This window comes from Ranitomeya imitator, chromosome 8 (assembly GCF_032444005.1).
Source record: "Ranitomeya imitator isolate aRanImi1 chromosome 8, aRanImi1.pri, whole genome shotgun sequence".
NCBI classification, from domain to species: Eukaryota; Metazoa; Chordata; class Amphibia; order Anura; family Dendrobatidae; genus Ranitomeya; species Ranitomeya imitator.
Window position 1 is genome coordinate 56,983,675 of NC_091289.1, and position 288,358 is coordinate 57,272,032.

At 44.4% G+C, this 288,358-nt stretch overlaps 1 protein-coding gene across 2 annotated transcripts; it reads right to left on the bottom strand.

Annotated features, from left to right (window-relative positions):
- Positions 1-5,726: 5,726 nt before the first annotated feature.
- KCNJ4 (potassium inwardly rectifying channel subfamily J member 4) lies at positions 5,727-242,617 on the bottom strand. Of its 2 annotated transcripts, none has more exons than XM_069736972.1 (3): positions 242,176-242,617; positions 105,552-106,156; positions 5,727-10,001 (listed from the first exon to the last, which is right to left on the bottom strand). In XM_069736972.1, the coding sequence occupies exons 2-3, from the start codon at positions 105,575-105,577 to the stop codon at positions 8,699-8,701; spliced, it is 1,329 nt and encodes a 442-aa protein (XP_069593073.1). In that variant the 5' UTR covers positions 105,578-106,156; positions 242,176-242,617; the 3' UTR covers positions 5,727-8,698. The 2 variants fall into 2 exon arrangements, with proteins under 2 accessions (XP_069593073.1, XP_069593074.1); XM_069736973.1 differs by having other exon boundaries at positions 8,407-10,001; positions 242,471-242,617.
- Between the last annotated feature and the right edge of the window lie 45,741 nt (positions 242,618-288,358).

The following is a 288,358-nucleotide window of genomic DNA, read 5'->3' on the forward strand; positions in this document are numbered from 1 at the left end:
TGGCTGCGCTGACTTTGGTCTTGATTAAACACAATGGACCTACACAAGCAAATAACTTCCTCCCGACGAAGCTGTAGCAGACAGCGAAACGCACGTCGAGGTGTTTTGTGCACGAACGTCTCTCACACCATGTCAACAAGTATAGTTTGAGATTTGCTCATAAGCATTGAGTATGTTCATTTATATTTGTGGCTGGCTAACTATTCATAGATTGAAAAACTAGTGTTATATGGCGGCAGTTACACATGTAGCCCACTATACCTAAATTACCATTACATTGGTGGATAGTAGGTTGTATAAATATTTTTTGGAGCAATGGGTGGACATTTATTGATATTATATCTTTATATAGCTATGTCACCCATGTTTTATAGGGAGTTATTATATACCACTATCCTTTTTCTGATGTGGTGACAGTGATGTTCTGTACATTCATTGGTTCATGTACTATGTCCTACATGTAAGTTATCCATATCTTATGTATTTATATTATGATATGTACTCTATTTAATAAAATGTGTTGTTGAAATTTTTTTTATTATACATTGGATCAGTGCTCCTTCTTTATTCTTCAATAACAAGCAGATAACATGACTCCTCAAGCCATCACTAATTGTGGAAAATTCACACTAGACCTCAAGCAGCTTGGATTGTGGCCTCTCCACTCTTCCTCCAGACTTTGGGACCTTGATTTCCAAATGAAATGCAAAATGTATCGTATTTTTCGGACTATAAGATGCACCGGACCATAACACGCACCCCAAATGTTCAGAAGGAAAATAGGGAAAAAAAATTAATGTGTCAAATGGGGGTCCGTCTTACAGTTCAAATTCAGTTTACGGGGGTGATCGTCAGCGCTGGTGGAGCGTGGTCACAGGGGGGTTCAGTGGTCTGGCAATATGTCTCCCATCCCAGACTGGTGCAGCAGGTTCAGGGGTGCTCATCGTGCGGGGGGCTCCGCCGGCATTTTGTGAAAGCCCGGAGTTCCCCGAACATCCATTGCTGTAATGCAGGGCCTCCGATAAATCCCATCCCAGGCTGGTTCGGCAGTGCTCTGTGGTGCAGGGGGCTCCGCCGGCATTTTGTGAAAGCATCTGGGAAAATGCCCACCGGGGGCGGCGCATGCTCAGATTGAGATCTTGGCAAATGAGATCTCGGTGTCCCAGAGGCCACTATTGTCCCAGAGGCCACCGCATTTCAGCAATGGATGTGTGGGGGCCTCTGGGCTGTCACAAAACACTGGCACAGCCCCCCGCACCACAGAGCACAGCCGAACCTGCTGCACCAGCCTGGGAAGGGAGTGTGATAATCGCCCTGCAGCCCTGGACTGGGACTGCCGCAGAATCACCCGACTCCTGCCGCCGGACTATTTGTAAGTATATTCCGACTTTTTGGAGTAAAAAAGTGCATCTTATAGTCCAAAAAATACGGTACTTTCATCTAAAAACAACACCTTAGACCAATGAGCAACAGTCCAGTTCTTTTTCTCCTTGGCCCAGGTAAGACGCTTCTGGCGTTGTATATTGATCATGAGTGGCTTTACACAAGGAATTCGACACTTGTAGCCAGAGGCGTAGCTAGGGGTTCAGCTCAGGGGGGGCGAGATATCTGAGTGGGCCCCTAACCCCTGACTACAACTACGGTGTGGCACTGTAATTGCGTGTATAAGAACCTCAGCCGATGATCCCCCTGTAACTAAAAAAAACTCCACAAAGACCATCACTACCAGTCCTACGGAACATAGATCACTGCACAGTTACAGATAATGACTTACCACTGACGTTCTTTCTGATGGAGTAAAAGTAAAGTTCTACGTTTTAAGTTACAAATGGACTATGTCTCTGTGTGCAAACGTGTGGAGAACGCCTTCAGCAACTTATAAGAGATCCTGAAGGTGCAGAGAGACAAGTACACTGACTAAAGTACAGTCTTTATATGTGAAGGAAGACCAGGGAGCACAAGAGCCAATATTCTCAGCCATGACTGCGGCTCTGACACTCTCTCACACTTGGCGTAGTCGGCAGGATCCCGCAGCCATGCAAAGTGGGGATGCCGTGAAACATGAAAATGCTGTTATCCCAAAAGTGACTAATGTAATAGACGTGACTGAAATTTTGAAAGTAACCGACCCTTTATTTGTAAACAGGATGGCGGCTTTAAAGATGGTCGAGAATGGCGCCAAAGAGGAGAACAATGACTGTGATCAAAGCCTTGGTGGGCGTGCCGACCCAGAGGTGGTGTCTCCAGGTCCACCCATCATGGGCACGAATGAGAAGGAGACGTCAGACACAGCACCGGCAGCGATGGACCATTTCTGTACCCATCATTGCAGGTGCATAGGCCATATAGAGTGGAAATGGCGGTAAGAAGAGAAGAAGGCCCGACCCGGAGAATTAAGAGAAGTCGACAATGAATTCCACCCAGACCAAACCACAGTACCTGCGGAGGAGTGCTGCTGGCAACCGGCGGTGCCAGAACCCCTTCGTCTGGAGCCAGTGCTTCCACAACCAGAAAAAGCAACAGCCGTGGAGATTCCCACACTGGAATTGAAGGCTGAGCCAGTACTTCAGCATCGGGAGTCGGCGTGCACGGCTGTGTCCACAGAGGGATCAGGTGGTCACGGGATGAGCGCGGTCAGGCTGTTGGAATTAGAGATGGTGAGTGGACCTTGCCCCTTGACCACAGAAGGCTGGCCCATGCCCCGACCCCTCACCACGGAATGCCGGTCTGTTGCACGGCCTACCGTTCCAGAGAGTGAGCCTCTGTGCAGTGGTCCTGCACCTCAAGGCCTGCCACCTGCTCATCAAACACTGGGGGCCCAACCCCCATCCAGTGGTGACCTGACTCTTGGCTCATCATGATTTCATCAGGCGACGGGGGGCCCATTTCCATCTCAGGCCACCTGGATTGCAGGTGTTATCGAACGCAAGAAACAACGTGAGAAGGAAGTATAGACAGAGCTGCGCCAACCTGGGGAGAGGTGCTATGGCTGGGCAATGTACTTGTGCGCAATTAGTTTTTGCAGACATTGACCATGGATATGGTTTAATACAGGGGTTAGGCACAAATGATAAAGTCTACGTCAATGCCGCTTTCATAAAGTATTGCAGACCCCCGGATGAGGGGATTGGGTTTCCTTTATCAAAGAAGACAGCTCGTATGGATGCTTCGCGGTGGCTGTGACCTTGTGCCAAGGGGAAGATCCAGAGCAGTATGCAGTCCCAGAACAGACCCAGTCAGCTCCCTGTGTCTGGGCCACTGCTCAATCCAGCTCTGCCTCTGTGCTAACCTGGCAGACCATAGCTCTTGTGGCTGCAGAGTCAGTCGGCCCGAACCAGGGCCCTGAGTCCAAGGGCGCACAACATGACACGAGACGTGTGTTGTTAAACTGTGAAAACTTGTTGAAGGAAAGAAAGTTGTGCTCGTTGCACCATATAGCATTGGATAAAATAAGGAGATATATGGGACTGTTTCACATCCCAGTGGGCAGAGGAGCCCTGGAACACTCCCAGAGTCGGGGGTAATACGACTGGTACGGCCAGGAGTAACTGTTGTGTTGATTTTTAGTTTTATTGCGCCTGTTGCGCCTTTTCTGCTGGAAAGCAGGAATTTGCCACCCTGGAACTGTATCACAGACTGTGTGCAACTGCGGCAACAGACTGTACTCAGGACAGGCAGTGCACCTGTCAATCAAGTACAGTGCTCAGTTTTAAAGAGAGGGGAAAGCCTTCCCGAAGGACTGTTGACCTTACGGGAAGGTCATGTGCATGTAAAATATTTTGGATTATATCCTGCGGGAATCATCTGGAGGACTGAGTGCCAGGCATCCCTTTAGGGAGAAGAGACTCTCAAGCATCGTTAAAAATGGACTTTGCTCACGTTAAGCAGTGTATATTAATCTCTTTTGTCTCGCTGCATGGAGTATATGCTGTCTTTAATAAAGTTTTATGTGTGAATGGTCAGGGACAACCATTGTTAAAGGAAGGGGGAATGTAAGGGGTTGCAAGGACTAGTACACCCCCTACCCATTTAAGCACTTCCCGGTTTTTAATTTAGTGAGAGTATAACCGCACTATGCAAATGTGATTTCAATCTGCTATGTATATAGTGTTTTCTAACTGTTTGCTGCTATATGAATGTTTTATAATATTGAGTACAGTTTTTCCATAGTTGTCCAAGGACAGTGTAGTACCTTAATCGGGCCACTAGATAGGTCATGACATCTTAGTATAATTAATAGTTGATCATAGGAGGAGTTAACTGGGGTAAGGCAGGAACAGTTTACTGGTTAGAGGCAGAGGGGCTCAAGAGCCCGGACAGCTTGGGTGGGCTTTAGAGCCCAAGCTACCCAGTAGCTCCGCAACGTTCAAAGCTAGGAACCCAGCCTTCCAGGGCCCAGTGGGCCAGAAGTACAGCCTTAGCAACAGTGTGACAGCAGTGGTGGGATGGAAGCTACAGTGGAGGTAACAACAGTATGGGGGCGCAGGTGGGTCTATAATGTGGCAGCTCACTGCATGGGCAGATGCCCTCAGATCCGGGCAAAGGGGACGAGGGAACTCCTGAGCGTAGTGTGTCTGAACAGGGAGGACGCTGCGATACTGCAAGAGATGGTAGGACCCAGGCACGTACTGAAGGACGTAGGAAGAAGTGCAGGGAAAGTGGAGAATGAGGATTGTATGGAAACCTGTTGTATATAATGAGGATGTGCTGCGAAGAGGAAAATGTAATGTTCTACATTTTAAGTTACAACTGTACTGTGTCTCTGTTTGTGCGCAAACGTATGGAGAAGGCTTTCAGCAACTTAGAGGAGAAACTGAAGGTACAGAGAGCAGACAGGTAAGTACACTGACTAAAGTACGGTCTTTGTATGTGAAGGGAGACCAGGGCGCGTAAGATCCGATATTCTCAGCCACAACTACGGCTCCGGCGCTCACTCACACATACAAGGATGGGAGGGGGGAGCCACGCATACCAGGACAGCGACGGGGGAGCCATGCATACCAGGACAGCGACGGGGGAGCCACGCATACCAGGACAGCGACGGGGGAGCCACGCATACCAGGACAGCGACGGGGGGAGCCACGCATACCAGGACAGGACAGGGGGAGCCACGCATACCAGGACAACGACGGGGGGAGCCATGCATACTAGGACAGGACGGGGGAGCCACGCATACCAGGACAGCGACGGGGGGAGCCATGCATACTAGGACAGGACGGGGGTGCCACGCATACCAGGACAGGGATGAAGGGACAATGCATACCCAGCTTATACTCGGGTCAATAAGTTTACTCAGTTTTCTGTGGCAAAACTAGGTGCCTTGGCTTATACTCGAGTATATACAGTACTTGTTACTTTATTTGTGCAGGGTTATTAACATCACCTGGAGCTTTGTTGCCATAATTTAAAAATAATTGGAATGTTAATGTCACTTTTGAAATTAATTAACAAAAATTAACTTACCTTATATTTCATGTGAACCGTTTTGGCTGATTATCTATTTACGTGGACAACTGAAGCACATGATTATAAGACTATTGACTATATTACTATTACAGCCACAACAGTGTAAAAATATTATCTTCCAACACTTAATATAATTTCCTTTCAAGACGATCATTATTTAAATGGCCATTCACACAGGCTGATAATTGGCAAACAGACGTTTCACATTGGCCCGTGTACACATGATGCAGGTCAGTCAACAAATGATCAACAAACAATTTGATTGGATCATTTATGCAGGCATAAATTCGTTGTTCTCGGCAGCACAGTCTCATGTGTAAACATATGCTCTGTATGGGGCAGGACATTAGTATTAACAATCAGTCATTATGTCCCCAATACAGTTTTGTCACCCTGTGTGAACAATGCAGTAAACAAGTTCTAATTGACCTGTACTTAGAAATTAAACATAGTCAGGAATGCAGACCTAATGCCATATGATTTAAAGAGGTTTTCCACTATTAATTTCACCCCTCCCAGATGTCCTTTCTAAATATCAGTTTTCACGTATAGTCCTATTACCTGTAAGCTCATCTCTGTGTGGCGACTATTTTCCTCTTTTGTGATTCTGGCTTAGCTACTTCTGGTCTGGAAACCAGAATCGGACGAACTGAGCAGCGCACGTCACCTCGGTGAGTGACATTAGTCTGAGTACGCATGCTCAGATCAGACGTCACTTTGAAGTGCCTTTCGTTCCTAATAACAAGCAGCACTTGCCAGCTGAAGGCATGGCACTCCAAAGCATCAGCAGGATCTAGGCAGAGGAGGAGGGTGAAGCCTGATCTGGGCATGCGTGCTCCGAATGCTGTCACTCACCGAGACGTAGCCCCGCGACCGCCAGTGACGCATGCTGCTCAGTTTGTACAATTCCGGGGCCCAGACCAGAAGTAGAAGAGCCAGAATCACAACAAAAGGATATACGACTTACAGTGAGATGAACTTACAAGAGCAAAGCTGGCAATAGGAGTATATTAGAAAACTGTTAGTTAATAGTTAGAAAGAGTTAGGACATATGAAAATGGGGGAAAATTAGAAGAAGCCTGTTAAACATTTATTCCATGATGGTTAAAATATGGTATAAAAAATACTTTTTCTATGTTTGGTATTAAAAAGTCTGTGGAACCACGTAGATGTCCATGCAAGTCCTCAACTACTAGTGGTGGACTGACTTTTGGCACATGTCTGTACGTAGAAATTAGTGCTCATTTATGGGAAGAGATCATCCAGTTTGGGTTTTTAGGATTCAGGGTCTGCTCAGATCATAATACTGCAATATTATCTTAAAGAGAATCTATCATCAGGATTTTCCTACCTCATCTCAAAGCGGCATGATATAAGGGCAAATATCCTGATTCCAATGATGTGTCAAATCCTGGGCTGCGTGCTGCAGTTTTGATAAAATCACAGTATCATCTGCTGCAGATCGAGCAGTTCTCTGAATGCTGAGTTCTGTATAACCCTGCCCACACCACTGATTGGCAGCTTTCTATTTACATTAGGTATGGACAGAAAGCTGCCAATCAGTGGTGGTGGCATGGTTGGACTACCTGTTTGCCAGATTACTAGTGATCTGGTGTTAATCTCCTGCTGATAAACAATGATTATATTAAAACTATAGAAAGATGCCCAGTAAGTGACACATAACTGAAATCAGGGTCTCTATCTCTACATTATGCTGCTCTTTGATTAAGTAGCAAGAGCCTGCTGACAGGTTCCCTTTACCTGCATGGCAACTTCACAAATTCAGAGACATTAGAAGATAAGAGTGAGACATTAGTGTAAAGAAATACGGCATTTTGTACTGCACTACAAATTCATTATGCCAGCTAAATACTGTCATCGCTGAAATTAGATAAAGAAGAAATCTACCTTAAGCTGATACTTATCTAAGAGGAAATCACGCTACTATGAAAGTGTTGCCACTTACTGTTTCCACGTAAGACAGCTTTTTTTTTTTTAATCCTAATTGAAGCCTTTAAAACAGAGATCCAAAGAGTTTTACCTTTTCTTTTACCATTTCTTTTTTTAAAGAGGTAGGTAATTGCTACCTACTGCCTGTTGTGTCCAGCGCAGAGCCACAGACAGCTCCTGCCAGCCATTCAGCTGCCCGTGCTGATGTCACGTTCACAGAGTGGCACCTTCTTTTCTGCTCCACTCTGTCGATGGGGCAGGACTTCGTCATCATTCTGATTTACAGACGGATTCCCTATGACTAACTGGGGGAGCCAACTGTCAATCAAAATGATGTTGGAAGCCACGCCCCGTCGACAGAGCAGGATGGAAAAGAAGCTCTGTTGACGTGACGTCAGAAGAAGCTGAATCGTCGGCAGGAGACTGCTTGGTGCCGGCGATGAGCTGTGCTGGGTACAACATGTGTTAGTTCTTAGCCACATTTTTTGTTTTTCACAAAGTCCCAGATATCCTCTTTGAAGATATTTAAAGTATACAATGGGCAAAATTTTATAATTAGTCAAATGGACTTAAATTATTAATTTCATACATCAGGGGCAACAATGGAACTTTGAAAACTGTATTAAAGGCCTGTACTTAGGATAGGTTTTCAATATTTGGTGGAGTTTCAACCTCTGGGTACACTTTTGATAATAAATATGAAGGGGCTTTGCCTGGTACTGCTGCAAGCTTGTTCCTAAGAGCAGCCTAGTGATAGGTTCCCTTTAAGCACAGGAAAATTCCTTTTAAACCTAGTTCGCAAATTTTACACATGGTGCCTGATGGACCTCGTTGACTTATGATGACTTCTGTTGTGATTTTCCTTAATACAGGCCGCTATATTTCTTTCCGACACCGCCAAGCCTCTGACGATAGTGTGAACAGAGCCTAGTGGTATTTTGTAACGTTACTGTATGCACATTTGGTAAATATCTCAGAAGATCTGGATTTGGAAGAGCACAGATTAAAGGTTTATTTCTCACTTGTGTCTGTACAAAATATTTCTATACACTGAAAGTTCCCTCTCTGTCTCCCCACAAGAAAGAAATGGAAATAAGCTCAACATACAGAGCATACTTTTATAATTGTAAAACTCTCTGCTGGAAAAGTCAATGTCTTTCCAATAAAATATTTTGCATTTTAAAAGTTCTTTATAGGGTATAGAGTCTTCAGACACGCAAAGTATAACCACACCATAATCCTGATAGACATTGTCGTCGGGAATTACTGTCATTCCTAGCCGTCATATGGCCGATTCTCTTCTGTATGAAATATTGTCTAGTGCCATGGAAGCCTGAAGGCGATCTAGTTCTAGATGACTTCCCATAACATGGATGACCCCTTCATCGGGAGCACCACCAATAGCTTCTTCATCCTCATCTTCCTCCTGGCTTAGGAGAGCCAGCTCGTTTTCATAGCAGAAGGCGCTTGGGGAAGGCAAAGCGGTTATGCGACTCTCATGAAGTTCACGTGCGCTGCACAAAGGGGTTCCTGGCACCTGGTATGTTTTATGAAAGTGCGAATAGTCGACTTTATAATGATTCTTCTCCTCAAATACAACAGGCTCAAATCTGTGTCCCCAACGAATCTCACTGGCTAGATATGAGCTGCGAGCCTGTGTTGTCATAGCTGTGGCCTCAACCATGCCTTCCAAGATTACGACAATTTCAAAGTCCTCCCCCTCCAGCTGCTCCTTTCCCATTGAATATAACGGGCTCTCCTCATCAATCTCATGGACAATAATTATGGGGGAAACTAGAAATATACGATCCAGTCCACTGTCATAACCTACATTCAGGTCTCGCTGATCAACAGGGAGGTACTCACCCTCTTGAGTAACATATGGCCGGATCAGCTGAGCTCTTACATGAGCTTCTACAATGTGACTTTTGCGCAAATTACCAACCCTCCACATTAGGCACAGTTTACCATCTCTTAGGGCAATTACAGCGTGATGACTGAAGAGCAGAGTTTGAGCCCGTTTTTTTGGTCTAGCCATCTTGGCCATTATTGTTCCAATCATAAAAGAGTCAATGAGGCAGCCAAGGATTGATTGTGCCACAACGGCTAGAATGGCTAAAGGGCATTCATCAGTAACACAACGGAATCCATACCCTATAGTGGTCTGTGTCTCTACAGAGAAAAGGAAAGCTTCCACAAAGCTATTAACATGCATTAGGCATGGTTTTGGTGGGCCTGATCTTCCAGCAGGAATTGAACCAACACCTAAATCCCCATGGAGGAAAGCAATGCACCAGAACAGGAAGGCGAAGAAAAGCCAAGAAGCTAAGAAAGCGGCAGAAAAGATGAGCAGCATGTAGCGCCAACGGGTATCCACACATGTGGTGAAAATGTCAGCCATGTAGCGTTGGGATTTGTTGCTGAGATTGGCAAAGTAGACATTACATTGACCATTCTTTTTAACAAAACGATTACGCCGTTTCCGTCTTGAATGAGGGTGGTGGAGTGATGAGGCCCAGTGACCATTGAGACCCATAGATGGCATGCGGAGACCTTCTTCATCTGTTGACACAATGCTGTACCTACTGTAGAAGACAAAAAAAAAGTTAATTTAACTATTTTAAATTATTTATAAGTTCATTAGCCTTAAATGTAATTTTACTTTCAAAATTTCTACATTTGTATTGATTTCATTTGTTAGATTTTTACTTCCCCAAACTAACGAGGACATCTTTAATATTAGCACATTACTCACAATATTAAGATAACGTGGCCTAGAATTATTCTAATTTTAGACATTTATGAAATATGTACAAGATATGAAAGAAATATTGGATGGCAGTCCTGTACTTTATCTCTTTAAGAAAATCTGTAAAAAAAATTATTAAATCAAAGGAACATGGAACATCAGAATCCAGAAGTGGATTGAGAAATCACTTAAAGCAGGGAGTAATAATGATCACACTGCTGCCTTTGATTGACTACGGATCAATACAAGTGCTTGGCCATTAACCAGACCAGGCCTGTGAGATGGACCTGTGACACTTTTTTCCTAACTCCTTTCAGTTTCTATAGGAGTGAAGGAAACTACAAAGAGCATAACCTTACCTCCTGTGGGGAGGGGGGCTGCCTGGACGTAGTGATATCCATCTCATCCATGAAAAGCTGTGGTGGAATTACATTTCAGGTCGACATTTTGTGATTTCAGCCTTCAGCAACAAAGATTGAGACAGAGAGACTCATTGCCAGGGAGAGTAAAAATAATCCCAAAATATTCTTTAACTAAGTAAATAGTAAGAAACTAAAAAATGATAGTGTTGGCCCCCTTAAAAATAGTCTGGGTGAAATGGTGGATGAGGATGAGGAAAAAGCCAATATGCTAAATAACTTTTTTTCATCAGTATTTACACAAGAAAATCCCATGGCAGACAAAATGACTAGTGTCATTAAATGTCACCTGCTTAACCCAGCAGAAAGTGCGGCGGCATCTAAAAAATCACTAAAATTGACAAATCTCCGAGCCAGGATGGGATACACCCCCCGAGTACTGCAGGATCTACAGTACAGTCATTGATAGACCATTATTTTTAATCTTTAACCCCTTAATCCCATATGACGTACTATCCCATCAAGGTGACCTGGGACTTAACACTAGAACTACTGATGGAGTCATTTTGACTCCTTTCGTTTTTTATTTCTCTTCTGTGACTACATTTTTCAGAATTCCGGCTTGAAACTCGGTGACTTTTCCTCAAATATGATGTGAAAAAAGATTTTGTGAGAATAAATAATTTTGGTAAAAAATTTGCGCGTTTTTTTCAAAATTTACCAAGAACTACTGAAGGGAGTCATTTTGACTCCCTACTATATTTTGAGGTCCTTTTGTCACTAAATGTTGCTATAAAGTTTTGTGCATAATTTTTTCACTCTGTCTTATTTACCCTGATGTTCATATAGATGTAGTTCAATTTACATGTCAACTTTTCACATTTTCCTTGTGTTTTACCTGCTTGTATTACTGTGTAATGCTGAACAAAATAGCTTGTTTACTCTAGGCTCTTATCTTATGCTAATGAAGGGTGGTGTTTTTCTAAGGTCCTAGCAGGAGACAGTATTCTGGATAGTAACTTTACTTTCAGTTCAGCTGAAGAGACAAAGAGAACAGACGCAGACATACGAGCTCTGAAGACTCATACAGGTATGAATTGTTATGAAATAGTTTAGCTGTCTGTCAACTGATTCAGCCCACCTACTTTTGAAGGTGGCAGAACAGTTATTATTTCTTTTAGTTTTCATTTCATTTCTATTTTTCAGCAGGGAACTATATAGAATTATGGAATTTGTGAGGAATATGGAGAGAAGACATTTGATAAAGCCTCAGGATATTCTGGCTACTTTGCAATCCATACCGGAGGATGAATCGGAATCCGAATTGCAGGAAAATGTATTTGATTCTGACAGTGATGAAGATTTAATTCCTCAGAACATATCAAGTGAATCTGAAGACTCAGAAGGAACAAATCCAGAAGGTAAGTAGTTATGTGTATTTATTTGTTCTTCCACACACTGAGTTAGGGCCTGTGCACACTAGCAGAATTCTGGCTGAATAGCCATCTGGATATTCTTGTCGCAATACAGGCCGTACCTGCCCGCTCATGCCTGAAGCTCCGCTCCGAACCCCGGGCTGGAGCCGCTGTCAGGGACAGAGCAGCGCTTGCTTACGCTCGAGCACGGCTCAGTCCCAGACAGCGGCTCCAGCCCGGGGTTCGGAGCGGAGCTTCAGGTATGAAACTCCGCTCTGTACCTGAGCGGGCAGGTACGGGCCGGATTGTGGTGATAATATCCGGTCGGATATTCCGCCGCTAATCCAGCCAGTGTGCACGGACCCTTACAAAACAAAATTCTAAATATTCATCAACTTTTTTCCAGATATTCCAAGCACATCAACTGGGGATCAGGCTCATGCAGTTATGTTGCCTTGTGACCATCCTCCTGGTCGTGGACAGAAAAAAATCAGCAAAACGTCCCAGAAATGAAAGAACAACAGATAACGATGGCGGCGAAGGTAATGCAACAACAAACACCAGAGAAGGTGAATCTGAAGGAATACTAGTTTCAGGGGATGGTATTCAATGGAAACCTGTTGAAATTGGACAACACTTGCCTGGTAGGCGTGACAGCCAAAATATTCTTCGAGAAGCACCTGGCCCTACAGGATACGCCAGAACAAATATCATTATCGATAGTCCTTTGAGCGCATGGCGTTTATTTTTTGATTCATATATATTGACACATATAAAGAACTGTACGCTTGCAGAAGCATGCAGGAACAATAATTTACAGTTTACTCTATCTGATGAGGAGCTAGATGCATTCATTGCGATATTCTATGCTCGTGGAATATCTGGCACGAACCGTCACTCGATTAGCAGTATTTGGTGTAATGACTGGGGAATACCGTTTTGCAAAGCGACAATGTCTAGGGACTGCTTTTTTGAAATTATGAGGTTTCTCAGATTTGATGAGAAATCTACTCGATCGGAGAGACTGCAAACGGACAAGTTTGCTCTATTTTCTACTGTGTGGGACAGGTTTATTGAAAATTGTATTGCGTGTTACAAACCTGGCCCATACATAACGGTGGATGAGCAACTTTTCCCAAGCAAAACTAGGTGTCCATTCACGCAGTACATGCCTTCCAAACCAGATAAATATGGCCACAAATATTGGCTAGCTGTTGATAAGGAGAGCAAATATCTGGCAAATGGCTTCCCTTATCTAGGTAAAGATGACACACGCCGTGCTGAGGACCGTTTAGCTGACCATGTGGTAATGAAGTTATTGGACCCGTTTTTGAAAAAAGGTCGCAATGTTACAACCGATAATTATTTTACTTCATTAAAATTAGCTAAACAGCTAAAAAGCAAAGGAACAACCATCGTGGGAACACTGAATAAGATAAGGCGAGAAGTGCCTAAAGAAATAAAATCCATGAAAGAGGAATTGTACAACACTAAAGTGTTTAGAAATACTAAAGTGTTTAGAAATGAAGACAATTTTACACTTACAGTATATCAAGGAAAGCCCAACAAAAATGTTGTCATTTTGAATTCCGTCCATCCAGATGTTGTTGTTGCGTCTGATTCCGCTAAAAAAACTCCAGAAACGGTAAAGTTTTACAATGAAACAAAATATGGAGTAGATGTAGTGGATCAGATGGCACGAAAATATACCACACGAACATCCACAAGGAGATGGCCTGTTCATGCATTTGAAAATGCCTTAGACTTTGCGGGTATAAATGCATGTATAATATTCAAGGAGATTACCCACCAAAAAATGTCACGCAAGGCATTTTTGCAAACGCTTGTGAGAGAGTTGAGTGGTCCTTATGTCACAGATAGGGAAAAGGGTTCCACGTCCCAAGTTTCTACATGTTCAGAAGTGATGGTTCAAACAAAATTTTGCCAGATCAAAGAAAAGTGCAAGAAAAATAGATCTGTCGGCAATTGTAAGACTTGTTGTAAGTCTTTGTGTGGGCAATGTACTGCCATAAATCAAAGGCAATGCCTAAAATGCGAAACACCAAATGTTTAGAAGGTGAATTCTGCGCCATATTTTCATTTTTATGCTCCTCCACCTACATTTTCTCTGCTTTTTGCTCTTCAGTTGTTGTTTATATGTGTGCACTTGAATAAAAAAAAATGTTTGAAAAACGTCTATTATAATTATTGTTATTTTCTGTAGAAAAATAAGAAAAGCAGAAAAAAAACAATCAAAAGCATTACTGTTGGATCTCACAATAATAATACATTACAAAAAATATAATTATTAATAAATAACCACAAATGAAACTCTAAAAATAAACGAAAACAAGCAAGGAGTCAAAATGACTCCTTTCAGTAGTTCTAGGCGGGGTCACGAGTCCAGTAGTCCTAGTGTTAATTCCCAGTGACGGGATAGTACGTCATATGCGATCGGCCGCGCTCACGGGGGGAGTGCGGCCGATCGCGGCCGGGTGTCAGCTGCCTATCGCAGCTGACATCCGGCACTATGTGCCAGGAGCGGTCACAGACCGCTCCCGGCACATTAACCCCCGACACACCACGATCAAACATGATCGCAGTGTTCCGGGGGCATAGGGAAGCATCGCGCAGGGAGGGGGCTCCCTGCGTGCTTCCCTGAGACGATTGGTACAAGGCGATGTGCTCACCTTGTACCAAGCGTCTCCTCCCTGCAGGCCCCGGATCCAAAATGGCCGCGGGGCTACTTCCGGGTCCTGCAGGGACTACTTCCGGGTCCCGAGCAGGCACTTGTAACCAAGCAGCAGGGCACGCCAGATTGCTGATCTGACACAGTGCTCTGCAAAGTGTCAGATCAGCGATCTGTCACTATACAGCGATGTCCCCCCGGGACAAAGTAAAAAAGTTAGAAATTTTTTTTTAGATGAGTAAAAAAAATAAAATAAAAATTCCTAAATAAAGAAAAAAAAATATTGTTACCATAAATACATTTCTTTATCTAAATTAAAAAAAAAACAATAAAAGTACACATATTTAGTATCGCCGCGTCTGTAACGACCCGACCCATAAAACTGTCCCACTAGTTAACCCCTTCAGTGAACACCATAAAAAAACAAACAAAAAAGAACAGGCAAAAAAACGCTTTATTATCATACCGCCGAACAAAAAGTGGAATAACACACGATCAAAAAGACAGATATAAATAACCATGGTACTGCTGAAAACATCATCTTGTCCTGCAAAAAATGAGCTGCCATACAGCATCATCAGCAAAAATATAAAAAAGTTACAGTCCTCAGAATAAAGCTATGCAAAAATAATTATTTTTTCTATAAAATAGTTTTTATCATATAAAAAGCACAAAAACATAAAAAAATGATAAATGAGAATTCTCTGTAAACGTACTGACCCGAAGAATAAAACTGCTTTATCCATTTTACCAAACGTGGAACGGTATAAACGCCCCCCTCCCCCCCCAAAAGAAATTCATGAATAGCTGGTTTTTGGTCATTCTGCTTCACAAAAATCGGAATAAAAAGCGATCAAAAAATGTCACGTGTCCGAAAATGTTGCCAATAAAAACATCAACTCGTCCCGCAAAAAAGAAGACCTCACATGACTCTGTGGACAAAAATATGGAAAAATTATAGGTCTCAAAATGTGGTAACGCAAAAAATATTTTTTTACAATAAAAAGCGTCTTTTAGTGTGTGACGGCTGCCAATCATAAAAATCCGCTAGAAAACCCGATATAAAAGTAAATCAAACCCCCCTTCATCACCCCCTTAGTTAGGGAAACATAAAAAAATTTAAAAAATGTATTTATTTCCATTTTCCCATTAGGGTTAGGGCTAGGGTTAGGGTTGGAGCTAGGGTTAGGGTTGGGGCTAGGGTTAGGGTTGGGGCTAAAGTTAGGGTTAGGGTTGGGGCTAAAGTTAGGGTTGGGGCTAAAGTTAGGGTTAGGGTTTGGATTACATTTACGGTTGGGATTAGGGTTAGGGGTGTGTCAGGGTTAGGGGTGTGGTTAGGGTTATTGTTGGGATTAGGGTTATGGGTGTGTTGGGGTTAGGGTTTCAGTTACAATTGGGGGTTTCCACTGTTTAGGCACATCAGGGCTCTCCAAACGCGACATGGCATCCGATCTCAATTCCAGCCAATTCTGCGTTGAAAAAGTAAAACAGTGGTCCTTCCCTTCCGAGCTCTCCCGTGCGCCCAAACAGGGGTTTACCCCAACATATGGGGTATCAGCATACTCAGGACAAATTGGACAACAACTATTGGGGTCCAATTTCTCTTGTTACCCTTGGGAAAATAAAAACTTGGGGGGCTAAAAAAACATTTTTGTGGGACAAAATTAATTTTTATTTTCACGACTCTGCGTTATAAACTGTAGTGAAACACTTGGGGGTTCAAAGCTGTCAAAACACATCTAGATAAGTTCCTTAGGGGGTCTAGTTTCCGAAATAGTGTCACTTGTGGGGGTTTCTACTGTTTAGGTGCATCAGGGGCTCTGCATTCCAAATGGCGCTCCTTCCTTCCGAGCTAAGCCATGCGCCCAAAGGGTGGTTCTTCCCCACATATGGGGTATCAGTGTACTCAGGACAAATTGGACAACAACTTTTGGGGTCCAATTTCTCTTGTTACCCTTGGAAAAATACAAAACTGGGGGCTAATAAATAATTTTTGTGGAAAAAAATGATTTTTTATTTTCATGGCTCTGCGTTAAAAACTGTAGTGAAACACTTGGGGGTTCAAAGTTCTCACAACACAGCTAGATAAGTTCCTTAGGGGGTCTAGCTTCCGAAATGGTGTCACTTGTGGGGGGTTTCTACTGTTTAGGTGCATCAGGGGCTCTGCAAAAGCAACGTGACGCCTGCAGACCAATCCATCTAAGTCTGCATTCCAAATGGCGCTCCTTCCCTTCCGAGCTCTGCCATGCGCACAAACGGTGGTTCCTCCCCACATATGGGGTATCAGCGTACTCAGGACAAATTGGATAACAACTTTTGGGGTCGAATTTCTCCTGATACCCTTGGGAAAATATATATATTTTCACGGCTCTGCATAATAAACTGTAGTGAAACACTTGGGGGTTCAAAGCTGTCAAAACACAGCTAGATAAGTTCCTTAGGGGGTCTACTTTCCAAAATGGTGAAACTCTGGAATATTCCTATTAGGTATATACTCACCCTCGGACGCGCCCTGCTTCTTTCCGGCAGCCTTCCTTCCTAAGAATCAGCGCTTGAAGGACCTTCGGTGACGTCGCGGCTTGTGATTGGTTGCGCGAGCGGTCACATGGGCGGTCGCGCGACCAATCACAAGCCGCGACGTCATCTAAGGCCCTTCACGCGCTGATTCTAAGGAAGCAAGGCTGCCGGTTAGTACCAGGGCGCGTCAGAGGGTAAGTATAGCAATATTTTTTATTTTAATTCTTTATTTTACACTTAAATATGGATTCCGATACCGATTTCCGATATTGCAGACATATCGGAACTCGGTATCGGAATTCCAATACCAGATTCAGAAGATCGCCGACCTCATGGCCGACCCCACACAAGGGTCGGGTCGGGTTTCATGAAACCCGACTTTGCCAAAAGTCGGCGACTTCTGAAAATGGCCAACCCGTTTCGCTCAACCGTACTCATGACCCAATACCAACATGGGTTTACTAGGGACGGTTCATGTCAGACTAATCTGATCAGCTTCTATGAAGAGGTAAGTTCCGGACTGGACCAAGGGAACCCAGTGGACGTAGTGTATGAGGACTTTTCAAAAGCTTTTGATACGGTGCCACACAAAAGGTTGATACATAAAATGAGAATAATGGGGATAGGGGAAAATATGTGTAAGTGGGTTAAGAGCTGGCTCAGGGATAGGAAACAAAGGGTGGTGGAGCAAACTCGGACTGGGTCGCGGTTAGCAGTGGGGTACCACAGAGGTCAGTATTGGGCCCTCTTCTTTTTAACATATTTATTATTGACCTTGTAGGGGGCATTCAGAGCAGAATTTCAATATTTGCAAATGACACTAAACTCTGCAGGGTAATCAGTACAGAGGAGGACAATTTTATATTACAGGATGATTTATGTAAACTAGAAGCTTGGGCTGATAAATGGCAAATGAGCTTTAATGGGGATAAATGTAAGGTCATGCACTTGGGTAGAAGTAATAAGATGTATAACTATGCCCTTAATTCTAAAACTCTGGGCAAAACCATCAATGAAAAAGACCTGATTGTATGGGTGGATGACAAACTCATGTTCAGTGGCCAGTGTCAGGCAGCTGCTTCAAAGGCAAATAAAATAATGGGATGCATTAAAAGAGGCATAGATGCACATGAGGAGAACATAATTTTACCTCTATACAAGTCACTAGTTCGACCACACTTCGAATACTGTGCACAGTTCTGGTCTCCGGTGTATAAGAAAGTCATAGCTGAACTAGAGCGGGTGCAGAGAAGAGTGACCAAGGTTATTAGAGGACTGGGGGGTCTGCAATACCAAGATAGGTTATTACACTTGGGGCTATTTAGTTTGGAAAAACGAAGACTAAGGGGTGATCTTATTTTAATGTATAAATATATGAGGGGACAGTACAAAGACCTTTCTGATGATCTTTTTAATCATAGACCTGAGACAGGGACAAGGAGGCGTCCTGTTGTGAATTCTGTGGTCAAGCTCCCTCCTGTGGTCATGAGCGGTACTTCGGCTGGTTCTGTCTATGAGCTTCCTCTGGTGGATGTGAGTGGGGCTGCGGCTTCTGAGTTTCCTTCCTCAGGTGACGAGGTTAAGTCGTTAGGTGCTGCTCTATTTAACTCCACCTAGTTCTTTGTTCCTGGCCTCCAGTCAATGTTCCAGTATTGGTTTTGCTCTCTCCTGGATCGTTCTTGTGGCCTGTCTGCCCTGCATAAGCTAAGTTCTGCTTGTGTTGCTTTTGTTTGCTATTTTTTCTGTCCAGCTTGCTATATTGGTTTGTCTTGCTTGCTGGAAGCTCTGGGACGCAGAGGAAGCACCTCCGTACCGTTAGTCGGTGCGGAGGGTCTTTTTGCGCCCTCTGCGTGGTTGTTTGTAGGTTTTTGTGCTGACCGCAAAGCTATCTTTCCTATCCTCGGTCTATTTAGTAAGTCGGGCCTTACTTTGCTAAAATCTATTTCATCTCTGTGTTTGTGTTTTCATCTTTGCTCACAGTCATTATATGTGGGGGGCTGCCTTTTTCTTTGGGGAATTTCTCTGAGGCAAGGTAGGCTTATTTTTCTATCTTCAGGGCTAGCTAGTTTCTCAGGCTGTGCCGAGTTGCATAGGGAGCGTTAGGAGCAATCCACGGCTACCTCTAGTGTGGTGTGATAGGATTAGGGATTGCGGTCAGCAGAGTTCCCACGTCTCAGAGCTCGTCCTATGTGATTAGCAACTATCAGGTCATTTTCTGTGCTCGTAACCACCAGGTCCATTGGGGTTCTGAATCACCTGTTCATAACAGTACTGGAGGCCCAAAGTACTAATGCTTCTCCATAGAGGGAAAAGAGAAGTTCTGAGACCATTTTTGTTTTCTTTGCACTGTGTTTTGTCTTTCTTTTCCCCTTTGCATCAGGGTGGTTCAGAACACAGGTGTAGACATGGACATTCAAGGTCTGTCCTCTTTGATGGATAATCTCGCTATAAGTGTACAGAACATTCAAGATTTAGTGGTTCAGAATCCTATGTTAGAACCTAAAATTCCTATTCCTGTGTTATTTTCTAGAGATAGAGCTAAGTTTCTGAATTTCAAAAATAATTGTAAACTATTTCTGGCTTTGAAACCCCGCTCCTCTGGTGACCCAGTTCAACAAGTAAAGATCATTATTTCTTTATTACGTGGCGACCCTCAAGACTGGGCATTTTCCCTTGCGCCAGGAGATCCTGCATTATGTGATATTGATGCGTTTTTTCTGGCGCTTGGGTTGCTTTATGATGAATCTAATTCAGTGGATCAGGCAGAGAAAATCTTGCTGGCTCTGTGTCAGGGTCAGGATGAGGTAGAGATATATTGTCAGAAGTTTAGGAAGTGGTCTGTGCTCACTCAATGGAATGAATGTGCTCTGGCAGCAATTTTCAGAAAGGGTCTCTCTGAAGCCCTTAAGGATGTCATGGTGGGATTTCCTATGCCTGCTGGTCTGAATGAGTCTATGTCTTTGGCCATTCAGATCGATCGACGTTTGCGTGAGCGTAAAACTGTGCACCATTTGGCGGTATTACCTGAGTATAAACCTGAGCCTATGCAATGTAATAGGACTTTGACCAGAGCTGAACAGCAAGAACACAGACGACGGAATGGGCTGTGTTTTTACTGTGGTGATTCCACTCATGCTATCTCTGATTGTCCTAAGCGCATTAAGCGTTTCGCTAGGTCTGCCACCATTGGTACGGTACAGTCGAAATTTCTTTTGTCCGTAACTTTGATCTGCTCTTTGCAATCCTTTTCTGTCATGGCATTTGTGGATTCGGGCGCTGCCCTGAATTTGATGGACTTGGAGTTTGCTAGGCGCTGTGGGTTTTTCTTGGAGCCCTTGCAGCATCCTATTCCATTGAGAGGAATTGATGCTACGCCTTTGGCCAAGAATAAGCCTCAGTATTGGACCCAACTGACCATGTGCATGGCTCCTGCGCATCAGGAGGATATTCGCTTTTTGGTGTTGCAGAATCTGCATGATGTGGTCGTGTTGGGGTTGCCATGGCTACAAGTCCATAACCCAGTATTAGATTGGAAATCAATGTCTGTGTCCAGCTGGGGTTGTCAGGGGGTACATGGTAATGTTCCATTTCTGTCTATTTCATCATCCACCCCTTCTGAGGTCCCAGAGTTCTTGTCAGATTACCGGGATGTATTTGATGAGCCCAAGTCCAGTGCCCTACCTCCGCATAGGGATTTTGATTGTGCTATCGATTTGATTCCTGGTAGTAAGTTTCCTAAAGGTCGACTGTTTAATTTGTCTGTACCTGAGCACGCCGCTATGCGGAGTTACGTAAAAGAATCCTTGGAGAAGGGTCATATTCGCCCCTCGTCGTCGCCATTGGGGGCAGGGTTCTTTTTTGTGGCCAAGAAGGATGGTTCGTTGAGACCTTGTATTGATTACCGCCTTCTAAATAAAATCACAGTCAAATTTCAGTACCCCTTGCCGCTGCTGTCTGATTTGTTTGCTCGGATTAAGGGGGCTAGTTGGTTCACCAAGATAGATCTTCGTGGTGCGTATAATCTTGTGCGTATTAAACAGGGCGATGAATGGAAAACAGCATTTAATATGCCCGAGGGCCATTTTGAGTACCTGGTTATGCCATTCGGGCTTTCTAATGCTCCATCAGTGTTTCAGTCCTTTATGCATGACATCTTCCGAGAGTACCTGGATAAATTCCTGATTGTATACTTGGATGATATTTTGGTCTTCTCGGATGATTGGGAGTCTCACGTGAAGCAGGTCAGAATGGTGTTCCAGGTCCTGCGTGCGAATTCTTTGTTTGTGAAGGGGTCAAAGTGTCTCTTTGGTGTTCAGAAGGTTTCATTTTTGGGTTTCATTTTTTCCCCTTCTACTATCGAGATGGACCCTGTTGAAGTTCAGGCCATTTGTGATTGGACTCAGCCGACATCTCTGAAGAGTCTGCAAAAGTTCCTGGGCTTTGCTAATTTTTATCGTCGCTTCATCAATAATTTTTCTAGTATTGCTAAACCGTTGACTGATTTAACCAAGAAGGGTGCTGATGTGGTCAATTGGTCTTCTGCTGCTGTGGAAGCTTTTCAAGAGTTGAAGCGTCGTTTTTCTTCTGCCCCTGTGTTGTGCCAACCAGATGTTTCGCTCCCGTTCCAGGTCGAGGTTGATGCTTCTGAGATTGGAGCAGGGGCTGTTTTGTCGCAAAGAAGTTCTGATGGCTCGGTGATGAAACCATGCGCTTTCTTTTCCAGGAAGTTTTCGCCTGCTGAGCGTAATTATGATGTTGGCAATCGAGAGTTGCTGGCCATGAAGTGGGCATTCGAAGAGTGGCGTCATTGGCTTGAAGGAGCTAAGCATCGCATGGTGGTCTTGACTGATCACAAGAACTTGACTTGTCTTGAGTCTGCCAAATGATTGAATCCTAGACAGGCTCGTTGGTCGCTGTTTTTCTCCCGTTTTGACTTTGTGGTTTTGTACCTTCCGGGCTCTAAAAATGTGAAGGCGGATGCCCTGTCTAGGAGTTTTGTGCCCGACTCTCCGGGTTTGCCTGAGCCGGCGGGTATTCTCAAGGAGGGGGTAATTTTGTCTGCCATCTCCCCTGATTTGCGGCGGGTGCTGCAAAAATTTCAGGCTAATAGACCTGACCGTTGCCCAGCGGAGAAACTGTTTGTTCCTGATAAATGGACGAGTAGAGTTATCTCTGAGGTTCATTGTTTGGTGTTGGCTGGTCATCCTGGAATCTTTGGTACCAGAGATTTGGTGGCTAGATCCTTTTGGTGGCCGTCTCTGTCACGGGATGTGCGTTCGTTTGTGCAGTCCTGTGGGATTTGTGCTCGGGCTAAGCCCTGCTGTTCTCGTGCCAGTGGGTTGCTTTTGCCCTTGCCAGTCCCGAAGAGGCCCTGGACACATATCTCTATGGATTTTATTTCGGATCTCCCCGTCTCTCAAAAAATGTCGGTCATTTGGGTGGTTTGTGATCGCTTTTCTAAGATGGTCCATTTGGTATCCTTGTCTAAATTGCCTTCCTCCTCTGATTTGGTGGCATTGTTCTTCCAGCATGTGGTTCGTTTACATGGCATTCCGGAGAACATCGTTTCCGACAGAGGTTCCCAGTTTGTTTCGAGGTTTTGGCGAGCCTTTTGTGCTAGGATGGGCATTGATTTGTCTTTTTCCTCGGCTTTCCATCCTCAGACAAATGGCCAGACTGAACGAACCAATCAGACCTTGGAAACATATCTGAAATGTTTTGTTTCTGCTGATCAGGATGATTGGGTGTCCTTTTTGCCTTTGGCTGAGTTCGCCCTTAATAATCGGGCCAGCTCGGCTACTTTGGTTTCGCCGTTTTTCTGCAATTCTGGTTTCCATCCTCGTTTCTCTTCAGGGCAGGTTGAGTCTTCTGACTGTCCTGGTGTGGATACTGTGGTGGATAGGTTGCAGCAGATTTGGACTCATGTAGTGGACAATTTGACATTGTCTCAGGAGAGGGCTCAACGTTTCGCTAACCGCAGGCGCTGTGTGGGTCCCCGACTTCGTGTTGGGGATTTGGTTTGGTTGTCATCTCGTTATATTCCTATGAAAGTTTCCTCTCCTAAGTTTAAGCCTCGTTTCATTGGTCCGTATAGGATTTCTGAGGTTCTTAATCCTGTGTCTTTTCGTTTGACCCTTCCAGCTTCTTTTTCCATCCATAACGTATTCCATAGGTCATTGTTGCGGAGATACGTGGCACCTGTGGTTCCATCCGTTGATCCTCCTGCCCCGGTTTTGGTTGAGGGGGAGTTGGAGTATATAGTGGAGAAGATTTTGGATTCTCGTATTTCGAGACGGAAACTCCAGTACCTGGTTAAGTGGAAGGGTTATGGTCAGGAAGATAATTCCTGGGTCTTTGCCTCTGATGTTCATGCTGCCGATCTGGTTCGTGCCTTTCATTTGGCTCATCCTGGTCGGCCTGGGGGCTCTGGTGAGGGTTCGGTGACCCCTCCTCAAGGGGGGGGTACTGTTGTGAATTCTGTGGTCAAGCTCCCTCCTGTGGTCATGAGCGGTACTTCGGCTGGTTCTGTCTATGAGCTTCCTCTGGTGGATGTGAGTGGGGCTGCGGCTTCTGAGTTTCCTTCCTCAGGTGACGAGGTTAAGTCGTTAGGTGCTGCTCCATTTAACTTCACATAGTTCTTTGTTCCTGGCCTCCAGTCAATGTTCCAGTATTGGTTTTGCTCTCTCCTGGATCGTTCTTGTGGCCTGTCTGCCCTGCATAAGCTAAGTTCTGCTTGTGTTGCTTTTGTTTGCTATTTTTTCTGTCCAGCTTGCTATATTGGTTTGTCTTGCTTGCTGGAAGCTCTGGGACGCAGAGGAAGCACCTCCGTACCGTTAGTCGGTGCGGAGGGTCTTTTTGCGCCCTCTGCGTGGTTGTTTGTAGGTTTTTGTGCTGACCGCAAAGCTATCTTTCATATCCTCGGTCTATTTAGTAAGTCGGGCCTCACTTTGCTAAACTCTATTTCATCTCTGTGTTTGTGTTTTCATCTTTGCTCACAGTCATTATATGTGGGGGGCTGCCTTTTCCTTTGGGGAATTTCTCTGAGGCAAGGTAGGCTTATTTTTCTATCTTCAGGGCTAGCTAGTTTCTCAGGTTGTGCCGAGTTGCATAGGGAGCGTTAGGAGCAATCCACGGCTACCTCTAGTGTGGTGTGATAGGATTAGGGATTGCGGTCAGCAGAGTTCCCACGTCTCAGAGCTCGTCCTATGTGATTAGCAACTATCAGGTCATTTTCTGTGCTCGTAACCACCAGGTCCATTGGGGTTCTGAATCACCTGTTCATAACAGCGTCCTCTACGTCTGGAGGAAAGAAGGTTTAAGCATAATAACAGACGCAGGTTCTTTACTGTAAGAACAGTGAGACTATGGAACTCTCTGCCGTATGATGTTGTAATGAGTGATTCATTGCTTAAATTTAAGAGGGGATTGGATACCTTTCTTGAAAAGTATAATGTTCCAGGGTATATATATACTAAATTCCTTGATAGGGCGTTGATCCAGGGAACTAGTCTGATTGCCGTATGTGGAGTCGGGAAAGAATTTTTTTCCCCAAAGTGGAGCTTACTATTTGCCACATGGGCATTTTTTTTTGCAATGTCTCCCCCGGCGACTGCATTCTGCCGCCCCCCGGATTGAGAGTCGGCTGTTCTCTGTGCCGACTGTAATGTCAAGCTGACAGCCGACACAGAGAAGCTGCAGCGCACCGGCTCCCAACATGAGCGGACATACCTCATGTGCAGTCTGTGCGGCTGCACCGGGGACCGGCAAAGATGGAGGGGGGCCCCTGCAGGGTGGTTGCGATGTGCAAGGAGAAATCCCTGCAGCTTCGCAGCCTACAAGAGAAAATAGCAGCGGAGCTGCAGCGATCTGTCTTCCTGCCCGCGCTTCCTCTCACTCAGGCAGCGCCGCTGGATGACGTCATCATTAAGCGGCCGGCTGTGTCAGTGTCAGGTGATGAGATGCTGCGGCAGAGTGTGTGGAGAAGTGAGAGGTTTTGTGTGTGTATATAGAAGTACTGTATGTGTGTTGTATGTGTGTGTCTGTATAGAGTGGTGAGAGGTGCTGTGTGTGTATATATAGAGGTGAGAGGTGCTGTATGTGTGTTGTGTGTGTATATATAGAGAGGTGAGAGGTGCTGTGTGTGTGTTGTGTGTGTATAGGTGAGAGGTGCTGTGTGTGTATAGAGGTGAGAGGTGTTGTGTGTGTGTGTTGTGCGTGTGTGTATATAGGTGAGTGGTGTTTTGTGTGTGTGTGTGTGCGTGCATGCGTAGCACTGCAGGTGAATGTGCAGAGAGGTAAATGGTTTTGTGTGTGTGTATGGGAAGGAGAGGCGAGGGCAATGATGGGGCTGACGGGGAGAGGGCAATAATTGGGATGGAGGGGGAGGAGGAAATGATCGATGTGGTGGAATGGGCAATGATGGAGGTGGCAATGATGGAGGTGGAATGGGCAATTATAGGGGTGGGAGGAGAAAATGATGGAGGTGGTGGAATGGGCAATGATGGTGGTGGGGGAGGCAATGTCGGAGGTGGAAATTGGAATGGGCAATGATGGGGGTGGGGGGAAAATGCAATGATGGTGGGGGAGGAAGAAATCATGGAGGTGGTGGAAAGGGCAATAATGAGGGGGGGAAGAAATGATGGAGGTGGTAGAATGGACAAGCATGGTGGTGGTGGAAAGTACACTGATGATATTGGAGGGGGAGAAAATGATGGAGGTGGTGGAAAGGGCAAGTATGGTAATGGCGGCTGAAAGGACACTGATGATGGTGGTAGAAAGGGCAATGATGGGGATGGTGGGGGAAGAGAAAATGATGGATGTAGTGGAAAAGGCAAAGGAGGAAATGATGGAGGTGGTAGAATGGGCAATGATGGGAGTGCTGGGGAAGGAGAAAATGATGGAGGTTGTGGAATGGGAAATTATGGGGTGGTGGGGGACAAAGCAGTGATAGTGCTGGTGGAGAAGGCAAAGAGGGAGGTGGTGAAGAGAGCAATGATGGGGTGGGGTAGAGGAAAATAATGGGCATATATGAGGAACCAGTACAGGAGAATGGGGGGCATGTATGAGGAAACAGTACTGGTGAATTGGGGGCATGTATGAGGAAACAGTACTGGGGAATGGGGACATATCTGAGGAAACAGTATGGGGGATGGGTGCAGACAGTATGAGGAGCGAACAGGGGAATGTATGTGGACTAGTGTTGAATGAAACTTTCCGATATCCAGAAGTATCAGTATCGGATTGGATCGGGGCTCTATGCGGGCTACCGGGACTCTGTGTGGGCTGCCGGGGGTCTGTACGGGTCTGCCAGGGCTCTGTGTGGGCTACCGGGGCTCTGTGCGGGCCTGCCGGGTATCTGTGTGGGCTGCCGGGGGTCTGTGCGTGCCTGCACGGGGCTCTGTGCATGCCTGCCGGGGCTCTGTGTGGGCTGCTTGGGCTCTGTGCGGGCTGCCGGGGCTCTGTGCGGGCTGCCGGGGCTCTGTGCGGGCTGCCGGGGGTCTGTACAGGCCTGCCAGGGGTCTGTACGGGCCTGCCGGGGCTCTGTGTGGGCTGCCGGGGTTCTGTGCGGGCTATACATACAGCCATACATATAGACAATAAAGCATATGGAGTCAAAAAAGGCTCATGTATGAATAAAAAGGTATAACATTTATTAAATACATCATCATAAAACAATCTCAATATATCAATACAAAAGTTAGTTTATACAAAAGGAGGGTTTCTCACTATTTGTGCAAGGACCACGGTAAAGGTATTCCTACACCCACACAAACATAATGTATAACGGCCAGAGGTTCAAGTTCTCAGCACCATGTCTATTACTGTTATGAATAGCCACTACAACCAAGGCTATCGTTCCCAGATGATAAAGATATTAAAAAGAATGAACCTCACCCATGTTTGCCGCAGTGTGGACGAGGAAACGCCAGCCCCTACGTGCGTTTCGCGTAGGCTTCTTCAGGGGGCCGTGTCAAGTGTGTCACTACAGGATCTTAAATAGTGCTACCGCACCTGATGTGAATGAACCGGACCATAACAACGGCGCATGTACATGCGACGCAGGCGCCGGGAATTGCATCATCCCCGGCCTTCCGGGTGTTGCGCGACGCCAGGGAGCCATCTCCATGGCAACCCCGGCCGGCGCGTCCCACCCAATGGGCGCCAAGAACGATGCTCCGAGGCACCCACGTCACGGTCATGCGCACTGGTCCGTAGTAACAACGGACGAGAGCGGGACTAAGAATGTGTGTAAAGTGCAAAGTGCTAGCAACTGGGACGCTGAACCGCCCCAAGTGCGTGCTAAATTAGGATGCCTACCGACATAATCTTAAGAAGTACGTGAAGCTGTGCTCAATGGGACATTAAACATCCTTTCATGCGTATTAAATTTAAGGCACATAGCAACAAGGTACTGAAGATATATAGAGTCGTGCTAGATGGAACGCTACGTCCCTAAATGCATGCTAAATTGAAACACATAAAATACTTAACAAAGTGCATACTACAGTGCTAAATAGGACGCAGAGGCATTCTAAACAAAATACTAAGTTGAGATACATAAAAGTAATACCAGAAAAATAATATTGATTCCTGTAACTTTTCTATACATATAAAGCTGCATGTAAAGAACAGACCGTAAACACATAAAAAAATTTTCAGTGCAATTCTTTCTTGAGATGTAGAAGTGAGGAAGTGAATCAAATTCCCGCATCGCTCATCATCCACACGATGAAATGGCATTTATAAATAGGTATATTCCCTTTGTTATATAACTAAAAATAAACACAAAAATATAAAATTAAAATTAAGACATCACATAGAACATAAAAGACACACAAATGTAAAATACCAAATCCAGAGGTGATCTATATGATTAAAAGAATGGGGCAAAACTGATTTGCTCGTTCAAACCGTGAGGTACTAGTGTGTTAAGGATCGTAATCCATCTACATTCACGCTGGAAAAGAAGACGTTTTAAATTCCCACCCCTGATCCCGGCATGAACCCTATCAATCCCACACACTTTCAAATCATTAGGGTTGCAGTTGTGTTTTTCCCTGAAGTGTCTTGGGATGGTTTTGAGGTTCCCTATTTCCTTTTCCTCTCTTGCGGCTATAATTTCCCTCACGTGTTCGCGCGTCCTCACACGTAACTCACGTGAGGTAAGGCCTATATACAGTGGGGCAAAAAAGTATTTAGTCAGTCAGCAATAGTGCAAGTTCCACCACTTAAAAAGATGAGAGGCGTCTGTAATTTACATCATAGGTAGACCTCAACTATGGGGAACAAACTGAGAAAAAAAAATCCAGAAAATCACATTGTCTGTTTTTTTATCATTTTTTTTGCATTTTATGGTGGAAAATAAGTATTTGGTCAGAAACAAACAATCAAGATTTCTGGCTCTCACAGACCTGTAACTTCTTCTTTAAGAGTCTCCTCTTTCCTCCACTCATTACCTGTAGTAATGGCACCTGTTTAAACTTGTTATCAGTATAAAAAGACACCTGTGCACACCCTCAAACAGTCTGACTCCAAACTCTACTATGGTGAAGACCAAAGAGCTGTCAAAGGACACCAGAAACAAAATTGTAGGCCTGCACCAGGCTGGGAAGACTGAATCTGCAATAGCCAACCAGCTTGGAGTGAAGAAATCAACAGTGGGAGCAATAATTAGAAAATGGAAGACATACAAGACCACTGATAATCTCCCTCGATCTGGGGCTCCACGCAAAATCCCACCCCGTGGGGTCAGAATGATCACAAGAACGGTGAGCAAAAATCCCAGAACCACGCGGGGGGACCTAGTGAATGAACTGCAGAGAGCTGGGACCAATGTAACAAGGCTTACCATAAGTAACACACTACGCCACCATGGACTCAGATCCTGCAGTGCCAGACGTGTCCCACTGCTTAAGCCAGTACATGTCCGGGCCCGTCTGAAGTTTGCTAGAGAGCATTTGGATGATCCAGAGGAGTTTTGGGAGAATGTCCTATGGTCTGATGAAACCAAACTGGAACTGTTTGGTAGAAACACAACTTGTCGTGTTTGGAGGAAAAAGAATACTGAGTTGCATCCATCAAACACCATACCTACTGTAAAGCATGGTGGTGGAAACATCATGCTTTGGGGCTGTTTCTCTGCAAAGGGGCCAGGACGACTGATCCGGGTACATGAAAGAATGAATGGGGCCATGTATCGTGAGATTTTGAGTGCAAACCTCCTTCCATCAGCAAGGGCATTGAATATGAAACGTGGCTGGGTCTTTCAACATGACAATGATCCAAAGCACACTGCCAGGGCAACGAAGGAGTGGCTTCGTAAGAAGCATTTCAAGGTCCTGGAGTGGCCTAGCCAGTCTCCAGATCTCAACCCTATAGAAAACCTTTGGAGGGAGTTGAAAGTCCGTGTTGCCAAGCGAAAAGCCAAAAACATCACTGCTCTAGAGGAGATTTGCATGGAGGAATGGGCCAACATACCAACAACAGTGTGTGGCAACCTTGTGAAGACTTACAGAAAACGTTTGACCTCTGTCATTGCCAACAAAGGATATATTACAAAGTATTGAGATGAAATTTTGTTTCTGACCAAATACTTATTTTCCACCATAATATGCAAATAAAATGTTAAAAAAACAGACAATGTGATTTTCTGGATTTTTTTTTCTCAGTTTGTCTCCCATAGTTGAGGTCTACCTATGATGTAAATTACAGACGCCTCTCATCTTTTTAAGTGGTGGAACTTGCACTATTGCTGACTGACTAAATACTTTTTTGCCCCACTGTATATGAGGTTACAGGTACATTTCGCATAGTATATAACAAATGTGCTCTTGCACGTTATAAATTCTCTGATTTTATATTCCTGTACCCCATCTGAAGAATGGAAAGAAAAGGCTCTCTGATGGTTTTTACATGCCAAGCAATCAGTGCATGGGAAAAATCCCACTCTTGGTTTCCCAATACCAGGGATTGTGGTTGGTTTTGCCACATAGTGACTCTTCACGAGAATGTCACGTAGGTTCCGGCTCCGTTTAGCCGTCATCAGTGGGTATTCTGAAAGATGTTGTTTCAATACTGGATCGGTTTTTAGAACCGACCAGTATTTAGATAGGATGGAACGTAATTCGTCCCAATTCGAATTGAAAGTTGTAATGAATCTTGTTGGCACATGTTGTGTCTTGTCCATTTCCTTTTTGTTGGTACATCCCTGTCCATATTGGTTCTGGGATAGCAGCGAGGTCCTAGATGTTTTTTTGGCTCTTTTATATCCCTTTTTGATACACCTCCTGCTGTACCCACGTTCTCTAAATCTCTCCCCAAGGTCCACAGCTTGACGCTCAAAATCCTTATCAGAGGTACAAATTCTCCGCATCCCGAGAAATTGTCCCACAGGTACAGCCTTGATGGTTGACTGCGTATGCGCTGACGAAGCATGTAGAAGTGCGTTCACTGAGGTGTCCTTTCTGTGCACATCAGTGCCCAGTGAACCATCAGGCTGCACCTGTATCTTGATGTCCAGAAATGAAACCTCATGAGTATGGTAAGTATGAGTAAGTCTGATGTTGTAGTTGTTGCGGTTCAACCTGGAAACAAAAGAATCTAAATCCCTGACCGAACCCTGCCAAATAAAGAAAATATCATCAATAAAGCGGTACCAACTAAGGATTTGGGGGGCGGCATGTGCGTCATCAGGAAAAATTTCCCTCTCCCAAAATCCCAAAAATAAATTAGCATATGAAGGCGCACATGCCGCCCCCATTGCGGTACCACGCTTCTGCAGAAAAAAACGGTCTTTAAACGTAAAAAAATTGTGTTCCAGGATGAACCGCAACAAGTCCAACACCAGTTCACGGACGTCTGGATCAAGATTGCTAACCTCGAGAAAGAAACTCGCTGCCCGCATGCCATCCTCGTGATCAATACACGTATATAGTGTTTCAACGTCTGCCGTCACGAGGAGCATGTCGGGCTCGAGATGCAATCCATCCAGACGTCTAAGGACGTCCGTAGTGTCCCTGACCTAGGAGGGCAACGTTTCCACCTGTGATTTTAGATAGTATTCAATATATTTACAGATTGGTTCGTTTAGCCCTCCCATGCCAGAGACAATAGGACGTCCAGGAGGATTCAGAGCGTCCTTGTGGACCTTGGGGAGGAGATAGAATGTAGGTATTCTGGGGCAGTCTACAGTCAGGCCATCACGTAGTTTTTTCGTGATAACCCCCCTTTCAAAGGCCATTTCCAATATGTGGCACAACTCTGTTTGGAATTGTTTTGTCGGATTTTCCGTAAGTATGGTATAAGTGTTTTTGTCCCTCAGTTGTTTAAGCACCTCTTTTTCATATTTCTCAACCGGCCAGATCACCACATTCCCCCCCTTGTCAGCTGGTTTGATTACCACATCAGTTCTATCCTGTAATTGTCTAAGGGCCTGTTTTTGACTGAAAGTGAGATTGTCTCTCCTCTTATATTTACTCATCTTTCTTAATTCATCCGTTACCAATCTGGTAAAGATGTCAACCTGTGGTACCAGTGACAAGGGAGGAAATGTGGTAGATCTGGGGGCCAAAACGTCTTCTTTTCCAGCGTGAATGTAGATGGATTACGATCCTTAACACACTAGTACCTCACGGTTTGAACGAGCAAATCAGTTTTGCCCCATTCCTTTAATCATATAGATCACCTCTGGATTTGGTATTTTACATTTGTGTGTCTTTTATGTTCTATGTGATGTCTTAATTTTAATTTTATATTTTTGTGTTTATTTTTAGTTATATAACAAAGGGAATATACCTATTTATAAATGCCATTTCATCGTGTGGATGATGAGCGATGCGGGAATTTGATTCACTTCCTCACTTCTACATCTCAAGAAAGAATTGCACTGAAAATTTTTTTATGTGTTTACGGTCTGTTCTTTACATGCAGCTTTATATGTATAGAAAAGTTACGGGAATCAATATTATTTTTCTGGTATTAGTTTTATGTATCTCAACTTAGTATTTTGTTTAGAACGCCTCTGCGTCCTATTTAGCACTGTAGTATGCACTTTGTTAAGTATTTTATGTGTTTCAATTTAGCATGCATTTAGGGACGTAGCGTTCCATCTAGCACGACTCTATATATCTTCAGTACCTTGTTGCTATGTGCCTTAAATTTAATACGCACGAAAGGACGTTTAATGTCCCATTGAGCACAGCTTCACGTACTTCTTAAGATTATGTCGGTAGGCATCCTAATTTAGCACGCACTTGGGGCGGTTCAGCGTCCCAGTTGCTAGCACTTTGCACTTTACACACATTCTTAGTCCCGCTCTCGTCCGTTGTTACTACGGACCAGTGCGCATGACCGTGACGTGGGTGCCTCGGAGCATCGTTCTTGGCGCCCATTGGGTGGGACGCGCCGGCCGGGGTTGCCATGGAGATGGCTCCCTGGCGTCGCGCAACATCCGGAAGGCCGGGGATGATGCAATTTCCGGCGCCTGCGTCGCGTGTACATGCGCCGTTGTAATGGTCCGGTTCATTCACATCAGGTGCGATAGCACTATTTAAGATCCTGTAGTGACACACTTGACACGGCCCCCTGAAGAAGCCTACGCGAAACGCGCGTAGGGGCTGGCGTTTCCTCGTCCACACTGCGGCAAACATGGGTGAGGTTCATTCTTTTTAATATCTTTATCATCTGGGAACGATAGCCTTGGTTGTAGTGGCTATTCATAACAGTAATAGACATGGTGCTGAGAACTTGAACCTCTGGCTGTTATACATTATGTTTGTGTGGGTGTAGGAATACCTTTACCGTGGTCCTTGCACAAATAGTGAGAAACCCTCCTTTTGTATAAACTAACTTTTGTATTGATATATTGAGATTGTTTTATGATGATGTATTTAATAAATGTTATACCTTTTTATTCATACATGAGCCTTTTTTGACTCCATATGCTTTATTGTCTATAGACTATTGGGAGTTGCTCCACATTAGACTATATGTTGCTCTAATCTATATATTTACATACAGCCATACAGTATATTAAACATAGAGTACATACTCACCATTACTTGTCATTTTGATCCCCGAAGCCAGTGTCACCTGTAAAAAATATTAAAATAACAAACAACCAATATACTCCCTGTCCGCAGAAATCCACGAGTGTCCCATGACGATCTCCCGTGGAGAACGGCAGCATCAGCTGCTGCGACCGCTCTCCAGGGGCTCCAGGAACACAATGACGGGAGGAAGGTATCCTTCCGCATTGTATTTCTCTGCCGCTGTAAAAAAATAGTCCCTAGTCTCACTTTTGGCATTGCTGTGTGAGAAATTTTCCCACGCTGCAATTGCCATAAAGTGAGACTTTGAACTATAGTAACCTCAGTGATTCACTGCAGGAGCCATTGTCTCCTGTCGGTGTGTCACTGAGGGTCCTATAGAGCAGTGACATCACCCGATGTCACTGTTCTATAGGGGAGATCGTCATGGGACACTCGTTATTAATTGGACTACGGCGGACAGGTAGTATACGGTTTATTATTTTACGTTTTTTGCAGGCGCTGAAGTATGGTAAGTATGGTTAAATTTAGAATATTAAAATACTTTTTTCCTATCTCTGCCAAAATGGCCACCAGAAGTTGGGTTGTCGTGACAGGCCTTCAGGATATTTGGCAGTTGGCTTTTAGGCCATGTTCACACAGTGCGTTTTTTACCGCGGAAACGCAGCGTTTTTGCCGCTGCGGTTCCGCGGCTGTTTTCCATGCAGGGTACAGTACACTGTACCCTATGGAAAACAGGACCCACTGTGCACATGGTCCTGAATTGAAAAAAAAAAACTGCACTGATTAGCTGCGGTAAAAAAGAAGTACCATGTCACTTCTTTTTGTAAAACAGCAGCGGTTCTGCACCCATAGACCTCCATTGTGAGGTCAAACCCGCAGTAAAACCCGCAGATCAAAAATAGATCTGCGGGTTTTATTGCGGTTCGTGGTGCAGAGCCGCTGCAGCAGGAAGTGCGGGGAAGCGGGCGGAAGTGCGTGGGTGGAGTGTGGCTGCCCCGATCCCACCCCCCCATGCTCCGATGCCCCTCCCCCGTGCTCCGATGTCACCCCCCCGTGCTCCGATGCCCCCCCCCCGTGCTCCGATGCCCCCCCGTGCCCTAATCTCCCCCCCTTATACTTACCCGGCCTCCCGGTGTCCGTCCGGCCGTCTTCTCCCTGGGCGCCGCCATCTTGCAAAATGGCGGGCGCATGCGCAGTGCGCCCGCCGAATCTGCCGGCCGGCAGATTCGTTACAAAGTGCATTTTGATCACTGAGATATAACCTATCTCAGTGATCAAAATAAAAAAAATAGTAAATGACCCCCCCCCCCTTTGTCACCCCCATAGGTAGGGACAATAAAAAAAATAAAGAATTATTTTTTTTTTTTCACTAAGGTTAGAATAGGGTTAGGGGTAGGGTTAGGGTTAGGGTTAGGGGTAGGGTTAGGGGTAGGGTTAGGGGTAGGGTTAGGGTTAGGGGTAGGGTTAGGGTTAGGGGTAGGGTTAGGGTATTTTCAGCCATTTTAACCCTAAAAAAATTCCTAGAAAACACACAGACTCTGGCTAGAAAACTGCATCAAAAAACGCATCAAAAAAGGATCAAAAAAGGACCAAAAAAAGGACCTGCGTTTTCTGCCAAGAGCTGCAGTTTTTTAAAAAACAGTCCTGAAAAAAAAAGGATGGAAATCAGGAACGTGTGAACATACCCTTAGTGAGAACCTCCTTTTTTCCATAGTAAATTATACCTTTCTCTACTCGATAAGGCTTAGATGTTTGTCTAAACTGGGACTTGGCATTTGAACGTTTCTCTGGAGGTAGATCGTAGATCCACTGGGGGTACTTTCATTCTGTTGCAGTGTAGAATCTCAAAAGCTGATCATATAGTTGGTCTTCCATTGTTGACAAAATTGGAAAACTTTTTTTTTGTTGGAGGTGTTCCAAGTTCACTTTATATACCTTATCAGGATAGAATAGGAACTCACACTGGAGAACTTAAGGTGCATATCATAGAGAGCAGGGAGAAACATACATAACAAGTTACAACACATAACATTAACTATGCACTGATGGAACTGCACCATGTACTGTCAGTTCAATGTAATGCCTCCAACACATGCTATAAGTCTAGTCCACCCGATCCCTTTGCACTAGATTTGCTGCTGATTTTCAACAGGGAAAAAATCAGCAGTCAATCTGCATCAAAATCCGCATCCCAACGATGTGGATTGTTTTGTGCAGAAGCACAGCAGATTTCTCCGTGTCATGTGGAAGAGGGAAATCTGCTGCAGACTGCATGAAAATCTGACAAAAGCCGCATAAAATGGCATATGGTTTGTGTATGTATACTGTAGCACTACAGCAGCAAAAACACACTAATATTCTGCCCTAGAGGAGTATAGACCATGGGTATATTATACCTAGGCCAGATTATACTCCTCCGGGCCAGAATATACCCCTGCTGCTGTAGATCAGATTTTTCACGCTTATGAGAACCATTGAGTGATGTACTCAAGAACGGGGCCACAGACATCGCACATCGCACAGGGGCCCTAGACATCTTATGCTAGTTTCACATTTGTGCATGGCTGTGTACGCTCTTACTGAAGCCCCTCCCATTGCCACGCTCGCTAGTTAAGCTTCGCCCAGGTACGCATGCGGCTGCATGCGGCCTGCGTACCCACTCTTTATCATTGTGTACGCAGGCCCTGCGGATGTTTGCGTTTGCGTCCGCATGCGTTGTTTTGATGATTCAGTGAACGCAAGAAAATCCAACTTGCCACCTTCGCCGCGGGTTGCAGCACTGTCAAAAGAACGTGGGCGGAGCTTAACCGGCGGGGCGCAGCAGTGGTCAAGGCTTCACTGAGAGTGTAGGCATGCGCACGGCTGTATGCAAGTGTGAAACTAGCCTTACAGGATTGAGTGATATACTCAAGAGCAGGGCCCCAGACATCGCAAAGCGGGTCCCAGACAGCGTACAGTGGGTCCCAGATAGCACACAGGGGGTCCCAGACAGCGCACAGGGGACATGCGCTCTGTCTATTTCCCACCCTTGCGCGCTATCTCTTACCCCCTTGCTCACTATCTCTGCCCCTCTGTGTGCTATCTGTGACCCCCCTGTGGGCTACCTGGGGTCCTATGGGCTGCCTGGGGCTCCTGTGGGCTGCCTGGAGCCCTGTGTACTGCCTGGGGTCCCTGTGGGCTGCCTGGGGTCCTGTGTGCTGCCTGGGGCCCTGTGCGCTTCCTGTGGCCCCTGTGCTCTGCCTGGGGCCTCGTGCACTGCCTGGGGCCTCTCTGTGTTGCCTGGGGCCCTGTGCGCTGCCTGGGGCCCTGTGTTCTGCCTGGGGCCCCTGTGGGCTGCCTGGGGCCCTGTGCGCTGCCTGGGGCCCCGTGCACTGCTGGGGCCCTATGCACTCTCCCTGGGGCCCCTGTGCGCTGCCTGGGGCCCCGTGCACTGCCTGGGGCCTCTCTTTGCTGCCTGGGGCCCTGAACGCTGCCTGGGGCCCCTGTGAGCTGCCTGGGGCCCTGTACTCTGCCTGGGGCCCTATGTGCTGCCTTGGGCGCCTGTGTGCTGCCTGGGGCCCAGTGTGCTGCCTGGGGCCCCTGTGTGCTGTCTGGGGCCCTGTGTTCTGCCTGGGGCCCTGTGTTCTGCCTGGGGCCCCTGTGGGCTGCCTGGGACCCTGTGCGCTGCCTGGGGCCCCGTGCACTGCCTGGGGCCCTATGTGCTCCCTGGGGCCCCTGTGTGCTGCCTGGGGCCCTGTATTCTGCCTGGGGCCCTGTGCGCTGCCTGGGGCCCCGTGCACTGCCTGGGGCCTCTCTGTGCTGCCTGGGGCCCTATGCGCTCCCTGAGGCCCCTGTGTGCTGCCTGGGGCCCTGTAATCTGTCTGGGGCCCTGTGTGCTGCCTGGGGCGCTTGTGTGCTGCCTGGGGTCTCTCTGTGCTGCCTGGGGCCCTGTGTTCTGCCTGGGACCCTGTGTTCTGCCTGGGGCCCCTGGTGGCTGCCTGGGGCCCCTGTGTGCTGCCTGGGGCCCCTGTGTGCTGCCTGGGGCCCCGTTATTCAGAATGTCACTCAATGGTTCTGAAAAGCCTGAAAAATCTGATCTACAGTAGCTGGGGTATATTCTGACCTGGAGGGGTATAAACTGGACTAGTCCAATTTATACCCCGGGGTATAGTTTGGGCTAGGCCAGAATATACCCGGGATATAATCTGGCCTAGGCCACTTTAACCCCGGGTATATTCTGGGCGGGGGGTTAATCTGGCCTGTTACATCGGGACATGGTATTTTCTATGAAGAACCTTCAGAGACGTCTCAATAAGGGATGTCTGATGGCTACCTCTTGATAATGTATCACAGCAATGCATCCAATCCTCCACAGACATAGTAAATCCCAAGTCTTCCTCCTATTATACCATATATTTTAGCTTTTCTTCATCATGTGGGGGTCATTTAGACATTTTTGTTGAAAACCTGAAGCATGGAGAGGGGTCTTGTTTGGGAGAATTTTTTAGCGAAATGGAGGATCTGGTTTACACGCATGGCTTCTCTGGCTGGTGGTTCATATCTCTGAATAAATTCCTGTCTGCTAAGTAGTATGACGAATGGAGAGCAAAGATGTTTTAATGTGATTCCCTTAAATTTCCACCATGAGAAAAGGCGGGGCTCAAGACCAGGTAGAAAGGTAGGGTTGTGAAATAAGTAGGTCAACAGGGAAGGATTGGATTGTAACTTGTATTTAAATCTCACCTTCCTCCAGAGGATTAGAGAGTGGGCCGTAAAAGGTGCTGAAATAGTTAAGCTCTGTGGGAGACTCCCCGTGGTCCACATTAAGGCTGTGTGCACACGATGCGGATTAAGTGCGGATCCGCAGCGGATTTTTCCGCACTGTGATTTACAGTACAATGTAAATCAAATGGGGAAAAAAAGGCCGTGCTAATGGTGCGGAAAAATCTGCATGAAATCCGCTGCGGATCAAAAGAAGTAGCATGCTACTTCTTTTGTGCGGAACTGCAGCATTTCTGACCCCTTCCATACTAGAAATCTGCAGGGGTAAAAATAGCACAAAATCCGCATCAATTCTGCATCAAAAACGCACAAAATCCGCATAAAATCAGCAGCAAAACGGCACCTGCGTTTTCTGCCAGGAGATGCGGATTTTGTGCAGAAAATTCTGCACCCCAATCCGCAACGTGTTCACATAGCCTAAACCCGGTAATGAAAATGGTTTTGTGAGGAATGACTCCAAGAAAACCCATCTAGGTTTGTTATTATATGAACATGTATTAGTCAACAGAGGTATTTGGGCGGATTTGAAATATAGTATAAAATTCGGCAAAAAAACCCTCCCAATCTCCTATGGTGAAACATTATTTTTTGTGATATTCTAAGTTTCTTTCCCTGCCATAGGAATTCTGAGATCATAGTATGAATATTATGAAACACTTTAGATGGTATCACAATTGGGAGGGAACGGAATAGATATAGAAAACGAGGTAGCGATACCATCTTTATAGTGTGTAATCTACCAAGCCGGGACAGTGTCGAGGAAGACCATCTTGTTAAGTCAGCCTGAAGGTTCTGAATTAATGGGGTGTAATTCCATTTGAATAAGGCTGACTTTGTATTGGTCTCCCAGGGCCTATTATATTAGGATTATTCCTAATAGCTTCCGCCAGAGGTTCCATGGCTAAGGAAAAAAGGGCTGGAGATAGCGGACAACCTTGTCTAGTGCCTCGTTGTATATTTATTGGGACTGGGTGGGTCAATGGGAGTTTTAAATAAGCTGTAAGGCTATCGTATGCGGTCACGTGGGGCCGCCGATTACAGTAATGAATATGCGGCTCCACCCCTATGGGAGGTGGAGCCGCATATTCATTACTGTAAATGAGCGGCCCCACGTGACCGCATACAGGAGAAGATGCGGCCAGACCAGGAAGCAGCGACAGCCAACGAGGGAGACGGGTGAGTATTTTCAGAACAGGTGGGAGGGCGGGGGACAGATAGATCTTGATTTTAAACACTATTATTCATATCTTCCCTGCAGCAAACGCTGCTGCAGGGAAGATATGAATCGCGGATTCAGCACCAGTGGGGGGGACAGCGCTTAATGTAGCGCTGTCCCCTGCACGGCACATGGACTGCACACGGACAACGTCCGTGTGCGGTACGTGTTTTACATGGACCCATTGACTTTAATGGGTCCGTGTAATACGTGCGCTCCCACGAACACTGACATGTCTCCGTGTTTGGCACACGGAGACACGGTGCGCAAAAATCACTGACATCTGAACAGATGCAGTGATTTTTATGTGTCTACGTGTGTCAGTGTCTCCGTTACTTTAGGAAACTGTCACCTCACGTACCGGAGACACTGACGTGTGAAACCGGCCTAAAAGTGTTTTTTGGAGATGGTTGACTGAGTGGATGATATTTAGATTCCTCCTGATGTTATCTGGTGCCTGTCTTGTTGGTATAAAGCTAACCTGGATAAGGGAAGGTAGTAATTTATTGAGCCAATCGGTAATAATTGATGTGAATATTTTTAGATCTATATTTAGTAGCGAGATGGGTCTAAATGTTTTTGTTAATAAATGGTCCCTTTTAGGCTTGGGGATCACAGTCACATGCGCCATATAAAACTCAGGGGGCACATGGGATCCATTTAAAAGTGAATGACAAAATCGTCTTATATGAGGTGAAAGTGTCTCGCTAAATTTTTTACAATAGATTGCTGTAAGTCCATCAGGCCCAGGTGCCTTTCCTTTTTTTAGGTTTTTAATTGCTAAATGTATTTCTTCTTCAGAAATCTCTAGATGAAGTTGGTGGGCTGTGGATTCTGTAATTTTGGGAGGGGAAGGATTGCAGAAGCTGTGGTGGTGCTGGTTGCAGAGTGGAGTATAATTTCTGATAGTAGGCGTGAAATGCATTATAAATGGTATCCGGGTGTGCCAAAATCTGTCCCGTATTATCTTTTATGGAAGAGATAGTATTAAGGGATTCTCTCACTCTGAGTTTACGAGCTAACAATCTGTTGGGTTCATTAGCTTGTCTATAAAAAGTGGCTTTAGTCCAAGTCAGGGCTCTCTCTGTCCTGGTAGTGAGGGTGGCATACAATTGTAGCTTAAGGTACCTTCACACACAGCGACGCTGCAGCGATACCGACAACGATGTCGATCGCTGCAGCGTCGCTGTTTGGTCGCTGGAGAGCTGTCACACAGACCGCTCTCCAGCGAACAACAATGCCGGTAACCAGGGTAAACATCGGGTTACTAAGCGCAGGGCCGTGCTTAGTAACTCGATGTTTACCCTGGTTACCATCGTAAAAGTTAAAAAAACAGACACTACATACTTACCTACCGCTGTCTGTCCCCGGCGCTCTGCTTCTCTGCTCTGGCTGTGAGCGCCGGGCAGCCGGAAAGCACAGCGGTGACGTCACCGCTCTGCTTTCCGGCCACTGTGCTCACAGCCAGAGCAGAGAAGCAGAGCGCCGGGGACAGACAGCGGTAGGTAAGTATGTAGTGTTTGTTTTTTTAACTTTTACGATGGTAACCAGGGTAAACATCGAGTTACTAAGCGCGGCCCTGCGCTTAGTAACCCGATGTTTACCCTGGTTACCAGCGAAGACATCGCTGAATCGGCGTCACACACACCGATTCAGCGATGTCAGCGGGAGAGCCAGCGACCAAAGAAAGTTCTGGCCTTCTAGCCCCGACCAGCGATATCACAGCAGGGGCCTGATCGCTGCTGCGTGTCACACTGGACGATATCGCTAGCCAGGACGCTGCAACGTCACGGATCGCTAGCGATATCGTTTAGTGTGAAGGTACCTTTAGTATCCTGTATCTGCTTGATTAGATAAAGGGATGTGGAAAGTTGATTTGCTTGTTCAAGTTTTGAAAGTTTATTTTCCAGTCTAGTCTGTAATTCAGTTTTTTTTTTTTTTGTTAGCCGCTATTTTGATTAAGGAACCGGTTATATACTATTTTATGTGCTAACTAAACCGAACCTGGGGAGGATTCATCTGTAACATTGGCTTCAAAATTTTTTTTATATCTTCTTTAATTTGGGTGTTGATGATAGGATCTGTTATTAGGGATTCGTTTAACCTCCATCTATATACTCTAAATGTAATAGTCTTAAATTTAAAGACAGAAAGGACCGCATCATGGTCAGACCATGAGGAAGGTACATGACGGGTATATAAAACTGTTGGGAGTGAATTAGCTATAGTTAAATGGAGATCAATTCTAGAGTGTGTTTTGTGGGCTGGTGAAAAATATGTTCAACCCCTGGCAAAAATTATGGAATCACCGGCCTTGGAGGATGTTCATTCAGTTGTTTAGTTTTGTAGAAAAAAAGCAGATCACAGACATGGCACAAAACGAAAGTAATTTCAAATGGCAACTTTCAATCTTTAAGAAACACCTAAAAGAAATCAAGAACAAAAAATGCGGTAGTCAAATGGTTACTTTTTTTAACCAAGCATAGGGGAAAAATTATGGAATTACTCAATTCTGAGGAATTGCGGTGAAGAGGCAGGTGGGGAGATTGTTGTGGCGGCTGTTTTGGGAATGTTACCGCTCGTGAGAAGTTCAGTAATTGTGCAGCTTACCAACTGTGCTTGGCCTCCCTTCTTCGGCATTGCCGGCCACCAAGCTCCTGGATGTGTGAGAGTCCCACCAGAATCAAAACTGCCATGATTTATACACTGGTTGGGGTTATTTATGGCTGTTCGGGCAGCGGAGCTCAGCACAGCATGTCTGCCGCGGTCCGCGCATCCTTGTCATTATGATTTAAAATAAGAAAACAGTAGTTTAGCAATAAATGGCTTCAAAAAGCTTTGGTGTTATCAATCATATTCTCTCAAAAAAAGAAAGAAAGCAAAAATTCTGCTGGGGTATGTAAATTTTTGAGCACAACTGCATAGCATAAGTTCCCTAAGGAGACTTTTGAATACAGTAAAAAGTAAAAAAAATAAAAATTTTGAAACAAAAGAAAAAAAACACAACAGTTTAAATCACCTCCCTGATGCCCGATTAAAATAAAAGTTATGAAAACTAAGAATACACATATCTAATATCGCTGCATGCATGAAAGTCCAATCTATCAAAATTTAAAATAAATTACTCTGATCGGTAAACGGCGTAACAAGAAAAAAAAAATCAAAACAGCAGAATTACAGTTTTTTGGGAGTCGCAACATTGCAATAACATGCAATAAGAGGTGATCAAAACATCATATGCACCCCAAAATGTTATCAATAAAAACATCTGCTCTGACAGCCACATATCCTGAAAAATGAAAATGGTATAGGTCTCTGAAAATGATGGCACAAGAGGGTTTTTTTTTTAACGAACTTTACCATTTGAAGCTTTCTGATAATTAGATTTTGGTGCACAGGGGATGGACAGTGCACTAAATCTTCTCCACTCTGTTTGTGATGACCCGGCCCCACCGCCTGCCCCCCCGGTCTGTGATTTCCAGGCCCCTCTGCCTGCCTTCGATCTGTGATTCCCCGGCCCCTCAGCATGATTACAGTCTGTGATTCCCTGGTCCCTACACCTGCCTACGGTCTGTGATTCTGTGTGGTGGCCAGGGTAGTAGTTGTGGCGACGGGCCGTTGTGTTCCTGCACCCTGGCACCCCACAACGGAAACATAATGTCCTATCTGTGAAGTGCATACACGTTATCATAACATTAAATGAATACAATCTACTATATAATTGTCTAAGGGTCACTTCCGTCTGTCTGTCCTTCTGTCTGTCATGGAATCCAAGTCGATGATTGGTCTCGCCAGCTGCCTGTCATGGCTGCAGCGACCAATCAGCGACGGGCACAGTCCGATTAGTCCCTCCCTACTCCCCGCAGTCAGTGCCTGCTCCATACTCCCCTCCGGTCACCGCTCACATAGGGCTAATGCCAGCGGTGACGGACCGCGTTATGCCCCGGGTTACGCACTCCGTTACCGCTGCTATTAACCCTGTGTGTCCCCAACGTTTTACTATTGATGCTGCCTATGCAGCGTCAATAGTAAAAAAATCTAATGTTAAAAATAATAATAATAAAGAAAAAACCTGCTATACTCACCCTCAGTAGTCCGAGGATGCGCTCGCGCCTTCCGCCAACTTCCGGTCCCAGAGATGCATTGCAAAATTACCCAGAAGACTTAGCGGTCTCGCGAGACCACTAAGTCTTCTGGGTAATTTCGCAATGCATCCTGGGAACGGAAGATGGCGGCAGCCGCGTGCCCATCGCCACAGCGCCGTTGGATCCCAGGGGGTGAGTATGTAACTATTTTTTATTTTAATTCTTTTTTTTTAACAGGGATATGTGCCCACACTGCTAAATACTGCGTGGGCTGCGTTGGCTACATGGCTGTTATATACTACGTGGGGAGTACTATATACTACATGGCTGCTATATACTACGTGGGCAGTACCATATACTACATGACTGCTATATACTACGTGGGCAGTACTATATACTACATGGCTGCTATATACTACGTGGGCAGTACTATATACTACATGGCTGCTATATACTACGTGGGCAGTACTATATACTACATGGCTGCTATATACTACGTGGGCAGTACTATATACTACATGGCTGCTATATACTACGTGGGCAGTACTATATACTACATGACTGCTATATACTACGTGGTCAGTACTATATACTACATGGCTGCTATATACTACGTGGGCAGTACTATATACTACATGGCTGCTATATACTACGTGGGCAGTACTATATACTACATGGCTGCTATATACTACGTGGGCAGTACTATATACTACATACTATTATTTTTCCCTTATTTATCATTATCATTTTTATATTCCTTACATTAGTGGGCACGAGTTACTGTTTATTATCCGGCTGTCGGCCGGCACACTAAGGGCTCGTATGGGACACATACTTTTGTTTTCCGGATTGTGACCCCACTGTGCGCATGTCTGTCGGCCGCGCAGCGTCTGGGGCATTGTGGGCGGCGCCGGGTGATGACGCGTGCGGCTCAGTGACGTCAATCAGACGGAACTGGCCGCGGCGCCATCTTTGGTCGCTGCTTATGATGCAATTCCCGGCTGTGTGTGCGGGAACATGCGCCGCATCATGTGGCGCTCATCTACAATCATTTGGGGGATCTTTAAATAGCAGCCTTAGTCATCTAGCAGCACCAGCCCCCTGACGAAGCAAACGCGAAACGCGCGTTGGGGCCACAGCGCGGTGTCTTTCTGTGGGCCATCTCTGAGGGGTAAGGATTGGAGGTTTATATGTGACTCTTTGATACATTATGTAGTGGCGTGAGTCAGTGTACAGGGCTCAGTTACCGGTCCACATGGACTTAACCAATGAAACATTTAAATGAAATACATTTAGCCTCCTCCTCTCTCCTTGGTATTTTTATGGCACTATGCACTTTAAGGGAATGATTTTTGGCACCAGTCTTACCCCGCGCTGTCTTTATCTGTGCTACCATAGCCATCCATCTGTTTATCATATTCTGTTTTTGTACTAATATCTACTGTATTATTAATATTATTAATTATTGTTTGGTTTTTCAATAAAGTTGATTTTTTATGGACTATTACTCCAGTTTTCTTGTCTGAAATACTACATGACTGCTATATACTACGTGGGCAGTACTATATTCTACATGGCTGCTATATACTACGTGGACAGTGTTATATACTACATGGCTGCTGTATACTACGTGGCCTGTGTTAGATACTGCGTGGGCTGCGTTATATACAACGCATCGGGTATTCTACAATATGTATGTATGTATATAGCAGCCACATACTATCTAGCACAGGCCACGTACTATTTGTATGCTATATACTACATGGCTCCTATATACTACGTGGCCTGTGCTATATAGTATGTGGCTGCTATATACATACATATTCTAGAATACCCGATGCGTTAGAATCGAGCCACCATCTAGTAATGTTAATAAAACTCTAGGGAACAGCACATATTTAATGCTGACACTGTTCATGGAGGGAGATTCACATGGCGGCCTTTGTTACCCCTTACAATTCCCTGGCCCCTCCACCTGCCTACGGTCTCTTATTCCTCTATCCCTGTGCGCCCATATATAATTATCAGAAAACTTCCATCGGTGATTAAAGAACCACCCCAAGGAGGATTTCTTCACTAAAGGTATCAATTTAATTGGTATTATAGTGCCATTTGTGAGCTGGCTAATGACCCATTGCTTCTCCTATCCTCTTCCCCTCTTTATAAGGTGAATCCTGACCTCCTCCTGTCAAGTTATTCACGAAAAGCTTCAAAATGATGTTTCCTGGGGTAGAATAGCAGGTTGTTTTTTAACCCCCCCCCCCCTTTTTACAATTTGCGTGTGTCACCGTTGGGAACTGTGCCAAAAAAAGAGACAGGGAAGTTCCATCTTATCCATCCATCCATTGCTCAGTTCTTTCCTGGAATGAGTTATAAGATATGAGATGAGTTCTTTTTCCATTATTCATTACCTTGATGATGCAGTGTTACAAAAACACTCTCTATGTGTACTCTGCACCCGTCTTTGTGATAGTATCTTGCGTACCCTAAACGTTTAAGAATTTTCAACTTAGTCGGTGGGAGTAATGTGTGTGTCAAATTTTTTGCTACTCTTAGGCAAACATGACTGTCATAGTACTGTGGTAAAAGGCGCTGTGTGTATTCTTGGACCCATATCTATGGGAGCAGTTTGCCAAAAGCCGCTGTATGTACTCTGCCACCCAGCCTGTGGGGGTACTGTGGGCCACTGCCTGAGTGTGAAATTTATTATCAGCTTCTGTGGGTGCAATTTTTAACTGGACTACCGATAGCAAGCCTCGCAAGATCATACCACAAGCTTTTCATCTGCTGCATTTGGAACATATGCTACCGGAGCAGACATTTTGGAGTGGTGGGGGTACTCTGCCCCATGCTTTTTGGGTGAAATTTGTAAACTGCTTCTGAGGGAGTACTCTGCCTTATGGTCTGTGGGTGAAATTTGTAAGCTGTTTGTCATGGGCTTGCCACGACAGATATGAACCAGAAGACTGCAGTGTCTGATTTTACGTAGCCTTGCACTGATTAGAAGCACTTCCCCTTCATATTAAATGGTGCAGGTTTCTTTCAGCAGTACAGGGGTTAAACTGTTTAGCTTGGAGTCTCTGTAGCTTCCTGCTTGGAGGATCTCAGCTGTGCAGTTTCTGACACTCCTTTCTCCAATATATTCTGGCCTCTGGCAATCTGGATTGTCAGTGTTAAATCTTGTACTGCCTGGTGAAGGAGAGGAGGGTTTAGTGTTTGGTAGAGGCATTATGGAGAGTTGTTCCGTGACTCTTGCTAGGTATTTTGGCTGTGTGCATTCCCCGTCCTCTCCTATTTAGCTTCCCTACCTTTCCTTCTTGGTGTTCTCCTCTGTTGTCTGTGTGTGAATATTTGTATGATTGCTATATTCATTTATCCATTTATGTTCTTCCTTGTTTGTCTGGTTGGTTTGTGTATATACTTAAGGTACCGTCACATTTAGCGACGCTCCAGCGATCTAGACAACGACCCCGATCGCTGCAGCGTCGCTATGTGGTCACTGGAGAGCTGTCACACAGACAGCTCTCCAGCGACCAACAATGCCGGTCCCCTGGTAACCAGGGTAAACATCGGGCCAGGGGACAGACACCGGAATGTAAGTATGTAGTGGTTTTTTTTTTTACATTTACACTGGTAACCAGGGTAAACATCGGGTTACTAAGCGCGGCCCTGCGCTTAGTAACCCGATGTTTACCCTGGTTACCAGTGAAGACATCGCTGAATCAGCGTCACACACGCCGATTCAGCGATGTCTGTGGGACGTCCAGTGACAAAATAAAGTTCTGGACTTTCTGCTCCGACCAACGATGTCACAGCAGGATCCTGATCGCTGCTGCTTGTCAAACTCAACGATATCACTAGCCAGGACGCTGCAACGTCACGGATCGCTAGCGATATCGTTCAGTGTGACGGTACCTATACTCTATTCCTCCTCACTTATGTGGAAGGGGGAAGGGAAAGATTAGGGCCGATTCAGGAGTACAGCAAGGTAAATGGCCCCAACATCTTCACGATCAGAAGTAAACAGGAACAGGGAAAGCGTTAGGGATAGGGTAGGAGCCACTGGCCCCAGGTTACCTGACAACAGAATCGTTAACACTGCTTCTGAGAGTTTACTCTGCCCCATGATCTCTGGGTGAAATTTGTAAGCTGCGCCAGGCAAGATACCAGGCCTAGCCCTCATCCGTCTGGATTCTACAGAGTTCTGTTGCAGGTCAAGACCCAAGTTATGGTGGGGACCCTAATCCAGAGGTGAATATCTGTGGTAGTGACCAGGAGGCGCGAGTGAACTGCGCTTTACTTCCGACATTGACATACGGGACAGGAAACAGTCTGGGGTGCGGCAACAGATGGGATGGGAGCCTACTAGAATGCAGGAGGCCCAGAGAACATTGATTGACTTTGTAAAAACGACTTGTGGCCTAGCAGAAAGAGATGGAGACCCCCTCTTGAGCCTGGAAAATAAAGGGGATCATTAAAGAGATACACTCGTTAAAGAGATACACTCGTTACAGTAATCATTGTTCTCATTAGGAATTAGATATATATTATGCAGTGACTCCATGCTAAAGAGTTATAATGTGCTGATAATAAACGTGATATTATTGTATTTTAGACATTGTACCCTGCAAATACCTTGTTACTCACAAATCACCCTTTGTTCCAAACACCCCCTTCCCGTATTCACACTCAGAGAATAAATAGTTAAACCAGTTACTTCCACTTTGTCCTTGTCTGCGTGTTGCATCCAGTAACCTGCTTACGTATACCTTGAAAGGAGTTACACTGCGCAGCTGGATTCAATGTGCAGCTGCCGGGTACTGCATATCAGCTCCTATTCTGTGCAGTACTTGGCAGCAGTCTATACTCATTGAACGGAGCTGCATCCTGTCACATGATATTGAGGACCCAAGGATCTTCTGACCAGAAAACCCCTTTAACCTCAAAATACAACTTTAAGAATTCTAGATGTTCAGTTTATATCAACATAAATGTTTATGTGTAATTTTTGTCTTAACATGATATCTTTGTCCAGCTATAACATTCTTCTTCGAGTCTGTTGTTTTTGTTTCTGGTGGATCTTTATGTGGCTCTTTATCATCAATGTGGCATTTTTTGATTCCTCACACTGTGACAGGACACAATAGAAGGACATTAATGACTTTTTGAGATCTACATATTATATAACGCATGAACCTATTTTTTGCTCTCAGAGGCTTTATCAAGAACCATCTGTGACTATTCTACACTCAGCACAACTCAGTTGCCACGGCAACCTGCGGCCTTCGTGGCGTCTAACAGGAGCTCAGGGCTGTAATTTCTACATCAGATGCAGGCAGGGACACGGCGGGGGACCCAAATGCACCTTCTTCTATTGCATCCCTCAACTTCCTAGTCCCACGCAACCCTGACTCATCCTTATCTATAGGCAATGTGAGAGGAGAGTGATGTCACCTCATGACATCACGATGTGAAAATGGTTAGTGAGTGAGAATCATGACTAGTATTTCTTGGCTGTTACTTATGCTACAAAAAGTATCCCATATCTAATATATAATTGCCTAGAATACTACTTCCTGCAATTTGTGCCAACTTCCTGTCCGGAGCTAATGTCCGGAGCTAATGTCCGGAGCTAATGTCCGGAGATAAGTGACGTCAACAGTGTCCAGTGTCTGATTGGTTGCCGCCTGCTGCGAGAAATGTGCCGTACTGTGACACTCTCCGCCCGCCATTTTGGTGTGATTTTTGAATTTTTACCTCACAGCAAGTTTCTACTGCGTGGAGGCGGGCCCAGTGACGTTGCTCTTCAAGCTCCTGCCGAATTTCGTCAAAAAAATGATAATACCATTTACCAAAACTATATATATTTAGTTGTGAAGTGTTTCAGTGACATTTTCACACCAATTTTGAACTTTTGTTTGGTGTTTTCTCCATATACTGCCTATTATTCACTGACTGTTATACTGAGAGACTGCCGTTTATTAACCTCTTCTTTGCCACATTGGGTATATTGCTCTATTATTTGCCACATAAGGACATTGTCCATTATTGCCCAGCAATTTCTCTGCAATATAAACTGCCTATTTATTAATATCTGCATTCCTGCAAAGAACTATTGCCTATTATTAACTGGCTATTTTCCTACTACCTGACACTGCCCACAACACGCAAAGTTGTCGTCTGATGTCTTTCATCCCTCCCCTCATAAGCATGTTCATGGATCCTGTGTAACTGTACCTTAACCCCTTAATGACCGCCAATACGTCTTTTAACTGACCTGAGATATAAGATAATAGCCTCCCCATACAGATGACAATCCAGCATCTGTCGGTTGTACACTATAGCTGACAACTTGCTGTATCAGCCACGATCAGTATTTGCACCATCTAAATCTGTTTAACCCCTTAGATGCTGCTGTCAATAGTGACTACATCATTATAAATGGTTAACAGAGCGTGGGGGCTTCTTCTTTGTCCCAATTGGTACCCTCATATCATGATTTTGTTTTCCTGATGTTTGCGATGGCAATTCATGACCAAATAGCAGCCTTAGAGTCTGACGGCTGTAGTAATCTGTTTAGAAGTTAGAGACATTTAGGTGGTAAAAATACACATTTCATTTCTGTCATACCACTTTGCATTAATTCCTGTAAAGCACCTGAAGGGTTAATAAACTACCTGACCGCAGTTTTTGATATGTCAGGGGGTGCTGTTTTTAAAATGGTATCACGTTTGTGGGTTTCCCAATATATGAGACCCCTAAAGTCACTTCAAACATGGATAAGTCCCTAAAAAAATAAATTTTGTAAATTTCTTTGAAAAAATGAAAAATTGCTGCTACATTTTTAAACCTCCTAAACTGCTAACAAAATAAAATAATATTTTACAAATGGTCCTGATGTAAAGCAGACATGTGGGAAATGTTATTTATTAATGGTTTGCTGTGGTATGACCATCTGGATTAAAGGGATAATCATTCAAATTTAGAAAATTGCTAATTTTTTAACATTTTTCTATAATTTTTGATATTTTTTATAAATAAACACAAAAAATGTTGAACAAAATTTACCATTATCATAAAGTATAATGTGTCACGAAAAAACAATCTCAAAATCACTGGGATTTGTTGAAGCGTTGCAGAGTTATTACCACATAAAGTGACACTGGTCAGATTTCAAAAATTTGGCTCGGTCACTAAGGGGTTAAATAACAAGAATTGTCAAGAGCTGGTAAGTGCAGCCATTTTTTGTTCTTTCTTACTATTATTTACTAATTGTATTATTCCTACATTTGAATAAATAAAGTATATATGGATTCTAGACTCCCGATTCTTTAGAATCGGGCTGCCATCTAGTCTAATATATAATTGCCTAGAATACTACTTCCTGCAATTTGTGCCAACTTCCGTGGCTTTGTCCGGAGCTAATGTCCGGAGCTAATGTGCGGAGCTAATGTCCGGAGCTAATGTGCGGAGCTAATGTCCGGGCTAATGTCCGGAGCTAATGTCCGGAGCTAATGTCCGGAGCTAATGTGCGGAGCTAATGTGCGGAGCTAATGTCCGGAGCTAATGTCCGGAGCTAATGTCCGGAGATAAGTGACGTCAACAGTGTCCAGTGTCTGATTGGTTGCCGCCTGCTGCGAGCGACCAATCAGAAACGTGCCGTACTGTGACACACTCCGCCCGCCATTTTGGTGTGATTTTTGAATTTTTACCTCACAGCAAGTTTCTACTGCGTGGAGGCGGGCCCAGTGACGTTGCTCTTCAAGCTCCTGCCGAATTTCGTCAAAAAAATGATAATACCATTTACCAACCTTAAATAACAAGAATTGTCAAGAGCTGGTGAGGGCAGCCATTTTTTGTTCTTTCTTACTATTAGTTATTAATTGTATTATTCTTACATTTGAATAAATAAAGTATATATGGATTCTAGACTCCCGATTCTTTAGAATCGGGCTGCCATCTAGTCTATATATAATCGTCTAAGGTCCACTTCCATCTGTTTGTCTGTCTGTCACGGAAATCCCGCATCGCTGAGTGGTCGCGGTCGGCTGGGCGCAACCAATCAGCGACAGGCACAGTCCACCCGCGAATTGGCCCCTCCCTACTCCCCTCCAGTCCGTGCCCCTCCCTACTCCCCTCCAGTCCATGCCCCCTCCATACTACCCTCCAGTCAGCGCCCACATAGCGTTTTAGCAGTCCGTTAAACGGACTGTTAAACCGCGGCATAATGCGGTGTAACGCAGTCCGTTAACGCTGCCATTAACCCTGTAAGAGTGACCAACATTTTACTATTGTTGCTGCCTATGCAGCATCAATAGTAAAAACATATAATGTTAAAAATAATAAAAACAAAAAAAATCATTATTTTCTCACCTTCCGGCGTCCGCGGCAGACTTTCCCGCTTCTCGCGACACTCCGGTCCCAAGAATGCATTGCGGCAACAACCTGTGATGACGTAGCGGTCTCGCGAGACCGCTACATCATCACGGGTTATTGCTGCAAGGACTGTGTTATAGACTGCGTGGGTTGTGCTATATACTACGTGGCTCTGCAATATACTATGTGGCTGTGCTATATACTACGTGGTTGTGTTATATACTACATAGCTGTGCTATATACTACAGGCCTGTGCTATATACTACGTGGCTGTGTTATATACTTCATGGGCTGAGCTATATACTACGTGCCTGTGCTATATACTACGTGGCTGTGTTATATACTGCGTGGGCTGTGCTATATACTACATGCCTGTGCTATATACTACATGGCTCTGCTATATACTACGTGGCTGTGCTATATACTACGTGGCTGTGTTATATACTACGTAGCTGTGCTATATACTATGTGGCTGTGCAATATACAGCATGGTTGTGTTATATACTACGTGGGCTGTGCTATATACTACGTGCCTGTGCTATATACTACGTGGCTGCTATATACTACGTGGCTGCGTGGGCTGTGCTATATACTACGTGCCTGTGCTACATAAAACATGGCTGTGCTATATACTACATGTCTGGGTTATATACTACGTGGCTGTGCTATATACTACGTGGGCTGTGTTATATGCTACGTGGGCTGTGAGACTCTTACGCCCGGGGCACTCAAAAACCTGGAGCTCGCCCTGGCTTCACTGATTAGTCGCGCCCGGCGGCTGCGAACAATCAGCGACAGACGCACTTCGGCTGCAAATTGGCACGGGATTTGAACCATGCTTCGCTAATTGGTCGCGCCCGGCTGGCCAAATCCTGTATATTTATTGCATTATTCTAAAATCTTCATAAATAAACTACATACATATTCGAGAATACCCAATGCGTTAGATTTGGGCCACCATCTAGTATAATACATAAATATATACACAAGCCTCAACATTGAAATTGCAACAGCAAGAAAAAAAAGTTGTGAAATTAGAGTTCACAGAATAGATAGACATATTAGTGATCTGCAAATGATGAAAAAAGGTTTAAAAGCATCTTGATTTACTAAGTATCGAAATTGCTGCACTTACATACCTTATTAATGTTGTCTGAGGAATCTTCTGCCGTGCTGAATGCACTTGTGCAGAAAATTATCAAGATCCGCTACTGGCAGCTTCCTTTGCAATTGCCAACTAATGATTTGCTAGATACATAGATACATGTTAACATGAGCTGCAGCATCTCTGGACTTGTGTTCTTGGGACTTCATTGGTCTGCAATTGCAAAGAGAGCTGCTAGTAGCACCCCTATACCACTCAGGCATGAAAGGAGTCTAGGTCCCATTACCTTTGACCCCCTTCTACAGCAGATTCAGCTTGAGAAAGGCATGTTTGTGCCGAAACGTTGCGAAAGTTAATCTGTCTTTCAATCGGGTCATCTTGTAATTTTTCTTTGTTGTATGGTGGTGGAATTTGCCTCATTGGTCTACATTGGACAATAAATTTTCATTTGAGTGCTCGAGCCTTTTTGTTTTTTATTGCTAACTAATACCTTGGAGCACCACCTCGTACGCGCAGTGAGCACCCCCTATATTCTCTAAAGATTCTATAAATAAATTACAACCATCTTATCACAAAAATGGAAGAGAGATAGGCCTGATAGATTTATCAGAAAAAATGTAATACAACAAGGACCACCCCTAAGGGGCATTTCGTGTTACTTTCTTCAAAGGGGCTGTGAAGAAACTAAAGCGAAATGCACGTTAGGTGTGATCCTTGTATTACATTTACTGTGGTAAACATAATAAAGACTCTTGAATTTTAGAATAATTTGGAATAGTCTCCCTTGTTTATCTACTATATAATTGTCTAAGGGTCACTTCCATCTTTCTGTCTGTCCTTCTGTCTGTCCTTCTTTCTGTCACGGATATCCATTGGTCGCGGCCTCTGTCTGTCATGGAATTCAAGTCGCTAATTGGTCTCGCCAGCTGCCTGTCATGGCTGCCACGACCAATCAGCGACAGCCACAGTCCGATTAGTCCCTCCCTACTCCCCTGCAGTCAGCACCCGGCGCCCCCTCCATACTCCCCGCAGTCACCGCTCACACAGGGTTAATGCCAGTGGTAACGGACCACGTTATGCCGCGGGTAACTCACTCCGTTACCGTCACTATTAACCCTGTGTGATCAAGTTTTTACTATTGATGCTGCCTATGCAGAGTCAATAGTAATAACATCTAATGTTAAAAATAATAAAAAAAATAAAAAATCATTATATACTCACGCTCCTGGCTGCGCTCCGGTGACCGCTTCATGCAAGCGGCAGGTTCCGGTGGCAAGGATGGTATGGGAGAAGGACCTGCCATGATGTCACGGTCATGTGACCACGATGTCATCACAGGCCCTGCATGAGAAGGACCTGCCATGACGTCACGGTCATGTGACCGCGACATCATCACAGGTCCTGCGCGCCTGAGCGAGAATGACCTGCCATGACGTCATGGTCATGTGACCGCGACGTCATCACAGGTCCTGCGCGAGAAGGACCTGCCATGACGTCACGGTCATGTGAACGAACTACAAGGGGCCCTCGGAATGGAAGTATATGTTTATTTTTTATTTTTTAACCTGTGACATACGTGGCTGGGCAATATACTACGTAGCTGGGCAATATACTACGTGACTGACCAATATACTACGTGGCTGGGCAATAAACTACGTGGCTCTGTGCTGTATACTACGTCGCTGTGCAATATACTACGTGGCTCTGTGCTGTATACTACGTCACTGGGCAATATATTATGTAACTGGGCAATATACTATGTCACTGGGCAATATACTACGTAACTGGGCAATATACTACGTGACTCGGCAATATACTACGTGACTGGGCAATATACTACGTGGCTGGGCAATATACTACGTGACTGGGCAATATACTACGTGACTGGGTAATATACTATGTGGCTGGGCAATATGCTACGTGGGCTGTGCAATATACTACGTGGACATGCATATTCTAGAATACCCAATGCGTTAGAGTCGGGCCACCATCTAGTAGATTCATAATAACCTAATAATGTATACCATCTGTCCTTCTGTCTGTCCTTCTTTCTGTCACGGATATTCATTGGTCGCGGCCTCTGTCTGTCATGGAATTCAAGTCGCTAATTGGTCTCGCCAGCTGCCTGTCATGGCTGCCACGACCAATCAGCGACAGCCACAGTCCGATTAGTCCCTCCCTACTCCCCTGCAGTCAGCACCCGGCGCCCCCTCCATACTCCCCGCAGTCACCGCTCACACAGGGTTAATGCCAGTGGTAACGGACCACGTTATGCCGCGGGTAACTCACTCCGTTACCGTCACTATTAACCCTGTGTGACCAAGTTTTTACTATTGATGCTGCCTATGCAGAGTCAATAGTAATAACATCTAATGTTAAAAATAATAAAAAAAATAAAAAATCATTATATACTCACGCTCCTGGCTACGCTCCGGTGACCGCTTCATGCAAGCGGCAGGTTCCGGTGGCAAGGATGGTATGGGAGAAGGACCTGCCATGATGTCACGGTCATGTGACCACGATGTCATCACAGGCCCTGCATGAGAAGGACCTGCCATGACGTCACGGTCATGTGACCACGACATCATCACAGGTCCTGCGCGCCTGAGCGAGAATGACCTGCCATGACGTCATGGTCATGTGACCGCGACGTCATCACAGGTCCTGCGCGAGAAGGACCTGCCATGACGTCACGGTCATGTGAACGAACTACAAGGGGCCCTCGGAATGGGAGTATATGTTTATTTTTTATTTTTTAACCTGTGACATACGTGGCTGGGCAATATACTACGTAGCTGGGCAATATACTACGTGACTGACCAATATACTACGTGGCTGGGCAATAAACTACGTGGCTCTGTGCTGTATACTACGTCGCTGTGCAATATACTACGTGGCTCTGTGCTGTATACTACGTCACTGGGCAATATATTATGTAACTGGGCAATATACTACGTAACTGGGCAATATACTACGTAACTGGGCAATATACTACATGGCTGGGCAATATACTATGTCACTGGGCAATATACTACGTAACTGGGCAATATACTACGTGACTCGGCAATATACTACGTGACTGGGCAATATACTACGTGGCTGGGCAATATACTACGTGACTGGGCAATATACTACGTGACTGGGTAATATACTATGTGGCTGGGCAATATGCTACGTGGGCTGTGCAATATACTACGTGGACATGCATATTCTAGAATACCCAATGCGTTAGAGTCGGGCCACCATCTAGTAGATTCATAATAACCTAATAATGTATACCATTACAAGACGTGAAAGTGCGGGGATTTCTGCCAATGGTGCTTATACTCAATACTGAATAAATAGAGATGTTTTCAGTTTTTCATTCTTTGCACATAATTATTATGTATATCTGTCCTGTGATTTCTGTCATTGCACTACTTTTCCATCTTGATATTGCAATTTTAATGTAGAATAATATTCTGAATCCATGACTAAGCTGCAAGCGTAGTGCGCTGTGAGACACCGTTTTCAGGATGCCTCTTTCTCCATACTCACACATAGTGATGTCCTCAGATAGTTTTAACTCGACTGTGGAAAGCATGTATAAAGATTCCAGAAAAATGTTTATTTTTTAGCTGATTTCTTGAAGATATACAGCTCTGGCAAAAATTAAGAGACCACCACATCAAAACCCTGTCATGGGCAGCCCAATCTCCAGGCCTGAACCCCATTGAAAACATCTGGAATGTAATCAAGAGGATGATGGATAGTCACAAGCCATCAAACAAAGAACTGATTCCATTTTTGCGCCAGGAGCAGTGTGAAAGAATGGTGGAAAGCATGCCAAGACCCATGAAAGCTGTGATTAAAAATTATGGTTATTCCACAAAATATTGATTTCCGAACACTTCCTGAGTTAAAACATTAGTATTGTTGTTTCTAAATGATTATGAACTTGTTTTCTTTACATTATTTGAGGTCTGAAAGCACTGGGTTTTTTTTTCCTTTTAATTTTGACCATTTCTCCTTTTCAGAAAAAAAAAATGATTGCTTGGAAATTCAGAGACATGTTGTCAGAAGTTATAGAATAAAAGAACAATTTACATTTTACTCAAAAATATACCTATAAAGAGAAAAATCAGACAAACTGAATATTTTGCAGTGGTCTCTTAATTTTTGTCAATAAGTGGGATTTCTTGCCTTATAAATGGGGTTGGGACCATCAGTTGTGTTGTGCAGAAGTCTGGTGCATACACAGCTGATAGTCCTGTTGAATAGACTGCTAGAATTTGTATTATGGCAAGAAAAAAGCAGCTAAGTAAAGAAAAACGAGTGGCCATCATTGCTTTAAGAAATGAAGGTCAGTCAGTCCGGAAAATTGGGAAAACTTTGAAAGTGTCCCCAAGTGCAGTGGCAAAACCATCAAGCGCTACAAAGAAACTGGCTCACATGAGGACCGCCCCAGGAAAGGAAGACAAAGAGTCACCTCTGCTTCTGAGGATAAGTTTATCTAAGTCACCAGCCTCAGAAATCGCAGGTTAACAGCAGCTCATATTAGAGACCAGGTCAATGCCACACAGAGTTCTAGCAGCAGACACATCTCTACAACAACTGTTAAGAGGAGACTTTGTGCAGCAGGCCTTCATGGTAAAATAGCTGCTAGGAAACCACTGCTAAGGACAGGCAACAAGCAGAAGAGACTTGTTTGGGCTAAAGAACACAAGGAATGGACATTAGACCAGTGGAAATCTGTGCTTTGGTCTGATGAGTCCAAATTTGAGATCTTTGGTTCCAACCACCGTGTCTTTGTGCGACACAGAAAACGTGAACGAATGGACTCTACATGCCTGGTTCCCACTGTGAAGCATGGAGGAGGAGGTGTGATGGTGTGGGGGTGCTTTGCTGGTGACACTGTTGGCGATTTATTCAAAATTGAAGGCATACTGAACCAGCATGGCTACCACAGCATCTTGCAGCGGCATGCTATTCCATCCGCTTTGCGTTTAGTTGGACCATCAATTATTTTTCAACAGGACAATGACCCCAAACAGACCTCCAGGCTGTGTAAGGGCTATTTGACCAAGAAGGAGAGTGATGGTGCACTACGCCAGATGACCTGGCCTCCACAGTCACCAGACCTGAACCCAATCGAGATGGTTTGGGGTGAGCTGGACCGCAGAGTGAAGGCAAAAGGGCCAACAAGTGCTAAACATCTCTGGGAACTCCTTCAAGATTGTTGGAAGACCATTTCCAGTGACTACCTCTTGAAGCTCATCAAGAGAATGCCAAGAGTGTGCAAAGCAGTCATCAAAGCAGCGGAAAAAAACGCATCATGTGCACAAAACATGCGGAATTCATTCTAAATGATGGGATGCTTATTGTATGCGTTTTGTTGCAGTTTTATAGCGTTTTTATCGGGAAAAACGCAAAAAAACGCAAAAAAACAGCAACGTGTGCACACAGCCTTAGAGTATACTGTGTTGGTTCGTAGCTGAAATACCGCCATCATGTGATTGGATGACCACATGACATACTAACACATTTATATATGTGGATCAATAGATGATTACTTAACAATTAACTGATCATACTATAGAGGAATCTGTGCTGGCACTCAGGAGCTGGGGTGGTGCTGTGGAGGGAGAACGATGCCATGCAACCCAGTCACCAATGTAGTAGAAATTGGCTCTTGCTACACTCATAGTTAGCGACCACATCAAAATGCTGAACATTTCTGTACAGCTATTTGAAATAGGCGGTAAATTTGGGTTCAGGGGAGAGGTTGCCATTTCATTCAAACCCACTTCATCGTGCCATGTACTCTGCAGGTTAGACTAACATTCACATTTTGCTCAGCTACTCCTGCTTCAACTTATGGCCGGCCGCTCCTGTTGCATTCACCGCCCACATTGAAGTGCTGTACAGGGTGTACCGGGTGATGTATGTGGTATCAAGCAGGGGAGGTGGGCAAGAATTCTGCCCTTAAATGGATGCATTTCCTATTACAGTCACCGCCCTGTGATGGGCGATCATGTAGTATTTTATATGGTAGTAATGCAGTCTAAAGTTTACGTATTCAATGTTTGCATACATGTTAGTGCACACAGAGTGCTGCTGCACTCTGGTTTGTATATAAATGGTCACAGCAGCTTCCACCTATTCACACTTCATTCTGAAGGTACTGGTCTTTTTTTTGTTTCCTTGTAGTATTTAGTAGAGGTAGTGATCGCCTACTTAATTGTTCAAAAGTGTCCTGTTATTTTTTTTTATTTGATTCTCACTGCTCCCCTAAGTTTTCTGTTAATTTGTATTTTTAAAATTCACCATAAGGTTCCAGAGATTTTTTTTTTAGCAATAATTTTGCTAGTCTTTACAAAAGTTGTGTGGCTAAAAGCATTCTCTGGGGTGTCTATAGATTGCTCTGCATTACCACCCTTTAAGCACCACCAATTGTAAACAATTTAAATTAGCACTAAATAAAAAGACCCCTTTCTTTGGAACCATATGGTGAATTGTTAAAAAAAATCAAAGTCTTGGGGATCATCAAGATGTTTTCTGGCAAAGCTGAGATGAGCCTTTATGTTCTTATTGCTCAGCAGTGGTTTTCATCTTGAAACTCTGCCACGCAGGCCATTTTTTCCCAGTCTCTTTCTTATGGTGGAGTCATGAACACTGACCTTAACTGAGGCAAGTGAGGCCTGCAGCTCTTTGGATTTTGTTGTGGATTCTTTTGTGACCTCTTTGATGAGACTTCGCTGCGTTCTTGGGGTCATTTTGGTCAGCTGGACACTCCTGGGAAGGTTCACCACTATTCCATGTTTTTCTCCTTTGTGGATAATGGCTCTCACTGTGGTTCGCTGGAGTCCCAAAGCTTTAGAAATGGCTTTATATCCTTTTCTAGACTGATAGATCTCAATTATGTTGTTTCTCATTTGTTCCAGAATTTCTTTGGATCGCGGCATGATGTCCAGCTTTTAAGAATCTTTTGGCCTGCTTCTCTTTGTCAGGCAGGTCCGATTTAAGTGATTTCTTGATTGAGAACAGATGTAGCAGTAATCGGGCATGAGTGTGGCTAGGGAATTTGAACTCAGCTTCCCAAAGATATGATGAATCATAGTTAATTTCTGCTTTAAAGGGGGAGGCAATCACTTTTTCACCCAGGGCCCTGTAGATTTGGATTTCTTTTTCCCTTAATAATAAAGACTTTTATTTAAAAACTGCATTTTGTGTTTACTTGTGCTATCTTTGACTAATATTTAAATTTGTTTGGTGATCTGAAACATAATAATAAACAAAATTGTTTCATGGGTGGGTACCTTTGCCGGTTGTGCCCCTCAAAGGTTTAAGTATATGGAACTCCAATCTCAGTTTAGGCCCAATATGTTGGTCAGTACTAGGCTCCAAAATAAAGCTGATAGCATGTCTCAAATAGGCATACTGCATACCAATGTGGGCATAGACTCAAGCAATAACAAAGATGTAAGGTATATTTGGAGCTAGATAACTAACAAACTGAATGTCCCATGTGTAGTCCTTAATAATTTCAAATAGGTGCAATGCAAAATTACACAGCAGATGCCCTGTATAAATAAAGATTATCCTATAAAGGTCAATTAAACCATATACAGGGCAGCACAAAATCAGTAGCCTTATGCGTCATACCAAATGCCATGGCAAAACGTTAGATAAGTGTCATATAGACAGAAACAGGCTAAATGCTGAGCCACAGCATAATAAAAAATGAGCATGACCAGAATGAACGCAAACCTATAATCCAGGGGGTGCTGGAACCCAACGCGTGTCGCCACTACAGTGGCTTCATCAGGGGTAGGAGTACTGACGGCTGGACTCTTGATACCTTTATATACATCGTACCTAAATAGAGGATTCCTCTCAGCTGGGTGACTAGGGTGTCGGCATCCAACCGGAAGTGACATACAACAATAGAGCTTTAAAGGTGTACAAAGCCAAGGCTGATTGTGGCAAGATGGCCGAAACCAAGATACTGGGCATGTGCGAAATGACAAGCAACATGTAGCAAACCCACGGAACAATGCCGCAGTGATCTTGCTTATCAGTGCGCACGGCGCACGAATAAGACAAAGACCGATATATTCATAACACACAGTTAGATGCTGCTCCTCCATAACAGGTAACTGGTGCGCTAAGAATGTTTAACCCCTTAGTGACCGCCGATACGCCTTTTAACGGCAGCCGCTAAGGGTACTTAAACCACAGCGCCGTTAATTAACGGCGCTGTGGAAAAAGTGTATAGCGCCCCCCAGAGTCGGATTTTCTCCGGGGTCTCGGCTGCCGGGGGTGGCCGAGACCCCAGAGAACATGATTCGGGGGGTTTTTTACCCACCCCGCATTTGCGATCGCCGGTAATTAACCGTTTACCGGCGATCGCAAAAAAAAAAAAAGCGATTTCTTTTTAATTTCTCTGCCCTCTGATGTGATCGCACATCAGAGGACAGAGAAATGGGGTCCCAAGTGGCCCCCCAATACTTACCTATCTCCCCCGGTGCTCCTCGTGGCTCCCGGTGGGCGCCGCCATCTTCAAAATGGCGGGCGCATGCACAGTGCACCCGCCGGCCGGCCCCGGGAGAATCTTTGGGGTCTCGGCTACCGGGGGTAGCCGAGACCCCAAAGAGCATGATCGGGGTCGGTTTTACCGACCCCTGTTTTGCGATCGCCGGTAATTAACTGTTTACCGGCGACCGCAAAAAAAAAAAAAAAAAAAAAAAGCAAAGTGTAATTCTCTGTCCTCTGATGTGATCGCACATCAGAGGACAGAGAAATAGGGGGATTCGGGGACCCTATTATACTTACCGGTATCCCTGGGTCCTCCTGCTGCTCCTCCTGGCCGCCGGCGTCTTCTGGGGAAAAGAAAATGGTGGGCGCATGCGCAGTGCGCCCGCCATCTGTCTCCATCTGCTGGCCGGCAGGAGAAGAGCAGTTGGGGCTAAAATTAGGGTTAGGGTTAGGGCTAGGGTTAGGGTTAGGGCTAGGGTTAGGGCTAGGGTTAGGGTTAGGGCTAGGGTTAGGGCTAGGGTTAGGGCTAAGGTTAGGGCTAGGGTTAGGGTTAGGGCTAGGGTTAGGGCTAGGGCTAGGGTTAGGGCTAGGGTTAGGGCTAGGGTTAGGGTTAGGGCTAGGATTAGGGCTAGGATTAGGGCTAGGATTAGGGTTAGGGCTAGGGCTAGGGCTAGGGCTAGGATTAGGGCTAGGGTTAGGGTTAGGGCTAAATTTAGGGTTAGGGTTGGGGCTAAATATAGGGTTAGGGTTGGCGCTAAATTTAGGGTTAGGCTTCTTTCACACTTACGTCGGTACGGGGCCGTCGCAATGCATCGGCCCGACATACCGACGCACGTTGTGAAAATTGTGCACAACGTGGGCAGCGGATGTAGTTTTTCAACGTATCCACTGCCCAATCTATGTCCTGGGGAGGAGGGGGCGGAGTTACGGCCACGCATGCGCGGTCAGAAATGGCGGACGCGACATACAAAAAAAGTTACACTGAACTTTTTTTGTGTTGACGGTCCGCCAAAACACTGATCCAGTGCACGACAGACGCGACGTGTGGCCATCCGTCACGATCCGTCGGCAATACAAGTCTATGGGCAAAAAACGCATCCTGCGGGCACATTTGCAGGATCCGTTTCTTGTCCAAAACGACGGATTGCGACGGATGCCAAACGACGCAAGTGTGAAAGTACGCTTGGGATTAGGGTTAGGTTTGGGATTAGGGTTAAGGTTAGGGTTGTGATTAGGGGTGTATTGAGATTAGGGTTAGGTTTGAGGTTAGGGTTGAGATTAGGATTAGGGGTGTGTTGGATTTAGGGTTTTGATTAGGGTTATGGTTAGGGTTGACATTAGGGTTGTTTTGGCGTCAGGGTTGTGATGATCATTAGGGTTAGTGATTAGGATTATGGATCAGGTTCGGATTAGGGTTAGGGGTGTGTTGGGGTTAGGGTTGGAGCTAGAATTGGGGGGTTTGCACTGTTTAGGTACATCAGGGGGTCTCCAAACACGACAGCCAATTTTGCGCTCAAAAAGTCAAATGGTGCTCCCTCCCTTCTGAACTCTGCCGTACGCCCAAACAGTGGGTTACCCCCACATATGGGACATCAGCGTACTCGGGATAAATTGGACAACAACTTCTGGGGACCAATTTCTCCTGTTACCCTTGTGAAAATAAAAACTTGGGGGCTACAAAATCTTTTTTGTGGAAAAAAAATATTTTTTATTTTTATGACTCTGCATTCTAAACTTCTGTGAAGCACTTGGGCATTCAAAGTTCTCACCACACATCTAGATAAGTTCCTTGGGGGGTCTAGTTTCCAAAATGGGGTCACTTGTGGGGGGTTACAACTGTTTAGGTACATCAGGGGCTCTGCAATCGCAACATAACGCCCACAGACCATTCCATCAAAGTCTGCATTCCAAAACGGCGCTCCTTCACTTCCAAGCTCTGCCGTGCGCCCAAACAGGGGTTTACCCCCACATATGGTGCATCAGCGTACTCGGGATAAAATGGACAACAACTATTGCAGTCCAATTTCTCCTGTTACCCGTGTGAAAATAAAAACTTGCGGGCTACAAAATCTTTTTTGTGGAAAAAAAAATATATTTTTTATTTTCACGACTCTGCATTCTAAACTTTTGTGAAGCACTTGGGCATTCAAAGTTCTCACCACACATCTAGATAAGTTCCTTGGGGGGTTTAGTTTCCAAAATGGGGTCACTTGTGGGGGATTTCTACTGTTTAGGCACATCAGGGGCTCTGCAAACGCAACATAATGCCCGCAGACCATTCTATCAAAGTCTGCATTCCAAAACGGCGCTCTTTCCTTCCGAGCTCTGCCGTGCGCCCAAACAGTGGTTTACCCCCACATATGGGGTACCAGCATACTCAGGACAAATTGGACAATAACTTTTGGGGTCCAATTTCTCTTGTTACCCTTGTGAAAATAAAAACTTGGGGGCTAAATATCTTTTTTGTGGAAAAAAAAATATTTTTTATTTTCACGACTCTACATTCTAAACTTCTGTGAAGCACTTGGGCATTCAAAGTTCTCACCACACATCTAGATAAGTTCCATGGGGGTTCTAGTTTCCAAAATGGGGTCACTTGTGGGGGGTTTCCACTGTTTAGGCACATCAGGGGCTCTCCAAACGCGACATGGCGTCCGATCTCAATTCCAGCCAATTCTACATTGAAAAAGTAAAACGGCACTCCTTCTCTTCCAAGCTCTGCGGTGCACCCAAACAGTGGTTTACCCCCACATATTGGGTATCGACGTACTCAGGAGAAATCGCACAACAACTGTTGTGGTCTAATTTCTCCTGTTACCCTTGTGAAAATAAGAATTTGTGGGCGAAAAGATCATTTTTGTGTAAACAAAAGCGATTTTTTATTTTCTCGGCTCTACGTTATAAACTTCCGTTAAGCACTTGGGGGTTCAAAGTGCTCACCACACATCTAGATAAGTTCCTTAAGGGGTCTAGTTTCCAAAATGGTGTCACTTGTGGGGAGTTTCCACTGTTTAGGTACATCAGGGGCTCTCTAAACGTGACATGGCGTCCAATCTCAATTCCAGCCAATTCTGCATTGAAAAAGTCAAACGGCGCTCCTTCACTTCCAAGTCCTGCGGTGCGTCCAAAAAGTGGTTTACCCCCACATATGGGGTATTGGCGTATTCAGGAGAAATTGCATAACAAAATTTATGGTTACATTTCTGTTTTTACACATGTGAAAATAAAAAAAATGGTTCTGAATTAAGATGTTTGCAAAAAAAAGTTAAATGTTCATTTTTTCCTTCCACATTGTTTCAGTTCCTGTGAAGCACGTAAAGGGTTAATAAACTTCTTGAATGTGGTTTTGAGCACCTTGAGGGGTGCAGTTTTTAGAATGGTGTCACACTTCATTATTTTCTATTATATAGACCCCTCAAAATGACTTCAAATGTGATGTGGTCCCTAAAAAAAAATGGTGTTGTAAAAATGAGAAATTGCTGGTCAACTTTTAACCATTATAACTCTCTAACAAAAAAAATTTTGTTTCCAAAAGTGTGCTGATGTAAAGTAGACATGTGGGAAATGTTATTTATTAACTATTTTTCGCGACATATCTCTCTGATTTAAGGGCATAAAAATACAAAGTTTGAAAATTGCAAAATTTTAAAAATTTTCGCCATATTTCCATTTTTTTCATAAATAATCGCAAGTAATATCGAAGAAATGTTACCACTAACATGAAGTACAATATGTCACGAAAAAACAATCTCAGAATCAGCGGGATCCGTTGAAGCGTTCCAGAGTTATAACCTCATAAAGTGACAGTGGTCAGAATTGTAAAAATTGGCTCGGTCATTAAGTACCAAATTGGCTCTGTCACTAAGGGGTTAAAGAACGGTGCTGATTGTATAACAATGAAGAAATGTGTGAGAAACATAAAAACAAACAAGTAACAGCACACGTCATAGCAAATATCACGCATGCGCAGATTTGGATGCAAAGGGCTTCCTCCATGCTGAGCGCAGATATCGGTAGCCAGAAGACCAAGGTTGTGGGGGTAGCTTCAAGTCCTACGGCAGAAACTGGCGGACAGCTGATTGCAAGTTACCTGTCCACCATTAACATCCAAGGGCACAGTAACAGATAGAGCCTGGGTCATTATAGAGATCCTGTAAAATGGCTCGAGCTACCTATCATACGGGTAGTGTCCTACCTAAAGGGGGACAGAGAGAAAACGTGAGGACCTTGTGTGAGGCCTAAGGCAGCAAGGGACTAAAACACCACAGCGCTAGAAAGAAGGCTTCCAACCCCACCTGGTTAGAGGGATTCCCAATTCGCTTCCAAGCCGGCCGGACCACACCAGCATCCGTGATCCAGTACCCTGGACTGTGGCTGCCTTTGACCAAGCAAAGAGGTAAAGAGACTGCAACCCTGTGTCCTCCGTTTCTTACTACACCACCTATCATCATCTTCATCTATTACACCGGGAGCCCTGGGGACCCAGCTTCACCTGTGGGAAGCCATACCATTCCTGCTGCCATAACATCACCCCAGTGGACCCCTTTAAGCAGCGTCGGTCACCCCTGACTGAATACCACAGGTGGCATCACAAACTTTCATTATTCAACTAACCCCTTTAACCCATTAAGCCCCAAGGGTGGTTTGCACGTTAATGACCGGGCCAATTTTTACAATTCTGACCATTGTCCCTTTATGAGGCTATAACTCTGGAACGCTTCAACGGATCCTGATGATTCTGACACTGTTTTCTCGTGACATATTGTACTTCATGATAGTGGTAAAATTTATTCGATAAGACTTGCATTTATTTGTGAAAAAAACGTAAATTTGGCGAAAATTTCGCAATTTTCCAACTTTGAATTTTTATGCCCTTAAATAACAGAGATATGTCACACAAAATACTTAATAAGTAACATTTCCCACATGTCTACTTTATATCAGCACAATTTTGGAAACAACATTTTTTTTGTTAGGGAGTTATAAGGGTTAAAAGTAGGGTTGAGCGAAACGGGTCGTTCATTTTCAAAAGTCGCCGACTTTTGGCAAAGTCGGGTTTCATGAAACCCGATCCGACCCCTATGCGGGGTCGGCCATGCGGTACGCGACTTTCGCGCCAAAGTCGCGTTTCAATGACGCGAAAAGCGCCATTTCTCAGCCAATGAAGGTAAACGCAGAGTGTGGGCAGCGTGATGACATAGGTCCTGGTCCCCACCATCTTAGAGAAGGGCATTGCAGTGATTGGCTTGCTGTCCGCGGCGTCACAGGGGCTATAAAAGGGCGTTCCCGCCGACCGCCATGTTACTGCTGCTGATCTGAGCTTAGGGAGAGGTTGCTGCCGCTTCGTCAGAAGCAGGGATAGCGTTAGGCAGGGTCCATTAACCACCAAACCGCTTGTGCTGTAGCGATTTCCACAGCCCAACACCACCTTCGGTGTGCAGGGACAGTGGAAGCTACATTTTTTTTTTTTTCCTCAGCGCTGTAGCTCATTGGGCTGCCCTAGAAGGCTCCCTGATAGCTGCATTGCTGTGTGTATGCCGCTGTGCAAACCAACTGCTTTTTTCAAAGCACAAATCCTCTTGTTCCTTCCCTTCTGCACAGCTATCTTGTTTGTTTGTCCACACTTTTTATTTAATTTGTGCATCAGTCCACTCCTTATTGCTGCCTGCCATACCTGGCTGAGATTACTGCAGGGAGATAGTAATTGAAGGACAGTTCCTTTTTTTTTTTTTTTTTTTTTTTGTGGGAGATTAAGATTGCCATTTCTGCTAGAGTGCCATCCCTGTCTGTGTCATCTCTCACTCAGTGGGCCATAGAAAGCCTATTTATTTTTTTTGCTTGATTTGGGTTCTAAAATCTACCTGAAAAAATCACTACATCAATCAGTGGGAGAAAAATATTGGCCTCAGGGCTTGTGTGCCACTCCTTACTCCTGTGTGTGCCATCTCTCACTCAGTGGGCCATAGAAAGCCTATTTATTTTTTTGCTTGATTTGGGTTCCAAAATCTACCTAAAAAAATCACAACATCAATCAGTGGGAGAAAAATATTGGCCTCAGGGCTTGTGTGCCACTCCTGACTCCTGTGTGTGCCATCTCTCACTCAGTGGGCCATAGAAAGCCTATTAATTTTTTTGCTTGATTTGGGTTCTAAATTCTACCTGAAAAAATCAATAAATCAATCAGTGGGAGATTAATATTGGCCTTTGGGCTTGTGTGCCAGTCCTAAGCGTGCCATCTCTCTCTCTCAGATAGTGGGCCATAGAAAGCCTATTTATTATTTTTTTTATTGGGTTTATAAATTTTCCCTGGAAAAAAAAAAAAAAAGTGGGAGATTAATATTGGCCTCTGGGCTTGTGTGCCAGTCCTGAGCGTGCCATCTCTCTCACAAATAGTGGGCCATAGAAAGCCTATTTATTTTTTTGGTTGATTTGGGTTCTAAATTCTACCTGAAAAAATCAATAAATCAATCAGTGGGAGATTAATATTGGCCTTTGGGCTTGTGTGCCAGTCCTAAGCGTGCCATCTCTCTCTCTCAGATAGTGGGCCATAGAAAGCCTATTTATTATTTTTTTTATTGGGTTTATAAATTTTCCCTGGAAAAAAAAAAAAAAAGTGGGAGATTAATATTGGCCTCTGGGCTTGTGTGCCAGTCCTGAGCGTGCCATCTCTCTCACAAATAGTGGGCCATAGAAAGCCTATTTATTTTTTGGGTTGATTTGGGTTCTAAATTCTACCTGAAAAAATCAATAAATCAATCAGTGGGAGATAAATATTGGCCTCTGGGCTTGTGTGCCACTCCCGACTCCTGTGTGCGTCATCTCTCACTCAGTGGGCCCTAGAAAGCCTATTTTTTGTTTTATTTGTTTTCTAAATTCTCCCTGAAAAAATCATTTTATTTTATTTGGTTTCTAAATTATTCCTGAAAAAATCATTTTTTTTGTATTTTTTTTTTCTAAAGTCTCCCTGAAAAAAAAAAAAAAATCAAATCAGTGGGAGATTAATATTGCCCTTTCTGCTTGTGTGCCAGTCTTGACTCCTGGGTGTGCCATCTCTCTCTCTCTCTCCAATTGTGGGCCATAGAAAGCCTATTTATTTTTTTGCTTGATTTGGGTTCCAAAATCTACCTGAAAAAATCACTAAATCAATCAGTGGGAGATAAATATTGGCCTCTGGGCTTGTGTGCCACTCCTGACTCCTGTGTGCGTCATCTCTCACTCAGTGGGCCCTAGAAAGCCTATTTTTTGTTTTATTTGTTTTCTAAATTCTCCCTGAAAAAATCATTTTATTTTATTTGGTTTCTAAATTATTCCTGAAAAAATCATTTTTTTGTATTTTTTTTTTCTAAAGTCTCCCTGAAAAAAAAAAAAAATCAAATCAGTGGGAGATTAATATTGCCCTTTCTGCTTGTGTGCCAGTCTTGACTCCTGGGTGTGCCATCTCTCTCTCTCTCTCTCCAATTGTGGGCCATAGAAAGCCTATTTATTTTTTTGCTTGATTTGGGTTCCAAAATCTACCTGAAAAAATCACTAAATCAATCAGTGGGAGATAAATATTGGCCTCTGGGCTTGTGTGCCACTCCTGACTCCTGTGTGCGTCCTCTCTCACTCAGTGGGCCATAGAAAGCCTATTTTTTTTTAATTTGTTTTCTAAATTCTCCCTGAAACAATCATTTCATTTTATTTGGTTTATAAATTCTTCCTTAAAAAATCATTTTTTTTTTATTATTATTTTTTTTCTAAAGTCTCCCTTTAAAAAAAAAAAAACAAATCAGTGGGAGATTAATATTTACATTTGCGCTTCAGTGACAGTCCTGCGTGTGTGGCATCTCTCTCATTTGTTGCCACCAACAACAGAGTGTGTAACATTGTGCCTGATTTTCGTTGTGGTCTCACCCACCTGTAAAGGGGTAGCTAAATCATACTGAAGTTATAGCTCACCGTGTAAGTTGTGTGACAGCAACAAATACCGTTAGTTTGGTAACGTTTTTAAAACAATGAGGAAGTCTGGTGGAAGAGGTCGTGGCCGGGGGCGTTCATTGTCAGCTGGTAATGAGGGTAGTGGTAGTGGTGGAGCATCAGGTGGTCGTGGGAAAAAAAATATTGCACCTAAGTCTGGAGCTGTGGAGCCAGGTTTGTCGTCTGGCTACACAAGGCCTCGAACGCTCCCTTTTCTGGGAGTAGGAAAACCGCTTTTAAAGCCGGAGCAGCAAGAGCAAGTTTTGGTTTATCTTGCTGACTCAGCCTCTAGCTCTTTTGCCTCCTCTCGTGAAACTGGTAAAAGTAAAAGCAGCGCGTCGTTAGTGGATGTTCACGGTCAGGGACAAGTCGCTTCCTTGTCCTCTTCAGCAAAAACAACAACAGAGAAGAATGCAGCAGGCGACACAACGGGTTACTCCATGGAGCTCTTTACACATACCGTCCCTGGCTTAGAAAGTGAAGCAGTTAACAGTCCATGCCCATTACAAGTTGAATCTGACATGGAGTGCACTGATGCACAGCCACAGCCAGACTACTATGCTGGTCCTTTGACTCAGACCACAACATTGCCCTCGCAGGGTGCTGATCAAGAATCAGACCCTGATGAGACTATGTTGCCCCATCACGAACGCTATACCACCCACCGACACGGTGACACAGACGAAGTTGCACAGGAGCTACAAGAAGAGGTAATAGATGACCCAGTTCTTGACCCCGATTGGCAGCCATTGGGGGAACAGGGTGCAGGCGGCAGCAGTTCTGAAGCGGAGGAGGAGGGGCCGCAGCAGGCATCAACATCGCAACAGGTTCCATCTGCTGGGCCCGTATCTTGCCCAAAACGCGTGGCAAAGTCAAAACCTGTTGAAGGACAGCGTGGCCATCCGGTTAAAGCTCAGTCTGCAATGCCTGAAAAGGTATCCGATGCTAGAAAGAGTGCAGTCTGGCATTTTTTTAAACAACATCCAATTGATCAGCGCAAAGTCATCTGTCAAAAATGTTCAACTACCTTAAGCAGAGGGCAGAATCTGAAAAGTCTCAATACAAGTTGCATGCATAGACATTTAACCACCATGCATTTGCAAGCTTGGACTAACTACCAAACGTCCCTTAAGGTTGTAGCACCCTCGGCCAATGAAGCTAGTCATCAACGCAACATCCCTTCCGGCAGTGTAGGGCCACCATTTTCTGCACCACCTGCAGTATCTGTGCAGGTTTCTTTGCCAGGCCAAAGCAGTCAGGGTCAGGGAATCACCAGTTTCGTAGTAGGAAACACTGCATCTAGGGCACCGGCGGCAACAATACCATCTCCCACCGTCTCTCAGTCTGCCATGTCCACCGGCACCCCCGCTAGTTCTACGATCTCCAGCTCTCCAGTCCAGCTCACCCTACATGAGACTATGGTTAGAAAAAGGAAGTACTTAGCCTCGCATCCGCGTACACAGGGTTTGAACGCCCACATAGCTAGACTAATCTCGTTAGAGATGATGCCCTACCGGTTAGTTGAAAGCGAAGCTTTCAAAGCCCTGATGGACTACGCTGTACCACGCTACGAGCTACCCAGTCGACACTTTTTTTCCAGAAAAGCCATCCCAGCCCTCCACCAGCATGTTAAAGAGCGCATCGTCCATGCACTCAGGCAATCTGTGAGCACAAAGGTGCACCTGACAACAGATGCATGGACCAGTAGGCATGGCCAGGGACGTTACGTGTCCATCACGGCACACTGGGTAAATGTGGTGGATGCAGGGTCCACAGGGGACAGCAAGTTTGGGACAGTTCTGCCTAGCCCACGGTCTAGGAAACAGTTGGCTGTAGCCGTTCGCACCCCCTCCTCCTCCTCCTCGTCCTCCTGCAGAAGCGAGACCTCGTCCACAGACCGGAGTCGCACAACCACTCCATCCGCAGCTGCCACTGTTGCACACCAGGTCTCCCATTATGGGGCAGCTACTGGCAAACGTCAGCAGGCTGTATTGGCTATGAAGTGTTTGGGCGACAACAGACACACCGCTGAAGTTCTGTCCGAGTTCTTGCAGAAAGAAACGCAGTCGTGGCTGGGCACTGTAGATCTTGAGGCAGGCAAGGTAGTGAGTGATAACGGAAGGAATTTCATGGCTGCCATCTCCCTTTCCCAACTGAAACACATTCCTTGCCTGGCTCACACCTTAAACCTGGTGGTGCAGTGCTTCCTGAAAAGTTATCCGGGGTTATCCGACCTGCTCCTCAAAGTGCGTGGACTTTGCTCACATATCCGCCGTTCGCCCGTACACTCCAGCCGTATGCAGACCTATCAGCGTTCTTTGAACCTTCCCCAGCATCGCCTAATCATAGACGTTGCAACAAGGTGGAACTCAACACTGCACATGCTTCAGAGACTGTGTGAACAGAGGCGGGCTGTTATGTTTTTGTGGGAGGATACACATACACGGGCAGGCAGTAGGATGGCAGACATGGAGTTGTCAGGTGTGCAGTGGTCGAAGATTCAAGACATGTGTCAAGTCCTTCAGTGTTTTGAGGAATGCACACGGCTGGTTAGTGCAGACAACGCCATAATAAGCATGAGCATCCCCCTAATGCGTCTGCTGATGCAAAGTTTGACGCACATAAAGGATCAGGCGTCTGCAGCTGAGGAAGAGGAAAGCCTTGATGACAGTCAGCCATTGTCTGGCCAGGGCAGTGTACAGGACGAGGTAGCGGGCGAACAGGAGGAGGAGGACGAGGAGGATGATGGGGATGATTATATTTTTAATGAGGAAGCTTTTCCGGGGCCAGTGGAAATTGTTGGCGCGGCAAGGCCGGGTTCTGGTTTTTGGAGGGACACAAGTGACGTGGATTTGCCTGAAACTGCCCCTCAACCAAGCACAACCACAGATTTGAGAACTGGAACTTTGGGCCACATGGCGGATTATGCCTTACGTATCCTCAAAAGGGACACACGCATAACAAAAATGATGAACGATGACGATTACTGGTTGGCCTGCCTCCTTGATCCTCGCTATAAAGGCAAATTGCAAAATATAATGCCACATGAGAACTTGGAACTAATATTAGCAACCAAACAATCAACTCTTATTGACCGTTTGCTTCTGGCATTCCCTGCACACAGCGCCCGTGATCGTTCTAACACGAGCTGCAGGGGCCAGCAGACCAGAGGTGTTAGAGGGGCAGAAATCAGAAGTGGCGTTGGCCAGAGGGGTTTTCTGACCAGGTTGTGGAGTGATTTTGCTATGACCGCAGACAGGACAGGTACTGCAGCATCAATTCAAAGTGACAGGAGACAACATTTGTCCAGTATGGTTACTAACTATTTTTCATCCCTTATCGATGTTCTCCCTCAACCGTCATTCCCATTTGATTACTGGGCATCAAAATTAGACACCTGGCCAGAATTGGCAGAATATGCATTGCAGGAGCTTGCTTGCCCGGCAGCTAGTGTCCTATCAGAAAGAGTATTCAGTGCTGCAGGTTCAATACTAACAGAAAAAAGGACTCGTCTGGCTACCCAAAATGTAGATGATCTAACCTTCATTAAAATGAACCACAACTGGATTTCGAAATCTTTTGCCCCACCTTGCCCGGCTGACACCTAGCTTTCCTATGTAAAGGTCTTGCCTGTGGACTATTCTGAACGACTTTTCCAATCTCGTAATTTGCAGCACCTGATTGTCCAGCATCCGACATGTTAACACCTCCCTAAATGGCCAAAGTCCCCACACGGGGCCGTGGTATCGCCACTTGGCGCCAGCACCCGTGAGAGTACTGTTTGTCTGAAGAGGTGGGTGTGCCCGCTTTTGGTCGACGGCACTGCCACTAGGTCCCTCATAGTACAATAAAGTGTCTGGCGGTGGTGGTGCGCACCCAACATCAGACACACCGTTGTAATATGAGGGGCCCTGGGCCTGTACCGCCGGCCACAAGACAGTCCCCCCCCCCAGGTCAAACAGTGCTCTACGACTTGCAAAATTTTCTCTCACAGCCCCACCAATGTTTAGTCTATGCGCTGACATCCTTCAATGCCTGGCACTGTCAATACCATTGTATTGACATTTTTCTTATGTTAGGCCTTCGAAGCCTGTCTGCGGTCACTCCTTCCACTAGGCCTCCACTGACCTGTCTACTGCTGCCCGTGTTCCCCTGGAACCAATTTTAAATTGCCTACAGCCAGCCCAATTTATTATGTTAGGGCTTCGAAGCCTGTCTGCGGTCCCTCCTTCCACTAGGCCTCCACTGACCTGTCTACTGCCGCCCGTGTTCCCCTGGAACCAATTTTAAATTGCCTACAGCCCAATTTTTGTTATGTTAGGCCTTCGAAGCCTGTCTGCGGCCCGTTCTTTCCACTACTACTACACTGACCTGGCTACTGCCGCCCGTGTTCCCCTGGAACCAATTTTAAATTGCCTACAGCCAGCCCAATTTATTATGTTAGGGCTTCGAAGCCTGTCTGCGGTCCCTCCTTCCACTAGGCCTCCACTGACCTGTCTACTGCTGCCCGTGTTCCCCTGGAACCAATTTTAAATTGCCTACAGCCAGCCCAATTTATTATGTTAGGGCTTCGAAGCCTGTCTGCGGTCCCTCCTTCCACTAGGCCTCCACTGACCTGTCTACTGCTGCCCGTGTTCTCCTGGAACCAATTTTAAATTGCCTACAGCCAGCCCAATTTATTATGTTAGGGCTTCGAAGCCTGTCTGCGGTCCCTCCTTCCACTAGGCCTCCACTGACCTGTCTACTGCTGCCCGTGTTCCCCTGGAACCAATTTTAAATTGCCTACAGCCAGCCCAATTTATTATGTTAGGGCTTCGAAGCCTGTCTGCGGTCCCTCCTTCCACTAGGCCTCCACTGACCTGTCTACTGCCGCCCGTGTTCCCCTGGAACCAATTTTAAATTGCCTACAGCCCAATTTTTGTTATGTTAGGCCTTCGAAGCCTGTCTGCGGCCCGTTCTTTCCACTACTACTACACTGACCTGGCTACTGCCGCCCGTGTTCCCCTGGAACCAATTTTAAATTTCCTACAGCCAGCCCAATTTATTATGTTAGGGCTTCGAAGCCTGTCTGCGGTCCCTCCTTCCACTAGGCCTCCACTGACCTGTCTACTGATGCCCGTGTTCCCCTGGAACCAATTTTAAATTGCCTACAGCCAGCCCAATTTATTATGTTAGGGCTTCGAAGCCTGTCTGCGGTCCCTCCTTCCACTAGGCCTCCACTGACCTGTCTACTGCTGCCCGTGTTCCCCTGGAACCAATTTTAAATTGCCTACAGCCAGCCCAATTTATTATGTTAGGGCTTCTGTTATGGCTGGCAATCAGGCAACACAGCGTGCAGTAATCAGCGCACATACAGAGATCTGGCAATAACCAAAAACAATAGGACGAGCTCTGAGACGTGGAATCTCTGTAGACTGCAGTACCTGATCTATCCTCACACAACTATAAGCAGCAGTGGATTGCGCCTAACAACTACCTATGCAACTCGGCACTGCCTGAGGAGCTGACTAGCCTGAAGATAGAAATACAAGCCTGACTTACCTCAGAGAAATACCCCAAAGGAATAGGCAGCCCCCCACATATAATGACTGTTAGCAAGATGAAAAGACAAACGTAGGAATGAAATAGATTCAGCAAAGTGAGGCCCGATATTCTAGACAGAGCGAGGATAGCAAAGAGAACTATGCAGTCTACAAAAAACCCTAAAACGAAAACCACGCAAAGGGGCAAAAAGACCCACCGTGCCGAACTAACAGCACGGCGGTGCACCCCTTTGCTTCTCAGAGCTTCCAGCAAAAGTTAATAGCAAGCTGGACAGAAAAAACAGAAAACAAACTAGAAGCACTTATCTAGCAGAGCAGCAGGCCCAAGGAAAGATGCAGTAGCTCAGATCCAACACTGGAACATTGACAAGGAGCAAGGAAGACAGACTCAGGTGGAGCTAAATAGCAAGGCAGCCAACGAGCTCACCAAAACACCTGAGGGAGGAAGCCCAGAGACTGCAATACCACTTGTGACCACAGAAGTGAACTCAGCCACAGAATTCACAACAGTACCCCCCCCTTGAGGAGGGGTGACCGAACCCTCACCAGAACCCCCAGGCCGACCAGGATGAGCCACATGAAAGGCACGAACAAGATCTGGGGCATGGACATCAGAGGCAAAAACCCAGGAATTATCTTCCTGAGCATAACCCTTCCATTTGACCAGATACTGGAGTTTCCGTCTAGAGACACGAGAATCCAAAATCTTCTCCACAATATACTCCAATTCCCCCTCCACCAAAACAGGGGCAGGAGGCTCCACAGATGGAACCATAGGTGCCACGTATCTCCTCAACAACGACCTATGGAATACATTATGTATGGAAAAGGAGTCTGGGAGGGTCAGACGAAAAGACACCGGATTGAGAATCTCAGAAATCCTATACGGACCAATAAAACGAGGTTTAAATTTAGGAGAGGAAACCTTCATAGGTATATGACGAGAAGATAACCAAACCAGATCCCCAACACGAAGTCGGGGTCCCACACGGCATCTGCGATTAGCGAAAAGCTGAGCCTTCTCCTGGGACAAGGTCAAATTGTCCACTACCTGAGTCCAGATCTGCTGCAACCTGTCCACCACATAATCCACACCAGGACAGTCCGAAGACTCAACCTGTCCTGAAGAGAAACGAGGATGGAACCCAGAATTGCAGAAAAATGGAGAGACCAAGGTAGCCGAGCTGGCCCGATTATTAAGGGCGAACTCAGCCAACGGCAAAAATGACACCCAATCATCCTGGTCAGCGGAAACAAAACATCTCAGATATGTTTCCAAGGTCTGATTGGTTCGTTCGGTCTGGCCATTAGTCTGAGGATGGAAGGCCGAGGAAAAAGATAGGTCAATGCCCATCCTACCACAAAAGGCTCGCCAGAACCTCGAGACAAACTGGGAACCTCTGTCAGAAACAATATTCTCAGGAATGCCATGTAAACGAACCACATGCTGGAAGAACAAAGGCACCAAATCAGAGGAGGAAGGCAATTTAACCAAGGGCACCAGATGGACCATTTTAGAAAAGCGATCACAGACCACCCAAATGACCGACATTTTTTGAGAAACGGGAAGGTCAGAAATGAAATCCATCGAAATATGTGTCCAAGGCCTCTTCGGGACCGGCAAGGGCAAAAGCAACCCACTGGCACGTGAACAGCAGGGCTTAGCCCTAGCACAAATTCCACAGGACTGCACAAAAGCACGCACATCCCGTGACAGAGATGGCCACCAGAAGGATCTAGCAACCAACTCCCTGGTACCAAAGATTCCTGGATGACCGGCCAGCACCGAACAATGAAGTTCAGAGATAACTTTACTAGTCCACCTATCAGGGACGAACAGTTTCTCGGCCGGACAACGATCAGGTTTATTAGCCTGAAATTTCTGCAACACTCTCCGCAAATCAGGGGAGATGGCAGACACAATGACTCCTTCCTTGAGGATACTCGCCGGCTCAGATAACCCCGGAGAGTCGGGCACAAAACTCCTAGACAGAGCATCCGCCTTCACATTTTTAGAGCCTGGAAGGTATGAAATCACAAAATCAAAACGAGCAAAAAATAACGACCAACGGGCCTGTCTAGGATTCAAGCGCTTGGCAGACTCAAGATAAGTAAGGTTCTTATGATCAGTCAAAACCACCACGCGATGCTTAGCACCCTCAAGCCAATGACGCCACTCCTCGAATGCCCACTTCATGGCCAGCAACTCTCGGTTGCCCACATCATAATTACGCTCAGCAGCAGAAAATTTCCTTGAAAAGAAAGCACATGGTTTGAACACTGAGCAACCAGAACCTCTCTGTGACAAAACCGCCCCTGCATCAATCTCAGAAGCATCAACCTCGACCTGGAACGGAAGAGAAACATCAGGTTGACACAACACAGGGGCACAGCAAAAACGATGCTTCAACTCCTGAAAAGCTTCCACGGCAGCAGAAGACCAATTAACCAAATCAGCACCCTTCTTGGTCAAATCGGTCAATGGTCTGGCAATGCTAGAAAAATTACAGATGAAGCGACGATAAAAATTAGCAAAGCCCAGGAATTTCTGCAGACTTTTTAGAGATGTCGGCTGAGTCCAATCCTGGATGGCCTGAACCTTAACCGGATCCATCTCGATAGTAGAAGGGGAAAAGATGAACCCCAAAAATGAAACTTTCTGCACACCGAAGAGACACTTTGATCCCTTCACGAACAAGGAATTAGCACGCAGTACCTGGAAAACCATTCTGACTTGCTTCACATGAGACTCCCAATCATCTGAGAAGATCAAAATGTCATCCAAGTAAACAATCAAGAATTTATCCAGATACTCACGGAAAATGTCATGCATAAAAGACTGAAAAACAGATGGAGCATTGGCAAGTCCGAACGGCATCACCAGATACTCAAAATGACCCTCGGGCGTATTAAATGCCGTTTTCCATTCATCTCCCTGCCTGATTCTCACCAGATTATACGCACCACGAAGATCAATCTTAGTAAACCAACTAGCCCCCTTAATCTGAGCAAACAAGTCAGAAATCAATGGCAAGGGATACTGAAACTTAACAGTGATCTTATTAAGAAGGCGGTAATCAATACACGGTCTTAGCGAACCATCCTTCTTGGCTACAAAAAAGAACCCTGCTCCCAATGGTGACGACGATGGGCGAATATGTCCCTTCTCCAGGGACTCCTTCACATAACTGCGCATAGCGGTGTGTTCAGGTACGGACAAATTAAATAAACGACCCTTAGGGAATTTACTACCAGGAATCAAATCGATAGCACAATCACAATTCCTATGCGGAGGTAGGGCATCAGACTTGGACTCTTCAAATACATCCTGAAAGTCCGACAAGAACTCTGGGATGTCAGAAGGAATGGATGACGAAATAGACAAAAATGGAACATCACCATGTACTCCCTGACAACCCCAGCTGGTTACCGACATAGAGTTCCAATCCAATACTGGATTATGGGTTTGTAGCCATGGCAACCCCAACACGACCACATCATGCAAATTATGCAGTACCAAAAAGCGAATAACTTCCTGATGTGCAGGAGCCATGCACATGGTCAGCTGGGCCCAGTACTGAGGCTTATTCTTGGCCAAAGGTGTAGCATCAATTCCTCTCAACGGAATAGGACACCGCAAAGGCTCCAAGAAAAATCCACAACGTTTAGCATAATCCAAATCCATCAGATTCAGGGCAGCGCCTGAATCCACAAACGCCATGACAGAATATGATGACAAAGAGCACATTAAGGTAATGGACAAAAGGAATTTGGACTGTACAGTACCAATAACGGCAGAGCTATCGAACCGCCTAGTGCGTTTAGGACAATTAGAAATAGCATGAGTAGAATCACCACAATAGAAACACAGTCTGTTCAGACGTCTGTGTTCGTGCCGTTCTACTTTAGTCATAGTCCTGTCGCACTGCATAGGCTCAGGCTTACTCTCAGACAATACCGCCAGATGGTGCACAGATTTACGCTCGCGCAAGCGACGACCGATCTGAATGGCCAAGGACATAGACTCATTCAAACCAGCAGGCATAGGAAATCCCACCATTACATCCTTAAGAGCTTCAGAGAGACCCTTTCTGAACAAAGCCGCTAGTGCAGATTCATTCCACAAGGGCTCCTTGTACTGTTATGGCTGGCAATCAGGCAACACAGCGTGCAGTAATCAGCGCACATACAGAGATCTGGCAATAACCAAAAACAATAGGACGAGCTCTGAGACGTGGAATCTCTGTAGACTGCAGTACCTGATCTATCCTCACACAACTATAAGCAGCAGTGGATTGCGCCTAACAACTACCTATGCAACTCGGCACTGCCTGAGGAGCTGACTAGCCTGAAGATAGAAATACAAGCCTGACTTACCTCAGAGAAATACCCCAAAGGAATAGGCAGCCCCCCACATATAATGACTGTTAGCAAGATGAAAAGACAAACGTAGGAATGAAATAGATTCAGCAAAGTGAGGCCCGATATTCTAGACAGAGCGAGGATAGCAAAGAGAACTATGCAGTCTACAAAAAACCCTAAAACGAAAACCACGCAAAGAGGGGGCAAAAAGACCCACCGTGCCGAACTAACAGCACGGCGGTGCACCCCTTTGCTTCTCAGAGCTTCCAGCAAAAGTTAATAGCAAGCTGGACAGAAAAAACAGAAAACAAACTAGAAGCACTTATCTAGCAGAGCAGCAGGCCCAAGGAAAGATGCAGTAGCTCAGATCCAACACTGGAACATTGACAAGGAGCAAGGAAGACAGACTCAGGTGGAGCTAAATAGCAAGGCAGCCAACGAGCTCACCAAAACACCTGAGGGAGGAAGCCCAGAGACTGCAATACCACTTGTGACCACAGAAGTGAACTCAGCCACAGAATTCACAACAGGCTTCGAAGCCTGTCTGCGGTCCCTCCTTCCACTAGGCCTCCACTGACCTGTCTACTGCTGCCCGTGTTCCCCTGGAACCAATTTTAAATTGTCTACAGCCAGCCCAATTTATTATGTTAGGGCTTCGAAGCCTGTCTGCGGTCCCTCCTTCCATTAGGCCTCCACTGACCTGTCTACTGCCGCCCGTGTTCCCCTGGAACCAATTTTAAATTGCCTACAGCCCAATTTTTGTTATGTTAGGCCTTCGAAGCCTGTCTGCGGCCCGTTCTTTCCACTACTACTACACTGACCTGGCTACTGCCGCCCGTGTTCCCCTGGAACCAATTTTAAATTGCCTACAGCCAGCCCAATTTATTATGTTAGGGCTTCGAAGCCTGTCTGCGGTCCCTCCTTCCACTAGGCCTCCACTGACCTGTCTACTGATGCCCGTGTTCCCCTGGAACCAATTTTAAATTGCCTACAGCCAGCCCAATTTATTATGTTAGGGCTTCGAAGCCTGTCTGCGGTCCCTCCTTCCACTAGGCCTCCACTGACCTGTCTACTGCTGCCCGTGTTCCCCTGGAACCAATTTTAAATTGCCTACAGCCAGCCCAATTTATTATGTTAGGGCTTCGAAGCCTGTCTGCGGTCCCTCCTTCCACTAGGCCTCCACTGACCTGTCTACTGCTGCCCGTGTTCCCCTGGAACCAATTTTAAATTGCCTACAGCCAGCCCAATTTATTATGTTAGGCCTTCAAAGCCTGTCTGCGGTCCCTCCTTCCACTAGGCCTCCACTGACCTGTCTACTGCTGCCCGTGTACCCCTTGAACCAACATCAGAAAATATAAAAATAAGTATTTTGCTTATAAAAAAGAAAATACTGGAGAGATATCAAATGCAGACATTTTAACATTAAAAACAAACACATACAACAAAAATCTGGTACAGTACTAAAAATGGCCACCAGCTACAATAACTTTCTCCTGCAAGTAGTTAACTGAAAGTTTTTTTCAATTTAAAACACAGATATGGCATCCACCGAGTGTTGTCCTGTCGCGTCTTCTTTATATTATTGCCAAGAAGATGCAAAACAATGAAAATAATAAAATCATTATTTACCAAAAAAATAGAGTAAGTCAAAACCACATTGCAAATAAACATTCATTACAAATAAAGAAGCAGGGCGCGTCCGAGGGTGAGTATATACCTAATAAGAATATAATCACCCTCGGACGTGCCCTGCTTCTTTCCGACAGCCTTCCTTCCTAAGAATCAGCCCTTCCGTGGTGTAGAGAGAGGGTGTGTTACACTCCAAGGTGTTCCCCAGGTTGCCTTTCCTGAGCTTCGATCTTCATGCTCTCGTTTAGTAGTTGTCGGAAAGTAGGCTGCATTAGGCCTACAAATTGGGTATGGGGTGGAGAGAGATGGTGTGTTACACTCCAAGGTGTTCCCCAGGTTTCCTTGCCATTGCTTCGGTCTTCCGACTCTCGTTTAGTAGTTGTAGAAAACTACACTGCATTAGGCCTACAAAATGGGTATCGGGTGGAGAGAGATGGTGTGTTACACTCCAAGGTGTTCCCCAGGTTTCCTTGCCATTGCTTCGGTCTTCCGACTCTCGTTTAGTAGTTGTAGAAAACTACACTGCATTAGGCCTACAAAATGGGTATCGGGTGGAGAGAGATAGTGTGTTACACTCCAAGGTGTTCCCCAGGTTTCCTTGCCATTGCTTCGGTCTTCCGACTCTCGTTTAGTAGTTGTAGAAAACTACACTGCATTAGGCCTACAAAATGGGTATCGGGTGGAGAGAGATGGTGTGTTACACTCCAAGGTGTTCCCCAGGTTTCCTTGCCATTGCTTCGGTCTTCCGACTCTCGTTTAGTAGTTGTAGAAAACTACACTGCATTAGGCCTACAAAATGGGTATCGGGTGGAGAGAGATGGTGTGTTACACTCCAAGGTGTTCCCCAGGTTTCCTTGCCATTGCTTCGGTCTTCCGACTCTCGTTTAGTAGTTGTAGAAAACTACACTGCATTAGGCCTACAAAATGGGTATCGGGTGGAGAGAGATGGTGTGTTACACTCCAAGGTGTTCCCCAGGTTTCCTTGCCATTGCTTCGGTCTTCCGACTCTCGTTTAGTAGTTGTAGAAAACTACACTGCATTAGGCCTACAAAATGGGTATCGGGTGGAGAGAGATGGTGTGTTACACTCCAAGGTGTTCCCCAGGTTTCCTTGCCATTGCTTCGGTCTTCCGACTCTCGTTTAGTAGTTGTAGAAAACTACACTGCATTAGGCCTACAAAATGGGTATCGGGTGGAGAGAGATGGTGTGTTACACTCCAAGGTGTTCCCCAGGTTTCCTTGCCATTGCTTCGGTCTTCAGACTCTCGTTTAGTAGTTGTAGAAAACTACACTGCATTAGGCCTACAAAATGGGTATCGGGTGGAGAGAGATGGTGTGTTACACTCCAAGGTGTTCCCCAGGTTTCCTTGCCATTGCTTCGGTCTTCCGACTCTCGTTTAGTAGTTGTAGAAAACTACACTGCATTAGGCCTACAAAATGGGTATCGGGTGGAGAGAGATGGTGTGTTACACTCCAAGGTGTTCCCCAGGTTTCCTTGCCATTGCTTCGGTCTTCCGACTCTCGTTTAGTAGTTGTAGAAAACTACACTGCATTAGGCCTACAAAATGGGTGTGGGGTGGAGAGAGATGGTGTGTTCCACTCCAAGGTGTTCTCCAGGTTGCCTTTCCTGAGCTTCTATCTTTAGGCTCTCGTTAAATTGTGGTTAAATGGAACAACTGCATTTGGCGTACTAGTTGGTTTGGGGCCTACTAACAGTGTCTGCCGCTCCTTGCTGTTCTCCTGGTTTCCTGTCCTGAAATTCCGTTTTCAGGCGCTCGTTAAGTAGTTGTTAATGTTAGACTGCATTTGGCCTACTAGTTGGGTTGGGGCCTACTATCGGTGTCTGCCACTCCTTGCTGTTCTCCTCCACTGAACAAAGCTGTGCCGCCTGTTTACTACGGTTGCCAATTTTGAACTGCATTTCGACTACTTACTGATTTGGGCCTACTCTCTGTGTCAGCCTCTCATTCCAGTTGTCCTCCACTGCAATGCCCCCTGGTTATTCCTGTGTTACCAATTTTGAACTGCATTTAGCCAACTTTATTCTTTGGGCCTATATCTGTGTTTCCTCCTCATCCTGCCCATTGCCCAGCCAGTGATAGATGAGTCTGCTGGTACATTGACCCATAACGCAACATTCCCCGTGCACGCTACACAACAACATTGTGACCCTGCTGAAAGTCAGGTTGCTCTTCCCGCATACCATACCACTTTACACGGGGACAAAGAGGAAGGTGCAGATGAAAGTGCAGGTTCCTTCATCAGGTGAGGGGAGGAATACTAGTTGGCGACGTCACTGGCACAGGGCCTCTCATAGTACGCAAAAGTGTTGCTGCCGGTGGGAGGCGCCCCCGCCGTGCAAACACACCGCTGTACTTTGAGGGGCCCTGTGCCAGTGCCAATGCCAACGAGTGGGCCCCCCCTGCTTGCTCAGGTTCACAGCACTTGCAAAGTTGAAATACTTACCTCTCCCTGCTCCACTGCCGTGACGTGGTCCAGATTTCCTGGGCCCACTAATTACTTGAACCAGCCCTACCCACCACAACTTTAGCCAAATGACCCCCCAATTTCAAATGCCTTCCAATTATTATAAGGTAAATTACGCTTGACAAGCTTCATTAAGAAGAATGGATGGTTTTGACATTAAAATGGGCACTCTAGGTGTTTTCCTGGCCCCCACTCACTGCCGACTATGCTGCCCCATTGACTTGCATTGGGTTTCGTGTTTCGGTCGATCCCGACTTTACGTCATAATCGGCCGATTTCACTCGACCCGACTTTTGAGATAGTCGGGTTTCGCGAAACCCGGCTCGACTCTAAAAAGGTCAAGGTCGCTCAACTCTAGTTAAAAGTTGACCAGCACTTTCTAATTTTTACAACACCATTTTTTTTTAGGGACCACATCTCATTTGAAGTCATTTTGAGGGGTCTATACTGTATGATAGAAAATAACCAAGCATGACACCATTCTAAAAACTGCACCCCTCAAGGTGCTCAAAACCACATTCAAGAAGTTTATTAACCCTTCAGGTGCTTCACAGGAATTTTTGGAATGTTTAAATAAAAATGAACATTTAACTTTTTTTCACACAAAATTTACTTCAGCTCCAATTTGTTTTATTTTACCAAGCATAACAGGAGAAAATGGACCCCACAAGTTGTTGTACAATTTGTCCTGAGTACGACGGTACCCCATATGTAGGGGTAAACCACTATTTGGGCGCATGGCAGAGCACGGAAGGGATGGAGCGCTATTTGACTTTTCAATGCAAAATTGACTTGAATTGAGATGGGACGCCATGTTGCGTTCGGAGAGCCCCTGATGTGCCTAAACATTGAAACCTTCCACAGGTGACACCATTTTGGAAAGTAGACCCCCTAAAGAAATTATCTAGATGTGTGCTGAACACTTTGACCCACCAAGTGCTTTACAAAAGTTTATAATGCAGAGCCGTAAAAATAAAAAATCATATTTTTTCACAAAAATGATCTTTTCGCCCTCAATTTTTTATTTTCCCAAGGGTAAGAGAAGAAACTGGACCCAAAAAGTTGTTGTGCAATTTGTCCTGAGTACGCTGATACCCCATATGTGGGGGTAAACCACTGTTTGGGTGCATGGCAGAGCTCGGAAGGGAAGATGTTGTGAATTCTGTGGTCAAGCTCCCTCCTGTGGTCATGAGTGGTACTTCGGCTGGTTCTGTCTATGAGCTTCCTCTGGTGGATGTGAGTGGCGCTGCGGCTTCTGAGTTTCCTTCCTCAGGTGACGAGGTTAAGTCGTTAGGTGCTGCTCTACTTAACTCCACCTAGTTCTTTGTTCCTGGCCTCCAGTCAATGTTCCAGTATTGGTCTTTCTATCTCCTGGATCGTTCCTGTGGCCTGTCTGCCTTGCATAAGCTAAGTTTTGCTTATGTTACTTTTGTTGCTATATTTTCTGTCCAGCTTGCTATATTGGTTTTTCTTGCTCGCTGGAAGCTCTGAGACGCAGAGGGAGCACCTCCGTACCGTTAGTCGGTGCGGAGGGTCTTTTTGTCCCCTCTGCGTGGTTATTTGTAGGTTTTTGTGCTGACCGCAAAGCTATCTTTCCTATCCTCGGTCTATTCAGTAAGTCGGGCCTCACTTTGCTAAAATCTATTTAATCTCTGTGTTTGTATTTTCATCTTACTCACAGTCATTATATGTGGGGGGCTGCCTTTTCCTTTGGGAATTTCTATGAGGCAAGGTAGGCTTATTTTTCTATCTTCAGGGCTAGCTAGTTTCTCAGGCTGTGACGAGGCGCTTAGGTTCTGGTCAGGAGCGCTCCACGGCTACCTTTAGTGTGGTATGATAGGATTAGGGATTGCGGTCAGCAGAGTTCCCACGTCTCAGAGCTCGTCCTATGTTTGTAACTAAACAGGTCACTTGTGTGCTCTTAACCACTAGGTCCATTGTGGTTCTGAATCACCTGTTCATAACAGTACTGGAGGCCCAAAGTACTAATGCTTCTCAATAAAGGGAAAAGAGAAGTTCTGAGACCATTTTTTTTTCTTTGCACTGTGTTTTGTCTCTCTTTTCCCCTAGACATTTGGGTGGTTCAGAACACAGGTGTTGTGATGGACATTCAAGCTCTGTCCTGTTTGATGGATAATCTCGCTATAAGTGTACAGAACATTCAAGATTTAGTGGTTCAGAATCCTATGTTAGAACCTAAAATTCCTATTCCTGAGTTATTTTCTGGAGATAGAGCTAAATTTCTGAATTTCAAAAATAATTGTAAACGATTTCTGGCTTTGAAACCCCGCTCCTCGGGTGACTCAGTTCAACAAGTAAAGATCATTATTTCTTTATTACGCGGCGACCCTCAAGATTGGGCATTTTCTCTTGCGCCAGGAGATCCTGCATTATGTAATATTGATGCGTTTTTTCTGGCGCTCGGATTGCTGTATGATGAACCTAATTCAGTGGATCAGGCAGAGAAAAATTTGCTGGCTCTGTGTCAGGGTCAGGATGAGGTAGAGATATATTGTCAGAAGTTTAGGAAGTGGTCTGTGCTCACTCAATGGAATGAATGCGCGCTGGCAGCAATTTTCAGAAAGGGTCTCTCTGAAGCCCTTAAGGATGTCATGGTGGGATTTCCTATGCCTGCTGGTCTGAATGAGTCTATGTCTTTGGCTATTCAGATCGGTCGACGCTTGCGTGAGCGTAAAACTGTGCACCATTTGGCGGTATTATCTGAGCATGTACCTGAGTCTATGCAGTGCGATAGGACTTTGACCAGAGCTGAACGGCAAGAACACAGACGTCAGAATGGGCTGTGTTTTTATTGTGGTGATTCCACTCATGCTATCTCCGATTGTCCTAAGCGCACTAAGCGGTTCGCTAGGTCTGCCACCATTGGTACTGTACAGTCGAAATTTCTTTTGTCAGTTACTTTGATCTGCTCTTTGTCATCTTATTCCTTCATGGCATTTGTGGATTCAGGTGCTGTCCTGAATTTGATGGACTTGGAGTATGCTAGGCGCTGTGGGTTTTCCTTGGAGCCCTTGCAGCATCCTATTCCATTGAGAGGAATTGATGCTACGCCTTTGGCCAAGAATAAGCCTCAGTATTGGACCCAGCTGACCATGTGCATGGCTCCTGCGCATCAGGAGGATATTCGCTTTTTGGTGTTGCATAATCTGCATGATGTGGTCGTGTTGGGGTTGCCATGGCTACAAGTCCATAACCCAGTATTGGATTGGAAATCAATGTCTGTGTCCAGCTGGGGTTGTCAGGGGGTACATGGTGATGTTCCATTTCTGTCTATTTCATCATCCACCCCTTCCGAGGTCCCAGAGTTCTTGTCAGATTACCAGGATGTATTTGATGAGCCCAAGTCCAGTGCCCTACCTCCGCATAGGGATTGTGATTGTGCTATCAATTTGATTCCTGGTAGTAAGTTTCCTAGGGGTCGACTGTTTAGTTTGTCTGTGCCTGAGCACGCCGCTATGCGGAGTTACGTAAAGGAATCCTTGGAGAAGGGTCATATTCGCCCGTCGTCATCACCATTGGGAGCAGGGTTCTTTTTTGTGGCCAAGAAGGATGGTTCGCTGAGACCTTGCATTGATTACCGCCTTCTAAATAAAATCACGGTCAAATTTCAGTACCCCTTGCCCTTGCTGTCTGATTTGTTCGCTCGGATTAAGGGGGCTAGTTGGTTCACCAAGATAGATCTTCGTGGTGCGTATAATCTTGTGCGTATTAAAAGGGGCGATGAATGGAAAACAGCATTTAATACGCCCGAGGGCCATTTTGAGTACCTGGTGATGCCATTCGGGCTTTCTAATGCTCCATCAGTGTTTCAGTCCTTTATGCATGACATCTTCCGAGAGTACCTGGATACATTCCTGATTGTATACTTGGATGATATTTTGGTCTTCTCGGATGATTGGGAGTCTCACGTGAAGCAGGTCAGAATGGTGTTCCAGATCCTGCGTGAGAATTCTTTGTTTGTGAAGGGGTCTAAGTGTCTCTTTGGTGTTCAGAAGGTTTCATTTTTGGGTTTCATTTTTTCCCCTTCTACTATTGAGATGGACCCTGTTAAAGTTCGAGCCATTCATGATTGGACTCAGCCGACATCTCTGAAGAGTCTGCAAAAGTTTCTGGGCTTTGCTAATTTTTATCGTCGCTTCATCAATAATTTTTCTAGTATTGCTAAACCGTTGACTGATTTAACCAAGAAGGGTGCTGATGTGGTCAATTGGTCTTCTGCTGCTGTGGAAGCTTTTCAGGAGTTGAAGCGTCGTTTTTCCTCTGCCCCTGTGTTGTGCCAACCAGATGTTTCGCTCCCGTTCCAGGTCGAGGTTGATGCTTCTGAGATTGGAGCAGGGGCTGTTTTGTCGCAAAGAAGTTCTGATGGCTCGGTGATGAAGCCATGCGCCTTCTTTTCCAGGAAGTTTTCGCCTGCTGAGCGTAATTATGATGTTGGCAATCGAGAGTTGCTGGCCATGAAGTGGGCATTCGAGGAGTGGCGTCATTGGCTTGAAGGAGCTAAGCATCGCGTGGTGGTCTTGACTGATCACAGGAACTTGATTTATCTCGAGTCAGCCAAGCGGTTGAATCCTAGACAGGCTCGTTGGTCGCTGTTTTTCTTCCGTTTTGACTTTGTGGTTTCGTACCTTCCGGGCTCTAAAAATGTGAAGGCGGATGCCCTGTCTAGGAGTTTTGTGCCCGACTCTCCAGGTTTGTCTGAGCCGGCGAGTGTTCTCAAGGAGGGGGTAATTTTGTCTGCCATCTCCCCTGATTTGCGGCGGGTGCTACAAAAATTTCAGGCTAATAGACCTGACCGTTGTCCAGCGGAGAAACTGTTTGTCCCTGATAAATGGACGAGTAGAGTTATCTCTGAGGTTCATTGTTCGGTGTTGGCTGGTCATCCTGGAATCTTTGGTACCAGAGATTTGGTGGCTAGATCCTTTTGGTGGCCGTCTCTGTCGCGGGATGTGCGTTCATTTGTGCAGTCCTGTGGGATTTGTGCTCGGGCTAAGCCCTGCTGTTCTCATGCCAGTGGGTTGCTTTTGCCCTTGCCAGTTCCGAAGAGGCCCTGGACACATATCTCTATGGATTTTATTTTGGATCTCCCCGTCTCTCAAAAAATGTCGGTCATTTGGGTTGTTTGTGATCGCTTTTCTAAGATGGTCCATTTGGTACCCTTGTCTACATTGCCCTCTTCCTCTGATTTGGTGCCATTGTTCTTCCAGCATGTGGTTCATTTACATGGCATTCCGAAGAACATCGTTTCTGACAGAGGTTCCCAGTTTGTGTCGAGGTTTTGGCGAGCCTTTTGTGCTAGGATGGGCATTGATTTGTCTTTTTCCTCGGCTTTCCATCCTCAGACAAATGGCCAGACTGAACGAACCAATCAGACCTTGGAAACATATCTGAGATGTTTTGTTTCTGCCGATCAGGATGATTGGGTGTCCTTTTTGCCTTTGGCTGAGTTCGCCCTTAATAATCGGGCCAGCTCAGCTACTTTGGTTTCGCCGTTTTTCTGCAATTCCGGCTTCCATCCTCGTTTCTTTTCAGGGCAGGTTGAGTCTTCTGACTGTCCTGGCGTGGATACTGTGGTGGATAGGTTGCAGCAGATTTGGACTCATGTGGTGGACAATTTGACATTGTCTCAGGAGAAGGCTCAGCGTTTCGCTAACCGCAGGCGCTGTGTGGGTCCCCGACTTCGTGTTGGGGATTTGGTTTGGTTGTCATCTCGTTATATCCCTATGAAAGTTTCTTCTCCTAAATTTAAGCCTCGTTTCATTGGTCCGTATAGGATTTCTGAGGTTCTTAATCCTGTGTCTTTTCGTTTGACCCTTCCAGCTTCTTTTTCCATCCATAACGTGTTCCATAGGTCATTGTTGCGGAGATACGTGGCACCTGTGGTTCCATCCGTTGATCCTCCTGCCCCGGTTTTGGTTGAGGGGGAGTTGGAGTATATAGTGGAGAAGATTTTGGATTCTCGTATTTCGAGACGGAAACTCCAGTACCTGGTTAAGTGGAAGGGTTATGGTCAGGAAGATAATTCCTGGGTCTTTGCCTCTGATGTTCATGCTGCCGATCTGGTTCGTGCCTTTCATTTGGCTCATCCTGGTCGGCCTGGGGGCTCTGGTGAGGGTGCGGTGACCCCTCCTCAAGGGGGGGGTACTGTTGTGAATTCTGTGGTCAAGCTCCCTCCTGTGGTCATGAGTGGTACTTCGGCTGGTTCTGTCTATGAGCTTCCTCTGGTGGATGTGAGTGGGGCTGCGGCTTCTGAGTTTCCTTCCTCAGGTGACGAGGTTAAGTCGTTAGGTGCTGCTCTACTTAACTCCACCTAGTTCTTTGTTCCTGGCCTCCAGTCAATGTTCCAGTATTGGTCTTTCCATCTCCTGGATCGTTCCTGTGGCCTGTCTGCCTTGCATAAGCTAAGTTTTGCTTATGTTACTTTTGTTGCTATATTTTCTGTCCAGCTTGCTATATTGGTTTTTCTTGCTTGCTGGAAGCTCTGAGACGCAGAGGGAGCACCTCCGTACCGTTAGTCGGTGCGGAGGGTCTTTTTGTCCCCTCTGCGTGGTTATTTGTAGGTTTTTGTGCTGACCGCAAAGCTATCTTTCCTATCCTCGGTCTATTCAGTAAGTCGGGCCTCACTTTGCTAAAATCTATTTCATCTTTGTGTTTGTATTTTCATCTTACTCACAGTCATTATATGTGGGGGCTGCCTTTTCCTTTCAGGAATTTCTCTGAGGCAAGGTAGGCTTATTTTTCTATCTTCAGGGCTAGCTAGTTTCTCAGGCTGTGACGAGGCGCCTAGGTTCTGGTCAGGAGCGCTCCACGGCTACCTTTAGTGTGGTATGATAGGATTAGGGATTGCGGTCAGCAGAGTTCCCACGTCTCAGAGCTCGTCCTATGTTTGTAACTAAACAGGTCACTTGTGTGCTCTTAACCACTAGGTCCATTGTGGTTCTGAATCACCTGTTCATAACAGGAAGGAGCGCCGGTTGACTTTACAATGCAAAATTGACTGGAATTGAAATGGGACGCCATGTTGCGTTTGGAGAGCCACTGATGTGCCTAAACATTGAAACCCCGAAAAGTGACACAATTTTGGAAAGTAGACCCCCTAAGGAACTTATCTAGATGTGATATGAGAGCTTTGAATCCCCAAGTGTTTCACTACAGTTTATAACGCAGAGCCGTGAAAATAAAAACTATTTTTTCCCACAAAAATTATTTTTTAGCCCCCAGTTTTGTATTATCCCAAGGGCAACAGGAGAAATTGGACCCCAAAAGTTGTTGTCCAATTTGTCCTGAGTACGCTGATACCCCATATGTGGTGGAACCACCGTTTGGGCGCATGGGAGAGCTCGGAAGGGAAGGAGGGCCATTTGGAATGCAGACTTAGATGGAATGGTCTGCAGGCGTCACATTGTGTTTGCAGAGCCCCTAATGTACCTAAACAGTAGAAACCCCTGACAAGTGACCCCATATTGGAAACTATACCCCCCAAGGAACTTATCTAGATGTGTTGTGAGAACTTTGAACCCCCAAGTGTTTCACTACAGTTTATAATGCAGAGCCGTGAAAATAAAAAATAATTTTTTCTGACAAAAATGGTTTTTTAGCCCCCCAAATTTTTATTTTCCCAAGGGTAACAAGAGAAATTGGACCCCAAAAGTTGTTGTACAATTTGTCCTGAGTACGCTGATACCCCATATGTTGGGGTAAACCCCTGTTTGGGCGCACAGGAGAGCTCGGAAGGGAAGGAGCACTGTTTTACTTTTTCAACACAGAATTGGCTGGAATTGAGATCGGACGCCATGTCGCATTTGGAGAGCCCCTGATGTGCCTAAATAGTGGAAACCCCCAATTCTAACATGAGCGCGGCCGATTGCACATGACATACTATCACTGGGAATTAAGTCTCAGGTCACCTAGACGGGATAGTACGTCATATGGGATTAAGGGGTTAAAGACCGTCCCTTTAACATGGGCGCCCAGGGCCACAGAAAGGGTCGCTGCCGGGCGGTGACACATCCCTTTAAGTACCGGACCTTGTACCGAGTACCCCACGGCCCAGGCAGGAGTTCCAAAAGTGTGCAGGAAAATACAAAACACAGGGTGAGAAAATTAAACCACGGTCATATCAGATAGAGAGAGAAAGCTAAGGATAGCCAAAAGTAAACAGAGCAAGTATAACCTCCCAAAAACCTAAAGAGGTGAAAAAAAGAGAAACTGGGAACAGACTCACTGCAGATATTCAACTGGTGTTTACCATGCAAGATAAACCCCTTAGTTGAAGGGCAGGAACTCCTAAACCCAAGTCCAACTGGAGGGACAACCTGTAATGATGAGCAGTGAAGGGTCAGCATATACATAAGGTCAGCATACACAGTCAGCATATACAGTCAGCATATACAGTGGGTACAGAAAATATTCATACTCTGTTAAAATTTTCACTCTTTGTTTCATTGCAGCCATTTGGTAACTTCAAAAAAGTTCTTTTTTTTTCTCATTAATGTACACTCTGCACCCCATCTGAAAAAAAAAACGGAAATGTAGTAATTTTTGCAAATTTATTAAAAAATAAAAACTGAAATATCACATAGTTATAAGTATTCAGACCCTTTGCTCAGTATTGAGTAGAATCACCATTTTACAGCCATGAGTTTTCTTGGGAATGATGGAACAAGTTTTTCACACCTGGATTTGGGGATCCTCTGCCATTCTTTTGGTTCCGTCAGGTTGGATGGTGAAATTTGGTGGACAGCCATTTTCAGGTCTCTCCAGATATGCTCAATTGAGTTTACGTCAGTGCTCTGGCTGGGTCAGTCAAGAATGGTTACAGAGTTGTTCTGAAGACACTCCTTTGTTATTTTAGCTGTGTGCTTAGGGTCATTGTCTTGTTGAAAGGTGAACCTTTGGCCAAGTCTGAGGTCCAGAGCACTCTGGAAGAGATTTTCGTCCAGGATATATCTGTACTTGGCCGCATTCATGTTTCCTTCAATGGCAACCAGTTGTCCTGTCCCTGCGGCTGAAAAACACCCCCATAGCATGATGCTGCCACCACCATGTTTCACTCTTGGGATTGATATTGGGCAGGCGATGAGCAGTGCCTGGTTTTCTCCACACTTAGAATTATCACCAAAAAGGTCCATCTTTGTCTCACCAGACCAGATAATCTTATTTCTCATAGTCTGGGAGTCCTTCATGTGCTTTTTTAGCAAGGTCTCTGTGGGCTTTCATATGTCTTGCACTGAGGAGAGGCTTCCGTCGGCCACTCTGCCATAAAGGCCCGACTGGTGGATGGCTGCAGTGATAGCTGACTTTGTGGAACTCTCTCCCATCTCCCTATTGCATCTATGGAGCTCAGCCACAGTGATCTTGGAGTTCTTCTTTACCTCTGTCACCAAGGCTCTTCTCCAACAATTGCTAAGTTTGGCTGGACTAGGAAGACTTCTGGTCGTCCCAAACTTCTTCCTTTTAAGGATTATGGAGGCCACTGTTCTCTTGAGTACTGCAGAAATTCTGTTGTAACTTTGGTCATAATCTGTGCCTTTCCACAATTCTGTCTCTGAAATCCTTGGCCAGTTCCTTTGACCTCATGCACCGTGAGCTGTAACGTCTTATGTAGACAGGTGTGTGCCTTTCCAAATCCAGTCCGATCGGTTTAATTAAACACAGCTGAACTCCAATGAAGGAGTAGAACCATCTCAAGGAGGATCACAAGGAAATGGACAGCATGTGACTTAACCCCTTAGTGACCGAGCCAAATTTTTGAAATCTGACCAGTGTCACTTTATGTGGTAATAACTCTGCAACGCTTCAACAAATCCCAGTGATTTTGAGACTGTTTTTTCATGACACATTATACTTTATGATAATGGTAAATTTAGTTCAATATTTTTTGTGTTTATTTATAAAAAATATAAAAAATTTGAGAAAAATGTTAAAAAATTAGCAATTTTCTAAATTTGAATGATTATCCCTTTAATCCAGATAGTCATACAACAGCAAACCATTAATAAATAACATTTCCCACATGTCTGCTTTACATCAGCACCATTTGTAAAATGTTATTTTATTTTGTTAGCATTTTAGGAGGTTTAAAAATGTAGCAGCAATTTTTCATTTTTTCAAAGAAATTTACAACATTTATTTTTTTAGGGACTTATCCATGTTTGAAGTGACTTTAGGGGTCCCATATATTGGGAAACCCCCAAACGTGATACCATTTTAAAACAGCACCCCTAAACATATTGAAAACTGCTGTCAGGTAGTTTATTAACCCTTCAGGTGCTTTACAGGAATTAATGCAAAGTGGCATGACAGAAATGAAAATGTGTATTTTTACCACCTAAATGTTGCTAACTTCTAAACAGATTACTACAGCCGTCTGACTCTAGGGCCGCTATTTGGTCATGAATTGCCATCGCAAACATCAGGACAACAAAATCATGATCTGAGGGCACCAATTGGAATAAAGAAGAAGCCCCCACACTCTGTTAACCATTTATAATGATGTAGTCACTATTGACAGCAGCATCTAAGGGGTTAAACAAATTTAGAAGGTGCAAATACTGATCGTAGCTGATACAGCAAGTTGTCAGCTATAGTGTACAACCAACAGATGCTGGATTGTCATCTGTGTGGGGAGGCTATTCTCTTATATCTCAGGTCAGTTAAAAGACGTATTGGCGGTCATTAAGGGGTTAAATATGAGTGTCTGAGCAAAGGGTCTGAATACTTATGAACATGGGCTATTTCAGTTTTTATTTTGTATTAAATTTGCAAAAATTACTACATTTCTGGGGGGGGGGGTTTAGTCAAGATGGGGTGCAGAGTGTGCATTAATGAGAAAAAATTTAACTCTTTTGAATTTACCAAATGGCTGCAATAAAACAAAGAGTGAAACATTTAAAGGGGTATGAAAACTTTCGGGTGATAGAATATGATCAAAGCAGGTGGCTGCCCCGGGATCCCTGAGGAAGGAGACAGGCGTCTCCGAAACGCGTTGGACTTTTTTTGATCCTCACTGCACTCCGTACATACCTTCGGCCTCCGTTAGCGGTCACATGATCTTCACGTCACGAAGGTCCTGCGCACCATCCGGATTCACCGCTGACACCTCACGCGGCACCGGCTTCGTAGGACCCCACTCTCCATCTGAGGTCAGTTTTAGGTGGCTGCTACCGGCCGGGGTAGCTACCTGCTTTGATAACGTTCTATCACCCCGATGTATTCAGCACACGAGCGGCACTATTATCGCTTCCTAAACCGGGACGACTCCTATTGAAGGTAGGAATAGTTGTTTACCCTTCTATACAGGTTTTCTGCACATACTGCAGGGGATAATAACCTACGGTGTTTATCAGAAACTCCAGGACATTAGATTTTACATTTTACTCTGTATCCTGTTTTATCATCTCACATCTCTTAAGTGGATTTTCTTATCACTACGTACTTCCTGCTATTGCCCAGCGCGTACCGGTATATACTTAGATATATACTAGTTGATATTTTCTCTTTTTTACAAACAGTGTGTGGAAGTTTGTTGGTGTCGCTGCAGGGCTAATTAGCTTAGTGATACTTGGCGCCACCATATTTTAGATATATTCTTTTTTTACTTTGTAGAGCCTCTTTTTGCCACAATTAGCTGCATGTTGCTTTGGATAAGTCTCTATGAGCTTGTCACATCTTGCCACTGGGATTTTTGTCCATTCCTTAAGGCAAAACTGCTCCAGCTCCTTTAAATGGTTTCCTGTGGTGAACAGCAATCTTCAAGTCTGACTATAGATTCTCAATTGGATTAAGGCCTAGGCTTTGAGTAGGCCACTCCAAAACATTTATACATTTCCTTTTAACCCCTTCCCGACATGGTCCATACTAGTAGTACTGTACAGCCACATGTGCCATGTTCAGTAGAAATTGTGGGACAAATGATGGTGCCATTTTTACCCATTTCTAAGTATGAAAATGTAAAACTTGGGGCTAACATACATTCGTGGTGGTAATAATGTAAATTATTTTATCTTTACTGCTCAATGGTATAAAAGTCTGTGACACACCTGTGGTGTCAATTTAATCACTGCACCCCTAGATGAACTCATTGAGAGGTTTAGTTTGTGAAATAGGGTCACATATCGGGATTCTGCTCTTTTGGCACCTCCAGGGGCTCTACCAAAGTAACATAGCACCCTCAAACAAGTGCAGCAAAATCTGCACTGTAATATGGCGTTTCTTCCCTTCTGATCTTTGTACTGCGCCTCAAAAGTAGTTTTCGAAGACATATGGGCTATCGGTGAACTCAGGAGAAATTGCACAACAAATTTTGGTGTCCATTTTCTCCTGTTACCCTTGTGAAAATATAGAATTTGGAGCTAAAATAGATTTTTACAGAAAATATGTGATTTTTTTTGCAGCACAAAAGATCATTTTGCTTTGTTTTGGTCCATTGTTGGGTGATCGGCAGCTTGTTTAGACTGCATGAAACAAGTGTTCCTAAGACGATAATCGTGCAGTATAAATGGACCTTAAGACATGGGGTGAAGTAAGTGAAAATTGGTAATAATGAATTACTTTAATGAGAGAAAGCTTTTGGAATAACAATCAATCAGTTCTTTTGTGTGTGGGATGCTTAAAGAGATTGTTTCAAGTCATACAAGCATAAAACAGTAAATCACTTGTAAAAATAAGCATTTTTGCAATTTAACCCTTATTAGCTATCTCAATTATCAAGTACAAAGGGATTTTTAATTTTACAGTGTGCAGACCCTGCAGTCCTAGCATGGCCGGTTTCCTAAAGTAGGAGCATGGGGTTGAGCAAGAGCTGCGTTGAAGCTGGCTAGACCACTGGATCCAACCAGCTTTAGTCAGTTTGTACTTGTCCTATGCTCCAGAAGCAAAGCTGCCCTAGAAGAACATTCAGTTCGGACCAGCGGTGCTGCTATACCTAAGGTGTAAACATTTTCCCCACTGTGATTGGTCAGGGTAGTGGACATATGAACTCAGAATGGGGAAATATAGGGGCCCAAGTCAGAGGGACATAGGGGACTAGGATGGGTGACATAGAGGCCCAGGATGGGGGCAACATAGGGGCCCAAGATGATGGGACATAGCGGCCCAGGGAGAAGAAATATAGAGGCCCAGGATGGAGGAACAAAGGGGCTTGGATGGGACAACATAGGGGACCTAGTAAGGCTGACATAGAGGCCCAGGATGAGGCAACATAGGGGCCTGGAATGGAGGAACATAGGGGCCCAGGATGGAGGAAGTAGGGACGCAGCATAGAGGAACATAGTAGACCAGGATGGGGGAGCATAGAGGCCTTGGATGTGAGACATTATTAAAGAAAGGAGCCATAAGACATTATTAAATAAAGGGGCCCATTATGGGGACATTATTAAATAAAGGGGCCCATTATGGGGACATTATTAAATAAAGGGGCCCAGGATGGGGACATTATTAAATAATGGGGCACAGGATAAGTACAATATTAAATAACGGGGCCCAGCATCTGGGACCTTATTAAACAAAGGGGAGCCAGAATGGGTGACAATTATTTTATGGGGGCCAGAATAAGAAACATACATTACTGGGGAAAAAGTGAGGAATGTGCTCTAGAAGTAATCAGCTATAGATAACTCATTCTTATTTTCTGCACAGACAAGTCCTGGATGGAAGAAGGGACATCGGTCTTTGCCAAATGAAGAAGAAAAGTGAAGTCTTCAACTTGAGACGTCATTTATGAGTCAGTGTGTTACCTGTACACGTACACTATACACTATATACTGTGGCAAGTCGACCCACTCGGCTTCTTAAAGAGGTAAACACAGGAACCATTTCTTTTTAAAGTCCGCCTGGTTTATTGCAATCCTCATAAACCATGTCACCAGAAAACGTAAATGCAGCCTTTTTCCAGCAGAAGGTAAAACATAAAGTAACAAGTCCATATAATAAGGTTGGTAGCCCACCTGACTTAGATTTCAGCTTTAAAGGGAACCTGTCACCCCCAAAATCGAAGATGAGCTAAGCCCACCGGCATCAGCGGCTTATCTACAGCATTCTGGAATGCTGTAGATAAGCCCCCAATGTATCCTGAAAGATGAGAAAAAGAGGTTAGATTATACTCACCCTGGGGCGGTCCGATCAAATGGGCGTCGCGGTCCGGGGCCTCCTATCTTCATAGGATGACATCCTCTACTTGTCTTCACGCTGTGGCTTCGGCACAGGCGTACTTTGTCTGCCCTGTTGAGGGCAGAGCAAAGTACTCCATTGCGCAGGCCTCTCTGACCTTTCCCGGCGCCAGCGTGAAGACAAGAAGAGGATGTCATTGTAAGAAGATGGGAGGCCCCGGACCGCGACACCCATCGGACCAAACCACAGCGGGACCACCCCTGGGTGAGTATAATTAACCTCTTTTTCTCATCTTTCAGGATACATCGGGGGCTTATCTACAGCATTACAGAATGCTGTAGATAAGCCCCTGATGACGGTGGGCTTAGCTCATCTTCGATTTTGGGGTGACAGGTTCCCTTTAATGTGCTTTAGCAAAGAACATTCAATCCAGGAAACCTGCAATCTCCATACGTCCAGCTTTCCTTAACACAAAAGCACACCTCCACAGCTTGCACCTCCAAAGCCACCCATACTCAAATGCTCTATAAAGCTTGATACTTATCCTCTGGACTCCTCCCACTCTACAGCTGTTCAATCATCCTAACATGAAACATGGCTGATTAAACTCTCTCATCATTTAGTGTGCTGGATGATTTTTCCTAGGTTTATATTACTGAAGCTAACAACCTCAGTGCTACATATCTCCCCTCTAGTATTTTGCTAGTGATTTGTCACTGTATAATGTCACTGGTGAGGCCTGTATTATCTGTACACTATACGCTATATACGGAGCTCATGTAAATAATGTTACTGCTGATCACTTTATTGCCTGTACACTATATATACAGAGCTACAAGCCAATTATCCATACTATTCCATAGGAAGTGGAAATATGAAGAGATTCCACAAAGAAAATAAAAATTAACTTTTATTACAATATTGCATAAAAACAAAATAAAAATGGAAGAAGCTGGCGGCGAAACGTACGTCGGGGTGAGTGGACACCGAACGGGTGCACGAGTACGGAATTTGATAAGCACATAGCAGTTTTCTGGCATCAGTAACAAAACATATATACGTACTATCTTATGTGTCTTGTGATCATTTTGACATATATGGGGACTCTTATTTGATCTGCTGTCTATTGATGGTAATGCTTGTATGGCTCTTCCCATGGTGGATATGGAATTAAGATATTGTTATTAGCCTTATAGGGCAGGATTGAGGGCCATATATAGTGATATTCACATGAGTCTTAAGGTATTCCTCTTTAATATATTCTATTTTCTTATACTGTACTTGTATCTTTTCTATGTCAGATGTAAAATTAGTATTTATAGCTGGGACTATCTAATTACCTGTATTTGTTGGTCTATGTGATTAACTGTTCGGTGTCCATTAACAGTATATTTGCGTTTTTATTTTGTTTTTATGCAATATTGTAATAAAAGTTAATTTTTATTTTCTTTGTGGGATCTCTTCATATTTCCACTTTCTATGGAGTAGTATGGAAAATTGGCTTGTATCATGAATTGAAGTGCCCAATTTGTTATGTGGGACTTGTGTGGTCTATAACTATATACAGAGCTCCTGTGTATAATGTCACTGGTAATCACTGTATTACCTGTACACTGACACTTTGAACAGAGCTCCTGTGAATAATGTCACTGGTGATCACAGTACTTCCTGTCAACTGACACTATATACAGAGCTCTTGTGAATAATGTCACTGGTGATCATTGTATTACCTGTCTACTGAAACTATATACAGAGTTCCTGTGTATAATGTCACTGGTGATCACTGTATTACCTGTACACTGACATCATACACAGAGCTCCTGTGTATATAGTATAAAGGTAATACAAAGATCACCAGTGACATTATACACAGGAGCTCTGTATATACAGGGTGGGCCATGTACTGTCGTATACAGTGTAAAGGTAATACAGGGATCACCATTGACACTATACACAGGAGCTTTGTATATATTGTCAGTGGATAGGTAATGCACTGATCACCAGTGACATTATACACAGGAGCTCTGTATATAGTGTTAGTGTACAGGTAATACAGGGATCACCAGTGACATTGTACACAGGACCTCTGTATATAGTGTCAGTGTACAGGTTATATAGGGATCACTAGTATTATTATACACAGGAGCTCTGTGTATAGCGTTAGGGTACAGGTAATACAGTGATCATCAGTGACATTATATAGAGGAGCTCTGTACATAGTGCAATGTCACTGGTGATCACTGCATTACCTGTACACTATATACAGAGCTCCTGTGTATAATATCACTGGTGATCACTGTATTATTTGTACAATGACACAGTATACAGAGCTCCTAAGTATAATGTCACCAGTTGTAATAATATTGTTATTAGTATTGTGATTATTATTGTAGTATTATTGGGTCACAATGTGATGGTAATATGTGGTCTGGTAATGGTGTTGTGGTGTTTTTCCTGTGTCTGTGGCATTATTCAGTCACTATATGGTGGTAATATGCTGTCTGGTCAGGGTGTGGTGGTATTTGTCCCTTGTATGTGGTATTATTGGTTTTGGTAAAGTGGGTTGTGTTGTGTATGGAGGTCACTTGTTCTCTCTGATAACCAGAAGGGGAAGATTCTTCATTTCCAATAGAGATTAAATACTTGGACGTTTAGCCTCTCCCTTTCCTGTGACTATTACACAGTAGCAAATATGCACTTAAAGAGGTTCTCCAGTGAAAACAAGTAATCACGTATCTTAAGGCTCACAAGTTCAGTATTTCGACAGTATTTTACATCAGTATTTGTAAGCCAAAACCAGGAGTGGGTGATAAATACAGAAGTGGTGACGTGTTTCTATTATACTTTTCCTCTGATTGTTCCTCTCCTGATTTTGTTTTACAAATACTGATATAAAAAATGGACCAAATACTGAACGATTGAAAGTGGCCTAAAGATAAGTGATAAGTTTTAGATTGGTGAAGGTGTGACTGTTGGAACCTGCACCGATCAGCAGAATGTGCAACTTTTATCCTCATTAGTATGGAGCGGCATGTACGACTCGACCACTGATCAATTCATTCCCTAAGTGGTTTCCAAGCATTGCACTTGGCTTTTCCTGGAAGTCCGAGAAGAGGATGAACAGAGCTGTGATCGGACATCCCACCAGCAGCTGCATTTTAAAATGGGGATAAAAGTGTCCTGTCATGGATAAAAGTTCCCTATTCTTCCAACCGGTGTGGTTTCCAATGGTTGGATTCCAATGATCAATAAGTTATCACTTACCTAACCTGTGGATCCGTGATAAGTGATATTTTGTTTTCAGCAAGGAACCCCATTAATGTAAACTACTGTAATTGTGCATCCCAGTTACAGGGGTGCACAGTAGATGTGCAGGAGCCGCCTGTGTTTTACAATCAACGCTCCACTATAACAGAGATAACGGATAACAGGCTCCAGTCCACCCCTGGGTCCAGTTACCAAAGTACCAAACCTTAACAGATAAATGAGGCCAGGAATCATTTCTGCTTTTTATGTGAAGTTAATGTGATCTTGTGATAATGCCAAAAATGGAAACACCAAAGATAACCTTAACGGATATATCAGAGGGGGAAAACCAGCTGAAAAATTAAGTTCTCTATGTATTCATACCAATGTGGAACTGTTAGGTAATGTGCACACATTGTGGAATTGCTGCGGAAATTTCCACAGCAATTCCACAACTCCCTGCCGTGGGAAATACGCATGCGGAATTGGCATGCGTATTCCCACTAAACACTAGCGTTTTGCAAGCAATCTGTGGCATCGCTTGGAAAAATGATTGACAGGTTGATCACACTTGTTAAACATAGTGTTTGATAAGTGTGACTAACTTTTTTACTATTGATGCTGCCTATGCAGCATCAATAGTAAAAAGATATAATGTTAAAAATAATAAAAAAAAAAATTGTGATATTCTCACCTTCCGGCGGCCCCCGCAGCCTTCCCGATCCTCGCGATGCTCCCGGCAACTCCCGTTCCCAGTGAAGCCTTGCGACAATGACCCCAGATGAAGTAGCATCACGCGAGACCACTACGTCATCAGAGGTCATTGTCACAAAGCATCACTGGGAACGAGAGCTGCCGGGAGCATCGATAAGGCCTGGGCTGGATCCGGGGGCCGCCAGAAGGGGAGTATATGACCATTTTTTATTTTAATTCTTTTTTTAGGGCCTGGAGGAGAGTCTCCTCTCCTCCACCCTGGGTACCATCCGCACATGATCCGCTTACTTTGCGCATGGTGGGCATAGCCCCATGCGGGAAGTAAGCGGATCAATGCATTCCTATGTGTGGAATAGCTGCGATTCCGCACAAAGAATGAGCATGCTGCGTACTTTTCCGCAATGCGATTCCGCCATGGAAAAATATGCAGCATTAGCACAGCAATGCGGAATCCCATTGAATTCAATGGGTTGTGTATGCATTTTCGCGGCAAAAAAACATGGCAAAAATGCATACAATCCGCAAACTGTGCCCATAGCCTTAAACAGGTTCAATCACCAGCCCAAAAGTTACCAGTTTTTGCATTTATTTTATTCCCGCTGCTCCCTGAGCATTTGTTAAATCCTCCATATGGTGGGCCTTTTTATTAGCGCTAATTTTTATGGTCTTTATCCAAGGACCATGGCTAACAGGATTCTCTTGAGGCATATCTTTAGATTTTTTGCATTATTGCCTTCTGAGCACCATCCCTTTTGTAAATATCATAAAAACAGCTTCATATATGTCGATTCAGTTGTCACGGGCTGGTCGTGAGAGTCATTGGCCAGTACATATATTGGCCAGTATATATATATATATAAATATACAGTGGGGCAAAAAAGTATTTAGTCAGTCAGCAATAGTGCAAGTTCCACCACTTAAAAAGATGAGAGGCGTCTGTAATTTACATCATAGGTAGACCTCAACTATGGGAGACAAACTGAGAAAAAAAAATCCAGAAAATCACATTGTCTGTTTTTTTATCATTTTTTTTGCATATTATGGTGGAAAATAAGTATTTGGTCAGAAACAAACAATCAAGATTTCTGGCTCTCACAGACCTGTAACTTCTTCTTTAAGAGTCTCCTCTTTCCTCCACTCATTACCTGTAGTAATGGCACCTGTTTAAACTTGTTATCAGTATAAAAAGACACCTGTGCACACCCTCAAACATTCTGACTCCAAACTCCACTATGGTGAAGACCAAAGAGCTGTCAAAGGACACCAGAAACAAAATTGTAGCCCTGCACCAGGCTGGGAAGACTGAATCTGCAATAGCCAACCAGCTTGGAGTGAAGAAATCAACAGTGGGAGCAATAATTAGAAAATGGAAGACATACAAGACCACTGATAATCTCCCTCGATCTGGGGCTCCACGCAAAATCCCACCCCATGGGGTCAGAATGATCACAAGAACGGTGAGCAAAAATCCCAGAACCACGCGGGGGGACCTAGTGAATGAACTGCAGAGAGCTGGGACCAATGTAACAAGGCCTACCATAAGTAACACACTACGCCACCATGGACTCAGATCCTGCAGTGCCAGACGTGTCCCACTGCTTAAGCCAGTACATGTCCGGGCCCGTCTGAAGTTTGCTAGAGAGCATTTGGTTATCCAGAGGAGTTTTGGGAGAATGTCCTATGGTCTGATGAAACCAAACTGGAACTGTTTGGTAGAAACACAACTTGTCGTGTTTGGAGGAAAAAGAATACTGAGTTGCATCCATCAAACACCATACCTACTGTAAAGCATAGTGGTGGAAACATCATGCTTTGGGGCTGTTTCTCTGCAAAGGGGCCAGGACGACTGATCCGGTTACATGAAAGAATGAATGGGGCCATGTATCGTGAGATTTTGAGTGCAAACCTCCTTCCATCAGCAAGGGCATTGAAGATGAAACGTGGCTGGGTCTTTCAACATGACAATGATCCAAAGCACACCGCCAGGGCAACGAAGGAGTGGCTTCGTAAGAAGCATTTCAAGGTCCTGGAGTGGCCTAGCCAGTCTCCAGATCTCAACCCTATAGAAAACCTTTGGAGGGAGTTGAAAGTCCGTGTTGCCAAGCGAAAAGCCAAAAACATCACTGCTCTAGAGGAGATCTGCATGGAGGAATGGGCCAACATACCAACAACAGTGTGTGGCAACCTTGTGAAGACTTACAGAAAACGTTTGACCTCTGTCATTGCCAACAAAGGATATATTACAAAGTATTGAGATGAAATTTTGTTTCTGACCAAATACTTATTTTCCACCATAATATGCAAATAAAATGTTAAAAAAACAGACAATGTGATTTTCTGGATTTTTTTTCTCAGTTTGTCTCCCATAGTTGAGGTCTACCTATGATGTAAATTACAGACGCCTCTCATCTTTTTAAGTGGTGGAACCTGCACTATTGCTGACTGACTAAATACTTTTTTGCCCCACTGTATATATATATATATATATATATATATATATATATATATATATAATTGCATCCTAACACATAATAATTATAACAATCAATGATAATATAACAAAAGCTCCAAACTTTTACGGAAAATCGAGATGGATTATTGCTCCAATGCTCATGTACATAAAAAGGATCCACATTAATTTTCACTGAAAAGTTAGAGTGCTGCCTTATTTTTGGAAATATGCCTATATATTTATACAGACAAAAGTATTTTCATATATTATGTTAAGTGATGTGATAAATATATCTGTTGCACTGGGGAACATATTTGACATGGAAATAATGATTTTTACATATCTTAGTGATTACCTATAGTTAACAAAATTGCAGTTTCATTCTACAATGTTTATTCCTCAGACTGCATGAATGCAGTTTGCAGCCTTAATCAAAATTCAGATTTTTCACTTGTGGGGGACTTTCTCACACTAATATAAACTGGATTTGAGGCTTATGTGTATTTAGGGTGCTGAAGTCTTCAGTGGCTATTAGATAAGCACAGCTTCTATCCTGCACTTATTTCCTCTTCATGTAATGTCTTCCTTTTCTATAGCCTGTGTTCTTTGCCCTCACTGAAATACTTTCTCCCCTCTCCATGCTGTGAAAATCTGCGTGCAACCCCTTTCTCCTCCCTGCTGCTATCTCTAACACTAGGAGAAGGGAGGGCAAGAGCAGAGAGTGCTGACAAAACCAAGATCAGCAAGAGATTTGCAATATTTTTGCAAAAGCAAACGTCCAAATCAGTGTTTCCCAATCTTTGGTCCTCATGGTCCTCAACAGATCATGTTTCCAGGATTTCCCTAATATTATACAGGTGAGAGAACTTGTGGTAATTTCTGATGCCTTAATTCCATGCCTTGTGCAATTCTAAGGAAATCCTAAAAAACATGATCTGTTGGGGGCCGTGAGGACTGAGTTTATGCTCTTGATATAGGACTCACCTGCAGCAGCTATTTGTTTTCTAAAAAAGGCTACGGTAATTAGAAAGTGAGGGAAGAAATAATTGCGTTTACATAACCACAAATATGTGGGTCATTAGTAAGGCCACATACAAATATCAGTGATCAGTGATTTTATCGTACAAGAAAATCGGTCCAAATTTCTTCACTAGTTTTTTATCAGAGTTCCATCAGAGCCTGGTCAGTGTGTCAGTTTTTACCATCACAGTCGGGTCCAAGTTTCATTCGTTTTTCTCAGACGAGAAAGCACAAGAAAAAAAGTTTCTCTACGTTTTCCTATCTAGCAGTCTGTGAAAATCAGACAACACTTGGATGGCATCCGAGCCCTGTCCAATTTTTCACGAACCCATGGAATTTCAATGTCAATTTTGATCCGACAATTGGATCGATATTAAATATGTCCCTGCGATATTGGACAGATCGCTCAGTCTATGAAAGATCATGGACATGTGAACATTCCCTTAGTCTTTCATATGTATGAGTGCTATCTGTAGAAAAACACGGCTAGGCTGTGGGTGCTTTCACAATCTTTTTAAGGCCTCATACAGATGTCAGTTTTTCTCGTACGAGCGCTATCATTCTAGCCCATGACCCGCCTAGGGGACATCACCATCCCAAGAGGGTTGGGTAGAGGGAGCAAAAACTTTCCGCTTCCTCATTTTGAATCTAACAAAAATTTGGTAAAACAGCGTATCCAGCTGGAAAACACAGTTATTTGTTGTGTAATCAGGGGCAGACAGCAAACTGTGATTTTTATTTTTTTTAATGCTGTGATCTTACCTGCTGCGGATTGTATCCATCGTCATCTCAATAGCTTTATCCCAGGAGACAGATCTAGAAATCTGTTTGCAGGGTAGACTTGTCCTTAGCTCAGGCCCTCTTGGGCGACCATCCAATTCCCATTTGAAAGCATCATGGCAGCTTGGAAACCACGTCAAAGTCTTAAAGAAGCAACATATCTACCAAATCTGGATGTTTGCGGTCAAATAAAATGTTATTCTTGATAGTCCTCAATATAGCCCAGTGGCGTGAAGACGAAAGTTGGAACTTGAAGTCTCTTTTTCTATTCCATTTTCCAGAGTTTTGCTCATTTATTCCATCCGATCCTGACTTTACGAACTTTTGATGAAAGCTTTAAATTATGAGCGATGGCATACCGTCGTGATTGGCGTCACAACCTCTTTAGCATCATAACTTCATCTTAAGTTATTTTGATGGTGTAACCAGTGGGACTTTCACAGCATCTTTTCCACCACAGTAAACGCTGTTCTTTGTGACCCGTCTCACAATCCTGACATGGATGATCTCTGGTAATGTGATAAGATGGCACATTAGCTGGCAGCACTGTCTCGGACCACCTTCTTGGTTGACAAACCACGATCTCACTGTTGGGAAAAGAAAAATGAAAAATAGCAACAGATAAAAGAAGTAGCAAGCCAACTCTTTCTGAAAACCATCTGCCGTAATGTGCACCGTGGAGAACGCGGGTTATTTTTATCTGTTTCTTCATCTTCCAGTTGCATAATAATTCTTGATAGACATTGCTGCATATGGATATGGATTTTTAAGACTGAAAGGGAATGAGAAAGTTTAGTTTAATGTATAGCTGTCGATAATCGATAAGGGGGTTCAATGGGTTAGTATCAACAGGACAAAACAATTATTCTCAACATGTTCTTCCCCGTCATAAGCAATGCACAAGGTGACACATGCAGAAACAATGCTGTATTGTCTCATAGAAATCCTCAGAGTATTTGTTACTGCGGCTGTAGGTGGTCCACGGTGTAATACAATATCATTAAAACAGGAATCATAACAACTCATAAATGTTATCACGGTCCTATGCCTCCATAGCAAGACCAATGCAAATAGTAAGTATGGACTCTCCTGCCAATAATAAATGCAGTCTCATTGTCAGAATTTCTATTAGATCACTGAATTACTGAAGTTCACAATTTGACCCATACGCCGCATCTGATAGAGATTTCACACACCTGCTGTGGGTATACTTAAGGGGCACTGGGGACACATAACTAACTATGGCTCCCTGAGGAAGCCAACACAAAACGCACGTTGGGGCTGTGTGCATGGTACCACAAGAGGGGAAAATGGGTAAAAGCTTCTATCTGTTATGGGCATGGTGCTAATAGAGATTCAGACAATGAGGCTGTTGATAGAGTTGCTATTAATGGACTATACACTCCATTTCTTTCGTATTTATTACAGGTGGTCCACAGTGGCAACACCCCAAGGAAATATATACTTAAAGGGATTTTCTGTGTATGAGCTTTTTATGTTAATTGGCTTGCAGTAATTGCAAATAGAAAACTCAGCTTTTACTCATCCTCCCGTGCTCCAGCAATGCCTCTCAGCAGCTGTTCCAGTTTTTGATGACATGCTGCAGCGGTGACAACCCGACTGCAGAGCATGTGACTTCTGCAGCCATCAGCTGGGCTCAACAATGAGTTGCTAAACCCAGTGATTGACAGATCCAAGAAAAAAAACAAAATGAGCGTATGACTGCCAATGTCATTCTGGTTGACAGACAGCTCCCTGCTGCCTAACTGCGCCCTGACAACCTGCCAACAGAGCAGCCCAGAAGAGGTAGAGCTGCTCTGTTGAGGCAAGGTCAAATGATGCAACTCGAGTGGTCTGTGACCGCTCTGAGCTGGCACTGGCAAGAACAGGCAGATAGTTATCAATTACGTGCCTGTCAATTCTTAGCCCCATGAGACAAAAATGAAAAATAGTCCAGGATAACCCTTTCAAATAAAGAGGACATGCTAATAACTGTAAGAAATGGCAAAGAACACACATATAAAATTGATATGCTAAGAAGACTCAGTGTTGCTCATAGTAGCTAATCAGGTTTAATATGATGCAATGACGACACACGAAGCCTATTGCCCTGGGAATGATGGCCGGTAAAGGGATGTTCATAGGGCTCTGGTCCTCCCGATGTGGCCACTGGACCAGGATCCTGTTAATCATTTTAGAACGATCATATCTTACAAACTCCATCAGCATAGCTTGGGCACCAAATAAGTTTATTAAGGCAGCCATCTGACGCAAATAGCCATGACGTGCGACTACCGGGTTTAGGCAAAAAATTGTTTTTTTAGCACTTGCCCCATCTTAATATACAAGGGGTAAAGTCTACGTTACCCAATGATCCATGGTACAGATTTCTGTTTGTGTTTGTGTGAGATGTCGTTTGCTACAATAAACTCTGAGAGCAGCTCAGTAATTATGTTTTGTGACAGCAGTAACATTGTTATTATGGGTAAGTCCAACAAAAGTGAAATGACGAGGGCACTCACCAGTCTTCTTATAGTGCAAAAATCGCTTACTTTATTGATGTGACATCTAAAAATCCAAGGTCGGGTTACCGATGGAGCCGAAGCTCGGGTGAGCAGGAGGGAGTGGAGACGACGGCCGTTTCGCGCTGTGCTTGCGCTTCTACGGGTCAGTGCAGATGAGAGCAAGACAGCGGAAATATAGCACCGGCCAAGGTACCACCCTCCTCCGCTACCTCCCTCCCACAACACATAAAAACACTCTATAAAAAGCACAACTTAAAATAATACAGACATATCAAATATATCTTAACTCGGAACATATTCAATGACAAAACATGCAGTTTTGTGCACAAATACAAACATGTTAAATAACCCTCTTAACATATTAATCATATAAAAGAAACAGTGTGACTGCTCAAAACTTTTACTGAACCTAATCTCACGATTCTAATATCTCACAGAAATATGGATAAATCTACCCTATCGTTGAATCCCAGGGGGCCCATTGCTTCACAACGCATGATCCACCTGGCCTCAACTCTAAGGAGTAAGTTATTCAAATCGCCCCCTCCAGCTGGTAAAGACACCCTTTCCAGTCCTGCAAAAGTGAGGCAATCTACTTTACTCTCATGTTTTTCCCTTACATGCGAGATCAGGCGCGGTACTCCTTTGCCTGTAGCAATCGATCTGCAATGTTCCCTGAACCGCATGAATAGAGGTCGAACAGTTTTCCCAATGTAGTAATACTTGCAAGGACAAAAAATCACGTAAACTACGTGATCTGTCCTGCATGTAATAAAATTTTTTACTACATGTGTGATGCCCCCTATTCTAATGACCCGGTCTGTTACGCGTTGATTGCAGAATGAACAATGACCACACTTAAAGTTACCATGCGGTGCGGTTTTGGCTAGCCAATTTTGGTTTGGTTTAGACAACCGATTTCTCACTAATTTGTCCCTTAATCTTACACTTCTCCTGTTTGCTATAAGGGGACCTCTGGCTGCTACAGCTGCCAACTCTTTATCTTGACTTAAAATGTGCCAATTCCGTTTTATGGCTAGCCTAATCTGGCGGTCCATATTGTTATACGCAAAACAAAAAGTAAACCTCTTTTCTTTTTTACATATTCGTGCCGATGGAACAACCTTATTCTCCATATTTCTTTCCCTCATGACTTCCTCCTGTGCTTGTCCTTGCAAGTATTACTACATTGGGAAAACTGTTCGACCTCTATTCATGCGGTTCAGGGAACATTGCAGATCGATTGCTACAGGCAAAGGAGTACCGCGCCTGATCTCGCATGTAAGGGAAAAACATGAGAGTAAAGTAGATTGCCTCACTTTTGCAGGACTGGAAAGGGTGTCTTTACCAGCTGGAGGGGGCGATTTGAATAACTTACTCCTTAGAGTTGAGGCCAGGTGGATCATGCGTTGTGAAGCAATGGGCCCCCTGGGATTCAACGATAGGGTAGATTTATCCATATTTCTGTGAGATATTAGAATCGTGAGATTAGGTTCAGTAAAAGTTTTGAGCAGTCACACTGTTTCTTTTATATGATTAATATGTTAAGAGGGTTATTTAACATGTTTGTATTTGTGCACAAAACTGCATGTTTTGTCATTGAATATGTTCCGAGTTAAGATATATTTGATATGTCTGTATTATTTTAAGTTGTGCTTTTTATAGAGTGTTTTTATGTGTTGTGGGAGGGAGGTAGCGGAGGAGGGTGGTACCTTGGCCGGTGCTATATTTCCGCTGTCTTGCTCTCATCTGCACTGACCCGTAGAAGCGCAAGCACAGCGCGAAACGGCCGTCGTCTCCACTCCCTCCTGCTCACCCGAGCTTCGGCTCCATCGGTAACCCGACCTTGGATTTTTAGATGTCACATCAATAAAGTAAGCGATTTTTGCACTATAAGAAGACTGGTGAGTGCCCTCGTCATTTCTCTTTTGTTGGACTGTATAGTTGGACTTGTTTCATATACGAGGAGCACCCGAGGTGTGCAATGTGGCAGCAAAGGTTAACCCATTTAAGCACTGAAGTGTGAATTTACCACTTGGCTTGTGACCGTTCTTTTTGAAGGCAGTGCCGCCCCCCCTTTTTTCCTTTTATAGAGACTTGGTATATATTCCTTTTTGGAGGGCTGAGCACGCCTTTGAATTTATCTCTATACGAGGTGGAATCACAGCCTGTGCGTCCTAGTATGGAACATATGGAGTTAACGGCTGCACAACCCAGATTGGGATTACAAGCTGGTCGAGACGATGTGGATAATTATTTCCATGAGTGTGAGCAGGAGGAGGGGATACGCTCTTTTAGTACTAAAGCACTGGAATTTAGAATGACTAACTTGGCTGAAAAAGAAATTAAACTATTTTGGACTAATAAATCACTCCAGTCATATTGTGATAACGGGAGAGTTCCCCGTGGACTAAGAGTATGGAAACAAATTTCGCAGCATAATGATAACGCAGAGTTCCGGAAGGAATGGGAAAGTATTATGCTGAAATGCTCTCAGGATTTATTGGCTTTGGTGCTCAAAACAAACATGCAAAGTTATGAAGAATTAAATAAAGATCTTATTAAAACACAAACAGAGCTTAAAACAAGATTATCTGAAACTCAGTGGACTGCTTTTAATAAAAGACTGGACAATAAACTTACCCCCATTCAAGTTAATGTGAAATTAAGAAAAAGGGACAAATTTGTCCGTGACAAAATTGATTTTGATACAGGACATGTCTTTTCATGGATTAACAAAAGAGAAGATGAGGGGGGAGTAAATAAAAATAGAAATAGAAATAAAAACGGAAATAATTGGAGAAAAAATAATAGAGGAAAAAATAATTACCGTAAAAGAGAATATTTAACCACGGAATCTGAATCTAGCTTAAGTGATGAGATAGGCAATTCGGCAAGTTCCTTAGAAATACCATCAGCGGTGGACTCAGAAATCCCTGAAACATCGACCCCTTTAGAAGAAAGACCCGGAGGAGCAGAAGGAAGAGGCGGGTTGAACAGACAACAGAAACGCAAACACGTAGCGTGGACTCGCAAATATTAGACAATTCGGCTGGTGGAACTATAATTAATTTGACTGACCATATATTAACCCCTATTCATTTGTCGTTGTTAACTAAGGGTTTAGGATTCTGCATTCCTCAGGAGTTTAACCTCACGGATTTTAAGATTGATCTTTTCAAATCAACTAGGAAAATTCATCTTTATAAAATGTTTAATAACAAAGCACCAGTCATACACATTCCAGAAGGAGAAAAACCGGTTATTATTGGTCCATTAGGCTTTATGGCAGGAACAGGGGCTCTGGCTGATGAAAGAGAGGAGGCAAGATTACTCCTAGGTATTAATGATAACATGGAGAGTCAGGCTCCGTTAGAGGATAAAGTTTTGCCTTTCACAGGTGGGGTATCTTCCAGATTTATGCCGGTAGTATCCCCGGGGAATGTGATAGACTTATTCGAGGCTCAGGTGATCAAGGATGTGGAAGCGCTTATATATCCTAAATCCCTTAGTAATTTAACCAAAGAAGAACAGCTAGCCCTCAGAGAAATTCGGTCTTGGGATGATACAGTGGTGAGAGCTGCTGATAAAGGAGGAAAGATTGTACTGCTTCCCAGATCATATTACATCGACGAAGCCAGACGACAGTTATGTGATACACGGGTGTACAGATTGTTATCGGGGAGTCCTTTGCAGAAGTATAAAAGTGACCTTAGGTCTTTCCTAAGAAAGTATGTAGAATTGGGGGTAATAACTCAAAGAAAAGCGGAATGCTTGCTACCGGAGTTCCCCACCAGACCCCACTGGTACCACATTCCGAAGGTGCACAAGTCTGTCCAATGCCCTCCAGGTCGGCCGATCGTATCTGGGATAGGGTCGCTCACTGAGCCCCTGTCCCAGTATATAGATTGGCTTTTACGCCCTATGTTGAGAGATATTCCAGCATATCTTAAAGATACCAATTCGTTTCTCTCCAGTTTACAAGATTTTGATTGGCATGATGGGTACGCTTTAGCTTCTATAGACGTAGAAAGCTTATATACGCGTATCCCGCAAAAAACTGGAGTTGAAGCTATTGGACGGATTTTGTGCACCTTGAATAGGAGTCGGAATTTTGTTAATTTTGTTTGTGAGGCGTTAGATTTCATCTTGACCCACAATGCGTTTATGTTTTTAGATGAGTGGTATGTACAGGAAGTGGGGACTGCGATGGGGACTCCGGTAGCTTGTACTTTTGCAAATTTATTCTTAGGACTCTTCGAGGAAAAATATGTATATACTAATAAGAACAATTTTTTGCAGTACATTAAGTATTATCAGAGATATATCGACGATGTGATATTGATCTGGGACGGTACAGAGGATATGTTCAGAAATTTTGTGTCTTTTCTAAATGAAAGTAATAATATGAACATGTCATTTACGTCAAATTATGGAGGTAACCGTTTAGAATTTCTGGATGTTTTGTTAGAAATAGAGGGAGGTAAAATCTGCACGTCCTTATACCGCAAACCAGTGGCAGGTAATACCATGATGCGATATGATAGTTTCCATCCTTTTCACACAAAATTAGCATTGCCGCGCAGCCAATTTTTACGAGTCAGCCGGGTTAATAACACAGATAAAGGGTTTATGCGACAAACAGAAGAAATGGCGCAAAGATTTAGGGAAAGAGGATACCCAGAAAATCTATTATGTTCAGCACAGGAGGAAGTCATGAGGGAAAGAAATATGGAGAATAAGGTTGTTCCATCGGCACGAATATGTAAAAAAGAAAAGAGGTTTACTTTTTGTTTTGCGTATAACAATATGGACCGCCAGATTAGGCTAGCCATAAAACGGAATTGGCACATTTTAAGTCAAGATAAAGAGTTGGCAGCTGTAGCAGCCAGAGGTCCCCTTATAGCAAACAGGAGAAGTGTAAGATTAAGGGACAAATTAGTGAGAAATCGGTTGTCTAAACCAAACCAAAATTGGCTAGCCAAAACCGCACCGCATGGTAACTTTAAGTGTGGTCATTGTTCATTCTGCAATCAACGCGTAACAGACCGGGTCATTAGAATAGGGGGCATCACACATGTAGTAAAAAATTTTATTACATGCAGGACAGATCACGTAGTTTACGTGATTTTTTGTCCTTGCAAGTATTACTACATTGGGAAAACTGTTCGACCTCTATTCATGCGGTTCAGGGAACATTGCAGATCGATTGCTACAGGCAAAGGAGTACCGCGCCTGATCTCGCATGTAAGGGAAAAACATGAGAGTAAAGTAGATTGCCTCACTTTTGCAGGACTGGAAAGGGTGTCTTTACCAGCTGGAGGGGGCGATTTGAATAACTTACTCCTTAGAGTTGAGGCCAGGTGGATCATGCGTTGTGAAGCAATGGGCCCCCTGGGATTCAACGATAGGGTAGATTTATCCATATTTCTGTGAGATATTAGAATCGTGAGATTAGGTTCAGTAAAAGTTTTGAGCAGTCACACTGTTTCTTTTATATGATTAATATGTTAAGAGGGTTATTTAACATGTTTGTATTTGTGCACAAAACTGCATGTTTTGTCATTGAATATGTTCCGAGTTAAGATATATTTGATATGTCTGTATTATTTTAAGTTGTGCTTTTTATAGAGTGTTTTTATGTGTTGTGGGAGGGAGGTAGCGGAGGAGGGTGGTACCTTGGCCGGTGCTATATTTCCGCTGTCTTGCTCTCATCTGCACTGACCCGTAGAAGCGCAAGCACAGCGCGAAACGGCCGTCGTCTCCACTCCCTCCTGCTCACCCGAGCTTCGGCTCCATCGGTAACCCGACCTTGGATTTTTAGATGTCACATCAATAAAGTAAGCGATTTTTGCACTATAAGAAGACTGGTGAGTGCCCTCGTCATTTCTCTTTTGTTGGACTGTATAGTTGGACTTGTTTCATATACGAGGAGCACCCGAGGTGTGCAATGTGGCAGCAAAGGTTAACCCATTTAAGCACTGAAGTGTGAATTTACCACTTGGCTTGTGACCGTTCTTTTTGAAGGCAGTGCCGCCCCCCCTTTTTTCCTTTTATAGAGACTTGGTTATTATGGGTAAGATCACCGAGCACGTTCTTTCATGATTAAACTTGATGGTAAACATTTTAAAATTGACACTTTCCATTACAATGTGGCTTGCAGCAAATCCCCAACTTCTTCCAGATGACACATGCTCAAATCTCCAGCGGACGCAGGTAGAAGGTACCATCTGGTAGCAGCGTACTTTTTGATGACAAACGCACACTTGGGTCTATGACTGCAATGACACACATCAAGGAAGAGGAGGGAGGGCGGCTGGGAACATTGACTTGCAGCCTCCGCCCTGGGGCACTAATGAATTCCTATCTTTTAATGGCTTACCTTACAATTTTCTTTTTTTTTTTATAAACATTTGTAACATTGGCTCTATTTGTAAGTATAGATGCTTAATATAATTAATATAATGCAATGTGATTTTTTTCGGTTATTTTGGAAAATAAGGGCGATCTTTTGCTCATGCGATATCAGAAAGTACATTGTGAGTACCTTTAGATTTTGTTAAAGTTGGTGGGAAGGAATGAATTTGCACGTCCCAATGCATCAGCTAGAACAGTTGTCTGTGGTCGATGTATGGGACGTTGAGGACCAGCTCTTACCTGGTCTACTTTTGATTAGCCGGCCTGGTGCGATGTCATCGTTGTGCCGTGATACACCTGCCAAGTCTCGCCAAGAGAACTTCCAAAGAAGAGCTGCAGATGCTGTCAAGTAAGAGACGGTTCTCCCTCTCCCATGCCGCAGCCACAGACCACTGTCGTGGCCAATGAAATGGGATGTGCAAATAAATTCACATCAAGTCTATTATTTTTCCATTTTTTAATTTTATAAAAAAATCAACCCTCACACAATCAAAAGAAATCAACGCAAGCCCATAGCTGAGTAATCTCCAGTCATAGGTTCTTGTATTACGTGTATTTTTTTTAAATACATTCTTAGCCATGTTCTTTTTACTTTAAAAGCAAACAAAATAAATAAAATGAGTAACTTTGCAATTTTCACACTGGCCACTAGGGCTGTTTCCTATTCATCCTTCCTTTTCCTTATAGGGAGAGTTTTCAGCAGTTTCATTATTATCAGCCGAGGCAGGATTACGTGAAAAGTAACAACTTTAGCTGATAACACAGGATCACAATAGGCGAGGTCACAGCTGACGCTGCTCCCCTTCCCTTCACAGAGACCATTGCACACGCTCATTAGACACCTCAAATTAAAAGATAGGTCTGCGTCTTTTCTTAGCAGTTAACGTACATGTGGATTTATTGTTCGTTTTTAATAAGCATTGTGATGTGGAAAAAAAAATCATTGGGAATAATTAAAAGAAATACATTTATCGCATAAACGTGATAAATCATTTTCTGATAAAAAATATATATGTATTTTTACTCTAATGTAGTTCATCTTGTCAACAAACATTATGTACCATTTAGACCTTCTGCTAAGTACTAGGATGTATGCTAATATTTGGCAATTAAAGGGATTGTCTATTCATAACCTATTTACAGGATAAGGCCACATTCAGATGTCCATTTTTCTCACGTAGCAGAAAAACGGATGGATTACTCTGATTAGACTTCGATCAGAGTTTCCACCTTCTCCTTTCTGCCAGTCCATGAAAATCAGATGTCATGAGAGTGCAGTCTGAATTTTTCATGGACTCATAGACTTAAAGGGACACTGTCACCTGAATTTGAAGGGAACAATCTTCAGCCATGGAGGCGGGGTTTTTGGGTTTTTGATTCACCCTTTCCTTACCCGCTGGCTGCATGCTGGCTGCAATATTGGATTGAAGTTCATTCTCTGTGCTCCATAGTACACGCCTGCGCAAGGCAAGATTGCCTTGTGCAGGCATGTACTATGGAGGACGGAGAATGAACTTCAATCCAATATTGCAGCCAGCATGCAGCCAGCGGGTAAGGAAAGGGTGAATCAAAAACCCAAAAACCCCGCCTCCATGGCTGAAGATTGTTCCCTCCAAATTCAGGTGACAGTGTCCCTTTAAATAGCTGCTTGGTGTCTTCATGAGAAAAGAAGCTGATGTGAAGTTCCTACCAGCAGTTGCTAAACATTAAATGGCGATGCACACTGTTTGAGGCAGCTGATTGGTCGGGTGCTGGGTGTCAGATCCCTACTGATGTGATATTGATGCCCTATAGTACCTAAGGACAGGTTATTACTACCTTATAGCCGGGCCACCCTTCTAAATTAAAAAATATATATAATATGCTTTAAAAAAAAAAAGCAAAACACTATTGCCACGTACTTCTCTGTTCCTTTTTGTTTTCAAGTTATAGAATTTTGATTAAATATTATGATAGTTCTTTTTAATCTTTTGGACAATGAACACTTACCTATTTAAAAAAATTCTACGAGTTCCAAATTATTATGCAAATGCTATTTTTCTCTCATCTTCCTAAATGGTCAATGCAAATGAGTCAGTACAATATTCACATCATTAACTGTTAGAGTATAAATCAAATTTTATTAAACAAACCACCCAATGATAACAGAATTATTTTTCAAAACTAAAAAAGCTCTAAATGCACTGTTTCAAATTATTAATCACAACAGTTTCCAAACATTTTAAAAGTTGTAAAAGGACTGACAAGGGTCATTTGTTGAATTAGCAGCCTACTGTGTGGAGCATTACATGGGGCTTATTCTGTATGGAGCATTATATGGTGCCCATTCTGTATGGAGCAATATTAGGTACCCATCATATACTGGAGCATTATATGGGGCTCATGATATACTGTATGGAGCATTATATGGGGCCTATTCTGTAATATATGGGGCCCATAATATACTGTGTGGAGCATTATATGTGTTGCATAGTTTGGTCCCAGAAGAAACTTGTGAGAGTAGATTAGAGGTAATTCAACTTTTATCTACACAGAATATGAGGTACATGCATCAGCTTCTTAATACAGCATACCAGGAAGTCTAAAAGACATTTTACTATAGAGAAAGTGAAACCAAAGCACAACAAGTATATGCATTACATTCAACTAAGCATATAACAGTAACAACATTGCCATCTACTGTCAGAAATGTATAAACTCCTCCTGCACACAAATAAGTCTTTATCTGTTGCATATCTGCCAATAATATGGGGCTCAGTATGTATAAAGCAATATATGGGGTTCATTATACTGTATGGAGCAATATATTGGGCTCACTGTATTGTATGGAGCAATATGTGGGGCTCATTAGATTGTATGGAGTCCATGATATACTCTATGGAGCATTATATGGGGCCCAATATATATGGAGCAATATATGGGGCCCATCATATACTGTAAGGAGCATTATATGGGGCCTATTCTGTATGGCTCAATATATGGGGCCCATCATATACTATATGGAGCATTATATGGGGCTCATTATGTATTGAGCAATATATGGGGCTCTTTATTCTGTATCAAGCAATATATGTGGTTCATTATACTGTATGGAGCACTATACGTGGCCTATTATATACTGTATGACGCACTATGTGATGCCCATAATACTGTATGGAGCAATATATGGGGCTCATTATTCTGTATGGAGCACTATGTGGTGCCCATAATACTGTATGGAGGACTATACTGTCCGGTTTCTGAGCTTTTGTAGAATTTACATTAGATATCACTCATGTGATGTAAGAAGTAAGTGAAATCTTTGGCAATGTACTATACCTATATTTCTCTGCCATATTGGCTATAAATCAACATTTTTTTTATTTCCTTACCATGGACAGACATTATTTTGCTAATACAGGGAAATTCGAGGAGGGAGTAACAGTTCATATATAATACAGGCGGAGTCATGGAAGTCCAGAATGAAACATTTTTTTAATGCCTAATGCTAGGCTTGAGCGGACATGGATCAAAAGAAAAACAAAAAGTGAATTTTTGTCTCATGTTATGTACCACATCCCACACGAGAAATAACGATCTGTCAGCTTTTCTTTCCTGTTACTTTAATTCTTTAGAGCAATATCAAGTACACGGCACAGGAGCTGAGCTTCCACCTCTCAATATCTGACAGTGACATTTTAATATAAGGCACGCCACTGCTCACCCATACCATGATAGCCATCGCTACCATCTTGGTTCTCCTTTATCCCCTTTCCGACATTGAGCATAATAGTACGCCCATGCCGGACTCCCCTTGTTTGTTGCGAGCTCTGGCGCTGAGCCCACACTTTTCCGGGCAAATGACAGCTGATCTGTACAGCTGACATGTGCCCACAACAGCCCATGGTGGGATCCACCCACGGCTGTTAACTAGTTAAATGCCGCTGTCAATCTCTGCAAGCGGCATTTCACTCGCGCTTACCAGAAATGCATTGCTAATCCCGTCACATGATCGTGGGTCACCTATGCGTCGGCATGAAAACCAGAGGTTTGCAGCAGACATGTATGGTTGACATTGCCAGATTGCTATGAACACAACCCCGTGGTCAACGCTCATAGCAAGTGAGCATTTCTGCTACACAGGCGATCTGATCATCGCCTGTGTGTAGCAGAAGCGATCAAAGTATTGCAGCTTCTAGTCTCCCATGGAGACTATTGAAGTATGCAAAAAGTAAAATAAAAGTTTTAAAAAATATTTAAAAAATAAAAAAATATAAAAGTTCAAATCACCCTCTTTCACCCTATTCAAAATAAAACAATAAAAAAAATCAAATATACACATATTTGGTATCGCCAGGTTCAGAATCGCCCGATCTCATCAAAATAAAAAAATAATTAATCCGATCACTAAATGACGAAAAGAGAAAAAAATTCAAAATGCCAGAATAAAATTTTTTTTTTGGTCTCCACTACATTGCAATAAAATGCAATAACGGGCTATCGTATGGAGCGCCCGCTAGGGCCGTGGGGTACTCGGAAGCGGGCCGGTTCTTAAAGGGATATGTCACGGTGGCAGTGACCTGGTCCGTGGCTCTGGGCGTCCAATAAAAGGGGAAAAGTAGATGGGAGTAAAGTCTATGGTAGTAGTGTTCATGACGCCACCTGTGGTATTTGGCCAGGGATGGCCGACGCTGCTTAAAGGGGTCCTCTGGGGATGATGGTATTGCATCAGAGGTGGTATAGTTCCCCACAGGTAGAACTTAGTCCCCAGGGCTAACAGTGTAGTTGGCACAGATTATAAATGATGATGTGTAGGAAAGAATTAGAGGACACATGGTTGCAGTCTTTTTACCTTTTACTGGTAGTATGCAGCCACTCTCCAGGGTACAGATCACAGGTGATGGTGCGGTCCGGCTGGCCTGGAAGAAATTCGGAATCCCCCTAGCCAGGTGGGGTTGGAAGCCTTCCTTACTGCGCTGTGTTGTAGTCCCTTGCTGCCTAAGGCTTCACACAAGGTCCTCACTTTCTCTCTGTCCTATTAATAGGACAATATCCGTATGGCAGACAACTCGAGCCTTTTTACAGGTGTCCCTACTTGCGGCACCTCCGGGATCTATATGCTGCTGTGCCTTCGGATGTAATGGTTGACAGGCGACTTGAAATCTCCTGCCCGCCAGCTTCTGCTGTGGGGCATACAGTTACCCCCACAACCTCGGAATTCTGGCTTTTGGTTTCTTGTGCTGATTCTCGAGTGAATAAAGGTTTCTTTATTCGCAAACTTGTAACATAGAGGATACAAACTTCAGCACAAACCATATGGGTGTGAATCTCAACCCGTTTTTGGAGACTAAGCTCCCTTAATCATGACTACCAGTAAAGTGCGCTTTACTTTTTTTTTTTTAAATGGACTAACTCCTTCTTTGCTATTACTTTATACCTGGGATTCCTGTGTCATCTGATGGTATATCACTGCACTGATGCATAGGGTCATGACCAAACAGTTCGGCCCATATGGTCCTTAGAAAAATAATTTTAAAAAAAGTTTATGAAACTATATTAAAAAAATCAAATCACACACCCCTTTTTCTCTCATTAAAAATAAAAACATTAAAAAAATTAGCATCACCGCATTCTTAAAAGTCCTATCTATGAAAAAATAAAATCAATTAACCACTCATCGCTAAAGAAATGCAGCTAATCAAAATGTACCCCAAAATTATATTATTAAAGTTGTCAACGAGCAAAGATAAGTTCTTACACAGGTACATCAATAAAAAATAAAAAAAAATTAATGGGTCTAGGAAAATTGAAACACAAACACCCTCATTTATTTTACATTTCTGACATTTTTTGCTCCATTTAAATGAAAATCTATATAAGTTTGGTGTCGCTCTATCATAGTCACCGGAAGAATCATGATTTAGATATTTTTGCCATAGAATGCATGCTGTAAAAACAAAACCAGAAAAACCATGGCGTAATTGCGTTTTTTTCACAATTTCACCACACTTACCTGTTTTCTAATAAATTGAATATTAAAATGAATGACGTTATTCAAATCTACAACTTGTCCTTCAAAAAATAAGCCATCAAATGGCTGTGTCATTGGAAGTTTAAAAAGTCATGGCTCTTGGAAAAGACAAGGAAAAAACGAAAGAGAAAAAATTAACTGCGGAGAGAAGCGAATAATAAATGATCCAGTGTGAGTACCAAGCGGCAGCCCAGATCTCAGTCTCTTGCCTTTGTGAGTCTGACATGTACAGACAGGGCGAGAAATTTAACTTCAGCATCACTTCAAAGAAAGAATGAAAACGTGTGAATAAGTCTAGGGCTACACTGACTTTTTGTGGTACTGATTGGTTGAGTTTTAACTGTTGGGTGACAACTGAAGTCCAAAGGATTACATACAACTCTATAATTATAATCATTTAGTAGAGATGCAAAAAGCCTTAAGGTACCGTCACATTTAGCGACGCTGCAGCGATCTAGACAATGATCCCGATCGCTGCAGCGTCGCTGTGTGGTCGCTGGAGAGCTGTCACACAGACAGCTCTCCAGCGACCAACTATGCGAAGTCCCCTGGTAACCAGGGTAAACATTGGGTTACTAAGCGCAGGGCCGCGCTTAGTAACCCGATGTTTACCCTGGTTACCAGCGTAAACGTAAAAAAAAAAAAACTACATACTTACATTCCGGTGTCTGTCCCCCGGCGCTCTGCTTCTCTGCACTGACTGTGAGCGCCGGCCGGCCGTAAAGCACAGCGGTGACCGCTGTGCTTTACGGCCGGCCGGCGCTCACAGTCAGTGCAGAGAAGCAGAGCGCCGGGGGAAAGACAACGGCTGCTTTCCGGCTGGCCGGCGCTGACAGTGCAGAGAAGCACAGCGCCGGGGGACAGACACCGGAATGTAATTATGTAGTGTTTGTTTTTTTTACATTTACGCTGGTAACCAGGGTAAACATCGGGTTACTAAGCGCGGCCCTGCGCTTAGTAACCCGATGTTTACCCTGGTTACCAGTGAAAATATCGCTGAATCGGCGTCACACACGCCGATTCAGCGATGTCTGCGGGAGATCCAGCGACAAAATAAAGTTCTGGACTTTCTGCTCCGACCAACGATGGCACAGCAGGATCCTGATCGCTGCTGCCTGTCAAACTCAATGATATCGCTAGCCAGGACGCTGCAACATCACGGATCGCTAGTGATATCGTTCAGTGTGAAGGTACCTTTAGTGCAGCCCAGGTCTTAGGCCACGTGCACACGTTGAGCATTTGGTGAGATTTTTACCTGTATTTGTAAGCCAAAACCAGGAGTGGAAAAGTCCAAGAAGAAGCATAACAGAAACATGTCACCACTTCTCCATTTTCACCCTCTCCTGGTTTTTGCTTATAAATGCTGTGGTAAGAAACTCACCAAATACTCAACGTGTGAATGTGGCCTAAGGCTACGTTCCCATGATGAGCTTTTGGTGCGTTTTTGACACTGCCTCCAGTTCCACTAAAGTGGATGGGACTTAGACATCTGCCCACTGTGCTTTTTTTTAACTCAGTGTAAACTGACCTGCGGTGCGAGTTTCAAATCCGCAGCATGCCAATTTCTTTTGCAGGTACGCTAGGTTTGCTGTGCAGATTTCCCCAATAGATTTACAGGTTATAAAAAAATGCACATACATTTTTAGTGCATTTCCACATTGGAAACCCATCAAAAGCGCATGAAAGCCACACTTAAGTATATCAATACCAGGAAGTATCAAATACAAAGCAGATTTATTTAAAGCCTGACACTAAAAAGAGACAAAAAATGCAGGTCAAAAATGTGATAAAAGCATATGTTAAAAATGTACTAAAAAATGCAATGAAAAAAATGCAAGTAACCTAATTTAAATAATAGGTGCAGAAATGCTGCAACATCAAAAACTCACCAAAAGCTTATTATGGAAATGTAGCCTCAGGGTATGTGCACACAACATATTTATCAGGTAGATGCTGCTAATAACACATCTCAAAAAGAGCTGTAAAACGTAAGCAAAAAATTAACATAATTCACAAGGTTGTAAAAACAACATTGTGGGCATATGTTCCATCTTTTGCTAATATATATAGTGCAGCGCCCCAGGGTCCTGGTCGTTGCAGTAATGTCATTCTTCAACCAGGGGGAGTGATATCACGTCTGAAGGCAATAAAGGAGATCTCTTTACCAGGTATCACAAACCACACAACACACTTCACACTCCAGGCCGCCAGGGGAAGCCATGCTTCTATCTATTAGGGCACTCTTCACAATTAGGTAAAACTGGTGGTCTGGACAGGAAGTTAGGCAGAAGTGAGCTGGGCTTCACCCAGTTAGCTGCTATATGAGCTCCTCTCAGGTAGTGGGTCCCTGACAGAGGTGGGATCCTGTCAGAGGCCTAGACAGAGGGTCCACGGAGCTGCGCCTGCCCCACGTGCGGCAGCATCCTAAGAAAGAGACATCAGAAGGGAATTGTCTTGTAGTGAGTGAGAAACGAAGTCATAGCAAATGGAGAGGAAACCAGAAGGAGTTCTGCCCTGTAAAAGGCTGCCTCCTTTCTGAGGCGCAGGATTCCGGTAGCCAGAACACCGAGGGAGTAAGGATCTCTACGCTTTACTTCAGAGACTGGCAGGACAGTTAATTCCACGTTGGCTGCCTGACCTTATACCCAGGAGGCACGGTGGCAACTTGTAGGGGCTGGGGCGTGCTAGAGTCCCTGTAAAAAGCCTCAGGCCATCAGTCATATGAGTTTGTCCTATCCTATCCATAAGAGAAGCTCAGCAGGGAGGGACTACAACACTCAGGCGCTAGAGGAAGGCTACTGATTTCCACCTGGATAAGGGACTCTGGATTTGCCTTTAGACCGGCCGGACTCTGCCTTCCCTGTGATCTGGAGTCTGGACTGTGGACGTTGAAACGTTCAGTAAAGTTATAGAAACTGCAACCTTATGTCCTCGTTCTTCACTGCGTCTCTCACCATCCACCATCTACACACTGGGAAGCCCTGGGGACATACTTCACCTGTGGGAAGGTATACCATCTAGCTGCCATAACATCACCCCAGCGGACCCCTAAGCAGCGTCGGTCACCCTGACTGAATACCACAGGTGGCGTCACGAACATTATCCCTTTAAAGACCTTTCCCCCATTTACAATGGACGGCCCTAAGGCCATGGACAGGGTCAGCCACTGTGACATCCCCCTTGAGAACCGAAGGGCCCGGCTCTGAGTGCCCCACTGCCCTACTGGGGGTGCTCCAACTGTCATGGCCAAAAGTGTTGGCACCCTTGAAATTGTTCCAGAAAGTGAAGTGTTTCTAACAGAAAATTATTGCAATTTCACATGTTTTGTTATACACATGTATATTTCCTTTGTGCGTATTGCATTACAAGCTCTAGGGTTCGTGACTCAGTGTCCTCTCCAAGGACCCTACTCTGGAAATCAACGCTATCTCGTCAGTCACTTTTGTTTAGGATCTCACTACCCCTTGTCTTCAGTCTCCTCTCTCTCTCTGGATCACCCCTACAGCAGCTCTGCTCTCTTAGCACTTCCAACTCTGTCTAACTAACAGGAAGCAGTCACTTGCCCTAATACTAGCACCACCCCTGTGAGCTAGTCACAAACATTAATTGTATCACACTATTGTCACTACCTGTGCTACCTTCAGCAATCTACATCTATGAACTACCTATCCTATACTCTAGCCATTACACTATATTATCAATACTTATCCTACATTACTGTACACTGTAATACCTTACATTATCACAACCTACATTATAGTGTCACATTTTCAATATGATGCATGGTTTTAAGCCATTACAAGTGAAAATTATATTAACCCCTTCCCGACCAGTGACACAGCGTATGCGTCATGAAAGTCGGTGCCTATCCGACCTGTGACGCATATGCTGCGTCACAGAATGATCGCGTTCCTGCAGATTGGGTGAAAGGGTTAACTCAAATTTCACCCGACCTGCAAGGACAGGGGGAGTGGTACTTCAGCCCGTGGGGGGGGGGCTTTGCCCCCACGTGGCTACGATCGCTCTGATTGGCTGTTAAAAGTAAAACAGCCAATCAGAGCAATTTGTAATATTTCACCTTTGAAACTTGGTGAAATATTACAATCCAGCCATGGCCAATGCTGCAATATCATCGGCCATGGCTGGAGTCCGCAATCTGCCCCCGCCACCGACTGACAGCGGCGATCTGCCGCCGTCAGTGTTTCCTACCCATCTGTCCTGTACTCCGCTGCCCTCCTCTTCCCTCTGCCCCCTCGTCCTCCCCTCCATCCCCCCGCTGTCCGAACCCACCCCCCTATTCTTATCGAGTCCCGGTGTCCCTCTGGCTTCTCCTATGGGTGCCGCCATCTTCCAAAATGGCGGGCGCATGCGCAGTGCGCCCGACGAATCTGCCAGCTGGCAGTTTTATTCCAGGTACATTTTGATCACTATGATAGGTTCTATCACAGTGATCAAAGTTTAAAAAATAGTAAATAACCCCGCCCTTTATCACCCCCATAAGTAGGAAACATAATAAAATAAAGAAAATATATTTATTTTTATTTTTCCACTAGGGTTAGGGTTGCAATTAGGGTTAGGGTTAGAATTAGGGTTAGAATTAGAATTGGGGTTAGGGTTAGAATTAGGGTTAGGGTTAGAATTAGGGTTAGAATTATGGTTAGGGTTGGAATTAGGGTTAAGGTTAGAATTAGGGTTAGAATTAGGCTATGTGCAAACAGTGCGAATTTGGCTGCGGATCCGCAACGGATTGGCCGCTACGGATTCATAGCAGTTTTCCATTTACAGTACCATGTAAACCTATGGAAAACCAAATCCACTGTGCCCATGGTGCGGAAAATATCACTCAGTATTTTCCGCAGCATGACAATTCTTTGTGCGGATTCCGCAGTGTTTTACACCTGTTCCTGTATAGGAATCCGCAAGTGAAATCCGCACAAAAAACACTGGAAATCCGCGGTAAATCCGCAGGTAAAAAGCAGTGCATTTTACCTGCGGATTTTTAAAAAACGGTGCGGAAAAATACGCACACAAATCCGCAACGTGGACACATAGCTTTAGGGTTAGGGTTGGAATTAGAGTTAGGGTTGGAATTAGGGTTAAGATTAGGGTTAGGGGTGTGTTGGGGTTAGGGTTGTGGTTAGGGTTGGGAATAGGGTTAGGGGTGCGTTGGGGTAAGGGTTTTGGTTAGGGGTGTGTTGGGGTTAGAGTTGTGATTAGGGTCATGGTTAGAGTTGGGATTAGAGTTAGGGGTGTGTTGGGGTTAGTGTTGGAGTTAGAATTGAGGGGTTTCCACTGTTTAGGCACATCAGGGGGTCTCCAAACGTGACATGGCGCCACCATTGATTCCAGTCAATCTTGCGTTCAAAAAGTCAAATGGTGCTCCATCCCTTCCGAACCCTGACGTGTGCCCAAACAGTGGTTTACCCCCACATATGGGGTACCAGCATACTCAGGATGAACTGCACAACAACTTTTGGGGTCCAATTTCTCCTGTAACCCTTGTGAAAATAAAAAATTGGGGGCTAAAAAATCATTTTTGAGGAAAGAAAAATGATTTTTTATTTTCACGGCTCTGCGTTATAATCTTCTGTGAAGCATTTGGGGGTTCAAAGCGCTCACCACACATCTAGATAAGTTCCTTGGGGGGTCTAGTTTCCAAAATGGGGTCACTTGTGGGGGTTTCTACTGTTTAGGCACATCAGGGGCTCTGCAAACGCAATATAACTCCCGCAGACCATTCCATCAAAGTCTGCATTTCAAAATGTCACTACTTCCCTTCCGAGCCCCGACGTGTGCCCAAACAGTGGTTTACCCCCACATACGGGGTATCAGCGTACTTAGGACAAACTGGACAACAAATTTTGGGGTCCAACTTCTCCTGTTACCCTTGTAAAAATAAAATATTGTGGGCTAAAATATAATTTTTGAGGAAAGAAAAATGATTTTTTATTTTCATAACTCTGCGTTATAAACTTCTGTGAAGCACTTGGGGGTTCAAAGTGCTCACCACACATCTAGATTAGTTCCTTGGGAGGTCTAGTTTCCAAAATGGGGTCACTTGTAGGGGAGTTCCAATGTTTAGGCACACAGGGGCTCTCCAAATGCGACATGGTGTCCGCTAACGATTGGAGCCAATTTTCCATTCAAAAAGTCAAATGGTGCTCCTTCCCTTCCGAGCCTTGCCGTGTGCCCAAACAGTGGTTTACCCCCACATGTGAGGTATCGGTATGCTCAGGAAAAATTGCCCAACAAATTTTAGGATCCATTCTATCCTGTTGCCCATGTGAAAAAGAAAAAATTAAGGTTAAAAGAACTTTTGTGTGGAAAAAAAAGTATTTTTTCATTTTTACGGATCAATTTGTGAAGCACCTGGGGGTTTAAAGTGCTCACTATGTATCTAGATAAGTTCCTTGGGGGGTCTAGTTTCCAAAACGGGGTTACTTGTGGGGGAGATCCAATGTTTAGGCACACAGGGGCTCTCCAAACGCAACATGGTATTCTGCTAAAGATTGGAGCCAATTTTCCATTCAAAAAGTTAAATGGCGCTCCTTCCCTTCCGAGCCCTGTCGTGGAGGTTGGGGGAGGGAACAGTGGTCCTCCCCCCCACATATGGGGTATCTGCGTACTCATGACAAATTGGACAACAACTTTCAGAGGCCAGTTTCTCCTTTTACTCTTGGGAAAATAAAAAAAGTTGTTGCCAAAAGATCATTTTTTTAACTAAAAAGTTAAATGTTCATTTTTTCCTTCCATGTTGCTTCTGCTGCTGTGAAACACCTGAAGGGTTAATAAACTTCTTGAATGTGGTTTTGAGCACCTTGAGGGGTGCAGCTTTTAGAATGGTGTCACTTTGGGGAACTTTCAGCCATATAGACCCCTCAAACTGACTTCAAATGAGATGTGGTCCCTTAAAATAATGGTTTTGTAAATTTTGTTGTAAAAATGAGCAATCGCTGGTCAAATTTTAACCCTTATCACTTCATAGCAAAAAGAAATTTTGTTTCCAAAATTGTGCTGATGTAAAGTAGACATGTGGGAAATGTTATTTATTAACTATTTTGTGTCACATAACTTTCTGGTTTAAAAGAATTAAAATAAAAAATTTGAAAATTGCAAAATTGTCAAAATTTTCGCCAAATATCCGTTTTTTTTTTACAAATAAACGCAAAAATGGTAAACCTAAATTTACCACTAACATGAAGCCCAATATGTCACGATAAAACAATCTCAGAATCTCTAAGATCCGTTGAAGCATTCCTGAGTTATTACCTCATAAAGGGACACTGGTCAGAATTGCAAAAAAATGGCCAGGTCAATAAGGTCAAAATAGGCCTGGTCATGAAGGGGTTAAAAATATGACTTAGCAAAAATGTATTTAGCCCATGTCTTATCTGACAGCCTTATAGGTTTAGCTACAGTACCAAGGTGTAGAAACACTAAAACAATAGTGTACAATTGTATCTGGAGCTGCAACAGCTGAAAAGCCACTTGCAGGTTGTCTTACAGCAGCATTTAGCTCATGAGCCACTGAAGTAAAGTAGTTTATTTCCAGTGAAAAAAATATATACAGTATATTGTGTTTCTTTTGTTTCTGTCATGGGATTTCTGTATCTTTGTGTTAATATTTGCACTTGTATTGTTATCACTTGCTTTATTAAAGCGACTCTGTCACCCCCTCCAGCCGTTAGAAACTAAAAGAGCCACCTTGTGTAGCAGTAATGCTGCATTCTGACAAGGTGGCTCTTTTAGTTATTGGTGCAGTCAAAGCAGAAATAAGGCGTTTTATAATTTTGCAAAAATACCTGTCTTTAGTCCCGGAGGCAGGTCTTAACCCCCCTGCTGCACACGCCACACTGCCATCACTCAAGGCTTCTTCGGCGCTGGGCGCTGCCCCCTCCGCGCTGTTTTCAAGTCAAATCCGGCGCCTGCGCTGTTTTGTTCTGCCTGGAGCAGGCGCAGTGACCGCTGCCCGTCTGAGCTCAGATGCAGTCTCGCTGACTGTGCCTGTGCGGCCACCCACCTTGTGAATCCCAGCCCCACAGTGTGTTATGCATTATGCACAGTGCGGGGCTGGGATTCACAAGGTGGGTGGCCGCACAGGCACAGTCTGCGAGACTGCATCTGAGCTCAGACGGCCAGAGCTCACTGCGCCTGCTCCAGGCAGAACAAAACAGCGCAGGCGCCGGATTTGACTTGAAAACAGCGCGGAGGGGGCGACGCCCGGCACCGAAGAAGCCTTGAGTGATGGCAGTGTGGCGTGTGCAGCAGGGGGGTTAACACCTGCCTCCAGGACTAAAGACAGGTATTTTTGCGAAATTATAAAACGCTTTATTTCTGCTTTGACTGCAGCAATAACTAAAAGAGCCACCTTGTCAGAATGCTGCATTACTGATACACAAGGTGGCTCTTTTAGTTTCTAACAGCTGGAGGGGGTGACAGAGTTGCTTTAAGGTTACACCCTATGTAATGATTTAGATGATGTCTTGTACTAAAAGGAGGCAGGTTTAAAAGCCAGTCAAACATATGCCTCTTTTATTACACAGGTCCTGGCCCACTTCTCTCTACCTTTTATCTCCTGAGACGAATGACGTAAAAATATCTCGATTATCCAAAATAATATCAAAGTAAAGGTTTATTTCGCCAACGCAGGCTCAGAGCAAGCTGTCATCAACGTATGTTCCCCCCCAGCAAAACCTGGAGGAGAGTGAGTGGAGAACAAATTTAACTGTTTTCCCACTGGTGGGTGCTGCCTGGCAGTGTATGTTTAGCACTCGACAGGGGATAAAGCTATTATATCTCTGACACAGAGCACCAGGTTACTCATTTCTTATGAAGTTTGTTTTGTCTGTGAAAATCATACTATGACACCTTTTTCTAGCATCTTTGACCTACTGGCAACTACACAATCAGTTACAATGGCATGAATACATCTTGTTCTTCAGTCTTCCTTATAAGAACAAGTCTGTGACATACCGTATATTACTCTTTTACAGATTTATGTTATTATACTTTCACTAGTAATATATATCCCCCCAAAAATGTAAATATTTTGGACAGAACACTTTAACTAATGCAATTGGTGCACCAGGTCAAAATACTGCTTGAATTCATTACAGAAGTACAATACCTTCTTCCATTAACAGATGCATAAATGCAAATATAGCCTCATGTAAATCTGATATTTGCTTTACTGCGCGTTCATAAATTTAAAAATGTAGGTAATATATGATGTGCTTACGTACTGGGAAACCAGACACTTTTTTTATTATACAGCCTAGAAAGATTCATATAAAATATAACTTTTAATGATATGATACCATAAATACAAACCCTGGACAATATAACAAGATAAGGTTTAGGTCCATACGTGGACCAAGTCAGGCCCTAAGAAGGATTCGAAGGGCCTCAAAAATAAATCACAGAGGTACATAACATCCTTAATACAAAGTATCGTAGAACAGGTCAAATTACTGATAATAATAAAGTGTCATAGTGAATGGAAAAAGTGCAAAAAAGTGTCCATCTCACCCGTTTGAGCTCTGAAGCATCATCATATCCAAAGGGACTTCATAGATGTTTAGGCGTTCATATAGCCTATCTTCCCTGTCATGCCCTCTGCAATAGCTCCCACCCTAAGAAGGGCAATACCTATCTGTGGCTCTCAAATGATATACCCCTTAAAATGAGAATCCCTACCATCGCTTTTTTTTCTCAGTAATGAGATGTCATCAGGGGAGTGTTCTTGCTTGGGGGAAAAGTGACATAAGAATCATGAGGTCCATATGGCTCTTAAATCCATGGAGCAAAAGGTACCTCAGTGCTCCAAAGGGCCGAGTGTCAAACAGAAAAATGAGAGACAATAAATCCCACAGTGGTGTGTGTTCATTCGGGAGGGATAGAGTGCTGCACTCTCCATGTAAAAGATGGGGAGATGCACACTCCTTTACCTTGCTTGTTTAAATAGACTGTGACTCCCTCCAACTGGCGGCATCCTACCTCATTTCCAGAGTGGGTTTTCCATAAGTTGTAAGTGCCATTTGTATATGGTCGCCATGGTAACGCCATCAAGCGCTGCCAAGGTCAAGTGGCTACAGTAGTTCTGGCAGGTGCCTATTTCCCTCCATGCAGGCAATATTTGCTATACTGAGCAAACATATTGGTAGAGAACATTGGGAAAATAAAGGCCCCTATACACATTAGACTAAAGACATGTATGTCAGCAATGTGAAAATCTGTTCTCATTGAAGACAGATTGTAGAGATTTTACCTATAAATTTAGATTTAAAGAACAATCCAGGTGGAGAAAGAGGCAGATTTCTTTGATAAGATATATCATAAAGTTGCTTATTTTCATGTGTAGTATTGAGTTAAGAAATAAAGATTGAAACAATGGCTACATCTCACTATATAGGAATTCAGAAGTTGGGCTATACTTATAGACTATTAATTACTCTGATAGGAGTGACAGTGGATATTTAATTTATGGTTTGGAGTACATTAATTTTGTCCCTACATACCTTTGTAGTGATTGTTTGACTCCTCATAATGATTTTAAACAGTGAAGATTCAGCCTAAAAACACCTAAAGCTTTCAACAAATACCCCAAATAATTATTATTAAAAAAAAATATCAAAAGTTAAGGCAAGGTATTACATTTATTAAGAGTCCACAAATGTGTTTGCCGTAGGGTCAGCTAGAAATTGTAATATAATAATTTCAATTGAAAATGATTTGATAGGCAGCTGCTAATTTTCACTATAAGTTTATTAGGATTAGTCCATATGACCAAGATGGAAAGATCTCTTTTTATGCATCGACCACAGAAGATCAGAACAAGCAGTATTTCCGTGGCTCATTCTGATGTAAATGGAAGGTAGGTGAACAGCGAAGCGCAGCCAACTGTGTAGTTTCACATGAAGCGGCGCATAACATATACACAGAAAAAAAACACTCAACATGTGAACAATCCCAAATAAACTACAAAATTCACCCTAGTGAATTGATGTCCACCAACAAATATACAACCAATGTCAAAGTGAACATAAACAAAGAATGACAAAAAAGTTATATAAAAAAATAATTTTATTGAAAGTAAAATCAAAAAATCAAAAAATACAAAAAAGGAAAAAACAACCAATAATACTACACCATGTAACAAAAGATATATTGAATGAGGAGACCAGATCCATATAATATAAAAGATACTACAAAAGTATATACTGAAAAACTATATAACCCTCCAAAGTGCAACAGACTGAGAAAAATAGATGACATAAAAAAATATATATAAGCCATCCATCTCAATAAAGTGCATATGCATCCATAATAAATAGTCTAACCTAGACAGAATAAGTGCATAAAACTCTGGAAAAATACTAGTACCAGTGTGGAGATGATCTGTGACCCTCAAGGACTCCGACTCCGACGTACGTTTCGCGACGTACGTTTCGCCTAAAAGCCATTTAGGCGAAACGTACGTCGGAGTCGGAGTCCTTGAGGGTCACAGATCATCTCCACACTGGTACTAGTATTTTTCCAGAGTTTTATGCACTTATTCTGTCTAGGTTAGACTATTTATTATGGATGCATATGCACTTTATTGAGATGGATGGCTTATATATATTTTTTTATGTCATCTATTTTTCTCAGTCTGTTGCACTTTGGAGGGTTATATAGTTTTTCAGTATATACTTTTTTAGTATCTTTTATATTATATGGATCTGGTCTCCTCATTCAATATATATTTTGTTACATGGTGTAGTATTATTGGTTGTTTTTTCCTTTTTTGTATTTTTGTATTTTTTTATTTTACTTTCAATAAAATTATTTTTTTATATAACTTTTTTGTCATTCTTTGTTTATGTTCACTTTGACATTGGTTGTATATGTGAACAATCCCTTAGAAAATTTTATACATTGATCATAGTTTATTTACATAAAATTATTCTTATACTTTGATCATTATTTAAATACTGGAAAGCAAACTACACAAGTTAATAAGTAAGAAATTGTAAAAATGTCAATATAATCTGACATGTGAAGTGTCTCAATCCTGGAACCCTTGCTGATCAAAAGAATTTAATGGGGTTGTCCTATATACAGGGTACACAGAAAGCTGCCAATCAGAAGTGTGCGTGGGATTGTACAGAGCTCAGCATTCAGAGAGCTGCTAGCTCAGGGAAAACAGTGATTTTATCAAAACTGCACCAAGCAGCCCAGTAAGTAACACATCGCTGAAATCATAGTCTCTGCTCTTACATTATGCTGGTCTCTGATTACATAGAAAAAAATGGGTGGCAGATTACTTTTAATTAGTTTTGTACAGTGATAGAGCAGAAGGGTAACAATGTTTTGAACTTTTGACTTTCAGGCTCCAGAGATGCAAATGGATTTGAGAGAAATAAAAGAGGCTAACGGATTGAGAAATTTAACAAAATGTCAAGATCGGTGGAGGAAGGCTGACAATATGGGGTGGTTTCACAGCTAAAGGTGTAGGATACTTGACCAGGATTGATGGTGGCCTCAATGCTGAGCTATATGTAAGTATATACTTCATACATTTGAGTACTATGGTTATGAAAAGGATGACATAGTGTTTAAGCAGGACAACGACCCAAAGCTTATGTCAAGATTGGTGAAAAATTAGTTCATTGACAATGAAGTAGAGGGGCTGGCTTGGCCCCCACGGTCCCCAGACCTCAACCTAATCAAACACTTGGGGGTAGAATTGAAGAAAGAACTGTATACATACCCAAATGAGTCGACCAGTATAGACCAACTTTGGGAATGTGTAGAAGAGACCTGAGATCAAATTTCGGTTGACACATGTTTGAATCTGATTGAGAGCAGCCCAGAAGGATTCAGGCAGTGTTGAAAGCCAAAGGTAAATTTACAAAATACTAACGAAATAATAAAAATTAAAATTGAGCTATTCAGGAGCAAAACAGTAACGATGCAGTGACATGACAAGAATCTGCATAACTAATCATATGCTGAATAGTTGCAAGTCGAATTTAAGCATGAGATGGCCAAGATGATTGTCTATAAAATGATGGCAGTCTCGAGTACAAAGCAGAAGTATATAATGAGATATGGAGCCTGAAAGTCAAAAGTTCAAGACCCTTTTGCTCTTCACTGTATGTAGTTTGCCCAAAGAGTATCAGACATGACCTAGGTCTATGAATGATAGTCCCTGGCTGCTTGTTTGGCAACTGTATCATCCAACATGTAGTAGCCTCTTCCCATGCCAATGTTAGATCAGACGAGAGAGAATAAATGGAAATACAATTTACTGAGAAACACAACAATCTACACCACCGATGTCACTTCATTTGCCTCAGAATATGTGTGGACATCACCTATTTTTGACTGGTAATTTAAGTTTTGTTTTCAAGATCATGGCTTCCAATTATAGGTTACAATGTGGTCCTTTAGGTTCCATTGTGATGTCTGTCATTTTGCGAGAATCCAATATCACCGAGTTGCCCCAAATGAAGCTTCTGACAGCAAGGTGAACACAATTTTAATTACTTCTAATAACACATCTATCCCCTTTCATAAAGCAATCTGCGAAACGCGCGCCGGGGGCCTGCCTGGGGCGTAGGCTTGGTCTGGACTTATGATGGGTAAGCTGGCTGATGAACGGACACTATACTTCTAAAGCGGTCACTATGTATGGACTTTGGTCCTTTGATTATTGACTTCCTTAGTACTTATGGAGTGGCTGCAGTACTAATTATAGTGGCTTTCTTACCCTAGTCTTTTTACTGTGACCAGTTATTCACCCCAGGTATACAGCTTTTGTCCTCCTTGGTTCAAACTACTGTATTTATATGGATTTAATCTAAACTGTTTTTATATATGTATTTGTCTTAATAAATACATTTTTGGGTACTTTTGGATCTATATTGTGGCTTACAGGTACTCTGGTTCTGTGTAGTTTTAAATGTTGTATTTTGGAGTATTCCACATCAACAATTTCTATATATGTGGTAGGGGGAGCTTGATTGTACCATGCTCTTAGCCCCATTACTTCAAAGGTGTTTTTGGATGGATTATTGTGTCAATTTACTTCTAATAACTACTTAGTGAGATTTTGGAAGACAATCCAACCAGGGCAAGCTATAGTATAATGCGTCAATCTGCCACTCCTCACAGTCTACAATTACTACACTGATATGTAGTCAATAATGAATCATAACTCTACTCTAGTACAGCAGTGATAAATAGTATAAAAATTGAAAATCAGGCTTGTCTTTACTATTAGATTCCAGTCCTTAGTGTATATTGATATAATGAACCCTTACTCATCATGTATAAATCTTTGAATAATATTTCATCCTTTCCCGTCGCAGCCAGTTTTGGCCTTCCAGACAGAGCCTCATTTGTCAAATTTTACATATGTCACTTTATGTGGTAATTATATTGCAATGTTTCTTCTGATCTAAAGAACTCTGGGAGTGGGTTTTGTGGCACATTGTATTTTATGTTATTGGTAAATTTTATTCCATATTTTATTTTATTACTATTTGATTAAATATCTAAATTTGTCACAAATTAGGAAAAATAACAATCTTCAAACTTTTCTTATGGCTTTAAAGCAGGTAATTAATAAAAAAAATTTACCATATATCTTATTTAGAATAATTTCACTTTTTAAACATACAGCTCTGGCAAAAATAAAGAGACCACTGCAAAATGTTCAGTTTGTCCGATTTTTCTCTTTATAGGTATATTTTTGCGTAAAATGTAAATTGTTCATTTATTCTATAAACTTCTGACAACATGTCTCTGAATTTCCAAGCAATAAATTTTGTATTTTTTTCTGAAAAGGAGAAATGGTCAAAATAAAAAAAACAGTGCTTTCTGACCTCAAATAATGAAAAGAAAACAAGTTCATCATCATAGAAACAACAATACTAATGTTTTAACTCAGGAAGAGTTCAGAAATCAATATTTTGTGGAATAACCATGATTTTTAATCACAGCTTTCATGCGTCTTGGCATGCTTTCCACCAGTCTATCACACTGCTTCTGGTGCAAAAATGTAAGCAGTTCTTCTTTGTTTGATGGCTTGTGACTAGGGTTGAGCGACCTTTACTTTTATAGGATCGGGTCGGGTTTCACGAAACCCGACTTTTTCAAAAGTCGGGTCGAGTGAAATCGGCCGATCCTATAAAAAAGTCGGGGTCGGGGTCGGCCGAAACCCGAAACCCAATGCAGTGCATTGGGTTTCCATGGTTCCCAGGGTCTGAAGGAGCGGAAACTCTCCTTCAGGCCCTGCGATCCATATTTTAGTGTAAAATAAAGAATTAAAATAAAAAATATCGCAATACTTACCCTCTGACGCGCCCTGGTACTAACCGGGAACCTTCCTTCCTTAGAATCAGCCTTCCAGGACCTTGCGGTGACGTCGCGGTGACGTCGCGGCTTGTGATTGGCCGCACGGCTGCCCATGTGACCACTCGCGCGACCAATCACAAGCCGCGACGTCACCGCGACGTCACCGAAGGTCCAGGAAAGGCTGATTCTTAGGAAGGAAGCAGGGCGCGTCCGAGGGTGAGTATATTCCTATTAGGTATATACTCACCCTCGGAGGCGCCCTGCTTCTTTCCGGCAGCCTTCCTTCCTAAGAATCAGCCCTTCCAGGACCTTCGGTGACATCGCGGTGACGTCGCGGCTTGTGATTGGTCGCGCGAGCGGTCACATGGGTGGCGATATTTTTTATTTTAATTCTTTATTTTACACTTAAATCTGAATTCCGATACCAATTCCCGATATCTTAAACATATCGGGAATCGGTATCGGAATTCCGATTCTAGATTCAAAAGATCGCCGACTTCATGGCCGACCCCACACAGGGGTCGGGTCGTATTTCATGAAACCCGACCTTGCCAAAAGTCGGCGACTTTTGAATATTTTCGACCTGTTTCGCTCAACCCTACTTGTGACTATCCATCATCCTCTTGATTACATTCCAGAGGCTTTCAATGGGGTTCAGGTCTGGAGATTGGGCTGCCCATGACAAGGATTTGATGTGGTGGTCTCTAAATTTTTGCCAGAGTTTTATATACAGTATATATTTGGAAATGTTAGAAGATTTTAAGAAATTTAGCAGCAATTCATCACATTTAGCAAAACAAAAGTTTTAGAACCTATTTTTATTAGGATGAATTCAGTATTGAAGCGCCTTTGATGGGTCTATATTTTAGCAATCCCTCATAAATGACCATATTTTACAAACGGCAACAGTCAAAGTTTTCAAAACTTCATTCAGAAAGGTTAACCCTTCAGGTACTTCACAGGAATTAATGCAAAGTGGAATAATTAATGACAAATTCCACGCATAGAGCTACATGACCATTAAAGGTACCTTCACACTAAACGACGCTGCAGCGATACCGACAACGATCCATTGTTTGGTCGCTGGAGAGCTGTCACACAGACCGCTCTCCAGCGACCAACGATGCCGGTAACCAGGGTAAACATCAGGTTACTAAGCGCAGGGCCGCGCTTAGTAACCCGATGTTTACCCTGGTTACCATTCTAAAAGTAAAAAAAAAACCGCTTCATACTTACCTTCCGCTGTCTGTCACCGGCGCTCTGCTTCTCTGTACTGGCTGTGAGCACAGCGGCCGGAAAGCACAGCGGTGACGCCACCGCTCTGCTTTCCGGCCGCTGTGCTCACAGTGAGTGCAGGAAAGCACAGCGCCGGAGGACAGACAGTGGAAGGTAAGTATGAAGCGTTTGTTTTTTTTACTTTTAGGATGGTAACCAGGGTAAACATCGGGTTACTAAACGCGGCCCTGCGCTTAGTAACCCGATGTTTACCCTGGTTACCAGCAAAGACATCGCTGAATCGGTGTCACACACGCCCATTCAGCGATGTCAGCGGGAGAGCCAGCGACCAAATAAAGTTCTGGCCTTCTAGCCCCGACCAACGATGGCACAGCAGGATTCTGATCGCTGCTGCCTGTCAAACTGAACGATATCGCTAGCCAGGACGCTGCAACGTCACAGATCGCTAGCGATATCGTTTGGCGTGAAGGTACCTTAAGCGTGTCGCTTTTGCCAGCAGTCCAAATGCTATCTTAGTTTGCTCTTTCATCTCAGCCTCTTGTGACAGTGGGACCAAGACTCAGGAGCAGATAAAACATCACGTTGTGTCACAATTCAGTGAACTTAACTGATGTGGCCTCCGAATAAGAAGTTTGAAATTTACACTGAATCTGCAAATAAATATTCTTTAATTGAAAGATTCAAAGGTAGGAGTGTGTTATGTCATCTATTTTAATTATTTTGCTTTTGGATCTCAGATTTTGCTAGAATGGTCTTTGGGCAACTTGTCGCATTTCCCGAGCCCTTGAAATACTTGTATTATAAAGAAAAAAAACAGTAGTGACAACTTTTGCATTGTCCTATAATGAGAGTCATTGTTTTTGTGAGACAATTTAACATTTTCATCGGTACTATTTTGGTGTATATATGACTTTTTGATCACATTTTATACAATTTTTTTGAGTGCCAGAATGATTTAAAATACCATATATACTTGAGTATAAGCCGACCTGAGTATAAGCCGAGACCCCTAATTTTGACACAAAAAAACTGGGAAAACTTATTGACTCGAGTATAAGCTTAGGGTGGAAAATGCAGCAGCTACTGGTAAATTTCAAAAATAAAAATAGATACCAATAAAAGTAAAATTAATTGAGACATCAGTAGGTTAAGTGTTTTTGTATATCCATATTGAATCAGGAGCCCCATATAATGCTCCATAAAGTTCATGATGGCCTCATAAGATGCTCCATATTAAAAATATGCCCCATATAATGCTGCGCAAAGGTTGATGGCCCTATAAGATGTTCCATAGAATATTATGCCCCATATAATGCTCCATAAAGGTTGATGGCCCCATAAGATGCTCTATAAAATAATATGCCCCATATAATGCTGCATAAAGGTTGATGGCCCTATAAGGTGCTCCATAGAATATTATGCCCCATATAATGCTCCATAAAGGTTGATGGCCCTATAAAATGCTCCATAGAATATTATGCCCCATATAATGCTCCATAAAGGTTGATGGTCCCATAAGATGCTCCATAGAATGTTATGCCCCATATAATGCTGCACAAAGGTTGATGGCCCCATAAGATGCACTATAGAATAATATGCCCCATATAATGCTGCACAAAGGTTGATGGACCTATAAGATGCTCCATAGAATATTATGCCCCATATAATGCTCCATAAAGGTTGATGGCCCCATAAGATGCTCCATAGAATGTTATGCCCCATATAATGCTTCACAAAGGTTGATGGCCCCATAAGATACTCCATAGAATACTATTCCCCATATAATGCTGCACAAAGGTAAATGGCCCCATAATATGCTCCATAGAATAATATGCCCCATATGCTGCTCCATAAAGGTTGATGGCCCCATAAGATACTCCACAGAATATTATGCCCCATTTGCTGCTCCATAAATGTTGATGGCCCCATAATATGCTCCATCTATATATATAATTGCCTAAGGGTTTTTCCGTCTGTCTGTCTTTCTGTCTGTCTGTCTGTCTGTCTGTCCTGGAAATCCCGCGTCTCTGATTGGTCGAAGCCGCCAGGCCTCGACCAATCAGAGACCGGCACAGCATCGACGTAGAAATCCCGCGTCTCTGATTGGTCGAGGCCGCAACGGGCACAGCGACGATGATGTCATAAAGGACGTAGACATCTCACGTTTCTGATTCAGCGACGTAGATGTCATAATGGTTGCCATGGCGACGATGATGTCATAAAGGTTGCCTCGACCAATCAGCGACGGGCACAATCTGCCGCGAATTCTGGAATCATCATTGTCCATATACTACAGGGACATGCATATTCTAGGATACCCGATGCGTTAGAATCGGGCCACAATCTAGTAGAATAATATGCCCCATATACTGCTCCATAAAGGCTGATGGCCCCATAAGATACTCCATTGAATAATATGCCCAATTTGCTGCTCTATAAAGGTTGATGGCTCTATAGAATAATATACCTTGTATGCTGCTGCTGCGATTAAAAAAAAAGACATACTCACCTCATTGCTGGGCACCGAGTGTCGGGGGCTTGAGCAGGCGGGGACACCGGCACACTATGGGGGTCAGGTGCCAGAGTCGCCAATGGCTCAGGACACCAGCACTTGCGATATTCACCTGTTCCTGCGCCTCTGTGTCTTCCAGGTGTCTGCAGTGACTGTTTAAGCAGAGAGTGCGCACTAACCACGTCATCACGCCCTCTGACCTGAACACCACAGCCAGAGGATGCGGAAGACACAGCGCGGCGGTGGAACGGGGACAAGTGAATATCGCATGGCTCACCCTCCCCCAGTCATACTCACCCCATACTGACGTGGTCTTTCTGCAAGTCCCTGCTTCTCCAATGGTCTGAGGCGCCTGTAGCTTGTTCCTGTGTTCAGCAGTCATGTGGTACCGCTTACTAAAGTAGTGAATATGGGCTCCACCTATGGGAGTGGAGTCGCATCCATATTCATTACTTTAATGAGCGGTACCACATGACAGCTGAACACAGGAAGAGCTGCGGGCGCCAGAGACCATCTGAGAAGCAGGGATTGCAGAGACCGCGGCAGGAGCAGGTGAGTATGATGTGAAAGCCGCCACTCCCCCGCCTACCCCCTGGGACAATGACTCGAGTATAAGCCGAGAGGGGCACTTTTAGCCTAAAAAAAATGGGCTGGAAATCTCGGCTTATACTCGAGTATATACGGTAATCTGCATTTTATGCCATATTTTATAAGTCGTATCATTTCAGATTTGTAAATTTTACATTGATATATGGTCTAATATTCACCTTTACGGCAGACCCACAGGTTGAGTTGTTGGGGTGTTGAGGTGAAACAGAGAGCCCCCTCCATCTCTTAATCACCTAGATGCTGTGGTTGCTATTAAGAGCGACATCTAGGAAGTTAAACATTCGGGATATGTACAGACACTGGCATTGCTGCAGGCCGCAGTTCCAATGTTGATTGTTCTGGGCACATTTGATCACCATGCTGTACATTATTTTATGGAAATTTCTCCCAACCATGACATTATTGTATGACATTAAAGACAAAAACTAATAGAAAAAAGGAAATGTGAGCAATTGCAAACTGCTATGACTGCATGATGTATAAAGCAGAGAACACAGCAGCACTATGTAAGTGCTAAGAGTTATGCAAATATTGGATATATGAATTGTAGACTGCATTAATGCAGTATCTAGCATATAGTTATCAAATACATTTTCTTATTCAATTGTGCCCATCAGCCACGACAACTCCAACTTTTCTTTGCAAGGCTACTAGAAATATTATTTATCAAACAACTTTAAAGGGCAGGTAAGATCCAGCACTATTGGCAGATGGGAGGAGTGCTAAGCCAAATATGTAGACAGTCACAACCTCCAATAGTATACCACAAGAAATCAAAAACTGACCAGCACCTAAAAGAATAACGAACAGGTACAAGTTGTATGCCGTAAGTCGGCAAGGGGTTAAACAAAATCTCATAAATGCTTCTCCATTCCCGATTATCTTTTCACAATGCTCTGAATATTTACTGTCACAATGCAAGTCTTTGTAAAAGTACACACAGTAATTATAGAAGGATTTATTACTTATTATTACTTATTTGAGTTTGCAATGGAGCAGTGGCACACAGTTTTTTTGCCTCGCAACATTGAAAGGCCCTTTGTCACTATAGACAACAGCAGTACTACCATCTGTTCACAATTACTTTTGCACATGCTCATTAGACACTTTAATATATTTTAGCTATCTACATGTGTTATTTCCTGAAATAAAAGGAAATATTTGTCTAAAATGGCCCCAGCGACCAGTGAGGCGGCCTGTGGGTAGGTCTCTCCTTGGTTTCTCTGGCTTAGAGGAGGAAGATAAGACTCTGCCTACAGTCCTGCCCCGGAGCACGGGAATATCATTAACTGAAAACCTGTTGCGCTGATTACACAAGAACCACAAGACGGATTTCTTCAACCCAGGTACCATATTAATCAGTGCAACAGTGGCAACCAGACTATGCCTGTAGTTTAATTAACAAAATCCTGCTGGCAGGTTTGCTTTAAGTTACAACTTTAGTTCCTATGAATATGTTGCATTATCTTTCAAGCCTGGCACAATGTACAACTTCCCAGTGGTTTGTAGTTTTACACAATAGTAAAGGGAACCTGTTATGACCAAAAATGCTACTTACCAGCAAATATAGTGTGAATCGCAGGTAAATAGTGTTAAAATCATGCTATGCTGCCTTACTGGAGGAGCGGCTACAGGAAGAAATTAAGTTATATCCTCTCTGTAACCATTTGCATTTAGTCTAGAGAGGCCATACAGGGGCCACGGGCCATAAGGGGAGGCCGACATGGCAGGGTTAACGTTGGAGTTAGTGAGCTAACTGGGGCTTTTTTCTTTGTCTGGTTTGGGGCGGGGAGTCGGGGGTTAATATTAGGAATGGAAGGAGGTATGGTTTATTTTTGAAATCCAGGAGGAGGTGGTATTAAGAAAAAGGGGGGAGGGGTAGTATAAGTGGGGGCATCCATCTCTCTGGGGCAACCATTTTGAGTACCCACCTGAGGAGTAAGGAAGCTTCCACCCACCCTCCCTTTATTTTATTAGAAGACAGTGTTGGGGACTTGTTTGGGTCATGTTTTTCAATATTGGGGAATGTGTTAGAGTTATTGGTTTAGTGGTGGTATTGTTAAATGTGAACTGGTCAATTTCTCATGGCAGCGGCGGGGGGAGGTCCTCGAAGTCGGTGGAAGTGGAAAATGGCGGATTAATGGGGGGGATCTTGAGAGGTCCTGGACTCCCCCTGGGTGAATTCAAGTAGGCGGGGTGCAGATATCCCCCTGGTGTGGTATTCATGGGACCCTTGGATGGGTTTTTGGTTTGACCAGGTTGGTTGTTAGCTATCCCTGAGCTGGTGCATAGCGGCTGGGGGTAAGACTTAACCTGGGGGGCCCAAATGGGATTGGAATATTTGAAGTTTATCATATCGGGCTTCGAGGATCACCCTCCTTTCTTGGTCGTTTATTGTTAAAATTGTTTTATATTTTATGTTAATAAAAGGCTGCTGTGGCCATTTAAAATCCAAATAGTGCTCCGAGTGTTTATTGGGGACGTTTATCTTATATGGGACGGGGGGGCTGGAGTTGTGTCTTAAAAGGTAAAAGGAGGCTTTATCTTTAGCTCACACGAGTCACGTATACACCTTTTGTCATGGTTCACTATACTGTAAGCATCAACTGTAATTATTCCTCTGCATTTTGACAGCAAACACTGCAGCATATGTGTGCAATGTGTATGTGCAGAGTAGGCTGTTAATCAATGTGCCGGGGAGTAACTACAGTAGCGCTCACAGTATAATGAGCAGTAATTGTAATTGATCACTGTACGAACACTGGAAGTGAGCAGCTACAGGGAAAATATAAATTTATCTTCTACCTGCAGCCACTCTTCTAAGGATACAGTCAGGAAGGATTTTATTGGTATATTCCTGCAGAGTAACCCTATATTTGCAGGTAAATAACACTTTTGGACATGATAGGTTTCCTTTAAACTATTCAGTAGTGTAATGGAGTATAGAGTGGCACACACGTAGGGCAGCTGGTCAATGATTTTGCCTTGCTACCTGACTATTGGCAGCATGAAATCACCACCAGCTCTTTCATTATAAAGTACCACATTTTGTATAGCTCTGTGGTGTCAAACAAGGGTCACTAGTAAGAAAAATGCCTAGGTAATTTTGAGGAAAGTTTAAAGGCCAGAGTTGAGTGACCTAGGTTGAGTAAAAGACTGGGTGTGAGAGAGAAACTACATGGAGAGACACTAAGGCGCCTTTCACACATCAGTTTATTGCCGTCAGTCACAATCCGTTGGCTTGACGGATCTGTCGCAGATTGTGAAAAACTGATGTGACGATCCGTTTTTTTGGATGGATCTGACTAACGGATCTGGCTAATTGGATCGAAGCATGCTCAGTTTAAAAAAACGGAATCCATCACCGGATTCCGTCATTTGACGGATCCGGCTCCATAGACTTCCATTCTAACAAACAACGGACGACGACCGATCCATCACTGTCTGTTTTTTCGACGTACACAAAAACGTTACTGGATCCAGCGAATGACGGATGAAACGTGAGGCCATCCATCACAATCTGTCGCTGGATCTGTTTTTTTCAAAATCCGATGGATTGTGACTGATGGCAAAAAATTGATGTGTGAAACGGGCCTAAGAATGATTGCTGCCATCACAGTGCAAAAGCTGTTAGATAATGCAAACAAAACCAGCAAATGTATTTGCAGCGCCCCAGAGACCTGGTCGTTGCAGTAATGTCGCTCTGCCGCTAAGGGCAGTGATGGTATGTCTGATAGCACTAAAGGAGTTCATCTGACCAGGTATCACCAGCACACATTACACTTCACACTCCGGCCACTAGGGGGAGCAAAAGGTTTTATTTATTAGGCCACTCCTCACACTAGTAAAACTAGGGGTTGGATAGGAAGTTAGGCAGAAGCTGACTGGGTTTTGTCCAGGCAACATCCCATGGCAGGGGGTGTTGCGGGGAAGATTCAGGGGGGTCCCTGTCAGGTGTGGGAACCTGAAAGGCACCTAGCGACAAGGATAGAACATTACGGAGCCGCGCCTGCGCTACCCTGCGGCGGCATCTAAAGAAAGGACACGAAGCAAAGGATATTGTGGACAGTGAGAAACGAGATCAAAGCACAAAGGAGAGCCAGTAGGAGTCGTGCCCCGAGAACGGCAACATCCTACTGAGGATAGCGCGTAGCCGGTGACCGGAACACCAAGGAAGTAACTGACTTTATGCCTTACTTCAAATACCACAGGACAGTTAATTATAGGTTGGCTGTCTAACATACATCACCTAAGAAGACATAGGGGGCAAACGTGGAGAAGGGCGTCTCTAGGGTCTCAGAATAGCTCTGAGCCTTCCCGTCAAACGGGTGCATCCTAGCCATAACAAACCTGGGGGACGGAGAATAGAAAGAACGAGAAAGAACTAGAAAGAACGAGAACAGAAGTTGTGAGGACTATCCCGAATGCTCAGCAGGGAAGCACTACAACACACAGGCGCTAGTGGTAGGCCACGATTTCCACCTGCAAAGGGAACTCTGGATGTGCCTTCGGACCGGCCGGTATGAGACAGCCCTGTTAACAGTGCTCTGGAATGAGGATCCTGAAGCCTTCAGTAAAGAGGTAAGGAGACTGCAACCTTGTGTCCTCGTTATTGACTACACCTCACACCATCGCCACCTACACTACTGGGAAGCCCTGGGGATATACTTCACCTGTGGGAAGGTATACCATCTAGCTGCCATTCCATCACCCCAGCGGACCCCAAGCAGCGTCGGTCGCCCTGACCGAACACCACATGTGGCGTCACGAACCCTTGACAAACTACCATCAACCCTTTCATTGGACGCCCCTTAGCAGGGTCATGGACCGGGTCCCGCCACCGTGACAACCCCAGAACTGAGACAGAGAGGACCGGTACCGAGTAACCCGCGGCCCTGCGTCTGGGAGCGCTCCATATTGGTCACTGCCAATGGAATTGTTTCCTTAAAAACACTTCTCAAAGTTCCATATACCAGTGACATCATATCCCCTCTTTGTCTGAAACCAAATCTTTTCAATACTGAACTCTTTGTGTTGCCACCATCTATTAACCTAGCTAATCTTAATATTTCTGTACTCTACCATATCTGATACTATAGGTAACTACCAGACATTATTTCCGCTGTCTTGGAGTTATATTTAACTAAGATGTTTACTTCACTCCTATATCCAATCACTCGCTTTCTTGTGTCACCAGCACCTCAAGAACATTGCCAGAATCTGACCTTTTCTGACCTTTTCTTACCTTCAAAACTGCTAAAACTCTCTTGTTGCTGTGATTCTTGCTCGTCTTGACTACTTTAACACTCTACTAATCAGTCTTCCTTTCACTAAACCCTACAATCTATCCTGAATTCAAAAGCCAGGCTCATATTTTTGTTCAGCCACTAAATACATGCCTCCACCCTGTGCACGTCATTGCCCTGGTTATCTATCCACTATAGAATACATATAAACTTATCATACAACCTGCAGTTTCCCTTGTTCCATCAAGCCATTGCACGACCGGCTGTGCCCTCACCTACTGTACCCTCACCCATCCCTTGTAGATTGTGAGCCCTCGCGGGCAGGGTCCTGTTGTACCAGTCATTCACTAGTATTTTTTAAGATTACTGTACTCGTTTTTATTATGTATACCCCTTTTCACATGTAAAGCGCCAAGGAATAAATGACACTATAATAAATAATAATAATAATTCTCAGCCACAAAGCTCTTCACAGAGTTGCACCACCCTGAATGTCTGTCCATCTTCCTACCGGTGATCTTTATTCTGGTAATGGTCTAAGACTAACATCCTCCACAATCCAAATTTCGATCTTCTGTCTTCAAGATTTTTCTTGTGCCGCACAATTTCTCTGGAATGCACTACCCCAGACCATCAGATTAATTCTTTGTATCCACAGATTTAAGCCCTAAAAGCACACCTTTTTAAGCAGGCGTATCTCTTCGATAATCTATTTTCTCAGTTCTCCTTTCCTACATTCTTCCTTTCTATCATCTGCTTCTCGCATACTCCATACACTCAGGATCACTTTGTATCTAGACATACACATATTCTGAATGGTGATTGGCTCATGCAGTCTTACTTGAATGCCTGTATTTGTTATAGAGATGACTAAAAAGTTGTGCTGCAGTTACAAGTAACTACGAAGCTTGTACTTCTAAGAGAGGCATCACAGAATTGAGCTTTGCTTGCACCAGAAATTATTGTTACGTTCCTGGGGGGAACAGTACCACACACCAAATCCTCATCTCTTGCCCATTTTATAGAGGCACATAAAGCTACCTGAATATCCCCCAAAGAAGACTGGCTGCTGACAAGTGCACCTAGACATTATAGACAAAAACGTTTCGAAATGGGGATTTTTAGGATAAAATATAGAACTCCAAATATTTTATGAAGAATCAATTAAGAGACCTATATATGTTTTATATAATCCATGTCAGAGCTACAATAACTATGATATATTTATACATAGCATACAGTATGTCCACTATGTCCCTTCCAGAGCTGTAAATACAGAGAAAACTATAGAATGTAGGTGCTGTAGGTAAATCAAATAATTGGCATAACGTTCATATTTTTAAGAATTTGGCCTCTCACATGATTTGGTTTCGAGTGTAATTCAGTTTGACAAAACCAATATATTAGGGCAAAACTAAATAAGTACAAAGCAGTTGGGTCTGTAATTGACTTTTCTTTTCTAATAAACTTTAACAAATGTATCAGTACTTTAGAGTTTAGAAAATTTGGCTTACAGTGGGTTAATCATCTCTTTAAAGCCGCAGCCGGCACAGCCTGACTCAGAGATATTCATAGCTCCTACAACCAGCTGTGTCGTCAACTCAGGGGTTCAGGCATATTATTATATCAATTAGCATCTTAATGAAGTGAGCAGCATCGTTTTATAGCTGTGCTGCCGAGAGGGGCTATGGGTGCAGGCTTCCACATATGAGACAAGTTGCTTAAAACTAGTCAACTTGGGTGGCCTTTTTTGGATAACATCCTGTGATCCAGGTTGGTGGACTCATTCAGTGTACAAGACAATGTTCAGATATATATTCTCCCCAACTAAACTACTTTATATATTTTATATATACAATATACAGTCTTGGTCAAAAGTGTTGGCAACCTTGAAATTGTTCCAGAAAATATAGTATTTCTCCCAGACAATTATTGCAATTACCCATGTTTTGTTATGCACATTTATTTCCTTTGTGTGTATTGGAACAACACAAAAAAAAAAACAAAGAAAAAAAGGCAAATTGGACAAATCCCCCCAAATGGACCTGAGAAAATAGTTGGCACCCTCAACTTAATATTTGGTTGAACGCCCTTTGGAATAAATAACTGCAATCAATCGCTTCCTATAACCATCAACAAGCTTCTTACACCTCTCAACTGGAATTTTGGACCATTCTTCTTTTGCAAACTGCTCCAGGTCTCTCAAATCTGAAGGCGCCTTCCCCCAACAGCAATTTTAAGATCTCTCCACTGGTGTTCAATGGGATTTAGGTCTGGATTCATTGCTGGCCACTTCAAAACTCTCCAGACTTTGTTTTCATCCATTTCTGGGTGCTTCTTAAAGTATATTTGGAGTCATTGTCCTGTTGGAAAACCCATGACCTAAGATATAATCCCAGCTTTCTGACACTGGGCACTATATTGTGACCCAAAATCTGTTGGTAATCTTCAGATTTCATGATGCCTTGCACACAGTCAAGGCACCCAGTACCAGAGACCATCCTTGAACCTACACCATATTTGTGTTTAGGTACTGTGTTCTTTTCTTTGTAGGCCTCATTCCGCTTTTAGTAAACAGTAGAATGATGTGCTTTACCAAAAAGTGCTATCTTTATCTCATCTGTCCACAGGACACTTTCCCAGTAGAATTTTGGCTTAAGGTACCTTCACATTAAGCGACGCTGCAGAGATCCAGACAACGATCCCGATCGCTGCAGCGTCGCTGTGTGGTCGCTGGAGAGCTGTCACACAGACAGCTCTCCAGCGACCAACTATGCGAAGTCCCCTGGTAACCAGGATAAATATTGGGTTACGAAGCGCAGGGCCGCGCTTAGTAACCCGATGTTTACCCTGGTTACCAGCGCAAATGTAAAAAAAAAAAAAACACTACATACTTACATTCCGGTGTCTGTCCTCTCCGGGGCTCTGCTTCTCTGAGCGCCGGCTGGAAAGCAGAGCACAGCGGTGACATCACCGCTGTGCTTTCCGGCCGCTGCGCTTACACATTGCAGAGAAACAGAGCGCCGGAGAGGACGGACGCCGGAATGTAAGTATGTACTGTTTGGTTTTTTTTACATTTACACTGGTAACCAGGGTAAACATCGGGTTACTAAGCGGCCCTGCGCTTAGTAACCCGATGTTTACCCTGGTTACCAGTGAAGACATCGCTGAATCGGCGTCACACACGCCGATTCAGCGATGTCTGCGGGGAGTCCAGTGACGAAACAAAGTTCTGGCCTTCTAGCTCCGACCAACGATGGCACAGCAGGATTCTGATCGCTGCTGCCTGTCAAACTGAACGATATCGCTAGCCAGGACGCTGCAACGTCACAGATCGCTAGCGATATCGTTCAGTGTGAAGGTACCTTTACTCATATAAATTTTGTCAAACTGCAGTCTAGCTGTCTCTGTATCAGCAGTGTGGTTCTCCTGAGTCTCTTGCCAAAGCGTTTAATTTCATTCAAATGTCAAATGATAGTTCTTCCTGACACTGATGCACCCTGAGTCAGCAGGACTGCTTGAATTTCTTTGGAATTTGTCTGGGGCTGTTCATCAACCATCTGGACTATCCTGCTTTGCAACCTTTCATCAATTTTTTTCTCGCGTACATGTCCAGGGAGATTAGCTACAGTATCATGGGTTGTAAAAGTGTTGATTATGTTGCGCATCATGGACAAAGGAACATCGAGATCTCTGGAGATGGAGTTGTAACCTTGAGATTGTTGATATTACTTAACAATTTTAGTTCTCAAGTCCTCGGATAGTTCTCTTCCCCTCTTTCTGCTCTCCATGCTTAGTGTGGCACTCACAGACACACAATGCAAAGATCGAGTAAACTTCTCCCCTTTTTATCTGATCTCAGGTGTGATTTTCATATTGTCCACACCTGTTACTTGCCACGAGTAACTTTGAATGAGCATCACAAGCATGAAACAAAGTTGTTTACTTACAATTTTGGAAAGGTGTCAGCAATTTTGTCTGGACCATTTGGGGGATTTTATGTGAAATTATGTTCAATTTGCCTTTTTTTCCTCCGGTTGTTTTGTGTTGTTCCCACATAAAGGAAATAAACATGTTTATACCAAAATGTGAAATTGCAAACATTTTCTGTGAGAAATGCTTCATTTTCTGGAACATTTTCAAGGGTGCCAAGACTTTACACATAGGCACAATTGTATACATTTTATAGATAATTTAGGTCCTCAAACTTTTACTATATAAATTTTGTATTAACACTTTCATCCAATGAACATCTTCTGATTTCTAAAAGATCAGCTACGTTAAATGAATTCTACAAATCCAAGCTATAATCAATGAATAATAGGGCAGATAATTGAAATAATTTGTTGTTTTATTATTAAACTGTACATCTATCTCCAAATTAAAACGTTGACATGTTCCTTGTGTATAATCATTGTGTGCAGTTATTCTCTTGTAACACCAGCCATTTCTACTTTAACTTCTGGTCCTTTTAGATTCAGACACATACAGAAGATTCTTTCACCCATATAAAATCTCCACTGTGACTGGTGGCCAAGTCTACGTTTGATATAGTCACTCTTAGATTCTACTTTCCAACATTTTCTAAGTTCTCCTCCAGAGGGGTTAGGAGTTTTTCCTTTTTTTAATTAGTCATACCCCCTTTTTATAAAACACAAATTTCCCCCTTCTCTATTTTGGCCCCATTCAGTCAGCATCCCAACATCATGCGTAGAAAACATTCAGGGAACACTACTATCTCAGACACTTCTATGGCACATTGAACATTTGCCAACTATTGCAAAAATCAGGGTGACTTCTTCAGTTTTAGGAGCCTCCTACACATTTCTGGGAGTGTTTGTAAGTATAATATAGTTTAGTTTCTCTTCTTCCAGTACCTAAAAAGCAATCGCTGTGTGACTGCCGCCTTTCTTATTGTGAAAAAACATTCCCAAAGCCTCATGCACATGCCAGAACCTATACATCAATGAACTTAAGGTCCCCATACACATTAGACTACTGTTGGCTGACAGTCAAAATGTGTATGGGGACCCACACAACTGATTGTTGGGGCAGATGTTGATCTGGCATGTCCGATTTTGGACCACTGATCACTTTTTTTTATCGGAGATAAGGTGCCGGCAGACATATCTATAGCAATGGCTCTCTGATAAACAGAAGACTGCTTGGCCAAATTAGTATTTCTGTGTATGAGAGATCCAGGCGAGAGAGCTGCCAGCCAACTGATCAGACGAAACATTGTTTGGCTAACAGCCATCTAATGTCGATGGCAAGCATAAAATGTTGGCACTGCTCTAACACTCACACGACAAAAATTGGGGAAAAGGAATTCAGCATACCATTTGGAAAAAAAGATCTTGCAGTGGTCTGCTTGAGAAAGATAGTGGTTGCTATAAGTTGAATAGAAGACAAAGGCTGTAGAATAACAGCACTAGTACATGAACAAAAATGGCAACTTTATTCGGTCGTCATATAAGGAACCAACAGCTGTTTCGAGTGAGTAGTATGGGTATTGTGTGCTGGGTAACGGGGCCTGATGGCTGTCGTATGTATAAAGATATATTGCCCTAGAAGAATACCGCTACTGGGAAGTTATCAAAAATTGGTAGGGGCTAGTGATGAGCGAGTGTGCTCGATACTCGAGATTTCCGAGCATGCTCAGGTGTTCTCCAAGTATCTTGGGCGTGCTCGTAGATTATGTTTGTGTCGCCGCAGCTGCATGATTTGCGGTTGCTGGACAGCCTGAATACATGTGGGAATTTTCTAACAAACAGGCAATCCCTGCATGTGTTCAGGTTGTCTAGCAGCCACAAATCATGGAGCTGCAGCGACACAAACATAATCTACGAGCACACCCAAGATACTCGGAGAATACCCAAGCATGCTCGGAAAACTCGAGTAACGAGCACACTCGCTCATCACTAGTAGGGGCACATGAATGGCAGGGGATTTATTATGTAGGTAGCAATTCTTTTGTGAACAATAGATAAAAGGAGAAACTCTGACACTGCTTGACACACCCAATTGAACATGGGAACAATCTAATAAATGAATGAATCTGGAGTATATGCCCAGATCATGGAGTAATCTGCTTAAAAAAGTTCCAACTTGAAAACTTGCAAAGTGGAGCATAGAAAACATGTAATGCTGCACTCACCACTGGCATTTCAATGTGCAAAAAGTTTTATTTGGTCATCGGATATTTAACACAGACACAAAGAAAACGAGGAACAGCTGTTTCGCATAGGTAGACACCTCTTCCTACTCCAGTCAGTTCATTGCAGTGTTTTGATTTGGCAGGAGTCCAATAAGACTTTGATAATACATTGATGGGCTATCGTAAGTTTAAGCCATCAATGTAAAATTTTGGGACACCCACTTAGTTTAAAATCTACGTAACAATATAACATGTATGTAACACTTGTAACTGTTCAGACTAGAAGCTTTGATAGATGTCTGCACTGTCAGTAGGTTTCCTTATGCCATATAATGAAGCAAATCTCAAACTTGTGGGTGTAGCAGCTATAATACACTTATACGCTTCCAAAATCGTGTTCTGAATCTGCCATTGTTGTGAAAGCTATATCAGCAAGCGGGAAAGAATAAATTGTACCTAACAGCAAATGTTGAAACCTATATTTAGCAAAGACTGTACCTACAATCGTTATTCAGTATTCAGCACATTTCCGCCCAGATATGAGCGCAGATCAATCTGTTCTCTGTATTTTTTTAAAACCTGACATGGAAACAGTTCTCAAGAGACAGAGGATCATCTCCATGGAAAACCTCTCTCACTTTTCTGGGACCTGTTTATTGTAAAACAAAGACTTTACGATGACTTTCTCATGTTAGGAGAACGTTAGATCTCCTATTTGTTTGGTCCTTAATTGGAATTATGTAGGGTAGCCTCTGAATATGGACTTCCACAGGTAGGATATCACAAAGCATTGGTATGAAAACAGCAGCTACTACAACCCTTGGCCAAAATTATGGAATCACCGGCCTTGGAGGATGTTCATTCAGTTGTTTAATTTTGTTAAAAAAAAGCAGATCACAGACCTGGCACAAAACTAAAGTCATTTCAAATGGCAACTTTTTGGCTTTAAAGGGAACCTGTCACCCTGTTTTTTCAGATTGAGATATAAATACTGTTAAATAGGGCCTGCGCTGTGCGTTACAATAGTGTATGTAGTGTACCCCGATTCCCCACCTATGCTGCGAAATACATTACCAAAGTCGCCGTTTTCGCCTGTCAATCAGGCTGGTCTGGTCAGATGGGCGTGGTGACATCGCTCTTTTCTTCCCCAGCTTTCCGTTGGTGGCGTAGTGGTGTGCGCATGTCGCAGTGACGAATGCACTGCGCGCATGTGAAGAAGCAGTGCGCGATCTGCGCTATTACCCCCTGTCATCGGTGGGGCGGCCATCTTTCTGGGGCCGCGCGTGCGCAGATGGAGTGCTCTGCTGCACGGGGCTTCAGGAAAATGGCCGCGGGATGCCGCGCGTGCGCAGAAGAGATCGCGGCGGCCATTTTCCCAAAGCCTATATATATATATATATATAGCTCAGCAGAAGCCCCTCATACACATACAGCCGACACAGCAACAGCCTCTGATATATACAGGTAAACATCCATACCTCCCAACTTTTGAAGATGGGAAAGAGGGACAAAGTTTGCGTCGCGCAACGTGCGCTGCGGCAAATTTTAGGCCACGCCTCTGACCACACCCATTCATAACTAGTCACACCCATATCCACGTCCCAACCACACCCATTTAGCACTGCTGAATATACAGTTTCATAAAAAATAATTATAAACAAAACAATATGGCCACACAGTGCTCCATACTGTATAATGGCCGCACATGATGCTCAATACTGTATAATGGCCGCACATGATGCTCCATACTGTATAATGGCCGCACATGATGCTCCATACTGTATAATGGCCACACATGATGCTTCATACTGTATAATGGCCACACATGATTCTCCATACTGTATAATGGCCACACATGATGCTCCATACTGTATAATGACCGCACATGATGCTCCATACTGTATAATGGCCACACATGATGCTCCATACTGTATAATGACCGCACATGATGCTCCATACTGTATAATGACCGCACATGATGCTCCATACTGTATATTGGCCGCACATGATACTTCGTACCGTATAATGGCCACACATAGCTACTCCTAGACACACGGCTGTGCTCTGTACACTTTGCACACATGGCTCCGCTCCGTACACACGGCTCCGCTCCGTACACACGGCTCCACTCCATACATCTCATGCACACACGGCTCCGCTCCGTACACCTCGTCCACATTCAGCTCCGCTCCATACACCTCGTACACATTCAGCTCCGCTCCATAAACCTCGTACACATTCAGCTCCGCTCCATACACCTCGTACACATTCAGCTCCGCTCCATACACCTCATACACACACGGCTTTGCTCCGTACACCTCGTACACATTCAGCTCTGCTCCATACACCTCGTACACATTTAGCTCCGCTCCATACACCTCATACACACACGGCTCCGCTCCGTACACCTCGTACACTTTCAGCTCCGCTCCATACACCTCGTACACATTCAGCTCCACTCCATACACCTCATACACATTCAGCTCCGCTCCATACACCTCGTACACACACGGCTCCGCTCCATACACCTTGTACACATTCAGTTCCACTTAATACACCTCGTACACACACGGCTAACTGCACAGACTTCTCCATACCTGATATGTTGATCTGCAATCATAGCAGCAGAGGCCAGTAACAGAGGAGGCTGTCAGAGTCCATCCCACCATGCTCAGCCCCACTCATTCCACGCAGGATAAGCCAGGCATTAGCGCCACTGCTGCTTACATTGACGCCCAGGCTGTGTCCGGCAGGTAAGAGCCCTGGTGTTAGATGCCAGTGTACAGACGGGGCTCCCACTGTAGATGTGTCCCACTCTCAGCAGCTCTGCTTACAATGCAGGCAAAGATTTCAGCACCTACACACACCCACTCCCTCTGTGACACGGACCTCAAAAATGTCCCCTCTCTCTTCCTCTGAGCTGTATTGCGCACACTGGAAGATAAAAAGATTGCAGGGGAAGGGGCGTGGCCTCATGCAAGGGGGCGTGTTGGCTGCTTCTCCTGCTGTCTACGGGAGAAGCAGAGTCCCGTGCGGGACCGCGGGGCAAAACCTGAAAATCAGGACAGTCCCGCAGAATGAGGGACGGTTGGGAGCTATGAAATAGCCTCTGATATATACAGCCCAGCAGCAGCGCCTCATATACTGTATATACAGCCCAGCAGAAGCCCCTCATATATAAACAGCCCAGCAGAAGCCCCTCATACATATACAGCCCAGCAGAAGCCCCTCATATATATACAGCTCAGCGGAAGCCCCTTGTATATATACAGCCCAGCAGAAGCCCCTCATATATATACAGCCCAGCAGAAGCCCCTCATATGTATACAGCCCAGCAGAAGCCTCTGACATATAGAGCCCAGCAGCAGTCTTTGATATAGACAGCTCAAACTTCTACAATATACATACATACATATGTACATATTTTAATCTTTAACACCTTTTCAGGACTTCAAGGACTGACAAGGTCAGATATACTGCGTGAATTGGACTTTAGTGACATCATTAGTGATTTTGCAGAACGAAAATCAAGGAAAGTGCCCGGATTGTAAAAAGTAACATACATAGTAACATAGTTAGTAAGGCCGAAAAAAGACATTTGTCCATCCAGTTCAGCCTATATTCCATCATAATAAATCCCCAGATCTACGTCCTTCTACAGAACCTAATAATTGTATGATACAATATTGTTCTGCTCCAGGAAGACATCCAGGCCTCTCTTGAACCCCTCGACTGAGTTCGCCATCACCACCTCCTCAGGCAAGCAATTCCAGATTCTCACTGCCCTAACAGTAAAGAATCCTCTTCTATGTTGGTGGAAAAACCTTCTCTCCTCCAGACGCAAAGAATGCCCCCTTGTGCCCGTCACCTTCCTTGGTATAAACAGATCCTCAGCGAGATATTTGTATTGTCCCCTTATATACTTATACATGGTTATTAGATCGCCCCTCAGTCGTCTTTTTTCTAGACTAAATAATCCTAATTTCGCTAATCTATCTGGGTATTGTAGTTCTCTCATCCCCTTTATTAATTTTGTTGCCCTCCTTTGTACTCTCTCTAGTTCCATTATATCCTTCCTGAGCACCGGTGCCCAAAACTGGACAGAGTACTCCATGTGCGGTCTAACTAGGGATTTGTACAGAGGCAGTATAATGCTCTCATCATGTGTATCCAGACCTCTTTTAATGCACCCCATGATCCTGTTTGCCTTGGCAGCTGCTGCCTGGCACTGGCTGCTCCAGGTAAGTTTATCATTAACTAGGATCCCCAAGTCCTTCTCCCTGTCAGATTTACCCAGTGGTTTCCCATTCAGTGTGTAATGGTGATATTGATTCCTTCTTCCCATGTGTATAACCTTACATTTATCATTGTTAAACCTCATCTGCCACCAAAAAATGAATGATTTTACTTGAATTACTCTGCATAAATGATTTTTTTAAAGAAACTTGTGTTCGTTTCATTTTGTGTTTTTGCATTACATATTGCAGCACCTTGAAAAATGGGCCACCCTCCAAAATGGGCCCCGGGCCATCCACCTCTTAAATCCGGCCCTGGATAGATAATAGATAGATATGGGATGGATGGATAGATACATACAGAGATATATCTATATATCTATTTCCATAGATATGTCCATATCCATGTTTCTAAACCCCTTCACCCGTGGAGCATTTTTCGTTTATCGCTCCCCTTCTTTCCAGAGCCATAATTTTTCCGTCAATATGGCCATGTGGGGGCTTATTTTTTGCGGGACAAGTTCTACTTTTGAACGACATTATTGGTTTTACCATGTCGTGTAACAGAAAATGTGAAAAAAATTAAAAGTGCGATGAAATTGCAAAAAAAGTGCAATCCCACACTTGTTTTTTGCTTGGCTTTTTTGCTAGGTTCACTAAATGCTAAGGCTGTGTGCACACGTTGCGGATATGATTGCAGATCCGCAGCGTTTTTTGCTGCATGGAATTGCATCAAATCCACAGTGTAGTGCACAACCAATGTAAGACTATTGGAGCCGCAGACTTGTTGTGCACATGCTGTGGAAAAAGCCGCACCAAAACGCAGCTTTTTTTTCCGCAGCATGTCACTTCTTTTGTGCGGAACTGCAGCATTTCTGCACCCATAGACTTGCATTGAGTCAGGCACATCCGCAGCAAAATAGAACTGCAGTTTTGCTGCGGATGTGAGTCCGAGAAACGCTGCAGTTCAAGAGGAGGGAAGTGTGTGGGCGGTGACTATATACATGTATGTGTGTGCGGGCTGTGCGGGGCTGTCCGGATGTGTGCGGGTGTGTGCGGGACTGTTCGAGTGTGTGTGGGGCTGTTCGGGTGTGTGCGGCGCTGTACGGCACTATTCGGGTCTTTGGGTGTGTGTGTGTGCAGGCATCATCCGATGGGACTACAAATATGCAGCATCCAATCTGCAGCTAATCCGGATGTAATCCGGACAGTGGACACACACCCTACACTATCCATACATCTATCAATAGATATATCTATCCAGATATATCTATAGATAGATTTATGAATAGATAGATGTATGCATCTATAGATCTATCGATATGTAGATCTATCTATCCATCTCATGTATCATCTCTCTGTGTGTGTAATGGAGTGTGGGTTGGACAAATGTAAAAGAGGAGGTTGGACAATAATGACATAACAAATCTTTTTTTTTGTTCAATAATACTTTATTTAGCTTTCAGAAACACATACAAAAATGCATTAAATAACGCATAAAAAACACGCAAAAACTGCACCAAAAACGAATAAAAAATGCATCAAAACCGCGCAAAAGCTGCACCAAAAATTGAATCAAAACCACTTCAAAACTGCACCAAAACCTGAAACAAAACCGCACAAAAACTGCACCAAAAACTGCATCCAAACTGCACCAAAAACTGCACCAAATCTGCATCAAAACCACGCAAAAATGCACCAAAAACGCATCAAAACAGCACCAAAACCTGAATAAAAATCACGCAAAAAAAGTACCAAAAACACATAAAAAATGCATCAAAATTGCACCAAAACCTAAATCAAAACCACGCAAAAAATGCACCAAAACTGCATAAAAAATGCATCAAAACTGCACAAAAACCGCACCAAAAACTGCACCAAAACCTGGGCAAAAACCGCACAAAAACTGCATCAAAACCGCGCAAAAACCACACCAAAAACTGCATAAAAATGAATAACAAAATGCATCGAAACTGCGCAGAAACCTGCACCAAAACCTGAAACAAAACCGTGCAAAAAATGCACCAAAAACTGCACCAAAACTGCATCAAGAACGCACCAAAACCTAAATCAAAATCGTGCAAAAAATGCACCAAAAACTGTGTCAAAAACGCATAAAAATTGCACCAAAAACTGCATCAAAATCGGACAAAAACTGCACCAAAAACTGCATCAAAACCGCGCAAAAACCACACCAAAAACACATCAAAACAGCACCAAAACCTGAATCAAAATCGCGCAAAAAACGCACCAAAAATGAATCAAAATATGCATCGAAACCGCATCAAAACTGCACCAAAACCTGAATCAAAACCACGCAAAAACCGCACCAAAAACTGCATCAAAATTGCACTAAATTCTGCACCCAAATCTGCAACGTGTGCACACATTAATCTTATCATAAAGCACCACCATACATTGAGGCTGAGAGCGAACCCTACCAGCTCTCCCAGAATACCTGAAAAATATATTTTCAAATGGACCGCTCCAACCAGATACCAACCAGAAAAAATAGAGCAGAAATGTCCAAAACATCATAAGTATATATGAAAAATTCATTTATTGAGGAATTACATACAAGAATATTTCAAATATAAATATTACATACAAAAAAAGGGGGAGATTTCAACCGGAGGAGATCTACAAGTATGTAGAGCTGAGGGAGAACAGTATACTACAGTACATCCCAATGGAAGCAGGTCAGTAAAATATAGTGTAATATAATATAAGACCGATCCACTGGCTTTTAACAATCACGTAATCACATAATGCCACAGCAAGTCACAAGCCAACTCAGACCGCAAATTTTAGGACATGCTTACCCATTAATAAGTCAAGGGACTGTGCCTCACCTCACCCCACGGCCCTTGACGCGCGTTTCACGTTTTAGCTTTTTCAAAAAGGGGTTAGTAACACACCAGTCTCTTTGATTTATATATCCGGTAAGACAGAAATGAAGCCTTTGATCGGCTCACGCGCACCGGCACCCGGAGCACGCCATCAGCGCAGCCGTCACAGGGGAGCGCACATGTGGGCTGAAATCAGCCATATGACGTCAAGTGACATGCGCATTCCTCATCACTGATAGCTGCAGTGAAGGCAAACCCACAGGGCGAACAGCGCACGCGCGCACACAAGCGGCAACCATTATACAGAGGACCAACAGTACGGCCATATTTAATAGAGCACAAACACTTATACCCAACGAATTACCCCATACCGACTATGTGTGAGAGAACAGTACTGTATATACAGCAATATAGTGAAAAGGGACAGAAGCGTTGCAGTACATTATATATAAAGGTGATTAAAGTGATAATAGTGCGTCATGTGTATGTTATATACTGAGCAAATAGAAATAAAGTGACATTATTACAGTGGTGCAATAAGTGACATGAACAAAATAAAGTAAAAAATAATAAATAAAAAATGTGGTAAAAATACACAAAATAAAAAAAATAAAAAATAATAATATATGAAACAGACATATACAAAAATTACACAAAGTACATAAGAGATTTTCTTCATATTTCAGAAGTCTCCATGTCGGAGAGAATAAGTCCCTTGTGCATCATATGGCATCCGATATGGCAACTTGGCAGAATAAAAACAGACTATAAAGAAAAAACAAAGAGAAAGAAATAATTAACAATATAAAATGATTAAAAGATGATGGGAACCAGACTCAAAAACTTTAGATATATCTTCCATAACATATTATGATCATAATTGCTCAAAGCGACACCAAGTCACAGAAAGGGAACGAAACTTAATTTTTCGGGGCCACAGTATCAAGGGTGACAATACTTTTACATTCACGTTGCGCCAATATTTTGGTCAGATTGCCACCCCTGATGCCTCCATATATTTTATCAATTCCCAATACCCTCAAACCACTAGCATCGGACCCGTGATACATCCTAAAGTGCCTCGGCAGTGTCTGCAAACCAGAAATATCCACCACCTCCTTTGATGCCAAAAAGTCCCGTACGTGTTCCCGTGTCCTAACTTTCAATTCTCTAGATGTGAGGCCCACATAAATAATGGAGCAGGGACATGTAGCGTAATATACTACAAACGTAGTGCTGCACGCGATATAATCACAGATTTTAAATTCCCTGCTCCCATCAGATGTTTTGAAGGTCCCACCTCTAGAGATGTTAGGACACGCGACACAAGAACCACAGGGGAAGCAACCCTTCCTAGGGCTCCCCATATTGAAAGGATTTAGTTTTTTCGTCACGTAGTGACTCTCCACCAAGATGTCTTTAAGGTTTCTTCCCCTGGCCTGCGTCATTAGTGGGGAATTGGTTAGATACGGTGCTAAGGCACTATCAGTGTGTAAAATAGACCAATGCCTATTCAGTATCTCACGGATCCAATCCCAGTGGCAATTAGAGGTGGAAATGAACCTGACCTCTGATCCATTATCAGATCTAGGTTTCTTGGATTGTGTCAGCAAATCTTCCCTTCGTGATGACTTGGCCCGCCTATATCCTGCCCGGATGCACCGACTACTGTAACCCCTGGCCTTAAAGCGTTCAGTTAGAATGGCGGACTGTCTCTCGAAGCAAGGCTCAGTGGAGCAAACCCGCCTGTTCCTCAAGAATTGACCAACTGGGATGGCCCTAATCACTGAATAGTTATGTGCCGAGATGGCATGCAATAAGGAAATGACCGCCAATTCTTTGCAAAATAAATCAGTCTCAATGGAGCCATCCTCGGCAACATACAAGGTCACATCCAAAAAATTAATCCTGTTGGTGTGCCATGTATATGTAAACTTCAGATTAAACATGTTATCATTAAGATCCTGCATGAATTTGGTTAGGCTGGTCTCGTCACCACTCCAAACCATCAACACGTCGTCAATGTAACGAAACCAGCCCAACACTGGGTCCGCGGCATGTGCCCCGTCACCCTGGAAAATACATCTTTCCCAGTAGCCAAAAAATAAATTTGCATATGATGGGGCACATGCCACGCCCATCGCAGTACCCTTTGTCTGCAGATAGAATCTATCCTTAAAAACAAAATAGTTGTGAGTCAACACAAACTCAAGCAGTTCCAAAATGAATTCAGAAAGATGGCCATCCCAGTTGGTTGTCTCAAGGAAAAAGTGGGCCGCCCTGAGTCCATCTTGGTGTCTAATAGATGTATAAAGGGACTCGATATCAATGGCTACCAATATAGTACCCGCCTCAAGAGACAGGCCTTCCACTCTCCTTAATATATCAAGTCATCAGTCGTGTCTCTGACATAGTGTGCACACAGCCTAAAACTGACCTGTCATTATGATTATTCAGGTCATTACGAGTTCATAGATACCAAACATGTCTAGGTTATTTTTTATCTAAGTGGTGAAAAAAAATTCCAAACTTTGCTAAAATAAATAAATAATTGCGCCATTTTCTGATACCTGTAGCGTCTCCATTTTTCGTGATCTGGGGTTGGGTGAGGGCTTATTTTTTTTGAGTGCTGAGCTGATGTTTGTAATGATACCACTTTTGTGCAGATACATTCTTTTGATCTCCCATTATTGTATTTTAATGCAATGTCTCGGCGACCAAAAAAACATAATTTTTACTTTTGATTTTTTTCTCGCTACGCCGTTGAGAGATCATGTAAACTTTTTTTTAAATTGAAAACAGCTGACATATTGCGGCTTTGAAGTGGGCTCACCGCCGGAGCCCACCTCAAAGCGAGGGATACTGCCAGCTACTTGTACTATTCCATCAACTGGCAGAAAGGGGTTAATGAACAATATGTTTCAGTTAAAAAAAATGAAAAAAAAAATGGCATGGGCTCCCGCACAATTTTCTGCGCCAGAGGAAGAAAGCCGACGGCTGGGGGCCAATATTTGCAGCCTGGGAAGGGGGTAATACCCATGGCTCCCTTCCAGGTTATGAATATCAGCCCGCAGCTGTCTGCATAGCCTTTACTGGCTAATAAACTAGGGGGACCTCCCAAAAAAAATTACATGGGGTCCCCCTATATTTTATAGCCAGAAAGGCTACGCAGACAACTGCAGGCTGACATTCATAGCCTATAGATTGGCCACGGATATTGCCCCCCCTCCCGGCGACAAATACCAGCTCGCAGCCACCCCAGAAATGGCGCCTCTGTTAGATGCGCCAATTCCAGCACTTAGCCCCTCTCTTCCCACTCCCGAGTAGTGGTGGGATATGGGGTAATAAGGTGTTAATATCACCTTGCTATTGTAAGGTGACATTAAGCCCGGTTAATAATGGAAAGGTGTCAATAAGACGCTTATCCATTATTAATCCTGGAGTAGAGAAAGGGTTAAAAAAAATTAAAGATACAGCCAGAAAAAAGTATTTTATTATTCTTACTTTCACCATACTTACCATATTCGATCGCCTGCAAAAAAATTAAAATAATAAACCAACCGTATACTACCTGTCCACCGTAGTCCAATTAATAACAAGTGTCCTATGACGATCTCCCCTATAGAACAGTAACATCGGGTGATGTCACCGCTCTATAGGTCCTCCAGTGACAGACTGACAGGAGACAATGGCTCCTGTAGCGTATCACTGAGGTTACCTTAGTTCAGAGTCTCACTTTATGGCAAAGCTGTGTGAGAATTTTCACACACAGCAGTGCCACAAGTGAGAGTAGGGACTATTTCTCACAGAGGCGGAGGAATACATTGTGAGGAATACATTGTGGAAGCATACCTTCCATCATTGTATTCCTGGAGCCCCTGGAGAGCGGCCGCATCAGCTGATGCTGCTGCTCTCCACAGGAGATCGTCGTGGGACACTCGTTTTAATAGAATTTCTGCGGATCAAGGAGTATAGTGTTTGTTTATTATTTTAAAATTTTTTACAGGTGACACTGACGTCGGGGATCAAGGTGACAAGGTGATGGTGAGTATGTACTCTATTTTTAATGTACTGTATGTACTGTATGTATGTTGCATGTATGTACTGTCTGTATGTTATGTATGTGTCACATGGTGCATGTTGTATGTTGCATGTCGCATGGTGCATGTGTATGTCACAGGGTGCATGTTGTATGTTGCATGTCGCATGGTGCATGTCGCATGTTGTATGTTGCATGGTGCATGTCGTATGTTGTATGGTGCATGTTGTATGTTGCATGTCGTGTGTCGCATGGTGCACGTCGTACTGTATGTTGCATGTCGCATGATGCATGTCGCATGTTGTATGTCGCATGTCGCATGGTGCATGTCGCATGTTGTATGTAGCATGGTGCATGTCGCATGTCGTATGTTGCATGTCGCATGGTGCATGTCGCATGTTGTATGTCGCATGGTGCATGTCGTATGTTGCATGGTGCATGTTGCATGGTGTATGTCTGTATGTTGTATGTACTGTATGTGTGTAATGTATGTTGTATGTTGTGTATGTACTGTATATGTGTATGTGCTTATTTTTGTACATTCAACACATTAGCCGGGTGATGGGACTGCTACTGTCCCATCATTGGCTAATGTGTCACTCACTGTCACTGTAGCAGGCATAGCCCGATGGGACTTACAGTCCTATTGGACGATGCCTGCACACAGAGACACACACCAATAAGACAGAGACACCCCCGTCCGAAGCAGACCCACCGCACAAAGTAGACCCACCGCACAGCCCCGCAGACCCTCCGCCCCGCCCGCACACTCCAGCACCTTCCGCAGACCCACTGCGCAGAACTGCCACCGCCAGCAGATCCACCAACGGCAGAAACAACTGAAATCAAGAGAATGCCAAGAGTGTGCAAAGCAGTCATCAAAGCAAAAGGTGGCTACTTTGAAGAACCTAGAATATAAGACATAATTTCAGTTGTTCCACACTTTTTTGTTAAGTATACAATTCCACATGTGTTATTTCGTAGTTTTGATGCCTTCAGTGTGAATGTACAATTTACATAATCATGAAAATACAGAAAAATCTTTAAATGAGAAGGTGTGTCCAAACTTTTGGTCTGTACTGTATGTCAAAGTCCAATATAAACAAATATGATCCATCTGTTTCCTTACTATTTTATAGGATATATGTGTCAGGAATATGATGTATTTGATTATTATCACACACACTGAGCTCTGCTACATCCATCAGAGCTGAGTACAGACACACGTTGTGGGCTTTTGACCCCCCTTCCTCCCAGCTCTTTCTCCCTGCTGACACTACAGCTGTAACGTGAAACTCCAGTGTGTGACTCTGTTCCCCCTCCCTCAAGAAACGGATTACTACTTAACCGGGTCACCCAGCTACCCCTTGTGTAGACTTAAATGGAAGCTAACCTCGTGAGAAGACATGCAATACGTTCGTCATCACTCTACAAGGTTCCCAGCGTATGCTAGGATGAATATGAGTTTTAATAAAGTTCTGAGTCTCTTTGGAAAGGGGAGTGGTGTCCATAGCTCTGCCCACTCAGTAATGTCATGACCTGGGGGTATAAGTGAATGGAAGCTCATTTTGCAGTAGTCCTTTGTCCAGGGAACTAGCTGAGAGACACTCTGTGATGCTTTGGGACATAAGCTCCCTTCTCCCCAGCCGCATGGTCAGCCATGATATGAAAGAACTGTAAGTTTTTTTTAATCTTTAATCCTTTTTATTTTTATAATTGTCTGTATATACGATACTTGTCTCAGTTTATAATATCTTTTTATACTTTTGTAAACACTGCCTACCTTTTTTGAGTATAATACATAAAATTACTAGCTTCGTTTCTCCTTGCTCTATAACGTACTTACATGTCCTCTGAAGTAAATTATGCTACTATTTGGGTTGGCTCCTGACCCATTATTAATTAAGGAACAGGAGCTGGTGGCAGCGGAAGTGTCCTGCACTGGTGGGTAACGCTGGCAGTGACGTAACAGGGTTTTTAGAGTGTATTGCTCGGCTGTGGCTAGGAATAATTATATCACCCTCACTGCAGTATGTGCCCCACAGCCAGTACATAGTAGGCAGCCTTTCTGATGACTAATTATCCTAGGTGCAGTTCCTTGACTGGCCTGAGGGTAAGGGGGAGCCAGAGAGCTGCGAGTTCCAAACAGGAACTGGGAAGTGGGATATAAATAAATCCCCTTCAGAAAAGAGCCGGGGGCAACCAAACAACCCCGGTTCATGACATATTGGTGGCAGTGGTGGTGATAATCAAAAATATCCACCCTGTTATTCATGACAATATGTTTTTAAAAAATACTGATAGTGTAAACTGAGCCTTCTCCATCAAAAGCGTGATTATTATAGTCTGAGTAAACCTCATGTGAGACAGGAGTTTACTGTTCAGTTTTATTTAGTTTAGCTTTTTCCTTATCTTTTGCTACTGAGTAAAGGTACCTTCACACTGAGCAACTTTTGAACGATAACGATAGCGATCCGTGACGTTGCAGCATCCTGGATAGCGATCTCGTTGTGTTTGACACGCAGCAGCGATCAGGATCCTGCTGTGACATCGCTGGTCGGAGCTAGAAGGTCAGAACTTTATTTCGTCGCTGGATCACATGCTGTCATCGCTGGATCGGCGTGTGTGACACCGATCCAGCGATGTGTTCACTTGTAACCAGGGTAAACATCGGGTTACTAAGCGCAGGGCCGCACTTAGTAACCCGATGTTTACCCTGGTTACCATTGTAAAAGTAAAAAAAAAAAAAAACACAACATACTCTCATTCCGGTGTCTGTCACGTCCCCCGGCGTCAGCTTCCCGCACTGACTGTGAGCGCCGGCCGTAAAGTACAGTGGTGATGTCACCGCTGTGCTTTACGGCCGGCGCTCACAGTCAGTGCGGGAAGCTAACGCCGGGGGACGTGACAGACACCGGAATGTGAGTATGTTGTGTTTTTTTTTTTTACTTTTACAATGGTAACCAGGGTAAACATGGGGTTACTAAGTGCAGCCCTGCGCTTAGTAACCCGATGTTTACCCTGGTTACCCGGGGACTTCGGCATCGTTGGTCGCTGGAGAGCTGTCTGTGTGACAGCTCTCCAGCGACCACACAACGACTGGTCGTGATCATTGGTAAACCATTTAGTGTAACGGTACCTTAAGACAAATCGGTAAATAAACCTTAAAAGGAATGAGTCATCAGAAATAAATATATTATGTAAGTCAGATTTTTATTTTAAACTAGCTGAAGAGCCGGGCGTTGCCTGGGCATAGTAAATATCTGTGGTTAGTTATAGCACCTCACATCTCTTATTTTCCCATCACGCCTCTCATTTTCCCCCTCACATCTTTCATTTTCCCCCTCATATCTCTCATTTTCTCCCTCACACCTCTCATTCCCCCTAACACTTGTCATTTCGACCTCACATCTGTCATTTTCCGATCACTCCACTATTTTCCCTCACTCCTCTCATTTTCACCTCTCATTTTCACCTCACACCTCTCATTTTCCCCTCAGTATATATATGTTTGTCATCTCCCTTATATATAGTATACACCTGTATGTCATCTCCCCTGTATATAGTATATACCTGTATGTCATCTCCCCTGTAAATAGTATATACCTGCTGTATGTCATCTCCTCCTGTATATTGTATATAACTATGTGTCATCTCCTCCTGTAAATAGTATATACCTGTATGTCATCTCTTCTGTATATGGTATATGCCTGTATGTCATCTCCTCCTATATATAGTATATACCTGTATGTCATCTCCTGTATATAGTATATACCTGTATGTCATCTCCCCTGTATATAGTATATACCTGCTGTATGTCATCTCCTCCTTTATATACCTATGTGTCATCTCTTCTTTTATATAGTATATACCTGTAAGTCATCTCCTCCTGTATATAGTATATATGTGTGTCATCTCCTCCTGTATATAGTATATACCTGTATGTTATCTCCTGTATATAGTATATACCTGTATGTCATCTCCTTCTGTATATAGTATATACCTGTAAGTCATCTCCTCCTGTATATAGTATATACCGGTGTGTCATCTGCTCCTGTATATAGTATATACCTGTGTGTCATCTCCCTTGTATATAGTATGTACCTATATGTCTTCTCCTCCTGTATTAGACCTTGTTCACACGTTATTTGGTCAGTATTTTTACCTCAGTATTTGTAAGCTAAATTGGCAGCCTGATAAATCCCCAGCCAACAGGAAGCCCTTCTCCCTGGCAGTATATATTAGCTCACACATACACATAATAGAGAGGTCATGTGACTGGCTGACAGCTGCCGTATTTCCTATATGGGATACATTTGTTGCTCTTGTAGTTTGCTTATTAATCAGATCTTTTTATTTGAAGGATAATACCAGACTTGTGTGTGTGTTTAGGGCGAGTTTCATGTATCAAGTTGTGTGTGTTGAGTTGCGTGTGGCGACATGCATGTACAGTGGGGCAAAAAAGTATTTAGTCAGTCAGCAATAGTGCAAGTTCCACCACTTAAAAAGATGAGAGGCGTCTGTAATTTACATCATAGGTAGACCTCAACTATGGGAGACAAACTGAGAAAAAAAAATCCAGAAAATCACATTGTCTGTTTTTTTTATCATTTTATTTGCATATTATGGTGGAAAATAAGTATTTGGTCAAAAACAAAATTTCATCTCAATACTTTGTAATATATCCTTTGTTGGCAATGACAGAGGTCAAACGTTTTCTGTAAGTCTTCACAAGGTTGCCACACACTGTTGTTGGTATGTTGGCCCATTCCTCCATGCAGATCTCCTCTAGAGCAGTGATGTTTTTGGCTTTTCGCTTGGCAACACGGACTTTCAACTCCCTCCAAAGGTTTTCTATAGGGTTGAGATCTGGAGACTGGCTAGGCCACTTCAGGACCTTGAAATGCTTCTTACGAAGCCACTCCTTCATTGCCCTGGCGGTGTGCTTTGGATCATTGTCATGTTGAAAGACCCAGCCATGTTTCATCTTCAATGCCCTTGCTGATGGAAGGAGGTTTGCACTCAAAATCTCACGATACATAGCCCCATTCATTCTTTCATGTACCCGGATCAGTCGTCCTGGCCCCTTTGCAGAGAAACAGCCCCAAAGCATGATGTTTCCACCACCATGCTTTACAGTAGGTATGGTGTTTGATGGATGCAACTCAGTATTCTTTTTCCTCCAAACACGACAAGTTGTGTTTCTACCAAACAGTTCTAGATTGGTTTCATCAGACCATAGGACATTCTCCCAAAACTCCTCTGGATCATCCAAATGCTCTCTAGCAAACTTCAGACGGGCCCGGACATGTACTGGCTTAAGCAGTGGGACACGTCTGGCACTGCAGGATCTGAGTCCATGGTGGCGTAGTGTGTTACTTATGGTAGGCCTTGTTACATTGTTCCCAGCTCTCTGCAGTTCATTCACTAGGCCCCCCCGCGTGGTTCTGGGATTTTTGCTCACCATTCTTGTGATCATTCTGACCCCACGGGGTGGGATTTTGCGTGGAGCCCCAGATCGAGGGAGATTATCAGTGGTCTTGTATGTCTTCCATTTTTTAATTATTGCTCCCACTGTTGATTTCTTCACTCCAAGCTGGTTGGCTATTGCAGATTCAGTCTTCCCAGCCTGGTGCAGGGCTACAATTTTGTTTCTGATGTCCTTTGACAGCTCTTTGGTCTTCACCATAGTGGAGTTTGGAGTCAGACTGTTTGAGGGTGTGCACAGGTGTCTTTTTATACTGATAACAAGTTTAAACAGGTGCCATTACTACAGGTAATGAGTGGAGGAAAGAGGAGACTCTTAAAGAAGAAGTTACAGGTCTGTGAGAGCCAGAAATCTTGATTGTTTGTTTCTGACCAAATACTTATTTTCTACCATAATATGCAAATAAAATGATAAAAAAACAGACAATGTGATTTTCTGGATTTTTTTTCTTAGTTTGTCTCCCATAGTTGAGGTCTACCTATGATGTAAATTACAGACGCCTCTCATCTTTTTAAGTGGCGGAACTTGCACTATTGCTGACTGACTAAATTCTTTTTTGCCCCACTGTAGCGACTTTTGTGAAATGAGTTTTGTGTGGCGACATGTGTGTAGCAACTTTTTGTGTGTCGAGCTGCATGTGACAGGTTAGTGTAGCAAGTTGTGTGCAGCAAGTTTTGCGCATGGCAAGTTTTGTGCGTGGCATGTTTTATGTGTGGTGCATTTTGAGTATGCAAGTTTTATGTGAGGCAACTTTTGCATGTGTTGCAACTTTTGTGCATGTGGCAATTTTTCCACATGTGCAAGTTTTGCGTATGGCGAGTTTTCCATGAGGTGAGTTTTGCATGTGTGGTTAGTTTTGCGTGAGCCTAGTTTTGCATGTGGCGAGTTTTGCATGTGGCGAATTTTGCGCGTGGCGAGTTTTGATCAGTGACTTTTGTGTTTCGACTTTTATGTGGCGAGGTTGGTGTATGTGTGGTGAAATGTGTGCTGAGGGTGGTATATGTGTTCAAGCACGTGGTAGTGTGTGGCGCATTTTGTGTGTGCGTTCATATCCCCGTGTGTGGTGAGTATCCCATGTCGGGGTCCCACCATAGCAACTGTATGGTATATACTCTTTGGCGCCATCGCTCTCACTCTTTAAGTCCCCCTTGTTCACATCTGGCAGCTGTCAATTTGCCTCCAACACTTTTCTTTTCACTTATTCCCCATTATGTAGATAGGGGCAAAATTGTTTGGTGAATTGGAAAGCGTGGGGTTAAAATTTCGCCTCACAACATAGCCTATAACGATCTCGGGGTCCAGACGTGTGACTGCAAAATTTTGTGGCTGTAGCTGCGACGGTGCAGATGCCAATTTCGGACATACGCACATACATACACACACACACTCATATATTAGATGTATGTACTTTTTTAGTTTTTAAGTCATTTGAACTATTCATATTAAAATATGAGCCATTTACTGCACTCCACTTTTTAGCTTTGACGTGTAGACTAGAACAGGTCAGCAGAGTCATCTTATTTTCACTTACCAATGGGTTTGACAGAAAACAACTTTATTATACTTTTGGAGGCCTAGACAAGGAACAGAGTAGAGATCCCCTATCAGTCCAAGTTGTCAGTGGCACACTGATCATGGTCACAGGGTGTGAGACCACAACAGAGCAGAGAGGGGAAGTTGACTTACTGGTGGTCTTCTCTCGCCACTGTACCCGCAACCTCAGGACATTATTCCAGATGAAACTAGTTCAAATCAGAGCTACATTGGCTCCCTGCTAGATCACTTATTTTGGTAGTACCCCAGCTAAGCCTTAGGGTATGTGCACACGTCAGGATTTCTTGCAGAAATTTCCAGAAGAAAACCGGAAATTTTCTGCAAGAAATCCACATTTTTTTTTTGCGTTTTTTTCCCGTTTTTTTTTTTGCGGTTTTCTTAGCATTTTGCAAGCGTAATTAGCTTGCAGAATGCTAAAGTTTTCCAAGCGATCTGTAGCATCGCTTGGAAAACTGACTGACAGGTTGGTCACACTTGTCAAACATAGTGTTTGACAAGTGTGACTAACTTTTTACTATAGATGCTGCCTAAGCAGCATCAATAGTAAAAGATATCATGTTAAAAATAATAATAAAAAAAAAATATGGTTATACTCACCCAGGGTTGGACTGGGGCACCGGGACACCGGACAATCCTCCGGTGGGCCCCGCCCCAGCCCCTGCCTCCCTCATTTGTGCCTGCCCGGCCCCTGCATCATGCTGCTCATAGTGTAAGCCCAGCCGGCACCGCATTGTATAGATGGCACCGCAGCTGCTGGCAGACTGCACAGGTGATGGGAAGTGCAGGAGCAGCTCCTTCACATCACCTGCTGCCGCTGCCATTACTCTGCCAGGAGAGCGGTGTGTGCAGAGTGCCGACCCTCAATACAGTCAGCAGTCAGCAGAACAGCTGACTGTGAGGCTGAGAGCAGACAGCACACAGCTCACCCGCAGTCACCTGTCTCCTTTCCTGTGCTCCACGGCTCTGCTCCTCTTCAAAAATGCCCTGGGCAGCAGTGTAAACGCTGATTGGCAAGGAGCTGTGCTGTGATTGGTCAGAAGTCCTACCCAAGCAGGCAGCATACAGCATGGCAGTGGAGCAGAGGGAGTCTAATGGCTGCAGTCAGTGTGACTGTAAGCACATAACTGTATGATTCCTGCACCCTGAGTAGATCTCCGGCCACAGAGGCAGTTAGGGGAGGGGGCCCCATGCATCCTATAGGTGACACAGGGGAGGGGGCCCACAGTGATATTGTAATTTTCTTGTGGGCCCCCTCCCCCACCTCTATTTTAGGGTATGTGCACACGTATTCTGGGTCCACTGCGGATTTTTCTGCAGCGGATTTGATAAATCCGCAGTGGAAAACCGCTGCGGATTCACCGCGGTTTTTCTGCATTTTCCACTGCGGTTTTACAACTGCGGTTTTCCGTAAGGGCAGTTGTAAAACCGCTGCGGAAAACGCAGAAAGAAGTGACATGCTGCGGAATGTAAACCGATGCGTTTCTACGCGTTTTTTTCCACAGCATGGGCACAGCGTTTTCTGTTTCCCATAGGTTTACATGGTACTGTAAACGCATGGGAAACTGCTGCGGATCTGCAGCTGCGGAAATACTGCGGATCCGCAGCAAAATCTGCATCGTCTTACTGTGGCTTCCCTTTCACTCTCTGAGCAGGCCCACAGGAAAATAGAGGTGAAACGGTGGGGGAGGAGGATATTGGGTGACACAGTGGGGGAGGGGGCCCATAGGAAATTAGAGGTGAAACAGTGGGGGAGGGGGCCACAGGATACTGGGTGACACAGTGGTGACGGGGGTCCTCAGGTGATTAACACCCTTACGACATCTGCCTTACATGTATGGTGCGTGTTAAATGCCAGTGTCAATCTCTGACTGCAGCATATAACACATGCCAACATGCATGCGTATCATTCTCTCACCCATTGGTGCCCATGAGGTGATCGTGGGTCGCCGATGGGTTTTAATGACAGCCAGGCAGTGGCGTAACTACCGCGGTAGCAGCGGTCGCCAGTGCGACCGGGCCCGGCAGGTCAGGGGCCCGGGCCCGGCAGGCAGGCTCGGACTGGCAGTGCCTCCCCCCGCTCCAGGGCCTCCCCCCCTTCCCCGCCGCCGCCGCTGCCTTGAATACTCACCCTGCTCCAGCGATGGTCTCGGCGTCTGCACTGCAGCTCGTTCCTGCTTGAGCGGTCACGTGACACCGCTCATTAAGATCATGAATATGCGCATATTCATGATCTTAATGAACGGTGTCACATGACCGCTCAAGCAGGAAGAAGGTGCTGCGCCGGCGCCGCCGTGTGGAGTCGGGACAGAGCGCGAGGGATGTCGGCACGGCCGTGCAGTGGGAAGACAGGTGAGTATGAGGGACGGGGGGACGGGGGGGGGGGGGATGAAGGAGGACATAAGCCGGCGCGCCGAGCAGGAGCGGAGAGCTAAGCCTGCATACAGGGGGGAATATGAGCCATGCAGGGGGGAATATGAGCCATGCAGGGGGGGATATGAGCCATGCAGGGGGGAATATGAGCCATGCAGGGGGGAATATGAGCCATGCAGGGGGGAATATGAGCCATGCAGGGGGGAATATGAGCCATGCAGGGGGGAATATGAGCCATGCAGGGGGGAATATGAGCCATGCAGGGGGGAATATGAGCCATGCAGGGGGGAATATGAGCCATGCATACAGGAGGGGTAATATGAGCTATGTATATGGGATAGGAGGGAGATGAGCCATGCATACAGGAGGGGGGTCATTATACAGTATTGAGCATCATGTGTGGCCGTTATACAGTATGGAGCATCATGTGTGGTGGCCGTTATACAGTATTGAGCATCATGTGTGGCCATTATTCTATGGGGGTTACATTGAGTTGTATGGCAGGGCTGCAGGGGGGGGCCCCATTTGGAAATTCGCACCGGGGCCCCTAACTTTGTAGTTACGCCACTGCAGCCAGGGGTCTTCTTTCTGTAGCCGAGCTTTAACCCCTTCATGACCCAGCCTATTTTGACCTTAAAGACCTTGCCGTTTTTTGCAATTCTGACCAGTGTCCCTTCATGAGGTAATAACTCAGGAACGCTTCAATGGATCCTAGCGGTTCTGAGATTGTTTTTTCGTGACATATTGGGCTTCATGTTAGTGGTAAATTTAGGTCAATAAATTCTGTGTTTATTTGTGATAAAAACGGAAATTTGGCGAAAATTTTGAAAATTTCGCAATTTTCACATTTTGAATTTTTATTCTGTTAAACCAGAGAGTTATGTGACACAAAATAGTTAATAAATAACATTTCCCACACGTCTACTTTACATCAGCACAATTTTGGAAACAAAATTTTTTTTTGCTAGGAAGTTATAAGGGTTAAAATTTGACCAGCGATTTCTCATTTTTACAACGAAATTTACAAAACCATTTTTTTTAGGGACCACCTCACATTTGAAGTCAGTTTGAGGGGTCTATATGGCTGAAAATACCCAAAAGTGACACCATTCTAAAAACTGCACCCCTCAAGGTGCACAAAACCACATTCAAGAAGTTTATTAACCCTTCAGGTGCTTCACAGCAGCAGAAGCAACATGGAAGGAAAAAATGAACATTTAACTTTTTAGTCACAAAAATGATTTTTCAGCAACAATTTTTTTATTTTCCCAATGGTAAAAGGAGAAACTGAACCACGTAAGTTGTTGTCCAATTTGTCCTGAGTACGCTGATACCTCATATGTGGGGGTAAACCACTGTTTGGGCGCACGGCAGGGCTTGGAAGGGAAGGAGCGCCATTTGACTTTTTGAATGAAAAATTGGCTGCACTCTTTAGCGGACACCATGTCACATTTGGAGAGCCCCCGTGTGCCTAAAAATTGGAGCTCCCCCACAAGTGACCCTATTTTGGAAACTAGACGCCCCAAGGAACTTATCTAGATGCATAGTGAGCCCTTTAAACCCCCAGGTGCTTCACAAATTGATCCGTAAAAATGAAAAAGTACTTTTTTTTCACAAAAAAATTCTTTTAGCCTCAATTTTTTCATTGTCACATGGACAACAGGATAAAATGGATCCTAAAATTTGTTTGGCAATTTCTCCTGAGTACACCGATACTTCACATGTGGGGGTAAACCACTGTTTGGGCACATGGTAAGGCTCGGAAGGGAAGGAGCGCCATTTGACTTTTTGAATGAAAAATTATCTCCATCGTTAGCGGACACCATGTCGCGTTTGGAGAGACCCTGTGTGCTTAAACATTGGAGCTCCCCCACAAGTGACCCCATTTTGGAAACTGGACCCCCCAAGGAACTTATCTAGATGCCTAGTGAGCACTTTAAACCCTCAGGTGCTTCACAAATTGATCCGTAAAAATGAAAAAGTACTTTTTTTTCACAAAAAATTTATTTTCGCCTCAATTTTTTCATTTTCACATGGGCAATAGGATAAAATGGATCCTAAAATTTGTTGAGCAATTTCTCCCGAGTACGCCGATACCTCATATGTGGGGGTAAATCAATGTTTGGGCACACGGCAGGGCTCGGAAGGGAAGGCGCGCCTTTTAACTTTTTGAATGGAAAATTAGCTCCAATTGTTAGCGATCACCATGTCGCATTTGGAGAGCCCCTGTGTGCCTATGCAATGGAGCTCCCCCACAAGTGACCCCATTTTGGAAACTAGACCCCCCAAGGAACTTATCTAGATGCATACTGAGCACTTTAAACCCCCAGGTGCTTCACAGAAGTTTATAATGCAGAGCCATGAAAATAAAAAATAATTTTTCTTTTCTCAAAAATGATTTTTTAGCCTGGAATTTCCTATTTTGCCAATGGTAATAGGAGAAATTGGACCACAAATGTTGTTGTCCAGTTTGTCCTGAGTATGCAGATACCCCATATGTGGGGGTAAACCACTGTTTGGGCGCACGGCAGGGCTCAGAAGGGAAGGCACGCCATTTGGGTTTTTAAATGGAAAATTATCTCCAATCATTAGCGGACACCATGTCGCGTTTGGAGAGCCCCTGTGTGCCTAAACATTGGAGATCCCCCACAAATTACCCCATTTTGGAAACTAGACCCCCAAAGGAACTAATCTAGATGTGTAGTGAGCACTTTGAACCCTCAAGTGCTTCACAGAAGTTTATAACGCAGAGCCATGAAAAAAAAAAAAAAAATTATTTTCTCAAAAATGAATTTTAGCCCGCAATTTTTTATTTTCCCAAGGGTAACAGGAGAAATTTGACCCCAAAAGTTGTTGTCCAGTTTCTCCTGAGTACGCTGATACCCCATATGTGGGGGTAAACCACTGTTTAGGCACATGCTGGGGCTCGGAAGTGAAGTAGTGACGTTTTGAAATGCAGACTTTGATGGAATGCTCTGTGGGCGTCACGTTGCGTTTGCAGAGCCCCTGATGTGGCTAAACAGTAGAAACCCCCCACAAGTGACCCCATTTTGGAAACTAGACCCCGAAAGGAACTTATCTAGATGTGAGGTGAGCACTTTGAACCCCCAAGTGCTTCACAGAAGTTCATAACACAGAGCAGTGAAAATAATAAATACGTTTTCTTTCCTCAAAAATAATTTTTTAGCCCAGAATTTTTTATTTTCCCAAGGGTTACAGGAGAAATTGGACCACAAAAGTTGTTGTCCAGTTTCTCCTGAGTACGCTGATACCCCATGTGTGGGGGTAAACCACTGTTTGGGCACACGTGGGGGCTCAGAAGGGAAGTAGTGACTTTTGAAATGCAGACTTTGATGGAATGGTCTGCGGGCGTCACATTGCGTTTGCAGAGCCCCCGGTGTGCCTAAACAGTAGAAACCCCCCACAAGTGACCCCATTTTGGAAACTAGACCCCCAAAGGAACTTATCTAGATGTGTGGTGAGCACTTTCAACCCCCAAGTGCTTTACAGAAGTTTATAACGCAGAGCCGTGAAAATAATAAATACGTTTTCTTTCCTCAAAAATAATTTTTTAGCCCAGAATTTTTTATTTTCCCAAGGGTTACAGGAGAAATTGGACCACAAAAGTTGTTGTCCAGTTTCTCCTGAGTACGCTGATGCCCCATGTGTGGGGGTAAACCACTGTTTGGGCACACGTGGGGGCTCAGAAGGGAAGTAGTGACTTTTGAAATGCAGACTTTGATGGAATGGTCTGCGGGCGTCACGTTGCGTTTGCAGTGCCCCTGGTGTGCCTAAACAGTAGAAACCCCCCACAAGTGACCCCATTTTGGAAACTAGACCCCCCAAGGAACTTATCTAGATATGTGGTGAGCACTTTGAACCCCCAAGTGCTTCACAGACGTTTACAACGCAGAGCCGTGAAAATAAAAAATCATTTTTCTTTCCTCAAAAATGATGTTTTAGCAAGCAATTTTTTATTTTCTCAAGGGTAACAGGAGAAATTGGACCCCAGTAATTGTTGCGCAGTTTGTCCTGAGTATGCTGGTACCCCATATGTGGGGGTAAACCACTGTTTGGGCACACGTCGGGGTTCGGAAGTGAGGGAGCACCATTTGAATTTTTGAATACAAGATTGGCTGGAATCAATGGTGGCGCCATGTTGCGTTTGGAGACCCCCTGAAGTGCCTAAACAGTGGAAACCCCTCAATTCTACCTCCAACACACCCCTAACCCTTATCCCAACTGTAGCCGTAACCCTAATCACAACCCTAACCCCAACACACCCCTAACCACAACCCTAACCCCAACACACCCCTAACCCTAACCACAACCCTAATTCCAACCCAACTCTAAGGCTATGTGCCAACGTTGCGGATTCGTATGAGATTTTTCAGCATCATTTTTGAAAAATCCGCGGGTAAAAGGCACTGCGTTTTACCTGTGGATTTACCGTGGATTTCCAGTGTTTTTTGTGCGGATTTCACCTGTGGATTCCTATTGAGGAACAGGTGTAAAACGCTGCGGAATCCGCACAAAGAATTGGCATGCTGCGGAAAATACAACGCAGCGTTCCCGCGCGGTATTTTCTGCACCATGGGCACAGCGGATTTGGTTTTCCATATGTTTACATGGTACTGTAAACCTGATGGAACACTGCTGCGGATCCGCAGCCAAATCCGCACCGTGTGCACATAGCCTAATTCTAAAGGTATGTGCACACGCTGCGGAAAACGCTGCGGATCCGCAGCAGTTTCCCATGAGTTTACAGTTCAATGTGAACCTATGGGAACCAAAAATCGCTGTACACATGCTGCGGAAAAACTGCACGGAAACGCAGCGGTTTACATTCCGCAGCATGTCACTTCTTTCTGCGGATTCCGCAGCGGTTTTACAACTGCTCCAATAGAAAATCGCAGTTGTAAAACCGCAGTGAAATGCGCAGAAAAACCGCGGTAAATCCACGATAAATCGGCAGCGGTTTAGCACTGTGGATTTTTCAAATCCGCTGCGGAAAAATCCGCATAGGACCAGAATACGTGTGCACATACCGAAACCCTAACCCTAGCCCTAACCCTAACCCTACCCCTAACCCTACCCCTAACCCTAACCCTACCCCTAACCCTAACCCTACCCCTAACCCTACCCCTAACCCTACCCCTAACCCTACCCCTAACCCTACCCCTAACCCTAACCCTAGTTCTTACCCCAACCTTAGTGGAAAAAAAAAAAATTCTTTATTTTTTTTATTGTCCCTATCTATGGGGGTGACAAAGGGGGGGGGGTCATTTACTATTTTTTTTATTTTGATCACTGAGATAGGTTATATCTCAGTGATCAAAATTCACTCTGGAACGAATCTGCCGGCCGGCAGATTCGGCGGGCGCACTGCACATGCGCCCGCCATTTTGGAAGATGGCGGCGCCCAGGAAAGAAGACGGACGGACCTCGGGCGGCCAGGTAAGTATAAGGGGGGGGGAGATCAGGGCACGGGGGGGGCGTCGGAGCACGGGGGGGTGGATCGGAGCATGGGGGGGGGGTGAATCGGAACACGGGAGGGAGGATTGGAGCACGGGGAAGGATTGGAGCACGGGGTGAGGGATCGCTGTGCGGGGGGGGGTGGATCGGAGCACGGGGGGGGGGGGTCGCTGTGTGCGGGGGGGGGATCGGAGTGCGGGGGGGTTTGATTGGAGCGCGGGGGGTGTGATTGGTGCACGGGGAAGCGGACAGGAGGACGGGGGAGCGGAGCACAGGACGGAGGGGAGCGGACCACAGATCGGGGGGCTGGGGGGGCGATCGGAGGGGTGGGGTGGGTGCACATAAGTGTTTCCAGCCATGGCCGATGATATTGCAGCATCGGCCATGGCTGGATTGTAATATTTCACCAGTTTTTTAGGTGAAATATTACAAATCGCTCTGATTGGCAGTTTCACTTTCAACAGCCAATCAGAGCGATCGCAGCCACGAGGGGGTGAAGCCACCCCCCCTGGGCTAAACTACCACTCCCCCTGTCCCTGCAGATCGGGTGAAATGGGAGTTAACCCTTTCACCCGGCCTGCAGGGACGCGATCTTTCCATGACGCATATGCTGCGTCATGGGTCGGAATGGCACCGACTTTCATGACGCAGCGTATGCGTCAAAGGTCGGGAAGGGGTTAAAGGAGACTGTGATTTCTGCTATCTGCAGTGATGCTGTGGCAGCACTGTATATAATAGCACATGTGATCGGATGATCGCATCTTCATGTCCTCTAAGGCTATGTGCACACGTTGCGGATTAGGCTTAGGAATATATGGTACGGATTCAGCCTCTCCTGGCAGAAAACGCACCTGCGGATTTGTCGCATTTTTTTGTGCAATTCCGCAGCGTTTTTTGTGCGTTTTTGCTGCGGTTTTCTTGCGGATTTGCTGCGCTTTTTACCCCTGCGGTTTTCTATAATGGAATGGGTACAAAAACGCTGCAGTTTCACAAAAAAGAGGTGACATGCTACTTCTTTTAAACCGCAGCGGATTTTCCACAAAGTGTGCACAGCATTTTTTTTCTCATTGATTTACATTGTACTGTAAATCAATTGCGGATCTGCAGCGTTTCTGCACCGCAAAAAATGCTGCGGATCCGCAGAGAATCCGCAACGTGTGCACATAGCCTAAGGGGGCTAACTGTACCAGTGAAAAGTAAAAAGAAAATAAAAAAATTCCTAAAAGTTCAAATCACCCTTTTTACCCCATTGAAAATAAATATATTTTAAAAATAAAAAACAACAAATATTTGGTATTGCTGGGTTCAGAAAAGTCCGATCGATAAAACTATAAAAAACAATTAACTTGATCAGAAAACACCGTAAAAAGAAACAAATGCCAAATGTCCTTTTTTCTGTTCACCACAATTCCACAAAAAAAGCTATAACAAATGATGAAAACATTACATCTATCCCAAAATCGTACTAACAAAAACAATGTCTCGCCCCAACAGAAAGCTTCCCTGTGTGTAATAAAATACGCAGCAGTCGCCGTCTTCTGCCGCTGTGTCGTTGCTTGTTTCTTCATTGCAGTGGAATATGGCCACCGGTAAGTATTTTACTACACACACTGGACCTACATTACTGCTCTCATGTGTAGTGTGGTATATAGAGGATCCGTCAGCTCTCCTGTGTGGTGTGGTATATAGAGGATCCGTCAGCTCTCCTGTGTGGTGTAGTATATAGAGGATCTGTCAGCTCTCCTGTGTGGTGTAGTATATAGAGGATCTGTCAGCTCTCCTGTGTGGTGTAGTATATAGAGGATCTGTCAGCTCTCCTCTGTGGTGTAGTATATAGAGGATCTGTCAGTTCTCTCGTGTGGTGTAGTATATAGAGGATCTGTCAGCTCTCCTGTGTGGTGTAGTATATAGAGGATCTGTCAGCTCTCCCGTGTGGTGTAGTATATAGAGGATCTGTCAGTTCTCCCGTGTGGTGTAGTATATAGAGGATCTGTCAGCTCTCCTGTGTGGTGTAGTATATAGAGGATCTGTCAGCTCTCCTGTGTGGTGTAGTATATAGAGGATCTGTCAGCTCTCCCGTGTGGTATAGAATATAGAGGATCTGTCAGCTCTCCTGTGTGGTGTAGTATATAGAGGATCTGTCAGTACTCTCGTGTGGTGTAGTATATAGAGGATCTGTCAGCTCTCCTGTGTGGTGTAGTATATAGTGGATCTGTCAGCTCTCCCGTGTGGTGTAGTATATAGTGGATCTGTCAGCTCTCCCATGTGGTGTAGTATATAGAGGATCTGTCAGCTCTCCTGTGTGGTGTAGTATATAGAGGATCTGTCAGCTCTCCTGTGTGGTGTAGTATATAGTGGATCTGTCAGCTCTCCCATGTGGTGTAGTATATAGAGGATCTGTCAGATCTCCCGTGTGGTGTAGTATATAGTGGATCTGTCAGCTCTCCTGTGTGGTGTAGTAAATAGAGGATCTGTCAGCTCTCCTGTGTGGTGTAGTATATAGAGGATCTGCCCCCCCTCCCGTGTGGTGTAGTATATAGAGGATCTGTCAGTTCTCTCGTGTGGTGTAGTATATAGAGGATCTGTCAGCTCTCCTGTGTGGTGTAGTATATAGAGGATCTGTCAGCTCTCCCGTGTGGTGTAGTATATAGAGGATCTGTCAGTTCTCCCGTGTGGTGTAGTATATAGAGGATCTGTCAGCTCTCCTGTGTGGTGTAGTATATAGAGGATCTGTCAGCTCTCCTGTGTGGTGTAGTATATAGAGGATCTGTCAGCTCTCCCGTGTGGTATAGAATATAGAGGATCTGTCCGCTCTCCCGTGTGGTGTAGTATATAGAGGATCTGTCAGTACTCTCGTGTGGTGTAGTATATAGAGGATCTGTCAGCTCTCCTGTGTGGTGTAGTATATAGTGGATCTGTCAGCTCTCCCGTGTGGTGTAGTATATAGTGGATCTGTCAGCTCTCCCATGTGGTGTAGTATATAGAGGATCTGTCAGCTCTCCTGTGTGGTGTAGTATATAGAGGATCTGTCAGCTCTCCTGTGTGGTGTAGTATATAGTGGATCTGTCAGCTCTCCCATGTGGTGTAGTATATAGAGGATCTGTCAGATCTCCCGTGTGGTGTAGTATATAGTGGATCTGTCAGCTCTCCTGTGTGGTGTAGTATATAGAGGATCTGTCAGCTCTCCTGTGTGGTGTAGTATATAGTGGATCTGTCAGCTCTCCTGTGTGGTGTAGTATATAGAGGATCTGTCAGCTCTCCTGTGTGGTGTAGTATATAGAGGATCTGTCAGCTCTCCCGTGTGGTGTAGTATATAGAGGATCTGTCAGCTCTCCCGTGTGGTGTAGTATATAGAGGATCTGTCAGATCTCCTGTGTGGTGTAGTATATAGAGGATCTGTCAGCTCTCCCGTGTGGTGTAGTATATAGTGGATCTGTCAGCTCTCCCATGTGGTGTAGTATATAGAGGATCTGTCAGATCTCCTGTGTGGTGTAGTATATAGAGGATCTGTCAGCTCTCCTGTGTGGTGTAGTATATAGGATCCGTCAGCTCTCCTGTGTGGTGTAGTATATAGAGGATCTGTCAGCTCTCCTGTGTGGTGTAGTATATAGAGGATCTGTCAGCTCTCATGTGTGGTGTAGTATATAGAGGATCTGACAGCTCTCCTGTGTGGTGTAGTATATAGGGGATCTGTCAGCTCTCCTGTGTGGTGTAGTATATAGAGGATCTGTCAGCTCTCCAGTGTGTTGTAATATATAGATGATCTGTCAGCTCTCCTGTGTGGTGTAGTATATAGAGGATCTGTCAGCTCTCCCATATGGTGTAGTATACAGAGGATCTGTCAGCTCTCCTGTGTGGTGTAGTATATAGAGGATCTGTCAGCTCTCCTATGTGGTGTAGTATATAGAGGATCTGTCAGCTCTCCTGTGTGGTGTAGTATATAGAGGATCTGTCAGCTCTCCTATGTGGTGTAGTATATAGAGGATCTGTCAGCTCTCCCGTGTGGTGTAGTATATAGAGGATCTGTCAGCTCTCATGTGTGGTGTGGTATATAGAGGATCTGTCAGCTCTCCTGTGTGGTGTAGTATACAGAGGATCTGTCAGCTCTCCTGTGTGGTGTAGTATATAGAGGATCTGTCAGCTCTCCTGTGTGGTGTAGTATATAGAGGATCTGTCAGCTCTCCTGTGTGGTGTAGTATATAGAGGATCTGTCAGCTCTCCCATATGGTGTAGTATACAGAGGATCTGTCAGCTCTCCAGTGTGGTGTAGTATATAGAGGATCTGTCAGCTCTCCCGTGTGGAGTAGTATATAGAGGATCTGTCAGCTCTCCTGTGTGGTGTAGTATATAGAGGATCTGTCAGCTCTCCTGTGTGGTGTAGTATATAGAGGATCTGTCAGCTCTCCCGTGTGGTGTAGTTTATAGAGGATCTGTCATCTCTCCCGTGTGGTGTAGTATATAGAGGATCTGTCAGCTCTCCTGTGTGGTGTAGTATATAGAGGATCTGTCATCTCTCCCGTGTGGTGTAGTATATAGAGGATCTGTCAGTTCTCCTGTGTGGTGTAGTATATAGAGGATCTGTCAGCTCTCCTGTGTGGTGTAGTATATAGAGGATCCGTCAGCACTCCTGTGTGGTGTAGTATATAGAGGATCTGTCAGCTCTCCTGTGTGGTGTAGTATATAGAGGATCTGTCAGCTCTCATGTGTGGTGTAGTATATAGAGGATCTGACAGCTCTCCTGTGTGGTGTAGTATATAGGGGATCTGTCAGCTCTCCTGTGTGGTGTAGTATATAGAGGATCTGTCAGCTCTCCTGTGTGGTGTAGTATATAGAGGATCTGTCAGCTCTCCCGTGTGGTGTAGTATATAGAGGATCTGTCAGTTCTCCTGTGTGGTGTAGTATATAGAGGATCTGTCAGTTCTCCTGTGTGGTGTAGTATATAGAGGATCTGTCAGCTCTCCTGTGTGGTGTAGTATATAGAGGATCCGTCAGCTCTCCTGTGTGGTGTAGTATATAGAGGATCTGTCAGCTCTCCTGTGTGGTGTAGTATATAGAGGATCTGTCATCTCTCCCGTGTGGTGTAGTATATAGAGGATCTGTCAGTTCTCCTGTGTGGTGTAGTATATAGAGGATCTGTCAGCTCTCCTGTGTGGTGTAGTACATAGAGGATCTGTCAGCTCTCCCGTGTGGTGTAGTATATAGAGGATCTGTCAGTTCTCCTGTGTGGTGTAGTATATAGAGGATCTGTCAGCTCTCCTGTGTGGTGTAGTATATAGAGGATCCGTCAGCTCTCCTGTGTGGTGTAGTATATAGAGGATCTGTCAGCTCTCCTGTGTGGTGTAGTATATAGAGGATCTGACAGCTCTCCTGTGTGGTGTAGTATATAGGGGATCTGTCAGCTCTCCTGTGTGGTGTAGTATATAGAGGATCTGTCAGCTCTCCAGTGTGGTGTAGTATATAGAGGATCTGTCAGCTCTCCTGTGTGGTGTAGTATATAGAGGATCTGTCAGCTCTCCCATATGGTGTAGTATACAGAGGATCTGTCAGCTCTCCTGTGTGGTGTAGTATATAGAGGATCTGTCAGCTCTCCTGTGTGGTGTAGTATATAGAGGATCTGTCAGCTCTCCTGTGTGGTGTAGTATATAGAGGATCTGTCAGCTCTCCCATATGGTGTAGTATACAGAGGATCTGTTAGCTCTCCAGTGTGGTGTAGTATATAGAGGATCTGTCAGCTCTCCCGTGTGGTGTAGTATATAGAGGATCTGTCAGCTCTCCCGTGTGGAGTAGTATATAGAGGATCTGTCAGCTCTCCTGTGTGGTGTAGTATATAGAGGATCTGTCAGCTCTCATGTGTGGTGTAGTATATAGAGGATCTGACAGCTCTCCTGTGTGGTGTAGTATATAGGGGATCTGTCAGCTCTCCTGTGTGGTGTAGTATATAGAGGATCTGTCAGCTCTCCTGTGTGGTGTAGTATATAGAGGATCTGTCAGCTCTCCCGTGTGGTGTAGTATATAGAGGATCTGTCAGTTCTCCTGTGTGGTGTAGTATATAGAGGATCTGTCAGTTCTCCTGTGTGGTGTAGTATATAGAGGATCTGTCAGCTCTCCTGTGTGGTGTAGTATATAGAGGATCCGTCAGCTCTCCTGTGTGGTGTAGTATATAGAGGATCTGTCAGCTCTCCTGTGTGGTGTAGTATATAGAGGATCTGTCATCTCTCCCGTGTGGTGTAGTATATAGAGGATCTGTCAGTTCTCCTGTGTGGTGTAGTATATAGAGGATCTGTCAGCTCTCCTGTGTGGTGTAGTACATAGAGGATCTGTCAGCTCTCCCGTGTGGTGTAGTATATAGAGGATCTGTCAGTTCTCCTGTGTGGTGTAGTATATAGAGGATCTGTCAGCTCTCCTGTGTGGTGTAGTATATAGAGGATCCGTCAGCTCTCCTGTGTGGTGTAGTATATAGAGGATCTGTCAGCTCTCCTGTGTGGTGTAGTATATAGAGGATCTGACAGCTCTCCTGTGTGGTGTAGTATATAGGGGATCTGTCAGCTCTCCTGTGTGGTGTAGTATATAGAGGATCTGTCAGCTCTCCAGTGTGGTGTAGTATATAGAGGATCTGTCAGCTCTCCTGTGTGGTGTAGTATATAGAGGATCTGTCAGCTCTCCCATATGGTGTAGTATACAGAGGATCTGTCAGCTCTCCTGTGTGGTGTAGTATATAGAGGATCTGTCAGCTCTCCTGTGTGGTGTAGTATATAGAGGATCTGTCAGCTCTCCTGTGTGGTGTAGTATATAGAGGATCTGTCAGCTCTCCTGTGTGGTGTAGTACATAGAGGATCTGTCAGCTCTCCCGTGTGGTGTAGTATATAGAGGATCTGTCAGTTCTCCTGTGTGGTGTAGTATATAGAGGATCTGTCAGCTCTCCTGTGTGGTGTAGTATATAGAGGATCCGTCAGCTCTCCTGTGTGGTGTAGTATATAGAGGATCTGTCAGCTCTCCTGTGTGGTGTAGTATATAGAGGATCTGACAGCTCTCCTGTGTGGTGTAGTATATAGGGGATCTGTCAGCTCTCCTGTGTGGTGTAGTATATAGAGGATCTGTCAGCTCTCCAGTGTGGTGTAGTATATAGAGGATCTGTCAGCTCTCCTGTGTGGTGTAGTATATAGAGGATCTTTCAGCTCTCCCATATGGTGTAGTATACAGAGGATCTGTCAGCTCTCCTGTGTGGTGTAGTATATAGAGGATCTGTCAGCTCTCCTGTGTGGTGTAGTATATAGAGGATCTGTCAGCTCTCCTGTGTGGTGTAGTATATAGAGGATCTGTCAGCTCTCCCATATGGTGTAGTATACAGAGGATCTGTTAGCTCTCCAGTGTGGTGTAGTATATAGAGGATCTGTCAGCTCTCCCGTGTGGTGTAGTATATAGAGGATCTGTCAGCTCTCCCGTGTGGAGTAGTATATAGAGGATCTGTCAGCTCTCCTGTGTGGTGTAGTATATAGAGGATCTGTCAGCTCTCCTATGTGGTGTAGTATATAGAGGATCTGTCAGCTCTCCTGTGCGGTGTAGTATATAGAGGATCTGTCAGCTCTCCTATGTGGTGTAGTATATAGAGGATCTGTCAGCTCTCCTGTGCGGTGTAGTATATAGAGGATCTGTCAGCTCTCCCGTGTGGAGTAGTATATAGAGGATCTGTCAGCTCTCCTGTGTGGTGTAGTATATAGAGGATCTGTCAGCTCTCCTGTGTGGTGTAGTATATAGAGGATCTGTCAGCTCTCCTATGTGGTGTAGTATATAGAGGATCTGTCAGCTCTCCTGTGCGGTGTAGTATATAGAGGATCTGTCAGCTCTCCCGTGTGGAGTAGTATATAGAGGATCTGTCAGCTCTCGTGTGTGGTGTAGTATATAGAGGATCTGTCAGCTCTCCCGTGTGGAGTAGTATATAGAGGATCTGTCAGCTCTCGTGTGTGGTGTAGTATATAGAGGATCTGTCAGCTCTCCCGTGTGGTGTAGTATATAGAGGATCTGTCAGCTCTCCTGTGCGGTGTAGTATATAGAGGATCTGTCAGCTCTCCCGTGTGGTGTAGTATGTAGAGGATCGGTCAGCTCTCCTCTGTGGTGTAGTATATAGAGGATCTGTCAGCTCTCCTGTGTGGTGTAGTATATAGAGGATCTGTCAGCTCTCCTGTGTGGTGTAGTATATAGAGGATCTGTCAGCTCTCCTATGTGGTGTAGTATATAGAGGATCTGTCAGCTCTCCTGTGCGGTGTAGTATATAGAGGATCTGTCAGCTCTCCCGTGTGGAGTAGTATATAGAGGATCTGTCAGCTCTCGTGTGTGGTGTAGTATATAGAGGATCTGTCAGCTCTCCCGTGTGGAGTAGTATATAGAGGATCTGTCAGCTCTCCTGTGTGGTGTGGTATATAGAGGATCTGTCAGCTCTCCTGTGTGGTGTGGTACATAGGATCTATCCTGGGTGGTATTTTTAAACTGCATGGTGGGCCCCAAGAATGATTTTTCTCTGGTGGGCCCAAGGTACTCCAGTCCGACGCTGTACTCACCCTCTGCAGACAGCCGATGTCCTCAGCGGCGTCCGTTCCTATAGATGGTGCGCGCAGGACCTTCGATGACGTCGCGGTCACGTGAGCGGTCACATGAGCGGTCGCGCGACCAATCACAGGACCGCGACGTCATCGCAGGTCCTTCACACAGAGCATCTATAGGAACGGAACCGGCAGCGTGCACCGCTGAGAGGCGGGAAGACATCGAGGGTGAGTATATCACTATTTTTTATTTTAATTCTTTTTTTTTTACCAATTATACGGTGCCCAGTCCGTGGTGGAAAGTCTCCTTTCCTCCACCCTGGGTACCAACCGCACATAATCTGCTTACTTCCCGCATGGTGTGCACAGCACCATGCGGAAAGTAAGCAGATCAATGCATTCCTAGGTGTGCGAACTCACCGCAATTCCACAAATTTAATGAACATGTTGCTTTTTTTTCCGCGATGCGATTTTTTTCACGGAAAAAATGCAACATTTGCACAAAAAATGCGGAATACATTGTAAATAATAGGAGGCATATGTAAGCGTTTTTTTTAGCGTTTTTATCATGTTTTTATAGCGAAAAAACGTGAAAAATACTGTACGTGTGCACATGGCCTTAGAATCAGTATTAAATTCTATGAATGGCACAATCTATTTAACAGTATCAAGTTGACTTTTGCAGTGTGCACAGCACTTGTGTAGAAATGCTATTCAGGATTTACCACTATATGGTCAGTTTGTGGTGGTATTACTGGTCTTAGTACAGTGCTTTTTATTGAGTAAACAGTAAGTTGTTATTGTTTAGTCACTATGTGGTGGTAATTTGTAGATGTGATGTGGTGGCAATACTTTTTCCTAGAATACTTGTATTATTGGCAATTTTGAACCTAGCATACTGGGTTTTGTTCATTAAGAGTTTATGTCCATATTAATACTTACATGGTTCTATAGTATTATAGTTGCTATTTATGTGTTTTTTATGGTACAGTTTATCATAATAGTTTTTTTCTTTTATTTATCTTTATATATATATATATATATATATATATACAGTGGGGCAAAAAAGTATTTAGTCAGTCAGCAATAGTGCAAGTTCCACCACTTAAAAAGATGAGAGGCGTCTGTAATTTACATCATAGGTAGACCTCAACTATGGGAGACAAACTGAGAAAAAAAAATCCAGAAAATCACATTGTCTGTTTTTTTAACATTTTATTTGCATATTATGGTGGAAAATAAGTATTTGGTCAGAAACAAACAATCAAGATTTCAGGCTCTCACAGACCTGTAACTTCTTCTTTAAGAGTCCCCTCTTTCCTCCACTCATTACCTGTAGTAATGGCACCTGTTTAAACTTGTTATCAGTATAAAAAGACACCTGTGCACACCCTCAAACAGTCTGACTCCAAACTCCACTATGGTGAAGACCAAAGAGCTGTCAAAGGACACCAGAAACAAAATTGTAGCCCTGCACCAGGCTGGGAAGACTGAATCTGCAATAGCCAACCAGCTTGGAGTGAAGAAATCAACAGTGGGAGCAATAATTAGAAAATGGAAGACATACAAGACCACTGATAATCTCCCTCGATCTGGGGCTCCACGCAAAATCCCACCCCGTGGGGTCAGAATGATCACAAGAACGGTGAGCAAAAATCCCAGAACCACGCGGGGGGACCTAGTGAATGAACTGCAGAGAGCTGGGACCAATGTAAAAAGGCCTACCATAAGTAACACACTACGCCACCATGGACTCAGATCCTGCAGTGCCAGACGTGTCCCACTGCTTAAGCCAGTACATGTCCGGGCCCGTCTGAAGTTTGCTAGAGAGCATTTGGATGATCCAGAGGAGTTTTGGGAGAATGTCCTATGGTCTGATGAAACCAAACTGGAACTGTTTGGTAGAAACACAACTTGTCGTGTTTGGAGGAAAAAGAATACTGAGTTGCATCCATCAAACACCATACCTACTGTAAAGCATGGTGGTGGAAACATCATGCTTTGGGGCTGTTTCTCTGCAAAGGGGCCAGGACGACTGATCCGGGTACATGAAAGAATGAATGGGGCCATGTATCGTGAGATTTTGAGTGCAAACCTCCTTCCATCAGCAAGGGCATTGAAGATGAAACGTGGCTGGGTCTTTCAACATGACAATGATCCAAAGCACACCGCCAGGGCAACGAAGGAGTGGCTTCGTAAGAAGCATTTCAAGGTCCTGGAGTGGCCTAGCCAGTCTCCAGATCTCAACCCTATAGAAAACCTTTGGAGGGAGTTGAAAGTCCGTGTTGCCAAGCGAAAAGCCAAAAACATCACTGCTCTAGAGGAGATCTGCATGGAGGAATGGGCCAACATACCAACAACAGTGTGTGGCAACCTTGTGAAGACTTACAGAAAACGTTTGACCTCTGTCATTGCCAACAAAGGATATATTACAAAGTATTGAGATGAAATTTTGTTTCTGACCAAATACTTATTTTCCACCATAATATGCAAATAAAATGTTAAAAAAACAGACAATGTGATTTTCTGGATTTTTTTTTCTCAGTTTGTCTCCCATAGTTGAGGTCTACCTATGATGTAAATTACAGACGCCTCTCATCTTTTTAAGTGGTGGAACTAGCACTATTGCTGACTGACTAAATACTTTTTTGCCCCACTGTATATAAATATGTGGGTATTATAGTATGGTGGATACGGCCCTATTTATGTTGTCTAATTTCACAGTAGTAATATTAACTTTTCAAATAATACTTCCCTTCTACACACTTACTGAAACTAATATTAAAGTGTACTTGTTATTTGACCTCCAACCAGAATAAAAGCATGGTCTTGCTGCAACCATCATTCATAAAGCAACAAAACAAACATTTTTAGTGCACATGCCAGTCTAATGTGTTCAAGAACTGTTCTCGTCCTGCTCTTTATCTTGCCATTTACTCTATTTCAGTGGGTGGCTCCTTATTAGCATTCTACCAGCATTATAGGTGCTAGAACTCTCTTTCCCATACTTTCCAGCACTCTTTGTGCCTGCTATCATCCAACAACTTGCCTTCTCTGAACTGAAATTCTGACTCTCGGTTATTCTTGTATGTAGTATGAAAGCAGTCAGATAAAGACCCACCGTAACGTGCCTATAATCGGTCTCAGTGTGTCTGCCGCTAGAGGTGGATTATACTTGCCAACAGGCATTGGGTTACAAGTTACACAGATGGGAGACGACTAGTGGCCAAAACTTTAGAGCAATTTTTCAGTCTGAAATGTTATTTCAGTTAAAGTATTCTGGAGTTTTGTTAGTCTTTGCATCGGTCATGAAATGAGCCTATGTCTATTGAAACTATTTTGACCATTTAAACATAAGAAGCATTTTTTTTATCCTAAATAGTAACCTTACTAAGCTATCTTCATGTTCTGTATACTATATCACACTGCTCCATAAACTCCATACACCCCTGGCACTAGAAAGAATATTAACATCTGATTTTAAGAAGATTATGACGACACCGAGCATCTGGTGAAGAAACTGGTCTCCTTCTCCCACATGTGTGAGAATTATAGAACTTCATTCTACCAGCTATAAATAGTCTATAGAAGATCTTCTTCTGCTGCTTTCGCTGTTGTGCTTTACTACCCCACTTACAACCACCTTTTCCATATCATCTTGTGTAGGTTTTACAGTATCAATGTGGAAAAAGACTTCTGCTAATGTACATTTCAGGGCTGGAAATGTGACGACGCCACTAAATGCTCAGAACCTATATATATATATATATATATATATATATATATATATATATATATATAAAAGAAAAGATAATACTACATACAAAGACATAAAGAACAGGATAAACTAAATGGAGAATAGACGGATGAGGTAGAGGTGGCAACATGTTAAGTGTTCACTTGTTGTGCTGGGTGAAGCCAAGAATAACACTTGCAGCTGTCGCTAAGTGTATTGATGATCATTGGTCTTTGTGATGGAACTCTACGGTGGTGCAGGGTATATATCTCCCCCTCCTTTAAAATAAAATTCATACTTACATACTGTAATTATATATACAACTGTAGCTTCTATACTAAGACTAAATATTACCTATATACATACTATACAAAGATCAATATTACCAGATTACCATTATGCACGGCCCAAATAATACTGTTACACAATGACCACTACCATTACCTGTACTACAAGAACTCCCCGACTTACAAGCATCCAACTAATGTACAACCTCTAGTTATGAACGTCGGATGATAAGAAAAGAAAAAATTTACCCAATTCACTTGGTGACCTTTCCATCTGCCATTTGGTCCTCTTCTTTCTTCCATTTCCAGCCTCTTCAGTGTAGACCAGGCTTCTGGCCATGTTCCGGCCAGAGCTCATTGCGCGTCATAAGGTTATGTCGTCATCACAAATTTATGATGCGCACTAAACTCTGGCTTGCATGTGTATCCTAACAGAAAGTGAAGAGGCCAGAGATGTGGTGTTCCCAACTATGAAAAAATGAGGACCAGACGATGAGGTGAATGTTAATTAAAAATAAACTAATACTCCCCTGTCTGGCAGTCCCGCTGCTTGCCGTCCGGTCCTCTTCTTTCCATCGTCACTCGCCCCATCTACAATACTTCTGGCCATGTCAGGGCCTCAGAGATCACTGCACATTATTAGGTCACAACATTGATGTAGCGACCTTATCACACACAGTAACCTCCAATGCCTGATCATGGACGTAAGTCCTGGCTTTAAGTAAATGCAAGCATACCCGCTGATGGAAAGAAGAGGACCAGACAGCAAGCATAGGGTCACCTGCAGAGGAGAGGATTGTTTAAAACCCCTAATATTTACCTCTTCAGTGGCTCTGCTGCCTGTAATCCAGTCCTGTTCTTTCTACCGTTGCATACTGCATCTCCAAGACTTCCAGCTGTGTTCAGACCCTGGAAGTTACTGAGCATCATACGCTCGCGATGTTGATGTTGTGACTTCATGACACGCAGTAACCTGAGAGACCAGGACATGGCTGTAAGTTGTGGCCTATAGTGAAGAGGCCAGGAGATTGGGCACACCCGTCAACAGAAAAAGAGGGACCAGATGTCAAGCAGCAGGGTGGACGGATCGGTCAGGTGAGTATAAATTTTTCTTTTTTTTTTCCCGACACTGATCAAACTTGCATACATATCTGGATTATGAACAAAGCTACAGAAGATATCTGGTTCATAACCAGGGGTCTGCCTGTACATAGTGAATAGATAATATTACCTCATCGCTACAGAACAAAACACACTGCACAAAGCCAAATATTGCCAAAATTACCATTATACAAGGCACAAATAATACTTCTGCACGATAACCACTATATTTATCACTAGTTACTGAATGCATGACACAGCTGTGTTCAAAAGTGTACATACCCCTGGCAAAATTTTTGCTTTCTTGGTCTTTCTTCAGAGAATATGAATGATAACACCAAAACTTTTTCTCCACTCATGGTTAGTGGTTGGTGAAGCCATTTATTGTCAAACTACCTTGTTTTCTCTTTTTAAATCATAATGACAGCCCAAAACATCCAAATGACCCTGATCAAAAGTTTACATACCCCATTTCTTAATATTGTGTATTGCCCCGTCTAACATACATGACAGCTTGAAGTTTTTTGTGGTAGTTGTGGATGAGGTTCTTTATTTTCTCAGATGGTAAAGCTGCCCGCTCTTCTTGGCAAAAAATCTCCAGTTCCTGTAAATTCCTGGGCTGTCTAGTATGAACTGCGCACTTGAGATCTCCCCAGAGTGGCTCAAAGATATTGAGGTCAGGAGACTGAGATGGCCACTCCAGAACCTTCACTTTGTTCTTCTGTAGCCAATGACAGGTTGACTTGGCCTTGTGTTTTGGATCATTGTCATGTTGGAACGTCCAAGCATGTCCCATGTGCAGCTTACGGGCTGATGAGTGCAAATTTGCCTCCAGTATTTGCTGATAATGTGCTGCATTCATCTTTACTTCAACTTTGACCAAGTTTCCTGTGCCTTTGAAGCTCACACATCCCCAAAACATCAACTACTGTATACACCTCCATGCTTTACGGTAGGAATGGTGTTCCTTTCATCATAGGCCTTGTTGACCTCTCTCCAAATGTAACGTTTAAGGTTGTGGCCAAAAAAGTAAAATTTTGGTTTCATCACTCCAAATTACCTTGTTCCAGAAGTTTTGAAGCTTGTCTCTGTGCTGTTTTGCGTTTTGTAGGAGAGATACTTTGTGGCATTTGCGCAGTAATGGCTTTTTTCTGGTGACTCGACCATGCAGCCCATTTTTCTTCAAGGGCCTCCTTATTGTGCATCTTGAACCAGCCACACCGCTAGTTTTCAGTGAGTCCTGTATTTCAGCTGATGTTATGTTGTGGGTTTTTCTTTGCATCCCAAACAATTTTCCTGGCAGTTGACAACATTTTTGTTGGTCTACCTGACTGTGGTTTTGTTTTTACAGAGCCCATGATTTTCCATTTGTTAATCGCAGTTTGAACGCTGCTGACTGGCATTATCAATTCCTTGGATATCTTTTTGTATCCCTTTCCTGTTATATACAGTTCAGCTACCTTTACCTGTAGATCCGTTGACAATTCTTTTGCTTCCCCATGACTCACAATCCAGAAAAGTAATTGGCTGGATCAGAGGCGTAGCTAGGGTTTCACCTTAGGGGGGGCGAAACACCTGAGTGGGCCCCTAACCAGCTAACCCTGATTACAATTACGGTTGCGCACTCTAATTGTGAATATAGTGGAACCTCAGGATATGACCGCGCTGTTATTGAAAATAAATCTATATACAAAAACAAACATTGATTTTACTGCCATATTGTGACCATATAGTGGTAGATACCAGTTCTGCAGACCATATAAGAGATTACACTACAGTCATAGATGGAGACTTACAGCTGACGTTTTCTCTGATGGAGTCATTCACTTTCCCATCTTTTCCATCTGGCCCACACTGACATGACAACAACACATCTGACTCCTCACATTTCCTGCACTGTCCCCATCTTTCCCCAATCTGTACAAACTCCTCATCCTGCTGATATCCCAATACTGAGCCGCTACTGCCGTATGTGTCCCTATTACTGCACCTACTGTGTGGTACAATAACGGCTCCTCTTATCACCCCACATAATAATGCCACCACTGTGCTCCTTACATAGTAATAATGACTCCTTTTTGCTCTCTAGAGAGTAAAATTGCCTCCTAGAAAATATTAATGCCCTTTGCTAGTGCCCTCCACATTTTTGACCTAGCAAGTAATAATACCCCATATGCAACTTTGATGGTCACAATACTCTGAGTGCCCCTATAACAATAATGCTTAAGTGCCCACTTAACATTTAATAATGTCCCCTAAGTTCCCTGATGTACTGCTCCATTATACACAGTATGGTGAGCTCAAAGCTTCCATATACACAGTAAAAGGCCCCCACAGCTCCCCTATACAAATTATGATTCTACAACTCCCCTATACACATACACAGTATGATTGGCCAGCAGCTCCCTTATACACAGTATGATGGGCCCGCAGCTCCCTTATACAGTATGATTGGCCCGCAGCTCCCGTATACACAGTATGATTGGCCCGCAGCTCCCTTATACAAATTATGATTCTACAACTCGCCTATACACCATATGATGTTCCCACTGCTGCCGTATAGAAAGTATAAGCGCAATGCTCCCCTTTACACAGTATAATGCTGACAGAGCTCCACTATAGAAAGTATGACCCCCAGAGCCCCACTATATACATTGTAATGGGCCAACAGCTCCCATATGCACAATTTAATGCCTTCACAGTTCACTATACAAAGTATGGTGGGTCGACAGCTCCCTTATACACAGTATGATTGGCCAGCAGCTCCCTTATACACAATATGATGGGGCCACAGCTTCCTTATACACAGTATGATGGGGCCAGAGCTTCCTTATACACAGTATGATGGGGCCAGAGCTCCCTTATACACAGTATGATGGGCCCGCAGCTCCCTTATACATAGTATGATGGGTCCGCAGCACCCTTATACACAGTATGATTGGCCCGCAGCTCCCCTATACACAGTATGATGGGCCCGCAGTTCCCTTATACACAGTATGATGGGCCCGCAGCTCCCTTATACACAATATGATGGGCCCGCAGCTCACGATCATGATTTGGCAGTCTGCAGTCATATAAAGTGACTGCAGACATTTATTCCAAGCCTTTATCAACTTTATAGTAAAAAATTGCTTATTATTAAATTATTAAAGCACCTCTCTAGCAGGGTTTTTTTTTCAACCGCTGGAATGGTGCTTTAAGCGCACTATTTTGTGGCACTGCTGCAGTGCTTCGGCTCAAACTTGTGAGCGCAGCTTCTGACTGGCCAGAAGTGAGAAGCTATGTCACAAGCGCTCAATGTAAGACTATGAGAGCGAGGAACATACCAGAACGAGGCTCCCATAGACTTACATGATTAGTGACCTCTGCACCGCTCCATAAAACATTGCAGGAGAAGGAGCTGAGGTGAAAACCGATGAAAACCCCTGAAGGTGAGTATTAGACATGGGGCAGGGGACTTGGATTTTCAGCTCCGCTCCAGCAGTGAAGTAAAGTGAAATGGCACTAGGACCCAGCGTGCACACTGCACACAGTCAAGATTCAGAGCTGCAGCCCAGGAAAAGCATGATCAGGTCAGACAGGCAATACCATTCACTGCAGGAGGGAGACTCTGCAGCCGGCCACTGTGCTAGCAGCTTGCAGAGTCTCCGTCAGACAGGAGCAGACATACTGCTCTGCTCCTATGCTGTGATCTGCCTCCTCACAGAAGTGGGCTCGCCCTGGCTTCCAGTGGGCCCCTTCATGTGACAGGGCCCACGGCGACGGCCCCCTCTGCCCCCCCAGTAGGGATGAAAGATGCAAGAGTCCGTCTCATTCCCAGAAACTCACTCAGCTTTTATGCACACACTGATTACAAGAAAACAGGTCACAGGTGAGGATGTTACCTATAGTAGCCATTCAAACCCATTTGTGTTAACTTCTGTGCATGTTATCAGGTAAAAATCACCAGGGTATGTGAAATTTTGATTAGGGTCATTTGGATGTTGTGGGTTGTCATTATGATTTAAAAAAAAGAAAACACAGTAGTTTGATAATAATTGGCTTCACCCAACCACTAACCATGACTGGAGAAAACGTTTTGGTGTTATCATTCATATTCTCTGAACAAAGGCCAAGAAAGCAAAAATTCTGCTGGGGTGTGTAAACTTTTGAGCACAACTGTATTACCATAACTCTACAGAACAAAACACGCTGTACTAAAACTAACAATAATATGACTGAACACCTACCACCAGGGACGTAACTGCAGCGCCCCAGAGACCTGGTCGTTGCAGTATGACGCTCTGCCGCTAAGGGGAGTGATGGTACGTCTGATGGCACTAAAGGAGTTCTTCTGACCAGGTATCACCAGCACACATTACACTTCACACTCCGGCCACTAGGGGGAGAAAAAGGTTTTATTTATTGGGCCACTCCTCACACTGGTAAAACTAGGGGTTGGATAGGAAGTTAGTCAGAAGCTGACTGGGTTGGATTCAGGCAACATCCCGTGGAAGGGGGTGTTGCAGGGAGAAGATTCAGGGGGGTCCCTGTCAGGCGTGGGAACCTGGCAGGTACCTAGCGACCAGAATAGAACGTTACGGAACCGCGCCTACACACCCCGCGGCGGTATCCTAAGAAAGAGACACGAAGCGCAGGATATTGTGGAACAGTGAGAAACGAGATCAAGCACAAAGAGCCAGTAGGAGTCGTGCCCGGAGAACGGCAACATCCTACTGAGGCGCGTAGCCGGAGGCCGGAACACCGAGGAAGTAACTGACTCTATGCCTTACTTCAAACTCCGCAGGACAGTTAATTATAGGTTGGCTGTCTACCTTACATCACCTAAGCAGACATAGGGGGCAACTGTTGTGAATTCTGTTGTCGGGCTCCCTCCTGTGGTCATGAATGGTACTTCGGCTGGTTCTGTCCATGGACTTCCTCTGGTGGGTGTTTCTGAGTTTCCTTCCTCAGGTGACGAGGTTAATTCGTTAGCTGGCTGCTCTATTTAACTCCACTTAGATCTTTGCTCCATGCCACCTGTCAATGTTCCAGTATTGGTCTAGTTCACTCCTGGATCGTTCTAGTGACCTGTCTTCCCAGCAGAAGCTAAGTTCCAGCTTGTATTTCTTTGGTTTGCTATTTTTCTGTCCAGCTTGCTATTTTTATTGTTGTCTTGCTTGCTGGAAGCTCTGGGACGCAGAGGGAGCGCCTCCGCACCGTGAGTCGGTGCAGAGGGTCTTTTTTGCGCCCTCTGCCTGGTCTTTTTGTAGGTTTTTGTGCTGACCACAAAGTAACCTTTCCTATCCTCGGTCTGTTCAGTAAGTCGGGCCTCTCTGTTATGAAAGGTAATTCAGTACCACAATGGACATAGAGGTCAGCGCACATACAGTGACCTGACAATAACCCAAAAAACAAGAACGAGCTCTGAGACGTGGGAACTCTGTTGACCGCAATCCCTAATCCTCTCCAACCACACTAAAGGCAGCCGTGGATTGCGCCTGACGCTCCCTATGCAACTCGGCACGGCCTGAGAAACTAGCTAGCCTGAAGATAGAAAATAAGCCTACCTTGCCTCAGAGAAATACCCCAAAGGAAAAGGCAGCCCCCACATATAATGACTGTGAGTTAAGATGAAAAGACAAACGTAGAGATGAAATAGATTTAGCAAAGTGAGACCCAACTTTCTGAACAGAGCGAGGATAGGAAAGGTAACTCTGCGGTCAACACAAAACCCTACAAAAACCACGCAAAGGGGGCAAAAAGACCCTCCGTACCGAACTAACGGCACGGAGGTACACCCTCTGCGTCCCAGAGCTTCCAGCAAGCAGTAAAAAACAAATTGACAAGCTGGACAGAAAAAAACAGCAAACAAATAGCAAAGAGGAACTTAGCTATGCAGAGCAGCAGGCCACAGGAACATCCAGGAGGAAACAGGTCCAATACTAGAACATTGACTGGAGGCCAGGATCAAAGCACTAGGTGGAGTTAAATAGAGCAGCACCTAACGACCTCACCACATCACCTGAGGAAGGAAACTCAGAAGCCGCAGTACCACTTTCCTCCACCAACGGAAGCTCACAGAGAGAACCAGCCGAAGTACCACTTGTGACCACAGGAGGGAGCTCTGCCACAGAATTCACAACAGTACCCCCCCTTGAGGAGGGGTCACCGAACCCTCACCAGAGCTCCCAGGACGACCAGGATGAGCCATATGAAAGGCACGAACAAGATCGGGAGCATGGACATCAGAGGCAAAGACCCAGGAATTATCTTCCTGAGCATAACCCTTCCACTTAACCAGATACTGGAGTTTCCGCCTTGAAACACGAGAATCCAAAATCTTCTCCACAATATACTCCAACTCCCCCTCCACCAAAACCGGGGCAGGAGGATCAACAGATGGAACCATAGGTGCCACGTATCTCCGCAACAATGACCTATGGAATACGTTATGTATGGAAAAAGAATCTGGAAGGGTCAGACGAAAAGACACAGGATTAAGAACCTCAGAAATCCTATACGGACCAATAAAACGAGGTTTAAACTTAGGAGAGGAAACCTTCAAAGGGATATGACGAGAAGATAACCAAACCAAGTCCCCAACCCGAAGTCGGGGACCCACACAGCGTCTGCGATTAGCGAAACGTTGAGCCTTCTCCTGGGACAAAGTCAAATTGTCCACTACATGAGTCCAAATCTGCTGCAACCTGTCCACCACAGTATCCACACCAGGACAGTCCGAAGACTCAACCTGCCCTGAAGAGAAACGAGGATGGAACCCAGAGTTGCAGAAAAACGGTGAAACCAAGGTAGCCGAGCTGGCCCGATTATTAAGGGCGAACTCAGCCAAAGGCAAAAAGGACACCCAGTCATCCTGATCAGCAGAAACAAAGCATCTCAGATATGTTTCCAAGGTCTGATTGGTTCGTTCGGTCTGGCCATTAGTCTGAGGATGGAAAGCCGAGGAAAAAGACAAGTCAATGCCCATCCTACCACAAAAGGCTCGCCAAAACCTCGAAACAAACTGGGAACCTCTGTCAGAAACGATATTCTCTGGAATGCCATGTAAACAAACCACATGCTGGAAAAACAATGGCACCAAATCAGAGGAGGAAGGCAATTTAGACAAGGGTACCAAATGGACCATCTTAGAGAAGCGATCACAGACCACCCAAATGACTGACATCTTTTGAGAGACGGGAAGATCTGAAATAAAATCCATAGAGATATGTGTCCAAGGCCTCTTAGGGACCGGCAAGGGCAAAAGCAACCCACTGGCACGAGAACAGCAGGGCTTAGCCCGAGCACAAATCCCACAGGACTGCACAAAAGTACGCACATCCCGCGACAGAGATGGCCACCAAAAGGATCTAGCCACTAACTCTCTGGTACCAAAGATTCCAGGATGACCAGCCAACACCGAACAATGAACCTCAGAGATAACTTTATTCGTCCAGCTATCAGGGACAAACAGTTTCTCCGCTGGGCAACGATCAGGTTTATTAGCCTGAAATTTTTGCAGCACCCGCCGCAAATCAGGGGAGATGGCAGACACAATTACTCCCTCTTTGAGGATACCCGCCGGCTCAGATACACCCGGAGAGTCGGGCACAAAACTCCTAGACAGAGCATCTGCCTTCACATTTTTAGAGCCCGGAAGGTATGAAATCACAAAGTCAAAACGGGCAAAAAACAACGACCAACGAGCTTGTCTAGGATTCAACCACTTGGCGGACTCGAGATAAGTCAAGTTCTTATGATCAGTCAAGACCACCACGCGATGCTTAGCTCCTTCAAGCCAATGACGCCACTCCTCGAAAGCCCACTTCATGGCCAGCAACTCTCGATTGCCCACATCATAATTTCGCTCAGCAGGCGAAAACTTCCTGGAAAAGAAGGCGCATGGTTTCATCACCGAGCAATCAGAACTTCTCTGCGACAAAACAGCCCCTGCTCCGATCTCAGAAGCATCAACCTCGACCTGGAACGGAAGCGAAACATCTGGTTGACACAACACAGGGGCAGAAGAAAAACGACACTTCAACTCTTGCAAAGCTTCCACCGCAGCAGAAGACCAATTGACCAAATCAGCACCTTTCTTGGTCAAATCGGTCAATGGTTTAGCAATACTAGAAAAATTGCAGATGAAGCGACGATAAAAATTAGCAAAGCCCAGGAACTTTTGCAGACTTTTCAGAGTTGTCGGCTGAGTCCAATTATGGATGGCTTGGACCTTAACAGGGTCCATCTCGATAGTAGAAGGGGAAAAGATAAACCCCAAAAATGAAACCTTCTGAACACCAAAGAGACACTTTGATCCCTTCACAAGCAAAGAATTAGCACGCAGTACCTGAAACACCGTTCTGACCTGCTTCACATGAGACTCCCAATCATCCGAGAAGATCAAAATGTCATCTAAGTACACAATCAGGAATTTATCCAGGTACTCTCGGAAGATGTCATGCATAAAGGACTGAAACACTGATGGAGCATTGGCAAGTCCGAATGGCATTACTAGATACTCAAAATGGCCCTCGGGCGTATTAAATGCAGTTTTCCACTCATCGCCTCGCTTAATACGCACAAGATTATACGCACCACGAAGATCTATCTTGGTGAACCAACTAGCCCCCTTAATCCGAGCAAACAAATCAGATAACAATGGCAAGGGGTACTGAAATTTAACCGTGATCTTATTTAGAAGGCGGTAATCTATACAAGGTCTCAGTGAACCATCCTTCTTGGCTACAAAAAAGAACCCTGCTCCTAATGGTGACGATGATGGGCGAATATGCCCCTTCTCCAAAGACTCCTTCACATAACTCCGCATAGCGGCGTGCTCAGGTACAGATAAATTAAACAGTCGACCTTTTGGGAATTTACTACCAGGAATCAAATCGATAGCACAATCACAATCCCTATGCGGAGGTAGGGTATCAGACTTGGGCTCATCAAATAAATCCCGGTAATCAGACAAGAACTCAGGAACCTCAGAAGGGGTGGATGATGAAATAGTCAGAAATGGGACATCACCATGTACCCCCTGACAACCCCAGCTGGACACAGACATGGATTTCCAATCTAATACTGGATTATGGACTTGTAGCCATGGCAACCCCAACACGACCACATCATGCAGATTATGCAACACCAGAAAGCGAATAACCTCCTGATGTGCAGGAGCCATGCACATGGTCAGCTGGGTCCAGTACTGAGGCTTATTCTTGGCCAAAGGCATAGCATCAATTCCTCTCAATGGAATAGGACACTGCAAGGGCTCAAAGAAAAACCCACAACGCCTAGCATACTCCAAGTCCATCAAATTCAGGGCAGCGCCTGAGTCCACAAATGCCATGACAGAATACGATGACAAAGAGCAGATCAAGGTAACAGACAGAAGAAATTTTGACTGTACCGTACCAATGGTGGCAGACCTAGCGAACCGCTTAGTGCGCTTAGGACAATCAGAGATAGCATGAGTGGAATCACCACAGTAGAAACACAGCCCATTCAGACGTCTGTGTTCTTGCCGTTCAACTCTGGTCAAAGTCCTATCGCACTGCATAGGCTCAGGTTTAAGCTCAGGTAATACCGCCAAATGGTGCACAGATTTACGCTCGCGCAAGCGTCGACCGATCTGAATGGCCAAAGACATAGACTCATTCAGACCAGCAGGCATAGGAAATCCCACCATGACATCCTTAAGGACTTCAGAGAGACCTTTTCTGAAAATAGCTGCGAGCGCACCTTCATTCCACTGAGTGAGTACGGACCACTTTCTAAATTTCTGACAATATACCTCTATTTCATCCTGACCCTGACACAGAGCCAGCAAATTCTTCTCTGCCTGATCCACAGAATTAGGCTCATCGTACAGCAATCCGAGCGCCAGGAAAAATGCATCGATATTACTTAATGCAGGATCTCCTGACGCAAGAGAAAATGCCCAGTCCTGAGATTCGCCACGCAAAAAAGAAATAACGATCCTAACTTGTTGAACTGGGTCACTAGAGGAGCGAGGTTTCAAAGCCAGAAATAGTTTACAATTATTTTTGAAACTCAGAAATTTAGTTCTATCTCCAAAAAACAAATCAGGAATAGGAATTCTCGGTTCTAACATAGAATTCTGAACCACAAAGTCTTGAATACTTTGTACTCTTGCCGTGAGCTGATCCACACATGAAGACAGACCTTTAATGTCCATTGCTACACCTGTGTCCTGAACCACCCAAATGTCTAGGGAAAAAAAAGGCAAAACACAGTGCAAAGAAAAAAAAATGGTCTCAGAACTTCTTTTTTCCCTCTATTGGGAATCATTAGTACTTTTGGCCTCCAGTACTGTTATGAAAGGTAATTCAGTACCACAATGGACATAGAGGTCAGCGCACATACAGTGACCTGACAATAACCCAAAAAACAAGAACGAGCTCTGAGACGTGGGAACTCTGTTGACCGCAATCCCTAATCCTCTCCAACCACACTAAAGGCAGCCGTGGATTGCGCCTGACGCTCCCTATGCAACTCGGCACGGCCTGAGAAACTAGCTAGCCTGAAGATAGAAAATAAGCCTACCTTGACTCAGAGAAATACCCCAAAGGAAAAGGCAGCCCCCACATATAATGACTGTGAGTTAAGATGAAAAGACAAACGTAGAGATGAAATAGATTTAGCAAAGTGAGGCCCAACTTTCTGAACAGAGCGAGGATAGGAAAGGTAACTCTGCTGTCAACACAAAACCCTACAAAAACCACGCAAAGGGGGCAAAAAGACCCTCCGTACCGAACTAACGGCACGGAGGTACACCCTCTGCGTCCCAGAGCTTCCAGCAAGCAGTAAAAAACAAATTGACAAGCTGGACAGAAAAAAACAGCAAACAAAAAGCAAAGAGGAACTTAGCTATGCAGAGCAGCAGGCCACAGGAACATCCAGGAGGAAACAGGTCCAATACTAGAACATTGACTGGAGGCCAGGATCAAAGCACTAGGTGGAGTTAAATAGAGCAGCACCTAACGACCTCACCACATCACCTGAGGAAGGAAACTCAGAAGCCGCAGTACCACTTTCCTCCACCAACGGAAGCTCACAGAGAGAACCAGCTGAAGTACCACTTGTGACCACAGGAGGGAGCTCTGCCACAGAATTCACAACACCTCACTTTGCTAAATCTATTTCATCTCTGTGTTTGTATTTTCATCTTTACTCACAGTCATTATATGTGGGGGGCTGCCTTTTCCATGGGGGAATTTCTCTGAGGCAAGGTAGGCTTTATTTTTCTATCTTCAGGGCTAGCTAGTTCCTTAGGCTGTGCCGAGTTGCATAGGGAGCGTTAGGCGCAATCCACGGCTATTTCTAGTGTGTTTGATAGGATTAGGGATTGCGGTCAGCAGAGTTCCCACGTCCCAGAGCTCGTCCTTTATTATCAGTAACTATCAGGTCATTCCGTGTGCTCTTAACCACCAGGTCCATTATTGTCCTGACCACCAGGTCATAACAGTACAGGTGGCCCAAAGTACTAATGCATCTCAATAGAGGGTTAAGAGAAGTTCTGAGACCATTTTTTTTTCTTTGCAGTGTGTTTTACTCTCTTTTCCCCTTTACCTCTGGGTGGTTCAGGACACAGGTGTAAACATGGACATTCAAGGTCTGTCCTCTTGGATGGATAATCTCACTACAAGGGTACAAAACATTCAAGATTTTGTGGTTCAGAATCCGATGTCAGAGCCTAGGATTCCAATTCCTGATTTGTTTTTTGGTGATAGATCTAAGTTCTTGAATTTCAAAAATAATTGTAAATTGTTTCTTGCCTTGAAACCTCGCTCCTCAGGTGACCCTGTTCAACAAGTAAAGATCATTATTTCTTTGTTACGTGGTGACCCTCAAGACTGGGCATTTTCCCTTGCGCCAGGAGATCCGGCATTGCATGATGTTGATGCGTTTTTCCTGGCGCTTGGATTGCTTTATGACGAACCTAATTCAGTGGATCAGGCAGAGAAAATCTTGCTGGCTCTGTGTCAGGGTCAGGATGAAGCGGAGATATATTGTCAGAAGTTTAGAAAGTGGTCTGTGCTCACTCAGTGAAATGAATGTGCCCTGGCAGCAATCTTCAGAAAGGGTCTCTCTGAAGCCCTTAAGGATGTCATGGTGGGATTTCCCATGCCTGCTGGTCTGAATGAGTCTATGTCCTTGGCCATTCAGATCGATCGACGCTTGCGTGAGCGTAAAGCTGTGCACCATTTGGCGGTACTATCTGAGCATGGGCCTGAGCCTATGCAATGTGATAGGACTTTGACCAGAGCTGAACGGCAAGAACACAAACGTCGGAATGGGCTATGTTTTTACTGTGGTGATTCCACTCATGCTATCTCCGATTGTCCTAAGCGCACTAAGCGGTTCGCTAGGTCTGCCACCATTGGTACGGTACAGTCTAAATTTCTATTGTCCGTTACTCTGATTTGCTCTTTGTCATCCTATTCTGTTATGGCATTTGTGGATTCAGGCGCTGCCCTGAATTTGATGGACTTGGAGTATGCTAGGCGCTGTGGTTTTTTATTGGAGCCCTTGCAGTATCCTATTCCATTGAGAGGAATTGATGCTACGCCTTTGGCCAAGAATAAGCCTCAGTACTGGACCCAATTGACCATGTGCATGCACATCAGGAGGATATCCGCTTTCTGGTGTTGCATAATCTGCATGATGTGGTCGTTTTGGGGTTGCCATGGCTACAGGTTCATAATCCAGTATTGGACTGGAAATCTATGTCTGTGTCCAGCTGGGGTTGCCAGGGGGTACATGGTGATGTTCCATTTTTGTCTATTTCATCTTCCACTCCTTCTGAAGTTCCAGAGTTTTTGTCGGATTATTGGGATGTATTTGATGAGCCCAAAGCCAGTGCCCTACCTCCTCATAGGGATTGCGATTGTGCAATTAATTTGATTCCTAGTAGTAAGTTTCCTAAGGGCCGATTGTTCAATTTATCTGTGCCAGAACACGCCGCTATGCGGAGTTATATAAAGGAATCCTTGGAGAAAGGCCATATTCGCCCGTTGTCATCACCGTTAGGAGCAGGGTTCTTTTTTTGTGGCCAAGAAGGATGGTTCTTTGAGACCTTGTATTGATTACCGCCTTCTTAATAAAATTACAGTCAAATTTCAGTGTCCTTTGCCGTTGCTGTCTGATTTGTTTGCTCGTATTAAAGGGGCTAGTTGGTTCACCAAGATAGATCTTCGAGGGGCGTATAATCTTGTGCGTATTAAACAAGGCGATGAATGGAAAACAGCATTTAATACGCCCGAGGGCCATTTTGAGTACCTGGTTATGCCATTCGGACTTTCCAATGCTCCATCAGTATTTCAGTCCTTTATGCATGACATCTTCCGAGAGTACCTGGATAAATTCCTGATTGTGTATTTGGATGATATTTTGGTCTTTTCGGATGATTGGGAGTCTCATGTGAAGCAGGTCAGAATGGTGTTCCAGGTCCTTCGTGCGAATTCCTTGTTTGTGAAGGGGTCAAAGTGTCTCTTTGGAGTTCAGAAGGTTTCATTTTTGGGGTTCATTTTTTCCCCTTCTACTATCGAGATGGACCCTGTTAAAGTCCAGGCCATTTACGATTGGACTCAGCCGACATCTGTGAAGAGCCTGCAATAGTTCCTGGGCTTTGCTAATTTTTATCGGCGCTTCATCGCTAATTTTTCTACTGTTGCTAAACCGTTGACTGATTTGACCAAGAAGGGTGCTGATGTGGTCAATTGGTCTTCTGCAGCTGTAGAGGCTTTTCAGGAGTTGAAGCGTCGTTTTTCTTCTGCGTGTTGTGCCAGCCAGATGTTTCACTCCCGTTTCAGGTTGAGGTTGATGCTTCTGAAATTGGAGCAGGGGCTGTTTTGTCGCAAAGAAGTTCTGATGGCTCGGTGATGAAGCCATGTGCTTTCTTTTCTAGAAAGTTTTCGCCTGCTGAGCGTAATTATGATGTTGGTAATCGTGAGTTGTTGGCCATGAAGTGGGCATTCGAGGAGTGGCGTCATTGGCTTGAAGGAGCCAAGCATCGCATGGTGGTCTTGACAGATCACAAGAATTTGACTTATCTTGAGTCTGCCAAACGGTTGAATCCGAGATAGGCTCTATGGTCGTTATTTTTCTCCCGTTTTGATTTTGTGGTTTCGTACCTTCCGGGCTCTAAGAATGTGAAGGCTGATGCCCTGTCAAGGAGTTTTGTGCCTGACTCTCCGGGTATTCCTGAGCCGGCGGGTATTCTGAAAGAGGGGGTAATTTTGTCTGCCATCTCCCCTGATTTGCGGTGGGTGCTGCAAAAATTTCAGGCTGATAGACCTGACCGTTGCCCAGCGGAGAAACTGTTTGTCCCTGATAGACTGATAGATGGACTAGTAGAGTTATCTCTGAGATTCATTGTTCAGTGTTGGCTGGGCATCCTGGAATCTTTGATACCAGAGATTTGGTGGCTAGATCCTTTTGGTGGCCGTCTTTGTCACGGGATGTGCGTTCTTTTGTGCAGTCCTGTGGGACTTGTGCTCGGGCTAAGCCCTGCTGTTCTCGTGCCAGTGGGTTGCTTTTGCCCTTGCCGGTCCCGAAGAGGCCCTGGACGCATATTTCTATGGATTTTATTTCGGATCTCCCCGTCTCTCGAAAGATGTCGGTCATTTGGGTGGTTTGTGATCGCTTTGTTAAGATGGTCCATTTGGTACCTTTGTCTAAATTGCCTTCCTCCTCTGATTTGGTGCCATTATTTTTCCAGCATGTGGTTCGTTTACATGGTATCCCGGAGAACATCGTTTCGGACAAAGGTTCCCAGTTTGTTTCGAGGTTTTGGCGATCCTTTTGTGCAAGGATGGGCATTGATTTGTCTTTTTCCTCGGCTTTCCATCCTCAGACAAATGGCCAAACCGAACGAACTAATCAAACTTTGGAAACATATCTGAGATGCTTTGTTTCTGCTGATCAGGATGATTGGGTGTCCTTTTTGCCGTTGGCTGAGTTCGCCCTTAATAATCGGGCCAGCTCGGCTACTTTGGTTTTGCCGTTTTTCTGCAATTCTGGTTTCCATTCTCGTTTCTCTTCAGGGCAGGTTGAGTCTTCGGACTGTCCTGGTGTAGATACTGTGGTGGATAGGTTGCAGCAGATTTGGACTCATGTGGTGGACAATTTGACATTGTCCCAGGAGAAGGCTCAACGTTTCGCTAACCGCCGGCGCTGTGTGGGTCCCCGACTTCATGTTGGGGATTTGGTTTGGTTGTCGTCTCGTTATGTTCCTATGAAGGTTTCCTCTCCTAAGTTTAAGCCTCGTTTCATTGGTCCGTATAAGATTTCTGAGGTTATCCTGTGTCTTTTCGTTTGGCCCTTCCTGCTTCTTTTGCCATCCATAATGTGTTCCATAGGTCGTTATTGCGGAGATACGTGGCGCCTGTGGTTCCATCCGTTGATCCTCCTGCCCCGGTGTTGGTTGAGGGGGAGTTGGAGTATGTGGTGGAGAAGATTTTGGATTCTTGTGTTTCGAGACGGAAACTCCAGTACCTGGTCAAGTGGAAGGGTTACGGTCAGGAAGATAATTCCTGGGTTTTTGCCTCTGATGTTCATGCTGCCGATCTGGTTCATGCCTTTCATTTGGCTCATCCTGGTCGGCCTGGGGGCTCTGGTGAGGGTTCGGTGACCCCTCCTCAAGGGGGGGGGGGTACCGTTGTGAATTCTGTTGTCGGGCTCCCTCCTGTGGTCATGAATGGTACTTCGGCTGGTTCTGTCCATGGACTTCCTCTGGTGGGTGTTTCTGAGTTTCCTTCCTCAGGTGACGAGGTTAATTCGTTAGCTGGCTGCTCTATTTAACTCCACTTAGATCTTTGCTCCATGCCACCTGTCAATGTTCCAGTATTGGTCTAGTTCACTCCTGGATCGTTCTTGTGACCTGTCTTCCCAGCAGAAGCTAAGTTCCAGCTTGTATTTCTTTGGTTTGCTATTTTTCTGTCCAGCTTGCTATTTTTATTGTTGTCTTGCTTGCTGGAAGCTCTGGGACGCAGAGGGAGCGCCTCCGCACCGTGAGTCGGTGCGGAGGGTCTTTTTTGAGCCCTCTGCGTGGTCTTTTTGTAGGTTTTTGTGCTGACCGCAAAGTAACCTTTCCTATCCTCCGTCTGTTCAGTAAGTCGGGCCTCACTTTGCTAAATCTTTTTCATCTCTGTGTTTGTATTTTCATCTTTACTCACAGTCATTATATGTGGGGGGCTGCCTTTTCCTTTGGGGAATTTCTCTGAGGCAAGGTAGGCTTTATTTTTCTATCTTCAGGGCTAGCTAGTTCCTTAGGCTGTGCCGAGTTGCATAGGGAGCGTTAGGCGCAATCCACGGCTATTTCTAGTGTGTTTGATAGGATTAGGGATTGCGGTCAGCAGAGTTCCCACGTCCCAGAGCTCATCCTTTATTATCAGTAACTATCAGGTCATTCCGTGTGCTCTTAACCACCAGGTCCATTATTGTCCTGACCACCAGGTCATAACAGGCAACGCGTGGAGAGGGGCATCTCTAGGGTCCCAGAAGAGCTCCGAGCCTACCCGTCAAACGGGTGCATCCTAGCCATAACATACCTGGGGGACGGAGAACTAGAAAGATCTGGAATGAATTAGAAAGAACGAACGAACGAGAACAGAAGTTGTGAGGACTATTCCGAATGCTCAGCAGGGTAGCACTACAACACACAGGCGCTAGTGGTAGGCAACGATTTCCACCTGCAAAGGGAACTCTGGATGTGCCATCGGACCGGCCGGTCTCAGACAGCCCTGTTAACCGTGCTCTGGATTGATGATCCTGAAGTCTTCAGTAAAGAGGTAAAGAGACTGCAACCTTGTGTCCTCGTTATTGTCTGCACCTCACACCATCACCATCCACCTTACTGGGAAGCCCTGGGGACATACTTCACCTGTGGGAAGGTTCAACATCTAGCTGCCATCACATCACCTCAACGGACCTCAAGCAGCGTCGGTCACCCTGACCGAATACCACAGGTGGCGTCACGAAACCTTGACAAACTATCATCACCCCTTTTATTAGACGCCCCTTAGCAGGGTCATGGACCGGGTCCAGGAACCGTGACAACCCCAGAACTGAGACAGAAAGGACCGGTACTGAGTAACCTGTGGCCCTGTGGCTGGGGGCGCTCCATAACGATAAGGGATGCAGACACACTTGGGCCCTGAAGCCAAAGAGGGGCCAAATGAATGCCTTTGGCCAAATGAGAAGGCAAATACTGTTAAAGATCTGTGATATTTGGGGACTCTTGTTGGAGATTTTGAATTGGGTCTCACAGGCTACAAGTTACACCACTGCCTAACGCTATGGCTGAATTGCACCACCAAACTGTTATTAAATAAAAAAACACTATAAAAAAGAGCAATATTACCACAATACAGTGACCATATAGGGGTTGTGTACCAGTCCTACCATGTATATAAGTGATTACAGTATAGTTATATACAGTATGATACACAGACACTGTACCAGTGCTCTTAAAAGTAATAACACCCCCCACTGTGCTATGCTACCTAGAAAGTAATGTCACCCTTTTTGCTCCAGATAGTAATACTGCTCCTTTGAAGGTTAGAATTCCATAAGTGTCCCCTTCAAGTAATAATGACCCCTTAGTGTCTACTTGCAGTAACAATGCCACCTTAAATAGTAATAATACCCAGAGTCCCCCTTTAAAAAGTAATAATGCCCCAAGAGTGCTCATGTCACAAATAATAATGCCCCCATTTACAACTTTTTGGGTCTTCTGAGTGGGTCCTCCAAAACTAATAATGCCTTTAAATAAAGTATTGAAAAAATAAAGCATATACCGTCGACAAGGGGACCCTGATCGGGGCGGTCGTACGCTGTCTAATATTAAAAACCTTACAATGTGTCAGAGTTGACCTCAGTGTGTGAATAGGGGCAGACAAAAGGACCAGGTCCCGACCTATGGACACCAGTCTGGGGAAGCCTTTAAATTAAATTTCCAGCTCAGGACAGGGAGGCCACACCTCAGCTTGCACAGAATGCAAAAATACAAAGAAAAAACGCAAAAATTGAGCTTGGTTTAAGTTGGAATACATGCAGCACATAAACGCATGTTCACATTGGCCATAAAGCATACAAAACCTACAAGAAACAAAATGAGCTCATGTGTTGAGATGCATGTATACCAACTTAAATCAAGCTACATTTTTGTGTTTTTTCTTTGTATTTTTTGCATTCTGTGCAAGCCAGGGTGTGACCTACCTTTGCTGAGCTGGAAACTACATTTAAAGGCTTCCCCAGACTGGTGACCATAGGTCGGGACCCGGTCCTTTTGTCTGCCTTTATTCACACACTGAGGTCAGCTCTGACACATGGTAAGGTTTTTAATATTAGACAGTGTAGGACCGTCCCGATAAGGGCACCTTGTCGGCGGTGGGATGGCATTTATGCTATTTTTGATCAAAAACAGTATTACTAAGAACTCTGAGTTATTTAAATGCACTTTTGCTTTTTTTATTTAGTTACAGCAGGGTTTTTGCTCATTTTGTTTCTTGTAGGTTTTGAATGCTTTATGGCCAATGTGAACATGCGTTTATGTGCTGCATGTATACCAACTCAAACCAAGCTCAATTATTGTGGTTTTTTCAGTTATAAATAGTGTTGAGCGATACCGTCCGATATTTGAAAGTATCGGTATCGGATGGTATCGGCCGATATCCGAAAAATATTGGATATCGCCGATACCGATATCCGATACCAATACAAGTCAATGGGACACAAATATCGGAAGGTATCCTGTAATGGATCCCAGGGTCTGAAGGAGAGGAAACTCTCCTTCAGGACCTGGGATCCATATTCATGTGTAAAATAAAGAATAAAAATAAAAAATATTGATATACTTACTCTCTGACGCGCCCTGGTCGTCACCGCTGCAACCGCCTTGCTTTCGTTCCGAAGAATGAGCGCGTAAAGGGCCTTCGATGATGTCACGGCTTGTGATTGGTCGCTGAGCGGTCATGTGACCGCTCACGCGACCAATCACAAGCCGCGACGTCATCGAAGGCCCTTTACGCGCTCATTCTTCGGAACGAAAGCAAGGCGGTTGCAGCGGTGACGACCAGGGCGCGTCAGAGAGTAAGTATATCAATATTTTTTATTTTTATTCTTTATTTTACACATTAATCTTAATCCTGATACCGATTCCCGATATCACAAAAATATCGGAACTCGGTATTGGAATTCCGATACCGCAAATATCGGCCGATACCCTATACTTGCGGTATCGGAATGCTCAACACTAGTTATAAACTTTGTATCTTTTGCTTACACTTTACAAAAATAAAGAGTCAGTGACTTTTGTAAATCATCAACTACATTGTCTCCTTTTTCGATAGATAGATAGACAGACAGACAGACAGACAGACAGATAGATAGATAGATAGATGACGGATGGACTATAAAACGGAATATGTAGCTGCACAAGCAAGTTTGTTATGAATGAGTTTACATAGATTATGAAAATCTTTTTATAGACAGTTACCATAGAAACACTAAAACAGTGAATTGAAATTGAAATCTACCTTACATTTTTTCAGGGAATATTTATGGATATCTAGATAATGAGCTTACATGGTGTTATTACAAAAACCAGAGGTAGCACATACACAGATAGATTCACAAAACATAACATTAAGTACAGACAACAATGACAAGATATAGAGGATAACAAAGCCATCCCATAAGGGCTGACATTCCCTGGTTCCCAGCGTAAAGCATGGAGGAGGAGGTGTGATGGTGTGGGGGTGCTTTGCTGGTGACACTGTTGGGGATTTTTTCAAAATTGAAGGCATACTGAACCAGCATGGCTACCACAGCATCTTGCAGCGGCATGCTGTTCCATCCGCTTTGCGTTTAGTTGGACCATCATTTATTTTTCAACAGCACAATGACCCCAAACACACCTCCAGGCTGTGTAAGGCCTATTTGACCAAGAAGGAGAGTGATGGGGTGCTACGCCAGATGACTTGGCCTCCACAGTCACCAGGCGTGAACCCAGTCAAGATGGTTTGGGGTGAGATAGACCGCAGAGTGAAGGCAAAAGGGCCAACAAGTGCTAAGCATCTCTGGGAACTCCTTCAAGATTGTTGGAAGACCATTTACGGTGACTACCTCTTGAAGGCTACTTTGAAGAACCTAGAATATAAGACATATTTTCAGTTGTTTCACACTTTTTTGTTAAGTATATAATTCCACATGTGTTAATTCATAGTTTTGCTGCCTTCACTGTGAATTTACAATTTTCATAGTCGTGAAAATACAGAAAAATCTTTAAATGAGAAGGTGTGTCCAAACTGTTGCTCTGTACTGTATATATACAGTACATCGGGTATTCTAGAATATGCATGTCCCCGTAGTATATGGACAATGATGATTCCAGAATTCGCGGCAGACTGTGCCCGTCGCTGATTGGTCGAGGCAACCTTTATGACATCATCGTCGCCATGGCAACCATTATGACATCTTCGTCGCTGTGCCCGTCTCTGATTGGTCGAGGCCTGGCGGCCTCGACCAATCAGAGACGTGGGATTTCTACGTCGATGCTGTGCCCGTCGCTGATTGGTCGAGGTCTGGCGGCCTCGACCAATCAGAGACGCGGGATTTCCAGGACAGACAGACAGACAGACAGAAAGACAGACAGACAGACGGAAAAACCCTTAGACAATTATATATATAAATGTATATATATATATATCCAGGACAGACAGACAGACAGAAAGACAGACAGACAGACGGAAAAACCCTTAGACAATTATATATATAGATGTATATATATATATATATATATATATACATATATATATATATATATATATATATATATATACACAGTTATATGAAAAAGCTTGGGCACCCCTATTAATCTTAAGGTTAATGTTTTATAAAAAAAAAAAAAAATTTGCAACAGCTATTTCAGTTTCATATATATAATAACTGTTGGACACAGTAATGTTTCTGCCTTGAAATGAGGTTTATTGTACTAACAGAAAATGTGCAATCTGCATTCAAACAAAATTTGGGGGGCATAAGTATGGGCACCCTTATCATTTTCTTGTTTTAAATACTCCTACCTACTTTTAACTGACTTACTAAAGCACTTTTTTTGGTTTTCTAACCTCATTGATCTTTGAACTTCATAGCCAGATGTATGAAATCATGAGAAAAGCTACTTAAAGTGGCCACTTGCAAGTTGTTCTCCTGTTTGAATCTCCTCTGAAGAGTGGCATCATGGGCTCCTCAAAACAACTGTCTAATGATCTGAAAACAAAGATTATTCAACATAGTTGTTCAGGGGATGGATACAAAAAGCTGTCTCAGAGCTTTAACCTGTCAATTTCCACTGTGAGGAACATAGTAAGGAAATGGAAGAGCACAGGTACAGTTCTTGCTAAGGCCAGAAGTGGCAGGCCAAGAAAAACATCAGAAAGGCAGAGAAGAAGAATGGTGAGATCAGTCAAGGACAATCCTCAGACCACCTCCAGAGAGCTGCAGCATCAACTTGCTGCAGATGGTGTCACTGTGCATGGGTCAACTATACAACGCACTTTGCACAAGGAGAAGCTGTATGGGAGAGTGATGCAAAAGAAGCCGTTTCTGCAAGCATGCCACAAACAGAGTCGCTGAGGTATGCAAAAGCACATTTGGAGAAGCCAATTTCTTTTTGGAAGAAGGTCCTGTGGACTGATGAAACCAAGATTGAGTTGTTTGGTCATACAAAAAGGCGTTATGCATGGCGGCCAAAAAACACAGCACTCCAAGAAAAACACTTGCTACCCACAATAAAATTTGGTGGAGGTTCCATCATGCTTTGGGGCTGTGTGGCCAATGCCGGCACCGGGAATCTTGTGAAAGTTGAGGGACGCATGGATTCCTCTCAGTATCAGCAGATTCTTGACAATAATGTTCATGAATCAGTGACAAAGTTGAAGTTACGCAGGGGATGGATCTTTCAGCAAGACAATGATCCAAAACACCGCTCCAAATCTACTCAGGCATTCATGCAGAGGAACAATTACACTGTTCTGGAATGGCCATCCCAGTCCCCAGACCTGAATATCATTGAACATCTGTGGGATCATTTGAAGAGGGCTGTCCATGCTCTGCGACCATCAAACTTATCTGAACTGGAATTGTTTTGTAAAGAGGAATGGTCAAAAATACATTCATCTCAGGATCCAGGAACTCATTAAAAGCTACAGGAAGCGACTAGAGGCTGTTATTTTTGCAAAAGGAGGATCTACTAAATATTAATGTCATTTCTGTGGTGGGGTGCCCATACTTATGCACCTGTCAAATTTTGTTTGAATGCAGATTGCACATTTTCTGTTAGTACAATAAACCTCATTTCAAGGCAGAAGCATTACTGTGTCCAAAAGTTATTAGATATATGAAACTGAAATAGCTGTTGCAAAAAAAACAATTTTTATAAAACATTAAGCTTAAGATTAATAGGGGTGCACAAACTTTTTCATATAACTGTATATATTTATATCTACAATGGTGTGAAAAAGTGTTTGCCCCTTTCCTGATTTCCTATTCGTTAGCACGTTTGTCACACTTAAATGTTTCAGATCACCAAGCAAATTTAAATATTAGACAAAGCTAAAACGACTAAACAGAGTAAACATAAAATGAAGGTCTTTATTATTAAGGGAAAAATAAATCCAAACCTACAGGGACCTGTGTGAAAAAGTGATTGCCCCCTAAACCTAATAACTGGTTGGGCCACCCTCAGCAGCAACAACTGCAATCAAGCGTTTGTGATAACTGGCAATGAGTCTATTACAATGCTCTGGAAGAATATTGTCCCACTCATTTGCAGAATTGTTGCAATTTAGCCACACTGGAGGGTTTCCGAGCATGAACGGCCTTTTGAAGGTCATACCACAGCATTTCAGTTGGATTAAGGTCAGGACTTTGACTAGGTCACACCAAAGTCTTAATTTTATTTTCCTTAAGCTATTCAGAGGTGGACTTGCTGTTGTGTTTTGGATCATTGTCCTCCTTCATAACTCAAGTGGGCTTCAGCTTGAGGTCACGAACAGATGGCCGGAGATTCTCCTTCAGGATATTTTGGTATACAGCAGAATTCATGGTTCCATTTACCACAGCAAGCCCTCCAGGTCCTGAAGCAGCAAAATAGCCCCAGACCCTGTGTTACTTCTATGCCACATGTAATGGGACAAATACCTTCCAAGAAGTTCAACTTTTGTTTCATCAGTCCACAGAGTAGTCTCCCAAAAATATTGGGATCATCAAGATGTTTTCTGTCAAAACTGAGACAAGCTTTTATGTTTTTATTGCTCAACAGTGTTTTTTGTCCTGGAACTCTGTCATGCAGGCCATTTTTGCCCAGACTCTTTATTATGGTGGAGTCATGAACACTGACCTTAACTGAGGCATGTGAGGCCTGCAGTTCTTTGGATGTTGTTGTGGGGTCTTTTGTGACCTCTTGGAGGAGTCATCTGTTGTGAATTCTGTGGCTGAATTCACTTCTGTGGTCACAAGTGGTATTGCAGTCTCTGGGCTTCCTCCCTCAGGTGTTTTGGTGAGCTCGTTGGCTGCCTTGCTATTTAGCTCCACCTGAGTCTGTCTTCCTTGCTCCTTGTCAATGTTCCAGTGTTGGATCTGAGCTACTGCATCTTCCCTTGGGCCTGCTGCTCTGCTAGATAAGTGCTTCTAGTTTGTTTTCTGTTTTTTCTGTCCAGCTTGCTATTAACTTTTGCTGGAAGCTCTGAGAAGCAAAGGGGTGCACCGCCGTGCTGTTAGTTCGGCACGGTGGGTCTTTTTGCCCCTTTGCGTGGTTTTCGTTTTAGGGTTTTTTGTAGACTGCATAGTTCTCTTTGCTATCCTCGCTCTGTCTAGAATATCGGGCCTCACTTTGCTGAATCTATTTCATTCCTACGTTTGTCTTTTCATCTTGCTAACAGTCATTATATGTGGGGGGCTGCCTATTCCTTTGGGGTATTTCTCTGAGGTAAGTCAGGCTTGTATTTCTATCTTCAGGCTAGTCAGCTCCTCAGGCAGTGCCGAGTTGCATAGGTAGTGATAGGCGCAATCCACTGCTGCTTATAGTTGTGTGAGGATAGATCAGGTACTGCAGTCTACAGAGATTCCACGTCTCAGAGCTCGTCCTATTGTTTTTGGTTATTGCCAGATCTCTGTATGTGCGCTGATTACTGCACGCTGTGTTGCCTGATTGCCAGCCATAACAGTACAAGGAGCCACACCAATGATTCCCAATAGAGGGAAAAAAGAAATCCTGACAGCATTTTTTTTTCTTAGCTCTGTCTTCAGTCTTTTTTTTCCCCTAGACATTAGAGTGCTTCAGGACACAGCTGTGGACATGGATATTCAGGCTCTGTGCTCCTCAATGGATAATCTCGTTGTAAATGTACAAAAGATTCAAGATACTATTGATCAGAAATCGATGCTAGAACCAAGAATTCCGATTCCTGATTTGTTTTTTGGTGACAGAACTAAGTTCCTGAGCTTCAGAAATAATTGTAAGCTATTTTTGGCCTTGAAACCTCATTCTTCTGGTAATCCTATTCAACAGGTTTTGATTATTATTTCTTTTTTGCGCGGCGAAGCACAGGACTGGGCGTTTTCTCTTGCACCAGGAGATTCTGCATTGAGTAATGTTGATGCATTTTTCCAGGCGCTGGGATTGCTTTATGATGAGCCTAATTCAGTGGATCAGGCTGAGAAAAATCTGCTGGCTTTATGCCAGGGTCAGGATGATGTAGAAGTATATTGTCAGAAATTTAGGAAGTGGTCAGTACTCACTCTGTGGAATGAATCTGCACTAGCGGCTTTGTTCAGAAAGGGTCTCTCTGAAGCTCTTAAGGATGTAATGGTGGGATTTCCTATGCCTGCTGGTTTGAATGAGTCTATGTCCTTGGCCATTCAGATCGGTCGTCGCTTGCGCGAGCGTAAATCTGTGCACCATCTGGCGGTATTGTCTGAGAGTAAACCTGAGCCTATGCAGTGCGACAGGACTATGACTAAAGTAGAACGGCAAGAACACAAATGTCTGAACAGACTGTGTTTCTATTGTGGTGATTCTACTCATGCTATTTCTAATTGTCCTAAACGCACTAGGCGGTTCGATAGCTCTGTCGTTATTGGTACTGTACAGTCCAAATTCCTTTTGTCCATTACCTTAATGTGCTCTTTGTCATCGTATTCTGTCATGGCGTTTGTGGATTCAGGCGCTGCCCTGAATCTGATGGATTTGGATTATGCTAAACGTTGTGGATTTTTCTTGGAGCCTTTGCGGTGTCCTATTCCGTTGAGAGGAATTGATGCTACACCTTTGGCCAAGAATAAGCCTCAGTACTGGGCCCAGCTGACCATGTGCATTGCTCCTGCACATCAGGAAGTTATTCGCTTTCTGGTACTGCATAATTTGCATGATGTGGTCGTGTTGGGGTTGCCATGGCTACAAACCCATAATCCAGTATTGGATTGGAACTCTATGTCGGTAACCAGCTGGGGTTGTCAGGGAGTACATGGTGATGTTCCATTTTTGTCTATTTCGTCATCCATTCCTTCTGACATCCCAGAGTTCTTGTCGGACTTTCAGGATGTATTTGAAGAGTCCAAGTCTGATGCCCTACCTCCGCATAGGAATTGTGATTGTGCTATCGATTTGATTCCTGGTAGTAAATTCCCTAAGGGTCGTTTATTTAATTTGTCCGTACCTGAACACACCGCTATGCGCAGTTATGTGAAGGAGTCCCTGGAGAAGGGACATATTCGCCCATCGTCGTCACCATTGGGAGCAGGGTTCTTTTTTGTAGCCAAGAAGGATGGTTCGCTAAGACCGTGTATTGATTACCGCCTTCTTAATAAGATCACTGTTAAGTTTCAGTATCCCTTGCCATTGATTTCTGACTTGTTTGCTCAGATTAAGGGGGCTAGTTGGTTTACTAAGATTGATCTTCGTGGTGCGTATAATCTGGTGAGAATCAGGCAGGGAGATGAATGGAAAACGGCATTTAATACGCCCGAGGGTCATTTTGAGTATCTGGTGATGCCGTTCGGACTTGCCAATGCTCCATCTGTTTTTCAGTCTTTTATGCATGACATTTTCCGTGAGTATCTGGATAAATTCTTGATTGTTTACTTGGATGACATTTTGATCTTCTCAGATGATTGGGAGTCTCATGTGAAGCAAGTCAGAATGGTTTTCCAGGTACTGCGTGCTAATTCCTTGTTCGTGAAGAGATCAAAGTGTCTCTTCGGTGTGCAGAAAGTTTCATTTTTGGGGTTCATCTTTTCCCCTTCTACTATCGAGATGGATCCGGTTAAGGTTCAGGCCATCCAGGATTGGACTCAGCCGACATCTCTAAAAAGTCTGCAGAAATTCCTGGGCTTTGCTAATTTTTATCGTTGCTTCATCTGTAATTTTTCTAGCATTGCCAGACCATTGACCGATTTGACCAAGAAGGGTGCTGATTTGGTTAATTGGTCTTCTGCTGCCGTGGAAGCTTTTCAGGAGTTGAAGCGTCGTTTTTGCTGTGCCCCTGTGTTGTGTCAACCTGATGTTTCTCTTCCGTTCCAGGTCGAGGTTGATGCTTCTGAGATTGGTGCAGGGGCGGTTTTGTCACAGAGAGGTTCTGGTTGCTCAGTGTTCAAACCATGTGCTTTCTTTTCCAGGAAATTTTCTGCTGCTGAGCGTAATTATGATGTGGGCAACCGAGAGTTGCTGGCCATGAAGTGGGCATTCGAGGAGTGGCGTCATTGGCTTGAGGGTGCTAAGCATCGCTTGGTGGTTTTGACTGATCATAAGAACCTTACTTATCTTGAGTCTGCCAAGCGCTTGAATCCTAGACAGGCCCGTTGGTCGTTATTTTTTGCTCGTTTTGATTTTGTGATTTCATACCTTCCGGGCTCTAAAAATGTGAAGGCGGATGCTCTGTCTAGGAGTTTTGTGCCCGACTCTCCGGGGTTATCTGAGCCGGCGAGTATCCTCAAGGAAGGAGTCATTGTGTCTGCCATCTCCCCTGATTTGCGGAGAGTGTTGCAGAAATTTCAGGCTAATAAACCTCATCGTTGTCCGGCCGAGAAACTGTTCGTCCCTGATAGGTGGACTAGTAAAGTTATCTCTGAACTTCATTGTTCGGTGTTGGCCGGTCATCCAGGAATCTTTGGTACCAGGGAGTTGGTTGCTAGATCTTTCTGGTGGCCATCTCTGTCGCGGGATGTGCGTGCTTTTGTGCAGTCCTGTGGAATTTGTGCTAGGGCTAAGCCCTGCTGTTCACGTGCCAGTGGGTTGCTTTTGCCCTTGCCGGTCCCGAAGAGGCCTTGGACACATATTTCGATGGATTTCATTTCTGACCTTCCCGTTTCTCAAAAAATGTCGGTCATTTGGGTGGTCTGTGATCGCTTTTCTAAAATGGTCCATCTGGTGCCCTTGGTTAAATTGCCTTCCTCCTCTGATTTGGTGCCTTTGTTCTTCCAGCATGTGGTTCGTTTACATGGCATTCCTGAGAATATTGTTTCTGACAGAGGTTCCCAGTTTGTCTCGAGGTTCTGGCGAGCCTTTTGTGGTAGGATGGGCATTGACCTATCTTTCTCCTCGGCCTTCCATCCTCATACTAATGGCCAGACCGAACGAACCAATCAGACCTTGGAAACATATCTGAGATGTTTTGTTTCCGCTGACCAGGATGATTGGGTGTCATTTTTGCCGTTGGCTGAGTTCGCCCTTAATAATCGGGCCAGCTCGGCTACCTTGGTCTCTCCATTTTTCTGCAATTCTGGGTTCCATCCTCGTTTCTCTTCAGGACAGGTTGAGTCTTCGGACTGTCCTGGTGTGGATTCTGTGGTGGACAGGTTGCAGCAGATCTGGACTCAGGTAGTGGACAATTTGACCTTGTCCCAGGAGAAGGCTCAGCTTTTCGCTAATCGCAGACGCCGTGTGGGACCCCGACTTCGTGTTGGGGATCTGGTTTGGTTATCTTCTCGTCATATTCCTATGAAGGTTTCCTCTCCTAAATTTAAACCTCGTTTTATTGGTCCGTATAGGATTTCTGAGATTCTCAATCCGGTGTCTTTTCGTCTGATCCTCCCAGACTCCTTTTCCATACATAATGTATTCCATAGGTCGTTGTTGAGGAGATACGTGGCACCTATGGTTCCATCTGTGGAGCCTCCTGCCCCTGTTTTGGTGGAGGGGGAATTGGAGTATATTGTGGAGAAGATTTTGGATTCTCGTGTCTCTAGACGGAAACTCCAGTATCTGGTCAAATGGAAGGGTTATGCTCAGGAAGATAATTCCTGGGTTTTTGCCTCTGATGTCCATGCCCCACATCTTGTTCGTGCCTTTCATGTGGCTCATCCCGGTCGGCCTGGGGGTTCTGGTGAGGGTTCGGTGACCCCTCCTCAAGGGGGGGGTACTGTTGTGAATTCTGTGGCTGAATTCACTTCTGTGGTCACAAGTGGTATTGCAGTCTCTGGGCTTCCTCCCTCAGGTGTTTTGGTGAGCTCGTTGGCTGCCTTGCTATTTAGCTCCACCTGAGTCTGTCTTCCTTGCTCCTTGTCAATGTTCCAGTGTTGGATCTGAGCTACTGCATCTTTCCTTGGGCCTGCTGCTCTGCTAGATAAGTGCTTCTAGTTTGTTTTCTGTTTTTTCTGTCCAGCTTGCTATTAACTTTTGCTGGAAGCTCTGAGAAGCAAAGGGGTGCACCGCCGTGCTGTTAGTTCGGCACGGTGGGTCTTTTTGCCCCTTTGCGTGGTTTTCGTTTTAGGGTTTTTTGTAGACTGCATAGTTCTCTTTGCTATCCTCGCTCTGTCTAGAATATCGGGCCTCACTTTGCTGAATCTATTTCATTCCTACGTTTGTCTTTTCATCTTGCTAACAGTCATTATATGTGGGGGGCTGCCTATTCCTTTGGGGTATTTCTCTGAGGTAAGTCAGGCTTGTATTTCTATCTTCAGGCTAGTCAGCTCCTCAGGCAGTGCCGAGTTGCATAGGTAGTGATAGGCGCAATCCACTGCTGCTTATAGTTGTGTGAGGATAGATCAGGTACTGCAGTCTACAGAGATTCCACGTCTCAGAGCTCGTCCTATTGTTTTTGGTTATTGCCAGATCTCTGTATGTGCGCTGATTACTGCACGCTGTGTTGCCTGATTGCCAGCCATAACAGTCATCACTGTGCTCGTGGGGTAATTTTGGTCGGTCGGACACTCCTGGGAAGTTTCACCACTGTTCCATGTTTTCCCCATTTGTGGATAATGGCTCTCACAGTGGTTGGCTGGAGTGTCAAAGCTTTAGAAATAGCTTTATAATCTTTTCCAGACTGATAGATCTCAATTATTTTGTTTTTTATTTGTTCCAGAATTTCTTTGGATTGCGACATGTTGCCTAGTTTTTGAGGACCTTTTGGTCTACTTTACTTTGTCAGGCAGGTCCTATTTAAGTGATTTCTTGATTGAGAACAGGTGTGGCAGTAGTCAGGTCTGGGTGTGGTTAGCGAATTTGATCTCAGCTTCCCAAATATGTGATAAACCACAGTTAATTTCTGCTTTAAGGAGGGGAGCAATAACTTTTTTCACACAGGACACTGTAGGTTTGGATTTATTTTTCCATAAATAACAAAGGCCTTAAAAATCTCACCACCTGTGCACTCGACCTGATCCCATCCCACTTCATCCCAAACCTCACCACAGTCTTCATCCCAACACTAACCCATCTCTTCAACCTATCACTAACAACTGGTGTTTGCCCCTCAAGCTTTAAACATGCCTCAATCACACCTATCCTCAAAAAGCCCTCTCTTGACTAATCCTCTGCATCTAGCTATCGCCCCATATCACTTCTTTTCTATGCCTCAAAACTACTGTAACAACACGTCCATCTTGAACTGTCCTCCCACCTCACTTCCTGTTCCCTCTTCGTCCGCTTTCAATCTGGCTTCCGGCCGCATCACTCCACTGAAACTGCCCTAACTAAAGTCACCAATGATCTATTAACTGCCAAAGCAAAGCGACACTACTCTGTCCTCCTCCTTCTAGACCTGTCCTCTGCCTTTGACACAGTGGACCATTCCCTACTATTACAGACCCTCTCATGGCATCACTGACTTGGCCTTATCTTGGATTTCGTCGTACCTAACAGACCAGACATTCAGCGTCTCCCACTCGCACACCACCTCCTCACCTCGCCCCCATCTGTCGGAGTCCCGAAAGGTTCAGTCCTAGGGCCTCTGCTCTTCTCAGTCTATACCTTTGGCCTTGGACAGATCATAGAGTTCCATATTTTTCAGTATCCTCTCTATGCCAACTATACACAGATCTACATCTCTGGACCAGATATCACCACCCTACTAACGAGAATCCCACAATGTCTGTCTGCTATTTCATCCTTTTTCTCCGCTAGATTTCTAAAACTTAATATGGACAAAACAGAATTCATCATCTTTCCCCCATCTCACATGACTCCCCCAGCAGTCCTATCCATTAAAGTAAATGGCTGCCCACTCTTCCCAGTCCCACAATCTCGCTGCCTCGGGGTAATCCTTGACACTGATCTCTCCTTCAAACCACATATCTAAGCCCCTTCCACTTCCTGCCGACTTCAACTCAAAAATATTTCCCAGATCCGTACATTCCTCAACCAAGAATCTGCAGAAACCCTAGTCCATGCCCTCATCATCTCCCGCCTTGACTACTGCAACCTCCTGCTCTGTGGCCTCCCTTCTAACACTCTCGCACTCCTCCAAACTATTCTAAACTCTGCTGCCCGACTAATCCACCTGTCCCCCCGCTATTCCCCAGCCTCTCCCCTCTGTCAATCCCTTCACTGGCTCCCCATTACCAAACGACTTCAGTTCAAAACCCTAACCATGACATACAAAGCCATCCACAACATGTCTCGTCCTTACATCTGTGACCTCGTTTCACGGTACTTACCTGCACGCAACTTCCGATCCTCACAAGATCTTCTTCTATACTCCCCTCTTATCTCCTCTTCCCACAATCGCATACAAGATTTCTCTTGTGCTTCCCCCATACTGTGGAACTCTCTACCCCAACACATCAGACTCTCGCCTACTGTGGAAACCTTCAAAAAGAACCTGAAAACCTACCTCTTCCGACAAGCCTACAACCTGCAGTAACAACCGATAGACCAAAGCGCTGCACGGCCAGCTCTACCCTCGCCTAGTGTATTCTCACCCATCTCTTGTAGATTGTAAGCCCTCACGGGCAGGGTCCTCTCTCCTGATGTACCAGTTGTGACTTGTATTGATTAAGATTACTGTATTTGTTTTTTATTATGTATACCCCTCCGCACATGTAATGCGCTATGGAATAAATTGTGCTATAATGATAAATAATAATAATTTAAAAACTGCATTTTGTGTTTACTTGTGTTATCTTTGTGTAATTTTCAAATTCATTTAGTGATCTGAAACATTTAAGTGTGACAAACATGCGAAAGAATGGGAAACTAGGAAGGGGGGAAACACTTTTTCACACCACTGTATATACGTATAGTCATGGCCGGAAGTCTTGGCACTCTTGAAATTGTTCCAGAAATTCAACAATCTAATAAATATCAATAATCTTAAGGTTACAAGTCCATCTCTAGAGATCTTGATTGCTGACAAGCCATGGCATGTAGCTAATCTCTGTTATGTTTGCTAATGACAGGTGTTATGAAGGCAATCCAGAAACACAGTGTGCTTAGCGATCAGAGCGCACACAGTGATCTGACAAATACCCAAAAATACAAGAACTAGCTCTGAGACGTGGAAACTCTGTAGACTGCACACCTGATCCTATCCTAAACACAACTAAAAGCGGCTGTGGATTGCGCCTAACAACTACCTAGGCAACTCGGCACAGCCTAAGAAACTAGCTAGCCTGAAGATAGAAAAATAGGCCTGACTTGCCCCAGAGAAATTCCCCAAAGGAAAAGGCAGCCCCCCACATATAATGACTGTGAGTAAGATGAAAAGACAAAACGTAGGGATGAAATAGATTCAGCAAAGTGGGGCCCGATATTCTAGGACAGAGCGAGGACAGTAAAGCGAACTTTGCAGTCTACAAAAAACCCTAAAGCAAAACCACGCAAAGGGGGCAAAAAAAACCCCACCGTGCCGAACTAACGGCACGGCGGTACACCCTTTGCGTCTCAGAGCTTCCAGCAAAACAAAAGACAAGCTGGACAGAAAAAAAGCAACAAAAAAGCAAAAGGCACTTAGCTATACAGAGCAGCAGGTCACAGGAACAATCAGGAGAAGCTCAGATCCAACACTGAAACATTGACAAGGAGCAAGGATAGCAGCATCAGGCGGAGTTAAGTAATGAAGCAGTTAACGAGCTCACCAGAACACCTGAGGGAGGAAGCTCAGAAGCTGCAGTACCACTTGTGACCACAGGAGTGAATTCAGCCACAGAATTCACAACAAATCTCCATCTCCCTGGACTTGGATGGCAGACGAAAATTGATGAAAGGTTGCATTGTAGGATAGTCCGGATAGTGGATATGCAGGCCCAAACAAGTTCTAAAGAAATTCAAGCTGTCCTGCAAGCTCAGGGTGCATTAGTGTCAGCACAAGCTGCCCATTGACATTTGAAGAAAACTCTATGGCAGGAGACCCAGGAAGACACCACTGCTGACACAGAGACATAAAAAAACTAGACTGTTTTCCAAAATGTACATGAGTAAGCCAAAATCCTTCTTGAAAAGCATCTTGTGGATAAATGAGACCAAGATAGATCTTTTATGGTAAAGCACATCATTCTACTGTTTACGGAAAATGGAATGTGGCATACAAAGAACAGAACACAGTACCTACAATAAAATATGGTGGAGGCTCAAAGATGTTTTCAGGCTGTTTTCCTACCTCTAGCACTGAGTGCCTTGACTGCGTTCAAGTAGAAAAAATATATATTGTCCTGCACTCTGTCGTAAGGTGAGGTGCTGGTAACGGGCCACATGACCCTTAGTCCATGTAATAGAAATTCACCGCACACTCTGTAGTTTGATGTGATGCAAGAAAACAAAGTTTACTACAACTGATGAGAACAAAAAATTGATAAAACGCAGGAACAATTATCTAGAGTGACATTATTCAAGTGACGTTTCGACCTATCCCAGGACTTATTCAATATGTTGTTGGTAATTCTTTAGTCATGGCGCTAGATGTAACTTGTGTGGAGTTATTTCTTAGTTATAGTCAAAAGCAAGGTGCGCTGTATAGTCCTCGAGATGGCATAGATATGGCAATATGCTTTAAATTGCTTTGAAGGCAGCGCTGCGGTGCTTTGCCTGGCCTCCTGCTGCTGGTGTGTGTTGGCGTCCCAACTCAACATGAAATAGGGAAGCCTGGTGTCAGCCCCCAGCTCCTATGCTATGCTATGCTATTTATAACGGTTACCTTATTGAACACTTGTTTTAGAGTTAAGCACCAATGTTGGGAAAACCCAAATTTTTTTCCAGTCACCCCTATCTCAGGAATGTTGGCCTCAGAGGATATTACCTCCTTATCTCCCACCATTGCACAGAAGAGAAACCTGTCAGACTCTGGGGTTGGTGAGACTTTTTCAGGGGCACCCTGTCTCTTACCTAAGCAATCTAGGTCTTCATCCCACCCCCACAAATCCCAAAACAACACAATGTCCCAGCCTATGATAATTGGATGCAATAAATCCTGGTCCATGCAAACTTCAAGGAACTCAGTACCTCAGGCTATCTCAATGTTAGCTTTGGCCACCAGATCATCTTTAGTATCCCCGTGAATGGAGCAGATGCCCACCTTCTTCCCAGGGATCAACTGGAGAGGGAGTGTAGAAGCAGTCCAGTAATTTTTTTTTTAAATGTTCAAATAAAAAAGGAATTTTATTCAAACTGGATGGACGTGCTAGAAACTCCCCTCCTTCTTCCTCACTTCGGCTGAAATCACCAGCAGGTACGGCACCCACCAGCTATATTCAATTGCAACAGTTTATGGCATATGTCTCAGCGTATCAAGCTTCAACTTTTCCCTCTCCCCCTTTCTCCCACAAAGATTAATTTGCAGACCATTCACTTTTACAGGACAAGATTGGGGCCCCTCGCCAGGTGGTCAGTCCACACATACATATGCCTAGGTAGAACACCAGCATACCATGCTGCAGTCCATTTTATTGGTGGTCAGGGGACAATGGGCAGCTATATTACCTGGGCCATGACATCTCCAGCAAATTACAGCCCCCGATGAGACCCTTGGCATGATCTCCATTGCCCCCTTGAAATTTGGACACCCCACCCTCTTTTTAGCCTCCGCCTCAGTATGGAGTGAGTTGCTTCCCCAAGGAATTGTCAATCCTATGATACCTTTCGACCAGTCCGACCAAGTCATCTGATCTAGTCATCGGCATTCCAGCAATCTCCTTGGGCAACTCAAGTCTGCATCAGGCTCAGAAGGGAGTGCACAAACCAATTCATTACAACTTGCTCTACCATCTGCACTGGGGTAGAGAACTCCAGCTGCATCCACCTTGGAAGAGGTTCAGTAGATCAAACATTTGGGAGCGAAGGGGTTTGTCACTGTGATATGCCCAGCAGTGGCCCCGTTGTGCACTGACAGACATTGTCACCCCAAAGCGTGCAAAAATTCCTGTTTTCAATTTCTCATATTCTTTGGAGTCCTGTACGGCTAAATCATGGTAGTCCTTTTGTGGCTCCCTTGTTAAGTATGGCACCAGGACTTCCACCCACTGCTTTGGCAGGAGTTTCTTCCTATCGGCGACCCTTTAAAAAACTGTTAAAAAGGCCTGTATATAATCATCTGGCTCTCCACCGCTTTCCAGATAGAAAAATCATCATCTGACTTTGGAGTTGGAGCTTCCACCGAGACACAAACTGCCTCAGTGAGTAAATCAATCTGGTGCTGCTATTGTAGATGATGTTATTGGCGCGGTGGATGCTGCTGTAGCTACTGTTGTCGCTGGATCTGTTGCTAGTGCTGCTGGATCTGTTGCTTGTGCTGCTGCTGGAGTTGTTGCATAAGCAGCTTACTTGTCTCCTGTTGTGCCAGCTATTGCTGCTAAAGCTGTTGTTGCTGTAGCTGTTGGGCTTGCACCAGGTGTTTTATCAGGTCCTCCATGATATTTGATGCCGCTCCCTGGCTTATAGCCGCCTTCACCCACAACATGCAGTACTTCTGTAGCTGATTCACATGTTCCCTGGGAACACTGTCCACATTTCTAACACCAAATGTAACAGTGTTACTTACTTGAGAGCGATATGAGGCATTACATGAACCGTTTCTATTTAAAAGTCCAGCTGGTTTATTGCAGTTCTCATAAACTACATCACAGGAAACCCAAAAATAGCCTTTGTCCGGCTCAACGTACAGCATAAACCAAAAAGTCCATATTATAGAGCTGGCTTGCCCACCTGACTTAGAGTCCAGCTTCTTAGTCCTTTAGCAAAGGCACCCATCCAGGAGATCTGCACACCTCCATACACAGAGCCATGTATGAGACGAACAGATTTCAATTTACAAAATGAATCACACCCAGGTATGGAAGTATGGTGAGCAGCCGTCACTCCCAACTCATCACTGCTCACAATCAATCTGTCATGGCCGATTAACCCCTTTTACTCCTATATATACTAAAGCATTGCTTCAAGTTTATCTCCCAACCACTATATGCCCAACAGCCACATTAATACAGTATATACATACGCACATATATTAAAATGTAGATGAAGATGCCTTTTGTATACGTGTGTATTCACTGTTTTGTCACACCATGCTGGTTATTGCTTTAACTTTTTGCTTTGTGATTAGCCTCTACATCTGTTGTGCTCACCTAGCAGTAGTTGCCGACAAGGAAAGGCATCCTTTCATTTATGTATATAAGTCAATACTCCGTGTTCCTCAAATGTAAGTGTCTGCAGCTCCTCATTCCTCTCTCAATATGAAGTGCAAGGCTTGGGAATGCCAGCATTGGTGGAGAATTAATAGCATCAGTCTATTGATTTCATCTATGTTACTGTGTTCTTATAGCCCCAAGAAAAAAAGAGAGCCATCAAGAGGCAAAGTGACAGGGGAGATAGAGATTGAAGCTGAATATTGTAGCCATAATGGAAGGACGGCATAAAGAAATAGTAATGCAGCTAAAGAAAACACCAGTAGCTGTCAGGGACCACAAAGATGAAGATAGGAATGATGTAGGATGAGAACCTGTAGACATGGATACTGCATATGATAAGTGTACACATATGATGTGAATGTGTCTATATTACCAAGATATTACAATTGTCAAGAGACAAGAGGCTTTAAATTAAATGAAAATACAATAGGGCTTGTGGGGGTGGCACCGGAGCAGGTTTTTTTTTTTATAAAGTCCGGGCCGGGGTCACCTTAAATCCCACCCGCCCGCCTGCTTGCCTCCTTGAAGACATGTCATACAGTATGATTCATACTCACCTACTCCAGCGATGACTGGTCTGGTCTCAGCGCCGGCAGCTCGTCCTGTGTGAGCGGTCACGTGGTACCGCTCATTAGGGTGATGAATATGGATGCATATTCATGACCTTAATGAGCGGTTCCACGTGACCGCTCACACGGGACAAGGGTGCTGCGACGGGACAGAGGTGGAGGATTCCGTTCTGCACGATGTGGAAAAGGTGAGTATGATGACAGCCAGGGAGGACAGAGGGAGGATGAAGGAGGATGAAGGAGGACGGGGAGCCGAGCCATACAAGATGGGAGCAGCGGGGAGCCGATGAGCCATGCATGGAGGGGGCCAGGGGGGAGAGATGAGCCATGCAAGATGGGAGCCGATGAGCCATGCATACAGGGGGGGATGGGAGATGAGTCAGAGCCACCCATGCATACAGGGAGGGGGAGATGAGCCACGCATACAGGAGGGGGGAGTTGGGAGAGATGAGCCATGCATGATGGGAGCCGGGAGCTGATGAGCCATGCATACAGGGAGGAGGGAGAGATGAGCCATGCATATAGGGAGGGGGGAGAGATGAGCCATGCATGATGGGAGCGGAGAGCCAATGAGCCATGCATACGGGGGGGAGATGAGCCATGCATACAGGATGGGAGGGGGTGGGCCATTATACAGTATGCATGGAGCATTATATGTGGCCATTATACAGTATTGAGCATCATGTGTGGCCATTATACAGTATGGCGCATCATCTAGAGCCATTATACAGTGTGGAGCATCATGTGTGGCCATTATACAGTATTGAGCATCATGTGTGGCTATTATACAGTATTGAGCATCATGTGTGGCCATTATACAGTATGGAGCATCATGTGGGGTCATTATACAGTATGGAGCATCATGTGTGGCTATTATACAGTATTGAGCATTATGTGTGGCTATTATACAGTATGGAGCATCATGTGTGGCCATTATACAGTATGGAGCATCATATAGAGCCATTATACAGTATGGAGCATCATGTGTGGCTATTATACAGTATTGAGCATCATGTGTGGCTATTATACAATATTGAGCATCATGTGTGGCCATTATACAGTATGGAGCATCATGTAGAGTCATTATACAGTATGAAGCATCATGTGTGGCCATTATACAGTATTGAGCATCATGTGGGGTCATTATACAGTATGGTGAACTGTGTGCGGCCATTATACAGTATGGCGCATCATGTAGAGCCATTATACAGTGTGGAGCATCATGTGTGGCTATTGTACAGTATTGAGCATCATGTGTGGCTATTATACAGTATTGAGCATCATGTGTGGTCATTATACAGTATGGAGCATCATGTAGAGCCATTATACAGTATGGAGCATCATGTGTGGCTATTATACAGTATTGAGCATCATGTGTGGCTATTATACAGTATTGAGCATCATGTGTGGCTATTATGCAATATTGAGCATCATGTGTGACCATTATACAGTATGGAGCATCATATAGAGCCATTATACAGTATGGAGCATCATGTGTGGCTATTATACAATATTGAGCATCATGTCTGACCATTATACAGTATGAAGCATCATGTAGAGCCATTATACAGTATGGAGCATCATGTGTGGCTATTATACAGTATTGAGCATCATGTGTGGCTATTATACAATATTGAGCATCATGTGTGGCCATTATACAGTATGGAGCATCATGTAGAGTCATTATACAGTAATGAGCATCATGCTGGGTCATTATACAGTATGGTGAACTGTGTGCGGCCATTATACAGTATGGAGCATCATGTATGACCATTATACAGTATTGAGCATCATGTGTGGCCATTATACAGTATGGAGCATCATGTAGAGTCATTATACAGTATGAAGCATCATGTGTGGCCATTATACAGTATTGAGCATCATGTGGGGTCATTATACAGTATGGTGAACTGTGTGCGGCCATTATACAGTATGGAGCATCATGTATGACCATTATACAGTATTGAGCATCATGTGTGGCCATTATACAGTATGGAGCAAGGTGTGGCCATATTTTTTATTTTGTTTATAATTATTGTTTATGAAACAGTGTGATCAGCAGTGCTAAATGGGTGTGGTTGGGATGTGGATATGGGTGTGGCTAGTTGTGAAATGGGTGTGGTCAGAGGTGTGGCCTAAAATTTGCCGTGGCGCACTACGCGCGCCGCAAGCTTTCTACCTCTTTCCCTTCTTCAAAAGTTGGGAGGTATGATACCGCATTTGCCAGATCACGGCAAGTGCCGTTAAACCTATAGGGAATGAATGAGGCCGAACGCAGTGTTGCCGTAAGTGATCCGTTACACGGCAGATGCAGGAAAAACTGCCCGATCTGCTGCAAAAGGCGACTTTCACATCAGCAATTCTTGCCAAAGTCACTGCCGATAGTGTCATACTCACCAAAGGGGGAGGCAGCACTAAAAGTGCCTAGGGCAGCAGAAACTCTAAATACGGCCCTGCTCCTATTTTCCATGTATACCACCTTCCACTCCAGTTCATTTTTTTCAATTTACTTGTATGGCTTCACAATCTTTTTTGGTTTATCAGCTAGTTCTATTTACCTATTTTCTACCCATAGATATTTAAAAGGGATTCCCTATTGGATATGTCAATAATCTTCTATGAATTGTTAGATTGCAGCCTGTCTGATGCTGATGGTGAGGACACGACATCCGTGGTCACAGTAGTACATGTGTGTGGAGGATGTCATTATACGTAGTGATCAGCCACAAGTAGCTGGAGAAAGGTGATGTAATGACTGAGACTAAAAGAATAGACATGGGGTAACGTTTCACATTGCAGGTGGCATTTTTTTTCTTATCTTTCAATACAAAATTAAATTTACAAACACAGGAAACTGACTTGCTTCAGATTTTTCATAGCGGAAAGTATACAGCTGAATAATCACCACCGATAGTGTGGATTTTGTTGTTGATTACATTTTGGAAATGCTGTGGATTTGGAGCAGATTTATTTTTCACAAATTGTGAAATTATCAGTGCAATGTAAATTGACATGCTGCAGATTAAAAAATGGCACTACAGATCAATTTTTAGATTATTTTCACAGCATGTGGATGAGATTTCATAAAATTTATTCAACATGCTAGCAGAAAAATCATTGCACGTTAACCGGGTAATTAATGGCTTACACTGGCCAATAGGCAGAAACGATCGTTCCTGAGCTGATTATTAGCTAATCTACATGTCTTCTTGGGCCATTAGTCAGTTCTCAGAGCCCAACTATGTGTTGCCACAAATAATGCACAGATAGAGAATGGGGCTGGCTTAGCCACTAAAAAAACAGTCAGATGCCCCTTTCAAACACTACTGACACGCTGCTGGAATCAAATGGTTTTGGATCCCGAATGGAGCAACTTGCAGCAGAACGTAACCAGAATTAGTGGAATCATAGTAATATTACTGGAAAAACCCATTAGTAGAGGGGCTCCTCTTTTCAGAACTGTGTAATATGTAGTTTTCTTTTTCGTGGGACTGGAGGGAAATCTAATCTCTGAAGTTCGATTCTCAGGGAGATCTATGTCCGGCCCATAGATCTTAACAGTTCATTTACATATTAAGAAAAATGTGGATATCTTACATAATGTCTGTAAAGCGCTGTGGCATTAATGACGCTGTATAAGTTATTAAAATACATAGATTTCTCCAGAATAAGACATTGAAGGTATCATTTTATACAACTTTCTCAGACCTACATGCCCATAAGACAGTTTATGAGGTTTGATCCTACAGACAGATTCCCTTCAAAGGTCCTCAGTAATATACAGTGAGGTTTATATTCAACACTAGATGGTGGCCCGATTCTAACGCATCGGGTATTCTAGAATATGCATGTCCACGTAGTATATTGCCCAGCCACGTACTATATTGCCCAGCCACGTAGTATATTGCCCAGCCACGTAGTATATTGCCCAGCCACATAGTATATTGCTCAGTCACGTAGTATATTGCCCAGCCACATAGTATATTGCCCAGTCACGTAGTATATTGCCCAGCCACGTAGTATATTGCCCAGTCACGTAGTATATTGCCCAGTCACGTAGTATATTGCCCAGTCACATAGTATATTGCTCAGCCACGTAGTATATTGCCCAGCCAAGTAGTATATTGCCCAGTCACGTAGTATATTGCCCAGTCACGTAGTATATTGCCCATTCACATAGTATATTGCCCAGCGACATAGTATGTTGCCCAGCGACGTAGTATATTGCCCAGCGACGTAGTATGTTGCCCAGCGACGTAGTATATTGCCCAGTCACGTAGTATATTGCCCAGTCACGTAGTATATTGCCCAGCCACGTAGTATATTGCACAGCGACGTAGTATATTGCCCAGCCACGCAGTATATTGCCCAGCCACGTAGTATATTGCCCAGCCACGTAGTATATTGCACAGCGACGTAGTATATTGCCCAGCCACGCAGTATATTGCACAGCTCACGTAGTATATTGCCCAGTCACGTAGTATATTGCCCAGTAACGTAGTATATTGCCCAGTAACGTAGTATATGGATTTGCCTTCAGACCGGCCTGACTCTGCCTACCCTGTGGTCTGGTGCCCTGGACTGTGGATGCTGAAGCCTTCAGTAAAGGTAAAGAGACTGCAACCTTGTGTCCTCATTATTCACTGCGCCTTACATCATCCACCATCCACCATCTGCACACTGGGAAGCCCTGGGGATATACTTCACCTGTGGGAAGATATACCATCTAGCTGCCATAACATCACCCCAGCGGACCCCTAAGCAGCGTCGGTCACCCTGACCGAATACCACAGGTGGCGTCACGAACATTATCCCTTTAAAGACCTTTCCCCCATTTCATCAACGGACCTCCCGAGGGCCACGGACCGGGTCAGCCACCGTGACATCCCCACTGAGAACCGAAGGACCCGGTACCGACTGCCCCATAGCCCTTGGGGGCGCTCCATGTACATGAATAACTTAGGCTATGTGCACACGTTGCGGATTAGCCTTAGGAATTTCTAGTGCAGATTCTGCCTCTCCTGGCAGAAAACGCACCTGCGGATTTGTCGCGCTTTTTGTGCGGTTCCGCAGCGTTTTTTGTGCATTTTTGCGGCGGTTTTCTTGCGGATTTGCTGCGGTTTTTACCCCTGCGGTTTTCTATAATGGAATGGGTACAAAAACGCTGCAGATTCACAAAAAAGAAGTGACATGCTACTTCTTTTAAACCGCAGCGTTTCCGCAGCGGATTTTCCGCAAAGTGTGCGCAGCATTTTTTTTTCTCATTGATTTACATTGTACTGTAAATCAATTGCGGATCTGCACTGCAAAAAACGCTGCGGATCCGCAGAGAATCCGCAACGTGTGCACATACCCTTATAGTTAAAGAAATCTTCATCTTACGAGCATCCATTTAAAAAATGAAAAATACATATTTCAACATCCCTTTAAGTAGCGGTTTTATGTAATACTTTATCATAATATGACTTAGACCAGTGTCCCCCAACTCCAGTCCTCATGAGCCAACAGATCATGTTTTTAAGATTTCCTTAGTATAGAACTATCACCTGAGCCATACTAAGGAAATCCTGCAAACACGATCTGTTGGTGGCTCGTGAGGCCTGGAGGTGGGGGACACTGGCATCGACAAACCTGTATCTCGCACCTTGAGGCGTCATTCACACGTCCGTATTTAAACACGTACGTGAAAAAATGGTACCGATACCATCAGTGTCTGTTTTAACATCAGTGTTTTTCACTGATGGATAAATAAATAAAATTACAACGCTTCTCCTATATTTTGCAATGTTAAACACGGACAGCACACGGATGGGGTATGGATGCCATCTGTGCACTGTACCTGTTTTCATGGACCTATATACTACTGTACTTATATTGGCTTCTTTCATCCATGCTGCTGGAAAAAAGTCAGACATCTCTATGTGTTTTTTGCACGGACACATGGACAATGAAAAACATGGATATATGAGCAGCACCCCAGATTATAATGGGTGCGTGTTGTAGCCATGACAAAAATGGGTGAGTGAAGCCTAAAGGAGTCGTCCAGCCAGTCAAAATTTTTCTTTTCTTTTATTTTTTTTAAAAGGCTTTAACTGGCATTTAAGAGAGACCAAAAAATAATCGTTACCTCCATAATCACCCAGCCACCCTTGATCTGACACTGGCTCATGCCGACCTCAGAGCCTTTTTTCTTTAAAAACAAAATATCGGCCTGACAATCCCTTTAAGAACAACATTAAATTTTGCCTGTGGTAAAATGTTAAAATACTTTCTTTTTTAGAAGTGCTGACAGTTTAATTTGGTGTTTGTTGAGAGGTAACATACAACACAAACGCGCTCGCAGTTACTTATAGCAACCTGTCTTATTTAATTCATTTTTTCGCAGTGTTTTAAAAGGATTATGTCACCAGATATTTGCTACCTCATTCAAGAGCAGCATGATATCAAAATGACTGCTTGCTGCCATTTTGATAAAATCACTGTTTTATTGGCTGCAAATCTAGAAATTCTCTGAACGCCGAGCTCTGTATAACCCCGCCCACACCACTGATTGGCAGCTTTCTGTGTACTCTGTGCATAGGCAGAAAGTTGACAATCAGTGGTGGGGGCGGGGTTACACAGGAATTATGAACTCTGGTGATAATCTCCTGCTGATAAATCAGTGTTTAAATCAAAACTGCAGCAAGCAGCACAGTAAGTAACACATCACTGGAATCAGGGTTTCTGCCTCTACATTATGCTGCTCTCAGATTAGATAGCAAAAAAACTGATAACAGATTCCATTTAAGGAACATTTCCACAACACCAAGTACTTAAACTATAAAGTCAAGTTGCACCACTTCTACAGTTTCATTATAGTATCAAAATGCACCACTCCCTATGGCCATAATAAAGCTTAAAAGGTTATGCCCATCTTAGACACTTATGCTATACTAGATGGTAGCCCGATTCTAACGCATCGGGTATTCTAGAATATGTATGTAGTTTATTTATGAAGATTTTAGAATAATACATTGAATACACAGGATTAGCCTGTCGCTGATTGTTCGCGGCCAGCCACGTAGTATATAGCACAGCCACGTAGTATATAACAGCCCACATAGTAAATAGCACAGCCACATAGTATATTGCACAGCCACGTAGTATATAGCACAGCCATGTAGTATATAGCACAGCCATGTAGTATATTGCACAGCCACGTAGTATATAGCACAGCCACGTAGTATATAGCACAGCCCACGGAGTGTATAGCACAGCCCACGGAGTATATAGCACAGCCCACGCAGTATATTGCACAGCCCACGTAGTATATTGCACAGCCCGCGTAGTATATTGCACAGCCCACGTAGTATAGTGCATAGTCCGTGCAGTACCACGCACGCAGTATATAACAAAGGCCACGTAGTGTATAACACAGGCCACGTAGTGTATAACACAGGCCACGTAGTGTACAGCACAGCCCACGCAGTATATTGCACAGCCCACGCAGTATATTGCACAGCCCGCGTAGTACATTGCACAGCTTGCGTACTATATTGCACAGCCCGCGTACTATATTGCACAGCCCGCCCAGTACATTGCACAGCGTATATTGCACAGCCCACGTAGTATATTGCCCAGCTCACGTAGTACATTGTTCAGCCCACGTAATATATTGCACAGCCCACGTAGTATATTGGGCAGCCCACGTAGTATATAGCACTGCCCACGTAATATATTGCACAGCCCACGCAGTATATAGCAATGTGGGCACCATATCCCTGTTAAAAAAAGAATTAAAATAAAAAATAGTGATATACTCACCCTCCGTTGGCCCCCGGATCAAAGCGGTTACCGACACTCCTCGCGTGCTCCGGTCTGAAGAGTGCATTGTGGTCTCGCGAGATGATGACCTAGTGGTCTCGCGAGACCGCTACGTCATCATCTCGTGAGACCGCAATGCATGGAGCGGTCACCGGGGCGTCGCGAGGAGCGGGAAAGGCATGTTCCTGATCCGGGGGGCCGACAGACGGTGAGTATATAATGATTTATTTTTTTTGTAATTGTTTTTAACATTAGATCTTTTTACTATTGAGGCTGCATAGGCAGCATGAATAGTAAAAAGTTGGTCACACAGGGTTAATAGCAGCGTTAACCGAGTGCGTTACACCGCGGTCAACGCTGCCATTAACCCTGTGTGAGGGCTGACTGGAGGGGAGTACGGAGCGGGCATTGACTGCGGGGAGGAAGGAGCGGCCATTTTGCCGCCGGACTGTGCCCGTCGCTGATTGTCATGGCTATTTTGCCACGACCAATCAGCGACTTAGATTTCCATGACAGACAGAGGCCGCGACCAATGAATATCCGTGACAGACAGACAGACAGAAAGACGGAAGTGACCTTAGACAATTATATAGTAGATGGACTGTGCATGCCATTTATATCTGATAGACTGGGATTTTTCTTCTGGGTCAGCTATCAGTCCGGAGAATGGGGTGCCCCGCTTCCCTGTTTGCACCAAGAATGGAGGAGATGATTTAAATGCTCTTTATCTGAGCGCATGTGAGATATGGATGCAGATGAGAGTTTCAAAATTCCCCTGAAATATCATTGAGAGAGCCACTAGGAAACATGGCCTCATCTTTCCCTCACCTCCCCCCCTTTGTGGAACCAAACCTATTACATATTTATAGTATATCTGGTGTCTGAGATAAAGAAGACCCCTTTAAAAGAAGAATTATTGTGTTTCACCTGCTGCAGATCCTGATGCAGTGGTGCCTGATGTAGGGATTTAAAGAGCAACAAAAAGAATATCGGTCATAGGTCAGGCAATCGTATCAATATATATATTTGTGTCAAAATGTGCATCATAATTCAAAAGACCGTGCCAAAACCTGATAAGATGTATCCCACCTGAGGCATGAAGGTGCTGCAACCTGTGTCTATTACAAAATTGCCCATGCCCCGCAATCTACCCAGAAAGGGAAAGAGGGAAGAAAAAAAAAAAGTGCTATAGTGCAGTGTGTCAGGGGAAGGTACCATACCATGGAGCAAATGTATTTAGTTAAAGTACCTATATAATATACCTATCGCTCATCGGTCCTTACCCAGAAACAAGACAGTGACCCCCTGGTCAGGTGAAGCAATGACTTCAGGGAGGTACACTGCTGGGCTCCTCCAGTATCAGTCTGCAAGCATAAGAACATGGATTTCAGTTTAGGGATCGCTGTGAGAAAGAAATCCAGTCAAGTCAATCAAGCTCAGAGTCAGTGCTGAATATGCCCAAAGGAGGGTGTTATGGTGCACCGAGCCACTGGCCGTACCAAGGATGCACCGAAGTGCCATTATTTGTATATGGATTAAAAGTGAATTTTGTTATAAGTTTACCACTAAGGCTGCCGTCACACTAGCAGTATTTGGTCAGTATTTTACCTCAGTATTTGTAAGCCAAAACCAGGAGTGGAACAAATAGAGGAAAAGTATAATAGAAACATATGCACCACTTCCGCATTTATCACCCACTCCTGGTTTTGGCTTATAAATACTGATGTAAAATACTGACCAAATACTGCTAGTGTGACCGCAGCCTAAAATGTATATTGCTGGTATGATTTTTATAGGGCCTAAAATATAGAAATGTTTTAGCAGTTGAATCTGCAGTTTGGGGGCGACAGACTCCCTTTAATCGATTTGAATAACGCGCCACTCCAGTGTTTTTTTTTCTACTTGTGCGCTGGAGTGGTGCTGCTAATGGAAAGTCCCTGCACCTAGTATTCGATTCACCACCTCCCATCTTCTGCTCTTCCTGGTGCCACTCTGGTCCCGCGCTGCCATTTCTCACTGCAAGTCTATGAGAGTCCCATTCGGGCCTTGTTCTAGCTCTCATAGACTTACATTGAGTTATGACTTCCTGCTCGCCCAGCAAACCCTATAGCGATCCAGCATGTCACAAACTGCTGGAGACTGACTGGAGTGGTGCTGATAACAGAAGATGGTGAGTATGAAACTAAGCGTAGGGACCTTACATTAGTGGCACCACTCCAGTCCTGCAATAAAAAAGAGTGGTACTGTAAATCAACAAAATGCAACATAATCTGAAGAAGTAGGAATTAACAGAAATGTAATAAAGCCTAAAGGCCCTCATACACATTAAAGCCGTCTTATTTCAGCAGGGCTCGCCAACTATCTGATGTTTATGGGGGCCTATTAAACCCACCCAGATAGATGAGAGAAAGATCCAGCAGTTTAAATGCCGAACCTTTTATTATCTGAGGAGATAAGTCACCTCCAAAGGAGTCAAGCAGCATCTTTCTTCACTCTCCCTATTAAACATACATGAACATGTAGCTCGGACAGTGTATGGAGGAATCTGGAGGGATGGTTGACATTTCTCTCATGTATTTAAAGACCTTTACACTAAACAGCTGGTTCATAACAATCATCTTGTAATTGAAAGGATCTTTATAGGCTCTACTGATAAAACCATTGGCCACAGTTGCTTACAATGTCTGTGTAATCACCCTCCTGGATGAAATGTGATGCCTCACCCATGCCTATAGTATGAATGTTCACGAGACACCATTTACTGTATACAGTATATATGAGCTAGGACATCAGATATGTTAATTATCTGTCACGCAGTAACTGTATATGATTAGGAAAAGGAGCCATAAACCATCCCTAGGACTGGGGCATAACTATCCCTGCTCCTAAAGGCACCTCTAAAGGTGAAGAGGTTTGGGCCACCAGCACTGTCGGTTATACTTCCTGCCTACGGCGTGAGTAGCTGGCTCTGGTGAAACCCTGATTTGTCCTGCTATGTTTAGCTGACTTTGCCCATGTGTGTTCATTCCTCTCTTCCCGCACCGGCTCTGTGTTTTCACTTCATGTCTGGATTGCCCGGTACTCGACTCGGCTTTGGGTCTGACCTGACTCCGTCTCTTCCTTCTGGTACTTCTGCTTCTGACTGGTACTGACCCCTTGGCACTCCTCTGACTCTGTATGTGACTTTTCCTTGGTATTACGCTACTCTCTGGTATCTACCCGGCTTGTTTGACTATTCTGCTGCCACCTGGTGGTAGCCTCTCTGCAGTTCTGCTGGTGCCAGTCTTCTCTCCACTTGTTGCCACCTAGGGGAGTTTGCATTTACCTGCAAAGCTGCAGCGTGACACATGATCTATTATACAGTATGTCTTTTTGTTATCACTCAGTACTTTAGATTTCCAACTGCATATCGTTTGATGATTACAATGTTTGTACACTGCAATTTTATCTGTACAATCATTCACACAATTATGGAGATATGTTTTAGCCAGCAGATATATTTAGGGTTGACATCGTGCGGTTGGTGCTGATGCCGGTGGCATTCTGACATGCCATGCTGTGGAGCATGCACAGTTTTGCTTGACGAACGGAAGTAGACAGTATGGCGTGATGACTTTACCTGACACGCGCAGATTACACGAGTACAAATTAACTTATTAGGGTGTACACAAATAAAGAACTTGAAAAAGCGGACACACGAAATGTGCCATATGATACACTCTTCATTTGCACATTATGGGTAATGTCCCTTTCCTTGAGCTGGACATTACTTTTTTACAGCTTTCCATTGCTGGGTGTCCATGTTCAAAACCCGATCCTGCTCGGCTCTTAATCACATTGACGTCACTATGACACATGGAAAGGTTTTAATACTAGAGGCTAGGACCATCCCGATTTGGGTACACCTTGGCGCTGGTGGGATGGCATTTATGCTTTTTTTTTTTTAATCAAAAACTATGTTTACCAAGTACCCAATGTAAATTATATGCACTATTGCTTTTAATTATTTACGTACGGCAGGGTGTATATTAATTTTCTTTCTATCTTAGGTTTTGTCTGTTTAATGGCCAGTGTGAAGTTGCTCCTATATTTTGCATGCGTATCAACATACTCCAGTTCATTTTTTTCAGTTTAGTTTTCTTTTCAATATACAGTATATTCAAGATAGTGTACAATCTGGATATAGTATAAACCAGAAAAAAATCAATTTTTAAAAGGAAAGTTGACCATAAGATATATTCTATGATCTGCATTCATAATTGTTGCAAGGTGATAAAAAAAAAAGATTTGAAAGATTTGGAGGGGGCATTTCTATTTCCCTGCCTTTCTCACCAAGGAAGGAAATTGACAGAATTTCAGAAGCCTCTAGAATTGTTTTACAAGCTGAGATATTATATTTTATTTTATATTTTATTGCTTCAAAAAATAGTTTTGTCAAGGAAATAATATCCGAATCGTCAGCTAAACATAAGAATCAGTAAGCAAAACTTTTTTTCAAAGGGCGATAAAAAAATGATGACATTGGGAACTGTATCGATAGATCTAAAAATATAGAAAATCTAATATAGGGTCAGAGATCAAACAGGGTGGGGGGCTTTACAGTAGACATGAAAGGGTGGGTTAAGTGGCTCTTAGCAGACATCAGATACTGTGTTTCTATGGAAATATCTCAGAAAAGATTTCAAGTATGGCTGCCAGATAACGAGTCTGACTTGGAGTTTATTATAAATGTATCCAGTGTTTGTATAAAACTAATTGGTGTATGTGTCCGCGTTATCTCTTTCACTCTTCAGTAACTTCATTCTGACAAGTAAAAACAAGGAAATTGTTCCAAGTGTTTTCTGTTGTGATACATGATATGCTGATAAAGTTCACAAAGTCTGCTACATATATAATAGGTGTGAGCAGAAAAGATAAAAACGCTGCTTACTACCAAATATGCAAACACATGGATATACATGACAGCAAGATATGTCCAAAGAAAGTGGAGTCTGCTATCTACAACCCTAAGATATGACAGATATAATAGAGCTGGGGTTTACATAGGACTGCACATACACAGAATTATCTCATCCCAGAGTTAATAAAGCAGAGAAAAAAGACAGGTACATGACAAATTACTATTCTTTATTAAATTATGGATAGGAACATCTGTCTAACTATCTAGCTGTTAACTATCCATCCAATATCAAGCTTATAACTAACTGGCACACACTTTAATAGTTTTGCACTGACTTGCAATATTGCTGAATGCAAGGAGGAAAGCAAATGTCACACAGATAAATGTAACCAAGAAACAGTTACGGTAAGTTACTTGTTAAACAAGTATATACAGCTCTGGGAAAAAGTAAGAGACCACTGCAAAATGTTCAGTTTGTCTGATATTTCTCTTTTTAGGCATATTTTTGAGTAAAATGTAAATTGTTCTTTTATTCTATAAACTTCTGACAACATGTCTCTGAAGTTCCAAGCAATACATTTTCTATTTTTTTCTGACAAAGAAAAATGGTCAAAATAAAAAAAACACCCCAGTGTTTTCAGACCCCAAATAATGCAAAGAAAAGAAGTTCATAATCATTTAGAAACAACAATACTAATGTTTTAACTCAGGAAGAGTTCAGAAATCAATATTTTGTGGAATAACCATAATTTTTAATCCCAGCTTTCATGCGTCTTGGCATGCTTTCCACCAGTCTTTCACACTAATTCTGGCGCAAAAATGTGAGCAGTTCTTCTTTGTTTGATGGCTTGTGACTATCCATAACCCTCTTCATTACATTCCAGAGGTTTTCAATGGGGTTCAGGTCTGGAGATTGGGCTGCTCATGACAGGGTTTTAATGTGGTGGTCTCTAAATTTTTGCCATATATACCGTATATATATGTTAGTGTGTATGTACCATCACCTTATTTTGTACATACACATAGAAACGTACAAGTGCATGTATGTATATATATATATATATATTAATGTATATATTTTTCTGCATCTTTTCTCTCATCATAGTTAATTATTAAAGCACTATGCAATTTGATTGCAAAATTACCGAATCAATAAGCCATTCTGGAGTTGCCAGGTTATTAAACCTTGCCGTACCAGTTGCATTAAGTTATAAGTGGTGACATAGACTAACACCCGACTAGATCACTTCAGACAGCTGACATTCAGACGGTTGACAACTTGATGTAGGGTCTCTGCTATAAGGAGTGATACAACTAACAACTTCCAATCATGTATATTCCATGTAAAACTCCCCATGCCATGATAACATAATTACTACCTGGCCATCCAATTATCACAATTTACTGCACTATCTGTGTATGTTTTTGCATAGTTGTAGATTGTCTTGATAAAACAGATATTTATAGACAGAGACCTAAGTGCAACTATTTGTCATTTAATACAACCACAGGTCACTCCACCATAAGGTATTTATGTCCTTACATCACAGCATCGATCCCTCGTCAGTGGCAGTGTAAGGGTCCAGATGGAAGTGGAAGCACTTCACTCACTATTCCACCTATTGTTACAAGTTCCCAGTAACATAATATGATTAAGATCATTATAAAACAGGCCCACCACAAATACAGAAAGAGTTGTTACCTTATCAGGGTGTATGCAGGATATGAGTCCAGATAATGCTCATGTTTCGGCAGGTGTAGCGTCTTCCTCAGGCTCTATCCTCACACTTTCTTTCCTAGTACTAATTTCTTTAGTGTGTAGATTTGGTTTCCGAATCCATCTACAATTTATGTCCCCTGCTTTCCCATGACATTTGTGTTCTTCCCCATGCCCTGACCTCTTCCCAGTGCCATCCTATGTTCTACACATACTGCACCCCCTGAAATCTGTTGCCTCCATCACCACCCAGATACTTCACACTTTATAAAGTCTTTACCTGAGCCCTTTAAATCCTGCGCTGCAACTTAGTTCTCCTCAGTTGCGCCTGTGCCTGCATCTCTTTGCTGTCTCTGATGCCTCCTCCTTGTGTCTCTTCCCCCTCTCCTTCCTCTCTGTTCCTATGAGCAGTAGTTAGTGGTTGTGCACAGGAATCTGACAGCGCTGGGCTGGATGATCTCTTCTCTCCATGTGATCACAGCCTGGATTCACAATGCAGCCTCAGGACCTTGCACTGAAGCATGTTGTGTCCTCTCCGTGGACCTGACATCCCTGCTGAACTGAATTAACTTACAAAGATTTGGATACAGGAGTTCACAAATGGATCTGATCATTTTTCAATTTTATTTTCACCTAAAAAAAAAATAATTTATTTCACATTGTATTCCTAATATTATAAATGTAGATTAAAACCTGATTTATACATGCCACAAGTCATAAAGTCCCTGTGCCCAGTGGGGCTGACAATCCATATTTTCTAGCAGTGTATTTTTATACATTGTTGTTAATAACAAAATAAATCAAATATAACATTTTGAAAACTGTTAACGGCCTTCAGCTCGATCCCGAGCCATGGCGACTTGATGAATGAATGATCTGTAGGAAAATCGCTCTTGTGCAAGCCTGGATAGGTCCACCAGGGTCTTCTCTGCCATTACCTTGATTGTATCAAGGCATTGAGTTCCTGGTCTTCCTCCTCGCCTTGTTCTTTCTATTCTTCCGACCATGATGTCCTTCTCCATTGATTGCTCTCTTCATATGATGTGCCCAAAGTAGGCAAGTCTTAGCTTGGTGAACCTTGCTTTAAGTGACATGTCTCTAGCCATAGCGAATTTAAGGATGAACACTCTGTAGTAAGATCGATCTTGTGGAAGCCTAGATAGGTCTAGAAGGGTCTTATCCACCATTATCTTAATAGTATCAAGCCATCGGGATGCTGGTCTTCCTCTTTACTTATTCCTTCTATTGTTCCAACCATGTTTTTCTCCTTTGATTGCTCTGTACTCACTCATTATATCCCCTGCCACTCCAGTCCAGTGCTCCCACAAGTCTTTGTTGACTTGAATGCAGTGATTAGGTGCTTGTCTAGACCAGGGGTGGATTAAGGGTAGCTAGGGCCCTGGGCTGTTCAGACACTGTGGGCCTCCCCCCCCCCCCCGGTCATGTGACGGGGGTCATGTGACGGGAGTCATGTGACGGGGGTCATGATATACCCGAACCAGATTATTCCAGAAAAATGGACGGGCCCTACTCTACTGTAACCTATTAAATATTTGTTAGAATCTGCAATACAATTTAGGTATATTTTGACCAATAATATCACACATACAAAGAACAAATACCACCGCACCATGACCAGACCACAAATTACAACCACAGTGATCGAATAATATCACATACAAGGAACAAATACCACCGCGCCATGACCAGACCACAAATTACAACCACAGTGCTCGAATAATATCACATACAAGAAACAAATACCACCGCACCATGTCAAGACCACATATTACCACCACTTGGTGACCAAATATCACATACAAGGGACAAATACCACAACACCATTTTCAGACCACATATTACCACCACATAGTGACTGAATACTACAATACTGATCAGTAAAAAACAACAACACAATACTATCACCATAAGTGCCAGTATTCACAGGAGATCTGTACTTAGTATGCAGTGTCTGTGTAGAGGTAATACAGAGATCACTGGTGGTATTATACACAGGAGCTCTATATAGTATACAGTGCATAGTGTCAGTGTATAGGTAACACTGACTCACCAGTGACGTCTCTAGGTGAAGTCCTTCATCTTTCAGCCAGCACAGACCGCCATCATTTCTTCCAGCCAGGACTCGTTTCTGCAGGAAATAACACAGTTATCTCGAGCTCCGCTTGCAGAACACATTACTTAATTTTTCACAACTTCTACATTACACCACATGAAGAAAAAAAGGCGATATAGTGTCACTCTGCACAGTAACAGGACCGACCCCCATTTAAAACAGTATACTCAAAAAATAAAATAAATACATCACTGCAGTAATAATATCCCTTAATTAGCCCCTATGGTAATAATATTCCACATCCTGGCCCCGTGTGTCTCATTCCTGGCTCCAGCCATATGTTCTCGCATCCTGCCCTCATGAGTATCCATTCTACCCCATATGTCTCCATCGTATCCATCCTGCCCCATGATCCAATCCTGCCTCATGTCTTTAATTCTGCCCCGTGTCTCCAATCATGCCCCGTGTCTACATTCTACCGATGCCTCCAGTCCTGCCCCCATTGTGTCCAGCAATCTGCCCCAGTATGTCCAGCATATTGCCCCAGTGTCCAGCAATCTGCCCCAGTGTCTCCAGCATATTTCCCCCAGTGTGTCCAGCATTGCCCCCAGACAGTGTGTCCAGCAATCTGCCCCAGTGTGTCCAGCAATCTGCCCCAGTGTGTCCAGCATATTACCCCCAGTGTGTCCAGCATATTGCCCCCAGTGTGTCCAGCAATCTGCCCCAGTGCGTCCAGCATTGCCCCCAGACAGTGTGTCCAGAATATTACCACCAGTGTGTCCAGCAATCTGCCCCAGTATGTCCAGCATTTCCCCCAGTATGTCCAGCATTTCCCCCAGTGTCTCCAGCATTGCCCCAGTGTCCTCCAGCAATCTGCCCCAGTGTCCTCCAGCATTGCCCCAGTGTCCTTCAGCATTGCCCCAGTGTCCTCCAGCAATCTGCCCCAGTGTCATCCAGCAATCTGCCCCAGTGTCCTCCAGCATTGCCCCAGTGTCTCCAGCAATCTGCCTCAGTGTCCTCCAGCATTGCCCCAGTGTCCTCCAGCAATCTGCCCCAGTGTCCTCCAGCCATCTGCCCCAGTGTCCTCCAGCTATCTGCCCCAGTGTCCTCCAGCCATCTGCCCCAGTGTCCTCCAGCCATCTGCCCGTGTCCTCCAGCATTGCCCCAGTGTCCTCCAGCATTGCCCCAGTGTCCTCCAGCAATCTGCCCCAGTGTCCTCCAGCCATCTGCCCCAGTGTCCTCCAGCCATCTGCCCCAGTGTCCTCCAGCCATCTGCCCCAGTGTCCTCCAGCCATCTGCCCCAGTGTCCTCTAGCATTGCCCCAGTGTCCTCCAGCATTGCCCCAGTGTCCTCCAGCATTGCCCCAGTGTCCTCCAGCAATCTGCCCCAGTGTCCTCCAGCCATCTGCCCCAGTGTCCTCCAGCCATCTGCCCCAGTGTCCTCCAGCATTGCCCCAGTGTCCTACAGCATTGCCCCAGTGTCCTCCAGCATTGCCCCAGTGTCTTCCAGCATTGCCCCAGTGTCCTCCAGCATTGCCCCAGTGTCCTCCAGCCATCTGCCCCAGTGTCCTCCAGCCATCTGCCCCAGTGTCCTCCAGCCATCTGCCCCAGTGTCCTCCAGCAATCTGCCCCAGTGTCCTCCAGCATTGCCCCAGTGTCCTCCAGCAATCTGCCCCAGTGTCCTCCAGCATTGCCCCAGTGTCCTCCAGCATTGCCCGTGTCCTCCAGCATTGCCCCAGTGTCCTCCAGCAATCTGCCCCCGTGTCCTCCAGCAATCTGCCCCAGTGTCCTCCAGCAATCTGCCCCAGTGTCCTCCAGCAATCTGCCCCAGTGTCCTCCAGCGTTGCCCCAGTGTCCTCCAGCATTGCCCGTGTCCGCCAGCATTGCCCCAGTGTCCTCCAGCAATCTGCCCCCGTGTCCTCCAGCAATCTGCCCCAGTGTCCTCCAGCAATCTGCCCCAGTGTCCTCCAGCAATCTGCCCCAGTGTCCTCCAGCATTGCCCCAGTGTCCTCCAGCATTGCCCCAGTGTCCTCCAGCCATCTGCCCCAGTGTCCTCCAGCCATCTGCCCCAGTGTCCTCCAGCCATCTGCCCCAGTGTCCTCCAGAAATCTGCCCCAGTGTCCTCCAGCAATCTGCCCCAGTGTCCTCCAGCAATCTGCCCCAGTGTCCTCCAGCAATCTGCCCCAGTGTCCTCCAGCCATCTGCCCCAGTGTCCTCCAGCCATCTGCCACAGTGTCCTCCAGCAATCTGCCCCAGTGTCCTCCAGCAATCTGCCCCAGTGTCCTCCAGCAATCTGCCCCAGTGTCCTCCAGCATTGCCCCAGTGTCCTCCAGCATTGCCCCAGTGTCCTCCAGCCATCTGCCCCAGTGTCCTCCAGCCATCTGCCCCAGTGTCCTCCAGCCATCTGCCCCAGTGTCCTCCAGAAATCTGCCCCAGTGTCCTCCAGCAATCTGCCCCAGTGTCCTCCAGCAATCTGCCCCAGTGTCCTCCAGCAATCTGCCCCAGTGTCCTCCAGCCATCTGCCCCAGTGTCCTCCAGCCATCTGCCCCAGTGTCCTCCAGCAATCTGCCCCAGTGTCCTCCAGCAATCTGCCCCAGTGTCCTCCAGCCATCTGCCCCAGTGTCCTCCAGCATTGCCCCAGTGTCCTCCAGCCATCTGCCCCAGTGTCCTCCAGCAATCTGCCCCAGTGTCCTCCAGCAATCTGCCCAGTGTCCTCCAGCAATCTGCCCCAGTGTCCTCCAGCATTGCCCTCAGTGTGTCCACCGTTATAAAAAAACAAAAAAAAACAAAGTCTCCTCACCTGTCCTCGCTCCAGCGACGAGCTCCCTCCAACAGAGCACACTCGCCGGCGACTGACAATGACGTCAGACGCCGGCGACGTGTGCACCTGCGGCCGACATCAGCCGCCAGCCTCCAATTGGCTGGTGGCTGTTGTTAACTATTGACGTGCGGGCGCGTGCCCGCACATCAATAGGAAACCGCCGCAGCACCGGAAGGGGCCCGGTGAGCAGATGAGAAGGGGCCCGATGCGGGCCCCCCTCTCTCTGCCCACCGGTTACGGCAGGGGCACATAAATGCCGGCGGCGGCCGCCGGCAGCGGCATTCACAGATGATCATCAGAGGGTCAATCTGTGCGGTAGCCCAGGGCCCCCCCAGACCACTGGGCCCTGGGCTACCGCCCATATTGACCCTCTGATAATCCGCCCCTGATCTAGACACATGACCACTGCAGCCAATCACTGGTCTCAATAGTCTTGTGCCCTATTGTACCATTGATGGCTGCAGCCAAGTAAGAAAAAACCCATCAGACAGCACTAGATTCGTGGTGGTGGAGCGATGGAATATTTCAGGTTAGTATAGTATATTGTTATCTTATCATTTTGCCTATCTTTGGCCAATTTTTTTATGAACTCCAAAAACCCTTTAAAGGGAACCTGTAAGCAGGATTTTGCTAAGTAAACTACAGACAGTGTCAGGTTGGTGCTGTTATATTGATTAAAATGATACCTAGGGTGAAAAAAGTCCATCTTGTGGTTTTTGTGTAATCAGTGTTAGAAATGTTCAGATAATGAGATTTTCATGGGACTGTAGGCAGAGTCTTATCTTGGTTCTCTAAGCCCGAGAAACCAAGGAAAGATCTGCCCAGAGGCTGCCCCAAAGCACAAACATGTTCCTCATCATAGACAGAGAGAGAAGGACACACTGTTTCTGCTTCGGGGCAGCCTGTGGGTAGGTCTTGGTTTCTCTGGCTTAGAGCAGGAAGATAAGACTCTGCCTACAGTCCGGCCCGAGAGCACGGGCATCTCATTAACTGAAAACTTCTAACACCGATTACACAAAAACTGCAAGATGGAATTCTTCACCCCAGGTATCATTTAATCAGTTTACCACTGCCAACCTAGCAGTGTCTGTAGTTTAGTTACTAAAATCTCACTGACAGGTTCGCTTTAAAAAGAAAGATGCGATCATGATTACAGAGATAGGTGGATGTTATTGTTTAGAAGAAAATATAAGTGGCACAGCACCCAACTAATGCCCCCCCTACATACACATTAGATGGCTGTCAGCGGAATGACCGCTGGGCAACAGCTACAGTGCCTTGCGAAAGTATTCGGCTCCCTGGAACTTTTCAACGTTTTCCTACATATCATGCTTCAAACATAAACATACTAAATGTAAATGTTTGGTGAAGAATCATCAACAAGTGGAACACAATTATGAAGTTGAACGAAATTTATTGGTTATTTTAAATTTTTGTGGAAATTCAAAAACTGAAAAGTGAGGTGTGCAATACTATTCGGCCCCTTTAACTTAATACTTTGTTGCACCACCTTTTGCTGCGATTACAGCTGCAAGTCGCTTGGGGTATGTCTCTATCAGTTTTGTACATCGAGAGACTAAAATTCTTGCCCATTCTTCCTTTGCAAACAGCTCGAACTCAGTGAGGTTTGATGGAGATCGTTTGTGAACAGCAGTTTTCAGCTCTTTCCACAGATTCTCGATTGGATTGAGGTCTGGACTTTGACTTGGCAATTCTAACACCTGGATACGTTTATTTGTGAACCATTCCATTGTAGATTTTGCTTTATGTTTGGGATCATTGTCTTGTTGGAAGACAAATTTCCGTCCCAGTCTCAGGTCTTTTGCAGACTCCAACAGGTTTTCTTCAAGAATGGTCCTGTATTTGGCTCCATCCATCTTCCCATCAATTTTAACCATCTTCCATGTCCATGCTGAAGAAAAGCAGGCCCAAACCATGATGTTGCCACCACTATCTTTGACAGTGGGGATGGTGTATTCAGGGTGATGAGCTGTGTTGCCTTTACGCCAAACATATCGTTTGGCATTGTTGCCAAAAAGTTCGATTTTGGTTTCATCTGACCAGAGCACTTTCTTCCACATGTTTAGCGTGTCTCCCAGGTGGCTTGTTGCAAACTTTAAACAACACTTTTTATGGATATCTTTGAGAAATGGCTTTCTTCTCGCCACTCTTCCATAAAGGCCAGATTTGTGCAGTCTATGACTGATTGTTGTCCTATGGACAGACTGTCCCACCTCAGCTGTAGATCTCTGCAGTTCATCCAGAGTGATCATGGGTCTCTTTGGCTGCATCTCTGATCTGTCTTCTCCTTGTTTGAGATGAAAGTTTTAGAGGGACGGACGGGTCTTGGTAGATTTGCAGTGGTATGATACTCCTTCCATTTCAATATGATCGCTTGCACAGTGCTCCTTGGGATGTTTAAAGATTTGGAAATCATTTTGTATCCAAATCCGGCTTTAGGCTTCTTTACAACAGTATCACGGACCTGCCTGTTGTGTTCCTTGGTCTTCATGATGCTCTCTGTGCTTCAAACAAAACCCTGAGACTATCACAGAGCAGGTGCATTTATACGGAGACTTGATTACACACAAGTGGATTATATTTATCATCATTAGCCATTTAGGACAACAGTGGACCATTCAGAGATCCACAATGAACTTCTGGAGTGAGTTTGCTGCACTGAAAGTAAAGGGGCTGAATAATATTGCATGCCCCACTTTTCAGTTTTTGAATTTCCACAAAAATTTAAAATAACCAATAATTTTCGTTCAATTTCACAATTGTGTTCCACTTGTTGTTGATTCTTCACCAAAAATTTACATTTGGTATCTTTATGCTTGAAGCATGATATGTGGGAAAAGGTTGAAAAGTTCCAGGGAGCCAAATACTTTTGCAAGGCACTGTATCTCTCCAACCATGTGCTCCTGTGTACTTCACGAATGAGCCGCTTCTATACTTCTCTGGGAGTAGCTTATCTGTGCCCCCCCCAAAAGAAACAAACACTCTGGATCCTTTTATCTCCCTACCTAATTTGTCAGGGAAGAGTTGAGAAGCTCTTTACCCATTAGACTGATATCAGCGGGTTCAACCAAGTTTAAGGTACCGTCACACTCAGCGACGCTGCAGCGATATAGACAACGAGCCGATCGCTGGAGCATCGCTGTTTAGGTCGCTGTAGAGACGTCAAACACAGCAACTCCAGAACGATGCAGGAGCGATCCAGTGACGTAACGGCGACTCACTTATTGTTCTCGCTGGTTGTTAGCTCCATGTAAAACGTTGCTGACGTCGTTGTTTTTGATGTCAAACATGACGATACACGCCGACCTGATGACGAAATAAAGTTCTGGACTTCTAGCTCCGACCAGCGATGGCACAGCAGGATCCAGATCGCTGCTGCGTGTCAAACACAACGAGATCGCTATCCAGGACACTGCAACGTCACAGATCGTTGTCGTTCTCGTTGCAAGGTTGCTGAGTGTGATGGTACCTTTAGTCCCATGTATATGGGGATCCTAAGTAAACCTGTTTTGAACCACAACAGTAGTAAATGCAACAGTAGTAAATGCAAATTTTGCAAACAAACAGCTGATTTTGACTGGGAAAAAATAACCTGTAATTTCCGATTCATCATAGCAAAAAGTTCTTACTCGCATACCAGCATTATAGCACTGACATAATACAACATAAAATGGTCATATAACACTACCATATAATGTTCAAATACTAGTGCCTAAAAATAGGCAAATAATAAATCCTTACAGTGACTGGATAATGTTCCTATACAATACTTCAACTGAGGGACAGATTCTACATTATGATGCTATACTAAATAAATAAAACTCCAAAAAGACAAAGCATCCCTATGTCTGGTCCTTACAGTGCCTAAATAATGTCTTTAAATAGTATTATATATTGCTCATTGAATTGCACCATATGAATGTAGGCTTTGTATGATGGTATTAGGTTAAGTTAACTTATTGCAGGTTTGTTGCTGATACTTTCCCCAGCAAATCCACAGGAAAGTCAGTGGTAATAGAGCCACACAAAACTTCTCGACAGCTGGCAGCAGGGGAAGATAGAAGTGATCAGGGCTGCCACTAGGAATTTCGGGGCCCCATACTGGCAAAACTTTTGGGGCCCCCTAAAGACTCCGCCCAGGCTCCACCCTAGCCCCGCCTCCACCCTTCGATCTGTCCACAGCCCCACCGCTGTCTCTTGGAAAAACTTCACTTCTCACCAATCACACATTAACAGTTCCCATCACGAGATCACACACATAGCCAGCAGTGACCAAATAATAGCACATACAAGGAACAAACACCGCCACACCATGGCCGGACAACATATTACCACCACATAGTGACTGAATAGTACAATACTGATCATTAATTAAAAAAATACTATCACCATATGTGCCATTATACACAGGAGATCTGTACTTAGTATGCAGTGTCTGTGTATAGGTAATACCGGTGCCATTATACACAGGAGCTCTATATATAGTGTCAGTGTATAGATAATACAGGGATCACCAGTGACATTATACACAGGAGCTCTGTATATAGGGTACAGTGTACATGTAATACAGTGATCACTAGTGACATTATACACAGGAGCTCTGTATATAGTGTATAGTGTACAGATAATATAGTGATCACCAGTGACATTATACACAGGAGCTCTGTATATAGTATACAGTGTATGGTATCAGTGTACAGGTAACATACTGACTCACCAGTGATGTCTCTAGCTGAAGTCCTTCATCTTTGTGTTTCTCTTTAATCCAGCGCAGACTACCATCACTTCTTTCAGCCAGGATTCGTCTCTGCATAAAATAACACAGTTATCTAGAGCACCGCTTCCAGAGCACATTCCCCACTTTTTCCCTTTCTTCTACACATCTGAATACAGACGTTCACCCACCATTAATATATAATTGGTTGTTATGCAACCCACCATTCCAAATATAAATTATAATCCGCCACTGTGCCCCCACTATCTGTACATAGCCACTTTCCTCATTTAATATATAAATTAATTAGCACCCGTACTCTTTCCCCCAATTTATTTCCAGTCACTTTATCCTCAACGACCCCACTATGTACCTCCTGCTCTAACCCTTACCCCGATTAATTATAGTTAATTATAGTTACATGCCCCTTCTGCCTCAATTCATTGTCATGTCTTCTCTCTCTCCCCCTTTATTCAACTGCTCTTCCCCACCCTCAAAATTCATTATTTGCTCTCCCCACCTTCAATACACCATTTGCTCTCCCCACCCCCACCTTCAATTCAATTGCTGTCCATCGTCCCTCACACTCACTTGATGTGCAGTCCCCATCACCCCCACTTCATCATTTGCAGTCCACCTTACTTCATCAATTAGTCCCCTATCCCCCTTCACTTCATCTGCAGTCCCCCTTCATCATTTGCAGCCCCCTATCATTTCATCATGTGTAGTACCCCCTCAAACACAATTCATCATCTGCAGTCTCCATCACTCCCACATCATCATTTGCAATCCCCATCACCCCACTTCATCATTTGCAGTCCCCATCATTTGCAATCCCCATCACCATCACCTCATCATTTCCAGTCCCCATCACCCCTGCATCATTTGCAGTCCACATCACCCCCACATCATCATTTGCACTCCCCATCACCCCCACATCATCATTTGCAGTCACCATCACCCCGCATCATATTTTGCAGTCCCCGTCACCCCCACATCATCATTTGCAGTCCCCATCATGCCCACATCATCATTTGCAGTCCCCATCACCCCCACATCATCATTTACAGTTCCCATCACCTCCCATTCATCATTTGCAGTCCCCTATCCCCTTCACTTCATCTGCAGTCCCCCTTACTTCATCATTTGCAGCCCCCTATCATTTCATCATGTGCAGTAACCCCTCACACACAATTCATCATTTGCAGACCCCTATCATTTCATCATGTGTAGTACTCTTCAAACACACTTCATCATTTGCATCCCCTTATCATTTCACCATGTGCAGTACCCCCTCAAACACACTTCATCATCTGCAGTCTCACTCCCCCCCACCTCACCCATTAAAAAAAAACAATAATGTTTTTTATACTTACCTTAGTCGTTCCCGGGGCGTCTAGTGTTTTCAGCAGTGAAGCAGCAGCTAGAATGTATGGGCTGATGAGGGGACCTGAACGGAGCCCATACATTCTAGCACATTCACTATTGAGATTGCTAGAATGTATGAGCTGTAGTCAGGACCTGCAGGGAGCCCATACATTCTAGCTACAGCCGAGCAGGAGCTACGCAACTGACTAGGTAAGACGGCCGTGGACAGCTCCAAAAAGGCTCCCTGGCCCCAGCGCCGACGTGTGCACCGCACTGCACAGTATTTTATTGCAAGATGGGGCCCGATCAGTAGAAGCACAAAAGTGGGGCCCCAGATCTGCAGGCCCCTCTGTGCACTGCTGCTGACCGGGCCCCATACAGCAGTAAGGGCAGTAATGCCCTGATGGTGGCACTGGTAGCGATGGGCGAACTCGTAAATGTACAGGTCCAATTGGTTTGGACAATCGTTTCAAAAAAGTTTGTTTCAGGTACAAGAACTCAAACCAGAACCCGGACCCCATTCAGATGAAAGGAGGGCCCAAACATTCATTGTTTGCCATGCTGTCATCTGCATGACAGAGCAGCAAACACTGGCTCTAATCAGCGATAATATCGCTACCGCCAGTCAGAGAGCTGCGATTCCCACACTGTCAAATTACAACGTGTAAGCCAGCATCTGTGAACGGTGGTAAAAAGGTTACGGCCGGTCACAGACGTCAGTTACTGAGAGAGTACTACTCTCTTCAGCGTATGCCTTCTGTCGCTGGAGCAGCGAGAGCAGTCGATGGTGATGAGAGTATTCATCAGCCTGTGCCTGTGCTATGAATAAATACATTTTTAAAAAATGATGTGGATTTTTTTCTATTCTTTTTAACCGACGTGTATCCATTGCATCCACACATGGCATGCTCCGCACCCCGTGGTTCCTGGATTAAATCAGATCGAGTGTTGGTGACCTGGTGTTCAATCCGTCAAAGCTGGCAGGCCGCCTGTAATTGTCGTTTCTTGTTGAGGTTATCCAACCATTCTGGTCCTCTTCCCAAGGCAGAGTTGGTGGGGTTGAACATAGTGGTATCTGAAACCTGCTGTGCATGCCTTATCAATGGTCTGCTGGGTCTGTCTGTATGCCTCCCTGGTTGTGGAGCCCTGGATGGTGTTTAAGAACACCAGTCCCCTGCTGATCCCTTGGATCCTCAGGGCTGAGTAGCATCCCACTGCTGCTACAATAATGTGTAGACAAGGGGGGTCAGCGGGTGCCCTAGTCTGCTAGCCGAAACCGCATGGACCAGGGATAATCCCACCGAATGCCCGCTCTCCTTTTACCGTGGGCGTAACACTACTCAGACAACACAGGGTGAGGGTGAAACACTGTGGCAATGCTTTATTGAATCACAAAACAAGCAAATAACATGTAGAACAGTCCCAGCACAATACTCCATATGGTGAACATTACAGAGTCTCACGCTTCTGCTGACTCGCCAGGATAAGAGCAGCTGTGACTTCAGAGCTTCCAGGGCTAACTTAGGAAGCCAGAAGTCCATTGAGATACAAAGCCAATTGACTGGAAGGTCACAACCTGGCTTCTCCAAACATCTCCATGGAGCCAGGTGACTGGTGGGTCCCATTCCTGGCTCTCCTAAATGTATCCATGGGGCTCAGGTGACCAGTAGATCCACATCCTGACCTCCCCAAACATCCATGGTTCAATGATGGTCAATGGAGCAGATCTGTATTATTTCAGCCAGGGCCATGGTCCCCTAAACTGATATCCTGCAGAATGTCAAATCTGTGTTCCTCGTGATGGAGCCATGATGTCTTGGCTGATGTCTTGTAAAGAGTCTCTGGCTCTTTGGACCTCTGGATCTCTATAGTTTTTTTTTACAGATCTTGGATTTATAGTTAATAACCGTCCTTCAATCCAGCATCCAGAGGTCAATAGAAAGATGTTATGAGGTTGACTCGCATTGTTTGACTATCTAATAAATTTGCATAGTTTTTACTCCTCTGTTTTGCAAGTCAACAAGCTAGCTGGCCTGGAAAAGGTGTAGTCAACATATCAGCAAACATCATTGTTCAATTGGGTTTCTGTCATCCAGGATAACAGCACAATATGTTACCAGGACCGTCAACTTAAAAGTCAATATTACAGGCTTGTACAAACAAAAGTGTGTGTTTTCTTGACCAGCCAGAAACAAACACATGAATTCAAAAGTCAACATATAGAAAATAGACCTCTGGTTAATTAAGGTGAAATGCTGTATCGTCACATGGGTTAATAGGTTTGGGGTTGATGTCAGATTTTTTAAGCCAGCTGATATCAAACCCAGGGGTTGTCTAAAAGACGCCCCCATTACTAACCCCATAGATAGACTGTAAAAAAAGACACAGCAAAACTAAAGTAATTTAATTCAAATAAAGTCACTGACTCCTTTATTTGAAATAAATATAAAAAAGCAAAGTTATACTCACCTTTATGCCTAATCCATCAATGCCATATCCAATGTAAAAGACAGAAAATAATAAACCACCATATTCCTCACCTTTCTGACGTGAAGATAATCATCTGATGTCCTTGTTCCCTGTGAAAAGAACAAAAATAACAAAAACAATTAACAACCATATTCCTCATCTGTCAGACGTGAAGATACTTCATATCTGTCCATGAAGATTCGGATGATTTGGAAAGCAGTCACATGAGTCGGCTCACACTGAGACAGGAGCGTAATCATGCTCCTGCAGTGCGTAGCGCTGAGCTGCTATGAGAAAGCCTGCGGTGCCGTATGTGAGGTGACCGGGGTTCATCAGGTTTGATCTGCGGTGACCTTTCTCACGCAGCTCAGCGTTACACACTGCAGGACCATGATTATGCTCTTGCCTCAGTGTGAGCCATGTGGTGTGGATAGCTGTCGCATCACTGATGTGACCATTATCCAAATCATCCGGATCTTCGTGGCACAGATATGGATTATCTTCTCGTTGGACAGGTGAGGAATATGGTTGTTTATTATTTTTGTCTTTTACAGGTGACATGGACATCAATGGATTAGGTGTAAATGTGAGCATAACTTCGCTTTTTTATTTCTATTTCAAATAAAGGTGTCAGTATTTTTATTTCAATTAAAGGACTTTATTCTGGCTGGCTTTTTTTTACAAAACAAATATAGCACAAAAAGATGATTCAGAGATCCTCTAAAAATTCAAAAAATACTAGCAAAAAGGTAGAGATGCTTACCTGCCCAGGCCTCCAAACAAGTGCACTATCAGGATGCAGTGGACCCCTGTAGTTAAGATGGCGGCAACATAGGTGCAGAAATACCGATGAGGCAACCACTCGCAACCTACCACCCAGTCTGACGGTAGCACCAGTGCTCGACTGTTGAATGCCAGTGTCGAGTGTCGGACTCCCGGGCGTTCATTAGTCATTGACACTTGCAAAGCAAGAGATCCAGCTGCTATGAACTCAGGTGACCTTATTGCTTTTGTTATTAAATAAAAAAATAATTGTGAGTTTCCCGTAATTTTCATAATCAGCGGAGGGAAATCCAACGGCTGGGGACTGATGTTAATATTCTGGAATATCAGAATATCAGCTCACAGCTTTTTGCTTAATCTTTACTGGTCATTATAGGGGGATACCTCCCACAAAATTATGTGGGGGTCTCCCTTGTACTCAATAACCAGCAAAGGCTAAACAGACAGTTGCGGACTGATATTAATAGCCTAGGAAAGGGCCATGTAGATTGTCTCCCTCCCAGACTAAAAACATTAGCTCTCAGCTTCCCAAGAAATGGTGCATCCATAGGATGTGCCAAATCTGTTGCTTATCCTCGCTCTTCACACTTGCCTGTTGTGAATTCTGTGGCAGAGCTCCCTCTTGTGGTCACAAGTGGTACTTCGGCTGATTCTCTCTGTGAGCTTCCGTTGGTGGAGGAAAGTGGTACTGCGGCTTCTGACTTTCCTTCCTCAGGTGATATGGTGAAGTCGTTAGGTGCTGCTCTATTTAACTCCACCTAGTGCTTTGATCCTGGCCTCCAGTCAATGTTCTAGTATTGGACCTGTCTCCTCCTGGATCGTTCCTGTGGCCTGCTGCTCTGCATAGCTAAGTTATTCTTTGCTATTTGTTTGCTGTTTTTTTCTGTCCAGCTTGTCTATTTGTTTTTTCCTGCTTGCTGGAAGCTCTGGGACGCAGAGGGTGTACCTCCGTGCCGTTAGTTCGGTACGGAGGGTCTTTTTGCCCCCTTTGCGTGGTTTTTGTAGGGTTTTGTGTTGACCGCAAAGTTACCTTTCCTATCCTCGCTCGGTTCAGAAAGTTGGGCCTCGCTTTGCTAAATCTATTTCATCTCTACGTTTGTCTTTTCATCTTAACTCACAGTCATTATATGTGGGGGGCTGCCTTTTCCTTTGGGGATATTTCTCTGAGGCAAGGTAGGCTTATTTTCTATCTTCAGGCTAGCTAGTTTCTCAGGCCGTGCCGAGTTGCATAGGGAGCGTTAGGCGCAATCCACGGCTGCCTTTAGTGTGGTTGGAGAGGATTAGGGATTGCGGTCAACAGAGTTCCCACGTCTCAGAGCTCGTTCTTGTTTTTTGGGTTATTGCCAGGTCACTGTATGTGCGCTGACCTCTATGTCCATTGTGGTACTGAATTACCTTTCATAACAGTACTGGAGGCCTCAAGTACTAATGATTCTCAATAGAGGGAAAAAAGAAGTTCTGAGACCATTTTTTCTTCTTTGCACTGTGTTTTGCCTTTTTTTTCCCCTAGACATTTGGGTAGTTCAGGACACAGGTGTGGACATGGATATTCAGGGTCTGTGCTCTTCATTGGATAATCTCGTTATAAATGTACAAAAGATTCAAGATTTGGTGGTTCAGAAGCCTATGTTAGAACCAAGAATTCCTATTCCTGATTTGTTTTATGGTGATAGAGCGAAGTTTGTGAATTTCAAAAATAATTGCAAACTGTTTCTGGCCTTGAAACCTCGCTCCTCTGGTGATCCAGTTCAACAAGTGAGAATTGTTATTTCTTTTTTGCGTGGCGATCCTCAGGACTGGGCATTTTCCCTTGCGCCAGGGGATCCTGCATTAAGTAATATTGATGCGTTTTTCCTGGCGCTCGGATTGCTGTACGATGAGCCTAATTCAGTGGATCAGGCAGAGAAGAATTTGCTGGCTCTGTGTCAGGGTCAGGATGAGATAGAGGTATATTGACAGAAATTTAGAAAGTGGTCTGTACTCACTCAGTGGAATGAAGGTGCGCTCGCGGCTATTTTTAGAAGAGGTCTCTCTGAAGTCCTTAAGGATGTCATGGTGGGATTTCCTATGCCTGCTGGTCTGAATGAGTCTATGTCTTTGGCCATTCAGATCGGTCGACGCTTGCGAGAGCGTAAATCTGTGCACCATTTGGCGGTATTACCTGAGCTTAAACCTGAGCCTATGCAGTGCGATAGGACTTTGACCAGAGTTGAACGGCAAGAACACAGACGTCTGAATGGGCTGTGTTTCTACTGTGGTGATTCCACTCATGCTATCTCTGTTTGTCCTAAGCGCACTAAGCGGTTCGCTAGGTCTGCCACCATTGGTACGGTACAGTCAAAATTTCTTCTGTCCGTTACCTTGATCTGCTCTTTGTCATCGTATTCTGTCATGGCATTTGTGGACTCAGGCGCTGCTCTGAATTTGATGGACTTGGAGTATGCTAGGCGTTGTGGGTTTTTCTTGGAGCCCTTGCAGTGTCCTATTCCATTGAGAGGAATTGATGCTACGCCTTTGGCCAAGAATAAGCCTCAGTACTGGACCCAGCTGACCATCAGGAGGTTATTCGCTTTCTGGTGTTGCATAATCTGCATGATGTGGTCGTGTTGGGGTTGCCATGGCTACAAGTCCATAATCCAGTATTAGATTGGAAATCCATGTCTGTGTCCAGCTGGGGTTGTCAGGGGGTACATGGTGATGTCCCATTTCTGACTATTTCGTCATCCACCCCTTCTGAGGTTCCTGAGTTCTTGTCTGATTACCGGGATTTATTTGATGAGCCCAAGTCCGATACCCTACCTCCGCATAGGGATTGTGATTGTGCTATCGATTTGATTCCTGCTATCGACTGTTTAATTTATCTGTGCCTGAGCACGCCGCTATGCGGAGTTATGTGAAGGAGTCTTTGGAGAAGGGGCATATTCGCCCGTCATCGTCGCCATTAGGAGCAGGGTTCTTTTTTGTAGCCAAGAAGGATGGTTCACTGAGACCTTGTATAGATTACCGCCTTCTAAATAAGATCACGGTTAAATTTCAGTACCCTTTGCCATTATTATCTGATTTGTTTGCTCGCATTAAGGGGGCTAGTTGGTTCACCAAGATAGATCTTCGTGGTGCGTATAATCTTGTGCGTATTAAGCAAGGCGATGAGTGGAAAACTGCATTTAATATGCCCGAGGGCCATTTTGAGTATCTAGTAATGCCATTCGGACTTGCCAATGCTCCATCAGTGTTTCAGTCCTTTATGCATGACATCTTCCGAGAGTACCTGGATAAATTCCTGATTGTGTACTTAGATGACATTTTGATCTTCTCGGATGATTGGGAGTCTCATGTGAAGCAGGTCAGAACGGTGTTTCAGGTCCTGCGTGCTAATTCTTTGTTTGTGAAGGGATCAAAGTGTCTCTTTGGTGTCCAGAAGGTTTCATTTTTGGGGTTCATCTTTTCCCCTTCTACTATTGAGATGGACCCTGTTAAGGTCCAAGCCATCCATAATTGGACTCAGCCGACATCTCTGAAAAGTCTGCAAAAGTTCCTGGGCTTTGCTAATTTTTATCGTTGCTTCATCTGCAATTTTTCTAGTATTGCTAAACCATTGACCGATTTGACCAAGAAAGGTGCTGATGTGGTCAATTGGTCTTCTGCTGCTGTGGAAGCTTTTCAAGAGTTGAAGCGTCGTTTTTCTTCTGCCCCTGTGTTGTGTCAACCAGATGTTTCGCTTCCGTTCCAGGTCGAGGTTGATGCTTCTGAGATTGGAGCAGGGGCTGTTTTGTCGCAGAGAAGTTCTGATTGCTCGGTGATGAAACCATGCGCCTTCTTTTCCAGGAAGTTTTCGCCTGCTGAGCGAAATTATGATGTGGGCAATCGAGAGTTGCTGGCCATGAAGTGGGCATTCGAGGAGTGGCGTCATTGGCTTGAAGGAGCTAAGCATCGCGTGGTGGTCTTGACTGATCATAAGAACTTGACTTATCTCGAATCCGCCAAGCGGTTGAATCCTAGACAAGCTCGTTGGTCGTTGTTTTTTGCCCGTTTTGACTTTGTGATTTCATATCTTCCGGGCTCTAAAAATGTGAAGGCGGATGCTCTGTCTAGGAGTTTTGTGCCCGACTCTCCGGGTGTATTTGAGCCGGCGGGTATCCTCAAAGAGGGAGTAATTGTGTCTGCCATCTCCCCTGATTTGCGGCGGGTGCTGCAAAAATTTCAGGCTGATAAACCTGATCGTTGCCCAGCGGACAAACTGTTTGTCCCTGATAGGTGGACGAATAGAGTTATCTCTGAGGTTCATTGTTCGGTGTTGGCTGGTCATCCTGGAATCTTTGGTACCAGAGAGTTAGTGGCTAGATCCTTTTGGTGGCCATCTCTGTCGCGGGATGTGCGTACTTTTGTGCGTTCCTGTGGGATTTGTGCTCGGGCTAAGCCCTGCTGTTCTCGTGCCAGTGGGTTGCTTTTGCCCTTGCCGGTCCCGAAGAGACCTTGGACACATATCTCTATGGATTTTATTTCAGATCTTCCCGTCTCTCAAAAGATGTCAGTCATTTGGGTGGTCTGTGCTCGCTTCTCTAAGATGGTCCATTTGGTACCCTTGTCTAAATTGCCTTCCTCCTCTGATTTGGTGCCATTGTTCTTCCAGCATGTGGTTCGTTTACATGGCATTCCAGAGAATATCGTTTCTGACAGAGGTTCCCAGTTTGTTTCGAGGTTTTGGCGAGCCTTTTGTGGCAGGATGGGCATTGACTTGTCTTTTTCCTCGGCTTTCCATCCTCAGACTAATGGCCAGACCGAACGAACCAATCAGACCTTGGAAACATATCTGAGATGCTTTGTTTCTGCTGATCAGGATGACTGGGTGTCCTTTTTGCCTTTGGCTGAGTTCGCCCTTAATAATCGGGCCAGCTCGGCTACCTTGGTTTCACCGTTTTTCTGCAACTCTGGGTTCCATCCTCGTTTCTCTTCAGGGCAGGTTGAGTCTTCGGACTGTCCTGGTGTGGATACTGTGGTGGACAGGTTGCAGCAGATTTGGACTCATGTAGTGGACAATTTGACCTTGTCCCAGGAGAAGGCTCAACATTTCGCTAATCGCAGACGCTGTGTGGGTCCCCGACTTCGGGTTGGGGACTTGGTTTGGTTATCTTCTCGTCATATTCCTATGAAGGTTTCCTCTCCTAAGTTTAAACCTCGTTTTATTGGTCCGTATAGGATTTCTGAGGTTCTTAATCCTGTGTCTTTTCGTCTGACCCTTCCAGATTCTTTTTCCATACATAACGTATTCCATAGGTCATTGTTGCGGAGATACGTGGCACCCGTGGTTCCATCTGTTGATCCTCCTGCCCCGGTTTTGGTGGAGGGGGAGTTGGAGTATATTGTGGAGAAGATTTTGGATTCTCGTGTTTCTAGACGGAAACTCCAGTATCTGGTTAAGTGGAAGGGTTATGCTCAGGAAGATAATTCCTGGGTCTTTTCTTTGCCTCTGATGTCCATGCTCCCGATCTTGTTCGTGCCTTTCATATGGCTCATCCTGGTCGTCCTGGGAGCTCTGGTGAGGGTTCGGTGACCCCTCCTCAAGGGAGGGGTACTGTTGTGAATTCTGTGGCAGAGCTCCCTCTTGTGGTCACAAGTGGTACTTCGGCTGATTCTCTCTGTGAGCTTCCGTTGGTGGAGGAAAGTGGTACTGCGGCTTCTGGGTTTCCTTCCTCAGGTGATATGGTAAAGTCGTTAGGTGCTGCTCTATTTAACTCCACCTAGTGCTTTGATCCTGGCCTCCAGTCAATGTTCTAGTATTGGACCTGTCTCCTCCTGGATCGTTCCTGTGGCCTGCTGCTCTGCATAGCTAAGTTATTCTTTGCTATTTGTTTGCTGTTTTTTTCTGTCCAGCTTGTCTATTTGTTTTTTCCTGCTTGCTGGAAGCTCTGGGACGCAGAGGGTGTACCTCCGTGCCGTTAGTTCGGTACGGAGGGTCTTTTTGCCCCCTTTGCGTGGTTTTTGTAGGGTTTTGTGTTGACCGCAAAGTTACCTTTCCTATCCTCGCTCGGTTCAGAAAGTTGGGCCTCGCTTTGCTAAATCTATTTCATCTCTACGTTTGTCTTTTCATCTTAACTCACAGTCATTATATGTGGGGGCTGCCTTTTCCTTTGGGGTATTTCTCTGAGGCAAGGTAGGCTTATTTTCTATCTTCAGGCTAGCTAGTTTCTCAGGCCGTGCCGAGTTGCATAGGGAGCGTTAGGCGCAATCCACGGCTGCCTTTAGTGTGGTTGGAGAGGATTAGGGATTGCGGTCAACAGAGTTCCCACGTCTCAGAGCTCGTTCTTGTTTTTTGGGTTATTGCCAGGTCACTGTATGTGCGCTGACCTCTATGTCCATTGTGGTACTGAATTACCTTTCATAACACTTGCCCTCCGGCGTTGGTAAATGGGGTAATAGGTAATGTCAGCTGACATCAAACCCAGAGGATAGTAATGGAGAGGTGTAGTGATACTGACTGTCTCACTGCTGAAAGCTTAGATGGTACAAGCAGGGGTCCGGGAACGAGGAACGGAGGTGTAAGGAGCAGGGCATGTAGTGCGCACAGGACCAGACACTAAGTCACGCAGTAAACACTGGACCTGAGACAAGACAGTCATGTGACCGCAAAGGACCGGAGCTACCATGCGAGAGGAAGGGGAGATGGCTGAGAGTGCGGAACACAGAACAGAGAACAATGACGTAGTCAGTGGGGAGCCGAGAGTCAAAAGCCAGACGAGAGCGAGTTACCAGGGACAAAACCAGAGGGTAAACCAAGACAAACCAATGGGTCAGAGAACCAGGAAGGACAGAATAGTACCGAACAGAAAACAGAGGCAGGAGTCAAGTGACAAAACCGGGTCATACACAGAAATGCACACATACACTGAGGAACAGTGATTACAGAGAGTAACCTGGGTCAGCAACCACAAGCCGAGTAAACGGAAGTATCACCTACACCTGACCCAGGAACCAGCTTTTAGGGCTGGCGGAACGCACCAAATAATAGATATTGTTCACAAAGTCTTAGAAGACTGCAGGGGCCTTACAGAGCCTGAAGGGCATCACTAGATACTCATAGTGGCCGTCCCTGGTGTTAAATGCCATCTTCCATTCGTCCCCCTCAAATCAGGTTGTAAGCACCCCGCAGATCAAGCTTAATAAAAACCCTGGCTCCCCGCAACCTATCGAGGAGCTCAAATATCAGTGGTAGGGGGTACTTAACGGTTATGTCGTTAAAAGCACTGTAGTCTATGCACGGACTTAGTTCTCCGTTCTTCTCCTGCACAAAGAAGAACCCCACAACCGCGGGTGACAATGACTTCCTAATGAAACCTGTGTGAAGTTGGCACCCCATGTTCTCAAAAGATGAATAAAAATACACCATTCGTTTGTGCTGCATTTGTGCTGGTTTGTGCCGCAAAAATGAACGTTTGTGCCGCTTTGGTTCCAGAGATATTGCGCGTTATATTTTTATGAAGCTCCACCCACTTTCCACCCCATGTTCTTAAATTTTAAAAATGAATACACCATTCGTTTGTGCTGCGTTTGTGCTGGTTTGTGCTGCAAAAATAAACGTTTGCACCGCTTTGGTTTCCGAGATATTGTGCGCTCAATTTGCTGAAACTCCGCCCACTTTCCACCCCATGTTCTTAAATTTTAAAAATGAATACACCATTCGTTTGTGCTGCGTTTGTGCTGGTTTGTGCAGCAAAAATAAACGTTTGCACCGCTTTGGTTTCCGAGATATTGTGCGCTCAATTTGCTGAAACTCCGCCCACTTTCCACCCCATGTTCTTAAATTTTAAAAATGAATACACCATTCGTTTGTGCTGCGTTTGTGCTGGTTTGTGCTGCAAAAATAAACGCTTGCACCGCTTTGGTTTCCGAGATATTGTGCGCTCAATTTGCTGAAACTCCGCCCACTTTCCACCCCATGTTCTTAAATTTTAAAAATGAATACACCATTCGTTTGTGCTGCGTTTGTGCTGGTTTGTGCTGCAAAAATAAACGTTTGCACCGCTTTGGTTTCCGAGATATTGTGCGCTCAATTTGCTGAAACTCCGCCCACTTTCCACCCCATGTTCTTAAATTTTAAAAATGAATACACCATTCGTTTGTGCTGCGTTTGTGCTGGTTTGTGCTGCAAAAATAAACGCTTGCACCGCTTTGATTTCCGAGATATTGTGCGCTCAATTTGCTGAAACTCCGCCCACTTTCCACCCCATGTTCTTAAATTTTAAAAATGAATACACCATTCGTTTGTGCTGCGTTTGTGCTGGTTTGTGCTGCAAAAATAAACGTTTGCACCGCTTTGGTTTCCGAGATATTGTGCGCTGAATTTGCTGAAACTCCGCCCACTTTCCACCCCATGTTCTTAAATTTTAAAAATGAATACACCATTCGTTTGTGCTGCGTTTGTGCTGGTTTGTGCTGCAAAAATAAACGTTTGCACCGCTTTGGTTTCCGAGATGTTGTGCGCTCAATTTGCTGAAACTCCGCCCACTTTCCACCCCATGTTCTTACATTTTAAAAATGAATACACCATTCGTTTGTGCTGCGTTTGTGCTGGTTTGTGCTGCAAAAATAAACGTTTGCACCGCTTTGGTTTCCGAGATATTGTGCGCTCAATTTGCTGAAACTCCGCCCACTTTCCACCCCATGTTCTTAAATTTTAAAAATGAATACACCATTCGTTTGTGCTGGTTTGTGCTGCAATAATAAACGTTTGCACCGCTTTGGTTTCCGAGATATTGTGCGCTCAATTTGCTGAAACTCCACCCACTTTCCACCCCATGTTCTTAAATTTTAAAAATGAATACACCATTCGTTTGTGCTGTTTTGTGCCGCAAAAATCAATGTTTGTGTTGCTTTGGTTCCTGAGACATTGAGTGCTAGCTTTGCTAATGCCCCATTTTAGTTGCATCAAAAAACATAGTGGTCATCAGAGAAGTTAATTTAGCATTAAGGGATTACAGTAGCATACATGGTTTATTATGACATACACAGGGTTAATACTTCATACACCGTGACTGGTCAGTGATGGGAAGAGGTTATACCTGGCAGAGGAGGTAATGTCTGTATGTACATCTCTGCTACCCGAGTTGTAACTCCGCCTCCAGCGATGTCATAGTGATGTCATAAGCCAGGGGTCGGCATTCTGTGGGGGCTAATGTCTGTATATACATCTCTGCTACCTCCAGCGATGTCATAGTGATGTCATAAGCCAGGGGTCGGCATTCTGTGGGGGCTAATGTCTGTATATACATCTCTGCTACCTCCAGCGATGTCATAGTGATGTCATAAGCCAGGGGTCGGCATTCTGTGGGGGCTAATGTCTGTATATACATCTCTGCTACCTCCAGCGATGTCATAGTGATGTCATAAGCCAGGGGTCGGCATTCTGTGGGGGCTAATGTCTGTATATACATCTCTGCTGCCTCCAGCGATGTCATAGTGATGTCATAAGCCAGGGGTCGGCATTCTGTGGGGGCTAATGTCTGTATATACATCTCTGCTACCTCCAGCGATGTCATAGTGATGTCATAAGCCAGGGGTCGGCATTCTGTGGGGGCTAATGTCTGTATATACATCTCTGCTGCCTCCAGCGATGTCATAGTGATGTCATAAGCCAGGGGTCGGCATTCTGTGGGGGCTAATGTCTGTATATACATCTCTGCTACCTCCAGCGATGTCATAGTGATGTCATAAGCCAGGGGTCGGCATTCTGTGGGGGCTAATGTCTGTATATACATCTCTGCTACCTCCAGCGATGTCATAGTGATGTCATAAGCCAGGGGTCGGCATTCTGTGGGGGCTAATGTCTGTATATACATCTCTGCTACCTCCAGCGATGTCATAGTGATGTCATAAGCCAGGGGTCGGCATTCTGTGGGGGTTAATGTCTGTATATACATCTCTGCTGCCTCCAGCGATGTCATAGTGATGTCATAAGCCAGGGGTCGGCATTCTGTGGGGGCTAATGTCTGTATATACATCTCTGCTACCTCCAGCGATGTCATAGTGATGTCATAAGCCAGGAGTCGGCATTCTGTGGGGGCTAATGTCTGTATATACATCTCTGCTACCTCCAGCGATGTCATAGTGATGTCATAAGCCAGGGGTCGGCATTCTGTGGGGGCTAATGTCTGTATATACATCTCTGCTACCTCCAGCGATGTCATAGTGATGTCATAAGCCAGGGGTCGGCATTCTGTGGGGGTTAATGTCTGTATATACATCTCTGCTGCCTCCAGCGATGTCATAGTGATGCCATAAGCCAGGGGTCGGCATTCTGTGGGGGCTAATGTCTGTATATACATCTCTGCTACCTCCAGCGATGTCATAGTGATGTCATAAGCCAGGAGTCGGCATTCTGTGGGGGCTAATGTCTGTATATACATCTCTGCTACCTCCAGCGATGTCATAGTGATGTCATAAGCCAGGGGTCGGCATTCTGTGGGGGCTAATGTCTGTATATACATCTCTGCTACCTCCAGCGATGTCATAGTGATGTCATAAGCCAGGGGTCGGCATTCTGTGGGGGCTAATGTCTGTATATACATCTCTGCTACCTCCAGCGATGTCATAGTGATGTCATAAGCCAGGAGTCGGCATTCTGTGGGGGCTAATGTCTGTATATACATCTCTGCTACCTCCAGCGATGTCATAGTGATGTCATAAGCCAGGGGTCGGCATTCTGTGGGGGCTAATGTCTGTATATACATCTCTGCTACCTCCAGCGATGTCATAGTGATGCCATAAGCCAGGGGTCGGCATTCTGTGGGGGCTAATGTCTGTATATACATCTCTGCTACCTCCAGCGATGTCATAGTGATGTCATAAGCCAGGGGTCGGCATTCTGTGGGGGCTAATGTCTGTATATACATCTCTGCTACCTCCAGCGATGTCATAGTGATGTCATAAGCCAGGGGTCGGCATTCTGTGGGGGCTAATGTCTGTATATACATCTCTGCTACCTCCAGCGATGTCATAGTGATGTCATAAGCCAGGAGTCGGCATTCTGTGGGGGCTAATGTCTGTATATACATCTCTGCTACCTCCAGCGATGTCATAGTGATGTCATAAGCCAGGGGTCGGCATTCTGTGGGGGCTAATGTCTGTATATACATCTCTGCTACCTCCAGCGATGTCATAGTGATGCCATAAGCCAGGGGTCGGCATTCTGTGGGGGCTAATGTCTGTATATACATCTCTGCTACCTCCAGTGATGTCATAGTGATGTCATAAGCCAGGGGTCGGCATTCTGTGGGGGCTAATGTCTGCATATACATCTCTGCTACCTCCAGCGATGTCATAGTGATGTCATAAGCCAGGGGTCGGCATTCTGTGGGGGCTAATGTCTGTATATACATCTCTGCTACCTCCAGTGATGTCATAGTGATGTCATAAGCCAGGGGTCGGCATTCTGTGGGGGCTAATGTCTGTATATACATCTCTGCTACCTCCAGCGATGTCATAGTGATGTCATAAGCCAGGGGTCGGCATTCTGTGGGGGCTAATGTCTGTATATACATCTCTGCTACCTCCAGCGATGTCATAGTGATGTCATAAGCCAGGAGTCGGCATTCTGTGGGGGCTAATGTCTGTATATACATCTCTGCTACCTCCAGCGATGTCATAGTGATGCCATAAGCCAGGGGTCGGCATTCTGTGGGGGCTAATGTCTGTATATACATCTCTGCTACCTCCAGTGATGTCATAGTGATGTCATAAGCCAGGGGTCGGCATTCTGTGGGGGCTAATGTCTGTATATACATCTCTGCTACCTCCAGTGATGTCATAGTGATGTCATAAGCCAGGGGTCGGCATTCTGTGGGGGCTAATGTCTGTATATACATCTCTGCTACCTCCAGCGATGTCATAGTGATGTCATAAGCCAGGGGTCGGCATTCTGTGGGGGCTAATGTCTGTATATACATCTCTGCTACCTCCAGTGATGTCATAGTGATGTCATAAGCCAGGGGTCGGCATTCTGTGGGGGCTAATGTCTGTTTACATTTCATTATGCAGAGTCGAGGTTATTGCCTGAGCAGCATTAGTTGACACTCTCACCTATTGAGTGGGGATAGTTTCGGCTTCCACCATATTCGTGACACCAGACCATTCACCCTGGAGGGAACCGCAGACTAGTAAAGAGTTTGCACCATCACTGAGGAACAAGGTCAGGTTACTCCTGGATTTATAACCTCTACAGCTAAGCACGAGTGCCATTGGTTGTAGTCATTCATTTATTTTCACCCCAGTAGTAAGGCAGGGCGTGTTAATGGGTGGAGCCAATGGGCGGGGTCAAGGGGGCAGCAAAATTAGCTTTCACCTAGGGTGGCAAAAACCCTTGCACCAGCCCTGAAGCCCATTATACCTAGCAAACATTGTTTAGCCAAATTACGTTGCACTATAAAAAGAATTCCAGGGAAAAAAAAAGATTGTGATTACTTTTGACGTTGGCCAGATTATGTAAAGTGACTGTCATCTTCTATGAAAATCTTTGCATAAATATGCAATGACCGTAGACATCACCACTTTGTGTGTGATGGCTTTGGATTGCAGTGTGAATATGGCTGGGTTAACATTACATTTGGGCATACTGGGCATACGCTCCATTCATTTCTATGATCTGGCGGGGGTCCGCAAGTGACTCTAGTTGGCTCATTTTTGCTCCATATGCGGTTTTCTTGCTGGACTCAAAACCGTGGTAGACCATGATTTTGTGTCTGGCTCAAAACAAAAGTATTGTTATTTTAATATAGCTGTCCAACTAAACAGGACCTTCAGAGCTTAAGAAAATCTTTGCAAATCAAACACAGATAAAAATGGAATTACCAATAACAGATGAAACTTTGTAGACAGCAGAACTGTTTAAAGAACCATGAAACGGTTTAATCATAATGGGAAATCCACATTAACAAAATGTTAACAGAATAAAAAAATATTGGTAAGGCATATTTTAGGTTATTTTAAACATACACTTTAAGCACCAAAACAACCTTAGAGGAAAGCACTACTAACACTTTGTTTGGTGCCAGGATACTTTTAAACTTTCCACAACAATCTTGCAGCCTGTGACTTGCCACGGGACTCATGATGAGACAGATTCTGCACATATTCACTCCTCCTTTGTAAATATCACAACATGGGGTTGTATCTTGGTCTTTGCAGAGGCTGTTGTAATAAAGTCACACAGGTCATCATATTTCTCCCAGCCATTACATTTTCTTCTACAATAGGCAACATAATGACCAAGAGACATATTGCCAGTTCCTGGAATGAAGGCAACAACCCCTCGTAGCACAAATGAATGACTGTCCAGATGTATGTTCACAGGTATTTCGGACAGTGTATACTGTGTTTCTGCACTTATTTCAATACAAAGTACTGGTCCAGTGGTGCAGCTGTGCGTGACCGAACCACTGCAAAGGAATTTCAATGAAGATGCATCCTGAATTTTCAAGCCATCTGGACACTCTTGAGGTGACTTTAATGGCTTTAGACATTTTGAAACATTTCGGTGTAGCCCATCTTCCAATGCTAGCTGAAGTTTACGAAGTCCATTAGTTTCTAAAATATGTATATTGATTGGCAGAAGAGGGATTGCTCTTGAATTAGCTATATTTCTATTGCAGTACACAGAAGAACACTGTGTTTTAATTATTACGCTTGGTACCTGTCTCATTGTCATTGAGATTATGTGTGCAACATTACATTCAGCATTGACCTGCCTCACACCTGACTTCAGCTGAACATATTCAAATATTCCAGACAGTATTTTAGCCCTCATTGTATAAACTTCCTTTCCAACTCCCTTTGTCACAATTGTCTGCACCAATTCAAAAATTTCAATGGTGTTCTCTTTGTTGACATAATTGCAAAATAATCCACTGTCCCAGAATGCACAACAAAGACACTGGCAAAATGAATCAAATGCACAGGTATTAATGATACTTATAAGCTTTTTGTTTACTTGTATTGGTTTTTTAGCTAGATGGTTACCATTTTTCAAAATGCTCACCTTTTTTTTTCGGTTAAATTTTGTGTCCATGTGCAGCAACTCGGAACATGGGGTTAGGTAGGACAATCTCTTTTTTGGAGGACTACTGAGACCTTTCCAATTTTCAACAGGCTGCTCCTGCAAGCTACTTTCATCACCCAATTTTATGTGAACTTGTGAATCCTCCTCACAGTTGCTGTTTTTTTGCCCATTGTCTTGGCTCATATTTTCACTGCTTTCGGTTTTCTTTATGGGAACTGAGGAAAGTCTCATTTTGCCTTCCATAAATTCAAGGTGACGAATTACAAATCGGTCGGTTCTAATAGGGAGACATTCATGTTTAAAGAGTCCATTTTTTATGTTCTTAAATTCAGCCTCAACATTTGCAGAACTTGCTGTCATGTTCACACTTTTAAAGTGTGGAACCATTATGGCTGTCCAAAGTGGAAGGTAACATGCCATTCTTAAAAGATTTGGAACAAGTTCTGGAAGGAAATGTAAATTGTCTCGGTCACCATGATTTGCTGCAAGCATCTTACTCCTTTCACAAATTTCTGTTGCCCATATTTTCAGGTCTGTTTGGCATGGTTGAATTGGCTCATCCTCTTGTTCTTTCATCTCTACTCCATAGTCATCTTCAGTGACAGTGGGTAAAACACGTCCCTCTGCAATCCGTCTCTTCAGTTGAACTTTGCTAGTCTCTGATAAAACTGGTGTGCCTCTGTCATCATTCCCTTCTGATTCACTAAAAGCAACAACTGAAATTGAATGAATGAGTTCTCTCGCATCATCAAGTGATGTGGACTGTAGAAGTTGTGCCATTGCTCGGAGATAGAATTCCCTTACTCTGTTTCCAGCTTGCCTCAGACATTCCCATCGGCTAATAAGCTTGATACAGTGCGCAACATCAATTCTAATAAAGCATGGTGGTAGTTTTGATGCAACATTCCTGGTCAACACTCCAAAGCACTGATTTATATATGTCTTCAAGTCGGGGTAAGGAGTGAAAGCCTTAACTAGAGCTCCAAGCAAAGCGAGGGAGAAATCACAAACTGCTTCCTTTGGAACAGTAGCACCTGCTTGTTTCCATAATGTCAGCCATTGTGCTATAGAATTAATAGTATGGCTCTCAGAAAGCATCTGCACTACTGGGATATGATCTCCACTCGAACACAAAACCCTTTGGTACAAAAAGATGTGTCCAGAAATGCCAACAGGTCTTTTTAGTTTTCTCACTACTGAACCTGTTGCATCAAAACTTACATAGGAACCCAAGTTCTTTGACTTTATTTGGTACACTTGCATCTGAGACGGGGTCCAGTAATGGCAAAAAAATGTATCTAGACCAATGTTGTGTATGCTTCCAGTCTGAGGAACACTGTATTTCAGGAGATGTAATGAAAGAATTGGGTCCTTGTGCATTAACTCTCTTTCGCCAATCTCTTGCTTGGCTTTTCTTAACGTTGCTAGATTTGGTAGATGGCTAGGCTCAGGGTCACCAACATCCATAACTTTATAAGCCTCAGCTGCTCGCCATACATGTGCTTGTTTTCGTCCTTCCCAGAGTTCTTTTGACAACCTTTTTCTTAAATCTCCTGATAATTTACGTTTTGATTTTCCTGTGTGGAGACTGTCATCAATATTGCAGATCATACACTTAAGCACTACTGGCTTAGCAATCTCTGGTATTTCTTCAACTTTTATGGATAGTTGTGCATCACACTCTGTGCAGCACCCTGTTATATCTATGTAGTTAGATACAACATTTGGATAAACCTTTGCCCTCCTGAATTTAAGTGTGCACGATGACTTGATATTTTTCCAGATCTCCTCATTCAATATGTGAGTCCATGTACCAGGTTTTAAGATTGTGTATTCTCTTTTATCAGCATACATAGATTTGTCATTGTAAATTACTTTTTCAGGCCAAATTTTGATCCAGCTCTGAAAAGAAAGACTGAACTCAAACTGAATGTCATAGCACTGGACTGATGAATGACTCTCTGTTCCTTCTGAGCTCTCACTGTTGGAAGGTTGTTTTGGGATATTTGTAACATCTTTGTACAGACCAAGGGCTTCCCATACATTGTGCCGATTTGTCTTTACAAACGTGTAAAGGTTTTTTGGTGAAATTTTGTTATTTAATTTTTGACACAAGTCTACCCATACTTTTTCTGAGGGGAATGCTATTGCCTGTCCTGTAATAATTTTTTCATGTGAAGAACAGATGACATTTATAATGTCATCATAGTCACAGGCTGGCTTCCTGGGCATCTGATCAAAACAAAAAATGTTTTTTTTAGTTTTACATGCAGTGTATTATATGGAAAATAATTGATTACATAATTTTTAATAGTTAAGATACAGTGGTCCCTCAACATACAATGGTAATTAGTTCCAGGTGAATCATCGTATGTTAAAACCATACTGGAGCAGCAGGTGATGCTGCATTCAACAGAGTCCTTCATATGTTGAAATGATCGTATGTTGGGGCCATTGTATGTGTTGAGGGATCACTGTACTGAGATTAAATAATCCTATTCTTAGCACGCTCACTTCTCTCTACTCTTACAGATGAAAAGTGTATTGTGTATCTCTGCCTCTCCCATAGTAATAAATGGTGGGGGCGCGCCTGCCACAGCAAAGCCCTGTGGTTGGCAGTCACTCTGCACAGGGCGGTGATTGCTCCATGTAGGGGAGCACTGAGATTGCAGGGAGCAGGAGATTGCAGGGGGCCCAGTGGTCAGTACCAAACCCAACCCCTCCCCCCCCCCCCCCCCCGGGGGTGGGATAGGGGATAAGTTTTGCAGCAGAGTACTCTTTTAATGGGCTAAAGCATTGTAATTACAAACAACTTGATGTGTTGGAGAACTACAACCCCCAGCATACCCGGACAGCCTTTGACTGTCCGGTCATGCTGGGAGTTGTAGTTTTGCAACACCTGCAGGCACCCTGCTTGGGAAATACTGTTGTAGACAGATAAAAGTACAACTCCATGATTGAACTAAAGTTTCTTTGCTCAGGTAATAGCTTTGCAGAAATCTACCAAGACAGTTTAGCACATTTTCAGTTCAAATAAGTAAGTACACTTGATTTACCCTGGGAGTCTCTCAGCTAGTAGTCAAATTGTTAGGCATACATTTGCTTAGGCCTTTCCCCAAGTTACAGTGTGTGGGGGAGGGGCATCACAAGCAGGAAATCAAAATAAAGTATGGGGTCTAGTAAGGAACAATTTATACATTTTTATTTATTATAAAATTGCTATGGCTAGCCGGTGTTTTTCATTTCTTTTTATCTCCCTTTATCCATATATCAGTTACAGTGATTTGAGGCACAAACTCAGTGCGAGATTTCAAAAACCAAAGCAGCACAAACCAGCACAAACGCAGCACAAACGAATGGTGTATTCATTTTTAAAATTTAAGAACATGGGGTGGAAAGTGGGCGGAGTTTCAGCAAATTGAGCGCACAATATCTCAGACACCAAAGCGGTGCAAACGTTTATTTTTGCAGCACAAACCAGCACAAACGCAGCACAAACGAATGGTGTATTCATTTTTAAAATTTAAGAACATGGGGTGGAAAGTGGGCGGAGTTTCAGCAAATTGAGCGCACAACATCTCGGAAACCAAAGCGGTGCAAACGTTTATTTTTGCAGCACAAACCAGCACAAACGCAGCACAAACGAATGGTGTATTCATTTTTAAAATTTAAGAACATGGGGTGGAAAGTGGGCGGAGTTTCAGCAAATTGAGCGCACAATATCTCGGACACCAAAGCGGTGCAAACGTTTATTTTTGCAGCACAAACCAGCACAAACGCAGCACAAACGAATGGTGTATTCATTTTTAAAATTTAAGAACATGGGGTGGAAAGTGGGCGGAGTTTCAGCAAATTGAGCGCACAACATCTCGGAAACCAAAGCGGTGCAAACGTTTATTTTTGCAGCACAAACCAGCACAAACGCAGCACAAACGAATGGTGTATTCATTTTTAAAATTTAAGAACATGGGGTGGAAAGTGGGCGGAGTTTCAGCAAATTGAGCGCACAATATCTCGGAAACCAAAGCGGTGCAAACGTTTATTTTTGCAGCACAAACCAGCACAAACGCAGCACAAACGAATGGTGTATTCATTTTTAAAATTTAAGAACATGGGGTGGAAAGTGGGCGGAGTTTCAGCAAATTGAGCGCACAATATCTCGGAAACCAAAGCGGTGCAAACGTTTATTTTTGCAGCACAAACCAGCACAAACGCAGCACAAACGAATGGTGTATTCATTTTTAAAATTTAAGAACATGGGGTGGAAAGTGGGCGGAGTTTCAGCAAATTGAGCGCACAATATCTCGGACACCAAAGCGGTGCAAACGTTTATTTTTGCAGCACAAACCAGCACAAACGCAGCACAAACGAATGGTGTATTCATTTTTAAAATTTAAGAACATGGGGTGGAAAGTGGGCGGAGTTTCAGCAAATTGAGCGCACAATATCTCGGAAACCAAAGCGGTGCAAACGTTTATTTTTGCAGCACAAACCAGCACAAATGCAGCACAAACGAATGGTGTATTCATTTTTAAAATTTAAGAACATGGGGTGGAAAGTGGGCGGAGTTTCAGCAAATTGAGCGCACAATATCTCGGAAACCAAAGCGGTGCAAACGTTTATTTTTGCAGCACAAACCAGCACAAACGCAGCACAAACGAATGGTGTATTCATTTTTAAAATTTAAGAACATGGGGTGGAAAGTGGGTGGAGCTTCATAAAAATATAACGCGCAATATCTCTGGAACCAAAGCGGCACAAACGTTCATTTTTGCGGCACAAACCAGCACAAACGCAGCACAAACGAATGGTGTATTTTTATTCATCTTTTGAGAACATGGGGTGCCAACTTCACACAGGTCCTAATGAATCCTCTTGCCAAATTCTCCTGGATGTACTGAGACATTGCATCCATCTCCGGGAGAGATAGTGGGTAGACTTGACCCCACGGAGGCTCAGCACCAGGCAAGAGGTCAATAGGACAGTTATAGGGGCGTTGAGGCAGAAGGGTTTCCGCAGCCCTCTTGGAGAACACGTCCACATAGGGCCAATAGTGCTTGGGGAGAGAGGAAAGATCAGCGGGTACCTCTGTAGCAGCAACCTGAATGCACTCCCTCAGACACCTACCCACACAAGATTCACTCCATCCCAGAATTCTGCTTGAGAACCACTCAATATGGGAAGAGTGGTAATGTAGCCAGGGTATCCCTAACAGAACCTCATCAATTCCCTCGGGAATGACTAGCAGGGAGACAATCTCCTGATGGGAAGGAGACAAGGAGAGAGTAAATGGGATGATTTCGTGTGTAATCTGTGAGGCAGTGTCGACCCATTTACCACTCATACGGTCACTGGTTTGGCGAGCATCACCAGAGGTATTGCGTGCTGTTGGAAAAGGCAGAGGACATGAAGTTGCCCTCCGCCCTGGAATCCTCGCAAGGCTCTACCGTGTGAGTGGATGGGCCTATGGTAATTGTCCCCTTGAAGGACAATTTGGAGGAAAACGCCGCTGTGTCTAGTCAACCTCCACCTATAGCCACTAGACACGGACGTTTCCTTGACCGCTGGGGACATTTAGTGGCAAAATGTCCCGACTGCCGGCAGACATGGCAGACCATGGGTACTCGAGCGACCCGGGGCTGAGATCCCACTTGAGAAAACTCCATGGCTTCATGTGACTCAGACGCCTGATCCGGAGATTCCAGAGGTTTGGCGAAGATGGGAGCCAGCCGAAACCTCTGCCTGCACTGGGCTCGCTCCAACCTTCGCTCGTTAAAGCGACGGTCGATGCGAGTGGAGAATGCTATTAGCTCCTCCAGTGTGGCGGGAATCTCCCTAGTGGCCAAAGCGTCCTTCACATGGTTAGCCAGTCCCCTCCAAAATACAGGGATAAGGGCTTTATCCGGCCACTCCAGCTCAGATGCTAAAGTCTGGAAGTGGACGGCAAAATGGCTGACCGTGGATGAGTCCTGTGTCAGTGCCAGCAGTTGGAGCGCCGTATCATGGGTGAATCGAAGGTCCCAAAAATACCTGTTTTCGGAGTGCTCAGGAACCGCGGGGCACTCTGCACCATATGATCGTCACGCTCCCACAGCCGCATGGCCCACTCCAAAGCACTGTCTGACAGGAGGGATATTATGAATCCCACCTTAGCCCGCTCAGTGGGAAAACGTGCAACCAGGAGCTCAAGGTGTATTGCACACTGGCTCACGAATCCTCCACAGGACTTGCCATTGCCAGAAAACGTGTCTGGAAGCAGGAGATGGGATAAGGTCGGAACAGGGGTGGCAGCAGACATACTAGCAGCAGCCATGCTAGCAGCCTGAACAGTTACGGCTGAGGTTGTGCGCTCGAGAGCCGCCAACTTGCCCTCCAGCTGCTGGATGTGCCGCTGCAGTCACTGTTCATCTGCCATTACTAGCCAGACCCTGGCACTATTATAATGTTAGGGCTGGCAGAACGCACCAAATAATATAAAGGAGGCTATAAGGTGCGTTCGGAGCCCAGGGTCCACCATGCAGAGATGTTACCTGCGGCTCAGTAATGGCGCACAGTATATAGCGTATAACAAGAACACACATGGGTTAAAGTCACCCGATGTGTATGGAGACGGACCTTTTTGCATCACAGAGCCGCAATAACACAGAGTGAATGCTAGTGTTCGGTCACAGGACTCTACCCCAAGGACACGGGGCAGATAAGCCAGGTGACATGAAGCAGAATTACCATGAGTGATAAACAGTTACGTCCATAAATATTGGGCCAATTCTTAGATAAGGATTGTTTTATTGTCCTGTGATTAGGGTCTCTGTTGTGGTGACCCTTCATGGTCTGAGGGGCAAGTTCCTTAGTTGATGTAAAAAGACATAAATCCGTGTGACACATTCATTCCTGCATTTAGAGTGTCAAAGGTGGTCATCAGTTTATATTCCCAGATTCTTCTGTCTCTCTGGGATTTGAAATTCCCCTTTAGCACAAGTAATTTCATGTCCATAATGTTATGATTTGGGAGACAAAAATGTATTGCCACAGGTATATCCATTCTTTTTTTTTTTTTTTTTCTATGGACGTAACTGTTTATCACCCATTGTAATTCTGCTTCATGTCACCTGGCTTATCCATGGTTTTTTTCCCTTTTTTTTCTATACTATGTTGTGCATAGATATGTGATTCTTCAGAATTTGTTTTAGTCTTTGCCTGATGAAGAGACGTATGTAGTCTCGAAAGCTTGCAATTTATTACCATCTTTTCAGTTGGCCATTAAAAGGTATCAACCACTGAGGACTCTCAATTCTAAATATTTTTCTATCTACTGGCTAACACGGTACCAAGATATATTTCTTTCCTGTATCAAGTTATTTTCTCAGAAGATATACCAGTAACAATCACAGTGCTACTATGGTTGCTATGGGGGCTAAGTCCCCACAACTCAGTACTTCCATCCACAGGGGGCTAAGTCCTCCCTGTGGATGGAAGTACTCCCTTCACAGAACAACAGAAAATGCCTCAGATAACAGGGAAATGGAGGGCCTCACTACACCTTAGAGACCGAGAAAGAAATACCTCTGGAACATAAACAGCTAAATCCATCTTGATGGAATGGGCAGGTGACCTGTGTGCTGCGCCCCATAGTTTGGTAGAGCAGCTTAGTATACATTTTTTGCAAAAAACGTATCAACCAAATACCCTGTTTTTTTTTACATCTTTTACTAGCACTTGCGGATTACTGCAACATTTTTTCAAACTGAGTGTTTTTGGTTTTACTATTCTCTTTTGTGTCTTCAGGTTTCTTGGTGGTGTGTGAACATGATCCTACAGACTTGTTCACTGTGCAAGTAGCCCATGTGTTCCTGTTTCCATAATTGTTCTCTTGTGTCTACAAGACTGGGGAGCTACCCACCACTCCTCTTGGGCTAGCTGCACAAAAGCTGTTCTACTCTGTATGCACACATGGATTTTTCCTCTCTGAACCCTGTTCACACAGGTAATATACAGATGACCAGGTTTTTAAATACATCAGATAGGGATTGCATACACTAGTTAGGACTGCTCTGATAAGGGTATACCGTGAAGTTTGGTAGAGCAGCTTAGTATACATTTTTTGCAAAAAACGTATCAACCAAATACCCTGTTTTTTTGTACATCTTTTACTAGCACTTGCGGATTACTGCAACATTTTTTCAAACTGAGTGTTTTTGGTTTTACTATTCTCTTTTGTGTCTTCAGGTTTCTTGGTGGTGTGTGAACATGATCCTACAGACTTGTTCACTGTGCAAGTAGCCCATGTGTTCCTGTTTCCATAATTGTTCTCTTGTGTCTACAAGACTGGGGAGCTACCCACCACTCCTCTTGGGCTAGCTGCACAAAAGCTGTTCTACTCTGTATGCACACATGGATTTTTCCTCTCTGAACCCTGTTCACACAGGTAATATACAGATGATCAGGTTTTTAAATACATCAGATAGGGATTGCATACATTAGTTAGGACTGCTCTGATAAGGGTATACCGTGAAGTTTGGTAGAGCAGCTTAGTATACATTTTTTGCAAAAAACGTATCAACCAAATACCCTGTTTTTTTTTTTACATCTTTTACTAGCACTTGCGGATTACTGCAACATTTTTTCAAACTGAGTGTTTTTGGTTTTACTATTCTCTTTTGTGTCTTCAGGTTTGTGTGTTCCTGTTTCCATAATTGTTCTCTTGTGTCTACAAGACTGGGGAGCTACCCACCACTCCTCTTGGGCTAGCTGCACAAAAGCTGTTCTACTCTGTATGCACACATGGATTTTTCCTCTCTGAACCCTGTTCACACAGGTAATATACAGATGATCAGGTTTTTAAATACATCAGATAGGGATTGCATACATTAGTTAGGACTGCTCTGATAAGGGTATACCGTGAAGTTTGGTAGAGCAGCTTAGTATACATTTTTTGCAAAAAACGTATCAACCAAATACCCTGTTTTTTTTTACATCTTTTACTAGCACTTGCGGATTACTGCAACATTTTTTCAAACTGAGTGTTTTTGGTTTTACTATTCTCTTTTGTGTCTTCAGGTTTCTTGGTGGTGTGTGAACATGATCCTACAGACTTGTTCACTGTGCAAGTAGCCCATGTGTTCCTGCCCCATACGTGTGGCCTCACAGTGAAACGCAATATTGTGTCCTTCCGGAGTGCTGATATAACATTGAAAGTACTCACAACAATACACAAGAATACATATGCAGCGCCCCAGAGACCTGGTTGTTGCAGTAATGTTGCCCTGCCACTAAGGGGAGTGATGGTACATCTGATAGGACTAAAGGAGTTCACCTGACCAGGTATCACAGTCACACACTACATTTCACACTCCAGCCACCAGGAGGAGCAAAAGGTTCTATCTACTAGGCCACTCCTCACACTTTGGTAAAACTGGGGGTTGGATAGGAAGTTAGTCAGAAGCTGGCTGAGTTTTGTCCAGGCAACATCCCGTTTCAGGGGGTGTTACGGGAAAGATTCAGAGGGCGGTCCCTGTCACGCTTGGGAACCTGGCAGTGACTTAGCGACAAGGACAGATCATTACAGAGCCGCGCCTGCACTACCTTGCGGCGGCATCTAAAGAAAGGACATGAAGCGAAGTATATTGTGGAGAAGTGAGAAACGAGATCAAAGCACAAAGGAGAGCCAGTAGGAGTTGTGCCCCGAGATCGGCAACATCCTACTGAGGCGCGTAGCCGGTGGCCAGAACGCCGAGGAAGTAATTGACTCCAAGCATTACTTCAAACAGAGGCAGGACAGTTGATTATAGGTTGGCTGTCTAACATACATCACCTAAGAAGACATAGGGGCAAGCATGGAGAGGGGCGTCTCTAGGGTCCCAGAATAGCTCCGAGCCTACCCGTCATACGGGTGTGTCCTAGCCATAACAAACTGGGGGACGAAGCAGAACATCAGAATAGAAATGACAGTTGGGAGGACTATCCCGAATGCTCAGCAGGGAAGGACTAGTTGGTAGGCAATGATTTCCACCTGCAAAGGGAACTCTGGATGTGCCCTCCGGACCGGCCGGTCTCAGCCAGCCCTGTTAACAGTGCTCCGGATTGAGGATCATAAAGTCACCAGTAAAGAGGTAAAGAGACTGCAACCCTGTGTCCTCGTTATTAACTGCGCCTCACACCATCACCACCTACACCACTGGGAAGCCCTGGGGATCTTCTTCACCTGTGGGAAGGTATACCATCTAGTTGCCATCACATCACCCCAGCGGACCCCAAGCAGCGGCGGTCACCCTGACCGAACACCACAGGTGGCGTCACAAACACCTAACAACTTTCACCACCCTTTCATTGGGCGCCCCTTAGCAGGGTCACGGACCGGGTCCTGCCACCGTGACAATCCAAGGACTGAGACAGAGAGGACCGGTACCGAGTAACCCACGGCCCTGTGTCTGGGGGCGCACCAACTTGGCGTCAGGAACAGGATGTACTTAAGCCTGAAGAATTAGGTCATGTGTGCCTTGGAACTGTGTTAGAATTGTGCTTGAACTGTGATTTATTGCAAGGACTGCGTATTGCTATTTGACGTAAGATTCCCGCCAAAACTGCCGCCATTGCAGCGCCACGAGGAGCGCAGGAGAAGAAGAAGGGCCTGGAGTGGGCGTGCACAAGCTGAAGAGTGCGAAAGATAATGGCCGCCCAGTCTAAGTATTGCTGTATTCTGAGGCATGTCCGTAAGCCATTGAGGTCCGCCTTCTCATCCTCTATGGAGGGTGGAGACCGTGGGGATGGGTCCTCCCCCGAAAAAGAGCCCGGAAAGAAGATCCAGAGGAGGGGACAAAGATGGCGACTTCCGGAACCCCGCATGGAGACGTCCCAGCCCAGCGTAGGGCTGCATCACCCGCAGCAGTCCCGGAATCACCGTCGCTGCAGAGACTGACCGTCGCGGAGCTGCCTGGGGGGAAGCCCGGCGAACAGTTGCCTGATGGCTGGGTGGCCGCAGCCGAAGCCCGGCAGCTGGCGCGCTGCCGAGAGGCCCACGCTCACGTGAGTTCCCAGTTGGGTCACCCGACGGAGATCCGCCTCTCTCCTGTGTCCCCTCCTCTTCCCGCTCCGACCGCGGAAGACCCCCGAACCCGGCCGGGGAGTCGTGCACCGCAGGAGCCCGGACCTGAGGATCCTGCCGGTGACGGAGCATCAGCGGCGCCTGGTGGCGGCATGGAGAAAGCATCCCCGACCTGTGCCATGGTTGACCTCACGGAGGAAGTGAAGGTCCCACCATCGAAGTGGGGGGTGGTGATCCTCTTCAACTCCAAGGAAGGAAGGGGAGTTATCCAGGAGATCGGGGAACCCCTAAAGGTCCATGTCACCCGGAGCGAGGTGGAGCCTTGTTATGGGGAGGTCAATGAAGATCGTGACCTGGAACCCGTGAATGCTGTGACCTACACCCGATGGCAGAGGGGGACCGGTTGGATGGCCAGGGGCGTCCAGCGCTGCGTAGCCCTTCAGGTCGCAGCTGAGACTCCGGAGAGGGAGGCCTCCCGCTACAGACCACCAGACTGACCAGGCCCATCGTGTGACTGTGGGTCCCACCCGTTCTCGGCTGAGAAGGGAGGTCTGTGAGGTAAGACCGCAACCTTCGCAGTAATAAACCTCGGAAGCCTGAAACTGTAAATAGTTGTTTGTTTATCTTCCTGCTATTTTGCTGCTAGTACCCGTCTAGGGTTAATACTTAAAGGGGTCCCTTTGTTTACCCGGGACCCCTCTTGTTTTATTTTGCACAAGTTCATCACTGTTTAAAAGACTGCCGAATCATGGACGGTGAATGATTCACAAACTGTGTTGTATATAGTTTGCACCTTCTTAAAGGTGCCCTCTACTGGTTTTACAAAGAAAGAAGACTTTGTGAAGAGACTGTTTCTGAATACAGCATAGAAGCTCTTGCTTTCCAAAGGACTTGCAAATAGAGAGAATCTGCACTACCTCAAAGAGACTTAGTTCCCTCTTAAAGGGAATGTTCACGTGTTGCACTTAAGTATAATGTTGCCTTAAGAAAGTTAAATTGTAATAGTGTTGAGACTTAGGAAATGTTAATAATGATACTAGAGATTGAGGACAGGAAAGGTTGGAAGCCGAATTTCAACAAAGTGAACCCGTAGGGGTTAGAGAGTCCTCCTGAGAATCATAGAGAGATGGTTGATTGTGCTGATAGAAGAACAATGGCCGTAGGCACAGACAAGGAGCTAGGCGGTCCTGCATTTGTGAAGTAAGAAAAATAAAGAAAAAGTTAAGTTTGCATTATAGTATTTTATGGTAAGCCTTTAGTGGGTTCAGGCTATACGCCCTTAAAGGAGAAGTTAAATTATTGTTCAGAATTTGCACTTAGTAGAATACCCGGCAGGGTACCAGAAGTTAGTTATAGTCAGAGTGTTATTTAAAATATTTAACCTTGTTTTCGTTTGTAACGTTCAAGTGTTCTCACCTCCCATAAAGGGAAGCATTGTTATATTTATTTGTTCCCTGCATTTCAAAAACTTGCATGTCTTTTGCTAACATGCATTGTTGTTCTTCTTCCCAGTCTGGGAGTACTGGATTTAACCGGGGGGGAGTGCAGCACCCCAGAGACCTGGTCGTTGCAGTAACGTCGCTCTGCCACTAAGGGGAGTGATGGTACGTCTGATGGCACTAAAGGAGTTCACCTGACCAGGTATCACAGTCACACACTACATTTCACACTCCGGCCACCAGGGGGAGCAAAAGGTTCTATCTACTAGGCCACTCCTCACACTTTGGTAAAACTGGGGGTTGGATAGGAAGTTAGTCAGAAGCTGGCTGAGTTTTGTCCAGGCAACATCCCGTTTCAGGGGGTGTTGCGGGAAAGATTCAGAGGGCGGTCCCTGTCACGCTTGGGAACCTGGCAGTGACTTAGCGACAAGGACAGATCATTACAGAGCCGCGCCTGCACTACCTTGCGGCGGCATCTAAAGAAAGGACACAAAGCAAAGTATATTGTGGAGAAGTGAGAAACGAGATCAAAGCTCAAAGGAGAGCCAGTAGGAGTCGTGCCCCGAGATCGGCAACATCCTACTGAGACGCGTAGCCGGTGGCCAGAACGCCGAGGAAGTAACTGACTCCAAGCATTACTTTAAACAGAGGCAGGACAGTTGATTATAGGTTGGCTGTCTAACATACATCACCTAAGAAGACATAGGGGGCAAGCGTGGAGAGGGGCGTCTCTAGGGTCCCAGAATAGCTCCGAGCCTACCCGTCATATGGGCGCGTCCTAGCCATAAACTGGGGGACGAAGCAGAACATCAGAATAGAAACGACAGTTGGAAGGACTATCCCGAATGCTCAGCAGGGAAGGACTAGTTGGTAGGCAATGATTTCCACCTGCAAAGGGAACTCTGGATGTGCCCTCCGGACCGGCCGGTCTCAGCCAGTCCTGTTAACAGTGCTCCGGATTGAGGATCCTGAAGTCACCAGTAAAGAGGTAAAGAGACTGCAACCCTGTGTCCTCGTTATTAACTGCGCCTCACACCATCGCCACCTACACCACTGGGAAGCCCTGGGGATCTACTTCACCTGTGGGAAGGTATACCATCTAGCTGCCATCACATCACCCCAGCGGACCCCAAGCAGCGTCGGTCACCCTGACCGAACACCACAGGTGGCGTCACAAACACCTAACAACTTTCACCACCCTTTCATTGGGCGCCCCTTAGCAGGGTCACGGACCGGGTCCAGCCACCGTGACAATCCTAGGACTGAGACAGAGAGGACCGGTACCGAGTAACCCGCGGCCCTGCATCTGGGGGCGCTTCACATACAGTGGGTACGGAAAGTATTCATACCCCTTTAACTTTTTCACTCTTTGTTTCATTGCAGCCATTTGGTAAATTCAAAAAAGTTCATTTTTTTCTCATTAATGTACACTCTGCACCCCATCTTTACTGAAAAAAACAGAAATGTAGTAATTTTTTTAAATTTAACAAAAAAGAAAAACTGAAATATCACATGGTATTCAGACCCTTTGCTCAGACACTCATATTTAAGTCACATGCCAAATATCACATGGTCATAAGTATTCAGACCCTTTGCTCAGACACTCATATTGCTGTCCATTTCCTTGTAATCCTCCTTGAGATGGTTCTACTCCTTCATTGGAGTCCAGCTTTGTTTAATTAAAGTGATAGGACTTGATTTGAAAAGGCACACAACTGTCTATATAAGACCTCACAGCTCACAGTGCATGTCAGACCAAATGAGAATTTTGAGGTCAAAGGGACTGGCCAATGAGCTCAGAGACAGAATTGTGGCAAGGCAAAGATGTGGCCAAGGTTACAACAGAACTTCTGCAGTACTTAAGGTTCCTAAGAGCACAGTGGCCTCCATAATCCTTAAATGGAAGAAGTTTGGGACCACCATACGTTTTCCTACACCTGGCCGTCCAGCCAAACTGAGCAATCGTGGGAGAAGAGCCTTGATGAGAGAGGTAAAGAAGAACCCCAAGATCACTGTGGCTGAGCTCCAGAGATGTAGCAGGGAGATGGGAGAAAGTTCTGCAAAGTCAACTATCACTGCAGCCCTCCACCAGTCAGGCCTTTACGGCAGAGTGGCCCAACGGAAGCCTCTTCTCAGTGCAAGATATATGAAAGCCCGCATAGAGTTTGCTAAAAACACACACATGAAGGACTCCCAGACTATGAGAAATAAGATTCTCTGGTCTGATGAGACGAAGATAGACCTTTTTGGTGATAATTCTAACCTGTATGTGTGGAGAAAACCAGGCACTGCTCATCACCTGCCCAATACAATCCCAACAGTGAAACATGGGGAACCGGTCCACGCCAACAGAGGTAATGTGCCTACGCCACTGTGCGATTTAACCCCTAGGTCTCTATTTGATTGGGCAATTTAACCCCTTGTTTTTCCATTAAGCTGCACCTGCACTTGCACCTTACAAATCACTAATCTCACCCCTGTGAGTATAGTTACTACACTCGGCCATAATTTTATTCAGGCCTCTTTACCATCTTTACTTAAGCCATATAGGTACAGATATATTAACTTAAGGAGGGGCTTTTTTCCAACCGTAGATTTACTACTTTTTTCTGAATACCTATATGTTTCCTTTTTTTCACATAAAGCCCAATAGTGCCATTTACCCGTAGGCTGGTCCGCATATAGTTTACACTATGTCTTCGCAATTTCTTATCTTTTGTCTTATTTAAAATGTTGATTTTAACTATTGATTGAAATAAAACATTTTGTATTTTAAGGCTATAGCTTTTTTTTGCTTTCTTGGATGTATATATTTTTCATGAGCTGCCTGAAACCTAGGCATGATATAATTCTGAGTGAAACATGGTGGTAGCAGCATCATGCTATGGGGCTGTTTTTCAGCTGCAGGGGCAGGACAACTGGTTGTAATTGAAAGAAACATGAATGTGGCCACGTACAGAGATATCCTGAATGAAAACCTCTTCCAGAGTTCTTTGGACCTCAGATTTGGCCGAAGGTTCACCTTCCAACAAGACAATGACCCTAAGCACACACACAGCTTAAATAACAAAGGAATGGCTTCAGAACAACTCTGTGACCATTCTTGACTGGCCCAGCCAGAGCCCTGACCTAAACCCAATTGAGCATCTCTGGAGAGATCTGAAAACAGCTGTCCACCAAGGTTCACCATCCAACCTGACAGAACTGGAGAGGATCTGCAAGGAAGAATGGCAGAGGATCCCCAAATCCTTGTGTGAAAAACTTGTATCATTCCCAAAAGACTCATGGCTGTACTAGCTCAAAAGGGTGCTTCTACTCAATACTGAGCAAAGGGTCTGAATACTTATTATGACCATGTGATATTTCAGTTTTTCTTTTTTAATACATTTTCAAAAATTTCTACATTTCTGGGGGGGGGGGGGTTTCGTCAAGATTGTGTGCAGAGTGTACATTAATGAGAAAAAAATGAACTTTTTTGAATTTACCAAATTGAAGGAATGAAACAAAGAGTGAAAAATTTAAAGGGGTCTGAATACTTTCCATACCCACTGTAGGGACTCTTCACGAAGAGTCCCTGTCATGCTGCGTCTTGGACTGTATGCCAACTCCCATCGTCTTAGGTCTTTCCTTGCTGAAGTGAAGCGACACAATCCAGTCATTGATTGGCGGTCCAGGGAAGTAGTTAGTTGGGATCAGTCTAGTAAAGACTGCTGCCTGGGAGCTACGATCTCTGCTATCCTTCTCAAATCTACCCCTTCTTCTCTGTGGAGGCAGATAAGGTGCTACCATGGGATAGGGGCAGGATTTAACCCTCACCACAAGTAAGTCCTGAATCTCGTAGTCCTCCCAGGAGGAAAGGTCAGGGAGGGTGGTGGTTCCCCCTGAATGTAGTGAGTATGAGTTTGGTGACATGGGGGAACACCTCTGTGGTCTGTTCCTCTCGGAAATTCACATCTGTTGGCAAACGTATGCATGGAAATAAACATTCAGGTCTGGACCTGTGTGTGAATGAGTACATATGGGAGTCCACTAAAAACATCAAGTGAAAGTACACATCTGGGACCTGGAGTTCTAAGGTAATAGGGCCATATCGGGTGTTAGCCATTCTCAGCCCGGGGACTTTCCAGCTGGAGTTAGCTCCAGTAATGCAGGTAGATAATGTATTCCACAGGTCGGAGTTCTGGAGATTTGCTGCGCCTCCAGAGCCTTCGTTTTTGCCATCTCCATCGCACTGCGTTTGCCATAACCTTGAGGATCAGGTAACTGTGGAGAGGAATCCTAGTGTGTTGAGATGTCATTTCCAGTGAAGTCTAGTGTTGAGGGTCCAGAGGTCCCTCGATGAAAGGGGGGTACTGTCACGATTCATTTTTAGATTCGTGGCAGCTCTGGTTCAGCTGTGGTTTAAATGTAGCTTTTTTCCTTTCAGGCCAGCAAGACTTAATGTCAGTTTTCCTTGCTGGCAGCTGTGGTGTTGCTGGTCAGCTGATGTGGGTGGTGACCACTCCCATCATCCTTTAAATAGTCACCTGATGCATCAGCTGACTGGTGATAGAGTTTCTCTGGAGACCAGCCGATTAGTGAGGAGCTCTCTGGTGTCAGCGTATATCAGCTGTTTGAGGTCCTAGTTCCGTATCCTCTGCTGAGTGAAGCTGCAGCAGCAGCTTGGAAACAAATTTTCCTTATTCCCTGTCTTTGCCTGTCTTGTGCTTGTCACTACCCACTGTGTTTTCACTATCTGCAATGGTGAGGCTAGTGTCCTTGCCGGCCAGTGCATTAGCCAGGATATAGTGAGGTGACAGCTAGGGACAAGGCTCATGATGGCAGCGGGGGCAAGGACCCACATAGGTCGTTAGAGGAGCTAAAGGATAGGCACTGGCTGAGTTAGGAGGTGCCCTATTCCTCTTTCCCTATTGTGAGGGCTTTCCTCCCCTTTTTTCCATCCCCATTGTTGGTGTTCGTTGTGTTGTCTGTTGGACTTAACTCAGTCGGTTAGTGACAATCAGGTACCAGCTCAAACCACCTTTAGCAAAGGAACATGTTTTGCTTTCAATGAAGCACAGTGTATGTGGCCAAATTCCTGCAAGTACAAACACGAATGTTCCTTTTGCGGTGGGTCACACCCGATGGTCAGGTGTTTTGAAAAGGCAAACCTGGCGGGACAGCCCTCAACAAAAGAGTACTTTAATAAATCGATTGAGTCCAGTAAGAGTAGAGAAAATACAACGGTGGTTAGAACCGCAGAATAGCCAGATTATTACTTGAGGGGTTTTCAGATTTTTTTTTAATCCCACAGTTTGTTGGTGAAGGTAGAAAGGAAATTGGAGAAATAAATTATAGCTGGAAGGGTGGCGGCTCCGTTTGCAGTGCCACCTTTTGTTAATTTCCATCTGTC

What these genes read in the sequence shown, in the direction of transcription:
- KCNJ4 (XM_069736972.1), bottom strand. Translation starts at nt 105,577, where the DNA reads ATGACGATGGATACAATCCGCAGCAG. An exon ending in ATGGATACAATCCGCAGCAG is followed by an intron (nt 10,002 to 105,551) that starts GTAAGATCACAG and finishes TGTCTTCTACAG; the next exon opens with TAGGTACAGCATTGTGTCAA.